The 288358-nt window shown below is 42.2% G+C and overlaps 3 protein-coding genes, 1 non-coding gene and 1 pseudogene across 7 annotated transcripts; 2 read left to right on the top strand and 3 right to left on the bottom strand.

Annotated features, from left to right (window-relative positions):
* Positions 1 to 111765: 111765 nt before the first annotated feature.
* On the bottom strand, positions 111766 to 112059 carry LOC129403458 (spindle and kinetochore-associated protein 2-like). Its single transcript, XM_055132079.1, has one exon. The coding sequence runs from the start codon at positions 112057 to 112059 to the stop codon at positions 111766 to 111768; it is 294 nt and encodes a 97-aa protein (XP_054988054.1).
* Positions 112060 to 158026: 45967 nt separating this feature from the next.
* Positions 158027 to 167364, bottom strand: VCPKMT (valosin containing protein lysine methyltransferase). Of its 2 annotated transcripts, XM_004601719.2 has the most exons (6): positions 167038 to 167363; positions 166828 to 166938; positions 166591 to 166663; positions 165659 to 165778; positions 164039 to 164143; positions 158027 to 159098 (listed from the first exon to the last, which is right to left on the bottom strand). In XM_004601719.2, the coding sequence occupies exons 1-6, from the start codon at positions 167304 to 167306 to the stop codon at positions 159084 to 159086; spliced, it is 693 nt and encodes a 230-aa protein (XP_004601776.1). In that variant the 5' UTR covers positions 167307 to 167363; the 3' UTR covers positions 158027 to 159083. The 2 variants fall into 2 exon arrangements, with proteins under 2 accessions (XP_004601776.1, XP_054987386.1); XM_055131411.1 differs by lacking the exon at positions 164039 to 164143 and having other exon boundaries at positions 167038 to 167364.
* LOC129403895 (U6 spliceosomal RNA) lies at positions 162199 to 162308 on the top strand. The gene has a single exon (XR_008629544.1). It is a non-coding gene; the product is annotated as a U6 spliceosomal RNA (small nuclear RNA).
* A 795-nt stretch (positions 167365 to 168159) lies between the features above and the next one.
* SOS2 (SOS Ras/Rho guanine nucleotide exchange factor 2) lies at positions 168160 to 282643 on the bottom strand. 3 transcript variants are annotated; one of them, XM_055130827.1, is made up of 23 exons: positions 282448 to 282643; positions 248922 to 249047; positions 246695 to 246829; positions 244508 to 244672; positions 230729 to 230935; positions 228132 to 228275; positions 224702 to 224812; positions 220130 to 220228; positions 214867 to 214994; positions 213731 to 214386; positions 213054 to 213135; positions 210743 to 210865; positions 201170 to 201273; positions 198356 to 198578; positions 194916 to 195035; positions 194393 to 194555; positions 187206 to 187323; positions 183899 to 184071; positions 180381 to 180497; positions 176910 to 177171; positions 176415 to 176456; positions 172358 to 172467; positions 168160 to 169887 (listed from the first exon to the last, which is right to left on the bottom strand). In XM_055130827.1, exons 1-23 carry the CDS (start codon positions 282532 to 282534, stop codon positions 169378 to 169380), a joined length of 4005 nt encoding a protein of 1334 aa, XP_054986802.1. In that variant the 5' UTR covers positions 282535 to 282643; the 3' UTR covers positions 168160 to 169377. The 3 variants fall into 3 exon arrangements, with proteins under 3 accessions (XP_054986802.1, XP_054986803.1, XP_054986804.1); XM_055130828.1 differs by lacking the exon at positions 176415 to 176456; XM_055130829.1 differs by lacking the exon at positions 246695 to 246829.
* LOC105943191 (NADH dehydrogenase [ubiquinone] 1 alpha subcomplex subunit 5-like) lies at positions 188073 to 197441 on the top strand (annotated as a pseudogene).
* Positions 282644 to 288358: the final 5715 nt, after the last annotated feature.

Raw genomic sequence — 288358 nt, 5'->3', positions numbered from 1 at the left:
GGCTAAACTGACTGGCAGTTCATTGTGACCCCTGAGACCTTCCAGGTTGCACCCAGAGATGCTCCTGGGGCCATGTGCTGGGTATGGAACTGGTCAAGGCATGGGCTCTATGCACTGCACTATCTCCTGGCCTGTTGCCCGTTACCTCCCTCCCCCCACCTTCTTTCTTTCTCTGACTTTTGGGTCATACCCGGCAGGGCTCAGGGTTTGTACACTTGGCTCTGAGCTCAGGGATCATTCCTGGCTGGGCATGGGGTACCATATGTGGTGTGGGAGATTGAACCCGAGTAGGGCAAGAACCTGACCTGCTGTTCTGACTCTCCGGCCTCCTGTAACTTCTAAATAGTAAGAAAAATTTTCCTGGAGCTATGTCCTACCCCAGTTTTTCATAAACATGTGGCCATTTTCTGATCTTAGGATAAGGAGGCTCTTTTAAAGCATTGATACTGGGGCCAGATCGATAGTACAGCTTGTAAGGTGTTTGCCCAGCATGCTGCCGACCTGGGTTGGATCCCTGGAATCCCTTATATTCCTCTCAACCCACCAGGAGTGATCCCTGAGGGCAGAACCAGGAGTAAGCCTTGAACACTGTCTGGTGTGGCCTACACAAAAATAAAAATATTGTTTCTTTAGAGACTTAAGGAAGTTCAAACTAAACATTCAGCAGTTTAGTCGGGTGTATTTTAACCTCAAATATTTATTTCTAACTAAATTAAAAATATTTCTAATAAAATCAGTAATAACAAAGTCACCAACTGTTTTGAAAAGCAGGGTAGCAAACCCCCTTAAGCACAGATTTTTTTAAAAAGATATTTTGCCCTTAATTTTCCCTTAGTTTTAAAAGTTGATCAATCCTCAAAAAAAATTTTTTTTGGTCACACCCAGCAGTGCTCAGGCCTTACTCCTGGCTTTACACTCAGAGATCACTCTTAGTAGAATCAAGGGATTATAAGTGATACTGGGGATTGAACCTGGGTCAGCTGCATGCAAGGCAAGCACCCTACCCACTATACTAGTACTCTGGCTCCCCAAAATTGATTTTTTTAAAATCAGTCATTTAAAGCTAGCTCTGTGACTTGGTGTGGAGATTGCTTTGTACTCACATTTTCCACAGTGCTTCTGAACCACACTATCAATAATTCTCTAATAATACTTTTAATAGCTAAGTAGTATTCCATTGTGTGTATCATATATTAAAAGTTTTTCCAGTTCATTTCAAACAAAATAATTTCCCGTTTTCCCTTCCTTTTGTTGCTGTTGTTGTGATGATGGTTAAAGCGCCCTGGAAACCCCATAGTCATTGCATGGTCACTGTGCCAGGCCATAGGCAACAGATGTGCTGGGGCTCCCACTGGGGCAGCACATCTTTCATGTTTGTTTGCTTGGGGGCCACGTCCAGTGGTGCTCAGGGTTTAATCCTGGCTTTGTGTTCAATGCTTGATGCTCAGCGGTGCTGGGTTGGCTAGTGCAAGGTTAGTGCCTTAACCTCTGCACAATCTCTTGGTCCCGAGTGGTCATACCTTTATCTGTCTTTATCAAAGTCATACCCACCTGTCAGTGGGTACAATTGTTGTCAAGTCTTGTCTGTTGTTAATAAAGCTACCAAGAACTTTAGGGGTGGGGGAGGAATATATATTTTGGAGTTCTTTTTTGTATATTGAATTGTAAATTTTCTTATATAGGCTCTGAGAGATAGTGCAGAGGATAAGACCTTTGCCTAGTATGCATCTGACCTCATCCTGGGTACCACAATATGGTCCCCAGAGTCCCTCCAGAAGTGATCCCTCAGCACAGAGTCAGGAGTAAGCCCTGAGAACTGCTGGATGTGGCCTCCAGACAAAATAAAATTCTGTATCCATAACTCCATATCACTGTTCTTTCCAATCAAACTGAAAATGCTCGAGGGCAATACCCAGCCTTCTAGTATTCTCAAAGCAGCTGGCAGAGTGGGGTTCAGTTCATCAGGGTGCTTGATAAAGGCGGGTTGACAGAGTATTTAAAAAGACTTTCTTTTTTTTTTTTTTTAAATTTTTATTGAATCACCATGTGGAAAGTTACAAAGTTCTCAGGTTTATGTCTCAGTTATACAATATTCAAACACCCATCCCTTCACCAGTGCCCATATTCCACCACCAAAAACCCCAGTATACCCCGGCCCCCCAACCCCCAACTGTATAACTGATGAATTTCACTTCATTTTCTCTTTACCTTGATTACGTTCCATATTTTAACACAAAACTTACTATTATTGTTGGAGATTCCCCCCAAGAAAGACAGCCCTACTACCAAGGAAGCATTTGATAATTAGTTTTCCATTAAAAGATTGTATGTTTTCAGTTTTAAAAAGACTTTCTGACTGAACCGATAGTACAACGGGTAGCCAGGAGTAAGCTCCGAGTGTGGCCCAAAATCTTAAAAAAAAAAAAAAATTGAAAACCCTAAGAAACAAACAAATCCACTTTCCTGATGTGCTGAAATCTACTGTCATTTCCAGTATCTTTTTACTACAGTGTTTGCTTTTTTCTAATGTAGTTTCCCTCTTCTATATTGCATTTTAGTTTTATAAAAATAATTAGCCATAATTTATCTCCAGAAAGCTGCTGAATGAGCACATTAATAGATCAAGCAGGAAAATAAAATGTTCTTTTCAGCCCAGTGTTCTCAGTGACATTTGCCAGGTTTTCTGGGAATATCCAGCCCCTGGAGAGAAAAGTTAGACGTTTTTGTGTGTAAGGGAACAGATCATTGTAGTAAAGAGGAGGTAGAATGTACATTGACATAATTATCAGTTCTTTGGTTACAACATGTAGTTTCTGAAGTACAACAGTTCTGTGATTTATACTTCCCTCTGCTCATCACCTCCTACACCCCTGCAAAAGCCGCTCCACCTGCAGTGTGCAGGCTTGCTGGAGCACTGTCACGCCTGGCTGCTTCTATTTTCTCTAATTCCTTCTGGAAGAACAGGAAGGCTAAGTGGCTCCCCCCTCCCCCCTCAGTCCCCTGAACTATTCAAAAGGTGGCTTTTTCAAGGGGTGGGAATCAATGAGGAATGCAGCCATTTCTTCAGGGTGCATTTTGTCAAATCCTTTGAAAGTTCTCTGTGGGGTAGAAGCCTTGAAAACAAAATCAAGGAAATGCCTTAGCACTAGGGAAACTTCACAGCAGGTAACTTCTGGGAGGCCCCCTTCTCCCGCAGGCACTGTCAGGGTGGGTTGCACCCTTCTCCCCAATTCTGTACCTTCTCTGGAATTTTTCTTTTGACTTTTTCTACACTTACTAGCTCATGAACTGCTTTTCCCAAAAGAGTCTGTACAGAATAGAGCCAGGCAAATTGTCAACCTGTTTGCAATTTGGGAATTGTAGGGCTACTCCCTTATGTTTCTGGCTTCCCTAGGGAAGGAAGAACTGTATTCAGTCTAACCCCAAATTCCAATCGCTCTCTGGTGCAGTCGGGAAGCTTGTAGAATTACCACCACTGCAGCCATGGCCGTTTGCTTACAGTTGGTCTCACTATGAAGAAGGAGGGTATAAAGAAAAGTGGATAGAATGATTCCTTCATTCTAAATAGAATTTTGCTGAATGTCATCCTTTATCAGATCTGGGCTGAAAACCCTGCTCTATCTGGAGTAAACACAACCTCATGCATATGTGGGGAAGAAGCAGAAGCAGCTCCTGGAAAGCACACCCTCCCTGCCCCCCAACACACACACACACACACACACACACACACACACACACACACACATACAAGCACACACACGTACAGGCAATCCTCATCTACACCATTAGACTACAGTATACAGCACTGGGATGAGGGACAGCCAATACCTTAAAGCTTAATCATGACTCAAATTGACCAGAATTTCTGTTCTAATGATATGAGCAAATTAAATAGTTCAGTAGGTCATCAGCGTTAGACTAAACTGGCAAGAATGGCCAAACATATGTCAGAAAGTAGCAAGAAGAGTTGGTGCAAAGGGAGAAAAAAAGTTGCCAAGGGTGGAAGTTGGCAGAGGCAGTGCCCAGTGCTGCTGCTGCTTCCTCTCTGACTTCTCAGAGGGCAGAAATGTTTTAAAACTAAGGCAGGAGGCAGCTGTAAAGGCAGCCTGGCCTTGAGCGGAGGAAAGCCGGTCTCAGACCAGACCACTATCCACCTGCCTTTCTCCTACAATGTCAGGGATAGTTTTATGTTCTGCAGGCGGGTGCTTAACATCTAAAGATGTGAGAGTGTCCCAATGACTTCCAGCCTAAGATTTAGAAATCAAAAGCTTAAGAGAGTAATCTCTAGGGAGGCCTGGAGGAAACTGATTCAAGACTCAGGGCTTTCATGGAGTCAGAAAGGAGGCCCAGATCCCCTTGGAACTAAGATCTCTCCTGTGCTTCCCCAGTGGAGGGCAGGAAGAGCAGGTCCACTTTCATAACCATGTGCAGATATGCTTGGAGATTATAACTAAGAAATTGTGTAATGATAGAACTCCCCTTTCTTCCTCTGCTTTATTGGTATCACCCACACTTCAAATAATCTTCCTATTACTAATTTTCCTTGCAGCGTTTCTTCAATACCTGCCTTGACTTTCTCCTGCTGAGCTTGGGTTGACCACACGTTTGCCTCCCCAGAGAGCTAATTATAAGCCTCTATTTTAGTGCCTACTTAAAACAAAAGCATGTGTCAAAGGCAGCACATACCTATATAGAAACTTCAAAGGATCTAATTCCAGAAGGGTGATGAAGCAATATCCTTGGATATGTTTGCCATCCAAGTGATGGTTCTGGGAAGCTGGAATAGGTCTGGTTGGGACAGTACTGGCCAAGTGGAATCCTAGTAGTAAGTGTTTATTGATGAACAGTTACATCTTGAGAGTGATGAAAAAGGCTCCGTGCAACTTTATTTGGGGCGTTTTATTCTTATGTGAAGAGACAGAGGAGTGTCTGTGTTCATCAAGATTAGACCTTGGGCTAGGCAAGCTTTGTAGAGGAATTTACACCTTTACAGAACCGTGCCATTTTTCACTTTCCCTTTTCACTTTCAATAAATATTGTTTCTGATGTAAGAGTTGCTTAGAAATTTTGAGTTTTAGATCTTAAACTTTAGGTTTTTTTAAATCATGGCCTTACTTGTTGGTATTATCATTTCTTTGAGGCCTTTGTTCTCTGAATCAGTTCTGATTTTTCCAGGATACTTCTCCATTTCAGGGGTTTGGGATGGAAGGAGGGAAAAAAGTAGAAGTCAAAAAGGAAAAAATGAAGTGCCTGTTATTTATCTTCCATCTTGCACCTTGAAGAGGATATTCCGATATTTCAAATTGTCTTCTGTTTTCAATTAATGGTCTAGATGCCTAAGGAAATGCCCATCTCCTTAATGCAAAGGCAAAACAATAAAAACAAAAATAAACAACAACAAAAAAGATGTTTTAGTACTCCCATGCCTTTTGTGGTTATATGATGGAATTATCTATGAGATGAAAGTTCTTTTTTTCTTTTTGGTTTTGGGGCCACACCTGGGGTGCTCAGGGCTTATTCCTGGCTCTGCACTCAGGGATCACTCCTGGTAGGTCTCAGGGGACCCAATGAATGCTAGGAATTGAACCCAGGTAGCTGGATGCAAGGCAAGCACCTTACCTACTGTACTATGCATGCAAAGGCTATAATTATTCTTCTTCTTTTTTTTTCTTTTGGCTTTTTGGGTCACACCCGGCATTGCACAGGGATTATTCCTGGCTTTGCACTCATCAATTACTCCTGGTGGTGCTCAGGGGACCATATGGAATGCTGGGGATTGAACCCAGGTCGGCCTCATGCAAGGCAAACACCTTACCTGCTGTACTATCACTCCAGCTCCCACAAAGACTATAATTCTTCTAAATTTATTCTAGACTGTCTAGTTTTTAAAAAATTTTTTTAAATGGGATTATATAAAAGCATTCTATTGCTAAAAACTCTCCTCCAGTTTTCCATCTTGAAATCAGAATTGAGCATCCTATCCAAATGACAGCAGGGGAATGTTGTACCTGTCTGACTCGTTCTTGCTATTTTATTCAGGTTTCAGTCAAATGTTTCTCCACCCTTGTGGGTGTGGGCGGCCAATGACTCACAGCAGAGAGGATATTGTTCTGTGTGCACATCCGGGCTATTGCAGTGTGGCGGAGGAGCCTCTCACTCAGGCGTGGTGCCATTTTGTTCCTTCCTTGTTCTTTCTTGGATATTTATTTGGCTACTTTCTCCCAAAGAAAACCAGTCAGTTGAGTATTCAAATATAAAGTTCATTCCTGTTTCTGTGTAAGTGGCCAAGCAAGTTTTTACTGAAAACATGGTCTAGAGCCCATGGAAAGACTGGGGTCTGGGAATGGGGAGAGACTCAGTTAACAAAGCAAAAATAAATAAATAAATCTGTGAAAAGTGTCTTTTTTCTATGTAATTACAAGCTTTCTGACACTTTTCCATTGTCTGTGACTTCAGTGCTTAGATCAAGACAATGATTTAGTACAATAGTTTCGTATTTATCCATTTGGGCCAAGAAGCTTCCTCTTTTTCATCACAGCACCATCTTCTATTTTTTTTTTTTTTAATTTTTATTATATCACCATTTGGAAAGTTACAAAGTTTTCAGGTTTATGTCTCAGTTACACAATATTCAAACACCATCCCTTCACCAGTGCCCATATTCCACCACCAAAATACCCGCCACAGCCCCCCCCAACTGTATAACTGATGAATTTCACTTCATTTTCTCTCTACCTTGATTACATTCCATGTTGCAAAACAAAACTCACTATTGTTGTTGGAGATTCCCCCCAAGGAAGACAGCCCTACTAAGGAAGCATTTGATAATTGGTTTGTCATTAAAAGATTGTATGTTTTCAGTTTTTAGAAAAGGTCTCGCGGCCGCGTAAGCGGCCGCGCGGCTCGGATGTGTTCCAGTCCCGCAACCCGGAGCCGTGTTAGTTGCTGTTCAGTGTCGCCAGGGTTCCATCCGGAGAAGGGGTGCCAGCTGTACCTCCTCCGTCTGGATCCCTGGTGTTGTTGGCCCGGATTCGGGTCCGGAGCATTTCTCCGGCCGCGTTGCTCACCAGACTGCCTGGCCTCTTCCAGCACCATCTTCTAGATCCATTAGAGTTCATAGATGAGGTGAGGGGCACTGCGTTGGGGGCTGATTTTTGACCATCTGAGTCAGGGAAATCTCATTTGCATGTTTTCCTTTCACCCTCCCTCACATGTAGAATTTGCCAGAACTCTGGCCCTAGGTCAGGACCATTGCTCATACCAGTGGTGCTCAGGAGTTACTCCCACCTCTGTGCTTGGAGATAAAGATCAGTGGTGCTTGGTGAACCTTGCAGTGCTGGCATCAAACCTGGGGCTTTTGCAGGCAAAACATAGGCTCTGATCCCCTGAGTCATCCTCCAGGCCTGATTCACTGTATCACTGTATTACTGTCATCCGTTGTTCATTGATTGCTTGAGCAGGCGCCAGTAAAGTCTCCATTCGTCCCTGTTGCATGCTAGTGTAGCCCAATGACATATTGGGGGCTCTTTCAGGGTTAGGGGAATGAGGAGCATCATTTGTTCCTGTTTTTGGCATATTAAGTATGCCACAGGTAGCTTGCCAGGCTCTGCTGTAAGGGTGGGATACCCTCTGCCTTGCTCTCCTCCGGGAGCTTTGTTTTATAGTCTCTGGATGTTGGTGGTTGATGAGATTACGAGATTTTGAGATTTCGTGGCGCAGGGGCCAGTTTGTGGGTGTGACTGCCAAGCTACTGGAAAACAGGAGATCTGGGTGGAGGAGGCCTAGTCCCGATCCGAGCAGGCTTGGAGATCTCAGCCACGGGTCCCACATACTGGGTTCCTCTGCCGGTTCCTTCATGCATGAGGCTCATCAAAGCATGTGGGGCGTGGCCTTGAGCATAGTGTGGCTGGGTTCAGAAGGTTTTCGACTGCCAGAGTTCTGCTTGGGGCAGGGAGGGAAACTCAACCCGCCCTCCTCCAAGGGGGCCCAGTGAAGACAGTCTGGTGCGGGGGCAGGAGGTCCTGCCTAGGCCTGATTATATGATTTTTATCTTTCCCTTCACTGATGTTGCTATCGCATTAATTGACTTGTGGATATTGACCCACCTTTCTATCCCTGAGATAAATCTTACTTGGTCAGTGGTATCTGATCCTTTTAATGTATTGTTGAATTTGGTTCACTAAAATTTTGTTGAAAATATCCAAATTTTCTTTTAAATAAACATAATAGGATACCCCTCCTGAAAGAGGCTAAAGTTAATGCAGTAAATATGGCATGGGTTCCTGGAATCTGTATTTTGTGTGTTGGGGGGGGGGTCGCCGGGGGCACACCTGGCAATGCTCAAGGAATTACTCCTGGCAGTACTCAGGCCATATGGGATGTCAGGAATCAAACCCAGGCAAGTGTCCTACTCACTGTACTTCATATCTCTTCACTCAGTGTTAATACCTTATCTTTCTTAGGTATCACCAAGTTTAGAAACTTGTGACTTAATATGTCAGTTTTTTCCAAGAGATTGATTTCAGTCGGAGAAGAAATGTTCATCAGTCTCTCTGAAATAAGTGTATAACTCTAAATGTTTTAAATTTAAAGTGTTTTTCAATTAAAAAATTATTTTTTTTCTTCCTGGGTCATGCCTGGCGATGCTCAAGGGTTATTCCTGGCTCTGAGTCAGGAATGCCTCCTGGCAGCCCTCGATGGTCTATAGGAGATGCTGGGGATCAAACCTGGGTCAGCTGCATGCATGGCAAATGCCTTTCCTGCTGTACTGTTGCTCTAGGCTCCTAAGTAGCACTGTAGCACTGTCATCCTGTTGTTCATCGATTTGCTTGAGCAGGCACCAGTAACGTCTCCGTTGTGAGACTTGTTGTTACTGTTTTTGGAATATCAAACACCCTACAGGTAGCTTGTCAGGCTCTGCCATGTGGTCGGGATACTCTCGATAGCTTGCCGGGCTCTCCTAGAGGGATGAAGGAATCAAACCTGGGTTGGCCACGTGCCAGGCAAACGCCCTACCAGCTGTGCTATGGCATCCAGTCCTTTAATTTCTTCAATATTTTTTAATTTCTTCAATATAAGGGGCAATTATACCAAAGCAACAGGTACACTGATCAAAAAAATATAAAAAGTGCAGTCAGTACCAATTAGTAAAGTGTGCTTGGTTACTTTTTACTTAGTTTGGGGCAACTCCGCCTCTAGGATTCAAAGCTCATTTTTCCGCACACTACAAAGATGTGTGGCACGAATGAAACAGGATTCCCGCAATGTGACGCTACTTTACAAGACCAGCATCTCCTGGGGTGCCCAGGTAACCCGGTGAAGTTTCACCCAGCTCTCCCCTGCCCCTCCCCCCTCGAGTGCTGCGGGCATTACTAAGTACTTTTATTAAGGCCCCTAAGTACTTTTTTTTTTTTTAATCTGAGATTATTGTCACCACATTTTTTTTTTTTTTTTGCTTTTTGGGTCACACCTGGCGATGCACAGGGCTTACTCCTGGCTCTGCACTCAGGAATCACTCCTGGCGGTGCTCAGGGGACCATATGGGATGCTGGGAATCGAACCCAGGTTGACCGTGTGCAAGGCAAACGCCCTACCTGCTGTGCTATTGCTCCAGCCCGTCACCACATTTAAAAAAAATTTTTTTTATTAGTGAATCACTGTGAGGTACAGTTACAAACTTATGAACTTTCATGTTTGCATTTCAGTTGTCACCACATTGTTTTAGTGCTGAGGTCTCTAGTCATTTATGAAGTGACCATGGCAGTTTTTTTCTTTCTTTTTTTTTTTTTAACAGGGCCACACCCAGCAGTGCTGGGAAAAGAGGCTACTCCCAGTTTTGTGCTTAGGAATCCTGGAGACCCTTGAGACCAGGTGGTGTCAGAAGTGAAACCAGGGCCTCCCACATGTAAGGCATGCATCAGCTTTTGAGCCATCCTTCTTGGTCTCACCTGGCTTATTTTTATTTTATTAATTTTTATTATTATTTTTATTATTTTATTTTATTAATTTTTATTAATTTTTCTTTGTTTTGGGAAAGGAATAGCAGAGATGTCAGGGTGAGAGACAGTGATGTGACAGGAGAAAAGGCTTCTCTGAGGTAGCGCTGAGCAGAGACCAGGCACTGTAGGCAGAGGAGAGAGAAAGTGCCAAGACTGGAGGACAGACCCTCATTTGCAATGTTAGTAGCCCTGACTGAGGGAGCACAGTTAAGAGAGTGCATGGAAGAGTTCCATCGATCCAAGGGTCAAATCATAGAAAAATTTTTAAGCCATGGAAAGCATTAATTAGGATTTGCTGCTGGTGGTGTGTGCTGTCATTAGGAAGCAGGGCCTTGAGGGGGGGGGGGGCGGCCTGCAGGGTGTAAGATGTTGAAGTATGTTCTCGATTTGTGTGTGCCAGAGAGGTCTCATTATTGAATCTCTTTCCCGCTCTCCAGATCTAAGGCCTCAGGGTGATTCTCTAATGTGAAGGAAAAATCTAAAGAAAACACATGAATCTTGGATCAGTTTATGTCACATGTCTCTGTGAGATGGCCTTGGAAAACAAAGCTCTTGTTCCAAAAATCTCTCTCAGTAACTGAGGGACTGGGAAGAGGCTAGACAAGTCTGTCATTGTGGTACGTGTGTTTTTGTCTTTTTAGTTTTTTTTTGGTTTTGGGGTCACACCCGGCTATGCACAGGGGTTATTCCTGGCTCATGCACTCAGGAATTACTCCTGGCGGTGCTCGGTGGACCATATGGGATGCTGGGATTTCGAACCCGGGTCGGCCACATGCAAGGCAAACGCCCTACCTGCTGTGCTATTGCTCCAGCCCATGTGTTTTATTTTTAAAAAGTTATTGATAGAGTTCCAGAGTTAACTCGAAAATTTCACCACTCACTTAAAAATGAGAGAATGAGTGTTCCACTTCTAGTCTGCCTTTATTCTAAAATCAACATTTTTTTGCATTTATGTATATATATAGCTATTAATTTAAGTCAGCACAGAGGGTAGGGTGTTTGCCTTGCACACTGCCGACCCAGGTTCTATTCCTCCATCCCTCTCAGAGAGCCTGGCAAGCTACCAAGAATATCCCGCTCGCACGGCAGAGCCTGGCAAGCTACCCGTGGCGTATTCAATATACCAAAAACAGTAACAACATGTCTCACAATGGAGACGTTACTGGTACCCGCTCGAGCAAATGGATGGACAGCTGGCGACCAGTGCTATAGTGCTACAGTGCTTGTTTTGGTTTTGGACCCCACTTTGCTGTGCAGTAACCACACTTGGCTTACTCCTGGCTCTGCACTCAGGAATCACTCCTTACCCTCCAGCCCCTATTTTTAAATATCTTGAATAGTTAGCAAAAAGAAGAGAGAGAGAAAATAAACTGTACATTTTTGAAATTTTCAAGACTTGTTAAATTCCAAAGTCTGGAAAGGTTTGCCCCACACTCCATTTAAATGCAACACTAGAGACTGCTTTTGCCATTTCTTTGCATGAAAATAGAAATGGAAAGGAGCTATTCATTCTCCATTGCTCATAGGGGCCTCACACCAAAATGGCAGAGCTGAAATTGATACTATGGGGAGGTGATTCCTGCAGCTGCCTGTTGCTAGGTTCTTTCTCAGACCCAGGAAGGAACTGGGTGGAAGTGGAGCCAGTAGGGTAGAGAATAGTGGAACTGAGAGGAATTTGCCTGGTCCTGGCCCCTCCTTCCCCTCCTGAGCTTGGAGGCTGGGATAGGGCAGGGCCAGAGAAACAGCCATTTCTTGGGGGGTGCCTTTGCATTCCAGTGGAGGGCAGCCGACAGAAGGGAGGGCCCAGTCAGTGTGCGGGAGGCACAGCCACCCTGCCTTTAGGCTGATTAGTTAATTATTGAAAAATGTTTCAGAAGCACAAAGGTCTGGGGGTGGCGGTGGGGGAACAGGCATTTCAGAAAAGCCCTAGACTCTCCTAGGAGGCGGTGGAAGATGCAGCTCCTTCCCATTCCAGCACAGGCTGCCCAGGGCTCCGTGCAGGGGTCACTCCCGCGCATTGTGGCTCAGAAGGAAGTGATGGTTTTTTTTGTGACAGGCTGTGTAAGGTGTTTGGATACATGAACCATACCAGACTTTATTTTGGTTTCCTTGTTTTATGTTTTCATGCGGTGTCTAAAGTTTATATTAAGGCCTTTGTGCATAAACACGATCATACAACACATTTTGTTTTGTGACCAGCTTTTATGATAGACCAGGAATGTGCCTTAGACTTCTTTTGTCACTGGGAAAACATGTAGGCTTTCCCTATTCTCTCTCTTGCTTTCTCCCTTTCTTTTTCCTTCCTCCCTTTCTCCCTTTCTTTTTCCTTCCTCCCTTTCTTTCTTTCTTTCTTTCTTTCTTTCTTTCTTTCTTTCTTTCTTTCTTTCTTTCTTTCTTTCTTTCTTTCTTTCTTTCTTTCTTTCTTTCTTTCTTTCTTTCTTCCTTTCTCTTTCTCTCTTCCTTCCTTCCTTCCTTCCTTCCTTCCTTCCTTCCTTCCTTCCTTCCTTCCTTCCTTCCTTCCTTCCTTCCTTCCTTCCTTCCTTCCTTCCTTTCTTCCTTTCTTTCTTCCTCCCCCTATTTTCTTTAATGGCTACATTTCTTCCAGGTTTCATCTCAGTGTCATACTTCCTTTACTTGCCTGGAATACATGAGGATCTGCCATTTCCCACCATTATAAACAGTTCTAATAGCGAACAGTACTTTGGAGGATGTAGGGGCCATGCCCAGTAGCACTCAGGGACTATTTCCAGCTTTATACTCAGGGATCACTCCTGGTGGTGCTTGGGGGACCATATGTGGTATCAGGGAACAGATGGGTTGCCCTCATACAAGGCAAGTGCCGTAACCACTATACTATTTCTCTGGCCCCTGCGGCAAACATTTGTGTTTTTTTTTGTTTTGTTTTGGGGCCACAACCAGTGGTGCTCAGGACTAACTGCTGGCTCTGCACTCAGGCATCACTCCTGGCAGTGGACAGCAGACAATATGGGATGCCAGACTTGAACCCAGGTTGGCCATGTGTAAGGCAAGTGCCCTACCACTGTACTATGTCTCCAGTCCTATGTAGAAAGTGCGCTTATACACAAATCTGTATAGATAGGTCTAAATGTTTCTTAAGAATGTGGTCCTACTACTGGAGTTTCTGGACCCAAGGCCATGCATATTAAATTTTGGGGCAATCAATGTGAAGTTTCTTTCAGAAAAAATTCTGTTTCAATTTATATAGCTACCATCACACTCATCAACAATGGACATCATTTATTTAAGAATTTGCCATATCCACCATAGGGCTTGAGCCTGGTTGGCTGAGAATTACCACGACACTGCCCTGAGCAGTACTTGGGAGGCTCCACTCCTCAGATCATCAAGAGCTTGTGCAGAAAAAAATTGTGTCATTTTATTTTTGGCTAATCTTGGCTGGGCCGGAGCGATAGCACAGCGGGTAGAGCGTTTGCCTTTCACGCGGCCGACCCGGGTTCGATTCCTCCGTCCCTCTCAGAGATCCTGGCAAGCTACCTACTGAGAGTATCCTGCCTGCATAGCAGAGCCTGGCAAGCTCCCCGTGGCGTATTTGGTATGCCAAAAACAGTAACAACAAGTTTCACAATGGAGATGTTACTGGTGCCCGCTTAAGCAAATCGATAAACAATGGGAGGATAGTGCTACAGTGCTATAGTGCTAATCTTGGCTGCTCTTGGGGGCCTAGACCCTCCGGTGGTGGTCAGGACCCTGCAGGGCACAAGCTTTCCAGTCCTACCCCAGCGCACAGCAGCGCACAGGCCCCCAGCAATGTTCTAGGGTGACCAGGGTGACATTCAGAGTTGTAGGGGGCCATGTGGTTTGGGGAATTAGTGGGGCTGAGCATTTGCAAGGACTGTGCTTTACCACGTCAGCCACATCCCCAGCCTAAGCTCTGTCATTTTAAATTGCATTTTTCTGATTTACTAGTTAGGTTATGCATCTTTTCACATGCCTATAGACAAAGTGGATTTTTTTTTCTTTTTGGTTTGCATCCGGCGATGCACACAGGGGTTAACTTCTGGCTCTGCACTCAGGAATAACTCCTGGTGCTTGGGGGACCATGTGGGATGCTGGGAATCAAACCCGGGTGGGCCACGTGCAAGGCAAATGCTCTACCTGCTCTGCTTTAGCCCCACAAAGTGGATTTATAAAAACTGTTTTTTCCTCCTCAAAGTAGAAAAATACAGAAAAGTTACCTAATTTGTAATGCTTCTGAATCCATTAAGATAGGTGACGTGAACTCTTTCTGTAATCATCACCCAGGTCAAGAAATAGAATATTATCAGAACTTCTCTCCTTTTACCCTAAAGTAGTTACTATTCTGACATCTAACCCTATAGACTAGTCATGCCTGTTTTTGAGCTTTCTATAAAGAGACTCATACAACATGTATTCTTTTGTGTTTGGCTTCCTTCATTCACTATTATGTTTATGAGTCATTCATGTTCTTGCCTGTAGCTGTAATATATTCATTTACATTGCCTGTTATAGTCTATTCTATGAATATGCCACAATTTATTATTGATGGACATTTGATTTTTTTCCAACCTGTAACTATTAGCAAATAAAGCTGTCAGGAACTTTCTTGTGCTTGCCTTTTAGAATGGCCGTGTATCATTTATGATAGCTATATATCTAAGAATGAAATTTGCAGGCCATACACAGTGTTCTATCAATGTACTCAATTATGTTTGTGAAATCTCCTATTGCTTTCACATTAAATATTGCATATTACATTATTCACTGGTATAGATTTTATTTTTTGGGGGGGTCACACCCAGCGATGCACAGGGGTTACTCCTGGCTCATGCACTCAGGAATTACTTCTGGCAGTGCTCGGGGGACCATATGGGATGCTGGATGCTGGGAATCGAACCTGGGTCGGCCGCATACAAGACAAATGCCCTATCCACTGTGCTATTGCTCCAGCCCCTAGATTTTATTCTGGATGTTAATTCTTTCCTATATTTTAGGTAAACATTTTCTTCTAGTCTATATTTATACTGCTTTTTATTTCACAAAGTTTAAAATGCTTAGACCATCAAACCTTCTTTTTATTATCATTTCTGGGTTTTATATTTTGTTTAGAAAGTTCTTCCCTACGTTAAGATTGCAAAATACTCGTGTTTCCTTTCAATACTCATTTTCTTTTGACTTTTACATTAGGTTTTTAAATCAGTCTGGAATGTATTTTGTGAGGGTGAGAGACAGGGGCTAATTTATTTTCTAACGCTTAGGGAATGAATAAAATTATACTATTTTCCACCTAGATTTTTCTTTTCTTTATGTGTGGGTAGATTCCCAGCTACACACTTTGGGACATATGTAGTGCCAGGATTGAATCAGGGCCTTGAACATGCAACATGTGCGCCCTGCTTTAGATTTTTTTTTTTCAGGGGTGTGGGAATGAATGATTTGCCCTTAACCTCCAGTGGTCAGGTCTTGCTTCTGGCTTTGTGTTCAGGGATCGCTCCTGGCAGTGTTTGTGGGCCATATGTGGTTCCAGGGATCGAACTGGGGTCTGTTACATCCAAGGCAAATGCCTTAATCCTTCTAATACCTCATTAGCTTATAGATTTTAAAATTTATTTTAAAAACTAATTAGGATTTCGGGCCACACCTGTAGTACTCAGGGCTTTCTTCTGACTGCTCAGGGATCACTCTTGGAGGTGCTCAAGGGACAATAGGGGGTGCTGGGATCAAATCTCAGTGAATAGCATGCAGGGCAAGTGCCTTATCTGCCTATCTCCTGACCCCTCTGATCCCTAGATTTATATATATATTTTTCTAAGTATCAAGATATATGATAATCATAGCACCAGATAGTGCTGAAATTAAAATGAAAAATTAAATTCTGGAATAGTGTTCCTGAGGTTAAATAATCTAAATGTTCTAAGCAGATGGGCACCACTCAAAATGCCATCCATGCAAGTGGTTAGTGATTGCTTATTTATTTGCCAGGCACTTATGGCACTGTACAGAGCAGTTCTCTTGGCCATGTGCCTCGTGACCTGAAGTCCATTGTGGAATCTTCCACACACATGGCTGAAGATGCTTCAGGAAAACCACAGCCACTCCTTTCTCCCAACTCCTCCCAATCTGAGCAGATGCCCCAAAATGGATTGTGTCACTGCCAGTATAGTTAGAGACCCAGTCTGAGCTTCATTGCAAACCTCCAGGGTCAGCATTTGGTTTGACACATGACTTCCTCAGGCAGCGCTGCCATCAGGGAAACATTTTCTTGGCTGGCTGACTGATGGGTGGCGAGTGCCATGTGGGAGAAGTGAGTGTGTTTGAACTCGATACACATCCCTTTGTCTGAAACAGAGCATCGGCTGGCTGAGCTGTTACTTGCACAGTTATTGGGATTTCTAGCTCCCATGTAGACTCCAGTTGTTGACAGTGTGAGGTGGTTTTCATTTCCTTCACCCCTTCTCTTCTCTCTTCCCTCGTTCTGTACATGCATTTGGGCAGGCTGATTTCCTGGCACTTTCGTTCACACGTTAAAAGACTAGCACTTGAGCAGGAGTGAGGAAAAGGAACCGTACCCTTCGCTTGACAAAGAGCTTGATTTCTGGCTGATGAGTTAAATGTGCAACTGTGAGCCATATGAGCTGGTTTTCTTGGAAATTGCTCTGCTGGCTGGTCTCCAGAAATGTAATCAAAAGTGGCCTGAAATCACGTTTTGCTGCGTGCATTCTTAGATTTACAATTTAAGGATTTGGTTGGTGCCTGTCCTGAAAGCATAGAAGTTTCTAGTGTCCTAATGTTTGTAATACAAGAGAGAGAGAGAGAGAAAGAGAAAGAGAAGGAGGGAGGGAGAGATAGAGGTGGGGGAAAGAGAGAGAGAGGGAGAGAGAGAGAGGAAGATGCACATATACAGTATGCAGAGGCTTGTCTGTACAGGCATGTATTACAGATGAACTGTTTATACCTACGGGGAAGAAGTGATTAAAGAATAGTGCATGGCAGGTTTCCTTTGATTTCAAGAGTTACAGGTCTGGATTTATAGGTTAGTGACTTTGGTGAAATGTGATGAAGAATCTTGCACTAGTTCCAACTGATTCCCTATGTACAGCACCTTGCCTCAGAAATGTCGGAGTATAATTTATTTAGTGTGCACTATGTAAAATTAAAAAAAAAACTTTCTTTTTGAGGAACAGGTGTATTTGACCACATTTTGGGGGAAGTGAAAAACTGAACTTTGAGGAAGTTAAGTGTTAGGTCATCAGAGGTAGTTCTTTATATATGAGTGATATGAATTAAAAGCCAATAGTTTTCTTTGTTTTCATTTTGGGCGGGAGGCAATGGGGTTGGGGAAAGTTTGGGCCACACCTGGCTGTGCTCAGGCTTACTCCTGACTGGAGCACAGGTTTCTGGCAGTGGTTGGGGGATCATATATGGTGCCAGGGATCAAACATGCCTTAAATCCTGTACTGCTGCTCCAATTCTAACACCAAAGAGTGTCATCCTAACACCATCAGGCACTAGTTTAGAGAAGAGGAAGGGTGTGCATTTTTCTTTGTTAATATCTATTGCACGAAGAACTTCTGCTGTGATTCATGTTTCTGGTAATCTGTACTCAGATTCTATTGTTGAAGAAAGAGTGCTTACACGCTCCTCCTTCAGCCTACTTGGTAGATAAAATGGCTCACTTCCAGTCAGTTGACAGATGTGAGACTGGATTCTAGCTTCCTTTCCCAAGATACCTTCAGTGTGAACAGATTTGTGGGTGTGTGTGATGAAGGAGATGAGACTTTGTGCTATCTCTAAACTCAAAGAAAAGATACTGGATTCTAACCACCATCAAGAGCAATACATCGAGGACACTTGTGTGCACTATTATAAAGTATGTGTCTCATTTTTTTTTTGGTTGTGGGGGGCACACCTGCCAGTGCTCAGGGGTTGCTCCTGGCTCTGCATTCAGAAATCTCTTCTGGTTGTGCTCAAGGGAAATGTATGGATGCTGGGAATTGAACCTGGGTTGACTGTGTGCAAGGAAAGCACCTTGCTTAATGTATTATAGCTCCAGCCCTCTAGCCTCTGTTTTGCTTTCTTTCTTTTTTTTAATCTTGAGCTTTAAAAGTTTTACTCATACACAAACCCCTTCCTAGGCTCTTTTGGTTATGAGACAGTGTGTTTGGGAACAAACATGTCAGAATTATGATGAAGAAACTTGGCAGGGGAACAAGCTATGTGATAAGCTTGTGTAGAGTAAGAAACAATTCATAGGGGCTGGAGAAATAACACAGCGGGTAGGGCGTTTGCTTTGCGTGAGGACAACCCAGGTTCAATTCCCAGCATCCATGTGGTCCCCCGAGAACCGCCAGGAGTAATTCCTGAGTGCAGAGCCACCAGGAGTAATTCCTGAGTGTGACCCAAAAAGAAAAAAAAAGAAACAATACATATCAGGTTTTCTGAGAAAATTGTCAATTTTTGGTTCAGAAATATAACCTGAGAGGCTGGAGAGAAAATACCTCAGCTAAGGTCTAGCACGTGGCTAACCCAGATTCAATCCCTGAACTCTGCCAGGAGTGATCCCTGAGCACAGAGCCAGGAATAAACCCTGAGCTCCACTGGGTGTGTATCAAAACAAAAGAAAGAAAGAAAAAACAAAAGAAAGAAAGAAAGAAAGAAAGAAAGAAAGAAAGAAAGAAAGAAAGAAAGAAAGAAAGAAAGAAAGAAAGAAAGAAAGAAGAAGAAAGGAAGGAAGAAAGAAAGAAAGAAAGAAAGAAAGAAAGAAAGAAAGAAAGAAAGAGAGAAAGAAAGAAAGGGAAAGAAAGAAAGAAAGAAAGAGAGAAAGAAAGAAAGAAAGAAAGAAAGAAAGAGAGAAAGGAAGAAAGGAAAGAAAGAGAAAAAGAGAGAGAGAGAAAGAAAGAAAGAAAGAAAGGAAGGAAGAAAGAAAGGAAGAAAGAAAGAAAAAGAAAGAAAGGAAGGTCCATGGAATGGGTAACATCATTACAGTTTCATTGGGATCATTAACAGTCATTACCAGGGAATAGAGTCTCTTTCTTCACAGAAAAATGAGGAACCTCTAGGAAAACTTAAGTCTTGCTTATACCAGAGGCAGGGTAGAAATAAAAAAGTTAGAACTTTAAAATGCTCCAGATGAGAAGTCCAAGGAATTAGGTGTCTCCAAAGCAGAATACCCAGAAGCATACAAAGCAGTCTGTGAATACTCAGGTGATGGGGAAACCTGAGCACATTTACATAAAAGACAGATTTTTCTGGACTGGCCTAATGGCCTAACAGTCCTTTGGAGTTTGCCTTTTACGAGGGTAAACATGGTTTAATAGCGAGTAAATATTAGTTCACATAATTAAAACCTGTTGAATTGAACAGGAAACATTCAAGGGAAATCTGCAAATGCCTGCAAGCGTGAGTGATGCTGGGAGGATCTTGGTCTGCCGGTTCCTTCTCCCCCAAAAGGAGTGTCCCTGGAATGAAGCCACCAGGGACAGGAGAGGAAACAGACGGCTTGTAAAAACTGGGAGTAGCATGGAAAGGTTCTGAACTTATTAATAAGCTGCTAGCCTTGAGGAGGGTGTCAGGGGCATCTGGGGTGTTTGCGTCTTTGTTGATTGAAGGGAGGAAGGCAGCTCATGTCTCTCCTAATTCATCAGGAGCAGAACATTTCCAAGATTACAACCATCTTAGGGTTTGAATCTCTTCCCTGCCTTACCCCCACCTTTATTATATATTAAAGTGAGTTCCAGTCTGGCTTAGAAAAGAAAGGCCAGTTTGATATGTAAAATCAAACTTTGCACTATGGGTGTGTTGCCTTCTCATAATCCTGCGTTCCTTTCATTCCATGGTCTGATCACATCCGGTCAGAAGCCCTCACCTGCTGCTTTCAATGATTCATGCCTTGTTCTGGCTCTACCTTCAGCTTCTTCCAAACCAGAGTGGTGCCAAATGGGTTTGTAAGTCATCATAATCCATTGCAAGATAAAATACACACCATGAGAGAAAAATAAACAAAGTGCTGATGGAAAATTAATCTCATTAGTGAGATTTGTTTGTGGTGACATTTGAAATGAGCCTGGAAAATGAGTAGGCTTTTGACAGATGGAATAGAGTATTGTTGGTATTATGTTATTAAAATTCGATGATGTGTAAATGATTCGGAATCTGTATAGAACACTGGAGCTTTTCTGAGGCTTGGTGTCAGCACAGCATTCTGCTGACAAGTGCACTCCAACTCCCCTTTGGAGAACCAACTGTCCCTAAATACTTTGAATGGGGCTGACTCCACCCCCTGGCTCAGTCTAGGCATGTGACTCAGACAAGCCAATAAGAGAGCTCGTTCTTCAGCCCAGCCCAGTCCAGGAGTGAAAAGAGACCCACATTGGGCTAGTGATGATGTTTTTTACTGCCTATTGTGGGGAGAAGACATACTTCTGCAGGGGTTGCTCAACTGGTGAGTTGTTAATTTAGAAAATACGCAAAACTCTTTTGTTACTGTAGAGGGGAAATCTGGAAAAGAGAAATTCCTGAGCACAGAGTTCTGTCACACCTGATATGCTTCTATTGGACTTGGAATATTTTAGTTATACCAGTCATTAATTCACTGCCATTTTGTGATTCCCCCTTCAAATAAATACAAGTTCCAACTGAAACCAAAATGTTTTAAATTATCTTCTTAAATAAAGAAATGAAAATATCTGAGAGTGTGTGGGGGATCACAGAGTCACATGGCAGGTTCTTAGCAAAAACTAGTCCTTCTGTTGCTGACATTTTCCAGATCAGTATTCTGGGCCCCAAGCATAAGACATTCGAGACTTTATTCCTAAGCCCCTTGGTCTGAGGCCTCTCACCAACATAGCTAACTCCTGTGTACTGAAAAATTTTCCATGAATCAGAAATAAAATATGTGGCACCGTGGCTACAGAGCAATGAAAACAGCTCATTTGCCTTCCGTGCCCCTCCAAGTTTTGTTTTTTTCTGGGTCACACGTTCTAAGTGAAAAGTCATAATGATAATCCTGTTTGGATTTATCAACCATTGAATAGGCTAGTGAGAGGATATTCTTTAGTCATCAGAAGCAAATTTACTGCAGAAGAATTGTGTTCAGAGAGTGGGACAGTTGCCTGGAACCAACTAATTTTCTGCCCCTTTGGGGAAAACCCTTGGGTGTTTGAGAATTGAGTCCATATCAGGAAATGAGTGAAGGTAATTATTGAGGGAATTACCATGCTCTTAATGCCAAGAACAATATTTTGCCTACCTTCTCTCTTAATTTCATCAATTCTAGGCAATAGTTCCTCACCTTATTTTTATTTTTTTGCTTTTTTGGGGGGGGTCACACCCAGCGATGCTCAGGGATTACTCCTGGCTTTGCACTCAGGAATCACTCCTGGTGGTGCTTAGGGGACCATATGGGATGCCGGGGATCGAACCTGGGTCGGCTGCATGCAAGGCAAATGCCCTACCCACTGTGCTATCGCTCCGGCCCCTCTCACCTTATTTTACAGGTCTATTTGCCAATCTCCACACACTCAGACGAGCCTCAAGCATGAAGGAACAGGCAGAGGAACTCAGGTGTGCGGGACCTGGGGCTGAAATCTCCAAGCCTGCTCAGGTTGGGACTGGGCTCCCTCCACCCAGATCCCCCCTTTTCTAGTAGCTAGGCAGTCAGACACACAAACTGCCCCCCCCATGTAATCCCATCAACAGCCAACATCCAGAGACTATAAAACAAAGCTTCCAGAAGAGAGCAACAGCAGAGCCTCCTGCCTCCACACCTGGCTGTCTTCACCAGGGCCCCTAGGAGGTGGGCGGGTTGAATATCCCTCCCTGCCCCAAGCAGAGCACTGGAAGCCGAAAACCTCCAGAACCCAGTCATAGCCATGCTCAAGGTTACTCTCCACATGCTCGAACCAGCCTCACGCATGAAGGAACTGGCAGAGGAACACAGGTGTGTGGGACCCAGGGCTGAGATCTCCAAGCCTGCTCGGATTGGAACTGGTCCTCCTCCACCCAGATCCCCCTTTTTCAGTGGCTTGGCAGTCACATCCACAAACTGCCCCCAGATCCGTACAATCTCATCAATGGCCAAGATCCAGAGACTATAAAACAAAGCTCAAACTCTTATTGTCTAGTTTCCCCCTCTCAGAGAACCTGGCAGGCTACTGAGAATATCCTGCCTGCACAGCAGAGCCTGTCAAGCTCCTCGTTGTGTATTCGATATGCCAAAAACAGTAACAATGATGGGTGTCATTCTCCTGACCCTGAAAGAGCTTTCAATGCGGCAACGTTGGGAAGGACGAGTAAAGAGAGGCTGCTAAAATCTCAGGGCTAGGATGAATGGAGATGTTACTGGTTCCTGCTTGAGCAAATCTATGAGCAAGGGGATGACAGTGATACAGTGATACAGTGATCTGCAGTTAGGGAAGGTCAGGTGATACAGCTCTAGTTGGTGGCTCGAGTGGAAATCTTCTGGTGATTTCTAGGAGTTGGTAGCTGTCCTGACATGGGCATTATCCCATCTTCTCTCTTCTTTCCTTCTCTCTGTCTAGAACATGGGCAAGAGGCAGAGTTTCAGGATACCCTTGGGGAGGACAGCTAGAAGAAAAGTAGATATTATTGACATTGCAGATCACTGCATCTGCTCTTGGAATGCCTTCTTTCATACTTGTTATGTGGAAAACATAAAAGAACCATTACTTATTTAATCCTGGGAGATTAGGTTTCAGTTACAAATTGAACGTAACTCCTCACTAACATCAGGCCAATTGAACTGAAGGAGTTTAAGGGAAAAGTTCTCTTTTCCATATAAAGTGATTCCTCACAGCTGAATAAGAAATAATATTTACTTTCCAAAAGTCTGGATTCAAGATACAATCACAATATAATTTCCTCAGAGCAAAGACAGTGTTTTGTCTATTGTATTATGGGTGTCTGGAGGAGGGGGAAGGAAGATGAGGCACAAATGAAACAGGAGTTGGTCAATCAAAAGAGGGAGGTAGATAAAAGGTTGGGCTAAAAGTATGGAAGTGTGACACGGCGTATGTGGGGTACACAAGCTGGTATGAGTTGTTAAGCATAAAGCAAAAGGCAGGTGGTATGAGAAATGCAGCTGGAGAGGTGATCCATCTCATTACTGTTGCATAAAAGCCACAAAATGTAGTGGCAGAAAATGACTATATATTCCAGCATTTCTCTAAAGGGGATGAACATTCAAGTAAACTTCTTGATACCCGTATTTGGTACCTCAGTTATGATAAATAGAATAGCTGGGACAGGCTGGCCTTTCTCTCTGTCTTTGTCTCTTTTTTGCTTCTCTGTGTTGACAGATAGGACTTTCTTAAAGCATGATGATCTCAGGGTAGATAGACTTCTTATATGGTGATTGGTTTTAGTTGAAAGGAAGAGGAAGTTGTTGATGTGTCTAAGGTCTGGGCTCAGAAGTACCAGAATATTATTTCCATTACACTCTGTTGATCAAAGCAAATCAGGCCATCCCTGAGAGAAGAAGAGGAAGCAACTTCTACTTCTTGATGGGAGAAGCATTGTGCTTGTACAGGGACAGACAAATTCACTGTGATCATCTTTGGAAACTAACTTCCATAGAGGTAAGAAGGGTGCAGAAGGAGGAAAACCTTGTGTATTTGTCAGGTAGGTTGATGTGAATGGCAGACCTGGGAGGGGGTGAGAGAGGGTTTGCTTTGCTTCATCTTTGGGATTTGAAAAGATGATGCCTCTTGGACAATGCTGACCCATCAGAATAAAACAGAATTGTATGATTAGACAGTGGCAAGGCTGGAATGTGCCTTCTCTGAATCACCTTCCGTTTCTGTGGGCATGAAATCACTTTCCGTTTCCGTCAGAGGTTCCCACATTGTGTGGGAGATGATTGAGCTGCGAGTCAGAGAGCCTGCCCTGGGATGTGCAGGAGTGAAGAACAAAACCAACTCATAGCAAAGGAGCAAAGGTAGGGCTATAGGAGATTCTAGTAGAGAAATTTGGAGACCACATTTCAGAGTGGCCAGGAATGGTGAGCAGGTAGGCTTTGCCTAGAGTCTACCTAGGAGAATCACAGAGCCCAGAGGAAGCTGAGATACCAGACGAGAAGTGCCCAGTTATCCTCCCACAGAAATGAAGGTTGGGCAGTAGAGTGTGGATTCAAACATTGTCTTTGCCCTCCAAGCCACTCAGAAGACAGAGACAATCAGTATCTCCAGCCTCCGACTAAGATAGCCAGGTAAAATGTTGGAGAGATGTCAGGGATCACTCTGTTTAAGTGATCTCAAAGCATTGCCTGTACTACATTCTGCTCTTCCCAGCAAGAGAACCTTATCAAGAAGAGTCACAAGTCATAATGGGATACAGAAGTCATGTTCAGTAAAATTGCAAATGAACAGCAGGAATAAAGATGAGTATAGAGCAGCAATGACCTCTTTGGGAGAGCAGGGATATGTGGGACCCCCAAGGAGCTTCAGCTGATTTAGAGTAAGATTTTATCCCTAACGTGAGGAAATGCATCCATGGCTGTGATTTTATTTTTGATGCTTTTTGCTGGTTTTAAACAGATCATAATGTAAGTTCTAAAAAAATAGTTACACCTTTCAATGGAATTGGGAGGCCCCCCCTCCCAGAGCCAAGTTTCAGTCTTAAATATATTGTCAAGAGATGGGGACAGAGGGGATTGAACCAGGAGTCAGATTTTCTTGTTGGAAAAAAAATCCCGGTAGGGCTTGGAGAGAGAATACAGCAGGTAGGACTCTTGTCTTGCACACAGTTCGACCTGGGATTCAATTCCTGGCACCTCAGATGGTCCCTAACCCTCACCAAATACTGCTGGGTGTGGCATAATCCTTTCCTCCCAAAAGATTGAAAAGAAAGAAAGAAAGAAAAGAAAAAAGCAGAAGAAAAGAAAAGATAAATCATCCTCCTGATTGGCTTTGAGGAGGAAAAGACTAGAGCTGGTGTGGAGGTGGCTGAGCCAATTCTGGAGGCCACCATGCAGTAGCTAAGGCAGTAGCACTTAGGAGTGGACACAGGTTCTGGTGGGAATTATGGGGTGACTGGGGAGCCCTCCTGCTGACTGAAATCAGGAAATTCTGATGAGGAATGTACTTTGATGGAAAGGCAAAGAGCTTGCTAAGATGGGCCGGGGTTGAGGTGCCTGTGGTATGAATGTTCGGAGGTTGGATGCCTGAACCCCCTAGGATCTGACCTGGAAAAAACCATCACTAATGCAAATTGGAGCGTTAAGAAATAGAAAAGATGCCTCAGGAAGAATAGAGAAGAGAACACACTACAGAGTAGAGCAAGGTGCCCCTGCTGCAGCGGCTTTCCTCTCTGATGGCAGTCCCTCACCATCTCAGTTCCTAAGTAGAGACTCCACCCCATCACTCGCCACCACCCGCTGTGATGATGAGTTCCCCAGTGCCTGCCCATTTCTCTCTGCTGTATGCGTTTGCCTGCCCAGAGGCCAGCTTTCCTTTCTCTCAGAAATATTAGAAGGGTCAAGAAAGGCCTTCTCTGCACAAACTGGATTGAAGTCCTTGTCTAGAAACATAAGAACTAGCAACTCCTCCTTGGTGTGGCTCCTTCAAAGATAGAAGCCAGAGAGGCCCAGATCGAGCAGGTTTCTAGGAAATGTGGGTCCCAATTTTCCGGGTCAATCACAGCTTTCATTCCAGAGAAAAGGGCAAAAAGAGTGAGGAAAAGAGATCTGGGGACTTCCTGGGCTTCCTCGGCCACTGGTTGCTCACCCTCCTGTGATGTCACACCTTTGCTGGCAGATGGTCTTGCCACTCCCTTCAGCTCCAGACAAATATTTAGACAAGATGTGTTCTTGCAGCACTACTCCTGGACATCGGGTTCAAGTTTCCAGACACTGAGCCTGTGACAAGCTCATAGGCCTGAGCAGCTGACATGCTATTGATATTTTTCTCTCCTCAACCTCTCCTGAGGAAGGAGTTATTATTTTCTCCAAGTTGGATTTGTTGGTGTATGGTTTCAGTTACCTATGGCACACTGAGAAACAAAACAAGGTCTAAGGAGAAAGATCAGTGGCAAAGCATATGTCTAGCATGTGTGGGGCCCCGAGTTTGATCCTGAGCACCACAAGGTGTAGCCTTGGGGGCCCCTGAGTACGAGCAGGTGTGGCTCCTATTAATCAACAACAGCTCTACAATGAAAGAGATGACATAAAGGTATAAACCAAATAAAACAAAAATAAGCTTTTGGCTATATGACCAAATCCATGGTTAACAGAGTGAAAGGTGGGAGAGAGGTGGGCGTCTCAGGTTAAAGGGGTCAGTCATACGGTGACGGATAGAACTGCACTTTCAGTGGGAACATACTGTGTATACAGAGGTTGATTTATAATGATACAAAACTGAAACTTATCCAATGTCATAATGCAACAGTCCTTTAATGAAAACCAACAAAATGAACTTATTTTATTTTTAAAAATTTTATTCACATAAGGTTGTTCATATTAGTTGATTACATCCAATACACCAATCGCACTACCAGTACACCTTCCCACCACCATCATTTTGAATTTTCCCACCACCATTCATGCCTGCCTACCAGAGGCAGATGCTAGATAATTTAGTTTCTATTGCTTATTATTATTATTTTTTTAATTTATTTTATTGAATCACCATGTGGAAAGTTACAAAGTTTTCAAGCTTTTGTCTCAGTTATACAATGCTCCAACACCCGTCCCCTCACCAGTGCCCATATTCCACCACCAAAAACCCCAGTATACTTCCCACCCCCACATCCCCCACCCCCCTGCGTAGCTCATAAATTTCACTTCATTTTCTCTTTACCTTGATTACATTCCATATTTCAACACAAAACTCACTATTGTTGTTGGAGTTTCCCCCAAAAAAACAGCCCTGCTGACAAGGAAGCATTTGATAATTAGTTTTCCATTGCTGAGAATGAAGAGATATGAAGTCGCACGGCTGCAATAGCAGCCGCGTGGTTTGGGATTTCTGTATTTTAGTATTTTAGTAATTAAGTCCAGGGAGATTTATGTTAGAAATTGCATCATTTCACTTCCTGGGGCAGCATGGGACTATGGCTTAGTTCACAGCCTAGAGACATTTCTGCAAGCAGTTGCTGGTACCAAAAGTAGTCTAGCTGGCCTCTGGATTGTGGTCGATCAGCAGCAGAGCGGCCGCACAGACATGTGGCCACGCAGGTCGCATCTTGGCAGAGCGCGTGCCAGTATCGCTCCCGGCCCAAGACTGCAACAAAATGAACTTATTAGCAATCGTTGTAAATTGCAGAAAGTGGTTAAAGCAGTTTGGATTGACAATGAGATTGGCGGACTGTCTGCAGCCTGGTCAGCCTTCTCTCTCCCACCAATATGTATTGTCTGTTATAATAAACGTGAGGCAGTAGCAGCCTTTGTCCTCATTAACAAGTTGGCAGCCTCTCTTTCACCTCACCTCTGTCTTCTAGAGCTGGAAATCTCTTTGTTTCTGAAAACTTGAATTCAGATGTGAAGTTTAGATTCTCAGTTGGACAGACATTGCTCTGATGTTCAGAGGGAAATAAAAGACCTGTCTATTTCAAATTGGAAGTAAGATAATTTGGGAAAATACAAGTGAGCAAATTTACATTCCAGAAATGTCAATGTCTCAGATCGTGTCTCTGAAAAAGTACATTTCAACTATGATACAAAAATGTAGTGGTGGGAATGTAAGACAGAAGGTTATGGTTTACACAAGGGAGTTCCAGCCCTATAGTCCAAAGTAATATAACTGTGAAATCAGATCATCAAGAAAGGAAAGTTTTCATATAGGAAACACTTGAATGAATCATCCCAACTGTTTGTGGTATCTACTCAGATCTTAGAATCGCTCTCAGAGTGATTTACGTACTGGTACTTTGGAACTCCCTTGTGGAAACCATAACCTTCTGTCATAAAATATATGCCAAGAACAGGCATGTGTACACAGGCATCTCCCTGCTAAGGATCTCTCTTTTTGCCCAGTCCCTGGTCTTTTACCGTGCAGGAGAAATCTGAAGGCCCAGTGCCTCTCTCCTCTGCCTCCAGACTGAACACAAACCTTTCAGACATCAAGGATGCTGTTCCCCCCCAAGAATTCTGGAAACCTGCCCATGGTTTTGGTTGTTGATCTCCTTATCCTGAGCATCTGATGTGTTTTGATGTGCATTCTAGCTCTTAGCACTTCCATGGCTTCCCACTTATTCTGGGTTTGCCCTTCTGGGATGAGAGCCTGCTCTAGATAGTAATAACACCTTACTCTAGGACAGGTGTTAACAGCCAGATGCTGGGATCCAGAACCCGGGAGTGGAATGCTGGTGAGGTCCAGGAAGTGAATGTGGTTCTTTTTCCAAAGAAACATATTTGCATTTTAAAGAGTCTCCTGGGGGAAAATGTGTTAATTTAGCGGAATTTTCAGGCAGTGGAATAAACTGGAGTGTGTGTGTGTGTGTGTGTGTGTGTGTGTGTGTGTTGGGAAGGCAAGAAAGGATGTGGGAGGAGGTGGAGGAGGAAGACAGTGGCTGCATTTACCAATGCAACAAAGGAAGGACGTAGAGAACCCCACACCCTTCTGTCGCAGGATGAGCTTTGCTAGAATGGTGGTGTAGATTTTCATAAGCACATAGTGTCATATATATGAGCAAACATCTGATCTCCAACAGCCCAATTAACCAATTAAGACAATTCCCTGAATTCAGAAGTTGCACACGCAGTTTCTATTCCATTTCCAGCTTCCTGTTCCAGTGCTTCTAAAACTTTATCCTAAGCAAAATCTAGGTCAACAGCATTAGCTCTTTGGGCATCAAATTTTCCTTATGCCTCTTAACTCACTGAATTCTGGCACCACACCTGCAAAGCACACAACCCTCACTCACCACATGAAGGCAGGGAAGTGAGGAAGTCAGCTGTAGGTCAGTCTAGAGCTGGGATTCAGAGCAGGAAGGGACTCCAGAGAAGACACCATCCACCCAGATCCACTCTAAGATGAATATACTCCCAATCCTTGGATGTCCTGTCCTCCACCAAATGCTCCTTAGTTCCTGGGTAGGAGAAATATGACCAGAAGCCTCACCCTCAACTCCAGCTGTAAGTGGCAGCTGATGGCAGTTCAGTGGGTCTCCCACTGTTTAGTCTCAGCACTCTTTCAGAAGCCCTACTTCCACGAAGTCTTCACCCCAATTCTCAGAGAGGAGTAGTTCAGCTCCAGACCTGGGAGCTGTCCTTTCTCAGCATTCTTGCTCTGTGTGTGTGTGTGTGTGTGTGTGTGTGTGTGTGTGTATGTGTGTCGGGGGAGGGGGTGAAGTCCAAAAGGGGCTGTGTACCATTGCCTGGTGCTCAGACCTAGGTGTGCGGTGGATCCTACACACTCATGTCCTTCTCAGGAAGGAAAGGAGAGAGGGCAAGAGGGAGCAGTGGGGCTTGTGGGTATGGAACAATGGAAGAGAGTCTTAGCCAGAAGAGTGAATGAGGTGGGAGCTCTCAGGATGGATTTGTGGTGCCCACAACTGAGGTCCTTTGAGGGCTGCCAATAGATAGCTACTCAAGAACCTTGGCCCTTTTTTTTGTCCCTCACAGATTGTTTTGTCCAAGGAAATTTTTGTGAAATCTGAGCTTTCAATGCCAGAATGAGTAATTGTATATAAAATGGGTCACAAGGAAGTGATAACTAATGCACAGACTATTTTAACTGCAGAATCAAAAATCTGCATGCTACAGTATTGAAATACATGCAGGAAGGAAAATAAGCAGACGATAAGCTTGGAAGTAATCCTAAAATAGTATTTCTACAAATGTATGACTATAGGGTGGGGATGGGCAGAGCTAAAGAGATACACCCCTGGGAGTTGAAGAAATGAACTAAGATTGTTGAAATTGGAATCTTCCCAAAGAATATAGGCTTTGTGGAGGCACACGGCCACTTAGATCCATAGCCTGAATGACTTCAGCAATGTCCCAAGCATGTTACTGTGCTTTATAGCAAGGAAAGGCATGGTTCAAAAAAATCAGTGACAAACTGCACCTCCAGCCCCCACCACACACAGAGTAGCCATAACCAAAATGTAAAAATCCATCGTATCTGCTTTTCTGAAAACACACCAAAAAACCCCACTTTTTTTTGTTTGCTTATTCTGTTTCATAGATTTTTCAATTGTGGTATTGAAATGCATATATAAAAGTCCACATCTCCATCATATTTAAATATTCAGTGGCAATAAGTATACTCATAAACTGTCATCACTTTATGTTTCCAGAACTTTTTCATCATCCTAAACAGAGAGTCTATTTCCAACATACAGTAACTTCCAATTGCCCAGCTTCCTAGTCTCTGCAAACTATCATTCTACTTTCTATTTTATTATATTAATTTTTTGGGTTTAGGGGTCACATGCAGCAGTGTCAACATGTATTCCTGTCTCTGCTTCACGGTTCGCTCCTGGCAGGGCTTGGGGGGACCATATCTGGGGGAGGAGACCTAACCTGGGTCAGATGCATGCAATTCAAGCACTCTGCCCATTGTAATATCTCTATGCCCCACCTTAACTTTCTGTCTCTGAATTTGCTTGCTCTCAGAGCCTCATTAAATGCACTCATACATCACTAGTCCTCTGGTATCTGTTTATTCACTTAATGTATTTTCAAAGGTATCCATGTTGTAGCATGTATCAGAACTTCCTTTCTATAGCTGAATACTATTCCATTGCATGTACATACCACTTCTTGTCATCTTTTTGCCTGTTGATGGACAATGGGGCTGTTTCCACCTTTGGCCAATGTAACTAATACTGTGGTGTACATTGGAGTAGAGTTAACAGTTTTTGGTTTAAATTTTCTGAAATCACAACGGTTTCCATAATGGTTATAACATTTTACAGTCTCACCAAGTTTAGGTTTAACTTCTTTGGAATCACAATTGTTTCCATAATTTATATAACATTTTACAGTCTCATCAGCAGCACATGAAGGTTTGTGCTTTAATACCATATGCTATTTTTCATTAAAAAAAAAACAGACCCAGAGTCAGTTCATTAGCTCAATGAACTAAGCACATGCTTTGCAAGCAGGAGGCCAAAGTTTGATCCCTGGCACTGCTAGGAGGGACTCCTGAGTATCACTGGATATGGCCTCAAGATAGAATAACTGGAAGTAAAAATATGGAAAATCTAAACAAAATGATTTAAAAATCATAGCTATTTTTATTATGCTGGGTGAAATTAATTAGATGGAGAGATAAGTATTATGTGATCATATTTATGCATGGAATATTAAAAAACAATAAAACAAAACCGAAACAAACTCTCTATACAGAGAATAGATTAGTGGTAACCAAAGGGAAAGTGGGCTAAATAGGGGAGTGGAAGTCAATTGTATAGTGTTGTTTAGAAGCTAGACTTTTGGTAGTGTTTCCATTTGATCATGTATAGCTGTAGGATTGTATTGTTGTATACCTGAAAGTTATATCAAGTTATAAATCACTGTTTTCATAACTGAAAAAAATCTTAAAGGGTATGAAGTGGTAGTTTATTGCAGTTTTTATGTACTTTCACACAGTTTAGGTTTTGAACAGAACAAGAATCATAATGTGTTCTAAAAAGAATACTAGAAGTATAAATTATGTCACTGTGAGATATTTTCATCTTCTTTTCCTCCTAGTTTTGGGCCACACCCGGTGGTGCTCCAGGCTTACACCTGGCTCTGTGCACAGGGATCACTCTCAGCGGGCTTAGTGGATCATAGGGGGTGCCAGGGATTGAACCTGGGTTGGCTGCATGCAGGGCAAGCATCCTACCCACTGTGCTATCACTTCAGCCCCAACTATCTTCGTTTTTTTTTTTTATTATTTTTTTTTAAATTTATTTATTTTTAATTAGAGAATCACCGTGAGGGTACAGTTACAGATTTATACACTTTTGTGCTTATACTTCCCTCATACAAAGTTTGGGAACCCATCCCTTCACCAGTGCCCATTCTCCACCACCCGTAAACCCAGTGTCCCTCCCACCCTCCCCAATCCCATCTCCCCCCCACCCCACCCTGCCACTGTGGCAAGGCATTCCCTTCTGTTTTCTCTCTCTAATTAGCTGTTGTGGTTTGCAATAAAGGTGTTGAGTGGCCGCTGTGCTCAGTCTCTAGCCCTCATTCAGCCCGCAACTCCCTTCCCCCACATGGCCTTCGACTACAATGTTCAACTATCTTCGTTTTTAATCCTCTTTTTGGAATAAATTTTTAAGTTTCTCTTGTATATTTTGGTATTGTATATTAGCTCATTTGTCTTCTTTTTTTTTTTTTTTGCTTTTTTTTTGGGGTCACACCCGGCAATGCACAGGGGTCATTCTTGGCTCATGCACTCAGGAATTACCCCTGGCGGTGCTCAGGGGACCATATGGGATGCTGGGATTCGAACCTGGGTCAGCCGCATGCAAGGCAAACGCCCTACCCACTGTGCTCTCACTCCAGCCCCTCATTTGTCTTCTTGACATGTTTTAAATTCTATCCAGTGTTCTGAAAATAAGTTTTGTATATGACACTCAAGGATATTTTACTCTCTGATAATGATTATTAGTTCTGGAACTCGATTGAACTGGCCTTTAAGGTTGAGTAGATTCATCTGATTTCATTGTTTAGTCACACAGCATTTTATAGTCACTAGCAACAAAAAAAAGAAATTGCTTCCTTTTTTTTTTTTTTTTTTTTTTTTGCTTTTCAGGTCACACCTGGCGATGCTCAGGGGTTACTCCTGACTCTGCACTGAGGAATCAGTCCTGGTGGTACTCAGGGGACCATATGGGATGCTGGGAATTGAACCTGGATCGGCCGCGTGCAAGGCATATGCCCTATCCGCTGTGCTATCCTTCCAGCCCCAGAAATTGCTTCTTTGAGGTTAAACTGTGGACCTTTCTTTCTTTCTTTCTTTCTTTCTTTCTTTCTTTCTTTCTTTCTTTCTTTCTTTCTTTCTTTCTTTCTTTCTTTCTTTCTTTCTTTCTTTCTTTCTTTCTTTCTTTCTTTCTTTCTTTCTTTCTTTCCTTCTTTCCTTCCTTCCTTCCTTCCTTCCTTCCTTCCTTCCTTCCTTCCTTCCTTCCTTCCTTTCTTTCTTTCTTTCTTTCTTTCTTCTTCTTTCTTTCTTTCTTCTTTCTTTCTTTCTTTCTTTCTTTCTTTCTTTCTTTCCCTTCCTTCCTTCCTTCCTTCCTTCCTTCCTTCCTTCCTTCCTTCCTTCCTTCCTTCCTTCCTTCCTTCCTTCCTTCCTTCCTTTCTTTCTTTCTTTTCTTTCTTTCTTTCTTCTTCTCTTTCTTTCTCTTTCTTTCTTTCTTTCTTTCTTTCTTTCTTTCTTTCTTTCTTTCTTTTTGTACCATACACATCTGTGCTCAGGGCTTAGTCATCCGGGCTCTGAGCTCAGGAATGACTCCTAACAGGGCTCAGGGGAACTTATGGGGTGAATAAACCTGGGTGGATAGTTAGTAAAGCAAGTATCTTCCCCGCTGTACTATTTCTTGATCCTCTAAATTGTTGACTTTTCTTAAGATATTTATTGTAGTCAAATGGCAGACCTAATACATTGAAGTTAAATCTCACTTTTGGCGGCACTTGACTAACACATTAGGCGAAGAGCTCTTTCCCAAACATTTGGTCATTAAATATTTGAATGCCTTTCATTAGATAGCCATTTTAGTGGGTGCTGGATATACATTGGTGACTAAAGAAGTTTCCAGTATATGGTAGCAGTTTGTAGAAAGAGGAATAACAACTTAAGGAATTACTCATAAAAGTTCAGTAACAAAATTGAACTAGGGCCAAATTTTACTTCCTTAATTGATTTTTGCATGTCTTTCTCAAAAGGATTTGTTAGCTCATACAAGAGATATGTAAAAGCTGGAGGCTATTCAACAGGCTAGAGCACATGCTCTGTTTGCAGAAGGCCCAGGTATGATCCCCATCATGGTCCCCTGAGCACCACCAGAACAATCTCAGAGCACTGAGCTGGGAGTAGTCCCTGAGCACCATGGGGTCTAATTCCCCAAACCAAAGCAAACAAAAAAGAGAGATGTGCAATAATCTTAAAATACTCAAAAGTAGAATCAGAATCAAAAACTAAAGAAGGGGCGTTGGAGAGATTGTACAGCTGGTAAGGTACAATCTGGTTGCATGTGGCAGACCTGGGTTTGATCCTAAGCATGCCATATGGTTCCCTAAGTCTACCAGGAGTATGCCCTGAGCACAACTAGGTATGACCCCAATTCTCCCACCCCCACCCCCAACCCCAAAAGGGAAGTTAGCAACATACCGAAGATGCATGTTTGACATAATCACTCCTGTAATTACTATGCTCCTATGTTGTCACAAACTCTACAGATATATTTGCGTGGGAACAACAATTAACACTGACTTAAACATGTAGGGACACATTTTTCTCTTATGACGATAAGTCTGAAATGATGCAACCTTGGACTAGTACAGTGAGTCTCTCTCTCTTAGGGACCCAGGTTCTTCATCTTTCTGTTCTGCCTTCTTTAGCCTGTAGATCTTTGTTCTCCTGATGCCACCTCAGGGTCACTGTACCCCAAGGCAAGAAGAAGAAGGGTCAAAGGGTCCAGACTTTTCCCTCCTTACCTTTTTATTTTGAAAGGAAAGTCTTGTTAGAAAGTTGATGTTCTACTCTCCTGGCAAACTAGTAAATCAGTCTAGGTGCTGGGAGAAGTCACAAGATCCCGGAGTTAGAGACAGTAGTCTGTATTGCTCACCACACAGCAAAAAACTGATATTCCAGCCTCTCTGTGGCACTGCTCCTTGCCCTCAAAACCCATTGAAACCATGCATGTGGATGCTTGCACACATTCTGTGTTGTCTTGCAGAAAGGAACTCCTGAGCTTAACTTTTTATTAACTGACAGCTGCAGGCTGTGTTTTGTCCTGGAGGGAAATGTTATCTTAGGTTTCCAAGGCTATGTACCATTCAAACATCCTTGGAAGATCATCTGAACAAACAAAGTCACTACCTCCCTTGCAAAAAAAAATTGTAGAAATCTGAGAGATCACGCAAAATTGTTTGTCATAATACTCTCCTTGGGGAATTTCTGCCTCGTATTGCTGGTCAAAACTATCCCAAGGAAGTCATGAGGGAGTATGAAAATGTGTGTTTGGACTGGATGTATTAGTGCTTTGAATATAATTATGATGCTCCTAGCAAGGAGCAGCAAGCTAGGGATAGAACTTCATAAGAGCAAGGTATAAGCTGTGCTCAAGTGTTTTTAATCTGTCATCAGTGTCTTTCTCCTATTGCATAACACATTATATGACACTTTGTTAATCCTACCAGAAGTCATTTGTACAACTCAGACAGAAGAAAAATCCCAGTCAAGTACAATTTTACTAATTTCCAATCAACAGTTGGAACTTTTTGTTTCTTTGCTTTGTTTTGGGGACACACTCAGCCTATGCTCAGGGATGCTTCCGACAGTATTTGGGGGACTGTATGTGGTGCTGGGAACAGAACCAGAGTTCACTATGTGCAAAGCAAGTGCCTTAACTACAGCCTCAAAGTTACTGGTACTTCAGGACAGAATTTTAGTGTCAATGCTATCTAAATTGAGTGCTAAAAGTAGGTAAAGGGATATAGTGATACTATATCACTTTATCACTGTCATCCTGTTGCTCATCGATTTGCTAGAGCGAGCACCAGTAACATCTCCATTGTGAGACTTATTACTGTTTTTGGCATATCCAATACGCCACGGGGGAGCTTGCCAGGCTCTGCTGTGTGGGCAAGATACTCTCGGTAGCTTGCCGGGCTCTCTGAGAGGGGCAGAGAAATCGAACCTGGGTCGGCCACATGCAAGGTGAATGCCCTACCCACTGCGCTATTGCTTCAGCCGAGGTAAAGGGATATACGTAATAATCTTATAGTAACTGTACTGCAAACCATCATGACCAAGAAAGGGAGGGGGAAGAGAAAGTGAGAGGGAGAGAGAGGGAGGGAGAGAGAGAGAGAAAGAGAGAGAGAATGAGAGAATGAGAGAGAGAGAGAAAGAGAAAGAGAGAGAGAGAGGGATAGAGGAAAAATATCTGCCATAGAGACAGACTTGGGGTGTGAAGTGGAAGGAAGGAAATTGGGGACATTGGTGGTAAAAATGTACTCTGGTGAAGGGACAGGTCTTGGAACATTGTATGACTGAAACCCAATCATGGATGACTTCGTGATTGTTTATCTCACAATGATTTAATAAAGAACCGATTTTTTAAATTTTAGTGTTTCTTTCACAAAGTTTCCTCCAATATTTGAGTATCTATGACTTCAAAGACACATTCTACTTTGTGAACAGATAGGTGTTTGGGAAGAGGTTTATAAATATACCTTTTCTGGCTTTATTTATTTTAAGAGGATTTTTTTCACCTCATGACAGTCATCCAGAGCTGACAATGTTACCATGGTAACCACACTCTGAAATGCTGGGTGTCGGTAAATATTGATCCGCAGCACCTCAGCACTTTCCACTTCACCACGGTGTTCAAGCCCTACCCTTCCCCAGCCCCCCAACCACCACATCCCCCTGCCTATGTGAAGGAGGATTTTCTCAAAGCACATTTAGGTCAAGGAGTCCACACCAGTGGAGGTATTTAGTAGAAAAGAAATCGGCTGGATTTTTCTCCCAGGAACCAGTGTAAGGATTTCTTTGAGATTCTTGATGTGATCCATATCCTTCTGGTGACCATTTCCACTGTCACAGAGAAAGACTAACCACCTCTGTTTCCTCTCCCAGCTGCATTTCGGAGAGCTCAGTTGATGCAGCACATCAGTGAGGGGAAATTTTGGATGGGAACGGACATGCCTTCCCTAGAGACAAAGGAGTTTGCAAAGACCTTTACAAAGCCCTCACCATATGATTTTTAAATAAAAATGTTTCCCGGATGAAAAGGAGGGAATCTGTCACTTGGGTGGTGCACTGGGAGTTGTTGCAAATTGCAAATTGGAGTTTGGGGCGTGGTGAGGTGCTGGTTGTCAGCTTTGTATCAGGGCGGTGGGTCACAGGTGGACTTCACCTCTCCAGTAAAAATGGGGGGTCTCCAGTGAGGGTCTGTGCATGAGAAGGGGGAGCCTTGTTAGAGAGCAGTTTCGACAACTGAGTTCTCCTTTCCAAGAACTGATGGACTCTTCAATATGCATGAGATGATCTGCCAGTGACCGGAGAAGCCAAAAGGAGGTCTCTCCAGACCCAATTTGGCGTCAGTCTATCTCTGTGGGAGAAGGCTGGCTGTGCTTAGTTCACTCTCCACTGTAACCAAGAAAGAAAACAAACAAAGGCCCTGCAAAGGTTCATGGAGATGACAGTCCCGTCACCAAAAAGGAATTTGGACCGAGATAACGTTAGTTACACTTTATCCACATGTTCCCCCAAGCCTTCCCACTGAGAGTTGAACAAACTTCTACCACTAGATGAAAACAATCAAATCCACCTAGACTTGGTGTATTTAAAAGGACACACACACAGATATCTTTTGATTATCTTGAGAATTATTCATAGATTTAAAAGAATTCTGACACCAAGTGAGACATTTTGCTCTCTTATCTTTGTCCTCTGGAGAGCCTGTTGGGGGAGCAGAATTCAAGGAGAAAGAGAACAATGGAAGAAATAGCTCCTAGGTGCTTTGTGATAAAAACTAGCTTTTCAGGCCATTCTACGAGTAAGGTACCATTCTTACAGTTCAATTTATTAAATGTTTGTTCATGGGTGAATGTGATTATAATCCTATTTTACAGTCCTGGCAACACAGGCACAGAGAAATTAAATGACTTGTCTAATAATGCACAACTATTGGTGTGTCACCTCCTTAGAAGGTGATGAATACCATCATCTTATAAGGGGACTCAGGGCTTCTATAAGAACTTTGGAGCTCAGTGCCCCTACAAAAATGCTAGGGAGGAAGGGGAGGAAACCAGGGGCTGTGTATGGAAGGGAGCAAAATAGAGGGAGGACAGGGTCAAGTTCAGGACAGGGTCTCCAAGGCTAAGTGCCGTTTGTGGCTGGTGAGGTGTCAGGTGAGTGCTCCATCTTGCCACAGAGGTCTCTCCAGGCTGTGCTGCTCATCTGCCTGTGAGTGCACAGCCTGGAAAGAGGCCTGCTACAGAGTTGCAGCACCTGGATGTACCTCTGCTCAGAGACCAGGGAGGGGCAAGACCTCCCTGAAGGCCTTTCCAAAGGAAGGCCAGTTGGCTCAGAGTCCCCTCCTCAGTGTATCTGTTTCCATTCCACAATAATGCACACTCTTACAAGCAGCTAGTCTGTCCTGGGTCCTGCTGGCTGTCATTCTTCTCAGTGTTGTTTTTCTACAGGGATCCTGCCATGGGGACAGTCATGTGACGCCTGAGTGCAAAGTGCACCTTCTTCCAGGTTATACTGCCGCTATCTTGGAGAACCTGGGTCTGTTTAAACCACATAGAATAGGTGAAGTATTTGGAACTGGGGTGGCACCTTGTCTTAGGAAACAGAAGAGCAGAGAGGATGTGTCCTCGCATCTTCCTTAGAAATTTCTTTACCTGCCCTATAGATAGTGTCAGAGCATTTCACCATTTATAAGCTAGTCGTCAGGATGATGAACATGTCTCACTCTAAAATGTACATATATTTATTATAACCATTGGTCTGAAATATATGGATAGCTTTGATAAATGGGACAACTAGATCTAGTAACAAACTTTCTAAATCCCAAATCGGGCCATCTTGAATAAACCTATAATACTAGAACTCTGTTTAGTTTTAAGCCAATGATTTAAAGTATAATTTAGTTGTTTTTCTGCAGACTTTAAAAAGAGAAAGAAAGATTCCAATTGGGGATAATCATTCACATATGTCTAATGATGTTTCTATTTGAAACGACATAATGGAATGTAAAATTTTGAGTTGCAATAGTTTTTAGTTTATAATTAAAATCAAAATGGGAAAATTCAAGTGAAGGAGCGTGATATTTGCAAAAGCTGTTCTTTGTATGACAACTCAAGGAAACACCTTTTGTTAGCATTCTCAGACATTGATTTTAAAAAATCCCTGCTGCTTTCATGTAGGTGAGGTTGGGAGGAACAGATGTTTTCTCTCTGATGAGCCAACAATTCATTTCATCTTTAGTGTTTGGCTCTGCCTTGCTCATACCATTCACTGCTAACAGAGGCTTGCGTGCTATGGGGCCTGAAATATATAATAAAGGACCAGAAGTCTGGCAGAAATGGAAAAAATAAAAAGATAGCTCAAGCCTTACACAATATCTGTCTCCAGGAAAACTGATACCTAGTCATCCTTGAAGATTTGGAGAAGGGCTGCCCACACACAGTTGCCATTTGTGAACATATTCCTTACTGCCCTGGGCAGTTGCCCTATTGCCTTAGCCACAGGCTTGAGAATGCTTATTCCAGAAAGACGTTAAAAATTAACTACAGAGGAACGGGCCTGTGGGCCTGTGTTGAAACACATAGTTGGAAAGAAAGACTTGAGAGAGAAGAAGGGTATTTATGAATGACATGGATCTGATCAGGGCATGGCAGAGAAGAAATTCAGGTGTGCTCAGAGCTACACAGAAGCCAAGAATCTGAGGAAGTGTGTTCTAATCTGTGTGTTCTAATTAAAAAACAAAAACAAAAAACAAACCCCAAACCACAGATGCTCAATGAAAGTTTTGAAAGTGGATAAGTCAGAAGATACTGGTCAGAGAGACCTTAAGAGGATCAGAAGGCAGTTTGGGATGTTAAGGGGCCTTGAGGAAGGAATGCAGCCTGAAACAGGGTGGGGGTTTCCTCGGAGAACCAGGCACAAGCAGCACAACTCAACACAGAAGCTGGCTCTGTCTGCTACACAGGGTGAGGCAGAAGCTGCCAATGATCTTCTCTTCCATCTCCTTAGTAATACAGCCCAGATTTTTAATCCGGGTGGCAATGGCCCACTTACAAAATGGCATTTGTCAGCTGGGATGACTGTGGAACGAGGAGCTGAAGAGATGGATGCGTCTTTTGGGAACTCTTCAGAGGATTACCTAGTCTACTGACAAAGACTTTATTTTTCTTTTTTGGTGCCAGGGATCAAATGCAGGGCCTCACCCATGTGAGGCATACACTCTCCTAGTGAGCTGCACTTTTTCCCTCCGACACTCCCCCTCACTTTTCCTATCTTTTGATGCTCCTTGCTGCTCTCTCTATCACTTATAGATGAAAAGTAAGCACTTCTTGGGGACTGTTATAAGTCATATAATTGGCAAGTCTTGCCTGAGAGAATGGGCATGTATCAGCCATTAGGATCAATGGCTCTTTCTGAAGTCAGGAAGAAGTAGGAGGCAGAGGGAAGAGGCAGGTAAATCTCTCTATAGTAGAGACTGAATTAAGAGTCCCCCAAGGCGATGCCTGTGGAGAGGACAACCGTGAACGTCTTTGAGGTTCTCAGCAGGTTGTTTATCACACTAAGTAGGCACAGGTGTGTGAGTGCTTGTGTATGTGTGAGTGCATGCATGCATGTGTGTATGCATGTATTCCTGTATGTGTGAGCAAATATGGGAACTTCTTTTATTTATTTATTTATTTATTTTTCCTTTCTTTTATTAGTTCACCATGTGGAAAGTTACAAAGCTTTCAGGTTTAAGTCTCAGTTATACAATGCTCAAACACCCGTCCCTTCACCAGTGCACATATTCCACCACCAAGAATCATAATATACCTCCCCCCTTCCCCCCACCTCCCCAGCCCCCTACCCCGCATGTGTAACTGGTAAATTTCACTTTACTTTGATTACATTCAATATTTCAATAAAAAAATTCACTATTATTGATTTGGAGTTTCTCCCCAATATGGGAACTTCTAGTAGTAGTAGTGTCTGCTTTGCAGTTCTACTAGGGCTGGTTTTGTGACTGGGGTTTTGGATCTCCCAGGTTACGGTAAGTCTCTGATAGGGAATTTGGTAGACATTTAGTGAGTATTTGGGTTTTTCTTGGGGGTGGGAGTGTACAGGGAGCAAAATACTAGGAAGGGAGAGCTAAGCCCTCAGGACTCCCAGGAAGTCTTCCCCCATCAATTCAGTTTATCATGACACAATTCTCTGCTCTGAGAGTCAGAGAAGAAGGGTTTTGTAACCCAAATAGTTCACAGTATGGTATTTGTCTCTATTTAAAATCATTCCCTGTGAGGTTCAATTAACAATGTACATGTCAAACTATGTCACACCATTGCTTGCTCTAATTTGGTCAGCCTGGGTCAGGCAGTCCCTGAACTGAGGCACATTTAATCTCCCCAGAGACGTCATGGCTGCGGCATCAAAACTGTCCTTGGCCTCAGCTGCGTCACCTCTGAGTCCCAGGCAGTGCTACACGGACGGTCAGACACTGTGGCCTGTCTTTACACTGTGTCCCAGCTTTGCCCTTGGGGACTGGAGTGTGTGGGCTTATTCCAATCCTGGCCCTGTCATTTAGCAGTTCTGTGATCAGGGACAGTTCTATGTCTGTAAGTCTTATTCCCCTACATCTGTAAACTGGGAATACTCACGCCTCTCTATTTTCAATGCTGTGATGGGGATTAAAATTATCCCGCATATAGAGTGGAGGCAATGTCTGGTGCTTAATAACAACTCTGTGCTGTTTGCTACTTGTACTAGTTTTAAGTATTTGATTTCACTCAATTCTTCAGAATCGGGGTTCCTCCCAATATTATTCACAGAAGGTATTTCACCGGGTCCTCAGAAACCACGAAAGACAGGTAACCCTTTCCAGAAAGTATTCAGGGAAGTCAGAGGACCCAGGATATTTTGTTTATTTTTGCATCTCATTTATTCATTTCTAGGGGACTCCCAAGCAGTGATCTGGGGAATCAGGACCTCTCTTGGGGGTCCTCGGTTAACCAGGTTGAAGGGTTCAATGCTGTGCTGGGCACAACAGTACTGCCAGGATCTGGAGATGCTGGGGACCACCTGGGCCACACTCAGCAATTCTATGGGAATCATGTGGTTCCAGGGTTCAAATGTTAGTCCCTAGCATACTCCTTTAACCTTTGAGATATCTCTCCCGCCACAGTATTTGGTATGTTAATATCCAAATGATTGAAAATTTGGCAAGAACAGCCTTGATTTTAAGAAATCTGTAGTGCAGGCAGAGACAGATTTCTTCCCTGCACCCAGATTGCCTGTATGTGGCCTTTGCTCCATCTGCGGCACCCTGAACAGGGAGACATAGGCTGCTGGTGAACCTTTCTCTTTGGAAGAGAGGTCAACTGAGAAACCAAGCTGTGACATAGACAGATACAATCCAAAGATATAGTCAACTGAGAAACCAAGCTGTGACATAGACACAGACAAACCAAGCTGTGACATAGACAACCCTACCTCTCAAAGGACATCGAAACTGGAAATTACAGAGCTGGAAGCAGAGTCTCTGCCCACATGACTTAAGACAAAGCGAGAGTCATGAACCACAAAGGAAGGCAACACAGGGGATTTGGTTGAGGTCACTTTCCTTGCACCAGGACCCCGTTTCTTACTCTCTTCCTTAACTACCTCTCTATGGGGGTAAAAAGTCTAGGGACCTTTTGTGGATACATCAGTAGGGCCTGTGCTATAGAAAGAGCTTCAGTTTCCAGGCCAGAGACCTGCACGCTGATCCCAGTCCTGCAAAACCAGCTGTGCACCCTTGGAACATTTAACTCTAACTGTACTTCAGGATTCAGGAACAATGAAGAGTAGGGATGATGTCAGTGGCTCCCAAGCTTGAGTTTTCATGAGAATCACTGTGTGTGTTTGTGTGTGTGTGTGTGTGTGTGTGTGTGTGGCATGCACACACAAGCGCATGCACTGAGTACGGAGGGGCAGAAAGGAGCAGGGAATTGGAGTCTGATATCCTCCATTCTCAAAGTGTTCTGGATGATTCTGAAGTGCAAGTCCTGTTTGAGAAATCCTGCTCATACTCTGAGGTGCCTGAGAGGTCCTTCGTGTTCTGACTCTCAGGCTCTTTGACTTCTCAGACACAAATCAGGTGAGAGGAGAATGTGACCCTGGAATTAGCTTCCCTGCAGAGCTGGTGTGACGTCCCAGGACACCTGGATCTTGCTGTTTGAGAGTTCTGCTAATTGTACCAGACTCCTGGCCTACCCTCTACTTTTTGGCCTGTTCAGGGTTAAAGCTCGCTCACTGACCTCATCTGGGGCTCACAGTGCCTTGGCCCTGACTGACCATCCACCCTCTGTCCCTGAGGGCCGAGGCCTTGCTGCTGGTGTGTCAGAACCCAGGACACACATGCGTGGCCTTGTTCTGAGGTGTCCCTCCCACAAGGCAGCAGCCTGAATGTGAGCATTTGTTTGAATCTGGTCCTGGGTCTCCAGCTGTTCCGTGCAAGTTCCCATTTTTGTGAGGAACTGTGGAATGCTGAAGCTAAAGCTCTTCTTTCAAAAGTTTCAATTATAGGTTAATCCTGGCATTCTTTGGCTTTAGCAAATGAGGCCGAGTCTTTTGTGTTAGTGTGGGGGGCTTGTCAGGAATGAGTCAGGGCTCACGGGCTGACTTTGATCCCGGAAATGTGTTGTCTCTCTGAGCAGTCGGCAAACAGGGCAGCGCTGGCCCTCCACGGGAGCTTCAAGGTGCCCGCTCACTGCTTTAGGCCACCCAAGCAGGAGGGCTCTGCTGGGGTGTGTGTCGGGGGCAGAGTGTCCTGTGCCTGCACTCATGGGACCCGCCATGATCTGCTCTGGTTCCTGGTTGAATCCGTGAGAATCTAGTATGGCCAAATCCTCCAAATGGTAACTGAATTCATGTCCTTATTTAACTGGAATTTTCCTCATTTAAAAGTGATGACACATTTCATTTAGAAAAATCCTCAGACCTAGCAAACTGCACCTTCAGCAGCAGTCTGAGACTAAGCAGAGACCTTAAGGGCTGGTGTGGGCACGTTCTAACACTCAGCTCCCAAATGAGCAGAGTCCCCAGAGAGTTTCTTAAGTCCCAGGACACTCTTAAGTTCACCTTTAACTTGGTCACTTCCTATACGGGAGGGAAACAGAAGACCTGTAACCCTCCTATCTGCTGCAGCTCTGTGACTGGGCAGCCTTCTTCTTTCCTCTGCCTCTGTACCCCTTGCTCCCAATACCCCAACTTCCATCCCTCGGCAATAAGAGATAAGCCCATTCCCTGGGCCCCCACAGGACCATGCCTGAATACAGGACATAACAGTCCTTCCTCCCCACACTAGAAAACCTTCAAGTATAAGTAACAGGAGTGCCTCATGACCCCACAGTCATGAGGCTTTTGTTTTTGTTTGGGATCACTCAAACTACTGATTCTTTTCTTTCTGTTTCTCTCTTTTTCTCTTTTCTCTCTTTTTCCTTCCTTCCTTCCTTCCTTCCTTCCTTCCTTCCTTCCTTCCTTCCTTCCTTCCTTCCTTCCTTCCTTCCTTCCTTCCTTCTCTTTCTTTCTTTCTTTCTTTCTTTCTTTCTTTCTTTCTTTCTTTCTTTCTTTCTTTCTTTCTTTCTTTCTTTCTTTCTTTCTTTCTTTCTTTCTTTCTTTCTTTCTTTCTTTCCTTCTTTCTCTCTTTCTTTCTTGTTTTAGGGATATACCCCAACACTGCTCAGACTTACTCCTGATTCTGTGCTCAGGGTTCACATCTGGTGGAGTTTGGAGTACCATAAGTGGTGACGGGGCTCAAACCTGTGTTGGCTGTATGCAAGGCAAGAGCACTACCCGCTGCATTATCTCTATGGCCCCTATTTCTTCTCTGAAGGTAAACAGTTTATATCCATATAGGAGTGGACGTCACTGTGAATGAGTAATAGCTCCAGAATTTCCAGACAGCAAAATCTTGTGGGGGGAGGGTAGCATTTTGTTTGCAAGCAAGGAATTGCTAAAGGACTTTTCCTAAGATCACACTGTACAATGAATTATCTTTTTGTTTAGATTGTGTGATTATTTTAAAAACCAAAAAGTCTTCCCGAAACTCCCTCCCCAAGAAGGAAGTAGAAACTGGTAGAAACAAGACTTCTCCAGAGGGAGAGGGTGTTGGGTAGGATGCGTCCCGGAAAGCCCAAATGCAGTGGAGGCCCCTACTACTTTTTAAGCTTAGTCTCTGATATGTCCTGGTCTGAGAGATGCATTCTTACTAGCAGGCTGAGCTGTTCTGTAGAAAAGCAAACTTAAAGGTCAATGGTATGGCCAATAAAATCTCAAACACTTGGTCCCAGGGGCCCCTGCAGGCAGGCAGCCTACTGCATACTGGGTCTGCCTGCTCTCTGGGCCTTGGCTATTGGCAGTGGGGGGACAGGCAGGGGGTGGTGTAGGGGGAGGTAGTGCTTAAACTCCTGGCTCAGCGTGTGTCCAGGAAATACTGCCCATGATTTTTTCTTGTTGTTGTTTTGTTTTTGTTTGGGATCACTCCTGCCAGTGCTCATGGGACCATATGCAGTGCCAGAGACAGAACCCAGGCCAACCATGTGTAAAGCAAGGTCTTAACTCTTTTTTTTTCTTTTTTTGGGTCACACCCAGCGATGCTCAGGGGTTACTCCTGGCTTTGCACTCAGGAAATACTCCTGGCGGTGCTCAGGGGACTATATGGGATGCTGGGAATCGAACCTGGGTCGGCCGCGTGCAAGGCAAATGCCCTACCCGCTGTGCTATCTCTCCAGCCCGGAAGCAAAGTCTTAACTCTTGTACCATCTCTCTGGCCCCATCCTCTGGGGTAAGGGGGGTGGGGCGGGGAGGAAGAGTGGATGGGTCACATTTCCAGCTCTGTGCTCAGAGGTCTCTGGGGCTCTGGGATTACTTATGACTCTGTGCTCAGGGGTCACTCCTGGAAGTGCTGGGGGATCATGTGCAGTGTACTCTTATACTATCTCTCATAAAAAGATTTCTTTAGCATTTTCTTCAAAGTGGTTTCTAAACACTAGAAAAGTCTAATAAAATGAAATACTCGTAACTTGTCAGGAAGTGGTCAAAGTCTCCGTCACCATAATGTTAACACTTGATATTATTTCAAGTAACTGAACCGTGTACAACTCAGAGGTTCTGATATTTAAAAACCAACCAACCACTTACCCTTTCCTAAACAGGCGGCTGCCATCAAACTTAATGACAACCTGCAGCACATTCCTTTCTGGAAACTGTCCTCAGCAGCTGGCAGGAACTCTCACTGTTCTCTATGACATTTTCTCTGTTAATAGATGGTCTGACTAAGCTTTTTTTTTTTTTTTTTTTTTGGTGGTGGTGTGTGTGGGGGGAGGAGTCATGTGGTAGCAGGGATGAATTTGGGTCTCCCACATGCAAATTAAGAGAGCTAGCATTTTGTATCATCTCCCCAGCCTTTGATTCCATCTTTTCTCCCCCTCTGCTTTCCAAGCAGCAGTCATTCTACACTGCAGAGGAATGTGACAGTCACCTCTTATATTTCTCCTCAAGAACAAAATAGTCTGGCAGGGCAGCTATACAGGTGTGCATCTGTCTTCAGAGTTATGCACAGTTATTGTTATCATTATTATTTGGTTGGAGTGGTGTTGTTGCAGGTATGAAGGAACAAAGAAGCTGCTTCCATGTGTGCGTGGGTAGAGGACTGTGGGGTCCCCATTATAGCTTCCTCTGTCCTAAGCCATCTCTGTGCAGCCGCAGGTGTCCTTTGCACTCACCCACCGCACTGCTGTTCCTGTGTCACCCAGCACTTCCTCTCCCACAGCCAGGAAGTGCAGCCACTGATGAATGGCTCTTCGTGAGCATGTTCAGTAGCCCTGGAGCCAGGCTAGTTCGAGTGGTTTCATGGCTGGCATGTTTGAAGTTGGGAGCTTTTTCCCAGGATGGCCATCTGTCTCCATTATGTTTTGGTTTGGAACTCTGCTGGGAGTTTTTGCCTCCAGTGCTCACACTGGCCTGCAGGTCTCTTGAAGATTCATCGTGTTTGCTCTGTCTTTGCTTACTCAGTGGTGACTGAGAGCAGAGAGTGAGCAGCATTAGGTCTAGGTGATATAAAATGTAGAAGGGGATGTGTGACTGATTGATCTAAACACACACGGTATCATGAGAAAAGATGACTTCTTTTGTTGTTGTTGTTGTTTTTTGAACACCTGAAGATGCACAGGGGTTAGTCCTGGCTCTACACTCAGGAACCACTCCTGGCAGTGCTCAGGGGGCCATATGGGATGCTGGGAATCGAACTCGGCTCGGCCGAGTGCAAGGCAAATGCCCTACCTGCTGTGCTATAGCTCCAGCCCCAAGAAAAGATGACTTCTATGACATGTTTTTGGTTGGCATTAAGAAATGACAGCAATCCCACCAGAAGTTGCCTGAGAACACTTATTATTTTATTTAAAAAAAATTTATTATGGGGGCCAGAGAGATAGCACAGCGGGTAGGGCATTCGCGTTGCACGCAGCTGACCTGGGTTCAATCCCCGGCATCCCATATGGTCCCCCAAGCACCGCCAGGAGTAATTCCTGAGTGCAGAGCCAGGAGTAACCCCTGAGCATCGCTGGGTGTGATCCAAAAAGCAAAAAAAAAAAAAATTATTAGTGAATCATCGTGAGGTACAGTTACAAACTTATGAACTTTCATGTTTGCATTTCATTTACATCCCTCCACCAGTGCCCATTCTCCTCCACCAATGTTTCCAGTATCCCTCCCACGACCCCCACCCCAACCCCCACCACCCCACCCTGCCTCAGAGCCTTTTGTCTCTCTCCTGTTGGATGTTGTAGTTTGCAGTAGAGGAGTTGAGTGGCCATCATGTTCGGTCTATAATCTACTTTCGGCACACAGCTTTCAACCCGAGTGGGTCCTAGAGAACACTTACTGTTTTCAGAATTTATCTCAAGACCATGAAAGTCAATGTCAAAATGCCTCTGTCACAAGATTTTTACAGTTGAGTGGAGAGGGATTCTTGCTAAAATGGGCACGTTCATATTACTCTTGCTTCTTGTCTTAGGATCCTTTAGACAGCAGCATGGAGCCATGGGCTAAGCATGGGCCATAACTCCCTGGAATCAAAGGGTTGGTGAAAGCTTTAAAAAAGTATTTAACTAGAAACTGGAGTGACACTACGGTAGGTAAGGTGTTTGCCTTGCATGCGGCTGACCTGGTTTCTATCTCTGACATCTCATATGGTCCCCCAAGCACAGCCAGGAGTGATCTCTGAGTGCAGAGCCAGGAGCAACCTGGTGTGGCAAACAAAACAAAACAAAACAAAATAAAAAACAGTAAAAACAACAACAACAACAACAACAACAACAAAGCCAAATTAAAAAATCATTTAACTAAAACAGCTATGAATTTATTCTGGGAAGGCATGCAAAAATAATATATCCCACCTCAATATCCCCACACTCTGATTACAACTTCTCTCTCTTTGTCTCCTCAGAGGAAGGGGTGCAGGAGGGACAGGGAGGAAATGTGGTGGCGTGGGGTACAGTGATAGAGAGGAAAGAGGCAACAGGGGTCACTGGAGGTGGAGACACCAGAGGGTCTAACCGGAAGGAAGTATCCCTGTTCAGGGTGGGTCGGGCAAGTATAAATGAGACTCACAGGAAGGTTGGGGGATAGTATCAATGTCAACAGCTCTTCATGTTATTTCAGAAATGGGGGAGGGGGAACCTTCCCTGAGAACTTCAGACTGGAATGAGACTGTTCTTGGAGCAAGCCAGGGTCCTCTGGTGCAGCCCTTTGGGCTCTGAACGCCTTTTAGGGAGTGCCCGAAGCAAAAAGGACACATCACAGAAGAGCCCAGAAAAGTGCACAGTGGCCACCAGCACATGGATCTGACAGGAAGCTCTGCTGAGTAACTTTGGTTTTTGTAAGAAATCGTCTGTAATGTCCCTGTTGGGGTAGCAGGGGGTCGTGGGGGTGGTATGTGGTTACACTTCCTCCTCTAGAGGACAGGGATGGTGGAGAGGGGTGACAAACAATGAACAAACAGACAAGTGACCTCAAGGGTGAGGAAGGAGGTCACCGCAAGGGGTTTTGGTCCACAAAGTCATTTCTGCTGTGGGGAGAATGATGCATTTGCCTGTGAAACCAGACACTGAGGGTGGCAGAGGGACCCACCCAAGGCCCCTGCCTGGGACTTTCATCATCCAGTTGGTCACTGGCTGTCATCCAAGTTGAACAAACTTGACTGTGACTTGTGAGGTAGAAGAATTGCCAAGGCTTAGAAAAAGGAAAAAAAAAAAGAAAGGAAGAAGAAGGGAAGGAGGGGGTGGAAAGAAAAGGCTCCTCTAGGGATTAGAGAGTCAGGACGGGGTGGTTAAGGCACTTAACTGCTTTACTTGCGGCAGATCCTGGGTCAATCCTTAACTCCATGTATGATCTGCTGGGTACTTCCAGGAATGATGCCTTAGCACCACCACCACCACTGTGGCCCCAAATCCCCTCCCCTCCAAAAGACAAAAAAAGTAAAAGCTGAAGCTCCTAGGTAGGACCTCAGGGACTACCCATGAGCCCCACTTTTATTTATTTTTCTTTCTCTGGAGCTGTGAAGAGCTTGATCATAGGCCCTGGGGCATGTACCCAGGCAGTTAAATGGGCAAATTGTCGGGTCCAGCCGCTCCTAATTGCTCCGAGAAAAGTTTCACAGGCACAGAACACACCTGGAGAGCAGGGCCCAGACTGACCGGGTTGGAGGCTGGAGCTGAGCTGCGGGGCCCGGATGGTGGCAGCTCGCGCGGGTTTGCACGAGGCATGGCAGAGCCCTGTCAGCCCTGGCTCCTTGCCCGGCCCTGGGAGGAAGGGGCATGTGAGGTAGCATCTTCCCGCAGGGGAACAGACAGGTTTTTGTCCCCTGACCTTGGCGCCCAGCCTGGCACTCAGCGCTTCCATTTTGAGAAACCCGATCTTGGCCCCGGAACACTCTGGTCTTTGTGTTTCCTACAACAGGAGGGTCCTGCACCTCACGCAGCTCCCGCTCCTGGCTTCAGCTTCCCGCTCAAGTTGTACCTGAGGGCAGTCAGCTTGGTGAGTCACCGCCACGCTCTCTGCTCAGGCTCATTTCCCCAGCAGCTCACCGGGGCTGCCAGGACCCAGCTCCAGAGCAAGACTTTCCACTCAGAGGCTGCCAGGCCAGCAGGCGAGAAGACTCCAATCCATCTGTCAGTCCTTGAGTCACTTCATCCCCTCAGGCTTCTCTTCCAACCCCCACAACAATTTCAGTTTCCCTGAAACGCTCAAGTGCGAGGCGAGCAGGGGCCAGTTCCTCCCCAAGCCCTCGGGAACGCAGAGGCTCTTCTCACTGGAATTGTGAGGTCATCTTTGCAGTGGTTTCCGTCCCCGCTGGTCCCCTTCCTGTTAGCTTTGTATATCTGATTCGCCAGGGTTCTGAACGGGGTTTTGATTCAATGCAGTCAAAAGCGGAGGGAGGGCCTTCTGCGTGCTGGCTGTGCTTCCCGCTGCTGTGCAGGATGCAAAGGGCCTGGGAGATCTAGGGAAGCCAGTGCAGGGAAGAGTTTTCCAAGGTGACCCCCAACCCCAGTAGGAATCCTAAGAACAAACGCCAGGATCAGTTAGATGGGGGGGAGGGGGTGGTTTCATTGTTTAAAATATTCATCTCTAGTAAAGATTCTGAGGAATCCTTGCCTACAGATGTGCTGTTCCTCTTTTCAGTCCCCCATTTCTCAAACCCAGCACAAGGCTGACGTGGGCTGCATCAGACCACACGCACTCACATCTCAAGGAATGCATGTCTTTGGGAATCCAGTTTAGGAACTGATGCAATAGTGGTTTTCAACCCCAGGGGCCACCTCAGTCTCTAAAGAGGACTTGAAAGTTGGTGGTATTTTGGCAATAGTCATAAGGATTGGGGGTGAGGATGTGCCCTGGCCTTGAGCATGAGGGGTTCCAATGATGCTAAACTTCCTCGAAACCAGCCCTGTCCCCACAAGCCAAGGAATGGAATACCCTAATCACCACCCCTATGGCGACTCAGGGATTGGACATTGCTGATACAATCCTCTCTGCAGCTCCCAACGTCTCTTGAGCTTCTAGGCCTTGGTTCCTCTCACCAGGATGTCCTCGGGGCCTTACTAGAGCAAGTTTATTCTTGGCCTTGTTGAAAGTAGTGATCAGAGTGCAAGTTCCCTGGCTCCATCGACTCCAGAGAAGGGAGGGGGAGGGAAGGTGCACCCAAGCAGTTCTTGTGGATTAATAGGGAATTGGTCATCTTCACGCAACCCCACCCCCATTCCTTGGGGAAGGGGTGCCCCAGAGCTCAAGTTTAAGCAAAAGTCCCTGGAGCCCAATCAAAGTCAGGTGACTTGGGAAGGTTGCTATTCTCTGCCAGGCAGCTCCCCTCACTCCACCCCCCTGCTCTGGAGTGGAGCTGAGGATGGCGACACCCACATCCACACTTGATTTTCGACTCAAAGTCACAGGGATTTGCTCTGTTCCTGCTGCTGTCTGTCCAAACAGATACCACCCATGGTAACCAGCATGTGTGGCCTAACAAAACAAGGGCGGCTCATTGAGAGGTCACCCCAAGGACATCCTGGCCCCGAGCCCGTGAAGTGTTGGGTCATCTGTGGGGGTGGCGAGGGTTGGGGTACCTCTGTGCCGTGGGCTGTTTCCAGGTTGCCACCCTGTGGGAGGAGCTGCATAGTTCCCTGGGTGCAGGCAGAGGAGTGGGATCAAAAGAGAAAGTATTCTCTGCACACCTGCTTCCCTGAGGGCCGCTGCAGGCGGTTCCTTTGCAGTAGGTCACGGACCTGCTCTGGTCCCCCATGCCAGCATGTGAATTGCTTCTGCCTGGGGGTTCCTTCCCCTTTTTTTTGGGGGGGGGGCGGTCCAAAGTGGCGTGAAGATGCCTTTTCATTTATTTTAATTTATTTGTTGAATGCAAAGTATCTGGTTAAGCAGCCCCATTTCTCAGATGAGGACACAGAGGCCCACAGAGATTGAGATGAAACTGCCCTGCCGGTGGATTGCCAGGTAGAGAAGGTTTTGGAGTGCAGACTCCATGCACTATGTGTCCCATGTTCCCTGTTTGCTGTCCCTCCTTTATTCCCCATGGCAGCTAAATGTCACTTTTCCACTTTGTAAAGGGTTATTAAATCTGGGAAGTAGGGTGGGGAGAGTAAGCTTTTTTCAATATTAAATTTAAAACAATTTCTAACAAGTCTGTCTGCGCCTGACTCTACCTGAGAAAGTAGCTTTGACTTAACAATTTACTATTAGAGTCAAAACTTCATAACTCTGTTAAAATTAGAGTTAGTTTTTAATACTATATAGACACTATTGAAATATAAATGATTGCCTGCCCCTACTTACCCCCCCCCCCCCCGTAGAGATGCAAATTAATTCTACCTGGTAGGAAAAAGTAACTTAAACCTGATAGCTGAGAGATAGTATAATGGTCTGAGTGAGTGCTCTGTGTGAAAGAGGCCTGGGTTTGGTTCCCAGCATCACATTGGTCCCCCAGAAACATGGGAGCAAGCCCAGAGCTGAAGTAACCCCTGAGCCATCATCAGGCATGGCAAAAAAGAAAGAAAGAGAAAGAAAGAAAGAAAGAAAGAAAGAAAGAAAGAAAAGAAAGAAAGAAAGAAAGAAAGAAAGAAAGAAAGAAAGGAAAGAAAGAAAGAAAGAAAGAAAGAAAGGAAGAAGAAAGAAAGAAAGAAAGAAAGAGAGAAAGAGAGAAAGGGAGGAAGGGAGGAAGGAAGGAAGAAAGAAAGAAAGAAAGAAAGAAAGAAAGAAAGAAAGAAAGAAAGAAAGAAAGAAAGAAAGAAAGAAAGAAAGAAAGAAAGAAAGAAAGGAAGGAAGAAGGAAGGAAGAAAGAAAGGAATAAAAGAAAGAAAGAAAGAAAGAAAGAAGAAAGAAAGAAAGAAAGAAGAAAGAAGACAATTCTGTAACCTTTAAGCATCTGTATTGCAAATCATAATGCCCAAAATGAGAGGGTGGAGGAGAGAGAGAGAGAGAGAGAGAGAGAGAGAGAGAGAGAGAGAGAGAGAGAGAGAGAGAGAGAGAGAGAGGACAGAGAGAGACAGAGACAGAGACAGAAACAGAGACAGAGACAGAGGCAGAGACAGAGACAGAGACAGATAAGAGAGGTGCCTGCCATAGAGGAAGGCACTGGGGTGGTGGGTGGCTTGTAAGGGTGGGAGGGAAACTGGGGACATTGGTACTATTGTACTGGGAGGATTACACTGGTGGAGGGATGGGTGATGGAACATTGTATGACTGAAACACAATCATGAACAATTTTGTAATGCTCAATCTCATGATGATTCAATAAAAATTGGAAAAAAAAAAGAAAGACAATCCTGAAGGACTGGGATGCAGCTGAGTGTGGAGCAAATGCTTCACATGTATCAGGACCTGGAGTTTTGTCCTTGGCACCTCTCTCACCCCAGTGAAGTTAAATCTTTGTTTTCATGCCCTCTTTTAAACCAGTGCTAGTGTTGGAGAGGCAGTACAGACACTTCTCTTGTATGTGGCCAACTTCTGTCAATCCCTGGCATTGCAGGAAACACCGCCAGGATTCCTGAGCACAGAGCCAGGAGTCATTCCTGAGCAGAGTGTGACACCAAACCCCAAACAAAACAAGAGCCAAACCAAGCCAAATCAGAGCAGCTCTGTCAGTCTTCAGAATCTCTCAATGAGTCCATCAAACCAGAGCACTGTCTCTAGTCAAGGCTTTGTATTCTACCGCTTCTTCTACCAACCTACTGCCAGCTTGAATGTGTGCTAAATGCTTATTATTATTTCCCTGGCCCAGTAGAGCTTACATGTGACATCAGAGGAGTCTAAGAATATGTGCTCCCCAACTTTGCAGAATAAAAGAAATGTCTGATTTTTGAAACTCCCGATTCTGCCCTCCCACCCTCACATTTCAGTCATGCTGTGCTGTGATCAGGGGACTTCAGGCTCTGTCCTCTTGCCTAGTCCCTGCAAAGAACTTCTGCCAATTAATAATTAAGCCCTAGCCCCTCATTCCTCACCTCCCCATCACTGTGTCCCGGAGTCTGCACCTGCTCCAAGCAGCAACCCACTTATGGGTTGGATGACCAGGAATGCCCTGGCTAAAACATGCAAAGAAAAGGCTCTGTTTGGCAAACTTGACAAGGAAACTTAGAGGAAACACTTGGTGATAAAGGAGTCAGGTCACAGGTTTCTGGTATTGAGATTCTGAAGCAGCAGAACTTACTTAAATAGGCCTCAGGAACAGCAGAAGCAGAGCTGGACTACCACAATTACCCTCACGTCAAAACATGCAGGCAAAGATGGATTGAACCCTGCGACTGAGATGGCCAAGAAGCGGTGGGTCTGCTTTCTAGAGCTGTTCTCCTGGTTCCTGGGCTATATTGGGGCTCTGTTGAGCTTCATATGAGTTCCTGTTCTTGTGCCACTCCTATTCCTTCTGATAGCTTGAGCTGTGTGGCTTGTTCTTACTCTTAGACCCATCAGTGGGTCTGTGGCTCTTATGCTCTTATCCACATGTAGCCTTAAAATAAACTCCACAGTGCTTGCAGGAATCTGGTAGCCTCTTCCAATCCTAATGCATCGTTCACCCTCTCACCTTTTCTGAGAAGTGAGATAGTAATACGACAGACTTTATTACCTTTTCCTCAGCTAACTCTCCTGAGTGCCATCATGGCTTTTTTTCTGAAAAGAGCATGTTTTCTAGCTTAGAGCTGCCCTTCCTCTCTGCTTTCTTCCATTCACATGCTTGGTCATTCATTTTTTCCCTCCACAGTACCCCCAGGGATTCTCAAATGAACAAAGCAATGCTCAGGCTTTTAAGGAGCTTATAATCCTGCAAGTTCAGGGAAATAAGAGTGGGGAGTGTGGGAGTGAAGTCAGAGGGTGGCATGTCATGTGAACCCCACAAAGGGGGTAGTGGGGAAGCTAGGGTATAGGGATGGGGTGGGATAGGCACTACGTCATTCCAAGGCCTGCGTTAGCAACTCATTCTTGGATCTCCCATAAATGCTGGTTTTCATGCCTTTGCCCTGGAACCTCGTGTAACCAAAACCAGATGTTCAACTTGGATTATTTAAATGGTGACCTCAGCAAATTTCTAGTGAAATTGTGTTACAATACCTTTAATATTTGCTATCATGCACTGTGTGTTATATTTAATCCTGCAGTTCAGAGTCCATGAACATGTGAAAGTAAACTTTTGAAAGGCTTCTGCCTTACTTTCTTTGTTGGGGATGGGGATGGGTGGGCCACACCTGGCTGTGTTCAGGGCTTTTCTTCTAGCTCTGTGCTCAGGGGTCATTCCTGGCAGTGCCTATAGGACTATATATAAGACTGGAGATCAAACCAACATCAGCCAGTTAGCCACATGCCAGCAAGTACATTAACCCCCATATGATCTCTTCAGCCCTTGATTTTTTTTTCAGGGTTTACTCCAGGCTTTGTACTAAAGGATCCCTCTTGGGGGGACTTGGTAGACCATACGTAGCATTGGGGAATGAAAATGAGCCAGCTGTTTGCAAGGCAAATGCCCTGCTTGCTATACATCTTTTCAGCCCCTCTGGTCTTGATTTTTAAAAAAGAAACTATAAAGATTTCTCTTTTTTTTTGCTTCTCCAGGTGGGATCTGATTTTTCTGGGAGTTTTCCACTATTCTAACTGGTTTTAAGAGACGGTATGAGAAAAGGTGGTCTGTACATGCAACTTGCTGAGGCTCCCTTCTAAGTGAACCATTCTGTCCTCTCGTCCTTGCTTATGAAATAGTGGCTCTCCACCCCGCATAACTGCATATAAGGGCTACAGAAAGATTTTAGCATTTTAAACCAACATCTTTATGGTATTCTATTAGTCAATGTCTGGTTTGTAGACCTATTTATATCCCTGTGTACTCTAGGGGCTCAAAAATTTCTCAGTAGAATGGGATTATGAATGGAAAACACTGAAGAAACTTTTCTTTCTTTCTTTCTTTCTTTCTTTCTTTCTTTCTTTCTTTCTTTCTTTCTTTCTTTCTTTCTTTCTTTCTTTCTTTCTTTCTTTCTTTCTTTTTTTTTTTTTTTTTGTCACACCCGGCAATACTCAGGGTTCCTCCTCGCTTTGCACTCAGGAATCATTCCTGGTGGTGCTCAGGGGATCATATGGGATGCTGGGAATTGAACCCGGATCGGCCATGTGCAAGGCAAATGCCCTACCCGCTGTGCTATTGCTCCAGTCCCACCTTTTCTTTTTTTCTTTTTGGTCTTTGGGCTATACCTAGTGGTACTCAGGGCTTACTTCTGGCTCTGTGCGCAGAAGTGCTCAGGGAGGTGCTCAGGGAACTATATAGGGTGCCTGGGTCTAAGGCATGTAAGATAAATAGCTTACCTGCGGTACTACCACTCCAGTCCTAAAGAACTTTTTCTTGTGATACAAACCCCACCAGAGTGACACTTTTCAAATAGATTAGCACCAGCCTGTGACTGCTCCCCCATCCACCCTCCTTCTCCCAAGAGCACCCACATCACTGCTGGAGACAGAGTGGGGCTTTGGTCATTTTGTTTTGTTTTATTTTTTGTTTTTTGTTGGGGGGGAACCCCCTGTGATACTCAGAGGTTTCGCCTGGCTCTGCACTCCGGAATCACTCCTGGCCATGCCTGGGGGACCACATGGGATGTCTGGGATTGAACTTGGGTTGCTATGTGCAAGGCAAGTGTCTTACTCACTGTACTATTGTTCTGGCCCAACTTTGGTCATTTTTATCTGCGGAATCAAGGTGCCCACAATCATCTGCAGTTCCCATGGTCTTGCGCAAGTTCCTTAACTGGCAAGACTAAGCCCCAGCTTCCTCGCAGAGTGGACAAAGAGAATGTCTGTTTCAGTAGGCCCCAGTGACCCAAGACAAGGGGCCAAGGCCTGCTGTGCTCAATAGCCGTAAGAGTGGGGTGCTTTCTTCTGGGAGAGGGGAGCGATTGCCTTCTGTTCCTCAGGTAGGGGCATGTTGACTTGGAAACAATAGGACAGTCCCCCTGCAAGAGGTGAGGCCTTTGGGCACTCCCTGAGGCCTCCCATGGCTGGGTTGGGTGGGGGGTGAGGGTGTTGGGTGACGCGTCACCTCCCTGCACAGCTTGTTGAACCAGATCTGCCAGAACTGGCTTCTCTGTGGCCCCCTCAATGCTCCCTATATGCATCTATTTTTAGGACCAGGGAGATGTGACAATGAGGTCAAACAGGCAATTCAGAGGACATGCCTCTTCATCTTTCCAAGGTCCCTGCCCACCCATCCCCCTCCTACAAGTGGCCATTCCCTGGGTGCTTCTCTCAGCCTATCACTGAGCTTTCAAATCTGGGGGGAAATGAATTCCTTAAACACTCCATTCCCTTCTCTCCCTTCCCTTCTCCCTTCTGGGATCTCTCCTGTGTATGGGTTTCTAGTGAAGAGCACGAATAGTAAGAAATTGGGTTTGCCCCTGGGTGGGATTTCAGAATTACAGGTATATCTGGATGTAACAGATTCTTAGATACTTTGGTGGTGATGGTGAAGGGCAATAACTTTGTACTCCTTGGCCCCTCATTCTTAATCACTGGCACCTTTTGAACCAGCCTGGCCAGTGACAAGAGTCAAGCCTTCTGGTCTACCAGCAGTGCTTCTTGGACAGGCCTTGGCTCAAGCCGGTGAAAGAGGAATTTTTGCCGCAGCTATTGGAAAAGGAGATTGTTTTTCTCACAGACTTTGCGAAGCTGAAACAATGTGACACAAAAGCACCCTACAGTGGCTGCCTTGCCACCACTTTTGGTAAACGGAGTCCCAGTGATACCATAAAAGCTCCTGGATCCTGCTGTGTGTGAAGTCACGGTAGGCCTCTTCAGTTATATGTGCTGCTCCTAATCATCCTCCTCATTCTGAGCATCATCTGAATTAGAACCTACATCACTTTCAGTTAGAAACACCTGACTGCTAGCAGGCTGAAGCTTAAATGTATAACAATCAGGCACAATGTGTTTCTTTAGGTAAAGGAGAATAAAAGAGGTAAGAAAAGAATCTCAAAAATGAACCTGGGTGAAGCGCCAGGAGTCTGGAAAATACTGCCTTGTATTTTCTTGTTGCTTGTTAGAACTGTTCCCTTTTGTTCCTCCCTCCCTCGTAATGACTTCATCTGTCTCTGCTGTGCTTTTCAAAGCCCACCCTTGGAAAGGAAACTTGGTCCTTTTCAGACCTTAGTAAGATATTCTCCCCAAGGACCTCTTCCTTGAGTATCTTCTGGATACTGTTTTAAATCCCATCCTCCACTCTTTGTAGCAGCCATCAGCAATGGTGGTATGGATCCCACTCCTGGAATTTGGAAGATAGTCCTTGAATTCAGTGTCCCACACTTCCTGAAGTGTTCAAGCCTTTAGTGGAATAAGCTCATGCTCTATTCAAGTGCCAGTGGGAATTAAATTCAATTTGAAAGGAACCCACCCTCCATCTTGTAATGATTTAAATTAGATAAACATCTATTTCTTTCTCATTTAGTGAAATCAGAACTTGGGCTTCAGGTTGTTATCATGAATCTAGTGTCTCTCTATCTCACTATGTTAAACACTTGGCATAAATATTCCAGTACTTCCTCTTCCTCTCCACTGCAATATACACTTTCCCTTACTTCACTGGAGGGGAGAGGAACTCTTTACTCTGCTGACTAAATTTAGTAATGGCGGGTCCATTAGTAAGGAAGAGTAATATGGATACAGGGACATCATGGGAAATTTTTTTTTTCTTTTTGGGTCACACCTGGCAATGCGCAGGGGTTGCTCCTGGGTCTGCACTCAGGAATTACTCCTGGTGGTGCTCAGGGGACCATATGGGGTGCTGGGGATCAAACCCTGGTTGGTCACATGCAAGAAAAACGCCCTATTCATTATACTATCACTCCAGCTCAATAGGGAAAAATTTTCATGGGAATATTTTCATGATAGGTGATACCAGTGAGGGCCATTGGGGGGAAGAGAATATTAAGTTCAAGACATGGTAGTAAAGTGACTCTCTTGGGATAAGTACTCAGAATGACCTGCTCCTGAGAAATCCCTCTCTATGATTCACAGTCCTGGCCATTCAGCCATTGCAGTCCCTAGGGAATAAGTCCTTTCATTCCATCCATTTCCTCAAACACAGATGTCTTGATACTGGTATTAGATCTGCAGAAACATTTCAGGAAGCTTCCAGGGAGAACAAATGAGCAGTGTCCCTATTTGACCCCATCTCCACTGAGATTTGACAATAGCAGCTTTCTTAATGAGGGAAAAAGAAAAGGGAAGGGGGTGCTTTCTTGGTGTATTTCACTATCATCAGATATTATGGTCTATTTGTGATTAAGTCAACCATGGATTCCACATAGGCTGTTGGCCTGGAGGGCTTAAAACCTGCAGTGGCCCTGTTATCTTACTCACACTACATGGCAAAATCACTTTAAGGAAGTACTAAACCTCCACATTCACTACTTACCATTTGTGAAGTGCTTAAGATGCTAGGAGAACCTGGGAGAAGGCAAAAGATTTCCAGGACCCATCTTCTGCCACTAGCTGTGGGCTGCTCTGACTCCTGGGCACCATGTCTGCCAAGTCTAGGCCTAGACCACCACCGTCCCTAGTGCCACAGACGCCCTCTCCTACTGCCCAGCAAGTCTACTGCATCTAACAAAGTATAGACTTTGTAGTCTCAAAACTGCTCCCAATGTCCTTCATTTGTTCATGGCCTCATTTATCTACTCTATATCCCTTCAGTGGACTGGAGTAATAGCACAATGGTAGGGTATTTGCCTTGCATGTGGCTGACTGGGGTTCGATTCCTCTGTCCCTCTTGGAGAGTCCAGCAAGCTACTGAGAGTATCCCTCCAGAATGGCAGAGTCTGGCAAGCTACCCTGGCATATCTGATATGTCAAAAACAGTAACAAGTCTCACAATGGAGACATTACTGGTGCCCGCTCGAGCAAATCGATGAACAATGGGATAAAAGTGCTACAGTGCTATATCCCTTCAGTGTTCATCCAGCACATGAGGCGCTGTCTGGAAATCTTATTTCCACTTGCTACCAGGAAGCATCTGTGTTTGCTTTGACTTTTCTGTAAAATTTGCTTCACTTCCCAAGGGTGGTTTGACTGCTTGAAAGCAGTCACTACTTGGAAGCTTTTCTGGAAGTTGTATCTTCCCCTCTCAGGGAGGGGCCTACTTCCCCAAAGAGTCTGATACATCCTGAACCCAGGTGAACACCCCATTCAAACATTACAAACATTCAGAAGAACCAGGAGTCTCTCGGCGCAGTCCCCAAATGTCCCTGTCCCCTCCCCAGGGAAACCAGAGGCCTGGCTGGAACTCACAAAGACTCCCTGTGTCTGCAGAGTTGAGTCACCTGGCAGGTCTGAAATGTAACTTCCTCTTCAGGGGCCATGGGAACTGAATCAGAAAAACTAGGAGGCTGGGTCTCAATAAGATAAACTTTTAGAGGAACAGAACTTGTACTTTGTACTTTGTGATTAAAAGGAAAAATAGGATAATAGAAGGAGGAATCCCATCTTGATGGGTTTGTATATGAAACTGACTAGGAGATTTTGGTTGACTGAAAACAGTGTGAACCAAGGGATGATGGGCAGCTGGAAAGTCCTTGAAGTCATCTGTGAGTGGGTGGGAAGAGTCAAACATATCTATGGGAGAACATGGGATCCTTCACCCCACCCCCGGGTTTGTCCTAGACCAGTCCATTACTAACATGTGTAAGTTAAGTTCTGGAAAAAACTAGATGGCTCTCTAGGACAATGCTAGAGCAAAGAAACCACACCTCAGGAGAAGTCGTTGAGGCTCGGTCTAAGAAACTGATATATGGCAATGATTTGGTTGGTCAAATGGAAAAAGAACCCTGGAGAGCTGGAAGCTGGGAGAGATTTCTGATAGTTGGAAAGAGAGGTCACCGGATTTCCACAGATTCTTACCCCTTGGAACTGCACAGTTTGAGTTGCATCTTTTTTTTAAACTTTTTATTAGAGAATCACTGTGATGTACAGTTACAAACTTATGAAATTTTGTGTTTGCATTTTACTCATACAGTGATTGTTTACTCATCCCTCCACCAGTGAGTTGCATCTTCTATCCTCATTTCTCCTATTTTAGAAGATTTGTTCCTCCTCTTTCTTGAATTGACCTCATTCTCTCTCATCTCCTTGAAGACATACCTCATTAATTACCACTCCCTCCATCATCTTTCCTCTCCCCTCCTCACTGGCTTCTTGCCATGAGTCTACAAAAACAAGTAGATGATGATTTGGGTACTCATTATGAACCAGCTGCATGGTGATTTGTCAGACTTATCTTGATTAACCTCCACACCAATCTATCGACATCCCTAATGTCCTTCATACTTTACATATGAGGAAACTGAGGCTCTGAGGAGCTCGGTGACATTCCAAAGATCAAACAAGTAGTACTGAGTGGTCAAACAGGAACTCATTCTCAGATTTGTTTGCTTCTTGCACTGAATCCCACTTGCATTCAAGCTGTAAGGCCAGCTAAGCTTCTCTTAAGAAGCCTCTTGTCATAGTTTACATCCTCACCTCTTATTCACTCCTCTACAGTCTGATGCTATAGCTGCTCCAGAGGTTGCTGCAGTGTTAGTCCTCTGCTGAAACAGAAACACTTCCTTCTCTTCAGAAGATCAACTGTGACCCGGCAGTTAATCCTATCAGCCTTTCCCCCATTCTCATCTTATTTTGTTCTTCAATAGCATGGATATTGCTGACAATCAGGTGCTTTTCTCCCACCCTCCCTTGTCAGGCTGAGCTAATCCACTACTTTCCCTCTCATCAGTCTCCTCTTCATCTTTCTTCCCTCCAAGTACCACTGTAGCATTGCACTGTAGCATTGTCTTCCTGTTGTTCATCGATTTGCTCGAATGGGCACCAGTAACGTCTCCATTGTGAGACTTGTTATTTTTCTTGGCATATCGAATACCCCATGGGTAGCTTGCCAGGCTTTGCCGTGTGGGCGGGATACTCTAGGCAGCTTGCCAGGCTCTCTGAGAGGGATGGAGGAATCAAATCCAGGTCGGCCATGAGCAAAGCAAACGCCCTACCCGCTGTGCTATCGCTCCAGTGAGGGCGATCTGGCTGCGACATCTGTCACCCCATTGATCGCCAGATTTGTTTCAGCTGATCTGGCTGGCTAGGCGGATGTTCCCTTCCTCCCTCACCACTCCACGTGCAACCCTCCCGAAGTTGCGCACTTGATCGAAGAGGACAGCCTTCCCCAAGTAGAGACAGACCCTGTCTTCTGTTGAGGGCATACGAGTAGCTGCGCTCCCCTGCTAGAACCTCTAAATAAGCTCTCAAGGTCCAAGTACCACTAGTGATTATTATTATTTAGGGGACTTTTTGGGTCACACCGAAGCCAAGGGGTTACTCCCGGCTCTGCACTCAAGAAATACTCCTGGCAGTGCATGAGAGTACATATGGGATGCCAGTAATCGAACCCTGGTTGGCCATGTGCAAGGCAAACACCCTGCCCGCAGGTGGCCTATCACTATCATTCCGTCCCCACTTCTAATCATTTTTATTTTATTATTTTTTTAAATTTTTTTTTATTGAATCACCAAGTGGAGGGTTACATAGTTCTCAGGATTATGTCAGTTATACAATACTCAAACACCCTTCCCTTCACCAGTGCCCATCTTCCATCACCAACCCCCCCAGTATATCTGCCGCCCCCTCCCACCTCCCCAGTCCCCACCCTTGTACGTGATAAGTTTCACTTCGTTTACGCTTTATCTCGATTACATTCCATGTTTCAACACACAACTCACTACCGTTGCTGGGGTTCCCCCCAAAAAGAAAAAGACAGTCCTATTGCCAAGGAAGCATTTGATAGTTCTCCATTGCTAAGAATATAGAGATATTAAGTCCCGCTGTTTGTTACATAACTTTTCTTTTTCCCCCTTGCCCCGCGCCACCGAGTTCACGCCTGTTTAGTAATCGCCACGCTGTCTGACAAAGGGAAAAAAACTGAAGAGGATGGTTATTTCCCGTCATCAGCCGGCGTGGGGGTCTGGCTTAGTTGATAGTCTAGTAGAGTGTCTGCAAGCAGTTTCTGGAACCAAAGGTCTTGCGCTGGTATCGGCTCCGGCTCGAGATTCCACCAGCGTCCCGCTGTTCCATGTACATAATTTTTCCCCTTATATCCCATTCCCATGCCACCAGGTCTGTTTGCTTAATGGACATCACACTATGGTTGACGCCACGCCGCGTTTCTTCCCGAGAAAGAAGGATATTTCTTCTCAGCCGGCGTGGGGATATAGCTTAGTTCAGTCTAGAGAGATGGCTACCACTTTGATTGCCTTCAATATTTCAGCAAAAGACTTACTATTCTTGTTAGGATCTCCCACAAAAGTCCGACCCATTAAGAAGGAACCATTACATATTGCTGAGGCTAATATGACATTAGGTCGCGCGGCCGCGGTAGCGGCCACACGGTTTTGGGTTTCTGTATAAAGTCCAGGGAAAGTACAACCAGAAATAACATCACTATAAACTTTTACCCTTTTATGGTGCTCATAAGATGGAGAAAACTAGAGAGAGGCTCGGCGTCTCCATTTTGCGCTCAGCAAGCCGCGGCCCCTGTGCTGTGCTCGGGAGGAAGGAGTTGAGAGAGAGAGGTTAAAAGAATTGGGGGATGCCCGGTTCCCACTGTTTCAGCCCGCCGTGGGGTCTCCGATCGCGTGCCGGAATTAGTTCAGTGGGCTGCTTGGAGTCCAAGGGCGCGCTTTTGGGTTCTTCCATCTTGCTCGATCCACCGCACGGCCAAAAGGAACGCACAGTGGGGGAGGTGGGTTTAAGTATCTATCTGCGGTGGGCGGGGGTCACCGCCCCCGCCCCCCTGGGGTCTCCCGCGCGCGTCCTGTTTCAGCTGGCTCGGCGTCTCCATTTTGCGCTCAGAAAGCCGTGGACCCTGCGCTGTGCTCGGGAGGAAGGGATTGAGAGAGAGAGGTTAAAAGAATTGGGGAATGCCCGGTTTCCACTCTCGCAGCCCGCCGTGGGGTCTCCGATCCCGTGCCAGAATTAGTTCAGTGGGCTGCTTAGAGTCCAAGGGCGCGCTTTTGGGTTCTTCCCTTCTAATCATTTTTAAAGGACTTAAAGACACAGCTGAAATCAGAAACCAGGAATCAGAATATTTCCCTGATAGGTGTAGCTAAGATAGAGGGTGCAGATAATTGAGTGTGTACTTGGATCTTCAGTTCTCCAGTTTGCCCAAAGCTCAGCATTTCTGCTCCAGGTAAATGGGGCCACAAATCTGTGCTGTCCCAAGAGCACAATTCTATGCTCTAATTATCCTCATTTCCATCCTGGGAGGAGCTATAAGGGGTAGGGGAAGAGTTATAGGGAAGAAATAAAAGAACAGGAGCGGCAATTACAGTTTCAAAATAGAGAGAGTCAGCCAGCCACAGGGCAGTGCTTAGGGACTGAGATGGTGAAGTTTAAGGAGAATACAGGCTGAGACTTGGTAAGGATGACCATGACACAGAGTAAACAGATCTTGCTGCAAGTACCAACATCAGGAATGTAGATGGTTGGCTCATCCAAAGACTGAAACTCCCTAAAATCATGGCCTGGAGGCAGGATTTAACTACCCCGACTTGTGTCTGCTTCCCACATGAAGCTGTGTCTGCAGCAGCCACTAAGTTTCATATTATTCGAATCTTCAGTTCTCCATCTTGCCCAAAATTCAGCATTCCTGCTCCAGGTTAGTGAGGCCACAAATCTGTGCTGTTCCGAGTGGCATAATTTCACGAGTGTCCTTCTGGAATAGCTCCTGGGGACTCTGAAACCACTTCCACAGCAGAGTGTCTAGCACACACAAGTGCTTGTTCAGCCAACAGGTAAACAAATGAATTCAATTGCTATGTGTCTATTTCATTAAATTTAGCAGCATCCTGGGAGCGCTCACTAAAACCAGTTCTGGGAGGAATCGAGACAGATCAAGAGAAAAGGAGGCAGCAAGGACGCAGCCTGCTGCCCAGTTACTAACCTCTTTGCTGACTCTAAAGTAGGGGAAGCCTTTGAGTGTTCCTCTGCCTCAACCTCTGTCTTTAGTTCCAACATTTACAAATCGCCTTGAGAATCCCAGGAACTCTTCAGTTGGATAAAGGACTGGATGGCAGTGTTGGTGAGGCCGCTCAGGAGGAAATTGTCTTGAGATCTGGGCTGCTCTCTCCAGAGTCACTGCATCAGTGGACTCAAAATGTGTCTGCTTCAGACTACTGCAAAACAGACACACTTTGAGTCCATTGCAAAGCACCTGAAGCCACATCCAGACACCCCTATGTTCCTGTTCTCCAAATTGGGGTGGTGGGCATTTACTGTCTCCCTTGACACTGTATCTCTCATCTTGTTTTATTCTGAAAGGAGCCCAAGACTTTCTTTCATTTCACTAATAGGAACCTCGGTTTCTAAAACTCTCAGAGGATTTCCCAGAGAACCGTCCTTCTGTTATTGCCACCTGCACCAATTAGGGCAGGAGCATTGTAAGACGTTCCTTTAATTTCCAGAAGCAGAATGCAAGAAAAGAACTTAACAAGGAGAGCCCCTGGTCCCTACTAGCACCCCCTACCCCCCTCAACATCCCCATTCAAATAGATGTTTTCCCTTACTCTGCTCTGAATGGTGATACTTCATGATACTTTGTGATACTTTGGTAGAGCAAGGTTGAAAACCTGCAAGACAAAGCTCAGGGATTAGATGGCTGCCACTGTGGAGGCCTTCAGACATTTCGAGAAGTTTCTCCCTCTCTATTCATTGCCTGGTTGGCCACTGATATTCCCATTGCGGGTCCTGAGCACCCAGATTTCAGTAATACAATCTATAAAAACACAAGCAAAACAGGAACATCCAGCTGCCAAGGCTCGCTTACAGCCAGCCTCCTTGATTAGCACCACAACCTTCAGCACAGATTAAAATACAGCTGAGGGTAAGAAGCCAAGGAGAGGTGCTTTGGGCATTGGTGAGATAACTGGAATATCTTGACACAGGCCAGCTTTGATGTAACACTGCAGTAGAGGAATTCAGAAACTTCAGTCAGAGGTTGAGCTGCAGACCTGGAGTCTTGGGACTCCCCCGGGAATCTAAATAGACTAGACTAAATAGACTATTTAGACTCCCAGGCCAGTCTCCCCTGGGGAAACTCTGCTACTGGGCTGCCTGCAGCAAGCGTGGAGACATAGAGACCTACATCTATGTGTTACACAGTATTATGAAAGCTTTTAATCCCACTTTTTATAGACTGGAGAATCACAGACTAATGGCTTCCTTTACAGGGAAAAAAAAAGATTTTGCTAAACTGAGGTATCATGGCAAAATGGACAAGGCCATTTAGGCAGTGAATGCCTGGCTGTTCTCTGTGCTTCCTGCCATTCCCAGGGATAACTCTTGCATGACCTCAAGTACTCTGGAGCCTGTAAGTGCTCTGCTGTTTTCACTGTAGTAGAGACATTTTCCTTTACATGCCTTTTTGCTATCATGAGTGATTTTTCCACACTGGCTCTCCTAGCCCCTGTTGGCATCGAAATGTACACTCTGAATTTAAGGCGTCTAGGTTAACTAAGATTGTTTCAGCCGCAAGGCACAGAAAATAAAAGCACCCAGTGGAAGCAAAAATGAATAGAGGGATGGAGAGGCTCATGCTGCTGACAGGCAGGATACCTGGGTAGTTACAGAAAAGAAGGAAGAACTGCAGAAAATGGCCTTTCAACGCTGCTGGCTGGGAGACTCCAATTCTCTCTGTTCTGCTCGTCATTGAGGACTTTTGCATTTTGGTCTCATTCTCTGTCAGCAGAGGCACCCCGGCACGTCGTGGGGGAGTGGGGAGCCACTAGAAGCTCCAGTTTAGAAATATCAGTAGGAAAAAATAACTTCCTTTCTCCGTGTCTGAAATTCAATCCCAGGAAAGGAGGTGGCCTCAGAGCCGCAGCCTGTTTGCTTTTCAAAGCCTGAGTTTCAGGAGCTGGTCACTGTTGGGAGCAGGTCACAAATATCAATTTATTTAATCCCTACTTTTAAAAGTTCACAAATGAGTTTCCCTTACTACTTCCATTGCAAGTGGAGAAATGGAGATTCAGATTCATGTCTTCTCCAAGCCACACAGCTGTTCATTGTTGGGGTTATTGTTGTGTGGGTGGGGGTGGGAGGTGGGGGTAACTGGAATTTGCAACAAGAGTTGGAACTCCAGTGTCTCTGCTTGTTACCCCAGGCTGCGGTTGTGCAGTTGACTCATTCTAACTCCAACTCTAATTCTAACTCCAACTCGATCTTCACTTTGCATTCCAACTCACACTCCAACTCGAGCTCCAAATCTAAATTGAACTCCAACTCCAACTTCAGCTCCAGTTCCAACTCCAACTCTAATAATTCTAACTTGAGCTTGAACTTGCACTCCAGTGCCAATTCCAACTCCACGTGAACTCAAACTTGAGCTCAAATGCTAGAGGAACAGGTCTTGATCTCACACAGAGTGTGACATGCAGGGACAGCATGGGGTGCTGGCAGTGCCCATCCTCTGGGCCAGTCGCTGTTGGGATGGATGAAGACTGATGGAACTCATATCCGGTGGGTATAAGGATGAGTACTGAGAACTGTGAGTAACAGCTCCAGCTGGCCCATTTTGATGGGGAAGGGGGGGTCTCTGAGAAAGGAACTTTGGCACACAATGGTAATGTAGGACCATCTCAGGACTATTTTAAGTATTTTAAGCACCTGTGCAGCGTGGGCTAATACATCTGCCCCTTCCTAAAGGAGGAATGGCCTCGGGGAATGATGGTTTGCTTCATAATCTCTCTCTCTCTCTCTCTCTCTCTCTCTCTTTCTTTCTGTGTGTGTGTAGATTTTATTAACTGAGTCATACAAAACAAACAGAAATAACTCAGTGTCACCTAAAAAAACTTAAAAGAGGACTTTCACAGTGACCTGAACCTCTTATAACTTTTCACATATTAGTTGGAACACCTGAAACTGAGCCTCTTATAACTCTACATGTCAGTTGGGAAACACCCCAAAAGAGTTACCTCAACTTTCTGAATTTCAATTTCTTAGTATGAAAAGTGGGTATGGAGGGGATCTTCCAGGATTGTTAGGGTCTGCTGAGATAAATGCAACCTGTGCATGACACACGAAAGGCTGTGAGAAATGTTTGCTATTAAAGGCCTAATTTTTACTCCGACTCTCAAGGACAAGATTTTCAGCACCCAACTAAAGGAAAAATAAAAGAAGACTTGGTTGGCTCAGGCAGTCAGGAAGGTTAGCTGGGTAGCTGCAGAAATGCCTTACTTCCAACCCTAGCTAGTTAGTCCCTTTGAGGCTTACACCGACTCTGCCACCTCTTCAAGTGCATCTTTTGTCTTCAGGATAAAACACAAGATCCTCTCCTTTAAGACGCTCACAAAGCCAAGGAGCAGAGAGAGGGCTCTGTATTTGGGGGAGGAGTGGCATAGTTGCATGGGAGAGCTGGTGGGAGTGATTGAAGGAATACTCCGTGTTCTCAGGATGGAAATGACTGGTCAATGACATGATGTGAGGAGAGAGAACATGAAGGTAGAAGAGCATGCAGCCTCACACCCAGCAACACGCAGACAAACCTTTCTCCCCAAAACAGTAGGATCATTACATTTTAGACTTAAAGAAAACTTAGGATGACTGAGTTGAGTGATCATTCCTTCATTCTAAAAAAATAAGGCCTCCACTTCCACAGAGCCCTGGGCCTTAGCAATGCCACACCATAGGCTCTACTATTGAATGCTCTAGCCTGGTTGGCAGAATATCTTGGGGAAGAGATCCCAGGGCCTCCTGAACACTGCTTAGGAGAGCACACCCGCAAAAAAAAAAAATTTTTTTTTAAAGATTTCACGCAGAATCCAAATTTTCAAATGACATAAAGACAAACTTCCCTGTTTGAAATGAGGGCAGAGATACGGAGAGTAGTTTGCTTATATTCCCATTGCCCTCCATCTAGAGCTCCCAGGAACAAAGTTTGAAAACCTGATCTGAGCTCATGCAGGGCTCTAACACCACCTCAAATATCTTCACTGCTTGCACTTGACACATGAATTAAGTAGTTCATTATCCACCCCTAAACTTTGTGCCTTAGAACAACAGCATTCTATTTATTCATCTTTCTCTGGGTCAACCATTTGGGCTGAGCTCAGCAGGGGTCTCCTCTGGGAATTGCTCGTGCAGCTGCCACTTAATGGAGTCTTGGATGTGACCGGATAGGCCTCACTCCTGTGTCTGTGCTTTGGTATTGGCTATTGGCTGGGCTTCTCTCTGCAGATGGTCTCACATCTGAGGAGCTGAGGACGAGAGGTCTTCTGAGATTCTTCATATGTAGCACTGAATTCTAAGATCCAAGAACAGAGGGCAAGCTGAAAAGTACCTTGTAGTAGGAACTAAAAAGTCACATAGCATCACTTCTACTACACTCTACTTGTCAAAGCAAACCACAAGACCAGCTCAGATTCAAATGCGAAGGTCAAGGAAAGGAATTATTGATGGGAAGAAAGCCAACACCTTAAAGAAAACAGTTATTTATATAAGAATGGAAAGAATTTTAAGCTATTGTTTATAATTAGCCACATTTTCTCACTTTCTAGAACCATTTTCAATAAACTTAACTATGTCTACAAAAATGGTGACTTGTATGGAAGAATGAGGCAAACCCTGCTTTTTCAAGTCATTATTCATTTTTAATTTCTTTTTTTACTTAAAGAACCTCAATTCTTTTATTTTTTTCCCCTGCAGGATGGCAATGTGCCCAATTACCAATATGTACCTTCCCAGATTCCCTAATAGTTGAGGTGAGCATGTGACTCAGTTCTGGGCCAATGAATGTAACTAGAAGCCTCCTGGGTGAGGCAGCCAGGAAAACAGGTTTCCTGATTTACAAAAAGGGGGGGTGGAGGGGACAGGCAGGCTCTGTGTCACTTGCTTATCCTCTTCTCCTGGCTTATCTCATCACTGTCTAGATCCTCAGATCCAACTCTTCAAGTGAAACAGCCAGCCAACTTGAAACCATTAGGATGCTGGGAAGGAGTACAGAAGAAGACTGATCTTCACTGGTGTTGTGGGACTTCTAACCTAGTCCTAGACCCTACCTCTAAGTTCCTTGTTGTGTGAGAAAAAGATAACCTGCTTGGTGAAGTTATGTCTGTAGCTCTGCCAACAAAACAGAGAAGATGAGGCAGAAAAAGAGGGCAGAGGTAGAGAGTTAAGGGCCATGATGATTAGGAAGATCCTGTAGTTCCCACGAAACTGGAAATGAGTTCCTTTCATTTGTTACGCTCATGTGTGTTTGTATACATTGGGATCACTCATCTGGATATGAATGTGCCTGCGTGTTGGGGTAAATGCCTGATGCAAAGAAATGCTGTCATTCTTGCAAAATTTTAAATCAAATTGGTGTCAAGATTTTGAAAAGTTGAAACAATGAGTTACGATAGATAAATTTCATGGTGATGACTATAATGGTCTTTGATTTTTTAAAAAGATCTGTCAGGAGGAAATTGAACCATGAAGGGGTTCAATTAGTAACACAGGCCAGGATCTGAGTGGACAGATTTTGAATGAGGTCACAGAGTGAGAGCAAGTGCTGTGAGTTCTTCCTCGCCTCGTGACTGCAATGATTTTCTAGACTCCAGCACGCACTCCTTGGGCCTCTGCAGTCAGAGGGAATGCTAGTAGCAGCGCTGTCCCCATTCCAGGACTGGCGAGTGGAGCCTGGCCAGAGGGAGACCATGATGGCATCCAGAGGTCTGGGAATGCTTAACTAACACAAAAGAAGACATGGCAGGGCCTCATTGGATAATAACTGTAATAAGTCGTCTATCATTGTGCTTAAGCCACACCTAAGACTTAGTTGGCTTAAACCAACAATGACTATTCATTTGCTCATGATTTAACAATCTGGGCTGGATTTCGTCTGCCTCATGTGTTGTAGTGATGTGGGCTGGGCTCACTCACGCCTTGGCAGCAAGTTAAAAGGTTGGCTGGGGCTGGAGGTGGTACGATTGCTTAATGCATATGAATGTTATCTCAGACGGGATGGTGGACTTGGATTTCCCTCCTCCTCTCATGCTCTCTGTTTTCTCTCATTCACAAGGAGGTTAACACTAGCTTCATGGTCTCTCAGGACAGCAGGACAGGGAGAGTGGACACTACAGAATCTTAATGTCCAAGACTTTGTCACATTCTACTGGAGCAAGCAAGTCATAACCCCAGCCCCGACAGAATGTGGAAAGGGATTAGACAGAGGTATGAATTCAGAAATGTGATTTATTGGGGGTTATTTTGTAGCTATCATTATAATAAGTGTAAGTTTTAGTGTTCACAGAGGTCATTTCTTTGCACCCTCTTATTGTGATTATTAAAATTAAATAAAGATATGACCAGGAATAAACAAAAGGTACACCAACCATAAAACAAATACACCTGATTTACAGAATTTTCTAATTTCCACAGCATAAATTCTTTCACCATGGCTCACTTTAAGTGACTAACTTAAAATTATTGAATTATTGAATGCAGAAGTTAGAAAGGATTCACTCAAGAATGAACTACATTGTATGTCTGAAGTTTAGTAATGAGTAACTTTGTAACTCTAATTCAACTTGATTAATATTTAAAAATATATATACATATATACAAATATATGTATTTATATACATATGTATGTATAAACTTTTAAAAAGTGAACTCCAGGGGTTGGAGAGAGAGTACAGTAAAGTAGGGTGTTTACCTTGCATGTGTCTCGATTCAATTCCTGACACCCTCCCAAATGGTCCCCCTAGCTCTTCTAAGAGTTATCCCTGAGTACAGAGCTAAGAGTAAACCCTGAGTATGCCCCCAAAACAAGAAAATTAAAAGAAAATGTCAGAAGATCACAATTTCCAGTAGCTACTATCTACTTGCAGATGAGGTTGTGGCAATTACTCAAAATTATACACAACCAGGACTGGAGAGATAGTACAGGGGCTAGATGCTTATCTTGCATGCAGCCAACTCTGGTTCAATTCCTGGCACTGCACATGGTCCTGTCTCCAGAACACTACCAGGAGTGACCTCTGCAGAGCCAGGAGCAATCCCTGAGCACCACCAGGTGTGGCCTTCAAATTAAAAAGAAATGAATAAGTTACACACAACCAATAATGGCAGATCTGGGACTCAATCCAAGCCTAAGCTTTATATTTGGCTACATCACCCTGACTCATTGCACTTTTATCTAAACATCTGAATGGCTGTTATGAAGAAGGAATAGCTGTTGTTGAGATCAGGGCTTCTTAAAGTTTTTTCTACTCACAACCCCCTTTTCATATGAGAAAGACAACATGAGTGAACACTGCCAGAAACACCTCAGATTCCTTCTGTATTTGATTTTAGATTAATTTTTGGCTGGAGCACATACAGAAACCTTTTTTGTCATTGCCAAATTTTTCACAAACCCTATATTCAGTTACAGGACCACCTATAGGATTGCAAACCACAGTTTAAAGAAGCCAGGCTCTTGGGTCAGGGAGATGGCTCAGAGGGCTGGAGCACACGCTTTACATGCCGGAACCCTGGGTTCCATCCCTGGTGCCTTCCCTGAGAATCCTTGTGAGCAATCCTCACAGCCTGACCCTATCACAGAGCTGGCCATAGTCCCCAAGTATTGCCAGGTGTAGCTTCCCCTGCCCCTTGTCAAAAGGAATACTGCCTCTCCCCTCCACCCCCACCGCCTTCTCCCCATAGTAAGATATGTAGGTCTAGGTTGCCCCAGAAAGCAAAGAAGAGTCAACATGAGCAGTTTTCAGAGATGCAGATTCCAGGATAGAGAAGTCAGTGAAAATAAGTCTGCAATAACAGAGCTGTCCACGGAGGGTAATTTGTTTTGTGTCATAGCATTCTCTCTCCCATAAAGAGTGTCAGAGACAGACCTTTGAAGATTTCTGAATTAGGAATTAGGGGATCAATCGAACTAGATAACCTCTAAACCCCCGTCTAGCTCTTAGATTTGTGTTGCAAAGAAGTTTGAATTCTCCAGTTTGGAATTGCTTAAAGCTGTTTTGTGACAAAAGAAGGCAAAGGAAGAGTCAAAGAAATGCAAGAGAAAAAAGGAAGAAGGAAAGGAGAGAAAAGAAAAAGAAAAGAGGGGCCAAAGTGATATTAGAGTGGGTAGGGACCTAGCCTTGCACACAGCTTACCCAGGTTCAAACCTTGGCATTCTATTTGGTCCCCTGAGCCTCAATAGGTGTGATCCCTGAGTGTAGAGTCAGGAGTAAGCCCAGAGCACTGCCAAGTGTGGCCCCCCTCAAAAAAAAAAAAAGAAAGAAAAGAGAGAAATAAAGGAGAAGGAGAGGAGAAAGTAAAGACATAAAGAAGGAAAGAAAGGAGAGAAAAGTCAGAAAGAAGGAGAGAAGGAGAAAAAGAGAGAAAGGAAGAAAAAGGAAGGAGAAAGAATGAGAAGGAAGTAGGAAGGAGAATGAGAAAAAAGATAAAGAAAGAAAAAAGGAAAGAAAGGAAAGAATGAGAAAGGAATAAAGAGAAAGAAAGGATGGAAGGAAGAAAGGAAGGGAGGGAGGGAGGGAGGAAGGAAGGAAGGAAAAAAGGAAGGAAGGAAGGAAGGAAGGAAGGAAGGAAAAAAGGAAGGAAGGAAGGAAGGAAGGAGAGATAGAACAAAGGAGCTAGAAACAAAAAAAAAAGAAAGAGAGAAGGTAAGTGGAAAGAGGTTGGGAAGCTACAGACAGAAGTTTGGCCTCTCAGATATATTCAGGGAAATGGGTTTCCTTGGGACTGTCTGCTTCAGGTGACAAAGCTGTATGACTCATTCTATGGAACTTCAACTTTTACTTTATCCTAAGCCAACTCAAATGAAATCCCAGACCCAGATTTTGTGTCTGAAATGTCAGGATATTTTCAGTGTCTTAGACTGTAGACACAGACCTTAGCTGGCAGTCAAATCCTCTTTCTTTCCAAACGGACTTGAAGTTTTCTCGAAGGAAACCTTGCTGAAGGTTAAGCATTGTGTCCCTTTAGCTCACCCAGGACCTAATAGTTCTCCCACCTCACTACAATATTTCAGCTCTGCCAGGATTTTAGATGGTCCACTGGAGGGCCTGGTAATCTTGAGTACTCGCCCCTCAGCCCTGGGGCTTCTTGAAGCAACTGAAGGTTCTGCTTGTGTAATGAGAACCACACAACTGAAAGCTTTCCCGAAGGAACAGCTCAAAACTTGAGTACTAACACTCTGCATTTGGGAATCCACATAGGGCTGGTGCCTGGGATGACTCAGGCGTCATTAGTGGTGCCAAAAAATTATATGGTAATCAAAAAACCTGGGCGCTTCCAGAGAATGAAATAGGTAACTCATCTCTGAGAGTCCATGTTTTTCAGCCCCCAAATTGCAAAAGTCCTGCATCTCAGGCTCTGAGGAGTTTCTATTACCCTGTGCTGAACCAGAGGAAGGAAGGCAAGCTGGGTGAGTGAAGGCTGGCCCTGCGCTTTCAGTCCATCAAAGACTTCCGATGGATGCATTAACATCCAGGCTCTTAGATTCTCCCAAGTATGACGTGCCCCACAAAGCATAGTGGAGGCATCATCCACAAATACAAGGGACTAGAATCATGGGGCAGGGTTTGAATTAAGAATCAATGGGTTCAAGATCTGGTCCCGTGGGAACAGTGGCCTCCTCCACATGCAACCCAGAGCCATTATCCAGGATAGAGCCAGCTCCGTATCCAGGGGAGCATCCTCCCCAGGCTGAGCGTTCCCTTCCCTCAGTGTTGCTGTGGAACAGAACAGAGCTGGAAATCTCAAGGAAACAGTGATTAAACTAAAAGTTCCTATTCCTGTTCTCATTTGGCACATGGTGAGGTATGGGAATAGATTCTTCTAGAAGTATAAGACCCTTGGACCTGGGGTCAGGAACAGACTCTGACCTCAGGACTCAGGGATTAAGGCAAGAGGGTTACTTCAGCAGACCCAAGACTTTTCTTTCCCTATTCTTTTATTTCTTCACTTCTCTCCTCACCAACGTCAAATTATTAGATTATAGATATTAGCGGATTTAAAGAGCCAGCTAGCTTAAGCATTTGACGTTATAGAAAAGGCACAGAGAGGAGGACCTTCTGAAGAATATTAAGCTGATTACTGGAAGTTGCTCATTAGCCAACCCATCCCTTTATCCTGGTGGTGCAAGACCTCATTCAACACTTCTTTCCTTCAAGGACAGTAGATACAAGGGCCAGGAGGATTGCCCCCTAGCTGGAAGCTTGCTTCATGGGCAGAGGGGAGAAGCCAGTTGGAACAGAGAAGAGATCACTAAGAAAATGATGGCTGGAGGAATCAGTCGGGATGGGAGATGCATGCCAAAAGTAGATAATGGACCAAACATGATGACCTCTCAGTGTATGTGTTGCAAGCCATAATGCCCAAAAGTAGAGAGAGAGTATGGGGAATATTGTCTGCCATGGAGGCGGGGGAGGGTGGGAAAGGGGGAAGTATATCGGGGATATTGGTGGTGGGGAATGTGCACTGGTGGAGGGATGGGTGTTTGTTCATTGTGTGATTTATAAAATAAAAAAAGATAGCAAATAAAGCTCAAAGGAAAAAAAAAGATACTTCTCTCCTTCCTCAATAGGACTGGGAAGCCAGCCTCTCCTAAGATCCCCGCCTCCTGCTAGTCACATACTTGCACAGCGTGCCCTGTGCTGCCTCAAAGCTGGGTTCCATGACTGGTAAAATATGGCTAGTGCCAAACATTTGTTGCTTAAAATATAGCTACAAATGAGAACAACACAGTTTTTTTTAAAGAAATTTTTATTAGTGAATTACCATGAGGTACAGTTACAAACGGTACCTTTCATGTTTGCATTTCAGTCATACGGTGATCGTTTACGTCCCTCCACCAGTGCCCATTCTCCTCCACCAATGTTCCCAGTATCCCTCCCACCATCCCCACCCCAACCCTCACCAACCCACCCTGCCTCTGCAGCAGGGCATTCTCTGTTGTTCTCTCTCCTTTTAGGTGTTGTAGTTTGCAATAGAGGTATTGAGTGGCCATCATATTCGGTCTATAGTCTACTTTCAGCATGCGTCTTTCAACCCTAGTGGGTCCTCCCAACATCCTTCGTGTTCCCTTCTTTGTCTCAGCTGCCTTTTCCCCCAGCATGTAAGGCAAGTTTCCAAGCTGTGGGGCAGACCTCCTGGTTCTTATTTCTATTACTCTTGAGTGTTAGTCTCCCATTCTGTTACTTTATATTCCACAGATGAGTGTGATCTTTCTATGTCTGTCTCTGTCTTTCTGACTCATTTCACTTACCATGATACTTTGCAGGTTGATCCACTTATATGCAAATTTGATGACTTCATCTTTTCTAACAGCTGCATAGTATTCCATTGTGTAGATGTACCAAAGTTTCTTTAACCAGTCATCTGTTTTGGGGCACTCCGGTTTTTTCCAGATTTTGGCTATTGTAAATAGTGCTGCAATGAACATACAAATGCAGATGTCATTTCTACTTTACCTGTTTGCCTCTCCAGGATATATTCCCAGGAGTGGTATTGCTGGGTCATAAACTAAGAAGCTTCTGCACCTCAAAAGAAACAGTGACCAAAATACAAAGACAGTCTACAGAATGGGAAAGGATATTCACCCAATACCCATATGATAAGGGGTTGATATCAAGGATATACAAGGCACTGGTTGAACTCCACAAGAAGAAAACATCCAACCCCATCAAAAAATGGGGTGATGAAATGAACAGAAACTTTCTCAAAGAAGAAATCTGAATGGCTAAAAGGCACATGAGAAAATGCTCTACATCACCAGTCATCAGGGAGATGCAGATCAAAACAACAATGAGATATCATCTCACACCACAGAGACTGGCCCACATCCAAAAGAACAAAAGCAACCAGTGTTGGCGGGGATGTGGGGAGAAAGGGACTATCCTTCCCTGATGGTGGGAATGCCGACTGGTTCAGTCCTTTTGGAAAATAATATGGATGATTCTCAAAAAATTAGAACAACACAGTTTTATTTTATTTTTATTTTTCCCTCCATTTAAGTATAGATTCAGAGCTGCAGAGAGACTTTCTTACTTCTTTTTTGAAAAGTCTGACAAGAACACAGTTATGAACTTCCTTCAAGGAAGGATTTCAGTGGAATCCTCTGGAAGCAGATGAGTGAGAGAATTGGGTGTGCCTAGTGCCTTCAGATTCATGAGGGACAGTGGGAGCTGGCTGGGTGTTCACACTACAACACCACAGTGTCTTCCTACCAGACAATGCCAAGTTCATCAGGTATATATATATATATTTTTGCTTTTTGGGTCACACCCAGTGATGCACAGGAGTTACTCCTGGCTCTGCACTCAGGAATTACTACTGGCAGTGCTCAAGCAACCATATGGGATGCTGGAAATTGAACCCAGGTGGGCCACATGCAAGGCAAACACCCTACCTGTTGTGCTATTGCTCCAGCCCCTCATCAGGTACCTTTGGGAAAGAGCTGGAGGCACTTTCAGGATCAATGGAGTGAGTCAACAACCTCATCTCTCTCCTGCTGTGTCTTAGTCTCCTACGAGAGATTAGGAAGTAGAAGAAAATGATAAAATTGAGCCAAAAGTCCATTTCTGCCCATAGAAACAATGGATGTGACTGTATGGCTCATACCACAGTGACCCCTCTCCCTCAAAAAGCATGAAGTGAAATTAAGCACATGTTGTTACCTCCATAAGAACCTCTCCAGGGGAACTTCTGGGTACATGTTTCTGGAATCTGAAGGATCCTGAACAGCCATTTCAGTGGAGAAGAAATTCTAGAGAAAAATCATAAAGAGGCCAGTTCTGGGGTGACTTCTCCAAGTGAGAGAAAACGTATGTGTTAGGAAATTCCTCAGAACAAATTCTAGGTAGAGAGATAACACAGGGATTATGGCACTTTCCTGGCATGTGAAATCCTAGTTCAGTTTCTGGAACCAAATATTATCCCTCGAGAGCTGCCACAAGTGATTGCTGAGCACAACCAGGGGCAAGCACCGCTGGCTATGACCCAAAAGCCAAAAACCAAACCCCAAAACAGATCCAAATCTCTCCTAGTGCAATGACATGGTGTGGCCTTAATGTCAAAGCTACTCCCTGCGCAGGGAAAGAGCTCAAGGGTGTGGGCCTCAAGCTGGATCCCTGGAATCATATATGCTCCCTCCAATATGACATGGGTGGTCCTGGGGGTCTGAGGTACCTCATCACAGGGCGGGAGCAGTGACCTACTGGTCAGGTGTTTCTGAGAGTGATCCCTGGGCTCCTTGAGCATCTGCTTGTGAAGCCCCCTCAGTCCTCCCCCTACATCCCACCAAATCCTGGTCTTGCTTCTGGAAAGGTTCTGGAACAGAGGCCAAACTGTAACCAAATTCATAGGAAATAAAAAAAAAAATCTCTCCAAACTGGGAAATAGTCCTTTTATGTTTTTTTTTGCCATTTGCCTTGCACTGGGCTCCAGCCAAGCTCTGCAGTCTCTGAGTGGGGTTTCTATGTGTGTGTATCTCGTGATTCTAGGGCTTCTCAGAGGGAAGGTTGAGGTGGAATCACAGATGCTATGTGGTGTGCTAATGAGAGCACAAAAGGTAACTTGATTCCTTGATTCCTGCCCAAAGTGCAGAAAACTAATGGCTGACCTCATGGACGCACCTTAGCTTCTCCCAGTTTCTCTGACATGGGCTTTGTACTGGAGATACTCCTACCTTACATTATTTTGGAGGGGAGGAGTTTGCTTTTTGGTGAGACTTTAATGAGAAAAATGCATGTGAATGCAGATTTAGAAACTGAAAATAAAATTTGAATTTTATTTAGTTATGCCTAACCCACCATATTGTCTAGTGGCCCAGAGTGGTTAGGAAGGAACTTGCTATGTGTCATGCCCACCAGAATTAATTAATTGATTGATTAATTAATCCACTGGATGATGAGGAATCTTAGGGAGCATGTATCCTTGTCCTAGAATGGAAAGATGCTGCTGAAAGAATTTCCTTTTTTCCCTTTTCTGTTCTTCCCCCCCCCCCTTCTTTAGTAAACTAAAGTAGTTTTTATTGAATGAAAATTACTTTAAAATATGTGAGAAGATAGAAAGAGGGAAAACGTGTTCAACAGAGTGGAGAAATAAACAAGCAAAGAAACAGAGGCAAGCAAGTGAGATACATGGAGAACATGGGCTTGAAGGTAAGCTAGAATTTTCTTTTTATACTGTTTTCTTTTTGTCTCCCTAGTATTGCTACTTTCCATAATATGTGGTGACTGTGTTCCATTTCTCACTACCCATTTCATTTACAGATCAAAAGACCAGTTTACAAACACCTTTTTTATCCAATGCTCAACTCCACTGGTGATTCCCAAATCTCTGCCATAATTGCAGGGACTGTTTCTGGCTTTGTGCTGGGGTGGAGTGGGATGCGGGGACCAAACATGGTTCCAGGAATTTGAACCTGAGTTAGCTGCATGCAAGGCAAATGACTTACCTCTTCAGCCCTTACAAATAACTTCTTAAAAAGAATATCTTTTTGTCAAAATGAGTCCTCGTGATGACAAAACTGGTTGAATAAGGGGATGACTATTTTCCCTGTGCACTCCTTTATTCCCTGTTCCAACCTGTTACCAAAACCCAATACATCTTCACTCTAAATGGCTCTTAAAGGGTCAGAGAGAAGGCTGAAGAGATAGAGTGCATATCTTACATGTGCAAAATCCTAAGTTTAAGGACTTTCAAAGGCACCAAAGACCTGTGAACACCACTGAACTATCTCTGAGATCTCTGAGAGTGCAAGCACCAAACCATAAGATTCCATTGCTGAGTGGTCCAGGGCCCCCACCTCAGCACCAGTGTGTCCGGTGTCTATAAAAAAATGACTGTGGACGTGCTGTCATTCCTTCCAGGCCCCCTCTTTGCCACACTGCTGTGAACCATCCTTCATTAATACCTGTACTCACGATGCTATTTTCTCATCATCTCTTTACCATATCTGTCTGGCTGTCAGTCTGTCTCTCTCTCTCTGTCACTCCTCTGCATATAATTTTATCTTTATATGTCAAGTGAGGTTGCAATTACAAATGAGTTAAAATCTCAGTGGCTTTGGGTGCAGAGGTGTGGCTCAGTGGGAGAGAGCATGCCTTTCATGTTTGTTTCTTTGGTTTGTTTTTGGTCCACACCTGATCTTGCTCAGGGATCACTCCCAGTGATGTTCAGGGGACCATATCCTGGGATTGAAACTCAGGTCAGCCGCATGCAAAGCAAGCACCCTACCCATGGTACTATCACTTATGCCTCCTGCTTTGCATGTGTGATGATCTCGGTTCAGTCTTCAGTACCACCCCATATCCTGGTGTATGACCCTGTGTGCAGAAATGAGTATAACACCTGGCACCACCACTAAATAAACAAAGTATTGTTGTCACATGTTTACAATGGTATTAATGTTAACGGTCATTATGTATCGTTACCACACCTCCTTACCACCAGAGTACTCCAAGCCCCTTGATGTTCTTATGTTACTTCTAATCCCCTTCTTCATTCTCCCTTATCCCTTCCCTGCTTGATAATCTCAGTTTTGTAACTAGGACCAATGGATGGTTATTGTTTGTTGTTGCCTATTCCCTTGGTCTGTTTCTTTACAGGTGAGATCATCCAGTATTTGTCCTTCCTGTGACTTACTTCACTTAGCATAATACTCTTTAGATTTCATCTTTTCTTAGCGAAGCCTAGTGTTCTATGGTGTTCATATGCCACGAGTTCTTTATCCATTCATCTGTCCTCGGACATTCTTCTGATTTGTTTCCATGTAATGAGATGGCAATGAACATAGGTGTGCATTCATCTTTTCAAATTAGTGGGGTTTTTTTTGGTACTTGGGATAGTTGCCAAGAAGAGGGATCAATGGAGAAGCTCTTAAATGAACCCCCCCTTTTTAAAAAAATTTTGGGCCACACTTGGCAGTGCTCAGGGCTTACTTCTAACTCTATGCTCAGAAATCACTCCTGGTGGGCTCAGAAGACCGTTCGGGGTGCTAGAGATCAAACCTGGCCTACCTTTTGTAAGGCCCTACTTCCTTTGTTTGGGTGGGAGTTAGCTTCTCTGAGATTGCCCCAGAGGCCTCAGCTGGAAACGGGTGTCTGAGAAATTTTTACAGTTAATTGATCTCCTTTGAGATTTATTTACGAGCTCTTGGAACAAGGCAGGTAGATGAACTCACATGACAGTGGCAGTGGGGCTTGGGCCATACAATATATTTTAGATGCCAGAGTTAGTTATGTAAATGAAAATAGGCAGTATACTATGTTGTATTAAATGATTTGAGTTTATTTACACAGATTAAAAGCATATGGTAATCAATCATCACAAATTGACTTTTATAATTTATTTTCTGATAATTCCACTTGCCATTCAGTTAAGTTTTGTTGGACCAAGTAACATGAAATGAATTTGTCATATGCCTGCCAAGGGGATAGGCTGGGGGCTGGGAGGGGATCTGGGGTCATTGGTGGAGGGAAGGGGACGTTGGTGGCAGGATTGGTGTTGGAATATTGTATGCCTGAAACCACACTACTATGAATGGCTTTGTAAATCATAATGTCTTAATAAAACCTAAAAGAAATGAATTATTTTCATTCCGGGATCCAAATGATGGAGCAGTCTCATTTGGCAGTGACATTCTTTTTTTTTGTTTGTTTGTTTTTTGTTATTTTGTGTCACACCCAGAGTTGCACAAGAGTTACTCCTGGCTCTGCACTCAGGAATTACTCCTGGCAGTGCCAGGGGACCATATGGGATGCTGGGAATCAAACCCGGGTCAGCCGTGTGCAAGGCAAACGCTCTACCCGCTGTGCTATCGCTCAAGCCCCATGGCAGTGGCATTCTTAATGAGGAGATAAAGTGAGCAGGTGAATGCTAAGGTTTTCCAAGCTTTTGACAAGAAATGACAAGTTTTTTTTTTTTTTAAACTCATATTATGTCCACTGATGTCATTTGGATAGGGATACATCATCTTTCTACAGGGAGAAGAAACAATGCTTGTGAACACACTATAATTCTGCTGTAAGACTCGCTCCTGCACCCCAGCGTTCCTATTCTCTGCTGTGACTCAGGCGTCATGTGTTGAAAGCCCAGACCCGTCACTGCCATGTGAAGCTCCTCTCTCCACCGCAGAGCAATTCCTCCCTTTGTCGACCTTTCATTAACTTGACAGTAATGAAGTTACTTAACCCCAATATTGGATTTGTTGTAAGTGACTTTCTGCCCCTCGCCCTTTATGTGGTCTCATGATCCACCTCTCCTGGCCACAGATGACCAACTTTTAGGGAGACCAAGTGCCCCAGTGAAAGCCACATTCTTTTCCCCAGGCCAAGAAAGAAACTACCAACAGGACTAATGCAATAGTACCGTGGGTAGGGTGTTTGCCTTGTACGCGGCTGACCCAGGTTGGATCCCCAGTACTTCATATGGCCCCCTGATTCCACCAGAACTGATCCATGACCACAGAGCCAGGAGTGGTCCCTAAGCATAGCTGAGTATGAACCCCTCAAAAAATAAAATACAGAAAGAACTATCAACAGCTTTAGTACGGTGTACAAATGTGGAAAGAATATGCTGCTTGGGCAGTAGTTGAGGTTGGAAGGATGCCTTGAGGGTGGAGTCTGGGCGGGGAGACGCAGAGTGGAAGGTGAGATCAGAAGAGAAATAGCTATGCGCGAGCAGAAGTGTTCTTTAAGAGAAGGCAGGGCCAGAGGAGAGAACAGAGAGACCAGAGCGAGCAGCGGGGTCTCCTAGGAACGAGCTAGAGAGCATTGGCGACTCCTCAGAGCTTCATTCCAGAGCCACCACATGGATGATGACAACAAACTCCCATTTCCTTGAGACCCTTTGAGGGGTCCCTGTCCTTGATATAAGCAAATCCCGACCCAAGCCTCCCTGAGTTTAGAGACAGCAGTGGCTGTATCCCCTGAGTGCCACTGCACCTTCCCAGTCAGACTTCTGACTTCTAGAACAAATCCTTGCTGGTTCTCAGGAGCCCAGTGCAGTGTGACTTCCTGAAGGAATGTGCAAGCGGCTTGCAGTCCGGTTAGTGCCACAGGGCCTCGTTAGCATCAGTTTCTTCTCTGTGACCTATGTGAGAAAATCAACCCAAAATATTGTTATTGAACAAAGCCAAAAAAGGAAAAGCAAATTTCCTTCTCCAGGAAACAGTCTCACTGTCTGCTTAGCACAAACTTCTGGGGCCACTGGGATGAATGTGCTGTGACTTAGGGTGGATTTTTCATAACTTCCCTTGCCCTGTCAGCTCCCAGTTCAGGACCCCCAGGACAAATTGCTGAGTGGCAGATCCAGTCTCTTAAAAATGGGGTTAAAGGCCAGACACATTGCCCCACAGGTCTCTCATCACATGCTGGAGGCAAAACACGTCTGGGTTTGGCAGCAGACCCTGAGCATAGAGCTGGGAGAAGCCCTTGGCCACTGCTGGCGTGACCCAAACACTCCCTCTACTCCCACTGGGGTTAATGACTAGGTGTGAAGCAGTTGCTTTGCAGTGCTGAACCCTCACATGGCCCGGGGAGCACGCTCATGCTCAGAGCAGCCATAGCTTAGACAGGTGCAACTGAGGGGGTGGAGGGAGGAGGTGGGAGGAGTCAGCCCCCACAGACCTGCTTTCCGTGTCCTTTGGTCCTCTCTCCTCACCCCTTCTGCTTCTAGTCCCTCCAGCAGAACACAAAGCAGGAGTCTGGGAGCCCCAGAGACCCCATGTGCAGCTTCTTCAAGCACATGTTCATGCGCACTCACGAGTCACTCAACGGAGAAAGGCTTTAGTCGGGTCTAAAAGACCCTGTGCAGCTAGAAGGGCTCTCTCTGTCCAGGTATCTATTTTCTATCAGGAGCAAGACGGGAAGGAAAAATAGCAGCCGTGGTCACAGACAATCCTTTGTCCTCGGAAGCGACCTTCTTACTGAACAAAAGGTGCAGAAATGACAACTCTCTGTAGGCCTTGCTCCTGCTCAGGGGCCACTGTGTCTGCCGGCAATGAAGGGGCCTTGCTGCCCTTCTTAGTTCTGAGGAATGGCCAAGGGGTAAGAATCCTGCTGTGAGAATCGTGATGTCACTGTCGTGGTACCTGGCAGTGGAACCATCCGAGACCAGCAGCTGTCCCCCGTGCTATGTGTGTTGGAGCTTCACAGGCCTGTGTAGCTCTGCCAGGGCTTCTTGACGAAGGGCCACAGGTTGTGTGGCTTCAACAGTGAGACTTACCAGCTTCCGCTCTGGGACTTGAAATCTGAGATGGTGATGATAGTGGAATTTGCTCCTTAAAATTTTTTACGGAGGGTATAAAGGGGAGATAGGTCTCAGCCATGCTGGCAGTGCTCAAGGGATACTTCTGGCTGTGTGCACAGGAGTGACCTCTGGTGTTGTCTGGAGGGACCATATATGCCATATATGGAGCTGGGGGAACAAACTGGGGCGTGGGCCCCATGCGAGGCAAGTGCTTTAACCCTGTTCTCTTCATTCTCTCTCTCTCTCTCTCTCTCTCTATCTCTCTCTCTCTCTCTCTCTTTCTCTCTCTCTCTCTCTCTCTGGCTGTGGGAATGGCCTCTTTTTAAGGTTGCGAGGCAGTCAGTCTCATCCTCTCCCTTGGCTCCCCTGATGGTCCTTGGCCTGTCTGAGTTTGTGACAACATTGCTTTCTTCTCTGCCTTCGTGTTCTTCATGGGATTCCCACTATGTATGCTTGCTTCCTGCTTCTTCCTTTGAATCTTAACTTCTTGGACTGTTAGCCAGAGCCCAGGATTCCCCTCCCCCTACCCCTTGAAAGCCTTCATGGAAAAGCCCAGAGCAAGGAGGGTCTGTTCAAGTGCCTCTAGTTATTCTTGAGGTCTCTCCAAGCTAGCGCCCATTTCCCGTTTTGCCTGGTTATTTGAACTCGTCACACCTCCTTGGGAAGTGAAAGAAAGAACAGGACAGAGTTGCTGCCCTGGGCCTCCCAGGACCATGCGGCCTCTGGCGGGGAGGGGGTTGCTGGAGCTGGAGTTTGGAGTGGTTGGGCTCTACACTTGTCACCAGTGCCAGTGGAAACACAGGGCAGGCCAGCTCTGTTGTGAGCATTAGAAAGGGAGGGGACAAGAAGGGATCTCGAGAGGAAAGGAGGGGGGCTGGGAAAAGAGATAATATTACTGTAACAGACTTTTCGGTAAGATAGGTATGCTGTAGGTAGTACAGATAAATGATCTTTTCACTGGGCTGAAAGGAAGCTGTGTATCAGTTAGGATTGTATTTGGCTGCTTATAGCTGAAAATCTTAAAATAATAGAAGCTTTATAAAGGCTGACCTTTATTTCTCCCTATGTAAAAGAAGCCTGCAGCTAGGCAATCCGGGACTGATATGGCTGCCCCAGAATCTGCAGGGAATCACTTTTTTAAAAATTTCTTTATTGAGGTACTGTAATTTACAAAGTTATTTATAGCACTCAACTTTCAGACAGTCATGACCAAATTCCATGTGTACATTTTTCCAACATCAATGCCTTCACCAGTTTCAGAGACTATTCCCGTCTGGGCTCTGGGACCATATGCAGTGCCAGGGACCGAATCCAGATCGGCCACACTGCAAAGGCAAACACTGTAACCGCTGTCCTATCATTCTGGCTCCAGGGAACCAGTTTTTACTTCACATACTCCTCCTCCTCCAATCTCAGCAAGTGTCTTCCTGCATGGCTCCTGAAGGCGGCTCAGCCTCCAGCCATCACACCCTGATTTCGGGTTGCAGAGAAGAGGCTGCTCAGGAACTCCCTACATTTCTTCCCCCACATCTCATTAATATCAGCAAAGTAACCACTTAAGCTTTTTCTCTGGGTAGCTATGAACTTAGCAAAACTTGAAGATTTGTTAAGTAAAGGAAAAGGTGTCCAGGGAGAGCTGATGGCAAAAGCAGTTGCCTTGCAAGCGTGAGCCCACAAACTCAGTCCCTGACACAGTCTCCAGGTGCTGAGGGTGATCCAGGTAGCACTGCTTTTGGTGACCTCTGGCATCACAAAGAGTGGGTTGTCTCCAAGCGATTTATGAGGCAGTGTGAGGACAGCAACCCGCACTGAGCTCGGCAACCAGAATGTGTGCTAACACCACAGCCAAGTGTGTGTGACCGCCAGTTACAACAGCAAAAAGAAAACAGGGACAGGAACATTGTTCTCTGCTTCACTGCATTTGAAAAGAAGACCCTTCCTATCTCAATCACCAAATTCATGCCAGAAAATTCTGTTTCTGTGCGTAAATTCTTTGTAGACCAGAGAGATCCCTCTACTAACTTCTATGCTCTTGCATTTTGCATTGTCCTCATCTCAGCCTCAACTTCTGGGGTGGTGGATCCCACCCCAGACCCCCAAGACTGCATTAGTCATCCTGCATTATGCTCCATTGTACCTTGTATCTCTCCTTCAAAACACTTTGTTCTGAATCACTATAAAATTACAGATTGTCCCCAATTTATATTGGTTCAATTTAGGATTCAAGGGAGGTCCTAGGTTTTATTCCTTGTACTTCAAAATGAAAAAAAAAATAGAGAAATGAATGACCCTATCTCTGTAACATCCCATCATCCAGGACTTAATTTGAATTCAATGCTTTGAATATTCTTCAAGTCTTAGTCTGTTTTCAGACGTGTATCTACATTATTGACAAGAAACCATGCAAAGCTCCTGCTTTCCACTCTCAGTACACTATTCAATAAACTCAATGATTTAAAAAAAAATTAACATTTTTATGATTGTATTAGGTGTGTTGGTCCAAATCTTGGAGAATGTATGTTTGGGCAGGTTTCAAGTAGAGGAGGTTAAGCTATGATGTTCAGTAGGTTTGGTACATCATATGAAGTTTGTGCGTAGGATATACAGTGGATTGATCAGGATGTAACCCCATCATGAGTGTAAGAAAGATTTGCATTGGTATTGATTGTATGAGGACCCAAATCTTATAAACTAGACTCTAAGCTCCCTGAGGGGAGAGAGTATGCTTTGCTCCCTAGTAGATGTAAAGAAAGGAGAACTTCCTTCTGTCCTTTGAGATTCTGTAGCTGGACCTACTCATTAAGCTAACATAAGACAGATTAGCAAAAGAAAAACGTACACGTTATTATAGAATACCTTACACATGCACATCAGGCTTCAAGGAACCAGCAATGTGGCTCCGTAGCACAGCACTGCCTTTGCAGCTCTGCAAAGGAAGTGGATTCCATCTCCTCTGTGCACCTCACCCCAAGAAAAAAGAACAGAAGAAGAGGAAGCCTATGCATAGAATTCTTTTTTTTTTTCTTTGCTTTTTGGGTCACACTGGGCAATGCTCAAGGGTTACTTCTGACTCTGCACTTAAAAATGACTCCTGGAGGTGCTCAGGGGACCATATGAGATGCCGGAGATAGAACCCAGGTTGGCTGCATTCAAGGCAAACGCCACCTCCACTGTGCTATCGCTCTGGCCCCTGTGCATAGAATTCTTAAAAAAATATATATGAAGACCCAAATAAGCCAGTAGACACCCACCCTTCCCAAATCAAATCTACTTTTAAAAGCAGAGAACGTTAAGTTGTGGCAATGTGACAAGCAAAAGGGCTTGAGCAAGGAGCTATAAACGGTGAGTCAGTGACTAGGAAACAGTCAGGGACTGCTGGGAGAGCAATGCTCTTTGAGTGGGTCTGTTGGTGCAGGCCCACTGGGGTGTGGACTCCAGGTCTCTGCCAACACCTTGCTCTTTTCTTGCTGGTGCTAAGCGAGCCCGTTTCTCAGGGGAATGTGAAGACCTGCTGTGAGGAGCCCGGAGCGCCCTTCCTGCTGTTGTTTCCCAAGAACCTGCAGCTGAAAGTAAAGCCGGCGTGCCAAAAGCATACCGAAGTGGCAGCTTTGGAGTGGGTATTGCCAAGCCCATCCCAGACCCTCGGTAACTGAGTGTGAACTGGTGACTTGGGGGTATTGGAATGCTAGAAAGGCCCCGGATTCAAGACCATGCCCCAGGAGGTCTGCCTCTCGCTGCCTTTTCCTGGCTGGGCAAACCGGATCCTGTACAGCTGCCAGGACCAGGGAGCTGGAGCCCACGCCCAGGAGGCTGAGGGTAAGGCCGCCAGACCGGTCTCCCCAAGGAGGCCTCCCCCAGCGGCTCCCCTTTATAAATCAGCCCCAGCCAGCCCTGTGCCCAGGAGGCCAGGGAATAGAAACTGCAGCATATGAGGGGGAGTTTTGGATCGGAGAAAGCATCAGCCGCTGGGCTGGCTGGAGGGGGAAAGGTAGTTCCCTGTTCTCCCCACAGCTTGACATCGTCCCCTGGCCCCCAAGGGGAAGGAAGACTTGTATGATCTGTGGCATCACAGGCTGTGGGCAAATTTGGTCATACTCAGCTGTGTGAGAACGACCTGTCCTGCTCATTCTCAAGATACCCTAAGAAACTCAGGAGATGATCAGCCTTGGCAGGTCAGCCTGGAAGCGTTGGGTCAGAAATCTTCCTGAAGCCAGCTCTGAGAGAAAAGGAACAGGTCAGCGTCACCCAGGCCCCCAGGCAGAATCCTGACTGGCAGCCAAACTCGCCGTTCCAACTTGTCCAACTATGGAAGGAGCAGCCTGTTCCCTGGCCTGGGATCACAGGATCTGATCATTTTTATCTTTTCAAAAATGTGGGCTGGGGTCTGGAGAGATGGTACAGTGGGTAGGGCATCTGCTTTACACACAACCAACCTGGGTTAGGTCCCTCAGCACCCCGATAAGGTCCCCCAAGAGCCACCAGGAGTGATCCCTGAGCACAGAGCCAAGAGTAAGTCCTCAGTTCTGCTGGGTGTGGTCCCCAAGTAAAAAATAAATACATAAAAACGGGGCCATACCCAGTGATGCTTAGGGGGCTGCTGGGGATTGAACTGGGGACCTCCCACCCCCAGGTCACGCCCTGGCTCTCCCACTTGAGCATCTCCCCAGACTCATCACAGAATTTTATTTTACTCTCTCCCTCCCCTTCCCTTCATTGTTGTAGTGATGATTGCAGCTGCCCACAGGCTCCGGGGGTCAACTCTCAGTGTAGGGTGCCTGCATGTGCTTACTGGGGCTCACACTCTAGTTGACACTCACAGGTTGTCATGTGGGTTGTGAATTCTAGTTTATAAGAATTGGTTCCTCATACAATCGTTCTCACTACAAATTTTTCTTACATTCATGACAGGGTTATATCCTGGCCCGGGACCCCAACCAGAGGCTTTTAAGGGAAGAAAGAGAAAGAGGGAGTTTGCGGGAGCCCTGGGAGAGAGCAGGGAGGGGCCCGGAGGGAAACTGCACTCAGGGTTCCTCCTAACTCTTCTCTAACTTCCTAATGGGGGAGATGAGGTCAACTCTGAGAAATGAAGAGTTGTCTCCAATTTAACTGATAAAAAGTCCCCTCCCTCCACATTCATCATTATGACATTTAGCTCTAACCACGGGGCATGCTTCAACCACTTCTCCTTCTGATGGAGAAACTGAAAGGAATATCCAGCCTGGGTACAATCTGGGGTTTCTCTAGGCAGAGCTGACATGATCAGGCGCTGAATCCATCTCCTAGTTTACAAAAGCTGCTCTTTAGTACTCAAGAATTTTGTGGGCCTGTTGTTAAACCACGGGCATCTTGAAATCTGCTGTGGCAGGAGTGTTCATACTGTGGAAAGTGGCAGATGTTACAGGTGAGGGGCGTCCCCTTTCTGCCAGAGATGCCTTAGATCACATGCTGCTATTTTTGGAGCTGAGGTGCTCTGGAAAGCTGCAGACTGTGGCAGGCGAGGTGGGCTTGGGGTCTCCCCCTCTCTACCCCCTCCGGATCTTTGTCAGGCGTTCCCTTCCTATTTCCCCTTTCCTATGGGTAAGCATTGTCTCTATGGGAACATCTAAAGATTCTACTTCGGCTCCATCGGAGAATACAAAGTTCACTGGGGTTGTCCCTGTGCTAAACAACCTGAGAGCAGGGGGCCAGAGCGATAGCACAATGGTTAGGGTGTTTGCCTTGCACATAGCCAACCTAGCTTCCATCTCCAGCATCCCATATGGTCCCTGAGCATCACCAGGATTAATTCCTGTGTGCAGAGCCAGGAGTAACCCCTGAATATCACTGGATATGACCCCAAAAAAGCCAAAAAGTAGTAATACAGTAAAATTTTTTAAGGGACACAAGAGCACTGTCTCCCAGAGCAAATTGTTCATTTTTTTGTTTCAGTTTCTGTGCCACATCCAGCGGTGCTCACATGCTGCTCCCACTTCAAGGTTTAGGGTTACTCCCCAGCAGTGCTCTGGGAACCATGTGGTGCCAGGGATATGCAAGGCAAGCACTCCAGCCCTTTGAGCTAACTTTTCAGCCCATAATTTAACTTTTTTTTTTTTTTTAATGGAGGTTAGTGTAGTCTGTACCAAACAGTACCCGTGGAAGTACTGTTCAGGTTCAGGGAACCATATATGGTGCTAAGGATTAAACTGGGATAGGCAGCGTGCAAGGCCTTAACCTAGGTACTATTTCTCTGACACTAAAGGCCTGTTTTCTTCCATAAACAGTGGGAAAGGGAAAGTGGAAAGGGCCCTTTCATGGGAATCAGCCCAGGGAATAATCGCATGGTCCACCTGATGAGGAGAGGTTGGCTTCCTTCAGCTCCCGATAAAATCGGCTGCCCAAGCCTGCGAGCCAAGGCCACAAGGGATGCTCCTCATGGAAGTGCAGCCCTCTGCTTCAGGTTTCATTTTCAGAGCTTACAAAAGATTGAACAGGAAGCCAGTTATTTTCACCTGATGGGTAGCAGGTTAGTGCGAAAGGCTCTCAGCTTTACTAAGCTGGTCAGCTTGAGATGCTTGCAGAAAAGTTGATTTCCAGGACATTTTCTGAGAAATCTCCATTTTGGAAATCTGCGGGGAGAGGCAGGAGCCAACTTGTCAGCGCCCCCTGTTTGCACCGTTGTTCTACTGCTGCAGGTCATGCTTTGAGAACTGGTCTGGAGAGGGGCCTCGGACAGCACTCAGCTGTGCCTGGTTGTCCCAGGGGTCTCTGCAGTACCCAGCACTGCTCCCCTCGCCCCCACCCCACCCCGGGTTATGTGCCGGAGTTGTAGAAGCAGCATGAAGACGCAGACAAGGAGCCAGAGAGGTAGTACATCAGGTAAGGAGCCTGTCTTGCACACACAGCTAAGTCTGGTTCAATGCTCGGCATCCCTTATAGTACCCTAAGTGGCTCCTGAGCACAAATACAAACAAACAAATGAAAAAGGAAATGCAGACAAACATTCCGTTTCTCACTGCTCCTACTGCCTCGTAAAAAAGGTCCTGGGGCTCAGGGCGGGCACAGCTGAGAGGGCCCCCCTAAGTCACGCAGTTCAACAGCCTTCATCAAGCCTTGCTTCCTGCTGCCCTTTACCTGAACAGAGCAAGAACAGGGAGCAGGAGGAGCACCACGGCAGCCCTCCAATTCCTCTCCAGCAGAACCAGTCACCTCCCTAGAGTCAGAGTGGCCAAGGGCCATGCCCAGTGCTAAATGGGGGCATTCCCCTCTGGGAACCCAGGGATGACCCTGAATCTTTGTTTCTCAGCACAGTTGCAAGAAGCATTTCCCTTTGGACTCAGAAAACCACGAGAAACTACCAAAAGCTATTGGGAGTCATTTTTCTTGGTGGCAAGGTCTAAGATTTAGCAAAACTCACCTTTAGAACTCCCGTTCACTAGTAAAGCTGAGGAGGGCAGGAGGGCTCACTGCAGAGAGATGCTGTTGATTCACATTGGGGTCCCCCTCCATCCCTGGGGAGAAACTTTATTCCCTCAACAGACTAACCTGCCTGTTAGAAAAGAAAAGAAAAGAAAAGATGCCAGCCTTTACCTACCCTGCTTATTGGACCCAGTCTTTGCTGAGGAAAATTCTACCGCAGACCTTCTTTTGGCTGGGCCCTTTATACTTTTAAGCCACTTCCTGTTTCCACTTCTAGGTCATAAGCCAGACTGATAGCTGGTGTGAGTCACTCTCAGGGAGGCCCAGACACCATCTCCCTTCAGAGATCTTGGTTTTCTCTTAGGGAGGGGTCCAGGAGGGGGCTGGAGCTTGAAACGACAGATGTCTGTCAGTACATGAGAAGCACCAACACATGCCTGTTTGTAGGAATGCCATGTCCTGGGCTGAGGAAACGCTTGAGCTTGTGTGGTATGCATTTCTCTGCTGTGTGGATGCTCAGGTTTTCAGCACCCTGCTAGGACTGGACAATGTCACTTTTTTTTTTTTAATTAAAAAAATTAGGGCTAGAGAGATAGTACAGGGGTTGATTAAGGCACTTGTCTTCTTGCCTCCGACCCTATTTTAACTCCGGGCACTGTCTGATCCCCAGAGAACTGCTGAAAATAGCCCCCAAAGACTTCTGGGTGTAGCTAAAAAATCTCCCTCAAAGGAAAAAAAAATGTATAGATGCCACACCCAGAAGTGCTAGGGGCTGGGGCTACTTCCACAGGGAGGCCTCCCCCAGGAATGCTAGTGTGGATGAGCCCATCAGGACCACAGTCAATGGTGAGAGAGGATGCTCAATTCTCAGATCAAACTCTGGACCTCCTGATTTAACCCCAGCACTACCTGGGCCCCCAAGCACAGAATCAGTAGCGACTCCTGAGTATAGAGTCAGGAGTAGTCCCCTGAACATCACTGGGTCTCGCCCACAAAGTCAAAACAAAATAAGCAAACAAAAATCTCCCAAACTTTGGACCTTGCAAGTTTTATAAGTATTACCATTTGAGCTAACTTTCTGACCCCAAGTTTTATTTTTTGATGATTTTTCAGCCAAAAAAAAAAAATTTCTTTTTCTCTTAAGAAATCTTGCATTACCAAGGAACCAGGCCTACCAATTAGGCCAGAGCTAGTCATCCCCGAGAAAGACATGAACAAGAAGCCTTCTGAAAACATCATCTAGAAACTCTGCTTGAGAACAAGGAGGAAACCACAGCTCTGAGGCCGACTAGTGTTAGCCACCTGGGTTCATACAAAGAAGATAAGAATAGATTTTTATCCCCTCTACTGCCTCCCCTGCTGGTTTAGAGACCGTTTCCTCTCCTCTCACTGGGGAAGGCTGTTCTGCTTGAACACGGGTGCTTAGGACCAGGCACTGTGTCATTTGGACACCATCAGTGTGAAGTCAGCACCAGGCTATGATTTTGTCCCCCTGTTTCATTCTTTGATCTCTGCCTCCCCCTCTACTCCCCCACCCCCTGCAGTGGAAAGCAGGGATGGTACACACCTGGAATGGCTCAGAAAACACAATATTTTCTGCCTATGTTCTATCCCCCCCCGGATCTGTAAAGGAGTCGTGAGTGCAAAGTCAGTGCTGGGGACAGAGGTCGGGCTGAGACCCTGCAGTGACTGTCCGTTGAACATCATTTCTTCTGCAATAAGAAAGGGTGGGGGAAAAGATGAACAAGCAGAAAAAAAGCCAGAAACTCCAGTTAGAGGAGGAACTGGGGATGAGGACTGTAATCTTGAAAGGAGGCAGGAACGCTGAGTCCTGGCTCTATGTAGGGTTGACCCCCGATTCCGGTGAGATTGTCTGCAGAGAAAAAAATGGGTTCTCTGCATGCATCTAGGCATGCAGAAATGCACAGATGCTGCATAAAAATCTATGGGAAAATCACCGTATTGCTGTATCACTGTCATCCTGTTGTTCATTGATTTGCTTGAGCAGGCACCAGAAACGTCTCCATTCATCCCTGTGGTGTGCTAGTGTAGACCAATGGTGTATTGGGGGCCCTTCAAGATCAGGGGAATGAGGAGCGTTGTTATTACTGTTTTTGGCATATCGAGTACGCCACGGGTAGCTTGCCAGGTTCTGCCATGAGGGTGAGATACTCTCAGTAGCTTGCCAGGCTCTCCGAGAGGGACAGAGGCTTTTGGGGCGGTCTCTAATCGCCTTTACAGGTGTTCCCAATCTACAGAATGTAAGCTTTTGGTCGACTGGCATGTTGTAATGATCTGCACACTGACAAACATGCATCTGCCTGTGTCTCTGGGCATCTGGGACATCTGCAGCCTTAGGTTGATCTCCTTGAGATTAATGGAGTGTGCCCAGAGATCGTTGAGCAGCTGGCAGAGCAGGACCCTATCGCGGAGGGTCTGAGGCCAGGTCGGCCTCAGAGCTGTGGTTTCCTCCTTGTTCTCAAGCAGAGTTTCTAGATGATGTTTTCAGAAGGCTTCTTGTTCATGTCTTTCTCGGGGATGACTAGCTCTGGCCTAATTGGTAGGCCTGGCTCCTTGGTAATGTGAGATTTCCTAAGAGAAAAAGAAATTTTTTAACTCCCAGGTCACCTGGTGATTGGCTGACAGCCACTGTGCACACGGCCGCCAGGGCTCTATGTCCGACGCCGCTGCAACTCTGCCTGGTTAGGGCAGGCGGCAATGCTGCGGCTGCCACCGCGGTTTCTCCATACCCCACAGATGCCATTCTGTCCGAACCTTGCAAAACAGTCGGCGATGTCCATCAGGAATCACATGTAGAGTTCCAGCAGGGATCATGCATAGAGTTCCATGCCTGGCGTACTGAGCCACGCGTTGTCTAAGGCGAGATGGTGAGCCGGGTTCAGGAGAGTTCGGGTGGCATCGGCGCCATCTTGCCTCCAATCAGATATGGTGTGGTAATTATGGAAAATAAGTAGGGAGTGTCTTATCATCATAAGTCATGCAGCTGCTCTTGTGGCTGCGCAGTTTAGGAATATGTTAGCTCATACGTGAAGCTCGGTCCGAGCACGTGGAAAGCAGCCTGGAGCGTGGCGGCTTTCCCAGGTTGGGTTGTGGAGGTTGGCTGCGGGGCTGGGTCCCTTGGGGCGGGGAGGGCTCTCACCTGCTCCCCCACAGGGTGCCCCAAGTGGAAACAGCCTGGTGTGGAGTCCCAGGGAAAATAGCACAATTAATTCCTGAGAGTACAGAGAAATAGTCATCCTCTTACTCTGCTGGTGGGAAATCAAACTGGAAGAACTTGGTTTGTTGGGCACTTGATAATAGATGTTTGAGTCTGAGACAAGGTCTATGGTCACCAAACTGTTTATTTTCACCTAGGAAAACTACATTTCCCAGGCTCCTTGCAGTTAGGAGGGGTCACATGACTGAGTACTAAAGAAGTAGAGATGTCAGAGAAAGTCACTCTACAACTTGTCCTAAGACCACTTGTGCTATTCTCTTTCCTTCCCTTGTCTTCTCCCCTTCCTCCTGCCTCCCTTCTTTCTTCCCTTCTCCTTTTGTCTATTAACTGAAAGCAAATAATTTAGAGGTTTCAGGGTCATTCATGGTACTGGAAAATGAGAGATATCATTTGTGACCAAATTCTGGCTCCAGGCAGGGCACCCCCACCCTCAATCTGTAACATAGAGTTATCAGTTAGAAGAGGGGGGACTTTCTAAGAGTTGTTCAGGGTCCCAGATTAGGGATTCAATACCTAGGCCTGAGAATGTGGTTCTTCTTGTCCCCTGTGACACTGAGCCTTATCTGGGCACCCCAGCAGTGCTCAGGGGTGTCAGAACCATACCCAATGGTGCTTGGAAGTTCATATGGTTCTGGGGATGGGACCCTTTCAAGACATATGCTATATTTGTAGCATCTCCGACTCGAGATTTGGGGGTACTTATTACAATGTTTAGTCTATTCTGACTGGTATTGTATCAAACTCTTTAAATGTCCACAAGCTTTGACCTAACAATTCCATTCTTTGAAACATATCTGAAGGAAATAATTGAGAATAGTATTTCCTATGTAATGCTAGTTTTTCTTATAAGAGCAAAAAATGAGACATTAATCTTCAACAATAGAAGGTTCTTTAAATAAAACAGTTCAGCAAAAAAAGTGCGGACTAATATAATTGAAATGTATTTGACATAAAAACCTTTATGACTTAGTATTACGTGAAAAAGAACAAGTAACAAAACAACATGGAAAACCAGCACTCATAAATACTTATGCATATGTGTGCATATTATGTACAGTATACATGCAGAAAAAGTCTGTGAATACATTAAAATAGCATTATTTCTGGTAAGAGGATTATAGGGGGCTTTAAATAAAAGTATCTTTTGGGGGGCCAGGAGATAGTACAGCCATTACATCATATGCTTAATATTCACCCAAGTTGGGTTTGATTTCCAGCCCTATATGGTCCCCTGAGCATCGCTGAGTGCACCCTTGAGGCCCCCAGCACCTCTGGGTGTCTGGATATCCCCAGTATTGCAGGGCCTGAGCAGCAATGTGAGACCTTGCATAGAAAAGCTGGTCTAGTTGGCTGAGAATCAACTTTGAGGCCTGTGGGACTCCTGAAAGCCACCTGAGAGGGTACACTCCAAAGAGACGAACAAAAAGTTGCATCTTTTTTATGCAGTTTTCTGACTTTCCTACAGTGACTGTATGTTTCTCTCTTTTTTCTTTTTCTTTTTTTTTTTTTTTTTTTTGATGCTGGAATGGAACCAGGGCTTCACATATGAGGGCATATATTCTGATACTGCACTAGATCCCAGACCAAGAAGAAAACCTTTTTAAGTAGCCTGTTAGGCGTGGATGTGTCCAGTAGGTTGGCTTTGCTTTCTCTGGAGTGAGTGTGTTGTGTGCAAAGAAAACAAAATCACTCTGACAGTCTCCCCGTCTTAAGTTAAGACTCCACCGTTCACCAGGCAAAGCAGCTATTTGATCTTCCCCTGAGGAAGCTGTCCTCAAGCCTTTGTGAAGCATCAGGCTAGACACTCAGGCTGGCGGCCTGGCTTTCAGGAAGGAAGTCACTTTTCATCCCAATATTTTCCAGGATTTCCTCAGAAATCCTGGGGTTGCTGGGCCTAAGAACTCTCTTCTTTCGGGACTTCTAATTTGAAAACTCCTGGAAAACAGTGGCCCCAGATTTTCCTTCTACCCAGAAGAGCTGGACCGTAGCCCAAACCTTGGCAGCAGAGAGCAAACCAGGAAATCACACTCTAAGTGTAGGTCTCGGCTCAGACACAGCAGCTCACCCCAGCATCAGCTGAGAGCCTTGAGAGCCAGAGATCAAACCTGTCAGGTCAAAGGGCCTCACACTAGGGCTCCCAGTGAACTCTGAACACAGAGCACCTCTGTTACTCCTGTGCTGACCTGAGCACACACGATCATGCCAGAATTAAGTTGTACCTCCATTTTTAACTCTCCTGTGGAATCTAGTCCCTGTTCTTTTCAAGAGAGCCTGGTGCAGAAGGAACAAGCCACTGAGGCTTCCTGCTGAGGAAAGTTCTTTGTGTTCTGTGAGGAGAACATACAACCCGTGGAAAAGTTCTGTGTCAAGTAGGACAAAGCTATTTTAGTGGAATTCAAAGTCTTTTGGGAGGGGGAGGGGAAAATCACATGTCCTTCCAATAAAGATAGGTAAGCAAAGAATGGGTTATTTTTAACCCAATGGCTTGCTGGGCTTTATCTTAAAAAAAAAAAATGCTCCAGGCATTCCCTGGAGCAAAGGAGGACCAGGAAGACCCTTTGACCAATTTTCAGGCTGAGGTGCTGACACTGAGTCACTTAAGAATCCACAAATAACTTTTGATTCTCCCCCGGAAAGCTACTGAGAGTATCCCGCCCAATGGCAGAGCCTGGCAAGCTACAGGTGGTGTATTTGATATGCCAAAAACAGTAACAACAAGTCTCACAATGGAGACATTACTGGTGCCCGCTTGAGCAAATCAATGAACAACAGGAGGACAGTGCTACAGTGCTACAGTCTGCTGATCAGAAGCCTTCCCAATGATACAGTCCACTAACACCTATACTGTATGCTCTGTACAACATTTCATTGTTTGCAATATTCTTAACATCAAGTAAGAAAAAAAAAAAAAGAATGTTATGAGAAAACCACAAATTGTGGCAGTCAGAGACATCACTTAGTGGTAGGGTATTTGCATTAATGTGAGAGGTCCCCTGGCTTGGATCCCTAGCCCTGCAGAAGAGGAAAATTTAAGAAAATAATAAATGGATTGTAATAAAGATAGCCTTTATGTTGAGTAGGCAGAGGAAGAGGAAGATAAGGTTTTTGTTTTTTTAAAAAAAATCCTACCTATAAATGGATCTGTGAGTTCATATCCATGTTGTTGAAAGTTCAAGAGCAATTTCTTTTTCCCCATGACTCGAATATTGCCTGCCCTTCAAGTCCCAACTGAAGAAAGTGCCCACAAAGGCCCTGTGGCCAGTGCAGCACTAATATCTCCTACCTCCAAATTTCTTGGTGGCAAGACTGTGGCATGCTGTGTATAACAAGTTCCGAGTGGAAATTGTCAAAATTTCCAGGAAATTTTAAGTGGACCCAGGCCTTAAAATTATGATGAGTGCCCAGTTTAGGTTACTTGGGATCCCTGGAATACTTAGGGTCTAGCCCCCCGAAAAGTCCTATTTCTCCATGTATTTGGAATGCACACAGCATGTGATTCTGGGGCGGAGTGCTATGTGATCTTGAACAAGGCATGCACTTTCTTTCTCTGATCTTGCTTTCTTCTCTGCCCGTTTCTTCCTTTGCAAAATGGTTACAACAGGGGCCAGAGCGATAGCACAGTGGGTAGGCATTTGCCTTGCATGTGGCTGACCTGGGTTCAATCCCCCCCATCCCATATGGTCCCCCAATGACCGCCTGGGGGAGTAATTCCTGAGTGCAGAGCCAGGAGTAACCCCTGAGCAACGTTGGGTCATACCCAACAAGAAAAAAAAAAAAGGTTACAACAAGTAAAGTTGTGAGAATCAAATATGAGAATTCATGCAATATACTTCTCACTGAGTGTTTATGTTTTTTAAAAAGTGGCCCCAAGTTCATGCTGAAGAGATTGTGCAAGGGCAAGGAGTTTGCCTTACATGATACTGACCCCCGCTTGATCTCTGGTGCCATGTATGGTCTCCTAAGTATTACCAGGAATAACCCCTGAGCACAAACACAAAGCACCACCAGTTGTGAGACCCAGTCCCCTCCCGGGAGGTACAAAGTTCTTTGTTGTACCTCCCACCCAGAGGTGCTGCTCTACGCTGACTCTCCTTGAACCAGTACCTGAAATTGCTCAGCCAATAGAATAGAGGCAATAAAGTAGAGGTTAAAGACAGAAACATGTCTTCTCCGAGACCAGGCTGCGGGGAGCTTGGGCAGGAGGGGTGTGTGTGGCAGAAAGCCCTAGCTGAGCATGACTAACAGCCTCCATAAAGCAAAGAACTTTGGGCTGGGATGAGGCTTGGTGGGAGAGTAAACACCTGGCACGGCTGAGGCCCTGGGTTCCATCCCTGACCCCGAGAGAGGAAAAAAAAAAAGGCTTTGGGAGGGACTCCAGTGGCTGCCGTCATCTGATTATAAACTGGGAAATCTCAGATCAGGAACCCTGGACAAGATTCCACTTTGCTGGTCCCAGGCAGTCCTCAGGACGCTGGGTGATAAGTCAAGTGATTATTATTTTAGGTCAGAGTTTTCCTGAGGATTTATTACCCAGTAATAGACTCCTAAAGCCTATATTTACTGCTGAAAGGACTCTTCAGGCTAGTTCAAGATCCCTGAACCCTTCACTGGACTTTGGACGTTCCTCGTGACACCTATTCTGACCCGCTATAGCTTCAGCTGTGGCCCCAGCACAACCACACATTTGCAGAGGCCAGAATCTGGCTGTCACTGCATTCCAGTTTTCTCCCCAGAGGAAATGTCTTAACTCCCACATCAGACAGTGCAGCCTGGGGATTGACTGGGGAAGGGTGTTCCCAGTTCTGATAGAGCAGCTTAGCTTTGTTCATTACGTCTTCCTTCCTTCCTTCCTTCCTTCCTTCCTTCCTTCCTTCCTTCCTTCCTTCCTTCCTTCCTTCCTTCCTTCCTTCCTTCCTTCCTTCCTTCCTTCCTTCCTTCCTTCCTTCCTTCCTTCCTTCCTTCCTTCCTTCCTTCCTTCCTTCCTTCCATTTTTTTAGGCCACACCTGGTTGTGCTGAGTACTTACCTCTTGCTCTGTGCTCAGGGATCCCTTCTGAGAATGTTCAGAAACCATTCTTGGTGACAGGGATTGAAGCTGGGTCAGCTGTCAGCTATGTGCAAGGCAAGTGCCTAACTCCTGTACTGTCTCACTGGCCCTGCTTCCTTTCCCATACTTGTTAGATGTTGTGTTGGCAGAAGAATAAGTTACTTGAGCACAGGGATCCTGTGTTAATTTTGTGTGTAAAACAATTTAAATGTTATAATTTGCATGTATGTTAATTGTTTGAGGAAACAGTGATTATACTTTATTGAATCCAGTTTATGAAAACTCAAAATTCATGATGACAGTTAAAAATATTTCTATTTATGACAAATATATTTTGTCAAGATTTGTATCAGAGAAAACTGACTGCTTGATATAAATCTGTTAGTGTCTAGTTTTTATATATGTATATATGGAGAGAGAGAGAGAGAGAGAGAGAGAGAGAGAGAGGAGAATAAATATTCTGTTATTAAAACGGTGAAAATGAAGGGAAGTATCGGCTGTTGAGTTCTGTCACCCTGTCCTTTGCTTGGTGACCTTTAACTGAGAATCAGAGTAAGAAAGAGCAGTTCAGGGGGCCAGAGCAATAGTGTAGTGGGTACTTGCCTTGTGTGTTGCTGACTTGGGTTCCTGGCATCGCTTATGGTTCCCTGAGTCCCACCAGAAGCACAGAGCCAGGGCATAAGCCCTGAGCACTGCCAAGAGTGGGTCCCTGCCCCCCAAAGAAGAGCAGTCCAGAGAAACTCCAATTGCGTTATTAAAGTGAAAACTGATAGTATGCTAACAACTTGTCTCTTATTCACCCTTATGTTTTGTGTATAGAGAGACAGGACTGAGAGCCATGGAATGGCTTTCCCACTTTGGAGATTAAAAAATAAAAACTGTTATGTGAAATACATTTTATTTTTATCATAAGAAAGACTAATTTAAAAGTTTTATTTTCTTGGGCCGGAGAGATAGTACAGAGATGTGAGCATTCGCTTTGCGTACAGCCAACCTGGTTTTGATCCCCAGCATCACGTATGGTCCCCAAGCACTGCCAGAAGTGATCCTGAGCATGGAATCAGGAGTAACCCCTGGGCATTGCTGGGTGTGCACTTTTCCCCCCCAAAATAGTTTTATTGTCTTAAAAGGTTGGATAAAATACTACTTATCCAGCTTATCTTTCCACACACTGCTAACATCCTATCCCATATAATTAACTTTGACCGTTCATGCCAACACTTGTGCAAAGCCAAGCTTCAGGGAGTACAAAGTCCAGGTGAGTGTCCCCCTCTCCACCAACCCCGCCCCTCCCCCACCACAACCCGCCCCATACCAGAACTCCCCCCTCCAGCTAGAAAACGGCGCCCCCTCCTGACTTCTGCCACAGCCTCATCCCTCAGCTCCGAGGGAGGAGGAAGCTGCAGGGTCGAAGTGGATCGACCGGGCTTCCCACCCCCACCTGCATCCCTTCCCTGTTATCCTTTGGAATCCTGAGCAAAGGTTTCAGGTTGCTGACCTGGCTCCAGCTATAAACTGGCAGGAAATGCAAATTCTTGTGCCTTCGGACTGGCTAAAATCTCGTGGCCTGTAAACCTTCCTCCTGCTCTCCGCTGAGCCATCCTTCACTACACCTTGAGTGAAAGCGCCTCTGTGTTTTACTCCTGGCTCTGTGCTCAGGGATCACTCCTGGTGGGACTCAGGGAACTATAAGGGGTGCCAGGAATCAAACCCAGGTTGCAGCGTACAAATGGCAAGTACCCATTACACTATCACTCTGGTCCACTGGAAGAAATGGCACCAAGAAAAGGACAGGGTGTGAGAACTCAACAATAGATTCTTTCAAACCCTGGACCTTCTATTTATATGGATCATTTTCAACCTGTTTTTACAACAAATTAATAAAAAGTTATTTTAACTGCTCCCAACACCCCCACTCTGCAGACCTCATGGACAGCCCCTACCTTTGGGCACCCTTCTGGGTGCTATTGAGAGCCCTATCTAGCCCACTGTACCCCAAAGATTCCTCACAACCTCCATTTTTGCTTTGGTTGAAACTAGATCTTTCCAAGAAAATCATATTCCTTCACAGACCGCTCACATTCTCAAGTAGAAACTTCCAGGGCCTCTCCCTGCCTTGAGACCTACCATCACCCCAAGAAAGTTTCACTTTTTTAGGGGTGTAACAGCAGTGTATTAGCCTCAACTTTGTTCACCTCAAAAAATATCAGTGACCTCTGTCTTCCCTCCACTTAGCCATGTCTGGAGCTTACAGATCCTCAAAATTCAGAATTGAGATGTGAAACTCTAATACCCCTAAGCTTATTTATTTTAAAATTAAAAAATGTTCTATTTAATTAATTTTTTAGTTTTGGTTTTTTGGTTTTTGGCTGGAGCGATAGCACAGTGGCCTTGCACACTGCCTTGCACGCGGCCGACCCAGGTTGGATTCCTCCGCCCTTCTCGGAGAGCCCATCAAGCTACCGAGAGTATCTCATCCACACAGCAGAGCCTGGAAAGTTACCCGTGGCATATTTGATATGCCAAAAACAGTAACAACAAGTCTCACGATGAAGACGTTACCCAGGCCCACTTGAGCAAATCGATGAGCAACAGGATGACAATGACAGTGACAGTGACAGTGAGTTTTGGTTTGGGGGCCATACCTAGCGGTGCTCAGGGTTACTCTCAGCTCTCCAAACAGTAATCACTCCTGGCAGTGTTCAGGGGACCACATGGGGTGTCGGGAATCAAACTTAGGTTGGCGATGTGCAAGGTAAGCACTGACTCTCTATACTATCTCTCCAGTTGCCAAACTTTTATCTTTTGGCCACTCTCAACAGTGCTTGGGGAGCCACACAGTGCCAGAGAATGAACTCAGGCTTCTGCATGCAAAGCATAACCTCCACTTGCTGCGCCCTCTCCCTGGCCCCTCATTTTATTTATTGATAGATTTGGTTTTTGTGGGTCACACCTCGAAGTACTCAGGGCTTACTCTTGGCTCTGTGTTAGGGGTTCACCTCTCCCTGGTGAAGCCTGGGAGACCAAATTAAGTGCCAGGGATTGAACCTGCATTGACCACATGCAAGGCAAGTACTCTACCTGCTGCACTATCACTCTGATCCTTATTTTTAAAGTTTTTATTTATTTTTTATTTACTAATTAAATAAAACTTTATGTAAGTGTCTAATTTAAGTTTGCTATTTAAGTTTACTAATTACATGAAACTTTATTTAAATCATCTGGCTGCGGTTCCTTTCCTGCCGAAACTCGATTCTGAGCCCTCAGTTGAGGATGGCTGTAGACAACAGAGGGGTCCCTCCTGACTCCCCGCGCAGCCACAGGGAGCAGGGTCCTGTTCCCCACAGGAGCAAGCAGCTACTGCCAGAGTCGCCTCCGAATCCTAGGGTCCTTCAATCTTTACTGACAGCAAAAAAGCTGATTTTTTTATTTTTAAGAAAAAAGAAACCAGCTCTCCAGTATTCCACTTTCTAATCACAGACCCAGGAATTCAATATTCATGTTGCCCAACATCAGCGTTAATGCTTTATCCAGCCTCTGGTTAAAGGTAAACTCCAAAACCTCAAATTCACACTTTCAGCAATTATCTGCCAAGTTTATGTCCTGATACAGCCAGGCTGAGCACATGAATCTTCCTTCGAGTGGGAAGGGGTTTTCAATTACTTACTGTTGCATGGGAAGCTTCTCCAACATTTAGTGACTTATTTTATTACATCTCCCCCCCCCCCACCCCTGCACACACCCTGCCGTCCCGCCCCATGCCCTGCTCTTTGTTGCTGCTGTGCTGTATCATCATGATGACCGAGAGTGCACACACCTGGCTCTTGTGCTCCCCAGGGGTTAGGCCCAGGTCACAGTCATGACACTCAGTCATGACACTCATGGGCTTTGAACTCCTCTAGCTATGATAGCTGCACATATGTGTCAGGGGTTGCACTCTTAGTGGAGGCACAACGCTATGGTTGTGGCCAGGGGCCACGACACTCATGTCATCATCAAGGTTCTGTTCTACCGTCTCTGAAGGGCCAATCAAATGAGAAACATGATGATGGGTTGAGAAATAGCTTTATTGACAACAAGATGGTAGGTTGGAAACTGGGGGACTCCTAACAACCAGCTTGTCTTCAGGGTTGCAAGAAGTTCCTCACCACCATTTTTATTGGGTCACCATGATTTTTAATACCATTAATGGTCATTTCATGCATACAGTGTTCTGATGCCAGACCCAGACCACCATGGCAGGTCCCAGCCCCATTATCCCGAGGTCCCCTCCTATCCACAACCCTGCGTGGTAAGCTAAATTCTGTCATTCAATTCTCAGGTTCTGTTGCCTTTGGCCACTTGTTATTCCCTTACTAGGTTTCTTTATTTCCCAATATGAGAGATCTTTCTGTGTCTGTCCCTATTCTTCTGGCTGACATCACTCAGCAAAAACACCATCCAAATACAGCCACAAAGCAGCAAACTGAATGACTTAATCTTTCTTCTACCTGAATAGTATTCCGTTGTGTGTGTATATATACCACCATTACTTTATTATTTGGGATTGTTTCGGGATTGGACATTCAAGTTGTTTCCAGGTATTAGCTATCATGAATAGTGCTGCAATTAACACAGGAGCATAAATACTGTTTCAAAATTGCAATTTTTAGACTCTGAGAGTCACTGTCACTGTCATCCCGTTGCTCATCGATTTGTTTGAGCGGGCACCAGTAACATCTCTCATTGAGAGACTTATTGTTACTGCTTTTGGTATATCCAATACACACGGGTAGCTTGCCAGGCTCTGCTGCACAGGCTCCATACTTTCAGTAGCTTGCCGGGCTCTCCGAGAGGGGCGGAGGAATTGAACACAGGTTGGCCGAGTGAAAGGCAAAAGCCCAACCACTGTGCTATCGCTCCAGCCCACCCTGGGAGTAGATGTCAAGAAATGGAATTGCTGGATCATATGGAAACTCAATTCTTAATTTTTCAAGACTTTGCCATACAGTTTTCCATTGAGGCTGAACCACTCAACTGTCCCTCCAACAGTGGATGAGGGTTCCTTTTCTCCCACATCCCCACCACTAGGTTTTTCTATTCTTTTTCTATTCTTTTCTGTTCTTTCTATTCTTTTTATTATTATTATTCTTTTTCTATTCTTTGATGTGTGCCAGCCTCACTGGTGTGAGGTGATAATCTGTTTTTATCCTGAAGCTTTAGGGTTAGAGCAGTTGTCCTTGTATAATGCTGATCTTAAGCCTACTTTCACTGTCTTTTTAGTGGTAGCACTTTGCTGGGGTGCTCACACGCTGCCGGGTGGTGTGGAAATCAGTTAGCAGAGCTGCCAGGCATTTGATGAGTCATTTATGCTCCCCAAGTCTTCGGTCGGGGTTAGGCTGAGCATTTGAGTGTTAGCTGGGGTCTCTGCCTCTTTCCCATCAGGCCTCACCTCCTGTCTATCATTTCAGTGCCCCTCCACATGGAAGCCTGGGCTTCCTCCCAGCCTGGCCATCTCAGGCTACTCAGACTTCTTACAGGACAACTGGATTCTAGAAGTTAGTGGAAGTGGACTGAACTCGTAATAGTAAGGCTTCGAACTTCAGAGCATTCTTTCTGCCATGTTTTGCCTACTGACTCAAGCACTAAGTCACCCAGGCCAGTACAGAGTCAGTGGAGGAGAAAGAGACACTCAATGTAGTGATTGCAGAATGAGAGAGGGAGATGATGGCTGCCATTTTTGGAGACTACTTCAAGGAGGAGGAGGACAATAAATCTAGCGATAAATCAACAGGAAAATACCAGAGAGCCCTAAGAGTTGTTCGGAGAATTGAAACGGAGTTCCTCCTTTAGACTGAGTCATCTAGAAAAGTTTCTCTGAGGAGGAGATGTTTAAATTACTTGGAAGGCAAGAACAGTCAGCTGCCTGAGGGTGGAGCAGGAGGAAAAGCCAGCACAAAAGCTCTTAGTGAAAATGAGCTGAAAGAATCCATCACAGGTTAGGAGTATCAACAATGGCAGCGAAGTCTTGGGGAAACAAGGCCAGACCAGGAGCAATTCAAGGGCACGGTTAAGGAGGCTGGATTGTACTCTAAGGGCAGTCAGTAGAAAGTCATGGGAAGGATTTTAAGCAGAGAAGAGACAGGATCTCTTTCGCCATGTTCAATCTTTTTTAAATTTAATTTAATTTAATTTTATTTGCTTTTTGGGTCACAACCGGCAATGCTCAGGGGTTACTCCTGGCTTTGCACTTAGGAATTACTTCTGGTGGTATTCGGGGAACCATATGAAATGCTGAGAATCAAACCCAGGTCAGCTTCGTGCAAGGCAAACGCCCTACCCGCTGTACTATCGCTCCAGCCCCTTTTGAGATGTTCAAAGGGCACTTTCGGGTAGTGTGGGAAACAGAGGGTAAAGCCCACAATCATGGAAACAGTGGAAACAGCAAGATTGCTCAGGGGGCTAGTCAGGGGATCTGGGGCTGGGAGGTGGGGGCTAGTGTGACTGCTGGTTGCGGGGAGAGGGTGAATGGAGTCCTGTTTGGGAGCTGGATCATCAGACATGCCAAGAATTGGACCTATTCTGTCTCAGTTCAAGAGTGTCATTGCAGAAGTCACATGTCTATTCCTCACCAAAGCACTCCACACCCAGTGGTCACAGTGAGGAACCCTTTTACATGGCACTTCGGTTTTAAAGATGAGCTTAAATTCCATGTGTTTGCACATACTGTGGGTATTCATGATAGGTTCTGCCCCACCCCATTTGGGTTTTTTCCTTCTGCTTTTTGTTCTAGGAACTTCTACTTACAATTCTCTGATCCCTTCCTCCTTCAATCCTCTGTGCCCAGCACAGCTGTTTTCTTCTTTCTAGAATGTCCTCTCTTCCCTCCTCTTGTCATCCACCCATCTTCTATTCTCACTACAAAATCTAACATGTGTCATCTCTTCTGTTTCTGAGACTGCCCAGAAACCCAGTGTTATTTAATTTCTTGTGCACTTAGTATAGCACATAAATGTCTAACTCCTTATCCATCTCTTTCCATTGACTGTCTTTACATACAGGAACTAAACACAGTGTACTCTAGTGCAAAAAGAAGTGAAAAAGTGCATCGTGCTTGACATTGTTGCCCTTGGAGCCTGAAAGTGTATCATGAGGTCAAATTAAGCAGAAAGATAGCCCTGACAAATCCCTTGACCAAATTTCTCCCCACTACCATGAAGATTTTTTTTTGTGGGAGAGGGGTGGAATTGGTCATACCTGCTGGTACTCAGAGCTTACTTCTGGCTCTGTGCCCAGGGATCACGCCTGAAGGTGCTCAGGGACCATATATGGTGCCCAGGTCAAACACAACCCAGGTTGACTCATGCAAGGCAACTATCCCTGAACTATCTATCAGGCAGATTCTTCAAAGCTAGACTCATCTCTTAAAAGACTTGGAACATAGTTTCCTCTAAGCTCTCCAGAAAAGTCTGATCTCTGCACATACCTTTGCATCCACATTACTGCTGACAGTAGCATTGATTCCTGGCAGAATGAGTGGAGTCATTACTCAGATTGCTCCTCTCTCCATCCAACACTATCTTTGAGAAAAATTTGAAATTGGAATATTATTGATGTGAATTTCATTGTGATATTCTGGGTTCAGTGGAACATATGTTTATGGCTGCCTTCTTCTCAGCCTGGTTAAGCCTCACAAATTAACATCTGACAAGAGAGCATGAGAAAAAGAACAAACGTATGACTTTCCCATGAAGCAGATGCATAGCTATAAATTCTAGAGTAGGTGAGAGTTATAAGAGAGGATGATTTTATTTTTGGGCAAAAGCAGGGGATTGGAACTTGGGGCATCAAAGAAAGGGGAGAGGGAGTCTTACATGGTGAGGAAGAAAAATTTATATGACAAAGCCAGAAAATCTAGCTCTGGTCCACCGACCACGGCCAGTTTGCAGAAATTTCCTGCTGGTTTGGGAGAAAGTGATTGCTGCTTAATTGTTCAGTCCTGTTAGTGATAAAACCAAAAGCACACTGCAGAAAAGACATCTGCACTCCTGTGTTCATTGCAGCACTATTCACAATAGACAAAATTGTGGAAACAACCCAAATGTCCAAGAACAGATGGCTGGATAAACCATGGTATGTATACACAATGGAACACTACTTGGCCACAGGAAAAGATGAAGTCATGCAATTTTCTGCTATGTGGTTGGATCTGGAGCATCTCATGTTGAGTGAAATCAGTCAGAGGGAGAGGAACAGACTCAGTGATCTCTTTTATATATGTGGGATATAAAAAATTCATAGGGAAATATTAAATGCCCAAAGGCTAGAAACCAAAGAACAGAACTAGTCTTTAGTAGGGAACTTGCTACTGGGGTAAGAGGTGCGGCTTGGAGAAGATAAGTTAGGCAAGGGAACACAAACAATCGCAGGGCAGAAATGTGCCTGCCATTGAGACAGGCTTGGGGGTAGGAAGGAAACTGGGATCATAGGTAAAGGGTAGTGCACTCCGGTGAGGGAACTGGTGTTGGAAATTTCTATACCCGAAAATCAATCATGAATATCTTTGTAATTTTGTAACTCATAGTATTCAATTAAAAAAGCAACAACAACAAAGAAACATCAAACAGAGCAGCTGAATGGGTGTCAGTGCAGCACTTTGTCTCTGGGAAGCAGATCCAAGGCCAGGTTTTCAGGTTTCCTAGCAGAGAAGCAGGGACAGATTTTGCACCAACGTCATTTGAACTAAATATCGCTTTCTCAAGAGCTCAGGTCATTCTATTGGGAGGATATTTGTTTGCTGCTCAGTAGAATTTTTATTTTATGACATTAGAATTTTTAAAAAACCACACAAAATACCATTATAATGATTTTTTTGTATGCCTTTGCAGTCTGTGAACTATTTCTCACATTTTCATGGGTGCACAGATGTGAAAAAGGTGTAGAGCTCACTGCTCTAGATGTTTGCCCTGTAGTATCATAGGTTTCTCCAATAGAAAGATTCTTTCTGGGGGAGTGGAGAGATAGCTCAGTGGGCTGGAACACTTACTTTGCATGCAGCAGGAGACCCAGATTTGATCCATGGCACCACAGAATGTTACCCTGAGTTCTAACAGAGTTGGGTGTGGTCTCTAACACCCAAAACCCAAAAATAAGAAACATTCAGTGTAGCACTGTTGTTCCGTTGTTCATCAATTTGCTGGAGCGGGCACCAGTAACATCTCCATTGTAAGACTTGTATTTTTCTTTTTATTTTATTGAATCACCGTTGAGATAGTTACAAGCTTTCATGTTTGGGTTACAATCACACAATGATCAAACACCCATCCCTCCACCAGTGCACATTCCCCACCACCAATATCCCCAGTATACTCCCCCTTTCCCACCCTCCCCCTGCCTCCATGGCAGACAATATTCCCCATACTCTCTTTCTCTCTACTTTTGGGCATTACAGCTTGTAACACAGACACTGAGAGGTCATCATGTTTGATCCATTATCTACTTTCGGCACGCATCTCCCATTCTGACTGATTCCTCCAGCCATCATTTTCTTAGTGATCCCTTCTCTATTCCATCTGTCTTCTCTCCTCCGCTCAGGAAGCAGGTGAGACTTGTTGTTACTGTTTTTGGCATAGCAAATATGCCTCAGGTAGCTTGCCAGGCTCTGCCGTGCAGGCAGGATACTCTCGGTAACTTGCCAGGCTCTCTGAGAGGGATGGAGGAATTGAACACGGGTCAGCCACGTGCAAGGCAAACGCCCTACCTACTGTGCTATCGCTCCAGTCCATATATATGTGTATATATTTTATCATATATATTATATATTCTATCTTTGAAATTTCATATGGAAATTATTCCTATCTCTATCATTTAAATTATATGCAATTTAAAATGTTTCCAATGCTTTAATATTTGCTTTTAGCTTCCCAAGCTTCCCAAAATATATATATATATATATATATATATATATATATAATTTTTTTAAATGTTGGGACTGGAGCAATAGCACAGCAGGTAGGGCATTTGCCTTACATGCGGCCAACCCACAGGTTCGATTCCCAGCATCCCATATGGTCCCCTGATCACTGCCAGGAGTAATTCCTGAGTGCAGAGCCAGGAGTAACCCCTGTGCATCGCCGAGTGTGACCCAAGAAGAAAAAGTAAAGTATATATATTAAGGGGGGTGGCAGAAAACATTACTTCTTTTAAAAAATTGTATTGTTATAACACTATGATTTACTAAGTTATTTATAAAACAATTGTTTTGAGCATTAAATGTTCCAACACAAATCCCACCACCAGTGTGACCTTCCCTGCATCAGTGTCCACGGTTTCCCACTCACCACCCAAGCCTGCCCCATTAGCAGGCACAAATTTATTGTTTGTTACAACACAAATGGCAAATGGAATTATCCAAACTTAGATCAGTAAAAATCAATTCGTGATCATTGTTTTATCTCACAATGGTGTTTCTGAAGTCATTGTCTAAGCATTTACTGGGCTTGTTGGTACTAGTTTAAAAAATATTATTTCTGGCCTGGGCATGTAGTTCAGCAGCGGAGCAGTAGTCTTGCATATGTGAAGCCCTGAGTTCAATACCTGGCATCACACACACAAAAAATTGTTTTTGAGTTAACCCTAAATTTGGGTGATTGTCAATTTTTTAATTTATAGTAACAGTCTGAAGTACACAAGACTTGTCTGGCCTGAGCTCCACACATACTGCAGAAACCTGCTAAGCGTTTGGGGAGGCTGATCCTCTAGCTGTTTAAAGGGTGCTGACTTTAAACAAACTCCAAGCTGCTGACTTTCTTTACTGCTCTGTCTGACTGACATTGATAAACCAGTTTATTACCAAAGTGAGGTTTTGTGGGAAGACCACAGGCCACCTAATAGTGGTCTCAGTCACCCTGTAGCCACATCTGCCATCAAAATTAACAAAACAATTATACACACTGATAATGTGTAATACACTTTCTTCTATCCTTTCATTTCCAGAGCAGAGGTCAGGGCTGGAGTGATACACAGTGAGTCGGGCATTTGCCTCGCATGTAGCAGACCAAGGTTCAATCCCCCAACATCCCATATGGTTCTCTGAGCATTGTCAGGAGCATTCCAGGGTGTGGTCCAAACCCCACCTTGCCCCCCCCCCCAAATTATATCCAGATCATACTCATTCACATTAGATTGACTAGAATAATAAATAACTCTTTTTTTTTTTACTGTGTTCTAGGAGATCTGGATTATAGAAAAACAAATGCAAAATAGTTTTGAGATTCTTTTGTCTAAAATTACAAGTGTGTATACATACTTTTTTTTTAATCTTTCTTACCATCCCAGCTTCTCCTCTAAACATTATTTATAAGCCTTTATTGTAAAAGTCACCTCTGTCCAGTCACTCAAATCAGATCTTTTCCTTCATTCTCCTGGCACCCTCCCTCCACCTCTGGTCACCAGATGCTAATCAAACAGCCTCCTATCTCTCTGGAATTGAGCCCTTTCCTTTAAAATCCCCTTTTGCTACTCTGTTCTACATAAGTCCAACAGAGGAAGGTCTTTCCCTTTGTTTTGTTTCGTTGTGGTGCTCAGGGTTTACTCCTGGCTCTGTGGTCAGGGATCACTCAGGTTGGTCAGTGTCTAAGCCTCTATAAATAGGACTGGAGCAATAGCACAATGCGTAGAGTACTTTTCCTTGCACGAGGCTGACCAGGGTTCAATTCTGGTATCTCTCATGGTCCCCCAAGCTGGTCAGAAGTAATTCCTGAGGGCAGAGTCAGGAGTAACCCCTAAGCATTGCCTGATTTGGCCCCCAAAAGAAAAAAAACCTGAAAAACTAGCAAAACTCTATTCTATCTCTCTGGGTCCATGACATGTGAGATTTTAGGTACTTCTGCTGCAAGTGTTTCCCTTCTTTTGTCAGTAGCTACAACTCCAAGTCTTGCTTTTGGAGTTTTTGTATCATGGTCATAGTTTTAGTCAAAGCAGCACAAATATGGTGCTTAGTCTTTCTTCTGCTCAAGAACAATTGCCGCAAAGCATGGTATGTAAAGTCTGAAAACATGACTTTACTGCTGACATTTGCTTTAGGCATAACTGGATTCTTCTTGCTGGCTGAATCAAGATGATTAATCTTAATTTTACAGTCCAGCCTGTATGGAATCCAGATCAGAGTCAGCTTTCCAGAACATTGTTTCAGCTCATCGACCTCTGCCTCCATGCTGAGTAGGTCCTAGCTGCTGACTATTAAATGTATACCAAGACTGGAACTTGCCCCTGAACTTCAGATTCTCTTATCAAATGGCTGGATGGACTTCTCGACCTGGCCATTCTCCAAACGCAGCAGGCCTGAGTCTTCATTTCCTGAGCTACCCTCTCCCTTTGCACCTCATGTGGCCCGTGACTGAGATTCTAACAGAAACTTACTGACAAAGTTGTTTTGTTTTGTGACTTTCTCCCCTTCTCCTTCCCACACAAAGCTTAGAAGGACTCTCAGGGCTTAGGGAAAGGAGAGCAAACTATCCTGAGACTTGGAGTTTGAAGGTTGGGACCAGCTCTCCCTGGGAGAACTTACCTTCTTACAGACTCTTGGTTTTGACTTTGAATAGGCCAAAGCTCGATCTTAAGAACACTTACAAAGAGCCCAAGCCCTTGGCAGGGCAGTGACAGCTAGTGGAGACTGCATAGTAGAACCCATTTGACTACTGGCCTCCATTGTCTTCATCACCATACTAAACTTCCTTGCCGGCCGTGGTGGACAGGCTAGCAGAGGAGATTCCTCGGGTCGAGCGTTGTAGGAGGGGCGGGGAGGCTTCGAGAGCTCTCTCTCTCTCTCTCTCTCTCTCTCTCTCTCTCTCTCTCTCTCTCTCTCTCTCTCTCTCTCTCTCTCTCTCTTGCTCTGCGTACATGGCCTCTATTGTTTCGTGATGGCTGCTTTTTACCTGTATTGCAAACCATAACACCCAAAAGAACAGAGAGAGTAGGAGGGATTGTGTCTGCCATAGAGGCAGGAGGTGGGAAGGGATGGGGTGGGGGGAGGGATACTGGGAACATTGGGGGTGGGGAATAGGCACTGGTGGAGGGGTAGGTATTTGAACGTTGTTTGACTGAACCGCAATCATGAAAGTCTGTAAGTCTGTAAATGTATATCACAATGATCCATTAAAATAAAAAATTTAAAAAAAAAGAAGAAGAAGCTCTGAGCATTATCTGAATTGGCCCCAAAATGAAACAAACAAAAACCAAAACTAGGCATGCGCGTGATCACAAGAGCAATCCCACAGATGATGTAATCACATTTCTTCATCTCTTCTCCCCTCCCCTTCCCCTGTTCTGCTGTCTCTGAGGGCTGGGGCCGCACACACCAGCTGCAAAGCTAAGGGAGTTCACATATTTGCAGGGAGCCCTCCTCCTGGCCCCTTTCATCGTAGAGCCCCTCACATACCTGATGCAAGGTGGTGTCAAGAACACGGACAGCAGAATTCCCAGGCCAGCTCTCAGTACTGAGGCACTGTGGGGATTGGACTGTGGGCCTGACGCTTTCCAGGCAGAGTACAGGGACTCCAAACCTGTGCTTCTCAGCCGGGGTCATGTGAACCCCCCATGGGGCCCATGATAGTTCAAGGGGGCCACAAATGGAAATCACGTAAATGGGGGATGAGGGGGTGGGCAGGACAGGGCATCACAGGAAGAGACTAGGTTTGCTAAGGGTCCACGGTTGGAAAAGTTTTGAGAAACATTGACCCCAACCTGGAGCTCTCTGCACAATCCCCTGAAGAGGAATTCTAAGATCAAATATCCTGAAAATCAAAATGAACATCTTTTCTTTCTCCAAGTGCCATTCCCCATTGAGGCCCCTCTACCCATTTCTCAGCTTCACGGCAAAATCCCCAACAAGCCCAGGCTCTGGACTCATCTGACCCCTTGGACAATGTCAGTCTCCTCTGCCCTTTTCTCCTGAGAACCAGCAGGAGACTTGGTCTCCTCCCCTCAGAGGAGTGGGGGGCAACACCCAGTGCTTTCTGGGTTCCAGCTCCAGGCAACAACGGAAATACATCTGTAGAGACCTGCCGTCTCCGCCCCGGTCAATGTCCTGTGTCCTGCCCATTGGTGAATGCCCAGAGGGCTCTCCAGGGGTAGAAAGATGAGGTCTGGGAATCAAAGGCCTGTCTGTTCTCTGCAGCTCTGCACTCACCGGTGAGCTGTCCTTGTCTCACTGAATCCCAGATTCCCGCTCTGCGCTGTGTCTCGTGCCCTGGCCATGTCTTCTTTCTATAGCACCGAGCAAAAACCCACCAGGCACGGACATTTTCCTGCTAATAGTGTCCCCATCATCTCTTGCTTGAACTGGTCACTATCGGTCACGTTTCTACTCTTTCAGTGCCAGGTTTGAATCTGGGGCTCTATATTTGCCAGGCACGGGTGACCTTCTTGTGAGCTACTCCCCCGGCCAATGTGACTCCTCAAGAATCTGGTGTTACGGTGTCCTAGGATAGGTTGCCATCCTTCAGGGTGTGGGGGAGCCTCCTATCAGCTGTGGGTCAGGGCAGTGAGCTCCCGGAAGGGGCGCTTGACTTTCCCACCCAGACTGGGGTCCTTTTTCATTAGCACGGAGGCTTAGCTGATTATAACAGAGGCCCAAAGGCTGCTCAGATGACCCTGCCCAGGCTCAGGATTCTGCTCACAGATTACCTTCTCATCCTTCCTGCCCAACTCGTCCTGTCCAAAGCAGCCAACCCTCACATTAGCTGTGCATTTTCTTCACCTCATGTACCATCCTTTGCAATAATGGATTCGCTTGATTGCTTTTTCTGGTTGGGGCTGGCAATGGAAGGCTCGTCTGTCTAGTGGACAGTGAGGGCCACGTTGCTTAGCACAATTTTTAATGCAATATATGGCATGTAGTATAAGCTCAACAGAAGGTTGTTGAAAGAATAACCAAATATATCTCAGATGCTTCCCAAAGATGGGTCCTGTTTAAAGCAAGTGTGACTGTTTCAAATAAGTCATAGCGAGGGGGCTGGAGTGATAGGTGTGGGTAGAGTGCTTGCCTTGCATGAGGCCTTACACACCTCATACATGACTGACCTGGGTTCTATCGTTGGCACCCATATGATTCCTCCAAGCCAACTGCACTCACTGTCGTGTGTGTGTGTGTGTGTGTGTGTGTGTGTGTGTGTGTGTGTGTGTATCACAGTGAGCACAGAAGCATTTGCTACTTTATTCTCCCAGACTTTTCCTCTGCTGAAGACAACCTTCTAAGGAAGCTTCCGGAAGAAAACATGGAGCAGCTTTGGGTTTTAATGTACAAATCCTATAGATATTCTTTTCCACTTGCTATTTTCCTCTCAGCAATAAGCCTTGAGTGTCTTTCCACATCAGACTGCAGAGATCAGCTCATTGTTTTTACGTCATTAGAAGGTTTTCCCAGTGCGGGGCAGCAGTGCCATATTGTATTGAGCTGTTTCCCTATTTTTAAATAGCTTTTTGCTGTTATAAGCAAAGCCTCTCCGTGCATGTGGGTGGACCTGTCTCAAAAGTAGGCAGCGGGAGGAAGGTTTGCTCGGTGCTGAGGGCATGCAATGTCATAGGTGCAGTTCTTGAAGCCACCTCTGGATGCAGGAGCGTGCTCGGAGCAGTGTGTGAGAAGATGCTTGAAGTCCACCTATGGGCTGGTTTCTCCTGCCTCTCACAGAGGCTGGTGCCTCTCCCACTCTCACATATCTCACAGTGGAGAGAGAGAAGCTCTAAAGCGACTTATCTCTGTGTATTTACTCAGAGTCGCTTCCTCTTCCCAGTGGAGTGGGGTGGAGCAGCAGGACTTGAGAAAAAGGATTAAAAGGTTCTTTGTTTAAAAAGAGCAGGGATGTCCTTAGATCTAATGCAAGGCTCAAGCACTTGTCTTGCATGTGGCCAACAAGATTTGATTCTTGGAACCCCATATGGTCCCCCGAGCTCCATCAGGACTGATCCCTGAGGGCAGAGCTAGAAGTAAGCCCTGAGCACCATAGGATGTGGCAAAAATAAATAAACTAAAAAGAGCAGGGATGGGCTGGAGATATAGTACAGTGGGAAGGTGCTTGCCTTGCACACAACTGACCTGGTTTCTATTCTCAGTACCACATAGGGTCCCCTAAGCACCACCAGGAATGATCCCCAAGTACAGATCTGAGCACTGCCAGGTGTGGTCCAGAAGAAAAATACAAAAATAACAACAAATCAAAAAAAACTTTTTTTTTTTTTAAGAGCAGGGAATTGTAAAAAGAGTATAATGGAAAAACCTGGCTCTAGGGCTTCTTAAGCCTAAGATGCACTGGAGAAAGGCTTGGAGCCAGGCCAGCGTCTGGCAGGATTTCATTCAGCGAGTATTTCTTGAGCACCGCCAGGTGCACCTGGGCACTAAGCAACCAGAACATCGTGGCCTTTGTGCTGCAGCAGCAGCCTGGAAGCTCCCGCTGTGTGAGGCGGCCCCGTTTAGCTGGTGGTGTTAGCTGAATGCGTGTGTTCCCCAGAACTCAGAGGCTGAGGCATAAACTTCCCGTGGTGATCATGGGTGGAGGAACTTTGGAACTAATTAGGGTTAGATGAGGCCATGAGAGTGGAGCCCTGGTCTGATGGGATTAGTGAACTCTCTCTCTCTCTCTCTCTCTCTCTCTCTCTCTCTCTCTCTCTCTCTCTCTCACACACACACACACACACACACACACACACACACACCAGGAGTGATCCCTGAGTACAGAGCCAGGAGTAGTGCCTGAGTACTACCAGTCCCTCAAAAGCCTATTATTCAAAGTTCTTCACCCAACCCAAACTCCTTGCTGCCTTGCTGTGAGGGAAGAGGGGGCTTGCAGACTCAGCTGTGAGAAGCCCACCACTGAAGAGACTGAGGCCAGACACTGGGGCGCTCCCCTCTGCTATTTGACTGGATAGGAGTGAGGAAAGACAGGGCTCGCAGCTTGTGGGGAGACCATCCTGCCAGTCTCGTCCCTCTGTGGTGGGCCTCTGAGCCAAGGCACTGGCTGCCTTGCTTTGGTCAGTCTCTTTGATACTCTCTGGGTACAGGTGGTCTGAGTCCAGCAGAAGAGAGAATGTTTCCAGGGAGCATAAAATGAGGCTCCCATAGCCATGCCACTGGACTCCTCACCAGACTGTTTTCACGCAGGGCGCCCCAAAGGGAGCAGGTGAGCCCTTCCGCCCTAAGGGCACCAGCCCGGACAGCCAATCTCCACTATCCAACTGCTGCCATGCTCCAGGCTGCGCCCCACATGCTCAAGACGAGCCTCACATATGAGTGAACATATTCCTGGATGGCGTTGCTGGGACACTCCCTACCCATTCTCCATAATTACCACATCATATTTGACGGGGTTCAGACAGTAGGCAACAAATCATAGAGGGAAATAAATATATATATGCATGTTTACGTATATAGATGCATATATATATATATATACGTGTTTTCAGATATATATACCAAAGATCACATCACCCAAGCTTTAACAACATGTTAGTAATATCCTATAGAATGTCTTAATGGCTCCTGCCAAAATAGAACAATCTTCACACTGTTTCCTATATGAACACTTTTTTGTAAGCATGTTCAGCAGTTCTTCATAACAGACAATACAAAATATATTCTTACAATTTGCTTTGGGACAGGGCTTGGGACTTGGGATGGAAACATCCTGAATTTGGTGGTGGGAAGGCGTAATGGTGGTGGGATTGGTGTTTGAATATTAAATGTAATCAAATATTGTGAACTAGAGAGACAGAGAGAGAGAGAGAGAGAGAATGTTTCCTTTCGGTGAAAGACTCTGGCCCATCACAACAAACGTGGGTTCCCTAAACTCAGGGCTCCTCTGTGGTGGGTAAGGCAACCCACACCATAACAGGCCTTGCTTGGCAAAGATGCCAAATGCTTCATCTCAAGCATATGGAGGTGTGACCTAGTCCAGCAGCCTGGCCCCAGAGCCCCCAAGAGCGAGCCCCAGGCTGATCTGCAGGAAGTGGGGGGTAGCAGTTGCTCGAAGGCTCCACCTTCCTGTCTCTTCCCCGTGCATGACTCAGTGAGACTGCTCCTGGCTCCCTTGCACACAGGGAGCTGCTGGGCAAACATATGAACACCATTTGGGTCCTGAGCAAAGCCCTCAACCAGCCACCCCACCACTGACACCCACTCCTTTCTCGCAAAGCCTCTGCCAGGTCTAGGCAGCTCCACGGGAGCCCAGTGCCGTGGGGGCTTGAGCACAAGCCTGGCTTTCCCCAAACAGCCCGTTCTGCTAAGAAAGCTGTTGCTGGGGATAAGAGAGAAGGAGGAGCAAAGCAGAGGCCCAGGATGCTGCCACCCGTCTCCCATTTCTCCTCCAGGACACACAGTGCTCCCCTCTCTTTGTGACCTTTGGTCCACCTTCTCCGTCCCTGGTCAAGGCAGGTGAGCCAGTGGTGAGTGCTGGAGAGCTGGAGTCACACCCGAGTTTGGATTCTAGTTTCCCCAGCTACAAAGGGGACATCATGTACCTTCCTCCAGGGAGTCAGTGGCAGGCGGGGAGCCTGAGCTGCAGTCAGGGTTTCCCCTGGAGGAGCCCACCTTAGTCTTAGATCATCAGAGATGAGGCCCCCAGATGCTGCAGGGCTGAGGACGGGGGAGGCGGCGGGGCTTCCTCTGTCTAAGCTATGCACCTAAGTGAAGCACAGGCAGGAGCTGCTGGGAATTTCCTATCATCCTATTTATAAAAGCTGAGTCACTGCAAACTGCACTTCTTCAGCCACTCAGCGTGTGGAAGGAACACAGGCCTCCACAGAAAGAGGAGGCCTCCCAGCATAGCCCTGCCCCGCCCCTCCTGCTGGGCACCTCTGCAGGTTCAGGGGCTCTGTGGCTGAGTCCCCTTTATCATGGACCCTATCACCAACTGTTTCTCTGACTTAGTTTCTCCAAAATAACTTCCTCGGATTGAGAGCTTCACCTTTGCAGACATAGCCTAGACTCTTCAGAAGGAGCCTCTGTAGAAGCAGCACCAGGACTATCTCACACAAAATCGGAGGGCATCGGAGGGCATCTGTCTGCTGCCCTCCGCCCCCCCCCCCCCCCCCGCCCCAAGAACAGACCTGCTCACTGCAACAGCTATTAGTGGAGGTGAATTGTCCCAGGAGCAATTTCACAGATTCATGAAAGGCAGGGAAAGAGCAAAAGGAGTAAAAAAGTGCCAGTAAGAACATCTGTGCTTAACTGAGCTCGTCGTTGGTCCCAGCGACGATGCACTTAAGGACGGACCACTGTAACTCTGGATTTTACATCACTCGAGTCACTGGCTGAGAGCCATCAATCCACACAAGCTCCCCATCATGCCTCCAGTAGTCCCCCAATCCTATGCTGGGCAGAACATAGTCCCATTTTACCATTTCTGCCACTCCTATGTGAGACAAATTTCCAGACCAAACAACCTTAATTTTTAATTATAGTGACTCATTAAACCAGGCAAACTGGTTGCCTAGTTAAAGAACTCTCGACTCTGGGGCTGGAGCAATAGTACAGCAGATAGGGTTTTTGCCTTGCACGAGGACCAGAGTTTAGTCTTCAGCATCCCATATGGTGTCCTGAGCCTTGTCAGGAGTTATCCCTGAGTGCAGAGCCAGGAGTAGATCCGGGCGTGCTCCCTCCACCATCCCATCCCCTACCTCAAAGAATTCTCAACTCCAGTCCTGCCCGCATAAAAGTTCTTTTTTTCAGGACCAGATGTGAGAATCCAGTTTGGCTGTGAATCCAGCTTTGACTTATGGGGTAGAAGGTTTAAGCCCCAGATCTGCCCCTATACCTCTGCACCACTGACTTTGGGCAGAACTGAAGCCCAGACCCCACCCTGTAGTAGGGAAGGAAGAAACATTTGCACTCCTTGGGGTTGAGTCAGCCTAGCCAGTTCCTTCAACCACCTACCACAGAAATCAAAAAGGGAGGGGGTGTGAATTTTACCTAGGCAATAGAAAAACAAAATGTCAACTCAGAAAAACCAGACTCAAACAAAGGAAAACTGATTCTACTCAGTGAGTTTGCCAGAGATGATATCAACCTGTATGAATTGACTGCGTCTCTCCCACCAGCAAATGCTACTGCTAAATCTTCAAAAAATGCCGTTCATAAATGCCATTCACAGAAGCAATCAGAGTTGCAAGACATCTCAGCACTTACAAAGAAGACATAGAACTTCTATACAAATGTTTATAATTGTAACCAAGGAAGCAGGAAGTGATTGAATTATAAAGCACGCGCTATGCTTTGAAAGTGGTGAAAGTGGGATAGTTTGATAAAGACCTAGATTAATAATTAACACCTACAAATTCAATACAATCACAATCACTGGGATTTTCCCAGTGGGATTTATTCATCTTTGCAGAACTCAATAGACAAATAAGTTAATTTTTAAAAAGAAGAATGAGGAGAAGACAATAGCTCAATATACACTACAATTTCATCACAATCACGGCGTGATACTGGTTCGGTATAGTCAACTGGAGGAGTGGAATGGAATGGAAAGCTTAGCAAAAGGATATAGGAGATAGACTGTCTCCAGAGACAGGAGAGGAATCTTGATAATTATTGAAACTAAGTCATCTAAAGAGCAGATTTAACATACTATTTAACATTTAATACCTGTTTTCATTTAGGTTAGAAAATCTCCATCCTAAAAAAAAATCTCTGTGGTTCAGAAAAAACAAACACTAGGAGCAGAAAACAGGGGTGTCACAACCTCTGTCACTGGCACAGGGTTTGCACAGAGAAATTAAAGGTCTACAAAAGCTGTCTCTAAACAATAATAATAATAATTTGTTACCTGCAACTTTATTTATGAAAAAAATCCAGCCAACAAGTCCACCAGTTAAAGTTGCAAAGTTTGTTTCTCTGTATTTATTTTATTTATTTGTTTGTTTGGGCTGGAGCGATAGCTCAGCGGGTAGGGTCTTCACCTTGCACGCGACCGACCCAGATTCGATTCCTCTGTCCCTCTCGGAGAGCCCGGCAAGCTACTGAGAGTATCTTGCCCCCATGGCAGAGCCTGGAAAGCTACCCAGGGCATATTCAATATGCCAAAAACAGTAACAACAAGTCTCACAATGGAGATGTTACTGGTGCCTGCTCGAGCAAATCAATGAGCAATGGGATGACAGTGATTTGTTTGTTTTGGTTTCACACCTGGTAGTGCTCAGTTTTTACTCCTAGCTCTGTGCTCTTGGATCATGCTGGTGGTGCTTGAGGGTCCCTGAGCCATGCCAGGGATTCAAACAGGGTTGGCTGTGTGCAAGATAAGTGCCTGCCAGGTACTATCGCTCAGGCCCAGTTTGTTTCTAGACATCCTGGTGAGTGAGCAAGGTCCCTGTCCTCATCCAGAAATGCAGGCTGGTGGGCCTCGGTCCGTGACCTGGGGAACCCTTGCTGGCAGGGGAGCAGGGGACTGTGTATCAATGTTTCTCTCATTCCTGACAAAACAGTCAAAACTGCACACACCACAATTGGGAGTTCCGCCATGGTAAGTAAGCACAGTTGAAGTATTTTTATCTTCCGATCCAGAGAGCACCTGTCTGATATGAACCAGGCAGAAAATGGCAAAGTGCTGAAAAGAAGGGACAGACACAAGAGAAAGAGTGGCAGCACCAGGTGTTCTCTGAGTGAAGCCATTTTGGGTCAGATTGTTGCTCTTTGACCAAATGCTGTCTTGTGACTTTCCTGGGGAGAGGGAGGAGGAGCTGGTGCTTTTTTCTGGGACAGCTGCTTATTGAGGATGTTGTGGAAGGCTCGAGAGAGGGCAGCCTTTATCAGCAAGGAGATCTGAGCTTGAACTCAGCAGCTGCCAGGGCCTCCGGAAAAGAACGTCAGGATCTGGCCCCTGAGCTCTTCCCTGACAGGTGAGAAGAACAAAGCCCAGAGAAAGGAACCGATTCTGTGGGCTTTAAGAGTCTATGACCTCGGCTGGAGCCATAGTACAGAGGCTAGAGCGTTTGCTTTTCACTCAGTTTGACCCCTGGCACCCCAGATGGCCCACCAAGCGCCAGGAGTAATTCCTGAGCACCACCAAATGTGGTTGCAAAACAAAAACAAACAAAAGAGTCTCCAACCTCCTAAATTCTTTTACACCTTCTAAAATGCTTGTGGCTGAATTAACTTGAATCTCGGTGCTCTATATGCTACATTGTATCTAACTATGATATAAGTAGCATGGTAATTTATGCTATTTATAAATAGGATTGAATATTGTTACTGTTTTTGGCATATCGGATATGCTGCAGGGAGCTTGCCAGGCTCTGCCGTGTGGGCAGGATACTCTCGGTAGCTTGCCAGGTTCTCCGAGAGGGAGAACTAGACAATACGAGATCACGCGGTCGTGAAGCTCCCGAAAGGACAAGATACCATAAGTATTTCTAAGGATGTGGAGACAGAGGAAGCTTGAGCACTGTTGGTGGGAATTTAAAGTGGTGCAGGCACTCTGGAAAACAATATGGAGGTTCTCAAATTAAAAAAACAAAAAGGAAGAACAGAGCTCTCATATATTTCACTGATCATTATATGAAGAAAATAAGAGCTAATCAAAAGGGGGTATTGCTCTCCCCATATTCACTGTAGCATTATTTCAAAGCCAAGAGATGGGAACAACTGAAATGTCTAATTGGTGAATGCATGAATGAAGGAAACAACATGGTGTGTGTACACAGTGAACGGTATTCGACATAAAAAGGAAATGCCAAAACCAGTAATAATGATGGGTCTCATTCCCCTGACCCTGAAAGAGCCTCCAGTGTGGCACTGTTGGGAAAGACGAGTAAAGAAAGGCTTCTAAAACTCAGGGCTAGGGGCTGGAGTAATAGCAGAGCTGGTAGGGCTTTTGCCTTGCATGCGGTGGACCCAGGTTCGATTCCCAGCATCCCATATGGTCCCCCAAGCACCGCCAGGAGTAATTCCTGAGCGCAGAGCCAGGAGTAACCCCTGAGCATCGCCGGGTGTGACCAAAAAGGAAAAAAGACAAAAAATAAAATCTCAGGGCTAGGACGAATAGAGATATTACTGGGCCTGCTCGAACAAATCGATGAACAACAGGATGACAGTGACACAGTGATAAATAGGATAAATATAACATGACAGAGAGAGTATAGCATGGGAGATAGCAAATGAGAGAGAGGGAAAAAGGAAGAGAGAAAGAGAGAGAGATTTAAGTCAAGCATGCATGAACTGGAGAGATAGTACAGAGGCCAGGGCTCTTGCATGCAGCTAACCTGACATCAATCCCTGGCACCACATATAGACCCCTGAGCACTGTAGGAATGATTCATGAGCGCAGAGCCAAGAGTAAGCCTCGGGCACCATCTATGTGGCCCCAATCTCCCCACATAAGGCCCCCCAACCCCGCACACAAACATGTAATTCTAAACTCACTAAAGCAGCGTGAATATTTTTATATGAGAGCTGACCAGGCTTCAGATAGTCTAGCACAATATCTAGATCTAGACACAGGCAAATCCTTCTTCTGGGATTCCACTGGAGAGACAATATCCTGGCCCAACACTGGAGCGATAGCACAGCAGCTAGGGTGTTTGCCTTGCACACAGCCAACCCAGGTTTGATCCCAGCACCCCACAGGGTCCCCCAAACACTGTCAGATATGATCCCTGAGTGCAGAGCCAGGAGTAACTCCTGACCATGGACGAATGCAGCACATAAACAAAACAAACAACCCCTTAAGTAACCAACACTGGAAAGAAAGCTGGTCCTGGAGACTAAACAAGAATGGCAAGAAATGGAGCCCTGGTCTCCAGCATGACTAGCCCTGAAAGGATTTCCAAAGGCAATCTGGAGTCTTGTCACTGTTCTCAGAACCTGAGCCTGAAGGTGAGGTGCCTCCACCATGATCACTGGGGCGCAGGACACAGGCTACCAGGAAAGGACTGTTCCACAGGGCACCACATGTGACATTCCCCTTGGATGGGCTCTTACTGGAGCAGCCAGTGGATAAGGGAGAGGGGAAGAGAATGGAAACATGAATAAACCCATACATCACTGGACTATATAAACCATTAAATGATGGCAGAGTTTAAAGACGTAATGACCCAGCAAAGAGGGAAAATACATGAAATGCAAAACCAGTCATTAAAAATGCATTTCGCATGCTACATTTACCCCGCATGAAAACAGGGCAGGGGATTCATATAGGGCAAGATTGTCATAAGTCCCTAAGAGGGATCCTTGGAAAGTGAGGGGCAGCCTTCCCCAGAGCTCAATGAGGCAAAGCTTGTGGAGGGGTCCAGGTTACTTCTGCCTGGGCCCTGGTGCGCTGCTGTCATTTAAAGCTGCCAAGGTACCATTCCAGACACTTGCAAATTATTCAAGAGGCAAGAAACATTTTTGTGAGTAAGATTCTTCATGAGGGAAGATGCCAGAAAAAGTGGGCATCATGACAGGAGCAGTATTAGGTAAGGTTAGGCTAGAGAAATAGCTCAAAGGGCTGGAGTTCACGCTTTGAACATGGAAACCCCGGGTTTGATGCCCTGTACCACATAATCTCCAAGAACTGCTTAGATATATCCCGAACACAGAGATGGGAGTAGCCCTTGAACACTACCTGGTATGATCTCAACACCACAGAAAAGAAAAGAAAAGAAAAGAAAAGAAAAGAAAAGAAAAGAAAAGAAAAGAAAGAAAGAAAAAAGGAAAGGAAAGGAAAGGAAAGGAAAGGAAAGGAAAGGAAAGGAAAGGAAAGGAAAGGAAAGGAAAGGAAAGGAAAGGAAAGGAAAGGAAAGGAAAGGAAAGGAAAGGAAAGGAAAGGAAAGGAAAGGAAAGGAAAGGAAAGGAAAGGAGGTAAGGTAACCGGACAAATATATATGGCAAGAAATACAGGAGCTGGAGCGATAGCACAGTTGGTAGGGCATTTGCCTTGCATGCAGCCGACCCGGATTCGATTCTCAGCATCCCATGTGGTCACTCAAGCACTACCAGGAGTAATTCCTGAGTGCATGAGCCAGGAGTAACCCCTGTGCATCCCAGGTGTGACCCAAAAGGAAAAAAAAGAAATAATGGGACCAAATCTACTGTGATACTGTGCTTTATTTTATTTTATTTATATGCTCTCTGTTCCTGGCCAGAGCTTCTGAAACTCTGTTTCGTAAACATTAAGAGCACCGAGATCTTTTTTTTGTTTGTTTGTTTTAATATTTGGTCTATCCCACTTTTCTCCACTTTCTGGCACAGACTTCCTGAAACCTTGGTGATTTTCAAGGTAATAAAGGTCTATTTTCTGTGAGGTGCTGCCCCTGGATGGGGATTCTCCCCAGAAAGACCATGTGGTGATCAGAAATGGTGTTTTCCGCCTGAGCCTCCTCTATTCTTTAAGAAGGGATAGGCCCTGAAATGGAGTTAACAGTCCATCACACTTAACGGGATGAAGGCGAACTCACCATGAAATTCCAGAAGTTCACTCGGAACCAGAGAGCAGTAGGGATTGTTCCTGATGGGTGATTATGGAAATTCTAGAAAGTTCCAAGCTCAGAGAGAACTCAAAGCTCTGTGCACCTTCCCATACCTTGTCTTCCATTTGGATGTTCAACTACATCCTTTATAGTATTTTTCTTTTTTTTTCTTTTTGGGTCACACCCTGCGATGCAGGGGTTACTCCCGGCTCTGCACTCAGGAATTATTCCTGGCGGTGCTCGGGGGACCATATGGTATGCTGAGAATCGAACCCGGGTCGGTCACGTGCAAGGCAAACACGCTACCAGTTATGCTATTGCTCCAGCCCCTATAGTATTCTTTTACAGTAAATTGCTATAACCTCCAAGTTGTGTGGATCCCTGTGGAAAGAAACCAACCCCTAACAAGGGTTGTTGAAACTTTTCCTCTATAGCCAGGTATAAGATAGGTGACAATCATCTTGTGACTGGCATCTAAGGTGTATGTGGTGAGGAAAGGAGACTAGGGCGTAACTGAACCCTTAAACTGTGGATGCCAGATTCTGGGGAAATCATGAGTTTGTTTGCTTGCTTTTAAAGGCAGCTACACCCAGCAGTGTTCCAGAGAACATGTGTTATTAGGGATTAAACCTGGGACTCATCTCCCACATGCAAACATGTACTCTGGTCCTCTGAATCATTTCCCTGGATCCAGAATTTTATTTTATTTTATTTTTTAAAAATTCTTTTATTGAGTCACCATGTGGAAAGTTACAAAGCGTTCAGGTTAAAGTCTCAGTTATACAATGCTCAAACACCCATCCCTTCACCAGTGCACATATTCCACTACCAAGAATCACGATATACCTCCCCCCTTCCCCCCACCTCCCCAGCCCCCCACCCCGCATGTGTAACTGGTAAATTTCACTTTACTTTCACTTTACTTTGATTACATTCAATATTTAAACAAAAAAAAGTTCACTATTATTGATTTGGAGTTTCTCCCCCCTAAAGTCGATCTGCTGAAAAGAAAGCATTTGGTAATTTGTTTTCCATTGCTGAGAATGAAGAGATATGAGGTCAGGAGGCCGCACTAGCAGCAGCATAGTTTTGGATTTCTGTATTTTAGTATTTTAGTAACTAAGTCCAGAGAAATGTCTGCCATGGATCCAGAATTTTAAAAGTATATTTTATTTCTATTGAGGAAACATGGCTATAATTAGTGCTAATGTTGACAGTTCAGATGTACAAAGTTGCTACACTTCCACTAGCACCAAAGTAGCAAAGACCCTCCATCAATGTCCTTGTGGCACTTTTAGTCTGCCATGTCCCTCCCCATCCTCCAAATACTTATCCCCACCTGGTAACATCAGTTCTGTTGTGAAAGTTCAAGGCTTTGTTTATACTGGATACTGTCCCTTCCCTTGGTTTACTTTTTTTTTTCTTTTTGGGTCACACCCGGTTCGGGGAACATATGGGATACTGGGAATTGAACCCGAGTTGGCCGAGTGCAAGGCAAATCCCCTACCTGCTGTGGATCGCTCCAGCCCTTGCTTTGCTTCTTTATACTATACTTTATACTATACAAGCAGTATTTGTTCTAATTCCTTTGGCTTGTTTAACATGACCTCCTCTAGTTTCATCCAAGTTGTAGTAAAAGACTTTTTTTTCCTTTGTGTATGTACACCACACTTCCTTTATCCACTCATCTGCCATTGGGCATTTGTGTTATTTCCAGATCTTGGCTATTGTAAATAGCGGTGCAGTATAAATAGATGTGCACTTAAATTTTTGAACTTATTTTTCTGTGTTCCTGGGATAGTTGCCAGGAAATAAAATAGTTGGGTGATATGGGAGTTATATTTTTAATCTTTTGAAATGTCTCCATATTGCTTTCTGTAGAGACTAAACAGAAGTACAATGTTTCAACAGATTTCTTTACTTGTGTCCACTTCCCTCCACTGATGTCCTGCCCCCATCCCATTGACTTCCCACCTGCCAGTCTACTTCTATGAGAGGCACCTTTAAAAATAGAAACAAACCATTTTTACTCTGTGTTTACAGTACTGTTGGTAGGGTTTCATGCATAACCCTTTACCACCCTTCAACACCACCTCTTCTTCTCTCCATGGACATTGCCTCCTGCCCAGTCCCCTCAAGGGAGTTCCAGGCTTTTTGATATAGCCATTCTCACTGATGAGAAGGCTTTTTTCATTGTTTTAATATTCATATCCCTGATAATCAGTGATGATGAATACTTTTCATATGCCTATTATCTGTCTTTATATCCTTTAGAGAAATGTCTGTTCTGCTCCTCTCCCCAGTTTTTGAATGAGTTATTGTCTTTTATTGTTGAGTTTCATAAGTACTTTATCTATCTTAGATATTAGTCCATTGTCAGTTGCATAGCATGCAAATATTTTCTCCCGTTCATTTAGAGTTTCTTTTTATTTTAGCATAGTTTATTTCACAATTCAAAATCTTTTTAATTTCATGCTGTCAGAATTTTTTTTTCTTGGTTTTTTTTTGTTGTTAATGGAGTCAAATCATTGAACTCACTTCTGAAGTTCATATCACAGAGTTCTGCCTATTTTTTTAAAATGTAGTTTATGAATTCTGGTCTAAAGCTGTCTTTGATTCATTTTGGCTTATTTTATGTATTGTTTGAGGTAGGTGTCCAGTTTTTTTTTCTTTCTTTGCATTGATTATTCAGTTTTGCCAAAAGTTTTTTTTTTTTGCCTTTTTGGGTCACACCCGGCGATGCTCAGGGGTTACCTCTGGCTCTGAAATCAGGAATCACTCCTGGTGGTGCTTGGGGGGACCATATGGGATGCTGGGACTCAAACCCGGGTTGGCCGCGTGCAAGGCAAACGCCCTACCCGCTGTGCCTTGTTTTGTTTTGTTTTTTACATGGTAGTTCACAATATTTGATTACATTTAATATTCAAACATCAATCCCACCACCATTTCACCTTTCCACCATCATATTTAGGATGTTTCCAACCCAAGCCCCAATCTCTGTCCCAAAACACAATCAAAATAATATATTTTGTATTGTTTGTTGTGAAAAACCACTGAAAATGCTCCAAAAAGTATCCCTTGAAGAAACAGTGTGAAGATTTTTCTATTTTGGCAGTGGCCATTAAGACATTCTTTAGGATATCACTAGCATGTAGTTAAAGGTTGAGTGATGCTAACTTTTGTATATATATGTATCTGAAAATATGTATATATGCATATATATTTCCCTCTATGATTGATTTCCTACTATTAAAACCCATTGAACGTGGTGTGGTACACTTGGAGAATGGGTAGGGAGTGTCTTATAATGCCAACACCAATTGTTAAAGAGGTTTTTCTTGTCCTATTTAGTGCACCTAGTTCCTTAGTCATTAATTGTTTGTCCATTTGAGGGTATACTTCCATGCTTTCAATTCTACTCCAATTTAAGTGTCTACTTTTATTTCTATACCACAGTTTTAATTGCTATAGCTTTATGGTATGATTTAAAATTAGAGAAAGCAGTGACTCCAAACCTTTCCCCCTTAGAATTGTTTTCATTACTCACAGGGTTTTTACAGTTCTACATAAGCTTTAATAGTGTTTGTTTTAGTAGTATTGTTTAGAAGTGTTTCCCTGAATAATGCCTTTGAGATTTTGATAGGAATTGCATTCAATCTATGGGTAATATGGGTACCTTTGGGTAATATGGTCTTTTATTTTTTGACAATGTAAATTCTTTTAACCCATGAGCATCGTATGTTTTTCCATTCTCTGATATTAGCTTCTAATACTTTTTTTTTTTTTTCTTTTTGGGTCACACCTGGCGATGCACAGGGGTTACTCCTGGCTCTGCACTCAGGAATTACCCCTGGCCATGCTCAGGGGACCATAGCTTCTAATACTTTTAATTGTGACTTACTTTTGTTTTTGATGTTATGAATCTTTCAGATAGGGTCAAAATTGGATCAAATTAGAGAACATTTGGTTGGTGTTCTGTATTAATACACACACACACACACACAGTGTCTGAAAATGCCATAACCTGCCTTCTTCCTCCACTTCCTCCTTCCAGTATTGCTCAAGGCTTACTTTTGGCTCTGCACTCAGGGATTACTCATGACAGGAATTGAACCTGGGTTAGCTGTATGCAAAGCAAACACCCAATCCACTATGGGTCTGACCCCTAAGTCTTTCTTCTTCTCAGTCCTAGTTTCTGTATTAGTTTGTAGTCTGCTAGAGCCACTGTGACAAAGTACCACAGACTGGGAGATTGAAGCAATAGATTTTTTATTTCTCACAATCTGGAAACTAGAAGTTTGAGATGAACAGACTTGGTGACTCTGGTGGAGTCTTCTCCTGGGCTGCAGATGGCCACTGACTTAGCTGTGTCCACACACCTCAACTTATAAGGAGACAATTTATTGGATTAGAGTCTACCTTAATGGTCCATCTTATTTTAGCTTAATTATCTCTTTAGGGAACTTATTTCCAAACCGGGGCAGGGGTGGGGGGGTGGGGAGGGAGTAAGGGCTGAACAGGACTTCAAATATGGATTGGAGGGAGAACTGGGGAGATAATCCAGCCCATAACAGGGACTGTATCCAAAGGGGAGCTTGTTTCATTTTGTAGAGCAAATGGGAAGTTCTCAGTGTATGGAGTAGCTTCAGGTTTTCTGCAAGTTTCTTAATTTATTTGCTTTTATTTTGGGGATACTCCTCTCCTGACTCTTATCTGGGCTTACTTCTGGCTCTGTGTTTAGGAATCACTCCTGGCTTAGGGGGCCATAAGGAATGCTCAGGGTCAGCTGACAATGCTCAGGGTCAAGCAAAGCAAGAGCCCTACCTTGCATGTGCTCTATCTGGCCCCTTCTCCGAGAGGTTTGGTTCTGCGAAACTCCACCTCACAGACAGTGAAGGAGCTCTTAGCCAGGATCAGTCAGACTACCTCCAACAAACAACTCCCAACTGCACGCCTGTCTGTTTCCTCTTTTGTCAAGCAAAGGAACTACTTGTAAGCAGGCGCAGGGACAAGCATGCCAGCCTGCTTCTGTGCGCTGTCCCTTTAGACACACGAGATAAGAAAGTAGAAAACGACATTTCTCAGGTTCCTTTTCAGCTAGCCTTCTGATTATGATTCTGCCCCTCAGCAAGAGTCACTGGGTGAGATTATAGCACAAGAATAAATCTAAGTCTACGTTCCTGCTTCCCTTTCTGCTATGAGAGCCTGGCCAACGGTGCAGTGAGCAAATGTGACTGTGGCAGGGAGCATCTGGGAGTAACAGGCAGGGCAGACTGTGCATAGGAACTTTCTGAAAGGCCTGAGGAGGAGGGCCAGTGGCAGGGAACCCGCCTTGCTTTTATGAGGCCCCACATTTAAGCCCAGATCACCACCTCACATCCTGGTTTTTTTTTTTTTGTTTATTTGGGGGGCCATACCCAGTGATGCTCAGGGGTTACTCCTGCTCTGCACTCAGGAATCACTCCCTGTGGTGCTCAGGGGATCTTTCAGATGACAGGGATCGAACCCAAGTTGGCAAGGCCAGCACCCTCCCTGCTGCACTATCTCTTCAGTCCTCCACCCCACTGAAGGTGCCCCTGGCATGGATGCTGTGAGCCCTAGAGCCACAAGTGTGATCCCTGGCCATAGAAACATCAACAAAAGGAAGGGAAGAGAAATAAAAAAAGAAACAGTCTTGCTGGAGAGCGTAGGGAGCCTCCTGGCACAGGGTCCCTTGAACAATCATCGAGGGGCTATAAAGGAAGAGAAAAATACATCTACACAATCACCATGAGACGGAATCTCATGGAAACAGAAAAGTGGAGAGAGAGGGATGAAGAGTTTTTATCCCACTTTACAAAGTGGGATAGTGTGTTGAAAAGAAACATTCAGGGGCCAGATGGCTGGGGTGTTTGACTCTCAAGCTGATGCTGAGTTTGATCCCCAGCACCACTCAAGACCCCCGAGAGATCCTGATGGCATCACAGACCAGACCAGCAATTCTGCGGCCGGTGCATGAGCACCACAGTAGGGAGCCTGGGTCTCGTGAGCAGTTGCATTGAGAACCATCAATGGAGAACACACCCCGCGGGTTCCATGCCCAGACTGTGAATCCCACGGCCAAGTGTGCTGTGACCTCTGCACATTGTAGCAGTATCCACAGAGGGAGGGGACGGGGGACAATGAACTAAATCCTGGAAGAACAGATGAACGAGAGAATTTGATTTCCATTTACTGTGAAAAGATGAGACTAAGATGTCATGGTCCAAACTTTCAGGGTGAAGGTAGAAACAAAAGGACAAGTGTTCCAGTCTCTGTTGCTCCTGTCAGCACAGATTGGATGGAAGGAGGAGCGGGTTCAGCGGAAAAGAGCAAGGGGTGTGTGTGTTGTGAGGGGGGTGGTGCGAAAGCATTGACTGAGTGTTGCCTGCCACAGCACCTGGTGCTTTAAATATAGCTCCTCCTTTAATCTTTTACAGCTTTGCTTTGAGGCAGGTGTTTTTATTATCTCCATTTTATAGATAAGGGAAAGAGAGCAAAGAGAAGTTCAGTAACTTGATCAACTTCATAAAACAAGTAAAGCTGCTTTATAAATCAGCCAATTCAGAAAGCCAGAATAAAGCTTTTTATAATGAATCCTTTGACTCTCAATGATAACATCTCTTTCCCTCTCTCTCTCCCTCTCTCTCTCTCTCTCTCTCTCTCTCTCTCTCTCTCTCTCTCCCTCCCCACCCTCTCCCCGATGGATCCCTAAATGGGTGCCACATGGGAGGTAATATCTCCTTAAGAAACATTATTTTTTTCTAGAAAAGGCCTGGATTCAAGGGGTGTCCCCCAGTCTATGGGAAACATCTCCTAGACCCCTGACTTTTGGCCTAGACAGGGAGGGAGAGAGTCTTCTCAATCACTGGCTTTGTGGGGGGCTGTCTTAGGGCTTGCTCCTGGCTCTGCACTCAAGGATTTCACCTGCGGAAGCTCGGGGGACCACATGTGAAGCCCAGGGATAGAAATGGAGTTGGCCACATGCAAGGCAAGTCTCCTACCATTGTATTATCTGATCCATCAATCACTGAGTTTTTAATCTATTACATATCAGACACACCCAAGGAGTTTTTAAAAATATGAATGCTCAGATCTCTTCCCCAGGGATTCTAGTTTAATAAATTTGGGTCACAACTTGGATGTGCAATTTCTAGAAATTCTCCAGGAAATTCTACAGTGTTGCAGTTTGAGAGTCAGGGCTTTGAGCACTTGTGTTCACATGTTGGGGGTTCCAGCACCATGGTTGAGTGGGTTGTTAGAATGAGAATTGTTCTGTGTCAGACATACAGAGTCAGTAAAGGCCGAAGTTCATGGTCTGTATGCCGCCAACCTTCTACATAACTATGATTCAATCCCAAGGCGTACTCACTGCTCTAGGACTGATGTTATTGCTTTGTACGTGCAGTGCAGTCACTTTGCATGTCAATCTATACACATTGGCGCTATTGCAATCATGGTACTTAAACTACAATTTTTTTTTTCAAATCATTGCTCTAGCTAGAAATCAGAGTATCAAGCCGTGGTTTGTTTTTGTCACTTGTCATACACATGCTCTGTTTATTACAAAAATAAGATAAATTTGACAGCCCCAGGAAATGGGACGGTCCAGCTCTTCCCCCAAGAACAAAATGTCACAGCCTGTAGGCATACGTTTACATGGGAATTGGATTCAAGTGGAACTCATCGCCGCTTCTGAGACGGGAGCAGCGAAAGCCCCCCATCTGAAAATGCTGTTCAGTAATAGCTTTGAGAATGCTTGCCAAAGGAGCTGGCAGCCCGGGAAAGGCGACATCCCTAACGTGGAGAGGGAACAGGCCGGCAGCCCCCGCTGCCAGGAACCAAACACGTCTCCATAGCAGACCACCACACACTCGACAACTTAACATGCCCAAGGCTGGTTTACACTTCTGAAGAGCAGAGGGCTGAAATCCAGGGGCAAACAGAGCTGGTTCCTGGGAGGTCTGAGGGAGATCCCCTCCCTGAGGCGAGCCTGGGCTGGGAGACGCTGGGCTCCAGTCTGCCCTGTCTGCACGTGGCCTCCCCCTACCCAATGTGTGTTAGACGGCCCCCTCACATGTGCCCGCCCCCCCTCCCCAGAGTGTGTCAAACCCCCTTCATCCTTTCTTTTGGTGAGAATTCTCATTGCTGGATCCAGGGCCCACCCTCAATCTGTGATGATCTCATCTCAGGAGCCTTCAGCGCATCACATCTGCAGAGTGTTTCCAAATAAGGTCACTTTCACAGGTATGAGGGTGAGGACTTGGATGTGCCTTTTTTGGGAGGGAAGGGGGCCGCGATCAAACCCAGATGCAGATGGGAAACAAATTGCACTCTCTTCAGTTTTTTTTTTGTTGGGGGCTGGGGTACATCTAGCAGTGCTCGGGGCTTATTTCTGGCTACGTGCTCAGGGGTCACTCCTGACAGGGTTGGGCCAGTGTGTGTTATGTGGGGAGACCATATGCAGTGTTGGGGATCAAATCAGGGCCAGCTGTGAGCCTTAACCCCTATACTAACTCTCCAACCATATTCTACTCTCTAATGCAGCCCTCCCTCCTGCTCATTCTTGGTAGAGGAATTGTCCTTGTTAAGTCAGCTTCCCCGGGCACCCACAATGGACCCAGAAACCAGCACGTTCAGAGTTCCACGTGGTATGCAGTCAGGTGTGCTCCGGGGGCCTCCCCACAAAGCTAGATGTGTCAGTGCCACTGCATTGAGCAGACAAAGGCTCCACGGGGTTCCAGCACCAGCGCCTGCTCACAGAACTTGCAAAGGGTCCAACCTGGTCTTGAGCTGGGTGCTCCAGAGGGAGACCTGCTCCCCTTCAATGGAGATGAGTCAAGACCTAATGCTCCTCTCCAATAGGAAGTGTGTGTGAGTGTGTGTGTGTGTGTGGGGGGGGGGTGTCTGGTGGGGTAGTGGGGCTGGAGTCATAGTACAGCGGGTAGGGTGCTTGTCTGGCAACCTGCCGAGTTTAATCCTCAGCATCTCATATGGTCCCCTGTGCCCTGCCAGAAATGACTCCTGCACACAGAGCGAGGGGTAAGCCCTGAGCACAGACAGATGGAGACTCCTCACGCGATCCCCCCCAAAAAAAGAAAGCTGGGGGCTGTAGCATCATTTGGGGTACAGGCAATGGAGAGTTGGGGTGTTATCACCCCTCTATTACCCATTGCCTATGGGAAATGGCCTGATCTCTTCTTTCTCTTCCACTTTCCCATGACCTAATTTAACTCCAGTTACAGAAACCCTGGACATGCCAGGAAGCTTAGACTCTGGGTGGAACTCATAAACGGAATGGAGTGATTCTGCTTGTTTGCTTCTGACTCTTGAGCCACAGGAAACTGGTTGGTTGACCCAGTGGGGTAAAGGATACCAGTTGCTGCCATCCACTAATTCCAGGCACCTACAGACAGGCTTGAATATACAGGGAGGGCAGAAGCTGTGGTTTCTGATGCCAGTCTTTGGGAATTGGAATGTGGCAGGGGGCGGTGGGCGGGGGGCATTGGAGGGTGGGGGGCAGGGAGATGGGGTCCTCGGCGAGGACCACACATGCACTGAGTGTGGTTAGCAGCTCTGCTGTTTGGGACCCCTGGCTCCTGTGCAAGCACCCCAAATCAAGTGAGACTCTTCTCCATAAGCCCTTCAACATATACAAGCCTGTTTTTGCAGTAGCAGTGGGAGGAGAAACGGAAATTTTTAAAAAGACAAGAACAGATTACGAACTTAACAGAGCAGCCAGAAGGCTGGAGGGGGCTGGGGTACCACTCTAAGAGAAAGGGCGTAGGATGCTATGGCTTCCCCGGGTTCTGTTTAGAGCTGGGATGTTGGCTTCAGCCTTAGGGTCTACACAAGTCTGGGGGGGGTCAGGTTTGCTTGCTACCTCAGAAATGAACTTCATTACCTTCTGCAGGATGTCCAGGACTCCTGCTGCCCAGTTCTCTACTGCCAGCTCTCGACCTAATAGGACAAGCTCTCCATCATACCAAATTCCAGATTAGTCTTCCTTCCTTCCTTCCTTCCTTCCTTCCTTCCTTCCTTCCTTCCTTCCTTCCTTCCTTCCTTCCTTCCTTCCTTCCTTCCTTCCTTCCTTCCTTCCTTCCTTCCTTCCTTCCTTCCTTCCTCCCTCCCTCCCTCCCCCTCCCCTCCCCCTCCCCCTCGCCCTCCCCTCCCTGCCCCTCGCCCTCCCCTTTTCCCTCCCCTCCCCTTTTCCTCCCCTCCCCTCCCCTCCCCTCCCCTCCCCTTCCCTTCCCTTCCCTTCCCTTCCCTTCCCTTCCCTTCCCTTCCCTTCCCTTCCCTTCCATTCCCTTCCCTTCCCTTCCCTTCCCTTCCCTTCCCTTCCCTCCCCTTCCCTCCCCTCCCCTTCCTTTCCCTTCCCTCTTCCCTCATCCCTCACTCTCTCCCTCTCCCTTCCTCTCCCTCCCTACCCCCCTCTCTCCTTCCTTGTACTTTTGGAGGGTAGGGAGAAATTCATGTTAATATCTTAAAAAATCAACATGAGAGAGCTGGAGCAATAGCACAGTGGGCAGGGCAAAAACATTAACCCCCCAGCACCCCATCTGGTCCCCTGAGCACCGCCAGGAGTAATTGCTGAGTGCCGAGCCAGGAGTAACCCCTGTGCATTGCTAGCTATGACCCAAAAAGCAAAAAAAGAAAAATCAACATGATTTGTTGGGTTGGATTCTTACACCCCATTTGTAGGCTGACTGAATATGGAACCAGGTCCTATTTTCATCCAACAGCATAAAGTAATGTGGAGATTATAAAATAAAAGACCTCACTCATGTTTTCAGGGAATTTCTATTCCAACAATATTTTAAATGTAGCCAGACAAGGGCACTCACCGGGGGCCACAAGCATTCCCATCCACACACTTACCCACAGGCATAATTTCAAGGAAACACATGCTTGTAAGGAATGTCTATAGCTTCCACTCTCTTAGGTTTATTGTCTTGACTTGCTCAAGGAAGCAGAACAAGGTTTGGATAAGAACAAGGTTCTGCACATTCACTGCTGGTGAGAATGTTGTCCCGTTCAGCCTCTATGGAAAACTGTACGGAGGCTTCTCAAATTTAAAAACAGAACTCCCCTATAGCCTAGCAATTGCATTTCTTGGCATCTATCCTAAGAATATAAAAACATTAATAAAAAACATTAATTAAAAATATATGCACATCTGTGCTCATTGCAGCTCTATTTATAATTTATAAGGTCTGGAAACAACACAAATGCCCAATAGCAGATGAGTGAATATAGAAATTGAAATATATACACACAATGAGATGCTACTTTAGTAGAGTAGTATTATAGTAGAAAAGGGGAAATCTTGCCTTTTGCTACAACTCAGATGCCATGTTAAGTGAAATAAGCCAGAAAGTCAGAGAATTAGGACAAATGCCAAATGGTCTCAATCAGATGTGGTAAAGAAAGAAATTAAGCAAAGGGATGGAAGTCTAAGCAAAGCTCTTGGACTTTGACAACAGAACTGAGGTTATAAAGTTTGTGTGGTAACTTGGCACACCAAAAGCATAAACATTAACACATTAGTAACAAGCTACCCTTAACTAAAAAAAAAAAAAGTTCTGTAGCTTGCTGATAAGATTTGGTCCTGGGATGTCATTTATCAGCTATTTGACCTTGAATAAGCTACTCTCTGATTTCAGTTTTGTCATCTGTAAAATAAGACTAGCATCTATCTCCAAAGATTGTTCTGAAGATTAAGTAAGTAAATAAAGATAAAATACATATTAAATTCTTTATCAGAGCCAGTCCACTCTCAATTTCACAAAGTCATATTTCGGCACAGTAAGCATAAAAAAATCCTTCCAAATCCCCTGAATCCATGAGTTAAAATAACAGACATGATCTCTGTCTCCTCAGCCCAGCAGAACAGTTTTCTTAGGCAACGTCCTCAACGGCAACGCAATTAATGTAAACTCTTCATCTATCTCAAGATCATTCTAAAATCCCAGTCATTAGTTTCAAACCCAGACTTGCCTTTGGACTTAATTTTCAGTTCTCTCAGGAGTAGAAAATGTAACACTTACATTCATGTACAAAGCATTCAGGTGATGGTGGTGGCAGTGATGGTGGGGTGTCTGAAAGAATTCACAGGGGCACTGGGACCAGTGCATTGGTGTGCTTGAAATTTCTATTGCTGCTAAGACAGACTCCACTAGAGTGGAGTGTGTGGGCTAAAAGCCTGGCCATTTCTCTGTTGTATAGACAAGATGAGGGATTCCAGAAACCCGGGTAGTTGTGGGATCCTGAGCAAGCCCTCCCCTATCTGAATCTGACTTTCATTGCTTTAGAAGAAAGGGTTGGGATACAGTGGTGGAGAGGTTCTTTCCAGTCCTAAGGTTTCTCTTTCAATATGAACCTTGTTCCAGGAAGTCGGGCTCCTTTTTCTTGGACTTCATAGAAACACTCCCCTCTGACCCCAACCTTGCCGTCACACACCAAAACACACAGACCCAGTGAGAGTGCCTGAACGGTCCCATTCACTGGGCTCTCAGCGCCAAGTGCTTTACAACCATTTCTGCACAAAATGTTTCACAATAAACCTTTGACGTAGCTATTGATTTTTCAGATACCCGAAGAGGCCAGGGTAAAGGCCAAAGTGAGAGTTCAGAGTTTCTGTACAAGAAGTCTGGACCCGATCACCATGACACCTCAGAGCTCTGCACTTGCCTATAAATCCAGGTCCATTGCCTTTGGAGACTTCCACACCAGCCATATTTGAGGATTAGATCCAGGTCCTGGAACTAGAAGGTGCCTGGAGATTCTTCCTCACATGCAATGTATGTAGAGATGGTGCTGTCATCCTCGGATTCCTTCTTAAATTTTATTTGAGCCTGATGATTTTATCAAACTACACTCAGGGGTCATTGAGGGGCTCTGGGGCAAATAGAGATTCTGGGTTTTGGTTTTTGTTTTTTAATTTTTCAGCTCCTCCCTTCTCAAAAAGTTTCACTTGGGAGAAATTAGGCTGGTTTTCCCTCCTGTGGGTGTTCAGCTTGTGTCAGGCTCCAGATAAAACTGAAAAGGGAAAAAAAAAATGAAAAGGGAGACTGTCGTGCCCTGCCACTTAGCGTCTGGTTTTGAGCCACTCACTTGGGTCTGATTCTACCACAACTACATATTTTCTGAGTCTTTGTGTTTCATCCCTGCTTTAAGCACACAACCAATATCTCTACTCTCTCTGTCTCTCTCTGTCCCTCTTCTTGTTTCTCTGTTTCTTTGTCTCTGTCTCTGTCTCTCTCTCACACACACAAATACACATATTCATAATCTCATTATTAGAAGAGATTTCATATTTGAATATAAGCATAGAAAAAATAGGACTTTCCCCTAATTTTTGTCTTCTAAACAGACTTTAAGAAATAAAATTTTCTAAAGAGAAAATAAATTTTCTAAAGAGGTCCTTCACCTCTGTAGTTAAGCTGATTCAAGGTATTTGATTGTTTTTTTTTTAATAAATCTTCTTTTTCATTATTTGTATATTGGGAAGTTATGGACTTTTAAGTATTGCTTTCATAACCTACCACTTCACTATTGTTTCTAGGAGCTTTGTTGTAGAATCTTGAGGGTTTTCTAAGTATAATATCATATCATTTGCAAATAGTGATAACTTGACTTCTTCCTTTCTCCTCTAGATGCCCTTGATATCTTTTTCTTGCTTACCTGCTATGGCAAGTACTTCCAGTATTATATTGAATAAGACTGGTGAGAGTGGGCAACCTTGTCTTCTCCCTGAACTAAGAGGAAAGCCTTTTAATTTTTCCCCATTGAGAACAATGCTTACTGTGGGCCTGTGGTAGATGGTTTTAACTATACTGAGGAAAGTTCTTTCAACTCCCATTTTCTTGAGAGTTTTTTTTATTACTAAAGATGCTTTATCTGGAGTAATATGTATTTAACATTCTTTTCATATTATTAAACATTTTAAAACATAGTTTCCATTCATGTTTATTTTACATAAGTGTTAGAAGTGTCTCATAATTATACTTACAGTCAAAGAATCATGGTCATTCTGCTCTTTAATTTTTTTTATTGAATCACCATGTGGAAAGTTATAAAGCTTGCAGGCTTAATATCAGTTATACAATGCTTGAACACCCATCCCTTCACCAGTGCACATATTCCACCACCAAAACCCTAGTACACCTCCCTCCCCACCGCCTGTGTAGCTAATAAATTTCACTTTACTTTCTCATTACTTTGATTACATTCAATATTTCAACACAAAACTCACTATTATTGTTGGAGTTTCCCCCCAAAAATCAGACCTGCTGAAAAGGAAGCATTTGATTATTTGTTTTCCATTGCTGAGAATGAAGAGACATGAAGTCTATCTCTTGGGGTGGCATGGGGCCGTGGCTTAGTTCACAGTCTAGAGACATTTCTGCAAGAAACTGCTGGTACCAAAAGTAGATTATCTGGCCTCCGTAATTATGCTTGATCAGCAGTGGAGAAGCTGCACACGTGTGGCACCAGGGCTACATCTCGGCGGAGAGCTGAGAGTTTTTTTTTTTTATCATAATTGGGTGCTGGATCTTGTCAAATGTTTTGTCTGCATCTATTGATGTGATCATATGGTTTTAATTTTTTACTGATATGGTGCATTATCCGAGAGGAAGAACTAGTCTATAAGATGTTCTCCCTCTCAGAGAACCTCGTAAGCTACCTGCCCACACAAGAGAGCCTGGCAAGCTCCCCATGGTGTATTCATATGCCAAATACAGTAACAATGATGGGTCTCATTCTCCTGACCATGAGAGAGCCTCTAATGTGGCACCATTGGGAAGGAGGAGTAAAGAGAGGCTGCTAAAATCTCAGGGCTAGGATGAATGGAGATGTTACTGGGCCTGCTTGAGAAAATCGAGGATCAACGGAATGATAGTGATAGTGAATCAGACAGACTATTTGAACCAAATGCACTTAGAACTGCAGTCCTTAAAAAATATCTTTGGAACCACCCTCCTTTACAAGTCAAAGAGTTGCAATAAATAGAGCTCAGAGACCACATACTCAGACTGAGAGGCACACACATTTTATTTATTTATTTAAATGTTTTTTAATTGAATCACAGTGAGCCATACTTTAAAAGCTTTCATGTTTGAGTTTCAGTCATAAAATGGCCTAACATCCCTCCCTCCACCAGTGTACATTTTCTACCACCAATATATCCAGCACACACATTTCTTATGAGCAGCTGCTTTCTCTGGGCTCCCTAAAGGATGGGGGAGAAGGTTGGTGCCTGTTCACGGCTCTGGAAAAGATGAATGGTAACGTCACCCAAGGGAGGAAGTTCCCAGCACCATGCACTGCATCCTTGGGCAATAGTGCCACCCAGGCTGGACTGGCCTCCCTGAGGGCAGGGGCTCTGCGCCTCAGCCCCCATGTGGGGGCGGCTCAGAGACAGGTGATCAGTGTGGGGGACTTTCTGGGCCCTCAGCAAAGTCCAAGGGCAGCAGACAGGTCCTAGCTGCAGGGAAGGAGGGCAGTAGCCCTCAGTGGTGAGAATCCTGCCCACCTTGCCCAGTGTCTGCTGGGCCTTCAATTCCAGTGGGACTTTTTGTCCGGACAGTATTTAGCAAATAGAAATACAAAACATCAAGTTGAATTTCAGATAATGCCATTTCATTATAAAAGTGTCCTGCACTGGGAACTGTTTTATAAATATCTACATTTTAAAATAAATGCTGGTATTTAATTTCAATATTTATTAAAACAGCACCTGTAGTGGGTGTCCCATGTTTTATTTGGCAACTAATTTCCAACCCTAACTTGCAGTGTTCTCTCTGTCAGTCTTAGCTACATGCTTTCAGGCAGTCATTTGTTGGGTCCTGCCTTAGCCAGAGGGGCTGAGAAGGAGGTAGTGGGTGAGGGCATATGCCCTGCACACACCTGCGCATGTTCAATCCCCAGTACTACGCAGCCCTGCAGCATTGCTGGATACAACTTGGGAGACGCTCCATTACTCCCTGTACTGCATGGTCTGCGGAGACCACAGTCTCTGCTCTAGCATTAAATATTCCACTTGACTGATGGAGAGCATTGCTGGGAGAGGCCCCTGGGCAACACAAGCACTGACTGGGAGGCCACCCAAACCCCAAGGGGTCACAGAAGTGACTTTTACAGGGAGAGGTGACTTGCAGAGGCTGTCAGCAGTAATTTGGAAGAGAAGGGCCATGCCTAGCAGGAAGGTGGGACCCGACATACATTTCCTCCCGGCCTCTGCAAACAAGTCTGACATTTTCCTTCCCTGCAAGGCTGGCTGTGCTGACCTCCTGAAAGGGTGAACCGTCCACAGAACTTACATTACACACCTTTCATTTCCATTTTAATTTGGAATTTAATCCCCAAACTGATTTCTACTGTTCCCTCCAGAAAATACTAAGCTACCAAAAAGGCCAGTTGTCTGTCTTACATCTGCAAGGATGAGTTTCCCAGAAAATATGTGTGCAGTAAAAAGCAGATTTTTCTTTGACACGGTTCTGAGGGGTACCGCCCTCCTCTCAAGGGAGTACCCTGTCCCCAGCAGCTCTCCTTGCCTCACCCTTCCACTGCCAGGCTTATACTTTGAAAGGGAGACTGGGTGGTAAGAAAGACAGCAATCAGGCATTGTGTTCAAGTATGCCACCCTGCTTTTTCCTTCTGCCTTCTCTAGCAGCCCTGGGCAGGCTTGCACACTTACCTAATGCAAAATCCTGAAATCAAAATAGACGGTTTTTTTTTTTGAACTCCATAGTTCTTTGTGTTTGGTGTTTGGTCAGTCTGCAAGACTAGTTCACCCATTCCACCCTCACTCCCACCCCCATTATTCTCTACCCTGACCAAGGCCCCAGCTGTGAGTCTCAGACGTCTAACAAGGACTGGGCTAATGATGATACAGAGGGAAGATCATCTAGGATTGGCCTCCCTGTCACTTTCCCTTCATTAAATATGGCCCCCTCTGTGTCTCAAAAAGGATTGGGACCAAAAAGGTAGAAAAGGAGGTAAGGTACTTGCCTGGTATGTAGCTAACCCAAGTTTGAATCCCTGACACCATATACGGTCCCATGGCACTGCCAGGAGTCACTTCTGAGCACAGAGCCAGGATTAGCCCCTGAGCTTTCAATGGGGTAATTTTTACAATCAGATCAAATAAAATCAGATGAATGCAAAGACCTTTTAAAATATTAGGGTATCCTATAAGTTAAAGCATTTATTTTCTTTAATGGGATGGAGCGATAGCACAGCAGGTAGGACATTTGCCTTGCACGCGGCCGACCTGGGTTTGAATCTTCCTTTCCTCTCGGAGAGGTTGGCAAGCTACCAAGAGTATCCCACCTGCATGGCAGAGCTAGCAAGCTACCCATGGCGTATTCAGTATGTCAAAAATAGTAACAACAAGTCTCATGATGGAGACGTTACTGGTGCCCGCTCGAGCAAATTGATGAACGACAGTGCTACAGTTATTTTCTCACACTTCGTCCTTTGACATGCTTCATCTATCTGGTCAGCTGAGTACTTTCCTATTATGTTATTATTCACTTTGGTTACAAGAACAGAATTTCTACTTACTGACCTAGCAAGCATAATCTAATGATTGTAAGAATCTTAATACTGCCACAGTTGTTAGCCTTGTGATTTCTGTTTTGTTAGAAGAGTGAAGAGGCTGGTCTCTGTCCTACACTTTATGCACGCTGCCACCAAGTGGTGGAGTAACAAGACCAGTGCCTGAAGTGTGCCCTTTCTCTGGCATTCAAGATGTTAGGTTGCATAGTAATTGAGCATTTGGTGTACTGCCACTTCTACACAGACGCTTTTAAAATATATTAGCAGTTCTAGGGCTGGAAAGATAGTACATGTAAGTTTGCCTTGCATTCAGTCAACCAGGGTTCAATTCTTGGCACCCAATAGGGTCTCCTAAGCCCACCAGGAGTGATCCCTGAGTACAGAGCCAGGAGTAGCCCTGAGCACTGCGGGTGTGTTCAAAAATAAAAACAAAACAAAATCTATTAGCAGTTCTGATGCAACACGACTGAATTTATTATTGTTGTTGTTTAGGTAACATGGTTACAAAATTGTTGTTTATGGTTTTGATGTACAAGTACCAAACTTCACCATACAAGAGTGCCCAACACTCTCCACCAATGTCCTTATGCTACTTCAAGTCCACTCTTCCTTCTCCAAGGCCAAGGGTTTGTTGTTGTTCACTACTGTATGTTCCTGTGTTTGGTTTTTCCATATTACACAGATGAGTACGATCACCCAGTATTTGCCCTTCTCCCTCCAACATATTTCATGACATACTACATTTCCCAGTTCTATCCATGTAGCAGCAAACTGAAAGATTCCATCTTTATTTACAGTTGTGTAGTATTCCATTGTGTATATATACCAAACTCCTTTTCCCACTCATCCTGATTTTTAAAAAAAATGAACAATGTTTAAATAAACCTTAAACTAAACATACTGCCAAAGGCAACCCCTACGCAATGTGGCAGGAGCAGCCCTTGCTTTAGTAATCAGAGTAATAGCACTGTCACACTGTCGTCCCATTGTTCATCAATTTGCTCGAGTGGGCACTAGTAATGTCTCCATTGTGAGACTTGTTGTTACTGTTTCTGGCACATCAAATAGGTCACAGGTAGCTTGCCAGGCTCTGCTGTGCAGGCGGGATACTCTCGGTAGCTTGCCAGGCTCTTCAAGAGGGACATAGGAATCGAACCTGGGTTGGCCATGTGTAAGGCAAATGTCCTACCGCTGTGCTATCGCTCCAATTCAATAATGATAATAATAATAATAATAAAAGTAACAATGCATTGCCACATTACTATGGAGAAGGAGGAGAAAAGAAGGCAGAGGAGGAGGAAGGAGAATAAGTGAGAGGAAGAAGTGATGTGAGAGGCCCAGCTCTAGCTTCTCACCTCTCCTTTAAGGAACGGCCTCTTTTACATAGAACTGGCGAGTCCTGGGAGCTTCTCACAGAACACAAATGCGGAGAGATGGTGACTGCAAAGAGGAGAGAGAGTAACACAGAAGATCTGACCCAAGATTGACAAGGGTCTGAAAGGAAACAAGCTGGAGAGGCTGAGAGGACTGATTTATGAGCTACCTCTGCATCTCTGGACCCGCTGGCTGGAACAGCAAATCCATCCCTCAATAACTGCAAAGACCCGATCCTGCTAATTCTCAACGGAGAAAGGGGAAGAAGAACCAGGCCTTTTAGGAACTGTGAACACCAAGCATTAGAACTCATATGCCAACAAGCTGTTAACTTGACCTTGGGTTTGCACATCCATTTTCCTGTTTCAGCACCCTAACCACGCTGCAGGTGGCCAGAACACCACCACCGCTCCCATATCACAGATGGAGACATAAGCTGGGACCTAGGCCCAGTCTTGCTATGAGTCCACAGCAAAGACAGAAACTCATTCTTTGCTCTCTGACTCCTTTCTAGGAAGTTGCCATCAAATGGTGCAGAGGCAAATCTTTAATTAGGAGAGAGACAGAGGGACCCCAATTGGGTGGAGGGGTGTGGAGGGTGGGGGGTTCTGCTGCCTCCTAATCATACTCAAGACATGCCTGGCATTGATTGCTTGGGATGATCATAACAAAATGCCCCGGATGAATGAGAGCCATGGAAAGGGTTCATCAGGAACCCTGATTGAAGGGTTCCTGGGGAAGATTCATTCCTGGAATAGAGTCATTCCATCATTCCTGGTCCTGAGTAGAGCCCTGAACTCTCTCTTAAAATTCCAATTGCCTTACTAAGGTCCTGGTGGAAGGACAGAAATTAAATCTTTTTTTGTTGTTGCTGAATAATAGGCTTATGCCCTAGAACAGCATCTCTCATCCTATATTCACTGTGTTTCCTCATTTTCTGATCTCTCCTGATTTAGTTTCTTCTTGTAACCTCCTTTCCTACAGACTGGCTCCCTGGTCTCGTGCCCTGGCTCCCCATTTGCTCAATTTTCATCTGTAGTTCCCTTGGAATATCCTGGGGGCCCACAGAGGGCCATATGGCCCCTAGTTGTCTTTCAGTGATAAGAAATAGTGTCCAAGGACCAAGAAGAAAGCTCAAAGGGCTGGAGCAATGCTCTGCACCATGGGAGGCATAGGTTTTGTCCTGGCACTGTATGATCACCCAAGTACCTCTGGGAGTGACTCTAAATGTGTGACTCAAAACAAAAACAAAAAGTGGGGGAGTAATAACAAGAGAAAATAACAATAAAGACCTTAAGCCTTTTATCAATTACAAACCTACACTTAAACTTTCTTCTTTCTTGCACACACATACATAAACACACAAACACACATACACACACGTATAAAGTCATACTCTATATATTCACATTTCACTGCTCTGGGCAGAGATCTTTATCTCAATACAAAACTCTGAATTGCTAAGTGGCCAATATGTGCTTAGGTCTTATATGCCCCTGATTACATTAAGCAAGAGCACATAAAGCAACACTTAATTTCAATTTTGACAATTTTAAGCCCTTTCATATACAACTCCAGCAATAAACCAGATTTTCTACTGGTTGGTAATTTAATTCTCCTACAACTTCAGCCAATCATCTGTCAATCGTCAAAGTGGCTTTAAAATAACTCAGTACTGAGTGTTAAAAGTAGGTAAAGGGATATATCAGATAACCTCTCAGTACCTGTTCTAAAAACCACAATGGAGAGAGAGGGGGGAGAGAGAGAAAGAGAGGAAGAGAGAAAGAGAGAGAGAGGGAGAGAGATAAAGAGAGAGAGAGGGAGAGAGAGAAAGAGAGAGAGAGAGAGAGAGGAGAGAAGTAAAATTCTTGCCATAGAGGCAAACTGGGGTGGGGGGCAGAGAGGTGATAGAAGGGAAACTGGGAACACTGGTGCTGGGAAATGCACACTGGTGGAGGGATGGGTGTTGGAAACTGTATGATTGAAATCAAATTATCAACAGTTTTGTAAAGATCATCTCATAGTGATTCAAAAATAAAATCTAAAGTAAAATAACTCCGAACCCTACAGTCAAAATAAGTAAGTGGTTGTTCTATGTCTTTCATAAGTTAGTCCTTAAATTATACTGAAAACTTTTGATAATTATGCTTTATTTTATTTTTTTTCCTCAACTTGGTTTTAGGATGTTGTATAGTCACAACACCAGAATTTCAGGCATGCTATTACAATAAATAACAGTTTAAAATACTATATTACTGGCCAGAGAGATAGTATAGCATCCTTACTTAGTATGCAGCTGAACTGGGTTCGATTCTCAGCATTCTCAGCATCTCAGCATTATCAGCATCAGGAACAACTGGACGTGGTTCCTGAGCATTGCCAGGTTTGGCTCAAAAGCCAAACCAAACCCAAACCTAGCTTATTCAGAATAATATATGAAAATAAATAATCTCAACAGTGTCGAATCCAGTGCTATTTTTAAAAATTCACTTCAGTTTTTTAAAATACAGAAACTACTTTAGACTATTACATTTATTTTTGGTTTAGGGACCACACTTACTAGTGCACACTTGCTTTGCACCTGGAGGTGCAAAGATTCAAACCAGGTGCAGCTACATGCTAGAAAAATGCCTTTTTCCTTGGGGGTAGGGGTGGGGCGCATCCAGTGATGCTCAGGACTTGCTCCTGGCTCTATGCTCAAAGATCACTCCTGGCAGTGCTCAGGGTTCCATATGTGGTGCCGGGAATTAAGCCAAGCCTAGCTTGGCTGTGTGCAAAACAAATACCTCATTCTTGTTCTCTCTCTTCAGCCTCTAGGGAAGCACCTTAGTCTTTGCACTCCTCTCCCATCTCAGCCCATTATGCTAAAATGTGTGTTTTGTTGGAGCTTCCGGACACCCCTGCACCACCCCCTGTCAGTGGCTGCTATGCCACCCATCACCCACCCGCCAACAAGGTGGGCATTTCTCAGTGGATGAATGTGGGGTGAGCGTGTACCTGACTCTGCCTCTCTCTTCACATTTGCAACCACCTGCAGGCTAACACCCAGGTGTCAGGCTCTTCTTGAAGTTGGGGAACTCAAGGACATAACAACAGGAGAGAGAAAAGGAAAGCTCCACACTCAAGCAGCAACAGCTGGTCAGCTTTCTTAGAGGCCGGGTCCTACTTGGGTCTTACACTGAGATCTGCTCAAACACGTCTGCTAACACAGAGGGATTTCACCCGCCACAGTCTGGTACCCCATACTCAGAATCCTGAGCAATCCTCTCCTAGGTAAGTTGTAAACTCATTTCTCCCTGTTGAGCCCACTGTGGGGCTGGGGAGGTGAAGCCTTGAGTAAAAAGGAGGCAGATTTGTTCCTTCTGTTTGCACGTTTGAATCAAAGCCACTCCCACGTCACACTTTCCCCCATCACTTTTGCTTTCTGTTACTTTTCTGTTTTCTTTCCTAGTTTAAGGTCTTGGTTCTGAGAAGCTGGCTAATCAAATGCTTTGACAATTCGGTTGCCGATTATTTAGACCCCGTTATAGAAGTGGGGATTCTGAGGGTACAGCTGGTTTCAGGCATGGCTGGTTTTAGAGGTTCTGACGAATGACAGCAGGTGTTCTGATTTCTCTTTGCTTCTGGACCCTGCTGTTCTGTGTTGGCTTTGCTTCTGGGGCAGTTCTGCGATTCTTTTATGGTTTGCAGTGACTCCCACGGGAAAGAGGAAGTGCCTCTGCCTGGCCTGGTTCAGTGACAGACACGCCTCATAAACCAGAGCGGGGAGAGGAGGCTGTTCAGCCACTGGGCATGCTGAGGGGGTCAATGCAGGGGTTCTTGGATAAAAAGCTGGTTTTAATCAGAGGACCAAGAGGATAGAATCACAGTTAGCAAATATCCACATGTCCAGAAAAGGATTGTGAGCAAAGGCAGAAGCAGCAAAGTGTGCTGTGTGTCCAGAAGTGTCCTCCCCCCCGCCCCCGCCCCACCACCGCCCCCGGCAAGAGAACAAGAGGGAAGCACAGGGAGTGACGTGGGCGATGGACTGAGCACCCGTGTGGGAGTTTCTAATTAACCTGGCAGGTGCTGGAGAGGGGCTTGGGGCAGGATGATGAGCAGGCTGGCACTCGGGCCAGGGAGGGTGCTCTGCCACCATTGTTTGCACAGATGTGTGCTGAGAGATATTTAAAGTGGGAGATTATTAGAGGAGCATAAATGAGAGGTAATGAGGCTTGACCTGAAGCATGGCAGTGCCAACAGAAAGGGCAGGGACGCTGTGGGAGACCCCATCAGAAGGCGGGAGGGAAAGTGGGTGAAAGGATGATGATGTCATTAGTCCATCGAGAATTTGCATCAGAAGAGTCTGCAGTTGCTGGCGGTGAGCAGTGAGGGGTGGGTTAGGGACATTAGAAGCTTGTAAGTGGAAATCACGAGTAGCAAAAGATCTGTAGCACCGCACTGCACTGTAGCACTGTGTCCTGTGTCCTGTTGTTCATTGATCTGCTTGAGCGGGCACCAGTAACGTCTCCATTGTGAGACTAGTTGTTACCGCTTTTGGCATATCGAATATGCCAAGGGGAGCTTGCCAGACTCTGCCGTGCAGGCGAGATACTTTCGGGTAGCTTGCCGGGCTCTCCGAGAGGGATGGAGAAATTGAACCCGGGTTGGCCATGTGCAAGGTGAACGCCCTAACGCCCTACCTGCTGTGCTATCTCTCCAGCCCAGCGAAAGATCTAGGAGAATATTTAGAAGAGAGCAGTCAGAAGGCAGTAACCTGAGGGGCTGGGAGGTGGGCCACAGAGAAGGAAAAGGAACAAAGGTTGATAACCTGAAGGCTGCCAGATGCAGCTCATGAAGTCCAACAGAAGGGGAGTCCCATTCCCCACAAGAAAACAAATGACTCCTGTGCTTAACATTCACTTTTCAGAGCTGATTTCATATACCTTGCTTCATATTTTCCTCATTCTTTTTCACACGTAAGTAAATTCACAAACAAATCCAATGAGCAGCCACTGAAGTGGAAGGCTGAAGGCTCCGTGAACCCTGGTTACTTCCACCCTCATCTAACTTGTACTAAGACCTCCACTGCTGTCTTTGCTTTGCTTTCAAAAAAATTTGGGGGGCTTTCCCTCTCATTTTTCTATAATAATGACTAAGCATAAAAACATAGGGGAGTTCCACGGCTGTTCACTTAAGATGAAAACTTGTTTGTTCCTGAAGCCAAGATTTTGCTTCCTTGATTTCCTTTTCTCCCTAAATAGTTTCTGAAATCTGAGGCTTCCCAGGGAATTATCTTCACCTCCCTTATCCACTCAGGGTGAGTGATCTATAAAGACCTCCTCTTTCACTATTCACTCTTTCTTCTGCATGTGACTTCGGACTCAGTTTCCTATTACATGTGTCTAAGCAGGGCTGCAGGATGTGGTTGCGCTGGCTGTGAACTGCAAATTGCCTTGGAGAGGAACACCATTTCTATTGTAGCTCTCTCTATTGTTCTGAAATTAAGGCAAAACATTGTTTTTGGTTTTTTGGTGTTTTTTTGCTTTTTGGGTCATACCTGGCGATGCTCAGGGGTAACTACTGGCTCTGCACTCAGGAATTACTCCTGGTGGTGCTTGGGGGACCATATGGGATGCCAGGGATTGAACCCGGGTTGGACGTGTGCAAGGCCAATACCCTACCTACCTGCTGTACTATCACTCTGGCCCCAAGGCAAAACATTGTTAACAGGAGATTTCAAAATGGACATGTCCAGCACATTTCTGACATGTGGCAGTAAAGTCTCTAATTCAAATTAGAATAACATTTTTTGATAGCATTTAAAGAAAAGGAACCCTTTCTGCGGTGTCCAGGGCAGCTAGAGTGTAAGGCCTGGGCTGCGTGAGTCTGTTCCATGGGCTTTGACCTGCTTCACTGACATCAGGTTGAGGCTGACTCCATGGAGAACTGTGTCTGAGGATTGCATCCATGCTTTCTGCATTCCCTTGCTCCCACCAGCTCTCCCTCCCCAGTGTCTCTTGTGAGGGGGGCATTGCTAACGCTTCCTTCCTGACCTCTGGCTTCATACATTATAGCCTGCTGTCAGAATAATACTCAAATGATTTAACTAAGTGATGTCCCTGTTTAAAATATTTACATACCCTCTCACTGCATACAGAATCCAATTATTTCTCTTGAATTTGGCACACAAAAGTCTCCATGTCCTTCCCCTGACCCCCAGCCTGCCTCTTAGATGTCCTGTATTCCAATGACTCTAAAACCACAGTGTCTATCTTAACAGGTTGGTGGATTCCAACCATCCTTAAGAAAGTATTTCAATGAACTTCTCATGAAATCAGCTCAACTCAAAGTTTACTAGACCCTCCTTTATACTACCATCATAAACAAAAAATTACCTTTATTGGGCTGGGAAAGATAGTACATCAGGTAGGGCACTTGTCATGCAAGTAGCTGACCCAGTTTCAGATTAATTCTTGTTTTTTTTTTTTTTTTTTGCTTTTTCTTGGGCCACACCCGGCAATGCTCAGGGGTTACTCCTGACTCTGCACTCAGGAATGACTCCTAGCGGTGCTCGGGGGACCACATGGGATGCTGGGAATCGAACCCGGGTCGGCTGCATGCAAGGCAAACGCCCTACCTGCTGTGCTATCTCTCCAGCGCCAAGGTGACCCAGTTTCAATCTCTGGCACCACATATGGTTCCATGAGTCCTGCCAAGAATGATCCCTGAGTAAACCCTGACTGAGCGCCGCCACTGTGGTCTCACACCCATCCCACCACCTGCCATCAAAAAAAAAAAAAAGAGTAAAGAAAAAAACTTTACCTTTATTATTGCACTTCTCCCAAATTAGCCTTAAGAAAACAAACAACCTATGGTATTTACCTTCCTATGGATGAATGAGGACCTTAAGATTGCATGTTATTAACACAGACCTAAAAGAATACCAATGTTTTATTACAGACATCTAGCATTATGTCTTTATGTTGACTGAACTGAAAGAGTAAATAAACCTGTTCAATGCTTCCGTCATGGAAGAATGGGGGTTAGACAACAGTAGAAAGGAATTTAGATTCTTTTTGACATTCTGTGTTGTTCTAGATATTTTATATGTAAGACTTCAGCTTCAGTCTAAGTAGGGAAATAGCAAAATAGCTATGCATTTAATTTTCTAGCACTTTATTGTATTCTGATGAATTTTCAGGAATTTCTTTGCTGAATTCTCTTCCTGTCCTTTGGTCTCCAAAAGTCTGCTGTATTGGGATCTTTATGGTTTCAATGGGGGGAGGGCAGGAACTATTTCTCCGGGTCTTTTATTGTTTCTGTTTTGGAATTATATTCTGCTACAAAGTATCATCATGGTAACATTTCATATCTTACTATTTTTCAGAATTTTGGGGGAGTAATCACAATTATTAAGGTTTTCCCCTGGCTTATCTTTTTCACGTGTGATGTCCCAAACCAAAACAACAAAAAAGACTTCTGTTTGCTTCTCCTGGACTACATTATGTGATTGACTTAGGAAGACTTTTCACTTTTCAAATTTTCAGGAGTTTGCCAGTCAGAATTCTTAGAGTATCTCTTGTTCTCACACACTGTCTGGTTTAACCATCACCTCCATTCTGTCCAATAGACAGATCTCTCTATCTCTCTCTCTTTTTTTTTTTTTTCTTGGTCACACCTGGCGATGTACAGGGGTTACTCCTGGCTCATGCACTCAGGAATTACTCTGATTGGCCGTGTGCAAGGCAAATGCTCTACCAGCTGTGCTATTGCTCCAGCCCTAGACAGATCTCTTTTATATTATAAAACACTAACAATCAAAGGGCTTAATTTATATACTCAAGGACAAACAACTGATTAGGTAGTAATCAAATGAGCCATTTTCCACTTAGAAAAGGTGACTGGATTTGGAACTACACAGGGGCAATCTTCTAGAGCTAATTATTCTGTTCCCATCAAGCTCACTGAGCTCTGCAGCTGTATCCTTGGAGCTCAGGTTTATAGCTCTATCAGATAAAAGCTTGATAGGTGAAGTATTTGTTTTCTGTTTTTTTTTTTTCTTGCCTCCTAAGCAGTGCTTAGGGGGTTCAAGGACCACTCCTGGCAATTCTTAGCCAACTGGGCAGTTTGAACGTGTGGTCCTGAGGATGTCGTGCTCCTTGGGCCTTGAGGTGGTGGGAACCTCAAAGCCATTCTGGCTAGGCTTAAGGGCCTCCTTCTGTCAAGCTGGCACTCAAATCAGAGTTGGATGCACGCAAGGCATGAACAAAGGTTTAAAATCCTGTGACAACATTTAAAAGGTGGCTATTAAAAAAGATATTCAGGGGCTGGAAAGATAGCACTTTCCTGGCACATGGCCAAGCCAGGCTCAATCCCTGGCATCCCATATGGTCCCCCAAGCACTGCCAGGAGGGATTCCTGAGTACAGAGCCAGGAGTAACCCCTGAGCATTGGTGGGTGTGCACCGCCCCCACCCCGCTTCCAAATATCATTCATAAATGTCACTGAAATCCAAAGACTTTTACTGGTTAAATATTTATTATTAGTGAGAGTGTGGAACTTGCTTTTCCTGAATTTAGATTTCACGAAATCAGTCTTATGCCATGAACTGCATACTACAAGGTGATTATACTTCTGAACTTGATGTTTCTCACCTAAGTTTTAGATAAAACCTATTATTTGTATTTGGAGCATCTCAATAACCATGCAGTATATACAAGTGCATTTTCGGTTACATCACTTAAAGAACAGACAGCTGAAAGAATAGTCGGGCATGGAATGTTGATACATGGAACTATTTATATTCTTAACTCTGGTGATAATTTGTCAGAGCAATGAGAAGCCACACAGATCTGGAATTTGTACTGTTACACTGCCTGGATCTCAAGAGAATGACATCAGAACAAAAGTTAACTTCTTAAAACTCACCAGAGTATTTAAAAGCACGCTCATCAAGAGTTTGACAGACCTCCAGTGGTACTTCATAATCTGAAGGAAATTTGCTAAGTACTCAAATACTTTAGCTCAGAAGAACTGTATCTACTCCAGCTTTCTCCACCTTAATGTTGTTAAGACTTAATATTGTCTTGCAAGGGAAAATATATCATTGTTTTAATCTTTTCTTAAAAAATAGGAATGACTTCATTATTAAAACAAGTTAGGGTTACATAAGTATTAAGCATCTGAAAATTAAGAGCAGTATTTAGCATTCACAAAATTACATCAACTAGAAACAAAGTTTTGAAAGTTCAACATAATGCAGTTAAGTATTATCCCACTTTAAGTATTATCCCAGATGGAAAAGCAGATACATATAATTTAAGATTCTAATTCTCATTCTTTTTTGTTTGTTTTTTGCTTTTTGAGCCACATAGGGGTTGCTCAGGGCTTACTCCTGGCTTTGTTCTGGAATCACTCCTGAACAGGGATTTTGGGGGCCCATATAAGAGTGGTGGATTGAACCTTGCCAGCTGCATTCAAGTCAGTACTTATCTGCTGCAGTATCTTCCTGGAACCTCAGGTACCTGGATAATAACTTTTGGCTTCCTCGAGTTGTGTGCGGCCGCTCTGCTGCTGATCGACCACGATCCGGAGGCCAGCTAGACTACTTTTGGTACCAGCAGCTTCTTGCAGAAATGTCTCTAGACTGTGAACTAAGCCATAGCCCCACGCTGGCTGAGGAGGGGAAAGTTCTTTCTTTCTTTGGCTTTTTTCCCTTTTCGGGGAAAGATGGTGTGGCGTCCTCCATTTTATAAGGACCATGAAGGAGGTACAAACTTGGAGGCGTGGGAGGGAAAAAAAAAAAAGAGGTATGAACTTGCAACAGTGGGACGCGCAGGTGATCTCGGGATGGGGGCAATACCGGCGTGCTCTCCGCCAAAATGCGACCTGGCAGCCACACGTGTGTGCGGCTGCTCTGCTGCTGATTGACCACTATCCAGAGGCCAGCTAGACTACTTTTGGTACCAGCAGCTTCTTGCAGAAATGTCTCTAGACTGTGAACTAAGCCATAGCCCCACGCTGCCCAGGAAGGGAAATGTACAATTTCTTACATAAATCTCCCTGGACCTAGTTACTAAATTACTAAAATACAGAAATCCCAAGCCACGCAGCCGTGACTTCATATCTCTTCATTCTCAGCAATAGAAAACTAATTATCAAATGCTTCCTTTTCAGTGGGGCTGTTTTTTTGGGGGGGAAACTCCAACAACAATAGTGAGTTTTGTGTTGAAATATGGAATGTAATCAAGGTAAAGAGAAAGTGAAGTGAAATTTATCAGCTACGCAGGTGGGGGTGGGAGGTGGGAGGTATACTGGGGATTTTGGTGGTGGAATATGTGCACTGGTGAAGGGACGGGTGTTCGAGCATTGTATAACTGAGACATAAGCCTGAAAGCTTTGTAACTTTCCACATGGCGATTCAATAAAATAAATAAATTTTAAAAAATTAATTAACTTTTGGCTTCCAGAAATGTGAACAGAAAGTTCTGTTTTGGATTTCATCTATCTATGGTATTTTTTGTTACAACAGCTTGAAAGGACTAAGACAACCATGCTGTATCTGAAAATACATGGCAAGTTTATTTATTTTGGTTTTAGGGTCGTACCCGACAGTGCTATGGCTTACACCTGGCTCTGTGCTCAGCCATCACTCCTGGAGGTGCTGGGGGGACCATATGCAGTGCTGGGCATCAAACCTGGTTGGGCAAAAGCAAGGCACGTGCACTACCAACTGTACTATCTCTCCAGCTCCAATTTTATTCTTCTAAAGTCTAAGTTAGTTCACCTTTGAAAGCATCAAGTATTCAAAAATATGTTCTATTTGAACAACTTCCTTTATAAACTGTTTAAAAAGTCAAGCAATGCCATCTACAGGGAACCTTTAGAATAACAGTCATCTTGTATCAGTCTTCATTGAATATATTCTCTCTAGATGGAGTTAATTTTGTTATCTGGTATTATTTACAGAGGAAGTTTCAAAGAAAAGGGCTAAGAAAAAAAATTGCAAAGATGTATAATGAAAGAAACTCCATGAACAATAAAATTCTTGATTGTTAATACTTCTTGATTTGGGGGTCACAGCTGATGGTTCTTGGGGCTATTCCCAGCTTGGTGTGGTGTTTGGAGGATAATCCAGTACCAGAAGTTAAACCTGGGGCTCCCACAAACAAAAGCATATGCTTCGGCCATTTGAGCTATCTTCCTGGCCCTATTAATACATCTTAAAAATAACTAAAAGTAACCTAACTTCACTCTCAAGTTAGGACCCTTGCCTATGAACTGTAGCAGGTGAAGACTCAACATCATGCAGCCTCAAAGATGTTAAAGTCATAGCTGATGTATGGGGAAGATTCAAATAATTGAAGCTATACCTGTAACAACCCTGTTTTGTTTTTGGGCCACACCCAGTGGTGCTCAAGGATTGCTCCTGGCAGTGCTAAGGGACAGCAGGTAATATAGGGGAGTGAACCCACACCAGCTGTACGCAAAGTGCTTTAAGTTCTATACTATCTCTAATTTCCCCCCAGCTGTTTAGTTCCTTTCTTTACTTTCTTGGCCATTATTTTCTAAACCTTCAGATACTTAGCTTTTTTTTTTTTATTTGACTTTTGGGGGTCACACCCAATGATGACCAGGGGTTACTCCTGGCTCTGTACTCAGGAATTACTTCTGGCGGTGCACGGGCAGACCATATGGGATGCCAGGGATTGAACCCAGGTCAGCCGCGTGCAAGGCAAACGCTCTACCCACTGTGCTATACTCCGGCCCCTACTTAGCTTCTTAAGTTCAGTCTATTTTAATAACATTTCATAGAAGGTTCCATGTCAAAGATCTCCCCTCCCTTAGCATTATATGTCATTCTAACTATAGGGTGGTTTGTCTTTATAATACTCATTTCCCCCCTTGTTATCTTCCTCTTGAGAATTAGATGCTAGAGAGGTTTCCTTATTGTAGTGGTTCTCAACATGGGCTAAATATTAGCAAGAATCCCATGCCTCTGACTTAGTTAGACATAGAATGTGTCTAAATGTGTTATTTGTTTGCTTTAAATTTTCTAAGTGATTTCATATGCAGCCTAGATGGAGAAACAGCTGTTTGTGGAGATTCCCTTGTTGGCTTGGGATTTCATGAGGCGGTGGCCCTTGCCCACCCTCTTCCTCTGGCACTGGCAGTCCTTAAGATTTCAGTTGTCTTTTTCTGGCTAGTCCTTGGTACTGACCCACACCTACTCATCCACTGCACCTTCCTTAGAACTTTCCCACATGGCTGCCAGAAACCCCCCGAGTCCCCAACTCATGTTTCAACTCTCAGGCTGGCAGGATCTATCTTCAAAACCTCTCTGTCCACCCCCAGGTTAATACTCCAATTTCACTCCCCATGCTTCGGAATAAAACAGATGTGCCAACAGTTGGCTAAAAACAAATCCAAGCAGGTGGGAAAAATATGATTTTTCTCTTTCTGGAGACACCCTGCATCTGAAATCACTTCTTCAGAATTCCTCTCCTGTGGTTTCTGGGTACAGAAGCCTCTTAATCCCTCCCTCATGGTCAGATACTTAAATCCCAACTTTTTCCAACACTGCATGTTGCCAGAGGCCTCTTCAGGCTGGAGTGTTAAGGAGCATGTATGAACAGGGCACATGCTACAAACTGGAAGTCCTCAATAGTCCTGATAACGCTCGCTGTCCTAAAGACCAGTGGTTTTCTGATTTTACAAGGTGACTTGGATCTCTATTCTGCTTTGGCCATGGGAGAAGGGGGGCAGGGGAAAGTACCTTAATTTTGTTTGGGGGCCATACCCAGCGGTGCTCAGGGCTTACTCCTGGCTCTGGGCTTAGGGATCACTCCTGGAGGAGCTTGGGGGAACCACAAGTGGTGCTAGAGATCAAGCTGGGGTTGGCTGCAGGCACAGCAAGTGCCTTACTTGCTGTACTATCCCTCTGGCCCCCATTTAAAATTTCTTAAAGACAGAAATGATAACTATTCCTAATTTCACATCAGTAACTTTGGTTAACTAGAAGCAGATGACAATGAATGTATGTGACTCACCAAGGAGGTGTAAGTAAAAGTTGAATAAAGGACAGGGAAGAGGATGATGCTCATGAGTGTCAGGTAAGACTGTGGCAAACTGACATGAAGGAGCCGGGCAGTCTGCAGGGCCAAGCTGGGCTTTCCACTGAAGCCCAGCTGAAGACCTACAGGAAATGTGTATTGAAAGTACAGCAAAAGGGGGAAGCTGTGGAATAGAGTCCTGATGAATCTGGGTGGATTACTGTAGCTGTCACTTATTTTTACAAATTTCAACAATGCCATGAAACAACCTTGCAAGTTCCATGGTTATCAGTCTAGACTTTACTAATAATCGCTGATGCTATCTGTAACTAATCAAGTATCATATATTTAGGTCATACTAACTGCGCTGATTAAAAGGTTTAGTGGAATGCCCAGGGGAATGAAATATTTTGAAAAAGAACAGCAAAACACACTTTAGAGGTATAGACAAAGGAACTGCTCTTCCTGTTCCTTCCTTTGGTGTCACTACTGAAGATGCTCAGGGACTACTCCCAGCTCAGTGCATAGCGGGTCCCCCCCCAGCAACGATCAGGTGATCAGGAGACTGTGTAGTGCTGGGGACCAAATTTGGGGCTCTAAATGAGATCCAGTCTTTTTGAGCTCCTGGGCTGCCAAGAACTGCACTTTTGACTTTGAGCCTAAATTTCTCTAAAGAGGGCTGCTTCTGCTCTTTCTGAAAAGCAATCGCCTGCTTTAGAAACTCATTTTCTTCCATATTAATTATAGCATTCAGAGTCACAGGGTCTCAAAAACAATGTTTATTTTAACACATAAAATTGCTACCTAGCACCAATGTCTGTAAAAACCAGAACTCTGTCTAGTTACTATTACTCTTGAAATTTTGTCTGAAATCCTGGACAGATCAGTCAATGTGAGATGATTTAACAAAGCAGACCACACAGAATCATAATAATTTGGCAAGTATATATAGAACAACATTTATACTTATTAAAAAACCTTTCTTTTCCATGTAAACAAGCTAACTTACAGTGTTTTTAGTCAGATTTTCTCAAAAGACGTACACAAGTACATTAAGTTATACAAATGTGAGCCTGAAATTGTTTTTCTCATACCATTTTCAAACAAAACATCTTATAAAAGTACCTTTTCTCCCTTTCAATCCAGATTTCTTTCTTTCTTATTAACTCACTACAATGTAATTTACTTACATAGACATGTATGGTGGAAAATTAAAACTTTTGTCAGTTTAGGTACACAAAACATTTTCAGTTTTTAAAGTAAAAGTACATGTCAGAATGATCTTAACAGCAATAAAGTACTAAGATATATATCTGATAAATCCTACCACATTAATATATTAACTTGACATTTCCTGTTAAATATATCTATCTTAAAGACTAAAATGTACTGGTTTGAATTTAGGCATCATTATATACCATATATACTAATAGATATTTCTCTTTGAAAGTATGACTAATTTTTCTCCTGTTTCCTGAAATATTACAAGTTGTCATGCTATTTCACTGTTTATTTTTAGCAGATTTTAAGCTAACCTCATCATCTTTTTTGAGGAGTGACTGATACATGTTTCTTTTAAGCAGAACTTGATGCTGATCTATAAACAAGTTGTATTTCAGATCCACTGGCAGGCAGGCAGTCATTTGTCATACTGCAGACAGACCATGGTGGTTGTTGTCTATACATGGAACTCTATGTCATGCTGGAAAAGTCTGTGAACACAATCTTCCCATGCTGATGCTATGTGCACATGCTCCATTCACATCTTTCGCTAACCCAGGTTGTTAGAGGCTTGGGTAAGTTGGTCAAGACCTCATGATGGAAACTTCTATATAAAAACAAACAAAAAAACAGGAAACTAATTGTTAAGTATATTTACTGGACACCACAGCAGAGCCTGGCAAGCTACCCGTGGCATACTCGAGATGCCAAAAACAGTAACAATGACGGTCCTCATTCCCCTAACCCTGAAAGAACCCCCAATATGCCATTGGGCTACACTAGCATGCAACAGGGACGAATGAAGACATTACTGGCGCTCGCTCAAGCAAATCGACGGACAATGGGATGACAGTGACAGTGCAGTGATTTATTGGATACATATTGGGAGGAGGGTATTTTGACTGTTCCCAGCAATGTTTAAGGGCTATTCCCAGAGGTCGTTCTTGGTGCTCAGGGGACCATACACACAGCACCAGGGACTGAACATGGGTTGCCTGTATGCAAAGCAAGTGCTTCAACCCTTCCACTCTCTGACCCTTTATATTTGGGTAATATGATTTTAATGGCTAAATGCAATTCAAACTACCAACCATGCATAATGTTTAGAGATGGGTCTTTGCAAATACTGAAAGTACTACAAGCATAGGAGAAAAGATACAGGGCGAGGGAGCTAGCACAATGGGTTTGAGAGCAAGCTTTGCTCCCAGGAACCCTTAATTAGATCCTTTAATCCCTGATAGTATAAGGTCGGCTGACTACCCTGATCCATGCCATCCCCATTCCTGAAAAAAACTCCACAAACAGATATACTATGCTACAACAAAAATATGTTCGAATTTAAAGGACATACTATTAATAAAATGAAAAGAGAAACCAAAGAACAGGAGAAAGTCTTACAAGTCACTTATCTAGTAAAGGTTTAATATCCAGAATATATAAAAAGAATCCTTATGACTCAACTATAAAAAGACAAATAATCAGATTTAAAAAAAAGACAAGTATTTATATAAATATATACAATGGCCAATAGGGAAACAAAAAAGATACTCGACATCATTCATTAGGGAAGCCACAAAGAGATAACAAATCATAGCAATGTCTATAAAGAGTTGAATGAAGGTATTAGTGAGAAAATGAAGAAACTGGAGTGTTTAGCTATTGCTGGTAGGAATGTAAAATAGTATAGTAGTTTTGACAGAGTTTGGTAATTTCTCTAAAAGCTAAACAGAGTTCTCATGACTGAGCAATTTCACTCAAGGCAGATATCAATGAGGCCTGAAAACATTACACACAAAAATTATTACTAAAATAGTGCAATATTCATTATAATCTGAAAGAATCAACCAAAATGTCCATGAGGTGATGAAAAAGTATGACGTACCCACACAAAGATACATCTATAAAAAAGAGTGAAATGCTGATGCATGCTCTAAACCTTGAAACACTGCTAAGTGAAAGTTGTTAGAACTAGTCAGGGTGTGATTCCATTTACATGAACAATTCAGACAGGAGTATTCATAGAGAGTGGCTGGTAAAGATGGCAGGAGTTAAAAAGGGAAAAAGTAGAAAGTGATTGCTGAGGCTTATGGAATTTCATTTGCGGGTGATAAAAATGTTTAATATTTAAAACTGGGGTGTTGGGAATGTGACTCAGTGTCAAAGCACAGGCATGAAGGTTTGGGTGTGATGTCCAGAACCACACAATAAATAAAAGGTGGTGATAGTTGTACAGTTCCCCAAATACAATAAAAACCAATTAACTATAAACTTAAAAATGGTAAACTGCACAGAATGTCAATTTTATCAATAAGAAAAGTCACTTTCCAAAAAACCTTTATACTTAAAGATTTTTTTCTTTTTTTGGGGGGGAGGGTCACACCCGGCAATGCACAGGGGTTACTTTTGGCTCACATACTCAGGAATTACTCCTGGCAGTGTTCGGGGGACCATATGAGATGCTGGGAATTGAACCCGGGTCAGCCGTGTGCAAGGCCCTACCTGTTGTGCTACAGCTCCAGCCCCAATACTAAAATTTTTTTTTATGTATTTAGTTTTTATGCCTTCAAATATTTTTCTAGTTTTATTTTTTGTCTCTGGGCCACACACACCCAGTTGCACTCAGGGCTCACTTCTGGCAGACGTGGGGAATCTTACAGGGGATCAAACTCAGGACGGTGGCATGCAAATGCCTTACCTGTCATACTACATATATCTCAGGCCCCCAACATTTCTAGTTTTAAAAATTAGTTGATCTGAATTACTAATCCCAACACATCTCTTTGAAGTCAATACTTAGTCTTGCTACCAAAACATCATCCGCCTTTGGCTAGAATTCACATACAGCCCTAGCATGGAGCAAACTTTCTAATTCCCAAGTGGATGCTTGAAACCTTGGACAAGACAAACATTCCTATGATAGAACATAACCTATATATTCCTAAAATCAATTAAAAGGAACCACAACAAACAATTCTGTGCATCACAAGGTTATGTGAATGTGGTCTCTCTCAAAATATCTTATTGAATGTACTATTTTCAGACCATGGCTGATCACGGGTAATAAAAACCACAGAAAGCAAAATAAGGGATATGAGAAAAACTACTGTGATAAAAAAACGAAACTACATGGGACCAGAGCTGATCATGAACAAGGCAGGTGTGGTCCCAAAATGGGGGTGGGGGGAGAGGGGATGTAGAAGTGGGGTGGGGAACTCAACCAAAAAACATGAATATGGGGCTGATAGCAGAGTGGGTAGGGCGTTTGCCTCACATGCGGCCAACCTGGGTTCTATTCCCAACATCTCATGTCTCCTGAGCACTGCCAAGAGTAATTCCTGAGTGCAAAGCCAGGAGTAACCCCTGTGCATCACCAGGTGTGACCCAAAAAGAAAAAAAAAATTTAATCAAAGAGAAAAACAACACATGGGGTTTAAATTAGAAACCTTAATAAAATGCATCATTCCTGCTTTATATCAGTCACACATACAAAAGGTGCTGACACAAAAATGGACGTGACAAAATTCTTCCTGTCTACAGCCTCAACTTTTAGCATTATAAATGTACATTTTATACAGGATGTATACATTTTATTGCTTAACATGTAAAAAAAATCCATACCAAAAAATGAAACATATATAAATCCTATTTGTTTTTCTTTATTACATAGATCTACTTGGCATTTTACTTTATTAAAAATATCTGAATGGGTGCTCACTTTGGCAGCACTGATACTAAAATTGGAACAATACAGAGAAGATTAGAATGGGTCATAGGATGACACACAAGTTCTGAGCATTCCATATTAAAAAATATATTTGAATGACCGGAGAAAATTCACAAAGGTCTGAACAGGCATTTAAAAATCCTGCCGGAGGGGCTGGAGAGAGAGGGCATTTGCCTAGTATATGGCTGACTCAAGTGGCTGACCCAAGATTGATCCCCAGCACCCATATCGTCCCCAGAGCATTGCCAAGAGCATTCCTGAGCAAAGAACCAGGAGTAAGTCCTAAGCACTGCTCCAAAACAAAACAAACAACTTGAAAAATCCTGTTGGAGATATTAAAAACTTGTAAATTACTTGTCAGAAATAATGCTCAAGTTATGTAACTTACAACTAAAAAGGATCTTTACAGCACTTTATGGAACCATAGGCCAGATAGAACTGAGTGATCTAAGAGTAAGCATTAATCAGATCAAAACAACCATGAGATATCATCTCACACCACAGAGACTGGCCCACATCCCAAAAAACAAGAGCAACCGGTGTTGGCGTGGATGCGGGGAGAAAGGGACTCTTCTTCACTGCTGGTGGGAATGCCGACTGGTTCAGCCCTTTTGGAAAACAATATGGACGATTCTCAAAAAATTAGAAATTGAGCTTCCATTTGACCCGGCAATACCACTCCTGGGAATATATCCCGGAGAGGCAAAACGGTATAGTAGAGATGGCATATGTATTTCTATGTTCATTGCAGCACTGTTTACAATAGCCAGAATCTGGAAAAAACCAGAGTGCCCCAAAACAGATGACTGGTTAAAGAAACTCTGGTACATCTACACAATGGAATACTATGTAGCTGTCAGAAAACATGAAGTCATGAAATTTGCATATAAATGGATCAACATGGAAAGTATCATGTTGAGTGAAATGAGTCAGAAAGAAAGAGACAGACATAGAAAGATTGCACTCATATGTGGAATATAATGTAACTGAGAAGTACAAGTTGGCAACGATGCAACTTCTGGCAGATATCTCTCTGGACTTAGTTACTAAAATACTAAATTACAGAAACCCAAAACTGAGAGGCCGCTAAGTGTGGTCACTCGACCTCATACCTCTTCATCCTCAGCAATGGAAAACAAATTATCTAATGCTTCCTTTTCAGCAGGTCTGACTTTAGGGGAGAGACTCTCCAAATAATAATAGTGAGTTTTGTTGAAATATTGTATGCAATCAAAGTGAAAGTAAAGTGAAATTTATTAGTTACACAGTCGGGGGGGGGGGCTTAGGGTGGGGGAGCTAGGGGCGTGGGGGGGTTAGGGGTGGGGGGGGCGGGGTGGAGCTATACTGGGATTCTTGGTGGTGGAATATGAGCACTGGTGAAGGGATGGGTATTCGAGCATTGTATAACTGAGATTTAAACCTGAAAACTTTGTAACTTTCCACGTGGTGACTCAATAAAAAAAAAAATTAAATTAAAAAAAAAAGAGTAAGCATTAATTTAATTTTTTTATTTTGGGGTCACAACTGGTGATGCTCAGGGGTTACTCCTGGCTCTGCACTCAGGAGTCACTTCTGGTGGGTTCTGGTGAACATGGGATGCTGGAGACCAAACGCAGGTTGGCAGCGTGCAACGCAAGTACCCTACCCACTATACTACGATTCTGGACCAGAGAAAGTTAATTACAAAAAAAAAAAAAAAGAAAAAAGAAAACAGTGAGTTAGTGCTGTTTCCATGCATTAACATATATAAGCTCAGACAATGTCTAAGGAAATCTATTCAGGGAACAGTATTATATTTACTATAGAGTCAGGAATGTATTTACCGATTTTTTCTTTCTGATGTGTAATATATGAATGTCTTCACTTCGATATTCTTCATCATGTTTTTCCAAAGGAATTTTTTCAAAGTCAAAGTCTAGTTGAAGGAGCTATAGATTTAAGAAAGATAAACTTCAAATTCAGAGATGAAGTGGAGGACGGGGATGCAGCTCAGTGGTAGAGCACTTGCCTTGCATGGATGAGGCTCTGAGTTTGATCCCCAATGTCATAAGTCAAACAATAATACTAGGAACTGTCCTTCTTGGGACTGAAGTAAGAGTTACCGGTGGCCTCTGGAGCAGTACTTACTGGAATGGGGACATGTTTGAGCTTTCTGAATCAAAAAAATGTTTTGATCTTTATACCAGGAGTGTAACAAATTATGTAACGAGCACTTTATATGTTCATTTTACATATATTTTATTTTATTTTTATTTATTTTTTTTTTGCTTTTTGGGTCACACCCAGCGATGCTCGGGGGTTATTCCTGGCTTTGCACTCAGAAATTACTCCTGGCGGTGCTTGGGGGACCATATGGGATGCCGGGGATCGAACCCGGGTCGGCCGTGTGCAAGGCAAATGCCCTACCCGCTATGCTATCGCTCTGGCCCCTACATACATTTTAATTCAACAAATTATTCTTTTGGTGAGGGAGGGGTTGGGGAAAGGCCACACCTAGTAATGCTCAGGGCTTACTCCTCACTCTATACTCAGGGATCACTCCTGGTGGGCTTAGAGGACTATATGTGGTTTGACATGTCCACATATCAATCTTGGGTAGGCCGTGTGCAAGGCAAATGACCAATACACTGTACTAGATCCATTGAACTAGAGCTCTAGCCCTGTTAATTATTGTTAATATACACTTTAAATTATTAAATTGAGTTTTTAAATTAAATAGGTTTTTTTTGGTTTGTTGGTTTTGGTTTTTGAGCCACACCCAGTGGTGCTCAGAGGTTACTCCTGGCTCTACACTCAGAGGTGCTTGGGAGACCAAATGGGATGCCGAGGATCAAACTCTGCTTGGCCATGTGCAAGGCAAACATGCTGACTATTGCTTTCACCCCTAAATTACAGTTTTAAAGTTCATTAAATTCATATTCAAGAAAAACATGACAATAAACCATTTTTGCAAATATACGAGGTAATCATGTTAGCTTTCTCATTAAATCTGTGATTAAAACTGCAGGACTGTATAGATATATTTGAGTCTGTTAAAAATGCGATGGATTTTGCCCATAAAAAATTTTGGGTGTGAGGCTGGAGTGATAGCATAGCAGGTAGGGCATTTGCCTTGCACACAGCTGACCCGGGTTCAATTCTCAGCATCCCATAGGGTCCCCTGAGCATCTGCCAGGAGTAATTCCTGAGTGCATGAGCCAGGAGTAACCCTGTGCAACGCTGGGTGTGACCCAAAAAGCAAAAATAAATAAAGAGGCCAGGTGGTCTTTTAAAAAAAAAAATTTTTTTTTGGTTGACCCAAATTTACTTAGTAGAATGGAGGGTCCTCTCCATAGGTCCAAGAGTGTATTCCATTTGAAAATTTCTAAAATGTATTTGGACAGCCACACACAGCATCACCGAAGGCTTATCACCACCAAGAAAGATCCAATAGAATACCTTACCTCAAAATATTTTTTCTCAATTTCTGGATTTTTCCCCATTGTTCGCTGTTCATAACAACATATAATGCAAGTATCAATTCCGCTGAGATCTTTTAGGGTTTTCAACAATGGTTCCAAAGACTGTCCAAAAAAGGAATATACTTTTTGTTTATAACTTTACAGTTTCTATTTTCACTATAAACTGTGATTGGGGAATTGGACGGGGTAATTATATGCTCCAATAAAGTTTCTATAATTTCAACTTTGTAACGATTGTTAGACTTCTTTTAATGAACCCACTACCTATTTATTCTACCTATTTATTTCCAAAAAAACAACTTTTTCAAGTGACTTCATTTTGTTCTTCCCAGGAAAAAAATGAATTAACCTAAATCTAAAAAGTTTATTTAACTTGGATTTAAACAGTTAACACTGTCTACATAATCAAATATCCTAACTAAACATACTCTGACTTGATACTCATAATTTTAAAAATGGGTGATGTCCACAATGCTATAGAAATAAATGAAATAAGATAAATAAAAGAAATAAGAAATTCTATGAGTCTAATTTTGCCACAACACAAAACAATGAATTGTTTACAATTCAACTTAATTCTCAATGTCACAGTGAACCATTAACTAGAAAACTAAAAAAAAAAAACAAAAAATACTTAGCTTTTCAGAACAGATTCAATATTAAAATTTCACCGAAGCATCTAACAAAATGCAAAATGCAAATAACATTTCTGTTAATCCGTTTCAAAGGCCTGTATGTTATATACAAGTGTAATATATGTACTAGCTGGTGACATGTATCTTTTTTTACTGTCTCAACTCTGAGCTAAATATCCTGCATTCACAAGTAGTAAGTAAAGCATAAAGAAAAATGTGCTTTAAGATCTTTGAAATATGAAATATCTTTTAAGGAAGAGAATTCATTTACTTGCTTACCTCCTCATAGTATATGCAGTCGGCCATTAGTATGTAGTTTGGTGGAGAAGGAAAGTCTTCTATTTCTTCCCCCCTTAAAAATGTCAACCAGATATTTTAACTGTTGCTTGAATCATTTGAAACGTTTGTTTTAGAAACTAGACCCGGAAGTCCCATTAGTATTAATCATGCTTTAAGAGAGGTGCAATTTAAAGCAAACTACAAATATCTGAAAACAAGCTGAAGAGCCATACAAACCATTTCAGTACCTTGGCTTGAACAGAACCAGTAACAAGATGCTTGTTCATATTGATGTTCACCTTCAGCAAGTCCTGCAGTTCCTCAAGATCGGTGACTACCACATCTGCCCTACAAAATAAGGTGAGTGAGGTCTCGGCCGGCGGGCGGCAAGCCAGGAACGGTCACCTGCCCGCCCGGCAAAGCGCGGGCCTTCCAGCCGGCTCTTACCCGAGGGTAGCGGCCATGAGCCCCACCGCGCCCGTGCCCGAGCCCAGCTCCAGCACCGACCGCCGGCTCAACGTGTGGTCCCGACCCGGGCCGGAAAACGCCGGCGTCTCCAGGTATTTACAAAGGACGATGGCAGCGTCCCACACCACGCAACCCACGCCGCCGGAGCCATACTGCTGCAGCCGTAACACGGTGCCATCTCGCTTCTCCAGAACTCGCACAAAACTCCCCAGTGGGTCGTCCACTGAGGATTCCGGAGGAGCCGCCATCGCTGCGCCGCCGCCGGGTAAGTGGATGCGGGGCGCCCGGAGACGTCACGTCACGCGCAGGGCTCTGAGGCCCCACCTAGTGGCCGAGTCTGCACCACGGCGCATGCGCGAAGCTTCCCCGCCTGGAGCGGGAGCCGGCAGGCGTTTTCTTTCTCCTTTAAGAAACTGGCGCGTTTACTAAGGAGGGTGTGTGTGTGTGTGTGTGTGGGGGGGGGGGGTAACGGAAATGATGGGGCGGGTCTAGAAGTACCAGGCTTAAGTGAGCCTGGTTACTTGGACCCCTTAGTGGTGGTGGTATGTATATCAAAACCCTAAGTCACAAACTGAATAAACGGGCAGTCTGAACATCACTGTTCCAGACAAGGATAGTATTTTTCACACTGTGGCGGATGGCCCTTCCAGGGTAAACTGCAGGGATCCCAGCAAGGATGGATGGCTACAGTTGTAAACAACAGTACTCCAGCATGCTCCACATTTCTCATCGGAATGCATAAAATGGTTACTGGAATCTTTCAGGGTTTTTATCAGCGAAGACAGGTTATCCCTTTAAAACGTCACTGCTTAAATTGATCGGGATTATAATACTTAAATTGCGTGATTTTTGTTTGCTTTGCTCTGAAGCCAGACTGAGTAATGCTCAGGTGTTACTCCTGGCTCTGCACTCAGGAATTACTCCTGGTGGTGCTTGGGGAACACACAGGATGCAGAAGATCCAACCTGGGTTGGCTGCAATAACCACTGTAATATTTCTCCAGCTCCAAAACTGCACAGTATATTAAGAATTCTAATACCCCATACAGAATTAACAATCTTCCTCCCCGCTGTTCCATATAATAAAAACACGTATGTTAAATATCCTTTAAAAATTAAGACTGGGGTGATTTATTAATCTTGTTAAGAACTCTGATACAAAGCACAGTAAAAGGCCACAGACCAGTAAATAAACAATGTGGCTTTTTGGCTACTTAACAACTGCTGCTACCACATAGTCAAGAAAACACGTTTTTCATCACTTTGGAGTACAAATGGCAAATAAAAGTTTTACTCACTTCTCTGATTAAAAAGTTATAAAGCTTTAAGTATTTGCTGGTTTAAATATTACCAATCTATAAAAAGATTCTGAAATTTTAGTTAACATGAGATTTAGAGAGAAAATAACTAGATTTTGAAGGCCAGGTAGTTGATCCTCTGCCATGAGACTTTTCTTCAGAATTTATGAATTAGTGAAGTAGCAGTCTGTATTATAGGCCTCGAGTCACTTAAATTTATATAGGTTATTAGCATAATCTTTAAATATACAATATAAACAAACTGTACATACATGGCATATTAACTTTGTTTTCCAAAACAATAGGCAACTCATTAGCTAAAGACATCATAGTCTGCCAAAAAAAAAAAAAAACCCAAAAAAGGCACATCTGAATGAGACACATATCTTAATTTCTTCTATGATAGGGCTCGAAAGTCATTGTTTACATTTTGACAAAATAACAGTGCACTTTGATATTTTCATTCTATTTTTGATTTCAGCAGCAAATTCTGGTATTTAAGACATGGCGTTAAAAAGTTTTAAGAACAGTGGGTGTAATTCACAATTCTCCTAAATTGTAAAAACTAGAAGTAAAACTTAGAAGATGGATAAAGAAGTTTTAAAAATCACTTAACACCATACACTCCCTATATTTGTGTAAATTCATTGCCTTAAAAAGGCATCTGTAACTCAAATTCGAAAAAAATCCACAAATGCGCTATCCCCTTTCAGTGCAATCAACATCATTTAAAACCATATTTTACCAGAGTCTACAGTGCAAATATAAATTCTTTATACTGGCCTTTTTGGCAGCACTGAGGATCCAAGACAAGGCAATGCTACTGATCACCTGAGGATAATGGTGAAAGACTTTTGTAATTTTACTTTTTAAAAAATTTTTAAAAGCTTATAAGATCAGTAGCATTTTTATAAGAGCATTATTTGTAAAAAGTACTAAAATACTATGCCTTTTTTGAATAAATTAAAAAAAAAAACCTTTACAAATACCATTCCAGTGTCAATGACTAAGTATGGCTAAGGTCATTGAGGAGTTTCTGCATTTTCTAATAAAGGCAGTCTGTACAAGGGGGGGTGCGAAAGCTCCCGTTTGTAAGTCTTTGGTGGCAGTTTTGGTAGATGAGGGCTTGAATTCTGCCTTGGTGGAACAGGGGGAGCTTGAGGATGAGCAAGATTATTGTGACTAGAACTCAGCACATAGCATCGACGTGGTACCCTTGGAGAGGGTGTGCTAGGAGGAGTGTTTGGCGAATTGGGACATGTACTAACGTCTCTGAACCAGTCTGGATCTCTGTGCAGATGTCCCAGTGGAGGTGGCTGAAGATTAAATGGACAGTTTATAAAGTGTTCTGGAGGCCGAAGGGGAACTGGAGGAGGAGTATCAGGAAGAGGATCTCTTGGTGGTGGTGGTGGTGGACTATGCAGAGGCCCATCAAATGCACCTGTTGGAGCAGGAACTCTGGGTTTCACCTTCGGAGGAGGAGGTTGTCTTGGTGGAATAGCAGGGGGATCATCATCAGGTTTTATGTTTCCCTTAAAAAAAAAACAAACAAACTTATACCTCTATTCTCTTGAAAATTTTATACGAAAAAGTTTTTAGAACACTGAAAATGTGTCAAATCAGATCCAGAAAATCAAAACAAGTTAATCAGGTTATATTTATTTTTTAGTTACTGTCTTTTGGGGGCCAATCCCCTCAGTGCACGAAGTCTACTTCTGGCTATGCTCAGGAATCACTCATGGGCAGTACTTGGAGACCATATGTGGTGCCAGAGATGAAACCCAAGCCAGCTGCATGCCAACACAAACACTCTACTCATTCTAGTATCTCTTCAGTTCTTTTATTTTTCAATGTGGAGAGACTTGGGGTTCACACTCAGCTGTGCTCAGGGGGCTACTTCTTGCAAGTGCTAAGCAGGGGATGAATGGGTGAACAGACCATATGTGGGGGCTGAACCAGGGCTGGTCTCATGCAAGGCAAGTGCCCTGCGCTATCTCTCTGGCCCAGTTAATAAAGTTTAGTAACCAAATTTATGAGTAAATTATTCCCAATTTCATTCAAGACTCATTTTAATATTTCTACATAAGGTATTTAAAGTGAAATCTATCTAAAGAGATCCTATAAAACAGAAGAATATGAAAGAATATAGTACAAAACGTCAATGAAATGAACACCTCACCAAGAATACTTTAGCCAGCTAGATTATCGTAAAGATTGGAAGCAACTATATAGAGTTCTAAGGAAAACCAACAGCTTAGGGAATTCATAGCCTTGAAACCAGTTTAGGAAGAAGCATTAAAAGAGTTTCTTTAAATAGGATAGGAGAAACTTCCTATCATGTGGTATTGAGTATGGCACTCACTAATAGTGCGTGTCCTTTACTAGATTAAGATTAAAAACATACAGTAAATGATCATCACAAATTGACTTTTACTGATTTATTTTCTGATAATTCTATTTGCCATTTAAGTTTCATCAGACCAGGTTATATGAAATAAATTTATTACATGCCTGCCAAGGAGGTAGGCTGGAGAGTGGGATGGAACTGGGGATCTGGTGGAGGGCAGGGGACATCATTGGTGGGGAGATGGGTACGGGAATGTTGTATGTTTAAAACAACTCTACTATGAACAGTTTTGTAAATCAGTGTCTCAATAAACATCCCTGAAAAATACATACATATGTGTATACATATCACTGTGACTGTCATCCTGTTGCTCATCGATTTGCTTGAGCGGGCGCCAGTAACGTCTCCATGTGAGACTTGTTACTGTTTTTGGTATATCGGATACACCACGGGTAGCTTGCCAGGCTCTCCGAGAGGGGCAGAGCAATCGAACCCAGGTCGGCCAGTGCAAGGCAAATACCCTACCTGCTGTGCTATGGCTCCAGCCTGTGTATACATATCAAAAAATAATAATAAAAAATAAAGTGAAATCTCAAAGTCTTAGATTATTATCATGCTTTGTATGTATATTTTGGGAATGAATGTAAGTTATAAAAGGCAAATGAGTGAAAAGAATGTACAGCTTTGTAGATATGAAAAAATATGGTACTAAGAGGAATTAATGTTTGGTCCTAGGGCCATGTAGTTCTACTGTTCCCAGTGAAGCTTAGTAAGAGTGGAAAATCAGTCAGAAATACAGGTTCTTTGGAACAATTCAGACCAACTGAATCAGAAAGTTTGGAAATCTGGTTTGAACAAGTGTTCTAGGTAATTCTGGTGGGTTTTTTGGGGAAGGCATGGAGGAGTGGTCGGAGATGAGGTAGAGCCAGCTGTGCTCAAGGTTTACTCCTAGTTCTGTGCTTAGGGATCTTTCCTGGTGAGGCTGGAGGTGGGCGGGGGGACCAAATGTGGGAGATTGAACCTGGCTGGCTAAGTGCAAGGCACTGCTTTACTCTCTGTACTATCTCTCTGCCCCTCTCTGGAATTCTGATATACCCTAAAGTTTGGGATGCCCTGGTTAGATGTTTAGCTTTGAAAAAAAAAGGAGAGGGTTGAGGATTAAATTGTGATTTTCAAATAGAACCTCAACATGTTTAAAGCTATAAAAGGTGGACAAATTATAATAGACAGACTCTTTTCAAAACAAGCACTAGAGGCTGGAGAGGTAGTACAGTGGGCAGGGCACTTTACTTGCGTACGGCCAACCTCTGTTCAATTCCCAACATCCTATACGGTCCACCTGAGCACTGTTAAGGAGTGACCCAATGACAAAAATAAGCACTTTTTTCTTTTTTTTTGCTTTTTGGGTCACACCTGGCGATGCATAGGGGTTACTCCTGGCTTATGCACTCAGGAAATACTCCTGGCGGTGGTCAGGGGACCATATGGGACGCTGGGATGCTGGGAATCAAACCCAGGTTAGCTACGTGCAAGGCAAATGCCCTCCCTGCTGTGCTATTGCTCCAGCCTCCTAAGCACTATTTTAAGAATAAAACTTTCAATAAGTTGAAAAAAAAATGGAATTAGTTGAGGCAATTCTAAGTACTGGTGATTACCTTGGAATTTGAAGCATCATGATCAAACTTTTTTCGAGGAGGAAGAGGTGGAGGGATCAGTGGCTCTTCGCTTAGTTTATGTAAACTACCACAGGAGCTGAAGAAAGACTCTGAGGGAGAAAAAGACTAATTTAAGCACAATTCCCAGTACACTCATAAGACAAAACTTGATTTCAACTTGTGATTATCTCTGCTATGGTGTCTGTCAGACTGTACTATAGCTCAGTGTGTAAGTTATACTTTTCATTAATCTCTAAGCTTTCTTCTGAGAGCAGTTTATATTTACTTTTAGGTTTTTCTATCACCTAACACAAAGCCTGCCATATGGCAAATGTTAATTCTAAAGTTAAATAAAAGCATACTATTTAAGATTAATAATAAGATTCTGCTATCTGAAAAGTGTTCTTAAGATCTAAAACAGAAAACAAACACAGCAGCATAAACTGCAGTAACTTCCAGATCAACCATAATTAGAGGCCATACATTTCAAAGAGGATGGCACTAGATACATTTTGTACAGGTAATAAAACCACATTAGGAGACCATTATGTAGGGTTGTATCTTTCTCTTTACAAATCTCTAATGGATAATGGACTTGTGATATAACTATATAAAGAGAATTTATAAAATAATAAACTATAACAGAGATTACCCCCAAACATGTTATGCATATATTGTTTCATTTTTTCATTCATGATTTAAAAACATGTCTTGGGGCCAGAGAGATAGTCCAGGGATTAAGGAGCTTGCCTTGCACATGCTCGACCCTGGTTTGAATCCTGATACCACATGTGGTTCCCAAAACCATCAGGAGTGATCCTTGAGAGAAAAGGTAGGAGCAAGCCCTGAGCACTGCCAGGTGTGGCTCCAAAGCAAATGTAAACAAAAAACATGTCCGGTGGCACAGTGACCAAGGCAGACTATGTATTATTTGTTACTGCACTGAAATTGGGCACAGAAAATCTAATTGAAAAATAAATTTGAAAAAAAAAATTTTTTTTTAATCATTCCAGGCTTGGTTCTTGGAAAGTCATTCCCAGCGGTGACTGACCCAGGGTCTTCCACATGCAAAGCCTTTTCTCCAACCCCAATGAGTTCAATTTTAAACACAGTAAGTGTGAACTGCTTATGGGACATCCAAGATGTCAAACATTATTCCCTATTAAAAGATATTATCCTGTTTTGCAGTCATTTCAGGCACTATTGTTGGCTTCATGTACCAATAATAGAAACAGTATGTATGTTGGCATATAAGTAGAGGAGTAGGCAAAGACCTATCTATCCTAGAAATACTCCTTTTGAGTTAACCAATAAAACTTCCTTTGGCCAATGGAATGAAAGGGGAATGATACGTGTGCAATTGTTAGCCTTCAAAAAAATTCACAAAAAAACAAAGTATCCTTGTCTTCCATCATCCTGGGTAAAAAACAGCAGCAACTAAAGTAGTTGCTTAAGATGAGAGATGAAGGTCACATTTTGAGTATCAAAAATTGCCCTGCTAACTTAAACCCTCAGTGGAGCAGAGCTGTATATCTGTTAATAAATAAATTCTATTTTATTAAATGTACTTATGAGATACTGTTTACTATAGTATACGCTAGTTAAAAAAAAAAAGACCAGAATGAAGAGCCCTTACAGAGGAATTTTTGTCTATTTTGTTCAATTCCATAATTCTGTCTGAATAAGTTATGAATGGTTCACTATCAATTGATAATGAACTTCACCTTGCCCTTGTTTGGGGGCTATACCTGATGGTGATCAAGGGCTACCTGACCCGCTCTACTCTGCTAGCTGACTCAGCGGTGTGCAGGTGACCATGCGGTGCTGGAAATCAAAGCCTGGCCTCCTGCATGCAAAGCGTGCTCAGCCCATTGAGCTAGCTCTCTGGCCTAATAAAATGTGTACTGCTGAGGCAAACAGAATTAGAAGACAGTCTTCTTGGAGAAAGGTTTTAAGATTCTGAGTAAAACTGATTTAAAATCTATACTCAGTCTATTAATTACAAGTATAACTACATTTTTAGAAATTCAAGAAGTTAAGCTCTCTTTCCGACATATTACTGCTTAGGCAGTTATTGAAGGATGTGCTCTCCTATCAAAGTATATAAAGAAAGAAGACAAGACATTAAAAAAAAAAAACCCTTACCCCACTCCACAACTGAAAGAAAATGTATTCAACATTGGAGAAAGGTAAAGGGAAGTATTTTGCATAATGATTTAAGTTCCAGGATGAAAGCTAGGTCAGAACCAATGAAAACAAACAACACGAACTGGGGCAGGAGGGCAAAAGGGCACCAGGAAGTAGTTTTCTTAAAAACAGTTTCTCTGATTTATCTGACCTCACAGAACACTATTGTGAAAGGATATGGGAAGACCGAATGATAGATGTTAAAACAAACTAACAAAGGGGCTTGGGATATAGCCCAACGTTATATCCCAAGTACTTGGCCTCAAATGTGTGAGACCCTGGGTTAAATTCCCAACAAAAAGCAAAAACAACAAAAACTAACTGAAAGCAGAAACCTAGGCATTAATATACTACTATTAACTTCAGAAAACAAGCAGCTAGTTCTCTTTCATGCCTTGCACGCAAGAGAACCTTAGTTCTATCTTAAGCATGACATGGTCCCCAGATACCAGGGTATAGCCCTGGTGACCCGAGAGTACTGCTAGGCCCAAGAAACACCACATCACCTGTTCTAGCACCAAACCAGGCCCTGGTGCATTGCTAGAAGGAAGCATAATCAGTGTATAGGCTACTTGACTCTGAAACGAATAACGCTCATCTTACATGCTAGGTACGTGAGGTAAAGTGTGGAATCCTCATATCCTGTAAAGGAAATCAGTATATGCAGCACCCAAAACAATAACTCAGAAGACTAAAAGATGTAAAACATCATCAAAAGATGTCGACATGATGACTCAAAGAGCTGGAGTATATACTTTGCATGATCCTGGGGACAACATGGTCCCTAGCCCCTCGCCTCTTAAGTGCTATCATGTGTCATTCAAAAGCAAAACAAAAATCTGAAGAAGAGGACATTGGAGAAACAAGAAAAACAGTGTGGAGGCATGAGACAGTGAACAGTTATTCATTTATTTTAAAATGTTTTAGCACTATATGCCTTTTAACCTTGGAATTTATCACTTTGATTAAAAAAATGACAAATAAGGACCAGCAGGTAGAGTGCTTGCTTGCATGCAGCCGATCTGTGTTCAATTCCTGGCATCCTGTATCATCCCTGGAGCACTACCAGGAGTGATCTCTGGGTGCAGAGCTATTAGTAAGCCCTGAACTTTTCTGGGTGTGATCATTTAAAAGGCTAATCTTACTTTTCTCATAGACAGGGACTCTTTTGCTACTAATTTAAATACTTTTTTTTTTCTTTTTGGGTCAAACCTAGCGATACACAGGGGTTACTCCTGGCTCTGAACTCAGAAATTACTCCTGGTGGTGCTCAGGGGACCATATGGGGTGCTGGGAATCAACCCCGGTCGGCTGTGTGCAAGGCAAATGCCCTACCCTCTGTGCTATTACTCCAGCCCCTAATTCACACACATTTTTATCATGATAGAAGCAGATGTTCTTTAACCGGGAAAATTATCTCTAAAAAAGCCTGCATTAAAAAAAAAAAAAAAAGACTGTGTTGTTTTAAAGAAAAGACAATGATAGAGCCAAAAGTTGATAGCTTTTGTTATAAATTATGGGGTAAGAATAGCAGAAAAATGTTTTAGTTAAAATTCTGCTTTAAATAAGATATAAGTGATTAAGGATTAATATAGGACCTGATAAGCATTTTATTATTTCTGAAGAAAAATGACTTGGATGGAGAAGAGAAATAAGCTAAGTGCACTGAAAAAATTATTTAGTCATTAACAAATTTGGAGATGTTGAGTAATTTGTTCCAGGTCATAAGGCTCCAAAAATATAAATAGGCTATGAAATATATATTACAGTAAATTTTAAGTAGTACAGTTAAAAGCAATTTATAAGAATTATTTCTAAAAATTTTAAATGTTGCTAAACTCCCAAATACACAACTCCAATTCATACTTACTTGAATGTGGCAAGAGGACTGGTGCAAAGATACTATTGCTGCCTATTAAAATGAAAAAGATTAATTTGTAAGGAAGTTTTAAGTTTGATTTTATTTTTAAAATGTTTGCATAAAGTGACTTTTATAACAGCACACAGAAAGCACAAAATACTCTGTGCTGCCATTTGTTTTTTTCTTTTTTGGCATAAGAAATTTGCTATCACAGTTCATTTTTAAGCTTCTTTTTACAGACTTACCCATTTATTTTCTTATCCATTCTTAATTCCTTTAGAATACTAACAGAACCAAATCAGGATGAATATATTTTAAATAAATGCGTGGAAACAATGCACAAATGATGCTCTACCCCCCTGGATTAATCACCATTTTCACATTGAGACATCATTTTCCACACTAATATAGTTTGTAATGGATTCAATAGTTCCCTAATTGAAATAAGAATAATCTGAAATACAACATTCCTTCTGTATCAAGTGGTTTACAGTAAATACATACCACAGGAACTGTTGAGATCCACATCCAAAAACACACTAAGGTCTGAAGAAGCAGAAACCGGGGGCGTAGAAGGTGTATTTGGAGAAGTTGGTGCTGACACTGTTGATTCAATGTCAGTTTCAGTAATACGACTAAAGCTCATTTTACATGGTTCTCTTTCTAATGGTGTTGGATGACCTCGTAAAGTGCCTGAGGTAGAGCCATGTCGGCCTGTATTAGGCCTTATTCCAGGAGATTTTAAAGGGAAATTTGATTTCCTAGGCTAGGAAAAGCAAACATAATCACCATTACTAACTTGAACATACTGTTTTAGAACTTTCTTATTAATTCTTAGCAAACAGTCAAGGGATTACAATAAAGTCCCAACCTGCAAGGATAGTGTGTAACAGTCATTCTAAATTTAGAAGAACACTTTGGGATAGGACTGGCATAATTTTGAGGCCTGAATGTAAAATTCATGAAAATCCATGTGAAAACCTTTTGCTTCTAAAACAATTGTTCTGAGATTTCTTCCAGTCACCAATATCAACTTTGCAAGTGTTTACTATGAAAATAAGCTGTGCAATATATTATGACAGGTGAATTCAGGATTAAAAATAAATGCTTTCTTTCTTCCTAATACAAATGACCAATCTTTTGAATAGCACATTGAAGTTTTTGTTGAAAACTGCTACCATTGTTCCCAACCTACATCTCTGCTGCCTTCTAAAAACTCTTGCAGTGGAGAAAAGAAACTCATATTCAAAGAACTTGAGTAAAAATCTCATTTGTGCTAATATTCTAGTCTGTAGCTCTGAAAAGGTAAGTTGAGTCAACTTATTTTTAGTTAAAAAAAAAGATTCATACCATTTTTATGAATATGAAATAATGAGATTAGCTTTCTGCTTGGCCCAAATTTGGCATGCTAAAAATGGTTTTAACTTCTTCCACATCTTACTTTACTTTCAGCTACATGGATCAATTTATATTTCTCTACTTCTGTTGCTACTGCAAACTCAAGAATAACTATAGGCATAGGGTGATGCTTTAAAGGGTCAGAGCACAAGGTTTGCATGTGGAAACCTCTGGTTACAATCCTGAAAATACATGCCACAGCCCACAACCCCTCCCTAGAATACTGTCAGGAGTAACTACTAGGGGAGGCACCAAACCAAACCAAACCAAACCAAAACAAAACAAAACCACCTAGGAACTAAATCAGCAACTTTTAGTGTGAGGTTGATTCTAGTGACAACCATGTGCCTAAGGCAGCAGTCTTCTGAAGCCAGAAGAACCAAGAAACTTACTCGTTCCCAGATCCTTTCATTTCCTATTCCATCCAGCTACTGTCATTTAAAGTTCTCCCTTTCTCAAACTTTTTTTGTTATACTAGGAAGTTTCAAAAGTGAGCCAGTTAAATGGTACTATTAGCTAGATTTCATTAAAAGGCTGACATTTTCGGTGCTGGAGCAATAGTATAGTAGGTAGGGCACTTGCCTTGCACACAGCTGACCTGGGTTTGATCCCTGGCATTTCATATGATCCCCAAGTACTACTGGGTGTGGAGTGGCCACCCCCCACACCCCATGGCTGACATTCTTTTTTTAAAAATTTGATTAAATCACTATGAGATAGTTAAAAGCTTTCATGTTTGGGTTACAATCACACAATAATCAAACACCCATCCCTCCACCAGTGCACATTCCCTACCACTAATATCCCCAGTATATCCCTCCTTTCCCACCCTCCCCCTGCCTCCATGGCAGACAATATTCCCCATACTCTTTCTCTACTTATGGGCATTATGGTTTGTAACATAGACACTACAGAGATCATCATGTTTGGTCCATTATCTACTTTCGGCACATATCTCCCATCCTTACTGATTCCTCCAGCCATCATTTTCTTAGTGATCCCTTCTCTATTCCATCTGCCTTCTCCCCTCTGATCATGAAGCAGGCTTCTAGCTATGGGGAAATCCTCCTGGCCCTTGTATCTGCTGTCACAGACCCCCCAAATATATTGCCAATAATTTTTGACAAAGGAGCAAGAAATGTGAAGTGGAACAAGGAAAGCCTCTTCAACAAGTGGTGCTGAGAAAACCGGATAGCTGCCTGCAAAAAAATGAACTCTGACCTCTGTCTAATGCCAGGCACAAAAGTCAGATCAAAGTGGATTAAAGACCTCAATATCAGACATGAATCTATAAGGTACACAGAAGAAAACGTAGATAGAACTTTGCATAACATTGAAGCTAATAGCATCTTAAGGATGAAACAGCACTGACCATACAAGTGGAAGCAAACATGAACAAATGGGACTACATCAAACTAAGAAGCTTCTGCACTTCAAAATAAGCAGTGACCAAAATACAGAAAGAGCCCACAGAATGGGAAAGAATATTTACCCAACACCCATCTGATAAGGGATTAATATCCAGGATATACAAGGCACTAGTAGAATTGTATAAGAAAAAAAACCTCCAACCCCAACAGAAAAAGGGGAGAAGAAATGAACAGAAGTTTCCTCAAAAAAGAAATACAAAAGGCCAAAAGGCACATGAAAAAATGCGCCACATTGTTAGACATCGGGGAGATGCAAATCAAAACAACAATGAGATATCATCTCACACCACAGAGACTGGCACACATTCAAAGGAATAAAAGCAACCAGTGCTGGCGTGGATGTGGGGGAAAAGGGACACTCTTTCACTATTGGTGGGAATGCCGACTGGTCCAGCCTTTTTGGAAAACAATATGGACAGTCCTTCAAAAACTAGAAATTGAGCTTCCATATGACCCCGCAATACCACTTCTGGTAATATATCTCGAGGATGCAAAAAAGCACAGTAGAAATGACATCTGTACCTATATGTTCATTGCAGTACTGTTCACAATAGCCAAAATCTGGAAACAACCCAAGTGTCCTAGAACAGATGACTGGTTAAAGAAACTTTGGTACATCTACACAATGGAATACTATGCAGCTGTTAGGAGAGATGAAGTCATGAAATTTGCTTATAAATGGATAGACATGGAGAGTATCATGCTAAGTGAAATGAATCAGAAAGAGAGGGACAGACATAGAAGGACTGCACTCATTTGTGGAGTATGGAATAACATCATATGAGGCTGACACCCAAGGACAGTAGATACAAGGGCCAGGATGGCTGACATTCTTTTGAAGTATATATATACACATATATAAATATATATATGTATATATATATGTATTTTAAAATAGTATTAAGAAGCAGGCACTCTGGTGGTGGGTGTGGTGGTGGAACAATATATGCATGAAATCATCACTAATGAAATCATCACTGTAAAAATCACTGTATCTCAAAAGAATGGAAGAAAAAAATATTCCAGTAGTACAAAATAAAACATTATAAGAACAACTATGCAATGTAAATGACAATTTTAATGGAAATAGGTTGTTAAACACTAAACATTTAAAAATATAATTTTCCAAAAATTATAATGGACTTACAAATCGAGTTGGTTGTCTGCAATTTCGGGGTTCGATTTCTAGTGACTTGTTGAATAAATAATCTGTAAACTCTTTTTCAGAAGCACTTCCCATGGGGTTAAGATTTTCAAAGAACCTCTAGAATTAAACAAGTATCCAGTTATCCAAACTGTGTAAAGCAAATTTGGAATTAAATAAACAATAAAACCACCCACCCTAACAAGCCCTGGAAGCTGAAAACCTCCAGAACCCAATCACTGCCATGCTTACGGCCAATCTTCACAGGCTCAGACGAGCCTCATCCACGAGCAAATCTGTTGAAAAACCCAGGTATACGGGTTTTGTGACCTAAATCTCCAGCCTCTCAAGGAGTTGGGGATGGGCAACCTCCCTCCATCCCCTGTTCTTCAGGGAGCCAGGCAGTCATATGCATGCACTGCCTCTGGCAATTAATAATAGGACATGATCCATACACTCACAAATAAATCTTGGAAGAGATTAACATGCTGCAGAGATGCCTCCAGACCTCAAAGTCACCATTTTATTAAAAATATAACTCCAGGAGCTGGAGCAATAGCACACGGGGTAGGCATTTGCCTTGCACCCAGCCTATCCAGGTTCGATTCCCAGCATCCCCTGAGTACCGCCAGGAGTGCAGAGCCAGGAATAACCCCTGTATATCGCTGGGTGTGACCCCCCTCCCCCTATATATATATATATATATATATATATACACATATATATATATATATAAAACTCAACTCCAGTTGTATCACCTTATTTAAAATTTTAGATTCCCTGAGCATGAAACATGTCATACTCTACACCACTGATGCACCAGGAATAGCACACATTGGATAGGATATAGGTAGAAGGTAACCAATCTCCATTAAAAAAAAAATTAGCACACAAGGCCCAACCTGTAACAACATGTTAGTAATCTCTTATACAAGGGCTCAATCACTCCACTGTGAAACACAACAATCTTCACATACTTTCTTCTATGGAAAACTTTTTTTGACATCTTTAGAGAATAATTCACAACAAGCAATACAAAATAAATAATTTAGGGCCTGCTATTGGAGCAGGCTAGGGTGGTTGTTAGGAAAATTTGAAATAATGGTAGTGCATAAGGTGTAATGGTTATGGCCTAAGGTGTTGTTGGAATAGTGAATGTAGTAAATTATTGTGAGCAACCTTATAAAAATAAAATTTACTGTATCACTGTCACTGTCATCCCGTTGCTCATTGATTTGCTTGAGCGGAGACCAGTAATGTCTTCACTGTGAGACTTGTTACTGTTTTTGGCATAGTGAATACGCCACGGGTAGCTTGCCAGGCTCTGCTACGTGGGCAAGATACTCTCCGAGAGGGGCGGAGGAATCGAATTCGGGTTGGCCGTGTGCAAGGTGAACGCCCTACCCAACAAAATGTTCATAATCATAAAAAAGATTAGATTTATTCAAAAGTATTTCAAAAACAATTATAAATTTATCTGTACTAGTTGCTAATCTTGTTTATTTAGTTTTTTGCTTTTTGGATCACACCCACGGCTGCTCAGGGGTTACTCCTGGCTCTGTACTCAGGTTATCACTCCTGGCAGTGTTCGGGGGGACCATATGGGATGCTGGAGATAGGACCCAGGTCGACCACGTGCAAGGCAAATGTACTACCCACTGTATATCACTCCAGCCCTTAGTGGCTAACAAAAAAAAAAATCCTGTGTTTTTCAAAAAGGTAATCTCTAAGTTTAATTTTAAGTTTTTAGATAGAAAACTAGAAAACTTAAATGACTTTTGCACACTTTGGCAGAGTGCAAAAAAGAAACAGTGACCTTATTAACCATAGATCTCACTGTCAACATTTAACTATTACACTATCCTTATATTTTAACTATTTGGTAATATATAATGAAAATAATTTATTCCTTTTATTTCTATCCCAACAACCCTAAGTTGATACCACCTCACAAAGATCTATTCAGAATTACTAAAACAGAATGCTAAAACTACTATATCAAGTTTACTCAATGACAATGGGACATTATTTCTTTTTTCTTATTTTATTTTTATAACTTTTTTCACAATATTTGATTAGATTTAATCTTGAACAGTAATCCCATTCCATCATTACACTTCTCACCACCATATTTCAGATATTTCCAAATCAAACCCCAAACCCTGCCCCCAAAGCAAAACCGAAATAATTTATTTTGTATTGCTGGGACATTATTTCTGTTATTGCTGAGACATTATTTCTGTAGGAACATGTATTACAAACTTCAACCTGGACTTCCTCAGGTCTATAAATCTCCATACTCAAGAGTGTTGGCCCAATGGTGAGGAACTGAGGTGAAATAAGTAACTACCAGTGCTTATCATAATTTTCTTTAGAGTATGCAACTGATTTAAGATCCTAGGATACTTTATTTTGATTTTCATTTTTGAAACACACCCAGTGTGGTGTTGGGGATCAAACTGGGGCTAGTTTTGAGCATGACAAGTGCCTGACCCACTGTACTACCTTTCCAGGCCCTTGGGGCACTTCGTTTTGAACTGGGAACAAAGAATATTTACTATCTTATAATTTAGACGGGTGGGAATAATGACGGCCATTTTTACTCAGTATGTCCAACCTGCAGACTACATCTGAAAATTTAGCACTACTTTTAATGATCGTTGAAATTGTTCTCATAGTTGGTAGTTTCTGTATTTCAAGTACAAGACTATAAAATGCACTTAAACACAAACATACTATAATTTACTATAATTTAGAAGGTATTTACAACTTACTGTACCACAGAAGCAATAAACCATTGCTCAAGCTAGAACATGAGAGACAGTACAGTGGGCAAGATGCTTGTTTGTACCTGGCCAATCCAGGTTTGATCCCTGGAACCACCTATGGTCTTCTGAGCCAGAGTCATCCTTGAGTGCAGAGTCAGGGGTAAGCCCTGAGCAGAGTTGGGTGTGGTCCAAAAACAAAACAAAATAATCTTTTGCAGAGTATCTAATATTTAACACTACTGCTACTGATAACTATTTTCACAGAAAAACGAATAGCTTACCATGTGACTGAAATTTCATAGCAATTGCTGAGAATTTAACAATACGGCCTTTTAAAGAGATAAGCAAAGAAAAGGGCTGAAGAGATTCTATAGTTATACACTATAGAACTATTTTCAGAGCAAAACTAATAGCTTACCATGTGACTGAAAATTCTTAGCAACTACTGAGAATTTAACATACGGCCTTTAAAAAAAATAAGCAAAGAAAAGGGCTGAAGAGGTACTTTAGGGGTTAAGACATACGTCTAACACATAGCAGAATATGGTTTGGTCCCCAGTATCACATGGTCCCCTGAGAAACATTGCCAGGTGAAGCCCTGGTGGTCCCTGAGCACCACCAGGGAGACATGTATTATCACTAGTATTGCATGGTCTTCACAGTGAGTCACAGACCCAGTTAGCCAAGAATCACTCAACCCAAAGACAGTAAGTACTCTCCAACCCAAAAGAAACAAGAAAAGAAAATACCTACCCTTATATCTGGTTCTATACGTAAACAGTAAGGTTGATTCTGATACTGTTGAATTTCTCCGGTAATTTCAGCTACTTTCCTCCTCTTACTGAAGTTGATTAAATCTTTCCCTTTCTTTTTTAAAAAATCATTATTCCCTTCTTCGGTCTTCAGAATATTTGTTAAATATATTCCTAATAAAACAGTATTTGAAGAAAAGTTACAAAGTTGGTCACTTAACTATTTGGGAAAACAACTGTAAAGTTGAAATAGTTTATAACTTAAGAATTCTACTCGAGGTTATTATGTCTCTAATAGATTTAATCATTAATCAACACTAAAGACTTTTCTGGGCCATGGAGATAGCTTAAGGGACTAAGTTCATGTTTTGCATGCAGAAGGCCTCGGTTCAATTCCTTGCACAATGGTCTCCCTGAGAAATAATCCCCAAGCACAGGGCTGAGAGTAACCCCTGAGCATGCTATGTGTGACCCCAGACAAAAGAGAAAACTTTCAAAAAGAAAAACATGAAGACATTTAAACAAAAAGGCAATTATAGTCCAGGAAAGTTTAATATGCATTCACTGGCCATGATCCAGAGATTCTTAAGCAAATCTCCCAGACCCCTTGCAAGGCTTAGATGTCTGGAGCACTCCAGAGGGGGATGGGTGAGTCTCATGCCTGCCCAAAAGCCCTAGCAGCCCAAATCCCCCACATTCCACAAATGCTGCCATGTTCTTGGCCAGACTGCATTGTCTGGACAAGCCTCACCCACAAATTAATCTTTGGAAAAACTCAGGTATGTGGATTTTGTGACTGAAATCTCCAGGCTTTCATGGAGTCAGGAAGGGCTACCTCCCTCCATCTCTCTGTACTTCCAGATGTGCCAGCAGTCATGCTCAGACCCCAAAGTCACCACCTAGTTAAAAATTTAACTCCAGCTGTATCATCCCATTAAAAATTTTGTACTGGAGTACATTGCTGCATTTGCAGCTGTGCAATACCTCAAACTCAACAATACTGATAAACCAGAAGTAGCACATCAGATTGGATGGAATGTAATGTAGAAGGCAACCAATCTCAATTAACAAAATATAAACATAGAGGGCTTAACTGTTAAAAACATCTTATGCAAGGGCTTAATGTCTCCATGCTGAGATATAATCTTCACTAACTTTCTTCTATGAAACAATTTTGATGATCCTTTTAGTAAATTATTTATAATAAACAATATAAAATAAATATTGAGGGCCTGCTATAGGGGGGCAGACTTTGGGGGTGGTTGGAAAAATTGGAAATAATGGTGGTGGGCTCACACCACAGAGACTGGCACACATCCAAAAGAACAAAAGCAACCGCTGTTGGCGTGGATATGGGGAGAAAGAGACCCTCCTATACTGCTGGTGGGAATGCTGACTGATTCAGCCCTTTTGGAAAACAGTATGGTCACTTCTCAAAAAATCAGAAATTGAGCTCCCATTTGATCCAGTGATACCACTCCTGGGAATATACCCCGGAGAGGCAAAAAGTATCATCGAAATGACATCTACACTCATATGTTCATTGCAGCAGTTTGTAATAGCCAGAATCTGGAAAAAAAAACCCGAGTGTCCTAGAACAGATAACTGGTTAAAGAAACTTTGGTACATCTACACAATGGAATACTAGGCTGCTGGGGCCGGAGCGATAGCACAGCGGGTAGGGCGTTTGCCTTGCACGCGGCCGACCTGGGTTCGATCCCCGGCATCCCATATGGTCCCCCAAGCACTGCCAGGAGCAATTCCTGAGTGCAAAGCCAGGAGTAACCCCTGAGCATCGCTGGGTGTGACCCAAAAAGAAAAAAAAAAAAAAAAGGAATACTAGGCTGCTGTTAGAAAAGATGAAGTCATGACCTTTGCATATAAGTGGATCAACATGGAAAGTATCATGCTAAGTGAAATGAGTCAGAGAGAGACAGACATAGAAAGACTGCACTCATCTGCGAAATATAAAATAACAGAATAGGAGACTAACACCCAAGAATAGTAGAGATAAGTACCAGGAGGTTGGCTCCAAGACTTGGAAACTGGCCTCACACGCTGGAGGAAGTGGCAGCTCAGATAGAGAACGGAACACCAGGTAAAGTGTGGTTTGAGGACCCGCACGGGATAGGAGATGCGTGCTCAAAATAAGACTATAGACCAAACACGGGGGCCACTCAGTGCCTCTATTGCAAACCACAACACCCAAAAGGAGAGAGAGAACAAAAGGGAGTGCCCTGCCACAGAGGTGGGGTGGGGTTGGGGGGATGGGGTGGAAGGGTGGGAGGGATACTGGGAACATTGGTGGAGGAGAATGGGCACTGATGGAGGGATGTAAACAAAATGCAAACATGAAAGTTCATAAGTTTGTAACTGTACCTCAAGGTGATTCACTAATAAAAATTTTAAAAAAGAAAAAAGAAATAATGGTGGTGGGAAAGTGCAATGATGGTGGTGTTGGAATACTGAATGCCTGTAGCTAAACCAATGGCTTAATAAAGTTATAAAATTAAAAAAAATTAATTTCCTACTTAAGTCTAAAATAAAAGGATTCATTTACAAAGTCTAAATTTTAAGTGCTAAATATAGTCTACCAGTTGTTATATCTGACTATAAATATTTAATACCAACAATCCTAAATGATCACTGAACAAACATTAAGTTAATTTTGAACAGGATCACAGATTTATAAAGGAATTCTTTTCTCCCAAGCCCATGAAAGTATCACTCACTCCTGTAAAGTTTTCAGTTCCTCTTTCACACATAACTGCTGATTATTTAAGTAAGTGGTTCTCCACTGGGAGCAATTCTGCCTCTCACAGGGCCCTTGGGAATATCTAGACATTTCTGATGATCAAAACTGTATGCAAAAATCTGGGACTGAAATGCTTAAATGCTCAAAATCCATAGGTTGGTATTCTAATGGTCAATGTAATAGTATTAAAGGGGGGGCATAAATAGTTACAGTTGTTGAGTCCACGTGGATGATATTAGTACTCTTATTGATCTTCCTACACAAAATACCTCATCCAGTTAATTATAATATCTACACTTTATTGATAAAAATAAGAGTTTAACTTATCAATATAGTTAATAAAAGTGATAAACTTGGGTCAGAGATATGGCTCAATGATAGAATATTAATTGCATGTGTGAAGGTCTGGGTTATATATATATGCGTGTGCACACTCCACACACGCACACACATACATTCAGATATAAAACCAGAAAAATTTCCTTTAATAACTGGTTTCGTTGAACTAGGCCACACTCTTCCTCAAAATACAAATCCATAGTTAGTAACTTACCAAAAAAAGGCACACATGGTGGATTGATTGACTTAAGTTTTACTAGGTATTTTTTAAAGTGATCTTGACTTAATTCCACAGCTTCATCCAAAATTCTCTTTTTTCTTTCCTGCAATGCCTTCAAAATACAAAAGTTCAGTATAATTTATAAATTGTGATTATAATATAAATTACACATGAATATTTAACATAACATATATGCATGCAGAGCTTTGAATTTTTGTTTTGTTTTTGGGCCACACCTGGTAATGCATTAGGCTTACTCCTTGTTCTGTACTCAGGGATCACTTCTTTTTTTTTCGGTTTTAAAAATATTTTTATTATATCACTGTGAGGTAAAGTTATAAACTTACTAACTTTCGTGTTTGCATTTCAGCCATACAATGATCGTTTACCCATCCCTCCACCAGTTCCCATTCTCCTCCACCAATATTCCCAATATCCTTCACACCACCCACACCCCGTCCCCCACCACCCCACCCCACTCCTGCGGCAGGGCATTCTCAGGGATCACTTCTTATGGGTATCAGGGCACCATATGTGGTTCTGGGGGTCAAACCCTGCTCTGCCACATAGAAGGCAAGCACCTTCTACCTGCTGTATTATCACTCTGGCCCACTGAATTTATAACATTTTATAAATATTTGAAAAATAAAATTAAAAAAAAGAGATACTCAGTATGCCTTTCTGTACTTGTCTGAAATAATTTCTCCTAACATATAAAACTTGATTTTTTCTGAAGGAATATGCTATAAATTAATTCTTCACTAAGACTATATTAATTCTAATTCTGACTAGCCAGTTTCAAGTCATAGCTGTAAGAAAGTAGCATAATCAGTCCTTCAGTGTTCAAATACTTTTCCATCAATGGTGGGTATTTTGGGGCTAAGAGTAAGGTTTTGCTGAAAAGGAGACGGCTATATGTTAGGGAGGGAGAAGAAAAAGCAAACAAAAATTGTCAAAAAGTAAGTCATTGTTGGATAACATTGGTTGTCCTTGCTCCTCCTTCAGGGAGCTTAGGTTTACTGAGTTACTCCCACAACAGTGCCCCTGAGGCACACTCAATTCCATCAAGCACTAATAATTCTATATTGCTTTTCTCTTTCCTTTGTCACTTGCATGGATTAGCAATATCCTTTTTGTATAGACAAAGGAAGACAGTTCATACTACGATTTGTAACATGGGAGTTAATTGACTCCAAAATAATATTTTCTCCTGGGCATCCAGGTTTACTTGACTTAAACCTCAGCTGCCCTTAGTTCCTAGCACTCCAAAGGCAGGGTTCAGACGAAGGGACTGGGTGGGTCCAGGGCAACAGTAAGCTACCCTGACATCAGAAAGGGACAAGCTAAGTGCCATGAAAAGTATAATAAGTTAGATCATGGTCATGGGACAAACTCTGTCATGACCCAAAAAGGCGTAACTGAATAAGGACCTTACTGGGGTTAGGAAAGACTAATCTGGCCTGAGGACTGTGGTCTGGAATATATAGCGAGATGTCCCCAGGAAGAGTTAACTTTTAAGCTTAATATATCTCTTACTGTGTTCATACAAAGTGACTAGAAATATTATAAGTAAATTCACTATGATTGTTTAAACAGATTACTGGCTGAGGAAAGGAGAAAGCAATACACTCTGGATGGAGTCCTGTCCTTTAGCGGATCTTCTAGTAATCTGGAATAATCTCCTCAAATGAGATTATGCCCTTAAATTAATCTCCTAAAACTTCCTGAAGAAGTGGTTTTACATCTATTTATTGTTATGACAATGTTCAACCCCACCTATGTGTACCCCCACCCTTCATGATTGCTATCTAACTATGCTGTAAGGGGAAAGAAGGGACTATGAGACTACTACAAGACAAGGAAGAAGATATAATGAAAGAGAGGACTTAATGATCTAGGAGGAGACTAGGATGATAGAACTAGGAAGACTGGGGTTACGACCAAAACTACAACTGTGCTGTTGTGTTGTAAAATTGTGCTATGACATCATACTACGCTGGGAAAGAGAGAGAAATAAACTGACGACCAACCAGCCTGGGCCCAGGCCCTGTCTCTGTTCCCCTGGTCCTTTGTCCATCCTTCGCTGTGGGCCGGCCAGGGGAATGGTTCTTGCTACCAAACGCTTGAGTCCCAGAAGTGCCCACGCTTTCTTTGAAACTCATAAGTAAGCATTTCTTTTATATTTTCCTATGAAAAAGTATTATTATTCTTTTGCTTTTTGGGTCACACCCAGCAATGCATAGAGGTTACTCCTGGCTCATGCACTCAGGAATTACTCCTGGCTGTGCTCGGGGGACCATAGGGGATGCTGGGAATCGAACCCGGGGTCGGCCGCATGCAAGGCAAATGCCCTACCTACTGTGCTATTGCTCCAGCCCCTGAAAAATTATTTTTAACCTGCACACACACATACACACATTCTCCTCCCTCAAACAAGCATTATACTTGCTAGAGAAACAGTCAATAAATTTCCTTTAAGGAAAAAGCAAAATTGCACAATCATAACTTTCCTTCAGTGAAATACCAATTCCTAAGCATGGACTAGAAAAAGAAATAAAGGTCTAGGAACTGAAACAAAAATGGTCACATTTCACACAGATCTTCTTGGTACATGAAGAAGCCAAGTAAATGCATATACACACAGTATTAATGAGAGTATTTAGAAATATTGCAGAATATAAAACAAACAGGTAAAAATCAACTGCATTTCCAGATAGCCTCAAAAAAGAAAATAACCTAAAAATAATGTAATATGTGGGCTGGAGCGACAGCACAGCAGTAGGGCATTCGCCTTTCACGCAGCCGACCCGTATTCAATTTCTCCACCCCTCTCGGAGAGCCTGGCAAGCTACCGAAAGTATCTCGTCCGTACGGCAGAGCCTGGCAAGCTACCCATGGTGTATTCGATATGCCAAAAACAGTAACAACAAATCTCACAATGGAGATGTTACTGGTCCCCACTCAAGCAAATCGATGAGCAATGGGATGACAGTGACAGTGATGTGGGCTGGAGAGATAGCACAGATCCAGGAGTAACCCCTGAGCTCTGCCGTGGGTGGGCCATCCACCCCTCTACCTGCCTGCCATATATTGTAATGTGAATATAACAAAAGAGATGTGAAGTCTTCATCAAGAAAGACATGAAACACCGGCAGAACTTACAAGAAAAAAAATATTTCCATTAAAAAATGGGGGGAAGAGTTGAACAGAAACTTCCTCAAAGGAAAAAACACAAATGAAAAAATGCTCTACATCACTATCAGGGTGATGTAGAGCATCACCAAATCAAAACAACAATGAGATATCATCTCATGCCACAGAGATTGGCACAAATCAAAAAGAAAAATAAGTGCTATCATGGATGTGGGGAGAAAGGGTCTCTCATTCACTGCTGGTAGGAATGCCAACTGATCCAGCCTTTCTGGAAAACAATATGGACATTCCTCAAAAAACTAGAAATTGAGCTTCCATACAATCCAGCAATACCATTCCTGGGAATATACTCTAAGGTCCCCAAAACACAATGCAGTGGAGCCATCTGCACTCATATGTTCATTGCAGCACTAATCATGATAGCCAAAATCTGGAAACAGTGCAAGTGCCCAAGAACAGATGAGTGGGTAAAGAAACTCTGATACATCTACACAACAGAATACTACGCAGCTATTAGGAAAAATGAAATGATGCAATTTGCTCATACATGAATGGACATGAATGGAATGCACCATGCTGAGTGAAATGAGAAGGACAATATAGAATGACTGCACTCATTTGTGGAATATAAGCAACAAAACAAAACCACATTATGTCACTAACACCCAAAGACAGTTGAAATAAGGGTCAGGACAACTGACCCATGGTAGGAAGCTTGCCACAAAGCGTTTAGGACAGAGGAGGGACCACTGTGACAATGATAGTTGGGAATGATTACTCTGGACAAGAACTAAGCGCTCACATTAATATAATTAAAAATTAAAAAAATAAAGCCATAAGATTTTATAAATAACCAAATAGATATACCATGGTTATGGTTTATAAGACTCATAGTTATAAAACTTTCAACTCAATTCTTATCAAAATCCCAACTTAAAAAAATAAAAGAAATAATCTTTCTTAAAATTCATATAAAAAAGCAAAGGACAAGTATAAGTTCCTCTTGAAAAAAAAAGAGACAAAACTGGCAGGGACTTGCTCTTTGGTTATTTAGATATTCAATCAACACTGGTACAGAAATAATCAAATACATCATAGAAAGAGAGAAACCAGAATAATAAATACATCAAAGGAACTCTGAGACCAATTCAGAGTTCCATAAACACTATGGACACAAAATTTGCATGCACCTGTCACTGTAGATCAGTGAAGGAAAAAAAAAAACTTTCAATAAAATGTATGGGGGCAAGTGACTACCCATCTGGACTGAAACAATGAAACTGAACTCCAGCTTCAAGTTCATACTAGGCAGGACATAAATGTGAACGAAAAAACATTAGAATGACATTAAATGAGGATCTGTTTAGCAGAACCCCAAAAGCCCCAATTACAGAGGGAAATGTAAGTAAAGTTGACTACATCATGACATTTTGTTCATCAAGAGATTTTTTTTTTCAAAAAGGCTACAAGGAAGTTCCAATCTTACAAACCTGTAACATGCATAACTCAAAGAATTAAAATCTAGCTTAAGAAAAGTCATACAGGGGCTAGAGCCATAGCGCAGTGGGTAAGGTGTTTGCCTTGTACGAGGCCGACCTGGGTTCAATTCCCAGCATCTCATATGGTCCCCTGAGGACTGCCAGGAGTGATTCCTGAGTGCAGAGCCAGGAGTAACTCTTGTGCATTGCCGGGTGTGACCCCCCCCCAAAAAAAGAAAAGTCATATAAATTTATATTTAAAAAAAAGCTTAAAAAGTAAAAAAATTTCCATAAGAAAAAAGAAAAAAAAACAATACCCCACCCCAACAATGAATATTTAAATAAGCTCAAACTCCTTAGAGATCAGGGTTGCAAACCAAACTGTAAGATAAAAAGAGTGGACAATATCAAGTGCTGGTATGAATATAGAAAACTAGAACTCCTACTAGTTCCACATGTTTAGGAAACTACATTTTCACATGTTTAAGTTTTGTTGTCTTGTTTTACCAAAATAAAATCATAATTATTACTCTGAAATTTTAAAAATAATGACACAAAATACCATCAATATTCTTTTAAGACAATATACAAATACCTTTTTCTCCCCCTCACGCTGAACACTATTCTATACTATATCTGTAATATAGGATAAGTATTTAATCATTCTCTTACAAATGGACCCTTAGGTTGTTTCTAGGTTTCTACTACTACAGTTAATAGTTAAATACCTACATTTTCGTACATTAGCTTCATAGTCTAAAGATTTAATTTTTAAGCTCAAGATTATAAGTATTCTAGTTTGTCTGTTTGTTTGTTTTGTGGGATAATCTTTCAAGTAGTGTTCAAAAAGTCGGGCAATCCCACTGGCAATTCTTGGTCAATAGGGCTGTTGGTTCAATCCAAGGATGCAAGGATACAATGCTGCTTGGGTCTTACAGTGCCAGGGACACTTGGGGCACTCTGGCAGTACTGGTGACCTTCAGTGCAATATTCTTTGGAGCCTAGGGACTGATAGGCTGCACCTGGAAATGTTTGGGTGCCATGAATGGAACATACCAGGTAATGAACATGTGCCCTAACTGCTATACTATCTCCTCACCCCTTAATTTTAACATATATTACCAGACTGCTTTTTGGAAGGACTGCAAAAATTCAGTTTGTCAAAGGTGATATATTTCTATGGCTGAGTTTCTAACATTCTATCCTTCAATTAAGACATTTAAAAAATACTTTATAGGAGGCTGGAGCAACAGCACAGCGGATAGGGCTTTTGCTTGCACGTGGCTGACTCGGGTTCGACTCCCAGCATCCCATATGGTCCCCTGAGCACCGCCAGGAGTAATTCCTGAGTGCAGAACCAGGAATAACCCCTGAGCATCGCCGGGTGTGACCCAAAAAGAAAAAACAAAACAAAACAAAAAAAAACCTATAAAAGCACAGAAAAAAAAGAATTCTCAAAGGTAGAGGCATATATTGAACTTGATAAAAATGACAAAGCTTTCATATATAAAAATGTTACATAAAGTTTTTAATTAAAAAACAGATAAAGGCAATAAAAACTGGGTGAAAATATGGGCAATATCTACTAATATCTTTAATAAGAGTTTATACAAGCCAGAGAAAGGAAAATATCCAAATGGGAAAAAAGAAAAATTAAAAAAAAATTAAAATAGTCAATAAATACACTTAAAGTTACTTACTCTTATTGCTAATGATATTTTAAAATACCCATTTATTAAAAAATGAGAAATTATGGTCTGGAGAGATAGTATGAGACTAAGGTGTCTGCCTTGCACACAGCTGACCTCAATTCAATTCCTGGTACTGCATATAGTTCCCTAAGCACCGCCAGGAATGACTCCTCAGCATAGATTCAAGAGGAACTCAAATTCTAGATTTCTGTATAAAGATTCTGCATGCTAAATTATCACAGCAAATAATCAGAAATAACTGTTCCACAATACAGTGATGAAATAAATTATAGTCTCTTTACAGGACAGAAAAGCATGCAATTATTAAAATTTTGTTTAAAAATAAGCTAGTGAGACAAGAGAAAAACATACAAGCCATAAAAATACTATGTACAAGTGCTATCATTTTTGTTATAAGCATATATGAAATATCCGTTCATCCTTTCTATATCTTCTGAATTTTCTATAATAAGCACTAAAATGTTATAACTAGCAATTTTAAATTTCAGAATAATTTTTCTCCATGTTATACTTTTTAATATATACCAATAGTAACTAATGTAACTTGTATTTTTAATATCTTTTATCATTTATTTGAGATTATTATGTGCCAATGGAAAAACCCACTTGGAACTTAAATAGAGACACAAGTCTTTTAAAGAGTCATCTATATGTTATTGAGTCTTAGAAATATAGAATAGGGATATATTTTCTAATTTCTTGATCACTGTATTCAAGAGTAAAATATATTTATAAAGTATTAACCCAAAAATATTAGTGAGAGAAAGAATCTTTTTAAAATTAACTTGAACTATGCCAAAAGGAGAAATACTGTTTTTTTCCATACCTTTAAACTTACCTCAAAGGTATGATCTAGTCTGTACACTGACACTGAATTTACTGCACTTACTATCTCCAATACACCGTTGAAATTATTCAAATCTTGAAAAACTTGGAGAATTTCTATAATTCTACTCAGTACTGCCACCCGTTCTTCAAAATTTTCTGCTTCCACAATGCATCTAAGCCAAAGAAATTTTAAAAATTAAAAATACATGTACACATGGGCACACCCCCATCATGGCATAGAAAGCAATTTTCTCACATCAAACAGAAAAGCAGAAATGTATTTGATTAGAAAATTTAGCTCATACATATTAATTTTTTTGCTTTTTTTTGGGTCACACCTGGTGATGCACAGGGGTTATTTATTCCTGGCTTTACACTCATGAATTACTCCTGGTGGTGCTTGGGGGACCAGATGGAATGCTGGGAATTGAATCCAGGTCGGCTACATGCCAGGCAAACGCCCTACCCGCTGTACTATTATTGTTCCAGCCCCCCATCTCATACATATCTTAAGTGAAAAAGTAAAAACTTACTTTTCAAACCATAGTGTAAGGTTTGTGGTATGACGAATCATTTTTAACAAGTTTGGAGAATTTATTTCTTTATCTTCTTTGGTCCACACACTCCCTACAAGCTCAGATGGCTGGACTTTCCTGTGGAACCAAAAATAGATGAACTTAACACACAAGAGGTTACAATCAAAATTATGTAAAGGTCTCCTAAACTTACCAAGAAAATGTTAACCTCAAAGATAATGGACAAACATAGGAATAGGTCATTATAAATGACAGAGGAATATACTCATAAAATGCACAAATATGAAACATCTTTGCTTAGGGAAAAGAACACTGAATTACAATTAAATACTATTTATTCTTGTTGGGCAAATAAAAGTCTAGTATAACAAATGAGTAAAAAGTGTAAAGAAAAGCAGGATCTCTATAACTGATGTGCAAATAAAAATGAATATAACCAGTCTGTAAAGCAATTTGCCAATATTTTTTAATAATGAAGACATACATACTAGATAACTCAGCAAGTCAACATCTAAATATATATACAAAATAACCAGATTATAAGAATTTTTTTTCATCCATCAAAGCATTATTTGCAAAAGTGAAACACCCCAATAATCTAGAGACTCATCGCCAAGAGATTGGATAAATTACAGAATACTTATACAATGGAATAAATTTTAATAAATACCTCAAAGGTATGGTCTACTGATACTGATACTAAATTTACTGCACTACCTCCAATACAACGTTGAAATTATTCAAATCTTTAAAAACATGGAGAATTTCTATGATTTTAGTTAAAATATCAAAAAATCAAGATTTTCTGATACTTTAAAGGTTCAGATAGAACCTCAATCCTCATCCACAAGTAAGCTAACCAGAATCACAATAATAATTTTGAACAAATGTCAGATGCAACTTAAAAGTGAACAGCAAAATGATACCTAAATATAAAGTTTAAACTATGTAAAACAGGTGCTGAAGTGATAGCATAGTGATAGGGTGTTTGCTGTGTATTCACGCACCCCAAGTTAGATTCCTAGCATCACATATGGTCCCTGGCCAGAAGTGATTCCTAAGCTCAGTGCCAGAAGTAAACCTTAATCAATGGCAGGAGTTGTCCCTGAGCTCAGAGCCAAGAGTATAAGCCTAGAGCACCAGCTGGGGGTGGCTGCCAAACCAAAACCAAAATAAAATATTGCAAAACAATGTTATAAACTGTTTTATGAATGTTCCTGCTTGTGGATAAACTATTAAGACGTACATAGAAATGATAAGCACCAGATACAGTATAGGGCTTATTTCTTGGGAAATGGAATGAAATTGGGGAGAACAACAATTATTAGTAATAATTTGTATTTATTTTAAAAGCCCAAATTATTTTTTACATTTTTGAAAGTCTGGAATATTTAATTTAAAATTAAACCCTCAGACAGAGGGTTGGAAGATGGATCAAAAGGGTCTGAGTATATACTTTGCCAATGGGAGACCTAAGTTTCATTCCTGGCACTGCATGGTCCTTTGAACATTATCAGGGAGTGTCACATTATCAACCCTTCCTACCCCCAACATCAGAACACAAATCAAATAATCATATATAGTGAGTTAGGATTACTTAATTGAAGACACTGACAAATGGCATTCCCATGAATGTTCTACCAAGTTAGCTATTTAATTAAAAACAACAACAACAAAAAACGCCCAACTTTTTTTTTTGGGGGGGTATATATATCACTTGCTTTTTTCTGTTACTGTATTACAATTTATCAGTAAGATTTTTGTTCTTTTGTTTATTTTCATATAGAAGAATTTTTTTTCCCCTTTTAAAATTTAAGCACCATGAATTACAAAGATTTTTTTTTAACTAGATTCCAGGTGTACAATGCTCCAACACCAATCCTTTCACCAAGGTCCACCCAGTTTCCCTCCTGGCTCCCAGCCTGCCTTGCAGCAGACACTTTTTTCTTTTATTCTTTTTTGCCACTGTGGTTTACAACAGTGTTACTGACAGGATTGTAACTTACCTCCTTACAGCATTTAGTCCTCATCCAGAGAGGCCACTTCTCTACCACTGAAGTAGAGGTCCCTTCCCTGACCTATCCCACCGTGCTCTTCCCACAGTGGGAAGATTGTTACTAAAGACCTGTTCTTCTGCTTCTCCAAAAAAAAATGCCCAATTGTCCCAGAGGGCCCGGAGACGCTGGCTCGCAATGACTGTCATGGTGGGTTTGCTGAAGAAGACGACTGGCCTGGTGGGCTTGGCGGTATGGGAGAGTCCGCATGACAAAGAATTCTATACACAAAGATTATTGATGTTACTGAGCAAATGCCTACAAATGCAGCCTATAGGAAGTATACTGAACAGATAACAAAAGAGGAGCTTGGTATGGTTAAAGCAGAACCAGATAAGGTGGCCAAATAGAAGAGGTGATTCTGCAGGCTGAAAACGAGCTAAGTCTAGCAAGAAAAATGATGCAATGGAAGCCGTGGGAGCCTTTAGTAGAAGAACCTCCTGCCAACCAATGGAAATGGCCAATATAATCATCATTAAATGTTCTGTGTATTGATGGAAAACTGGTGTAATTAAATGCTCTGTTACAATTTTTTAAAAAATGCACAATCTTTTAAATCAGTTGACTTGAATACAAATGCATATTATTTTGGGGGGGACAGAGGGGTTAAATCCTGCTCAAGGCATTCTCCTAGTTCAGTGCTCAGGGATTACTCTGGCCTTTATTTAGGAACTCACTCCTGGTGTGGTTTGGGAAAATCATATGTGGTGCCAGGGATAGAACTCAGGACAGCTACATACAAAGCAAGTAAGTGAGCTCCTTACTGCTGTGCTCTCTCTCCAACCACAAATGGGCACCGATTGACAATTTTTTAAATAAGAGTTAGAAACTGTATCATTAATTTATATATATTATCCTTCTTCCACAACATACACTATCCTTTAATAAAGGTATTTCTATGTTTTGAAAGCAGGTTCAGGTAGAAACAAATGGCAAAAAAATTTTCTCTTATCTCTGTAAGAGAGTCAGAAATCTTTGTTCTTTTAAGAATACTGTTATTCATCTGCTTAGCAAACGAATTCATTTGTCTAGCTTATCCCAGTCTCATTCAACATCCCATTTATTTGATTGCTAAGAGCCTAGAATCCATACTGATTGACTTAGCTAAACTACTTCAAACTAAAGCAGTAATAGGATCTTGATGACTACTTTGAACATGATTGCTATTTCATTGTATTAGTCTTCATTCTACCACTCTTATGAAGAATTGCTGGTTCCTAATCCAAGCAAAAATTGCAGTATGTCACATGACTTAAACTGAGCTATAAACTTCTTTCCAAGCCTACAAGGTATGTTTAAGCACTTGTGATTAATTTGCAAATGTTCAGAAAATAAAGATCTGTTTAAAGTTCTTGAAATAGTAAATTAATGTAAATATTCTACCTGTAAAGATCTGATTCCAAAAGTGTCAGCTGACGTGCAATTTCTATTGGGTGAAGTGTCATAAGCTCAAATGATTCAAAATGTCCTGGTTTGCTGAGATGCCATTCAATTGGTGGAGGTGGACTTTCAAAGGTAATATTATGGCTTATTCCATTTGCCTGAGCTTGTTTCTTCCTTTTGATGATCTTAGCAATTGATTCTACCCATTTCTTCATAGCTTTCCCTAGAAATAGAACACACACACAAAAATTGCCTTTTATGTGACAGAGGAAACAGCAGATCTTTAAATAATCTTTAATCTATACTCAAAATATCTAACCTACACCCACAGTTTCAATAATGATCAACTACAACCTTCTCTACTTCCTGTCATTTTGAAACAAATTTAAGACATATAATTTCATTCATTCTTACTTAAGTATCTCTAAAAGTTAGACTCTTGAAAATAACACCGCCACTATACACAATGACTTTTAAATTTTATCAAATACCTAGTAAATGTTTAAATTTCTTTCATAAATATTTGCTTACAACTGGTTTGAGATAGGTTCTGAGCAAGATCTATACAGTATATGCCTCCAGTCTCTTTACTATTATCTCTTTATCTCTTGTTTTGCTTGCAATTTATTTACTGGAACTGAATTACTTGCCCCATGGTGTTTCCCAAGTTTATATTTTGCCAATCATGTCCCTGTGGTGTCATCTGCTTTGTTTCTCTGCTCCTCTATTTTCTGTAAATCAGACACAGAGAGTCTTGGTCTGATTGATGATCAATATTATAGTGCTTATGGTATAGTGGTGAGCATACCTGCTTCCAAGGATCAGTATTTTACATGAATATTTTATGAGAATATTTCTAACAGGAGGAGTCTATTTTCCAATAATATGTTTTTGTGATTTACTAAGTATTAATAAATAATATTCTAATTTTACTATTTCTTTTCACTGTCACTGTCATCCCATTGTTCGTTGATTTACTCGAGCGGGCACCAGTAATGTCTCTATTACACTCAGCCCTGAGATTTTAGCAGCCTCTCCTTACTCATCTTTCCCAACAACTGGAGGCTCTTACAGGGTCAGGGGAATGAGATCTATTGTTACTGTTTTTGGCATATCGAATACGCCACGGGGAGCTTGTCAGGCTCTGCCGTGCAGGCGGGATACTCTTGGTAGCTAGCTGGGCTCTCTGAGAGGTATGTATATATCTGTTACTGTATTTTGGATATGAATACCCCATGGGAAGCTTGCCAGGCTCTCCCAATGGACAACAGACTCTCTGTAGTTTGTCAGGTTCTCTAAGAACAAGTATAATTATTACTTGTGCTTAGAAATAGTCAATTTTACACTGACGGGTCAAGGAGAACACAGCTTACCAGAATTAACAGATTATCTGGATACTTCAGAAATCATTTTACAGTTCTACAGTTAATGGTAAACTATAATGCTATTAAAGAAATTAAGTCATTTAAGATTGACTCTTTATATATGTATACAGCAAAGAAAAAAAAATAGAAGCATAAACCCAACTATGGATTGGGTGTACTTTAATTTTTAACTAACTCATAATATCTCTATTTTGCATCTGTTGGGTATGGCAGAGCTGATTTTAGTTAGCCCACCACAAAAATCATTTTGAAGGGAGTCAATCATTTAAGAGATCCCTGAGTTTTGTCTGCCAAAATTCAAAGTCCTAACTTCACTGGTAAATGTGTCTTTTTCTATCTTTATGCTCAATTTTAAATAAGTGAAGGTTATTATCTTTTCACTTATTAGTTGAAATACTTTTAAGATTTTTTTTTGGGAGGGGTGCCATGTGATGCTCAGGGCTCATTCTTTGTAGTGTTTGGGGGAATCACATGTAGTCTCAGGGATCAAACCCAGATTGGTTACATACAAGTCAAGCAAGCATCCTACCCCCTATATTATCAACTCTAGTCTCAGTTAGAGTACTTTTATAAAAAAGAATGCTCTTCCCATCAATATAGCTTTCCCTGTGATACAATTATGAAAGACCTTTAGACATTAACTGTAGACATTAACAGAGCCATTTACTTGCCCTATGTATTTTAAAAGCTTCTTAACTCAAATACAATCTAGTGTCATGTTCTGAATTAAAAAAATTAACTTAATTCATAAAAAATTTTAAGACATGTAGCTATAAGCATTGTTTAAAAAATTATCAAAGTTTCAGCCAAAATACCACATCCTCTATTTTAAATAAAATTCCCTATTAAAAAAAAGTAGAAAATGAGATAAACTAGGCTTGGTCAATATTTCAGTTAATGTCTTAAACTTTCAAATGAAATATGTTTTGATGCTATATTTGATAACACATGAATTTGTTTATAGCCTACAACTTCAACTCATGAGCTGTGTTATTAAATTTCAGATAAGAAAACCCTATTTTTCAGGTTCTAAAAAATAAAAACTTTACCAAGCAAAATATATATATATATTTTTAAAGCTGTTAGCATTTAAAATTAAAGAGAACAAGAAACAGATAAAAATTTACACCTAAATTTAATTAGCTGAAGAAATGACAACCTTCGGGTGAAGTTAAATAGAATTGTTTATTATAGAGGACTTTTAGCTTCTTTAAAGAGTATTTCCTTTAAAAAACCTGAACAGGAAAGGTTCTAGGACTTCAGATGTGTCTAAATACATGCAAATTTCTTATAATCTATACATATGATTCCAAATGCAACTTCAGCCTTTTTAAAGTGAAAATTTTATCTTCTCAAATTAAACGTCACACAAATTTAAAAATAAACACATGTGTGACTGACGATCCAATCAAACCTTTAAATAATATACCTCTTACACTTGAAATGAAGGATTCTAGTCGTTCAAGCAACTCCAAATCTCTTTCAAAGTCATAAAAATGGTGTTCAACCCAGTGCCGAAACACGTTTAAGATCCTGATAAAATGGAGAGAAACATATTTTAGTGAAACCTAAGCATTAATATTTCTTTCACTTCTCTAATAATGATACTGAGGTCAATGTAATACCAAGCATGTCTAATTTAATATCTTAGGTGCTTCAATGGTAGGAACACAATAGACTTCCAGATTGTTCACTAAAACATCTATCTATCACTATCACTATCATCCCGTTGATCATCGATTTGCTCAAGCAAGCCCAGTAATGTCTCCATTCGTCCTAGCCCTGAGATTTTAGCAGCCTCTCTTTACTCATCCTTCCCAATGATGCTGCATTAGAGGCTCTTTCAGGGTCAGGAGAATGAGACCCATCATTGTTACTGTATTTGGCATATGAATATGCCATGGGGAGTTCGCCAGGCTATCTCATATGGGCAGGAAGCTCTCCATAGCTTGCCAGGTTCTCTGAGAGGGAGAACTAGCTACTGGCGGAAGAAGCCCAGTCCTGATCCAAGCAGGCTTGGAGATCTCAGCCCCGGGTCCTGCATACCTGGGTTCCTCTGCATGTTCCTTCATGCATTAAAACATATGCTTAAAAAACTGTAAGTATTAATAATTGTGGTTTCTGTACCTAATTATCTAGTATGTTAAGAAAATGTACTTTCTGGGAACATTGGTGGAGGAGAATGGACACTGGTGGAGGGATGTAAACGAAATGCAAACATGAAAGTTCATAAGTTTGTAACTGTACCTCATGGTGATTCACTAATAAAAATTTTTTAAAAAATGTACTTTATTCAGGTGCAGAAAATTTATATACACTATAATATATTAAGTATTTAAATTAAAAAAGGATTGTTAGAAGATATGAATTTTGATACACTGGGAAAAAAAGCAAAGTATTAGTTATTTGGTCCTAAGTTCTAGTTCAAATGATACAATAAAATTTCTATGTAATCTTCAGAAATATCCACAATCCCTTATTTAATTACATTTCAAAAGACAAATATATTTTTATGCTCTTTTGTCTTGCAGCACCACAAAACAATACTTGTAACTTTGTAAATAAAAGTTTAATTCATCGATACAAACAGAATTCTATTCAAATAACTGCTATTTTCTTGCCTTCCTACTTTCAAAAGCATTTGTTGCCATCTAAAGATTACCATGAGGGGCTGGAGCAATAGTACAGAAGGGTCTGGGGGTTTGCTTTGCATGCAGCAGACTGGGGTTTGATTCCAGCATCCTACAGGGTTTTCTGAGCACTGCCAGGAGTAATTCCTGAGCACAGAGCCAGGAAGTAAACCCTGAGCAGCACAGAGCATAGCCCCAAAATCAAAATAAATAAATGCAATAAATGATAAAAATTCTCAATATCATTAATCAGAAACATACAATTAAAATCATAGAGGTACTAATAAACAAGTTGGTGAAATTATAAAGACTCACATGATCATTAGATGTTGGTGAGGATACGAAGCAACTAGAATTCTCAAACATTGTTGATGAGGTTTTACACAGTAAAATCACTTTAGAAAAAAGAATTGGTAATTTCCTTTATTTAAAATTTTTTCCTTCTTTTATGTTTGTGGCAGTGCTTATGTGCAACTCTCAGCTCTGTGCTCTGGATGCTTTCAGCATTGCTTACCAAACTATGTAGTGCCAGGGAAAACATCTAGGCCTCTAGCATATAGTTGGCCCACTGAACTGTCTGGCCTATGGCAGTTTCTTTTAAAAGGTGTCTGTTCATACATACACTGACCCTAAAGCCCAATTATTCTATGGAGTTGTTTATCTAGAATATATAAAATGCATTCATAAAATAAACTTATAGAATTTCTATAATCATATAAAACTGTAAAGACTTCAGATAGTAAAAAACAATTGAATAAAACAATTTAAAATACACAGACACATTACTCTCTCACTGAGATTCACTCACCTCTCAAGCTGCAATTTGTACTCTCCTCTCATCTCATACTTCTCTAAATGAAACTAGTTATCTCAATTAAAGTAAGTGTAAAACAGGGGCTGGAGTGATAGTACAGTGGGTAAGGTGCTTACTAGCCTTGTATGTGGCCAACCAGAGTTTGATTCCCAGCACCAACCATGGTCCCCTAAGCAACACCAACCATGATCCTCAAGCACAGAGCCAGAAGTAAGTCCTACCAGGTGAGGCCCCAAAACCAAACCAAAACAAAATAGTATAATAAAGTGTGGAGTAGAAAGATAAGAGAGTGGGCAGGATGCCTGCCTTGCACGTGACTAACCTGGATTTGATTACAGGCATCATATATAGCATGGAGCCCCATCAGGAGTAATCCCTAAGCATAGAGCCAGTAGTAAGCCCTGAGCACAACTGGGTGTGGCCCCAACCTCTCCCCCCCCAATTTAATTTAAGCAATGTTCATATAACGGAATAAATAGTACTTATTTAATAAAATAGGATACCCTCATACAAGAAACAGGAAGCTCAAAAGGAAACCAGATACAAAGAAAACCAAATACACAAGAGTATTTACTAATTCATTTATAGGAAATTCTTAAGTGGCAAAACTAGTAAATGAAAGAATATGAACATAGCTTTGGAAAATGACCAAAAAAAGATGATTAGAATGAACATATGGGAACTTACTGGGACAAGTGTGACATTTCATATCTTGAGAGGAGTTTGGACTATGAGATACATATGTCTGTTAGGCATGTGTAATTCATGGTATACACATTTTACAATACCTCTCTCCCACAGACATACCTAACTATTAATGATATACAAGCTGAAATATTTATGGAAGGGGGCTGGAGCAGTGGCACAGCGGATAGGGCATTTGCACTGCACATGGCCAACCAGGGTTCAATTCCCAGCATCCCATGGTCCCCTGAGCACCTCCTGGAGTAATTCCTGAGTGCAAAGCCAGGAGTAACCCCTGTGCAATGCCGTGTGTGACCCAAAAAGCAAATATATATATTTTAGATGATTAATGGAACAATATAAGAATGAATAGATGCAAAAAAAGGGTAAAAGATTAACAGTAGATTGAAGAGATAGATTTATGAGTATCATTGGTAAAATTCTCTAATCTTTCCTTTACTAAAATTTTTATAATACCAGTTAGAAAAAGTTACTATCATTATTAAAATTAGTATGATTGCTAAAAGCTTTTCAATGACAACAATGAGATATCATCTCACATCACAGTGACTGGCACACATCCAAAAGAACAAAAGCAACCAGTGTTGGCATGGATGTGGGGAGAAAGGGACTCTGCTTCACTGTTGGTGGGAATGCTGATTGATCCAGCCTTTTTGGAAAAGAATATGGATATTTCTCAAAAAACTAGAAATTGAGCTTCCATATGACCCAGTAATACCACTTCTGGGAATATACGGGGGCCCAAAAAACACACAGGAGAACACCATCTGCACTTCTATGTTCATTGCAGCACTATTCACCACAGCCAGAATCTGGAAACAACCTGAGTGCCCAGGAAGAGACAAATGGAGAAAGAAACTATGACACATCTACACAATAGAATACCATGCAGCTGTCAGGAAAAATGAAGTCATGACATTTGCCTATAAATGGATGGACATGGAGAGGATCTGGCTGAGTGGAATGAGTCAGAAGGAAAGTGACAGATACAGAATTACTGCATTCATTTGTGGTATATAAAAATATATATATAGTAGAAGAATAATATCCATGGCCAGAGAAAAGAGGGGTTAGGAGGAGTGGTCAATGGTTGGAGCATAGGTACGATAGAGAAGAGACCAGTACGACAATAATAGCTGGGAATGATCACGCTGGACAAGATCTGAGGGTTAAAAGTAGGTAAGGGATATTCTTATTAACCTTTCAGTACATTATTGCAAATCAGAATCCCCAATGCCCAAAATGGGAAGGAGGGGAGGGGGAGAGGGAGAGGGAGAGGGAGAGGGAGAGGGAGAGGGAGAGGGAGAGGGAGAGGGAGAGAGGGAGAGGGAGAGAGGGAGAGAGGAAGAGAGGGAGAGAGAGAGAGAGAGGGAGAGAGAGAGATATGCTTGCCATAGAGGCAGGCACAGAGTGCGGGGTGATGGGAAAGGACCTGGGGACACTGCTGCTGGGAAATGTACACTGGTGGAGGGATGGGTGCTGGAATACTGTATGACTGAAATCCAATCATCAAGAGCTTAGTAATGGTCTATCTCACAGTGATAAATAAAAATGTTAAAAAAAAAAAGCTAGCAAGGAAGAGACAATGCTCAATATAAGTGGACTGAAAATGTCCAATGGGGGGGGGGGAACAAAAAAACCTTTTCAATGCTAGGTGATATGTTTTAAAATGGCTTGAATTTCAAGGTCCTTTTCAACTTCATCTACTCCACAAAATTAATTCTCGCCTACAACTACTTGCAATGCTGTGTCTTCATTCCTCATGAGTCAATTTTCTTAACTATTTCCTATGCACACCATTCTCATTCTTCCCTTTGTTCTAGCATACATTTCCCATAACTTAAAACTCTCCTCCCCACCCCACATACACACACCAAGTGGTGCTTGGGTTTACTCAACTCTGCACTCAGGGGTTACTCCTAAAAGCACATGAGTAGCCATATGCGGTGATGGGAATGAAACTGAGTTTAGCTTCACATAAGGCACTTTAACCCCTGTACTATCTCTCAGGCCCTATTCCCCATGAATTTTAATACCTACATTGACTCTGTGTCTATCTAAATCCTACACTTTCTTTAGGAACAATCTCACTTTATCTTTTCCAAGATGTCTTCACTAATTCAGCCTAATTCTTAGAATTTTTCCTTCTTTCTTCCCTTCCTACCCTCCCCCTCCCTCCCCTTTCTTAATCCCTCTCTCCCTCTCCTCCCATCCTTCCTTCCCTTTCCTTCCAATTCTTTCCTTTCCTCTCCTTCATTTCTTTCTTTTATTTTCTGGTATTTCTTCACTAATTAGTGAGATGTCTTCACTAGTTCAGCCCAATTCTTAGAATTTTTCCTTCCTTCCTTCTTCCTTTCCCTTCCCTCCCCTCTCATTCTTCCTTCCCTTTCCTTTCAACTCTTTCCTTTCCTCTCCTTCCCTTCTTTCTTTTCTTTATTTTTTGATATTTGAGCCACAGCTAGCTGTGTCCAGAGTTTACTCCTGGCTCTGTGTTCAGGTGGTGCTCAGGGGACTATATGTAGTGCCAGGAATGGAAGAAGGATAGGCAGAATGCAAGACAAGCACCTTTTTAGCTGAATTATCTCTGGTACCAAGAGATGCTGCATTGTTTTAAACTGCTTAAGTACTTAAACATTTAAAGCAGAACAATACATTTCATAACTGCTTCATCTACATTTTCCCCATAAAATAGCATGGTGACAAAGATGCTATATTTTTTTACTTCTAAATTAACTTTAGCTATGTAAGAATGAGAACATAGAAAATGTTTATAAATAAGAAGGTACTGATTAGAAGTACTGATTATATTCCATCTGTATATAGCTACCTCAAAAATGTATGCCTCAAGTCAAGGAACTGAATGTGAATTAGTACAAAAGTGCATTATAGTTGGTAGAAAAATATTATTTCTTTATTGCCAATAGGCAAATAATCTCATCTTTATTATACAAAGAATGACATGTTAAGTTTTGAGAGGCATAATTGGGGATAGTATTCCTCTAAAATTGCATCTACATTTGTGGCATTCATCATGGAAAATATTAATGTGCTCATTTTCAAAGTTGCAATTTACTTTGTCAACAATAATAAAGGAACATTAATGTTTACTAAAAATCCTGATTGTACACACTAAGTTAACTCAGTTTTCCCACAGAAAGCTGTTTACAAGCATAGTGCTATCTCTTCTCTGTACTACCTCTCCACCCTGTGAATAGTTTTCTGGCTTTCACTTTAAGTATAAAGAAGGTCCAGGGAGACAGCTCTAGGAGCTAGAGAGCATCCTTTGCATGCTAAAATTTCTGGTTTGATTCTTGATACTGCATGTTCAAATCACTGCCAGAAACAATTCCCCAACCACTGAATCAAAAGAGTAGTTCCCCAAGCACTGCCACCCCACCACTTACTCTCAAAAAAACAAAAAACAATAAAGAAGGATAATCAAAGGAGCTTCCATTTTTTAATTAAGTAGTGTTAAAAAAAAGCACTAGGTTAGGAACTGCGACAGGTATGAGAATGAATCTTGTCCTATCATTTCCATATAGAACCTATTTCAGGTTACTTAATCCTGCGATTTTAATTTTCTCATATGTAAGTAGAAAGAGTAATTCCATTGTGCAAACGAGACAGAAAAGATAAAGAAGTTAGATGCACAGCAATCAGCAAACAATTGGCCATTAGTATTACCAAACAATTTTTTTAGAAATGAACTGAAGTAATGTCTATTTTATTGATGGGAGGGCAGTAAGAAAATAACATATTTTTCAGAAGCACAATACATCACATGCCATAGATATCTGATGCAAAGAACACAGTATATCTTAATAATTTTTTAAAACTGCCAACATTTATTTTAAAAACATAAGAAACTACTTTAAGTTCAAGGTGTTTCTCTTCAATATTGCTGAAATCATACGTTTATTTGTAAGACAAATACCATCTAATCACTAATTGATCCTGGGTCTTGATCTGTAAGATAAAACCTATAGCTATTCAATCATTTTTAAGCTAAAAGTATCAATCCTGGTTGTGGTCAACCAAGGCGCTGGTGGGGACAATATAACCTTAACCCTATCTCATGACTGTCTTTTCATGGAGGTCATAAAACAGAGCTCAAACACAGAAAGGTTTTTTGTTTTTTTTTTAGTTTAAATTCAAGTATTATTTACTTTCTTTTTTTCTTTTTTTCCCTTTTTTTTCTTTAATTGAATCACCATGTGGAAAGTTACAAAGCTTTCAGGCTTAAGTCTCAGTTACATAATGCTCAAACACCCATTCCCTTCACCAGTGCACATATTCCACCACCAAGAATCACAGTAAACCTCCCTCTTTCCCCCACCCTCCCACGCCCAGACCCCCAATTCGCCTGTGTAGCTGATAAATTTCACTTTACTTTCTCTTTACTTTGATTACATTCAAACAAAAAAAACTCACTATTATTGTTTGGAGCTTCCCCCCCAGATAGACAGATCACTTTTGACGTAACTTTCTATAGTTCCTAGATCCTAATAGCCCATTTCACTTCCCCCCACCCCTACGTCACTTTAGGTCTATGGTTTTAAACAGCATAATTTTTTTTTCTTTTTGTGTCACACCCTCCTGGCTCTGCACTCAGGAATCACTCCTGGCGGTGCTGGGGGGACCTTATGGGATACTGGGAATTGAACCCAGGTCAGCCACGTGCAAGGCAAATGCCCTACCCACTGTGCTATTATTGCTCCAGCCCCTAAATAGCATAATTTTTATTTTTTAATTTTTTAATTTTTTTGGCTTTTTGGGTCACACCCAGTGATGCTCAGGGGTTACTCCTGGCTTTGCACTCAGGAATTACTCCTGGTGGTGCTTGGAGGACCATATGGGATGCCGAGGATCGAACCCGGGTTGGCCGAGTGCAAGGCAAACGCCGTACCCGCTGTGCTATCGCTCCGGCCCCAAATAGCGTAATTTTTAAAACTCAAGAGAGTTCCTCGTAGCCACTAAATCTTTAAGATATGACCTGATTTCAAGTATTACAAATTGCTTTTGGTAGCCACAATATTCTTACATCATTTACTTACCATTTTAATCTTTTTCCAATAGGAAATTTAAATTGAGAACTCTAGGTTTTTTTCCACAGCCCAATCACCAACTTAGAAATCTTCCAACTTAATTGCAATACAACAAAGTAATAAGCCTTCTTCCCCACTGCCCCCCATATCCCCTGGCCCAATTATCCAAAAGATCCAAAGTTCATTTACCACATAAAGCAGGATTTAAAGAATTCTTGGAGCTTTTGGAGCAGAAAATGACTATCAAATCTACCAACATCTGCTGCTTTGGGCTTTCCTTATTAACAACAGAAAAGACTCAGTCTTGATTTCATAACACAAATAGCTAAAAGACACATCTGAAAGATCCTACAAACTCAAAATCACAGCACATAACACACACAAAACATGGCACATGAACAAAGCACCCAACTGACCTCTTCAAAAGGCACGGGGTGGGGGGTGGGGGGGAGGTTTGAGAGCAATTGGTGGGTGGGAAAAAGGGGGTTTGAGAGCAATTGGTGGGTGGGAAAACTCAAACTTTTCTAGCTAAAGGGACACCTCGGTCTTTAAAACTGATAGGTTATTAGGTTACACATTGCTCTAATCTCTAGCAACAATTCATTTTATTGTTTGTCAACTAGTTAAAACAGATCTGAATTTGAATGGTTTCTACTTCAGACTCTAATCCTCTGGTTTCAACCTTTCAATTTTCACAGGGGTAATGTATGTATCTTTTAAATCAGAATTTTCCTTCCTCAGTACTTCTTTCTTTATCCCTGGGAAATAACCTAACATAGAAAGAAAGACAAACTGATTCACAAATCCAAGCAAAACTTACTATTCTCACTCAAGGAAAATATTCAAATAAATGCACCCAGGTCCACAAGAAAACAGAGCTAGACAGAGAATAAGGAGCCTCTTTGGCATGCACTCTAAGGTGACTTTCCCCATTCACAAACACACATAGCGATCAACTTATCCCAAAGCTGCTTCTCTGACCCAGTGGGAGTGGTATGATAAGCAAGCAGCATTGGCTGGGTGGGGAAAAAAAGAGGAGGTGGGCAGTTCCAGGGCAGAGATGCCTTGTCAGCTAAGAGGCTTATCCTAAGTTTTCTGAACCACAGAAAACTCCACTCTTAGCTTGCTTCACCAAATTGTAACTAAAGGTTTGCTTCCATTGCTGTTCAAGGTCAGTCAAAAAAGTGACACAGTAATGGGTCAAGAAAGAACTTTACTGGGGCTGCAGGGTAAGGTGCTTGCCTTGCTCACAGCCGATCTAGATTTGATCCCAGGAATCCCACATAGTTCCCCAAGCACTGCTGGGAATAATTCCCGAGTGCAGAGCCAAGAGTAACCCCTGTGGGGCTGGAGCGATAGCGATAGCGGGTAGGGCCTTTGCCTTGCACGTGGCCGACCCAGGTTCGATTCCCAGCATCCCATATGGTCCCCTGAGCACCGCCAGGGGTGATTCCTGAGTGCAGAGCCAGGAGTGACCCCTGTGCATCACTGGGTGTGACCCAAAAAGCAAAAAAAAAAAAAAAGAGTAACCCTGAGCATCGCTGGGTGTGTGGCCCAAAATACAACCAAAACAAAAAAAAAGACAAGAGAGATTTATTGGAAACATGTCTGCAGATTGGAAGATGGTGTACACAAGTCATCAAAATAACCGCCCAAACATCCTTAATAATTAAATTTCAACAAAGCATTTAAGAAGAGCTTCAATGGAACTTGGGCAGTTAAACGTTATGAAGTGAATAACAATTACTTGATATAAGAACTATACTAACTATACATTGAAAAGCACATAAAAAAAATTCAGGCCAAACCTAAGTTGTACTGGTTGAACGTATTCCTTGCGAAACCTTTTAAGATCTGCAATGATTGGTTGCTCGCCTTTCTCTACTGCCAATTTATCTGCTTCAGTAGGTTCTGGCTCTGGAATTTCAAATCTAAGAATAAAAGCAAAATGAGAAAAATATTTAGCTGTTTATAAATAAATGAAAGGATTTAAAATACACAGGAGTAAGAACATTTAAATAGTTCCTACCACTTATGTTAAAAGTTAAATTTCAATTATCATAATACATATTATAAAAATTGTCCTTTAGGGGCTGGAGCAATAGCACAGTATAAATTAGTATAAATAAAAAGCTAAAGTCCAAACTGCATTTTAAACAATATTTACAGAATATGCTTAGTACATAAAGTATAAATCAAAACTAAAGACAACAAATATGCCGAGTCACACAAAACAGCTAAAATATAAATCTAGCAAGTATGCTTTCCTTATTTTGGACATGGAAATACAATCATGTAGATCTTTGTAGAATGTAACATTTAATCCAGTAAGCAGTTTTACTGAACAATATGATAGAGATCAAGATAAAAATTGGTATTTATATTGGCTTATGGGCTACAGCCATGCTCAAAGCTTACTCCTGGCTCTGCACTCAGGAATCACTCTGGGGGATGCTCAGGGATTGCCAGGAACCAAATCCAGTTTGACCATGTGCCAGGCAAGCATCTTAACTGCTGTACTATCTCTCTGCCCCTCCACCCCCGTATTGTTATTAAATATAAAGCTATTGTATTTTAATATATAATTCATTCAACATGTCATTAATATATGCCGTAAAAAATTTTGGGAGGGGGGGACAGAGATAGTACAGCAGGTAAGAGCTTATCTTGTATTTAGCTAACCCAGGTTCAAACCCCAGCAACCCCATATGGTCACCTAAGCCCGTTAGGAGTGATCAACGAGCACAGAATTAGGAATAAGTCCTAGTATCTCCAGGTGTAGCCCCAAAGACAAACTATTAAAAGAAAAGAAAAATTTAGGGCCAGAGAGATAGTATAGGTGTTTGCCTACATACGGCAACCCTGGTTCAATCAATCCCTAGCCCTACATACAGTCCTCTGAGCACAGAGCCTAGAGTAACTCTGAGCACTGCCAGGTGTGGCCAAAATAAAATTCTTTTAAAAATTAAGTCTAAATTAATCTCAATAAAGAAATTGTTCAATTTATTTAAAAAAATTATTAAATTATGATTTAATAATAATTCACAATACTATTTATAATAGGGATATTATGTACAATGATCCAACAATTATTCAGTTTTTTTAGGTCTAATGATATGACGATGCTTTCAATAAGAGTAGTCATCTTTCAAAAGCAACAATGAAAATATTTACCTATTTGATAGGTACAGGGTGTCAAAATTAAGAAAAAATGAACAGAGTTGATAACTCTTAATGTTGAATTATTGATAAATGGGTTATAGGGTGTCAAAGTTAAGAAAAAATGAATAGAGTTGATAACTCTTAATGTTGAATTATTGATAAATGGGTATCCTGTAGTCATGGACTTACTCTTGTTTATGTTTTGAAAGTTTCCATTAACAAAAGCTTGTTTAGGGGCTGGGGAGATAGCTCACAAAGGTCCGAAGTGTATACCTGGCATGAGGAGGCCCGAGTTTGATTCCTGGCACATGGTTCACAATCATCACTGGGGTGGCACAGCACTTCTAGGCCTGAGTAGCACAGGACTATTTCCAGGAGTAGTTTCTGAATCCCCTGAGTTGAATTTTATTTCCTAAAGTTCAATACCCTCCACATCCCCCAGATGTTTGTTTCAAAGTAAAAGTGTCTTTTTGGAGGGGGCTGGAGAAGAGGGTTGGGTCATACTCTGTTATACTTAGGGCTTACTCCTGGCTCTGTATTCAAAGATTACTTTTGGCCATGCTCAAGATCATATGCAGTTCTGGTAATCAAACTCAGGTTGGATACATGCAAATACACTACCCACTGTCCTAGCTCTCTGGACCTAAAAATCTCTATTAAGTATTATTTTATTGTACAAAAAAAACTTGTTTTTTAAATTTTTTCAATTCTTTATACCTGGAATTTTCTGATTACTACTGTAAGTGTTGCTAAGATCATAACAGACTTCTGTTTATAAACAGATTTAAGTAAGCACAATATTAGAAAAACAATAATATTGCTAATTTAATGTCAGAAAAATTATGTTCAAAATAACTTGAATACATACTGGGCACTCAGCACTTCATAAAGTTCAAAACCAACTTTTTTACAAAATGTTAGTGTAAACAAAATAAATGAAATATATATTTTTCTTACCGTTCAATCAGTAAACTTAGCAATTCCTGTGGCTTACAAAATGAACGATATGTAGTAAGAAAAGTACGAACAAAATTGGGATCTGAAAAAGAAAAGAACATAAAACAAAATACATGTTCAATTTATTCAATTTAATTAATTCAAACTATCACATTTTAAAGGTTATCCTTTTTCTTTTTATTCTGGCTTCTCCCACCGTGGCTTTACCGGACAATAGCGGTATTTCTTGACAAATGTGGATTGTTTTCAAAGTCAAGATACATTGACACATAATTTTTATGAATATTCTAATAATAGAGCCAACTATTACATTTTAGAAGCAGTTATTCATTCCTTTGATTCTGCAGTATTTCTTTTAAATTTTTTTTGGTTTTATTTTAGGCTATACTCACAACGATGCTCAAAGGTTACTCTTGGCTCTGCACTCAAAAATTACTCATGGTGATACTTGGGGGACAATAAGTGGTGCTGGTGATGGAAACCGGGTCAGTCATGTGCAAGGCAAGCAAAGGCCCTCCCAGCTGTAGTATCACCCTCCCAACTGTATTATCATTCTGGCCCTCTTTCTACATTTTAATGGAAATAAATTTTTTCCTGGCCTCAAGTATTTTTGAACATCCCTGAGAAGTTTTTAAATCCTAGGCCCTAGGTAAGAACTTGTCCTGAGTTTCACATACCTGCATACATATGGTAAGTTAATCTTTCAATTAGTTTCACCACAGTTCCTCCTTTAATAATGGGGATTCCACTTCTACTTTGCAAGTTGTCTTCAAAGACAATGTTTTCCTCAGAGTCTTTAACTACAAAACGATATACTTCAGGGCTGGGTAATCTCAGTGGTTGCTCATTTTCTTCTTTCAATAATACTGAATCTAGCATTCGATCTAGAGTACTACGATAATGAAGAGAAATAAGTGCTGCCATCCAATTACTTTTCTCTTCAGAAGACTTAGCAGCAAAAATTATAGTGTTTCCATCTTTGGATACTATTTCAAAAGCATGTTTGCATTCACAAGTATCTTCTTTATCACATATCTGTATTTTCCTCATAACAAATTTTTCTTTTAATCTGTATTCTGCACTACTATAACCAGGAAGTCGAGACTGGCTATGATTGGCTTTACAGCTGATCATTAAGCCATCAAAGAGAAAAATATGCCGTTCATGTTTAGCACCAATTCTTGTCAATGGACCTTCCATAATGAATTCATTACAACACTGTCCAATATCTTTGCCTTCCCATCCATCTATATTTTTCTGAATTTCATTCATTTTTTTAATAGCCAGGTGCTTGCTTCTTAATTGGCGATTATAAAAAGGGCAAATAGGATCCCTAAAAAAAAAAAATGTAAATTTAGTTTTTTCAGTGGCTAAACAATCCTAATTGCTATAAATTGCAACTTACTTAAGATCAAGTAACAAAAATATGAAATAAACAAACACTATATTTCCTTTCTTCTACTGACTTTGTCACTATCACTATTGATAGATATCTCAATTCCACTACTGTTAAAGAGAAGCACTAGAACTTTACATTTTATTTCTAATGCCACAGGAAAATGATAGACTATTACATTTCTTTTGCATACTATACAAGGTATTAAACTATTAAAAGGTACTAAATAGATCTTTTAAATTCTTTTAAATCTACCTTAATATGACAATATCAATTTTTTAATTGCAGAAAAAAATGCAGAAGTATAAGTTTCAAATATAGTGGCAAAACTTCCAACACAAATAACACTTTTTTAAAGAACCAGCATCATATATAAGTATGTAGAAGCATTTATATTTTCAGCAGTTTGGAAATTACCCAGGTCGTCGTCTAGGTGAATACTGCTTGTAAATTCGATCCATACTACCTTGGAGATTCAGGAGAGCAGTAATAGCTTGGTTTAAACATTCTCTGTCTTCTTGCTCTTCACTACATGCTTTCAATTGCTAAAAAAAGCCAAAAAGAAAAATTAAATCTACATTATTCAGTTCTTTCTTGTCTGCAGGATTAGGGAAGTAGCAACAAATATTATAAACTCTAATTAAGGTCAAAATATATCTAATAAAAATGACTAGTATGCATATACACTAATCTCTCAAACCCTCCTTCTACATAAAAGCAAAAATGATAGAAATATAAAATACTGTCAAAGAAATAAAGAAAAGCAAAACATGCAACTATTTGGACATTTTCCAGATGTATACAAAAATTAAAAATATAATGTCTAAGTATTTTTATTAGTAACTGAATAGAGAAATTAAATTTTAGAGGTTCAAAAAAACTGCTGTTTTTGTTAAAAAACATAATCAAGTATGCAACTTAAGCACTTCAGAGTACCATAAATTTCTGCAAAACAACATCTCACACAGGATTCACCTTTTATTTTCAAACTAAAATCCAACTATTCTGACAAATATCACGATGACCTAAAAATTAATTTTCTATCTTGCTAACCCTTAGAAATAAAATTCACAAATTATATTAATTTTAGCAACTTTGGCTTTATTTCATTTATTGAAACATTTCTCTTATAATTCACTCCCAAAATGGAAGAAATTTATCTTATGTCAATAAACTAGACTAGATGGAACTCCAATGTTGGCAGTATTCAAAGTAGACTCTTAAATCATCCTCATCCTGTCACTGTCATCGTCATCCCATTGCTCATCGATTTGTTCGATCGGGCACCAGTAACATCTCTCATTGAGAGACTTATTATTACTGTTTTTGGCATATCCAATGCGCACGGGTAGCTTGCCAGGCTCTGCTGTGTGGGCTCGATACTCTCAGTAGCTTGCCAGGCTCTCTGAGAGGGGCGAAGGAATCGAACACGGGTCAGCCATGTGAAAGGCGAAAGCCCAACCGCTGTGCTATCGCTCCAGCCCTCCAGACTCTATACACAATAATACATTTATGCAAATATATGATTATGATCACTTGAAAAAATTTTTAATTTGAATCTATTTCAAAATTTTTGGTTTTTGAGGTCATACCCAGCAGTGGTCAGGGCTTACTCCTGGCTCTATACTTAGGGATCATTCCTGGCAGGCTTCGTAGTGCCAGGTATCGAGCTCTGGGTTGGCCATGTGGAAGGCAAACACCCTACTTGCAGTACTATTGCTCCGGCCCTATTTCATGATCTTAATAACCTTACTAGAAAACTTGTGATAAATTTTCCTATATTCCAAGAGCAATCTAAAATCTGTTCAACAATGATTCATCTTTCTCAGCAAGGGAAAAAATGGATATTGTTTTGAGTTATAAAACTGTATCACTGTCTTTCATTTATATATCCTAGAAATTATTCTGCAATGAATCACTGCCATATTACATGTAATGTTTTCAAACATACATTCAGAAGTCTTGCTATCAAAAATATTAGCAATATAAATAACTCGACTGGAGCGATAGCACAGTGGGTAGGGTGTAATTTAATACACGTTTTTGTCCAAGGTTTGTAGAAAGAAGGTATCACTTATATTACTTGTCATCCCATTGACCTTCGATTTGCTCAAACAGGTGCCAGTAACATCTCCATTTGTCCCTGTCACGTGCTAGGGTAGCCCAATGGTATCTGCTCACTGCAGGAACAAGAAGAGCCTCAAACCATTCATTCTGGGTCTTGATGAAGTCTGACCATCTCGTGGTGGGCGGCCATGTGGTCTTTTGATGTCCCCTGGAATCCAGTTGATAACATCTCTAGTCCAGCAGTTGTCTCTAAATCACATTATGTGTCCGGCCCATCTGATTTCTGAAGCCTTGGTAAACGAGACAACGTCCCTGATTCTTGATCGTTGATGGAGGTCGGAACTCTGGATTCCTTCTCTCACTTGAGTGAAACACAATACTCCAAGCAGAGCTCTTTCGATTTTTCTTTGGGATATCCGAATAGCATTCTCATCCAGTTTAGGTAGGGCTCAGGTCTCTGAGGCATATGTTAGTGCAGGAAGAACGGTGGAGTTGAAAAGATGTGCCCGGAGCCAGAGGTTCTTCGTCCTCTTAACCACTTCCTCGAACCTTCTGAAGGTGTTCCATGCTTTCCTCCTGCGCAGTTCTGGTGCCAAGTCGTTCCTCATGTTGAGTTCTTGACCCAGGTACACATAGATGCTGCATTCGGCGATGTTCATTCCATTGAGAGTAAATGGAATGTCAGAGACTAGTTCATTTTTCATGAACATTGTTTTTCTGAGATTCAGCTGCAGTCCAACTTTTCCGCACTGGCAGTCAAAGTTGGCCAGCATTTGTGCCACTTTGCTAATGTTTGGTATTATTAGAATGATGTCATCAGCGAAGCGGAGGTGGTGTAGTTGCCAACCGTCTACCTTCACTCCCATTCCTTCCCATTCCAGTCATCACATGACGTTCTCGAGGGTGGCACTGAAGAGTTTTGGTGAAATGGTATCACCCTGCTGAACCCCTCTCTTTACATCAATGATCACTTCCTTGTAGAATGGTGAGATCCTGATAGTGAATCCATAATACAGCTTGAGGAGGATCTTGATGTACCGAGTTTGAACGCCCTGTTTGGCTAGGGCTTTGATGACTGCTTCAGTCTCAACAGAATTGAAGGCCTTCTTTAAATAGATTAATGTTAGACAGAGTGGCATCTTGGACTCTTGCAAAACTTCAATGAGCTTGGTCACTGTGTGGATATGGTTGATTGTGCTGAATCCTTTTCAGAACCCGGCTTGTCCACATGGTCGTCCTTCATCTAGTGTTCTGCCTGTTCTATTCAGGATGACTCGCGTGAACAACTTGTAGACAATAGACAACAGGTAGATTGGACAATAGTTGTTGATGTTGTGGATGTCCTCCTTCTTGTACAACAGAATGGTCTTGCTGGTTTTCCACTGGGACGGAACCTTGCATTCAGACAGATAGTGTGTGAAGAGCTGAGACAGTGTATTAACAAGTATTGGCAACAGATTCTTCAGGTGTTCGTATCTGACCTTGTCTGGACCGGGTGTTGTATGCATCTTTACTGATGAAATGGCATGTTGGATTTCAGAAGGGAGGACATTAGGAATGACAAATCCATCCTGCGGAATTTGGTATGTGGGTAGATGAACGTGGCTGTTGAAGAGATCCTAGTAGAAGTCGTGAATAATCCTCTCCATTGCCCTTCTGGAAGATGTAATAGATCCATCAGAACATCAGAGGGCAGTCACCTTGGTCTTGTAGTTGGCAAAGGACAGGCGATCGTCATGAATACTTTTCCTAGCTTCTGCCACATCGGAAAATACTGCTGCTCTTCTCTCTTTGAGGTCTTCCTTTATCACTTCTCTGCACAGCTTTGCAAGCTCAGACGTTAGCTTGTGACTGCCAGAGGCTCATGCCAAACCATGTTGGCAAATGAGCTCAAAAGTTTCCAAAAATAGGCATCTGTTTGTGGCTTTCCCACTCTCGGCATTTTTCGTACAATCATGGAGGTGCTGAACCAGTGGATCGTATTCCTCGTCGATGTTGTCAAGGACGGCATCTTCCCACGTTGCTGCAATAGTGCCAGAGAGCTCCCAGTTGGTGGTCATTCTGGGAGTTCTCTTCTTAAATTTAAACTTTGCAGACCTCCTTTCTCCCCGCCCTGTGAAGTAGAATTTTGCACGAAGGAGACAGTGGTCCAATCCCGTTTGGAATTTTGGGACAAAAGCGGCATCGGTCAGGCAAAACTGTTGACTGAATATGATGTGGTCAATTTCGTTGTGGAACTGTCCACCGGGAGACTCCCATGTCCAACGTTTAGATTCAGCCTTCTGGAACTGTGAGTTACCATGGATGGTCTTGGTCGACATGATGAATTCAGACAGTCTCTCACCCTGTTCTTTCCATTCTAGGCCATGGGTCCCAATATGGACTTCTTCAGGTGACCTTCTCAGTCCTACCTTGGCATTAAAATCACCAACAATGAACTTGTAGAAGGTGTGGTCTTTATAGAATTTCTCCAGCTCCATGTAGAACTTCTCAATTTCTTCTTCATTGTAGTTGGATGTTGGTGCATAGATGACGAAGATAGAAACTGCTGGCAGTGAGCCACATCATTCAAACGTAATCGTCCGATTCAGGTTGTTAGGCATTCAAATGAATCAATGCTCATGGCAAAGTTCATGTTGACAAGGACACCGACGCCACCAACAACTCTGTTGTTGCATGTTCCGAGGAATAGTTCTTCTCCAGTTTCGAAAATGGCATGATGTGATCGATGCATTCTCGTTTCAGTCAGACCAATGGTGTTATACTTGATCTTCTGCGCTTGCATCATCAGGTCCTTGATGGATGCTTCCAATGCCAGTGTACGTGCGTTGAAAGTACAGTCCTTTTAGACCTTCATTTTGACAGTCTAGTTCATCCCTGAGATTTAATCACCCTTCCTTGCTCTTCCTTCTTATGCTGCCTTATTGGGGGCTCTTTCGGTGTCAGGTGAATGAGGCCCATTGTTGTTACTGTTTTTGGCATATCGAATACACCACGGGTAGCTTGTCAGGCTCTGCCGTGCGGGTGGGGTACTCTCGGTAGCTGGCTGGGCTCTCCGAGGGGGATAGAGGCTTTTAGGGCGGCCTTTAGTAGCTCTTACAGGTGTTCCCATAGTTAATGACATATTTGAACCCCATCAAATATGGTGTGGAAATTATGGAAAATGGGTATTAAGTGTCTTATGGTGTGTCCCGAAAGTGGCCTGGAGCATGGTGGTGTCTGGGTAGTGGAGGTAGTGGAGCTAGGAAGAAGGTAACCATTTAAAATATCTTTTTTAAAAAAATAATGCTGGGAATTGAACCCAGGGACTTGGAAAAGCCATACCCAAGATATTTTGTTTTCATGGAGAGTGTAAAAAAAAAAATCAAAATATACAAACTAGTGTTTTATTTTTATTTGAAGGCCATACCCAGCTGTTCAGGGTTTATTGCTGGCTCTGTTCTCAAAAGATAGTTCCTGGCAGTGCTTGGGATATCATATGTAGTGTCAAGTACCGAGCCTAGGTCAGCTGCATGTAAGCCAAGTACGTACCTTACCTGCTTTGTTATCTCTAAAATTCTAATTTTTAAATTTCACAAACACATGCATTTCAGTCAGTAAGCTTTCATCTTACCTTTAATAATTCAAAATAGTGCCAACAATGATATACTGGCACCAGCATAAGGCGTGGAAGGACATAACGAACAGCCTCTTTAAAACCATCAGCAATGGACTGCAAAGCAAAAAGATATAATAGTACAACTCTTATATCAAGGATATAACAGTATAACCTAACAAAACGAGCATTAAAAAATTTAATCACCCAAAATTTATAATGAACATCCAAAATAAATGAAAACCATATTTTATAATAAAACTGAAGCGCTAGAAATCTAGCTTTTTTCTCCTATTCCACCACTATCATTATTTAAAAACATATACATTTAATCATTTCTAAAATGGCCAAAATAATGCTAACAATAGAACTTTACATCTTTTCTTCCAAAGTTTCGGCTACTTTATATTTAAGGAAATATGAAAAGCTATGTAGGCTATCTCCATTTTCAATGTCATCATTTGAAATATTTTAAGTTCAAATAGTTATAAAATTTTTTTGGGAGATGTTAAATATTACAAAAGTGATTTTAACACATTGTGTCTGTCAATGCTTAAGTAAATTTCAGGTTTAGTTCATTTATAAATTTATAAAAAGTACTTCATAACTTAGTTTACAAACTCAATTTTTACTGTTAAACATATCAGACTTAATTTTTGTAGAAAGCCAGATTTCATTAGGTTCAAATAGCAATATTGTCAGTTTTACATACAGGAAGTATCTGAAAGACTCTGTAACTGCTTTTAATTTAATACATCCAGATTTAAGAACTCTAGCAACCTCCCCTCTCCTTTCAGTATCCCACAAATGAGAAAGAATTTTTTTTTAAAAGTTAGTATTCACCAGTGTAATAACCATTTCACTTCTTAATTCTTAAGAAAATAAGACATTGGCAGATATAACAGAGCTTTCTAGCTATGATGAGTTTTTAACCCAATCATCCCATGCTTTTTATATTACTTAAAAATTCTTGGGGCTGGAGTGATAGCACAGCGGGTAGGGCGTTTGCCTTGCACGCGGCCGACCCGGGTTCGATTCCCAGCATCCCATATGGTCCCCTGAGCACCGCCAGGGGTAATTCCTGAGTGCAGAGCCAGGAGTGACCTTTGTGCATCGCCAGGTGTGACCCAAAAAGCAAAAAAAAAAAATTCTTTTGCTTTGCATTCAGTGATAGTAATACTTCAGAAGCAATGCCTTTGTTTTTCTTGGTAGGTATCATGGAGATTTTTCATATGTTGAATCAAAACATAATGGAACAAACAATATGGCAAGAGGCAAGGTATAAGAGAAAAATGAAAAAAAAATGCAAAATTACAAAGGGGGAAAGAGAATGGAAACTGATTCCCTTAAGGCAATCTGTGACCTGATATAGCCTGCGAAATCTTAGCAAACAGGTAGGGCTAAGTATATTCCAGTTCTGAAAATTGAGTCTATAGAATGTATAATTTTCCTAAAGTCTGTAAGAGATTTAAAAGTCATTTATGTTAATTTTAAATGTCATTAAAGTTGACATTTAAACTAGCTTTACTTATTCTCGCCATCAAATAAATGAAGACAATAATACATGTGAATAGTCTGACATTAAACAATATATCCTCAGGGCTGGAGATAGCAAAGCAGTAGGTAGCCTTGCACATAGCAGACCCTGGTTCGTTCCCTGGCACCACATATGATTCCCTAAGTCCTGCCAGGAATGATCCCTGAGCACAGAGTAACAGTAAGCCCTGAACACCACCAGGTGTGGCCCTCCGAAATTTATATATATTAATCCTCATAGAAAGTCCTATAATTTTCATGTTGTTAACAAGTTGAAATAAATATTACAATTTAAAAAAGAATTACAACTTCATTCAATGAACCTGTTATTAAAAATATACATTTTATGTAAATTAATTTCTTTCAGGATTAATATTTTTAGTCCCAATTTAGCACAAAATAAACCCATAATAGTATTATTGCTATCACAATAATAATGTACCCCATGGGAATATTAATTTTTTCTTTTTATATTTATGCATATTTTGGGCTTAGGAGTCAAACCCAGTGGTGGCTTATTCCTGGTCTGTGCTGTGGATCACTCCTAGAGGTATATGGGGGCCATATGAGGTGTCAGGGATTGAAACAGGGTTGGATGTGTGCAAGCCTACTGACAATCCCTGTGTTATGTCTCCATAATTCTAAAATTATCATTCAATTAACAAGGTTACAATAGTATTAAAGTTTATGGTATTTATATGCTAAGCACCCACCACCACCATTTAAGTGTCCAATTCCCTTAACATACATTTTATATATTACTTTACTTTCCTGAAACTAAGATGAATCTTTACAGTTTTCCTATTTTGCTCATAAACTCTGTAACGGCTACTAAAGCACATCCTAAAATTTGAATGCAGTATATATTCACAGTGTAAGTAGTTCTCTAATAACACAAATATTTGAGCACTTAGAATGTGCTAAACATGCATAGTGTAGTCCTATTTAATTTTCATACTAACCATAAGAGGTATACATTATTAGCATTTTATAAAAGAGCAAACTGAGTCTCAAGAGATCGTGACTTGCACGCTATTAGTTATTAAAGTCAGAAGATCTTACTCTAAATCTCATATTTTTAAAGTGTGCTCTTTATCTTATACTATAATGCATCTTTTAAGAGTTAATACAATACAAGTGAAGAGGTCCTAAAATATTTTATCTAATTCCTTCAATTTCATTGAAACCCTGGGACAATGGCTTTATATAAATTAGGTCCTAAACATTCAAATGCCACAATATTATTTATTTCGAAAAAATAGGAATGAAACAAGAAATATGTGAATCTTTTAATGAATACACAAAAAATTATAGGTAGATTATATAATTTTATATTGTTTATTATATGGCATATGAATTTGTAAGACTTAGTTTTACATTATTCCTTCATTGAATTAAGTTTTGAAATTAGGTAAAATTTTTATTCTAACTGAAAAATTTTTAAATGAAACAGAATTAGAGTATTTCATAGTAGATGGGGAATTTGTGAAGTTCAGTTCTGAACATGTTGTATCTGAAGTGTCCATGGGACTGGTTATATAAAGTACATGCATGTACACACATATGTGCACACATACATGCCCACATGTATACAGTGTTCGAGAGAGTTTTGGTTTCAGAATAGAAACAAGAAGTCACCAACATAAAGATAGTAACTAAAGTAAATAAAAGGTCATATGGATAAAGTCATCCAAGCAGAACAGAGGTGTGCAACGCAGGAATTAAGAAGATAAATCTGCAACTAAGAAGATAAAAACTAAGAAAAAATAGTATCTGGCAGTCAAATATGTAATGACCAATGAATACCACACATAAATATAGGAAGTCAAATTATCTACTGGATTTTGCAAATTAATCTTTTGCAAAATAATATCCATTGTCAAGGTCAATTTTAAGTATTGTATTCTAATTCACAGTTTGATAAAGAATGCTAAAAATATGAAGACAAATGAACACAAACAAAAAAATGAAAGACGGAGAATAGCTGGAGTGGAGATGCTTATTTGGTTATTTTACTTATTAATTAATTTTGTTTTTTAGGTCATGTCTGAGGGGTGCTCAGGGCTTAATTCCTGGTTCTGTGCTCAGGGATCACTCCAGGTAGGCTTGGGGGAACTATATATGGTGCTGGGGATAGAATCCAGAAGGGTCATGTGAAGGCTATATCCTACTCTTACGTTATTATATCCTACTTACTGTATAATCGCTCTGGCCCCTATCTGGTAATTTTAGAACAATAAAAATTTGACGATATTCATATACTAATGGAAACTAGCCAGTTTAGAAATAAGAATTTTATGCAGTATCAAATAGCCAAAGATTATTAATACCAAAGTATCCTTCATAAAGTGTAGAAGGAGAGAAAATATAATTTTATTGGTTTCTTTATTTATATTTCATCTAACTGCATTAACAGAATCAATTAGCTTGCATACTTGTCCTTAATATATTTTCTTTTTACTGTAGGTCAGAACAAGGAATTAGTATAGTACATATAAGGATATTTTTCACCCCTATAATTTCAATTATGTCCCCTGTACAGAGTAAGATCTTGAAAAAATCTCTCCATTCTTGTGACTATATTCTATATCTAGGATGTACCAGACTTCATTATTCTATCGAAAAGTACTTGATGGTATGCTAGAAAAGAAAATATTTCTACTTAGGGGCTGAAGTAATAAAACCGCAGGTAGGGCGTTTGTCTTGTACATGGCTATCCTAGGTTACATCCCTAGCACTCCATATGGTCCCTTGAGGCCTTCCAGAAGTGATCCTTGAGTATAGATCCAAGAGTTTGTAAGCCCTGAGCACCTCTAGGTATAAGCCCTGACTCCCTCTGGGTATGACCCTCTTTCTTCTCCAAAAGTTAAAAAACATTTCCACATTGAAAACAACGAATGAACAAAACGGATAACAAGACAACTAAAGGCTATGTAAAACTAGGCTTACAACACTTGCTTTATGAAAGTTTCGCAAATGCCAATATCTGAAGGATAAAGGATTATTTCTTTAACAGCTTTCTTTTAAAGAAAAAATCATTCAACTTAATTTTACCTGAAAGTGTAGAGTTACTGCAGGCCTGGCCATCAACTTACTGAAATGTTCATTAAACTCTGGTGAAAGAATGTCCTGTGACAATGTTTCATAAGGATCAAATGCTTGCTCCTATTTTTTTTTTTAAAAAAAGAAAAACGTATTAGGCTTGAAGAAACATCTTTTCTACTAACATGCCACAAACTAACATTTTTTTATTCGAGTTTTCAACTAGATTTCAGAAATTTTTACTACTATAAGTTAGGAGCAAACAATAACTATGGTTATAACTAAAAAATATTAAAAATAAAAATAATAACTGAGCAAAAGGATAATAAAAAGATACTGGTCTTAAAGTAGGTCACTGATTTTTGTGGTCACAAATAAAACACTATTAAATGTTCATATACTTTTAGTCTAGTAAATAAAAAGTATATTTGTTTATTTATTTTATTTTTGGGCCACACCTGAAAGTGCTCAGGGTTTACTCCTGCTTTGCACTCAGGGATCACTTCTGGTAGGGCTTGGGGACCATACAGTGCTGGCGATTGAACCCAGGTTGGCCAAGTGCAAGGCAGGCACCCTATTTACCCTATTCAGTGAACAGTACCTATTCACTGGCACTATTGATTCAGCCTGCCAAAAATGTGTTTTTATCAATAAAAGGCTGAGATTTGGAATTTCAGTTAGGCTTAGGTAGGTTGAAATGAGTTTACACTTAAGATCCTTTCAAAGGAAGCAAAAAGTGATCACTGCTTTATTTACACTTACAAAATTAGAAAAAGCAAAGACTAATAACAGTAAACGGAAAAAGAAGAAACTTGGAATCTTGTCTAAAACTTATATAATATATTCATTAATAATCAATATACCAATGTTTTGTTTGGATCTAACAACTTTTTCCTTTCTGTATTTTAAAAATATATTAAAAATATTTTTCAAAAAATAACAAGTACTGGCAAGGATTCAGAGAAAATGGAAACCTCTCCCATTGTCAGGTTGTAGACAGTTCTTGCAGAAAGTAATTTGGCAGTTCCTCAATCAGCTAAACAAAGAATTACCATATGACTCAGCAATTCCACTCTTAGGAATGCTAAAAAAAAAAACAACCTGAAAACATGGACTCATATACTTGTATGTTAGTGTACACTAGGACATTATTCACAATAATCAAAAGGTAACAAGTGCTCATCAATAAATGGAAAAACAAAATATTGTGTATATATATATATATACAACAAAATATTTTTCAATCTTTAGAAAGGGATGAAGTTCTGATATACGTGCTATGATACAGATGAGTCTTGAAATTATTAAGCTAATTGAAATAAGCATATTATAAATAGTGTGAGTCTACTTATATATATATCGACTCAGCAAATTCATAAAAGCATAAAGAAGTTAGCAGAGGTTAGAGGAGGTAAGAATATAGTTACAGTTGAATCAGTAAAGTGTTTTTATTTGGGGTGAAAAGATTTCAGAAATAAAGATAATGAGTACAACAGTGTGACCTTATTAATGCCATCTGCACACTTAAAAACCATTTAAAATAGTACAGCTGTTAAGGCATCTCTGCCTAGAACACTGTCAGCCTGGATTTGATCCCTGGCACCACATATGGTCCCTTTTGCACTGCTTGATGTGATCCGAGCACAGCTAGGTGTGGCCTTCCAAAAAGCAAAACTAAAGAACAATGAATGAGATGCTGAGATTTTTTTCACCCATTATCAAGAATGAATGAATTAACACCTAGCTAGTGAAAGTGTGCGGGGAAGAAAAAGAAGTCCCACACACTGGAACTCACCTGGAAGGAAACTTGGCAAAGCATTTAAAAGTTCTAAAAATATATCTAGCATTTAGTGCTACAATTACAATTCCAGGAAAACAACCTAAAACAATTAAGTTATAAAGATATGCTTGTTATAATATTACTTATTTTTTTTAAATTAAAATGACCTATACATTTATTGATAGCAGATAATTAAAGTAAAGTCTCCACATAATATGGTTTCTTTATACTTTAAAAATTAATTTGAAGTATAAGTGGGGAATACAGAATATACTGGGCACGCAGTCAATCCAATTTGATCCCAGGCAACACTGTATCACTGAGTATAACGCTGGAGTTTCTTGTGCAGTGCTAGGTGTGGCCCTGCTAGTCCCTAACACCAACTCAGCACTGAAGGGTCTGAGCAGCACCACATCCTTGGGCCATCCCACTGAACTGCCAGACTGTGCTGAAAATTGTGAGAAGGTTGCTAAGCTACCTGATCACTGCTTGTGAGGCATTTCCATCCATTATAAACAAACAAGTATCATTGGACTGAAGCATGTTTAGTAATATGGAAAAATATAATGAGTGAAAAAAGCAGGCTATAAAACAGCAAGATTCTATTTCTTTTAAATACAAGAATGTTTGCAAATATGCATACTCATTAAGATGAATAATAAATGCAAAAGCATTTAACACATACAAAGTAGGGGCCAGAGTGCTAGAACGGTGGCTAGGGCATTTTCCTTGCACACAGCACAGAGCCCCACCCATGTCCGATCTCCAGCAGCCCATACAGTCACCTGACCCACGCCCTGCCAGGAATGACCCTTGAGTGCAGAATCAGGAATAAGCCCTGAGTACAGCTGGATGTGACCCAAGAACCAAATAAATAAAATTAAAAAATAAGTTAAACACACAAAGTAATAGTTTCATTTGTATTTATATGTTTTAATCTTTTATAGTGACTTACAGTATTTTATAAAAGTTATTTAAGGGTTAACAAAAAGATTTCACTTTGGAGGAATTTTGTTTTTGTTTTGGGGCTACATCTAGTGATGTTCAGGGTTTACTCCAGACTCTGTGCTCTGGGATCACTCCCAGCAGAACTTGAGGTGACCCTATAGGGTGCTGGGGATTGAACCAGGGTCATCTATATGCCTTACCCATTGTAGTATTTCCCTGGCTGCTAGGGGGGAAAATGAAAACCGTTTAATCTTTGAAAATTAAAACTGAAATCTATATAAGCTGAATAGCGACCATTTTATTTTCTTTTACTTTATAAGCAACTGCCATTTAAAATTCTTTTTGATATAAATACAATCATATATGCTATTATTATCATCTAAATATAGGCAATGTAATCTTAGCTTACTATTGATTAAATCTTAAGGTTTTTCACTTTCTTGTTTTTTGAGCCACATCCAGTGTTCCTCAGGGTTTACTCCTGGCTCCGTGTTCAGAGATCAGACCTAGCAGTGCTCAGGGGACATATACAATACTGTGGACCAAACCCAGGTGAACCACATGCAAGGCAAGCACCTTACCCAGTAGACTGTCTCTCTGGTCCTTAAGCTTTTCAAATAGCATTCAGCAGTGTCTTTTAATTTTCGAAGAGTATCTTACTACATTTAGTACAGTGTTTAAGATTTCAATGAGAATATGCAGTTGTAAACTTACTTCTGCCAAATCTTCAAAACAGCTACCAGCTAAGGGATGAGGACTACTTTCATCAGTCATTTCAACTGTATCTTCAATCAAACCTAAAAGTTTCACAGTCAATTCATGTATATCTGAAATGTTACTGAAAATCTTTTCAATATCCTGGAAAAAAAAGAAAGGGTAAGATTTGTGAGGTTGAAAGTTTTGTAAAAATATGACTAAATGCAGGGGCCAGAGAATTAAAGTGTTTTGCCTTGCATTCTGCTGACTCTGGTTTTGAATCCTTGGCACTGCCAGGGGCTATGCCTGAGAACATAGCCAGAAATAGTCACTGAGCACCACTGGCTATTACTCCACACCCCCCCAAATTACTAAAATAACTAATGTGTTAGGTTACATCCATACTTGTATACTGGCATATTCCAAGACACATCTTACCCATAAGTGCGTATTTGCATATTCTAAGACACATATTTAAAACCTTAGAAAAACAGGGAAAAGGGGGTGAAAACACACATTTGAATCACACGTGGTTGGTGGGGGTTCTATCCCTCGAACCTCTTATGGTTCCCTGAACTCTGCAAAGTATGATCCCTGAGCGCAGAGCCAGGAGTAAACCCTGAGCACTGGGTGCTAGGTAGGTCCAAAAATCAGCCCCCCACACCCCCAGCAACAGAATAAGAAAATGAAGTATCTTGTACTACCACAAATCAAAAATAAGGAAAATCAAGATTGTGGATTGTTTTGTTTAATAATTATAAAATTTCATATGGGTGTTTCTAAGCAATGCCTTACAGAAAGAATCAAGGCATGTTAAGTATTTTAAAATTAATGACAATCTAAAGAGCTAATCAAAGCTTTATAGCTCTGGTTAATCACAAAAACAGTGATCAGAATGAATATCTGACTTTGTTCTGTCTTCTTTTTTAATCTTTCAATTTATTTTTTATTTAATTAACCATTTACAAAGTTATTGATAGCTGAGTTTTAGGTATATCATGTTCTAGCACCAAATCCCACTACCATTTCAACTTCTCCCTCACTGGCGTTTCCATGTAGTGACTTCACATCTGCCACCTTGACAGCACGTTTTAAGGGTTTGTGGTGGTTGTCAAACCCATCAGTACTCAGAGCTTATTCCTGGTGCTGCACTCAGGAATAACTCCTGATTGGCTCAAGGAACCACATGGGATACCAGGGATCAAACCCAGGTTGACTGTTTGTAAGATAAGTGCCCTACCAACTGTACTATCATACTGGCACAGAAAGATTCTTTCCTATGACCTTTCATATTATGTACTTTCTATAAGATCACATAAGTTATAAAAATTACTTATGAATTAAGACTGATGGGATACAGAAAAGGCAAAGAAAAAAAAAGTTGCCAGTATTTTTTTAATTCTTATACTACTATAAACAACACCCAATTATATTGTTATATATATATAAGTAACACAAGTTCGAATTTTGTAATATACCAAGTCATAACCATTTTTGTGTCAATTCCCTCACCAGTAAGGTAAAGATACAATACTCATCCTTTCTATCTCACAGGCTTGCTACAAAGGCCATGCAAAACAGAGTAACACAAACAAACACTGGATACTTAGGGCAGTATAATATTAGAAACCAACTAAAACACATCAAAACATTCAAATTATTTCTTTTGGGAGAGTGGTCAAAAGGCAAATCATGCCCTAATCTTAGGTAGTAAACAACAGTGTCTTGAGCTTCACTCCAGTTCACTGACGTAATATTTATTAGGGGTAGAAATCAGGAGTAGTAGACAGCATTTAAAATTAAAAAAAATCACACAAGTTATCTGGCTAAGAAAAAGTAAACCTCTATAATGATAGAAAATGACTGTTTTTATTTTATAAGTCTATAAGGGTACAAAAGAAAATCAATTGTTTTTGTTTCTTTTTTTTTTTGCTTTTTGGGTCACACCCGGTGATACACAGGGGTTAACTCCTGGCTCTGCACTCAGGAATAAATCCTGGTGGTGCTCAGGGGACCATGTGGGATGCTGGGAATCAACTAGGGTCGACCACATGCAAGGCAAACACTCTACCCATTGTGCTATTGCTCCAGCCCTTGTTTTTGTTTCTTAAAAGACAGTATTTAGTATCTGTTTATCTGAATTCCTCAGAGTAGATTTTGAAATTAGACATTTAAATTAAAAAACCTCCCTGAACTTCTACTCAACTCATCCCGCTTCTCCCGTTTTCCAACATAGCAGTTTTTCTTAAAAAAAAACAAAAAAACCTTAAAACTTTTATTATTAAAACTGCTCAAAATTTTAATTACTGTAAATTATTTAACAAAAGACAGGAAAAGGCATCTAGATCATGCACTTTTTCAACAAGCTTAAGTGAAAAACTGTAAATCTCATATATTGCAGAGAAAAAATGATTTCATTCCATTATAATCCTCTAATTTTCATTATAAATATACTTATTGCATTAATATAACAATTTGTATTTTAAAGATCCATAACTACTATTTAAAAGGCTGTTTTGTTTTATATATTCATAAAATATACAGTAATTATTATTTTAAGCTGCTATTTGACTTTCAGGATATACAGAAATTTCAAACACCAATATGGTACTTACAGAAGGTTTAAACAGTTCTCTGTCTGAAAGAAAAGCTTCTCGAAACACTTTTATGATCATATTTAGTTCCCGGAGATACTGTCTTTCTTCTGCAATTTCAGTTCTGACAAGGTCATAATAATTTAATTCACCTGAAGAACTAGGTTCATCTTCACAAAGAGAAACCAAACCTATGTCATCATCCTGATCAAACATGTCCATCAAAACCTGAGAAAAATAAATCAGATGTATAAAATGTTTCTTATTTCTATAAAACTAACTTCAACTTATTGGAACCAAACACTGTCAAATACAAAGAGTCGTAATACAGGATAATTTATATAAGAAAATCTAAAATAGGGGCTGGAGTGACAGAACAGCAGGTTGGGAGCTTGCCTGGCAAGTGGCTAAGTCGGGTTAGACCCCAGCACCATATATGGTCTCCTGAGCCCCGTCATGAGTGATCCCTGAGCGCAGAACCAGGAGCCCTGCCAGGTGTAGTGCCAAAATCAACAAAAAAAGAAAGGAAAAGAAAATCTAAAATAAACAAAATATTGTTTTCCACAAAGGTTGGACTATCCAAAATTCCCATCAGCAGTGAATGAGAGTTCCTTTCTTCCCATATCCATTCCAACACTGGTTGATGTTGTTCTTTTTTATATGTGCCAGTCTCTGGTGTGTGAATTATCTCATTCTTGTTTTGACTTGCATCTTCTTGATGATTAGTGATGCAGAGCATTTTTTTCATGTGCCTTTTGGGCATTGGTATTTCTTCTCTGAGGAAACCTGTGATCATCTCATCAACCTATTTTTTGATGGGGTTGGGTGTTTTTTACCTTGTTCTACCAGTGCCTGATGCATCTTTGATATTAACCCCTTATCAGGTGAGTGGTGGGCAAATAATTTCTCCCATTACATAGTCTATCTTTGTATCCCGGTCACTATTTCCTTTGATATGCATAAGCTTCTTAACTTAATGTAGTTCTATTTGTTTATCTTTGCTTCCACTTGCCTGGCCAGTGGTATTTCATCCTTGAAGATATCTTTTAGCTTCAATGTCATGGAGAGTTATGCTTACATTTTCCTTTATGTACCTTATGGACTTAGGTCTGATATCAAGGTCTTTAATCCAATATGATTCAACTTTTGTGCATGGCATCCACTTCATATTTTTATTCTTTTATGAATATTAACTTATTACATACCCAAGGGTCTGTCTCAGGATATTCAATTCTATTCCACTGATCTGGGGAATCTGTCTTTATTTCATTCTATTTTAATTTTTATTCCATGTTTTAATTACTACTGCATTACAGTATGGTTTGAAATTGGAAAAAGTGACACTTCCCATCTTCTTTTTCCCAAGAACTGCTAGCTATTGAAGGAGGGAGGTGCTATTGTTCCATATAAATTTCAGGAGTGTTTGATTTATTTCTTTGGAAAATGTCATGAGTATCCTTATAGGGACTACAATGAATCTGTACAATGCTTTGGGGAGTATTGCCATTTTGATAGTGATCCTACCAATCCATGAGCAGAATGTATTTTCATTTCCTCACATGTTCTTTTATTTTCTGAAATGTTTCATAGTTTTCTTTGTATAGGTCTTTCACTTCTTTTGTAAAGCTGATTCCGAGTTACTTGATTTTTCTGAGCCACAATTTGAATGGTATTTCTTTAATATCTCTCTCTTCTATTTCATTATTTGCATATACAAATGTCATGTGTTGACTCTGTACCTGCCACTTTACTATACAAATCTATTGTTTCTAGAAGTTTTTGGTAGAATCTTGAGGGCTATCTAATTCAAGTATCATGTTATCTGTTAATAGTGAAAGCTTGACTTCTTCCTCTTCTAACTGGATGCCCTTAATATCTTTTACTTGACTAACTACAGTGGCAAGTACTTCCAGTACTATGTTGAAGAAAAGTGGTGAGAGTAAGCAACCTTGTCTTGTGCCTCATCTTAGAAGGAAGGGTTTCAGTTTTACAGCACTGAATATAATGTTTGCTATTAACTTGTGGTAAATAACTTTGACTATGTTGAGGAAAGTTCCTTCAGTTCTCATTTTGTTGAGGTTTTATCATGATTGGTTGTTGATCTGTCAAATGCTTTCTTTGCATCTAATATAATCAAAATTTTTTATTGCTATGATGTCAATTGACTTGTACATGTTAAACCACCCTTGCATACCTGAGATGAATCCCACTGGTATCATAGTGTATGATCTTTTTTTTTTTGCTTTTTTTTTGGGTCACACCCAGCAATGCTCAGGGGTTACTCCTGGCTCTGCACTCAGGAATTACTCCTGGCGGTGCTTGGGGGACCATATGGGATGTCGGGGATCGAACCTGGGTCGGCCGCGTGTAAGGCAAACGCCCTACCTGCTGTGCTATCGCTCCGGCCCCAGTGTATGATCTTTTTTGATGTGTTGTTGAATTCTATTTGCTAGCATTTTATTAAGGAATTTTCCACCTGTGTTCATCAGGGCTATCAGTCTGTAATTCTTTTTATTGTGTGTGTGTATGTGTGTGTGTCTATCTGCTTTTGGCATCAGGGGGATATTTGCTTCATAGAAACTGTTGGGGAGTGTTTCTGTTTCTTCAGTTTCCTGGAAGAACCTGAAAAGACTGACTCTAGGTCTTCCTTAAAGATCTGAAAGAACTCACGAGTGAATCCATCTGGGTCTGGGTTTTTGGTTCTGGATAGACTTCTGATTATCATTTTGATTTCTTCTAAAGTGATGGGTCTGTTCAGATATTCCATACCTTTTTGATTCAGTCTTGGGAGGTTATGGAAGATCCAGTAATTTATCCTTTTCTAGATTCTCTCGTTTTGTGGCATAAAAATTTTCAAAGTAATCTAAGCCTTTGAACTTCTGTGATATCTGTTGTAACATTTTCCCCTTTTATTTCAGATTGGGTTTATTAAGGCTCTCTCTCTTTGAGTCTTGCCAGTGCTTTATCTATTTTTTTTTAACTAATTCTTGGTTTTATCGATCTTTCAGATTTTTTTTTGGAATTCCAACTCATTAATTTCTGCTGTTTTATTTCCTTACTGCCTGCTTCGAATTCTTTTGTTGGTCATTTTCCAGTTTCTTAAATTGTGCAGCGAAGTTATTTATGTAGGCCTTTCTTCCTTCTATTCATCCCTGATGAATGCTTGCATAACTATGAACTTTCCTCTTAACACCGCTTTGTTGTGTCCCACAAGTTCATGTCCTCATTCTTGTTTCCAAGAATCTTTATATTTCCTCTCTGACACACAGGTTGTTCAGTGACAAAGCTGTTTAATTTCCAGGTGTTAAGAGTTGTTCCTCCATTTCTGCTTGTGACTAATGTCTATTTTTAGTGCATCATGGTCTGAAAAGATAGTATGATTTCTAGCCTCTTGACTTTGTGGAGGTTTATTTTGTGTACCAGCATATGGTCTATTTTAGAGAATGTCCCATGTGCACTGGAGAAGGATGTATATAAGGCTTTTGGGGGATGAAAAGCCCTACCCATATGTGTATATATGTATGTGTGTGTGTATATATATATATACACACACATATATACGTATATATATTTATATATATATGAAACCTCCCTCTTACATTTCACCCTTTTAAGCAAGTGTTTCCTTACTGAGCTTAAGTCTAGTTAACCTATTGAGAGACAAAAATTGGTACTGAAGTTCTCAACTACTACTGTGATGTTTTCAACGTCGTTTTTCAAGTCTTAGGTGCATATCCTTTTAGGAGTTAGTTCTTCCTGATGCATATAGCCTTGGTCATTAAGAAATGACCCTCATATTTCTGACAACCTTTTTGAACCTGGAGTCTTTATCATCTGATACTAGGATGGCCTCCCTGGCCTTTTTGTAGGAGTTGTCTGCTTGAGGAATTGTCTTTCAACCTGTTTGCTCTATTCTGCAGGTAGCAGCATACTGGGTTCAATTTTATAATCCATCCTGCCACTATTTGTCTATTAGCTTGTGCATTTATCCCATTTATATCGAGAGATTATTTTCATGGAGTTTTGTGCCATTTTTCTGTAGAAATATAGCATATTTGTGGGATTCATCTTGATTTAAGTAGCCCCTACAGTTCTTCTTGTAAAGATGGCTTCATGTCTACAAAGTTCCTGAGCTATCATTAATTCATACAGTTGTGTATCATTCCTTCAAATCTGAATGAGAGTCTGGCTAGATAAAGTATTACTAGTGAGTCATTCATTTCATTTTTCTTTCTTTTTTTTTAAAAAAAAAAACAAACTGGGGCTGGAGAGATAGCACAGCGGGTAGGGCGTTTGCCTTGCACGCGGCCGACCCGGGTTCAAATCCCAGCATTCCATATGGTCCCCTGAGCACGGCCAGGGGTAATTCCTGAGTGCAGAGCCAGGAGTAACCCCTGTGCATCACTAGGTGTGACCCAAAAAGCAAAAAAAAAAAAAAAAAAAAAAACCTGTATCCTACCATTCCACTACCCAGCCACCACCATGCTCCAGGATGCTCTCTGGACCGTGCGGCCAAGTGGCCGCACAACACACCATAGGACACTTAATACCCATTATTCTCGCACCATATTTGATAGGTTTAAATTTGGTGTGAACCATGGTAACAACTCTAAGGGCGATTGGAGGCCTCCCTAAAAGCCTTCGTCCCTTCTGGAGAGCCCGGCAAGCTACTGAGAGTATCCCACCCACACGTCAGAGCCTAGCAAGCTACCTGTGGCGTATTTGATATACCAACAACAGTAACAACAATTGGCCTCATTCACCTGTCACCGAAAGAGCCTCCAATAAAGCAGCGTTAAGAAAAATGAGCAAGGAGAGGCTGAAAAAAATCTCGGGGACAAACTAGACTGCCAACATGAAGAAAGACTAAAATGATTGTCTGTACTTTCAACGCACGTACGCTGGCATCAGAAGCATCCATCAAGGACCTGATGGTGTAAGCGCAGAAGATCAAGTACAACATCATTTGTCTGACCGAAACAAGGAGACATTAATCACATCCCGCCATTTTTCACACTGGAGAAGAATTGTTCCTCATAACATGTGACAACAGAGGCGTTTGTGGCGTTGGTGTCCTTGTCAACACGAACTTGGCCATGAGCATTGATTCATTAGAATGCCTAACAACCCAAATTGGACGATTACGCTTGAATACATGTGGCTCACTGCCTGCAGTTTCTATCTTCGTCGTCTACGCACCAACTTCCAACTACAATGAAGAAGAAATTGAGAGGTTCTACATGGAACTGGAGATGTTCTATATAGAAGACCACACCTTCTACAAGATCATTGTTGGTGATTTTAATGCCAAGATAGGTCCGAGAAGGTCGCCCGAATAACTCCACATTGGGACACATGGCCTAGAATGGAATGATCGGGTGAGAGACTGTCTGAATTCATCATGTCGACCAAGACCATCCATGGTAATTCAGTTCCAGAAGGCCGAATGTAAACGCTGGATCTGGGAGTCTCCCGGTGGGCAGTTCCACAATGAAACTGACCACATCATATTCAATCGAAGGTTTTGCCTAACCAATGTCGCTGTTGTCCCAAAATTCTAAACGGGATCGAACCACCATGTCCTTCGTGCAAAATTCTACTTCACAGGGCGGGGAGAAAGGTCTTCAAAGTTTAAATTTAAGAAGAGAACTCCCAGAATGACCACCAACTGGGAGCTCTTTAGCACTGTTGCAGCAATGTGGGAAGATGCCATCCTTGACAACATCAACGAGGAATACGATCAACTGGTTCAGAATTTCCATGACTGTGCGAAGAATGCCGAGAGTGAGAAAGCCACAAACAGATGCCTGTCTTCGGAAACTCTCGAGTTCATTCGTCAACGTGGTTTGGCGCTAGCCTCAGGCAACCACAAGCTAACGTCTGAGCTCACAAAGCTATGCAGAGATGCGATAAAGGAAGACCTCAAAGAGAGAAGAGCAGCAATGTTGGCCAGTGCAGCAGAAGCCGGGAAAAGTATGCTCGCCTGTCCTTCACCAACTGCAAGACCAAGATGACTGTCCTCCGACGTCCCGATGGATCTATCACATCTTCCAGAAAGGCAATGGAGAGGATTATTCACGACTTCTACTCGGATCTCTTTGACAGGCATGTCCACCTGCCCATGTACCAAATTCCGCAGGATGGATATGTCGTTCCCAATGTTCTCCCTTCTGAAATCCGACATGCCTTTTCGTTGGTAAAGATGCGTACAGCATCTGGTCAGGACAAGGTCAGACCCGAACACCTGAAGAATCTGCCACAGTACTCATCAATACACTGGCTCGACTCTTCACACGCTACCTGTCTGAATGCAAGGTTCCGTCTCAGAGGAAAACCAGTAGGACCGTTCTGTTGTACAAGAAGGGAGGCATCCATGACATCGGCAACTATCGCCCAATCTGCCTGCTGTCTGTCATCTACAAGTTGTTCACTCGTGTCATCCTGAATAGAATAGGCAGAACACTAGATGAAGGACAACCATACAAGCAAGCCGGGTTCCGAAGGGGATTCAGCACGATAGACCATATCCACACAGTGACCAAACTCACTGAAGTTCAAGATGCCACTCTGTATAATGTTCATCGACTTAAAGAAGGCCTTCGATTCTGTTGAAACTGAGGCGGTCATTGAAGCCCTGGCCAAGCAGGGCGTTCAAACTCAGTATATCAAAATCCTCCGCAAGCTGTATTGTGGATTCACCACCAGGATCTCACCATTCTACAAGGAAGTGATTATTGATGTAAAGAGAGGGGTGCAGCAGGGTGATACCGTTTCACCGAAACTCTTCAGTGCCACCCTTGAGAACATCATGCGATGACTGGAATGGGAAGGAATAGGAGTGAAGATAGACGGTCGGCAATTACACCACCTCCGCTTCGATGATGACATCGTTCTCATAACACCAAACATTAGCCAAGCAGCACAAATGCTGGCCGACTTCGACCATGAGTGTGGAAAGGTCGGATTGCAGCTGAATCTCAACAAGACGGTGCTCATGAAAAACGAACTGGTCCCTGAAACTCCATTTGCTCTCAATGGAACGAACATCTCCGAATGCAGCAGCTATGTGTAACTGGGTCGAGAAATCAACATGAAGAAGGACTTGGTACCAGAACTGCGCAGGAGGAAGAGAGCAGCATGGAATGCCCTTCGAGAGTGTCGAAGAAGTGGTTAAGAGTACGAAGAACCTCCAACTCCAGGCACATTTTTTCGATTCCACTGTTCTTCCTGCACTAACATATGCCTCAGAGACCGAGGCCCTATGGAAACAGGATGAGAACGCTATTCGGGTATCCCAAAGAGGAATCGAAAGAGCTATGCTAGGAGTATCAAGTCTCACTCAAGTGAGAGAAGGAATCCGGAGTTCTGACCTCTGTCGACGGTCAAGAATCAGGGACGCTGTCTCATTTGCCAAGGCATCAAAAATCAGATGGGCCGGTTATGTAATGTGATTCAGAGACAACTGCTGGACTAGAGCTGTTACCGACTGGATTCCACGGGATGTCAGAAGACCTCGTGGCCGCCCACCAACTAGATGGTCAGATTTCTTCGTCAAATTCCTGAATGAACAATTTGAGGCTCTTCCTGTTCCTGGAGCAAGCAGATATCATTGGGCTGCACTAGCACGCAACAGGGACAAATGGAGACATTACTGGCGCCGCTTGAGCAAATCGAAGATCAACGGGACGACAAGTGATACAAGTGATCCTACCATTAACTTTGGGCCTAGAGGATTTTGTTTAGTAAATCTGCTACAAATCTTCAGGATGCTCCTTTGTATGTAATTTCCTTCTTTAATCTTACTGCTTTCTCTATGTTTTTTTGTCTTCTGATTAGAATCACGGTCACAATCACAAAATCCCGTTAATCGTCGAGTTGCTCGAGCGGTCTCAGTAACTTCTACATTTGTCCTATCCCTGAGGTTTTAGAAGCCTCTCTCTTCTCAGCCTTCCCAACGATGCCGCATTGGAGGCTCTTTCAGGGTCAGGGGAATGAGTTTCAGCTGGTTACTGGCTTTCGCATATAGATACACCATGGGAAGCTTGCGAGGCTGTCCCATGTCAGATTAGAATGTGTCTGCAAATACTTTTATTTGGTTCTATTTTATTTAAGGTTTATGGGTCACACCTGGCAATGCTTAGGCTTACTCCTGGCTCTAAGCTCGGCAATCACTCATGGAAGTGCTCGGGAGAGTATGTGAGGAGCCAAGGATCAAACCTTGGTCAGCTGTGTGCAAGGCAAATGCCCTATCCACTGTATCCCTCCAGCTCCTGTTTGGGTCTCTTTTAGTTGGTACCCTTCGGGTCTCCAGAACCTGGGTGCATGTGCTCTCCAGCTCTGAGAATTCAGCAATGATATCTCTATTGTTTCTTCATCAGGGCTGCCTTCCTGGCTCTTTGGAACTCAGATGATTCTTAAATTGTTCCTCTTGAGTTTACCACAAAATTCCCCTGAATGCTGTTCATTTATCTTGAGGCTTTTTCCCACCTTCTGCTTTCTTGTCTTTGAGATCACAGATTCTGTCCTTATCTGCTGTTATTCTGCTGTTAAGGCTTTCCAGTGAGTTTTTCATTTCTCCTACCAAGTTCTGCAGTTCTGTCATTTCTGTTTGTAGTTTTCTCTTTGCTGCTTTCAGATCCTCTTGTGTTTTATCTGGGTTCCACTGTTTCTCCATGTTAAGCATCTTAAGAAATTTTACTCTTAAGTTCTTTTCAGAGAGATTATATAGATGGCTATTACTGATTGAGTCTTCAGGACTACAATCTTTGTGCACTACCCATAGTGGGGTTCTACACTGCTTTACCATGGTTCCCTTTGTAATTTGGAGATGTGTGTTTTCCATTTCACTGTCAGTGTTGTTGTTAAGTGTCACGCATCCCCCCCACCCCCAACTGCCAGGAAAGTCTCTGGAGAAGCTCTATGGAGGGAAGGAGATTATCTTGCATTAGTGGCTGCCTGCTTTGGGAAACTGAATCTGACTTCTGACTTCTGGGCAGGACTAGGTTCTGAGACATATCTGCTTCATGTTTGGTGGGCCTCTTTGGTCAGTGAAATCTTTTCAAATGTGTTTTGGCCATTTTTTTTGTTTTCTTTGGTAAAATTTCTGTTTTGATACTCGGTTCTTTTGGAGGGTCTCCTCAACGGTTCTCAGGGATCAAGGGAACCATTATCCCAATACTATTAGGACCAATAGAGTAGTTCTGATGGTTCAGTGCTAGTGACTAGTGATCCATTGCTGCAATGGTCCAGCAATACTAGGAGGCTTCAGGACTATAGCTTGGAGGGCCATTTGGTAGTGGTGACTGCATCTGGGGCCTCAAGTATGCAAGGCATGCACTCCATCTCTTGAAAATATTTCTGTGGTCCCTCTGACCATTTTTTAATCAGTTTATATATTGCTTATATATTATTATAGTTTATATATTGTTGAATTACAATTTTATTTTATTTTTATTTATTTTTTTGCTTTTTGGGTCACACCCAGCACTGCACAGGGGTTAATCCTGGAGGTGTTCAGGGGACCATATGGGATGCTGGGAATGGAACCCGGGTCGGCCACGTGCAAGGCAAACTCCCTACCCTCTGAGGTATCTGGAGCTCTCTCTCCAGCCCCTGAATTACAATTTTAGATGTTAAACTTTTGTCTGATATGATTCATATAATACTGTCTTTCCTTTTCATACATCTTCCATTCACTACTTTTCATTTTTAGAAAAATTGAAACTACAGTAAATTACTCTTCTGTGCTCTGTATCACCTTAAGTTGCCAAAATAGTTTAGTATGTCATACAAACAAAACATCTGCTCAAATAACCACAATATGATAATCCACTGGCACGTTTATATCAATTAATCATCAGTTTTGCCATCTGTCCCAAAGATGTTCTTTATAGAAAAATGATCCAATTCAGAATCATGTGTTGTATTTAGTTGTCAAGTAATGTTTTCCTCCTTTGGTTTGAAATAGCTCCTCATCATTTGCTTAAATTTTTATGATTATGATATTTTTGGGGATTATACCAATAATTGTTAAAAATGTCCTTCATTTTATTTTTGTTTTTCTCTTGATTTGATTCAGAATATAGATTTCTAACATGAATATCAAATGAGCAATGTTATGTTCCTTTCATTATATTTTCTCACATGTAACACAATCACAATGTTATCATTTCAGGTGATGTTCATTTTGATCATTGGAGTAACTGAATCAAGGGCTGTCCATATTGTGCCTCTACAGTAGTATCATTTAATTTTTCTCCTTTTAACTCTATTCAAATGCATAGTCATTGTTATAGTAGAACAAGAAATCATTGTCTACTATTAGTCATACATAAAATATAGTACATACATATACAGTATGATTTTGTTTGGGGCCACAGTTAGTGATGCTCAGGGCTTCCTTTAGGCTCTGTGCTTAAGAACTACTCTGGGTGGTGTTCAGGGGACTATATGTGGTGTGGGGATCAAATCTGGGTTAAATTGCTTGCAAATCAGGATTAGATGTAGCTGCTTCAACATCACTCCAGCCCCACAATATCATTTTTTAGTCACACATTATTAAAATCTTTTATGTGTTACATTTTATATATAAGGAATCCACTTTCTTTTTTTAAATTTAATTCTATTTTTATAAAGTAGTTCACAACATTTGATTACATTTGACTACCAATCCCACCACCATTACACCTTCCCACCAACATATTTTGGGAGTTTCCATCCTGAACTCCAACACCAGTCCTAAAGCAGAACCAAAATAATTTATTTTGTATTGTTAGTTATGAAAAACCACTGAAAAGGATTCAAAGAAGTTTCCTTATAGGAGTGTGAAGATTGTTGTATTTCACCCAGGGGCTTACATTAAGCCCTTCTACAAGAGATTACAAACATGTTGTTAAAGGCTGAGCCTTATGTGCTTAAATATATATATGTATATATATATATATGTACATACACACATATATGCATATATCTGCAGAACTGTATTTCCCTCTAAAATTGGTTGCCTTTTACTTTAACTTCATCAAATGTAGTGCACTACTCTTAGAACATTAGTGGTGTGAGGTATGATATGTCTGGAGGTTCTGGAGATTTTCAGTTGCCGAGGCTGGGTCCTTGGGGTGGGAAGGGGAACCCATCTCCCCACCCCCCCGCCCCCCGGGTTGCCCCAAATGAAACAGCCTGGTGCAGGTCTGGTGGCATGGCTATGGCGATTCGTTTTTGTGCTCTCTTCTGAGAGATTTACAATGAGTCTCTGAATCATAGCTGTTAATAGCACCAGCACCAAACACCAGCCAGAGGTGGCTTGTGGGCCTCACTGCCAAGTTGCTGGAAATAGGGGGAGATGGAGGAAGGTAATCCATTCCCATTTCCTCTGAACCTGGAATTTTCAGTCACAAGTCTGAACCCATACCTGGGTTTTCTGCGGAGGAATCCCACTTTCAAAGTAATAACTTGCCTGTAATCACAGGTGAAACAAGTTGGATTTTATTTTATTCAACTTTTTTTTGGAGGGGGCCACACCTCAGTGGTGCTCAGGGCTTACTGTGGGCTCCACATTCGGGGATTACTTCTGGTAAGGCTTATGGATCCATACAGGGTGCCAGGGATCAAACCTGGGTCAGTTGCATGCAAGGTAACTCCTTTGCCTGCTTTACTATCTCTCCAGCTCCACTGAGATTTTAGCCTAGATTAAGTGCAAAGGTATGCTCCTTTTTACTATTATATATGTATTACATGTATATACATGCATATTATTCACATAGTTCACATATATGCTTACACATACATATTTGACAATAGGATAAATCTAATAGTGAAATACAAATATATTTATATATGCATGGAATTGTAAATATATATTTCATGTAAATATACTTATATTTCATGAACTGTCACTGTCACTGTCACCCCGTTGCTCATCGATTTGCTTGAGCGGGCACCAGTAGCGTCTCCATTGTGAAACTTGTTGGACTGTTTTTGGCATATCGAAGACTCCACGGGTAGCTTGCCAGGCTCTGCTGTGTGGGCGAGATATTCTCGGTAGATTGCCGGGCTCTCCGAGAGGGGCGGAGGAATCGAACCTGGGTCGGCTGCATGCAAGGCAAACGCCCTACCTGCTGTGCTATTTCACTATTAGATTTATTTTATTGTCAGAAGTATATACATATGTTTGGAGAAGGGGGTTTGTTCCATATCCTACAGTTTTCAGGTGGTAACTGCTAGTTCAGGAGTCACTCTTGGCAGTACTGAGGATCAGTCATAGGCAAGACAATCACCTTAACTCAGGGTGAGGAGAGATGCTTAAAGGTATGGAGTAAATACTTTGCATACAGGATACTTGGGCTCAATCCCTGGCATGGTACAGACCTTTAAGCACTACTGGGGATTGTGCACTGAGCCAGGAACAATTTCTGAGCACCACCAGATAATGGTGTAGCCCTAAAACCAAAAAAGGATTTAGAGGTCCAAACCAGGCCACATAAATTCCGTTTCTAAGGGTAAGGCACAGGAATCAGTATTATTTAAAAGCTTTCTGGAGATAGCACAGCGGGTAGGGCGTTTGCCTTGCACGCGGCTGACCCGGGTTCGATCCCCGGCATCCCATATGGTCCCCCAAGCACTGCCAGGAGTAATTCCTGAGTGCAAAGCCAGGAGTAACCCCTGAGCATCGCTGGGTGTGACCCAAAAAGTAAAATAAAATAAAATAAAATAAAATAAAAAATAAAAGCTTTCTGGTAATTCTGATATTCAGTAAAAGTAAAAACCAATGACACATACCACATCTTGGAGTTTTTGATAGATAACTTTTTCTTGGATAGATTTTTTTTTACTGAATCACTGTGAGACAGACCCTTACAAAGCTGTTCATGATAGAGTCATATACCTTTGTCTCCCTTATATCCTATGAAGTGTTCCTGGCCTCCGCTTAACCAAAGTTAATCTCTACTTTTGGCTGTATAATAATAACACCATGTTGCAACTGCCTGTTACAATATTTTTTATTTCCCATTAAATCATTTCTAATTTAGGAACCTGTCTTATTTAGTGTTGTATATTGAATATTCAGGAGAGTGAGTAACACATTAACAAGTAAATACTGACTTAAAAGGTAAGCAAAAAAGAAAATAGAAGGAGAAGAAAAAAAAAGACTCAGTTTCTTCCCTCAGTAACTTGTAGCCAGGAAGAAAGAAACAAGAATTATCAGAGGGGAGGCTGGAGTGATAGAACAGCGGGTAGGGGGTTGGCCTTGCACACAGCCAACACTGGTTAGATTCTCAGTATCCCATATGGTCCCCCGAGCACCACCAGGAGTTAATTCCTGAGTGCATGAGCCAGGAGTAACCCCTGTGCATCACCAGGTGTGACCCCCCCCAAAAAAAAGGAAAAAAAAGAATTATCAGAGGAAGTAACTTTGATATATTAGTTATTTCATTCTACCTATGCCCCATTAAACAATACTGTAAAACCAAGGTACGTTTTTTTAAAACCCTTGTATTTAAAAATAACTGATATATTGTATATATTCTCTTTATAAAAATACAAAAATCAAACTACTTTTCTTATGTTTTGAGACTTTGGATGCTTTTACCCACATGTAATGGATCCTTGATAGAAAAATTAGATTCTTATGTCTTATATTTTAAAATCTGGATATATAGTAATTGACAAAGTCAGTAGATATTTCTATTTTCCAGTACCAGTTATGATAAGTCATTTTATATTTAAAATTATGACACAGGTAGAAGTAGCAAATAGTCACTTTAAAATGCAAATAAATTTTAAATAGCTTCTGAAACTTACCTTATCTGCACACATTGACACTTTAATGTCCTGCTGAGATATTTCATAATGTCGGATGTTAAAAACATAATTACCAGCCAGTTTCAAAATGTCAGCTGAGATATACTCCAGTACAGCTACAATGTACAAGGCTACAGGGTAGTCCACTCTGTACCCTAAAATGTCCTATAAAAAAAATTAACAATTTACTTTTGAATAATAGACATCAGTTAAAATGCTTCAAATTTTTATTTAACAAACTTGCTTATAATGAACTTTCTATACACCAAAGGTCTAAACTAATATCACAGGATATATAATAAACCATTGGTCACAGCATTAAGGTTTCTTTTGCTGTTGGACTCCCTTTCCTTTTGGGGGGCCAGGATGGAGTGGAATTGGGGAACTCCCAAGCAGTGATCAAAAGGCCCAGATATTCTCTTACCAATTCTTGAACTGAAGTGGATCTTCAGCTCAATGGCTGTGGTGGTGGTGGTGGTACTGCTGCAAGAAACTGTCCAGGCTACCTATCTAGTGCTATCCAGGGGAATCTAGGGTCAGACCCAACAATGCTAAGGGAGCCATATGATGCCAGGGATACAACTGGCATCAACTGCATGCAGGGTATGCATATTTAACCCTGTATTCTGTATCTATCCCCTGCTTGGTTTTGTCTTAATATGAGTCACAGCAAGCGGGGTACTGCTCTTGGCAACATGAGGCCACTGTCATGTTGGGGAGGGAAAGGAAAGGAATGTGAGCACAGGTACACAAGATGACACCCAATGGTGCTCATATTTCTACACAGACCTGGGTCTGGAATTGAACTCAGGGTCTTGCACATTCCAGGTTCCGCTCTTTTGAGCCATACCCCCAGCTCCTCAAGGTTTTTAAAAGCTTTGATGGAGAGGGGGACGTAGGGAGCTACACCTGGCGTGCTCAGGGCTTACTCCAGGTTCTACAGAGGGATCCCTCCTGGTGGGCTTAAGGGACCATATGAGGTGTCAGGGATATATAACCTGGGTTGCCCTTGTGCAAGGCAAACATCTTACTGTACTCTCTCTGGCCCCCTTTGTTTTAAGCAATATATAACAAATACATCTTTAGTACCAAACAAAAAGAGGTAGTTCTAATATACCAATCTCGTATTCAAACACGTTATTTAAAATATACAAGTTTCTACTCTCTTTAAGGACCTTGTTTCGACCAGTATCTCAAATTACAACATTTTCTTTTCTGAAGAGGTCTAATGTACATAAGAAGAAATGGTTTTAAAAATTACTACCAAAGAGTTTCAAAGTCATTGTCTATCAAGAGTTTACTGCAGACAAAATAATATACACCCACCTTATTTTATAAGACACACTGAAGATGTCCACATTAAGTACAAATTAATTTTGGGGATCCATACCCAGTGGTACTCCGGTATTATTCCTGGTTCTGTGCCCAGAAAAGACCACTGGCAGTGCTCAGAGGAACCATATGCAGTGGCAAGGATTGAATCAGGTTTAGGCTCTCTGCAAAATAAGCACATTTCCTCCCATACTATCTCTCTGACCCCAATATAAATTAATTTTAAATTTGGGGGACCAGGGAAATAAAAGTCAAATGATACAGCACATGTCAAGTACCACCCAATCCCCAGTACCACTGAATATGGCCCTGGATATGAACACTGTCTGGGGTTTCCTATTTAAAAATGAAATCATTCTGAACAAAATAGTTTCTGGTACATAATAGGTTGAGAGTCATTGTCTCCTACAAAGAATCAGCCTTGGGTAAAAGTTATCAGAAGATGGCATACAGGGTCAGAAAGATAGCTCAAAGGGCTGATACACGTGCTTTGTATGCAGGAGCCCTTGGACTGACCCATAGCACCTCATAATTCCCTGATAGCTATAGAAAGCAACTCCAGAGTTTGAAGTAGCCATTGTGTCCCAAAAGGTAAAGTATCAAACCAAACACCTTCTTTAAAAAAAAAAATACAAAAAAGAAATGCTATACAAATGCATTTTTATCAATTTAAGTATTATTTGAAAGGCGATCTGATTTTATCAGACTTTTATTCTGCAATGATATTAACAAGTAAATGTGTATATGCAAGTATATACATTTACAGGTACACATCTTACCATAGATCATGCTAATATAGAGCAATACTATTAAGAAGTACTGTTAAAAAGATTTTCCCTTTTACAAAAAATTTACCTTCAATGAGGGATGAATTTTGTCCACAGGTAGTAAAAGAGAGGGATTTCTTCGTTTTCGTTTCTCTATAGCAGATTGTGCATCAGCAATAGCCCATTTATCAATTGGATGAGGAAAGGTCTTTTGGACTCGTTCCTATTCAGATCACACCAGTACTGTTATTAATAGATGTGCCCATAAATTGAAAATTCATATAATTAAACATTGTCATCAACTTAATGGTAGCAGATAATAGTAATGTACGTATTTCTGAACCTGTAGCAAATGACATTTTTGTTAAAAAGAGATCAAGAGGAGCAACAAATGGCCAAAGACAACAGAACTGGGGAGCTGGTCTATAAAAGTGAGCTTCTCTCACTTTTATAGATAGGGATGGGGGCAGGAAGGGAAGACTCTATGGGACACTGGTGGAGGAAAATGATGTCTGGTGGTAGACATGGTAGTGGACTGGTGTCAATTTTAAACTATTATTAACAGTATTATAAATCACATTGCCTCAACAAAAAGGGTCAGGGAGAGATGAATTGAACTATGGAGATTTTCCTAAATATTACAATGGATAAAGAACAAGGAACAGTTTTTGATTTGGGGGCCATGCCTAGCAGTGCACAGGAGTTATTCCTGACTGTTCAAGAGTGATCCCTGGAGGGCCTTGGGGAACCATATATAGGTTTTAGGTATCAAGCCAGGGTCAAATGCATGCTAGGCAAGAACCTTATCTCTTTCACTATTTCTCTGGCCCCAAGTAAGAAGACTTAAAACAAAATTTTAAGCATAAGTATGATTAATATTCAAATGAAAAGGCCAGGGAAATACCATACTTCACTAGATGACTGTCAGCAGCACAAAACTATCACAGCCGAGTTTTAAGACTAAAAACTAGTTTATGGCCTTTAAAAAAGCTTCACATAATGGACATATTCCACTTTTTTCAAGAAAAAAAATTATCACAAAATCTGTAATGATTATGCACTGAGAAATGGTAGTTCAAAGGGTTTGTACACAGACTTTGCATGGTGTACATCAGAGTTCCATCCCCAGCATTGAATGGTCCACCAAACACCTCTAGAAGTAATGCTGGAGATGGGAGAAGTGTCTGGGTATAAGCACCACTGGGGTCTGACCCAAAAGACAAAGAAAAGGTGGAATTAGAAAAAGGAAATAGGGGGCAGGAGCAATAGCACAGCAGGTAGTGTTTGCCTTGCATGCGGCCAACCCAAGTTCTATTCCCAGCAAACCATATGGTCTCCTCAGCACTGCCAGGGGTAATTCCTGAGTGCAGAGCCAGGAGCAACCCCTAAGCACCACTGGGTGTGACCCAAAAAGAAAAAAAAAAAGAAAGAAAGAAAAGGAAACAGTACTACTTAAAGATATAAAAACTAGCATGAAATACTGTATCAGAGACTTTGCAGTAAGATTTTTGGGGTTAAAATTATTTACTGAGTTAACTAATTACAAATACATATTACGCACTAGTAAGAGTTAACTTTTGCTAACTGTAGGGTTTCATATGTAGAGAATTTTAAAAAGAATGGATTGTATCTATTATTTTCCAAACCTCAGAATACACATTGTAAGGAAACAAGTGAGTGGCAGAGTTCAGAGTGCCTTAAGGAAACTGCATTTTCTGTTAAAAAGTAATCCAAACCTTTTAGGTCACTACTAAAGTTCATCTGATCTTGAATTCAACAAGTAATTTTCGTGGATTACTTAGAATTAAGGACAACTAATTATAACTCGGAGTTAGCAAAATTTTGTATTTTTAAAATTATAGTGTAAACTTTTAGCATATATGGGGGCCAGGGAGAGAATACAGAGGGTAAAGTGCTTGCTTTGCACTATGCAGCCAACCCCAGTTCAATCCCCAGCATGGCATATCCTGCTACCACTGCCCCCAAACAGCATAAAACAAAAAATGTTAATTGGAAGCAAAATAATACAAATATTTCTAACATATATTCCCATGAAACTGAGCATGTTCACCAAAATGAGCATATTTTTAAGAGTTTTTTTAATATATAAGAAAAACATCCTTAAGATTTATTCTTATTCACTTTGAGGTAATATTTATGCACAATAGTATAAAACATATTAAGCATAAAATTCAGTGTCATACACTTTATTTGTCTTCAGGTTTTATATAGTCAGTTATAATATCAGAGCTTTAGATGCAAAAATTAATTTATACAATGATCAGTGATTTTTGAAATTACAAAATAGTTTTTACCTCCACATCCTGAACAGTCCTTGGTTGAGCCATGCATAACTTATTAAGAAGCTGAAAAATCAGCTCTTCGATATAATAGAGAGATTCTTCATTTGCTGAAAGATTGGGATGTACTTGCTCCTGAACCTTAAAAATCAAAGTTTTGTTTTAATAACAGCCAAAATAACATTTATTGAGAAGTATTATAATCAATAAAATATAGACATAAAAATATCAAAAATGTGAAAGAAAAATTTGTATCTATTGGTCTCCATAAACTTTACTTAATCCATAAAGAAGTATTTATTAAACACTTTAGTTGTATTGTCGCTCAACAAAAATTATGACACTTTACAAATTACTGAGTTGCTTGTGACTAAGGCAGCAGTCAGATTATTTAACAATGTCATACACTCCTTATCTGTCCTCAGGTAGCTGTACTACGTCTTTTATGCTCTTTAGTTTTTTTGCTTTTGGGCCACACAGGGCTGTGCTCAGGGATTATTCCTGGCTCTGCTGTCAGAGATCACTCCGCTCTCAGAGAATACACCTGGTGGTAATTAGAGGACCATAAGTGGTGCTGGGGATTGAACCCAGGTTGGTTGCCTGCAATACAAGCACTCTATGTGCTGTACTATCTCACTGTGCACAACTATTAAATTTATTTTTTTTTCCTTTTTGGGTCACACCCAGCAATGTTCAGGGATTGCTCCTGGCTCTGCACTCAGGATTTACTCCTGGCAGTGCTTGGTGGACCATATAGGATGCCAGGGATCGAACCCGGGTCAGCCACCTGCAAGGCAAATGCCCTACCTGCTGTACTATCACTCTGGCCCCACAACTACTAAATTTCTTAAAGTTAGAAACTAGTAATGTGAATAATCAACTGGAAATAAGTATGAGAAATCAAGATATATAATATATAAATATTGTATTTTCTAGTACATGGTAGTTACGTGTTAAAAGAATGTCAGAATTAAGTATCATTTTAATTCTGTTTCTGGAGATTTATGATTTAGTATTCATAGAACTAGTAGAGCCAATTGTTAAATGTGGTGTACTATGGCTCCCCTGGAACAATATATAAAATACTTAAAGGCATATGCTTTTTTTGGGAGTTTGAGAGGAAAGGGATCAATATTTTTTGAGAGATTTTCAGAGGGTTCAAAGTAAGATTGTCAGTAATATCCTAAACTTAAAGCAAAATATCTATTAAAATGGAATAATAAATTCTGGCATATTTATACAATGGAATATACATGTAACAATAAGAAACTAGCAATGCAAAATGTGGAATTAAGAGTCGGAACAGTAATACAGCAGATAGGAAGATTGCCTGGCACACAGCTGACCCAGTCTGATCCCATCAATCCACATAGTCCACTGAGGCAGCCAGGAGTGATCCCTGAGCACAGATCCAGAATAAGTCCTGGGCACTGTTGTGTGTTGCCCAAAATTCATAATTTAAAATGTGCAATTACCTTCAAAATCATGAGATTCTATTCACAATGTTCAAGATCATACAAAATTAAACTTTGGTATGTCATCAAAGGTATCTAGAAGGTTAACTATAAACAGCAATGCAGTGATTACCATAAAATGATTATCTTCTGGTGTGTTCTATTAAAAAAGTTACATGTCAGTGTGCTGCTTTCTACCCTGATAACAGTTAAAGAAATGTTCCTTAAATTTATATTTATGCCTAATGTATTTTCTGATGCAACTATATGTTAATCATAGATAAAGTTTTAAAAAGTTGTGGGTCAGAGAGACAGTATAGTGGGTAAAGGAACTTGCCATGCAAGACCTGGGTTCAATCTTTGGCACCCCAAATGATCCCCAGAGCACCACTAGGAGTGACTGCTGAGTGCAGAGGCAGGAGCATTGCTGAGTGTAGTCCAAAACAAAACAAAAAAGAAAGAAAAATTACAGAACTGCTTAGAAATCAGAAAATCACAAGGGGAGTCAACCACACTTGGTGGTGCTCAGAAGCTATTTCTGGCTTTGTGCTTAGGAGTGAACCCTGACAGTGTTCAGGGGACCAGGTGTGATGACAGGAGTCAAACCAGGATTGGCTAAAAGTGATCACTTGTGGGGCCAGATCAATAACACAGTGGGTAGGATGTTTGCCTTGCTTGCGGCCAACCGGGTTTGATCCCAGGCATCCCATATGGTCCCCCAAGCACCGCCAGGAGTGCAGAGCCAGGAATAATCCCTGAGCATTGCCCCAAAAACAAAAATAAAAAAGTGATCATTTGCAAGGAAGTACCTTACTCCTCTTCTATCTCTCTGACCCATGAAATTATTAATAAGTGAAAAGATCCCTCCTAGTTACCAGAACATTGAATGAATTTTTTTAAATCAAAACACTGTATCCAAAGAGATTACTCTACAAACTTAGAGCAACAGCAAGAAACAGTTCATATAAAAAGAAGGCACCCCAAATGATCCCCGGAGCACCACTAGGAATGACTGCTGAGTCATTAGTCATTAGAACAGACATCAGACCAGTTCCAAATTATCAGTATTAAAACCTAGAACACAATGATTTCTAACCCAGAAGAACCTAATAAACTATTAATCCAAATATCATGGTAATGAAGACCCAACAAGGCAAAAAGATTATGGGGAGCAGGGTTTAGGGAGAAGGGAGAAAGACCATGCTCAGAGGTGCTCAGGGGCTACACTTGGTTCTATGCTCATGGACTACTCCTGGCAATGCCACCAGTATTGGGAGCTACAGATGCATGTTAGGAAAATGCCCCAAGCTTTGTACTATTTCTCTGGGCCTCTATGGTTAAAAATTTTATTTCTCATATGCTTACACTCTCATTAAGCTTCAGTAGCTTTGTAACACACTAAGAGTACAAATTTTCTTTTTAAAAAAGTGTACTAAATGAAAGCACCAATACAGAAAGAAAAGTCAAAGAATGAGTATCAAAAATGAAATGAAGGGAAATTATGAGAGTTCTACAACAGGCATAAAAGTCACCAGTTTGGGGGAGGTTTGGTGGGGATGTGGGGATGATTGGGGGGAAGGGATACTGGGAACACTGGTGGTGGAGAATGGGCACTGGTGGAGGGATGGGTACTAGATCATTGTATGACTGAAATGTAAGCAAGAAAGTTTTTAAGTCTGTAACTGTACCACACAGTGATTCATTAAAAAAATTTTTTAATATATTTTAAAAAGTCACCAGTTCAGATCAATCAGAAACCTCTGAAAAAAATGTTAGAAGTTAAAATTTAGAGATTATCTACTAGATCTAATATTCCTGACAGAATATTTGAGATAACAAGTAGATAATAAGTATGAGTTTGACTGTAGCACTGTCATCCTGTAGTTCATCAATTTGCTCAAGCAGGCACCAGTAACATCTCCATTGTGAGACTTGTTGTTACTGTTTTTGGCATATCGAATATGCCATGGGTAGCTTGCCCAGGCTCTGCTGTGCGGTCGGGATACTCTTGGTAGCTTGCCGAGAAGGACAGAAGAATCGAACCCGGGTCGGACACGTGCAAGGGAACTTACACCCTACCCGCTGTGCTATCAAGTTTGAATAAATACATAAAATATATACAAATAAAAAGACCATTAATTCCAACCAAAAACAAAAGTTTAACAAGTAAAGAAAAAGTGATTTAACTGTAAGTACTTATGCACAGCGGGTAGGGCGTTTGCCTGGCATGCAGCCGACCCAAGTTCGATTCCTCAGTTCCTCTCATAGACCCCGACAAGCTATGAAAGTATCCCGCCCGCATGACAGAGCCTGGCAAGCTACACTTGGCATATTTGATATGCCAATAACAGTAACAAGTCTCACAATGGAGACAATACTGGTGCCTGCTTAAACAAATCAATGAACAACGGGACAACAGTGCTACAGTGCTGCTTATAATCATAAGGATGTAAATTGTGAATACTTATCTAACTAAAATTAAGTTATAATTGTAGAACTAAGCAGAAGTAGTAAAAATGTATGTATAGTAAGATATATGTAATTGAGAATGAAATAGGTGTTTCTTGAGTGTAAAAATATTAAATCTGGGATGAATAGATACTACAGGCGTTAAAGTGCTTGCCATGCATGTAGCTGACTCTGGATGAATCACAGGTACTGTATATGGTCCCAGAGTACTTATGACCTCTGAGAACTACCAGAAGTAACCCCTGAATATGGAGCCAGGAGAGCCCTGAGCACCTCCAGGTATAGCCCAAAACAGAAAACAAAAATAAAACAAACGATTAAATTCTTACTCTCATGATAGAAAGTTAACAGATAATATACAAACAGAAAAATAAAGATACAAGATAAAAAAGCTGCAATATAAGCATCATTTTATCCCTTTAAACATAAAGACTAGCTTTGAACAGTTTAAAATAACAGTCTTTAAGAAGTCACAAATTTTGTACACCAGGAGGTAAAACTATTTTCCATAAAAAGCCTTATAGAGCAAGCATCTTTCATTTGCATGAATAATTTTAATAAAAACAAACTTGATCTGAAGTGAGGAAGTGGAAAAGAGGAAGAATGCATAAAACTGGAGACAGCAGAGACTACTTTTTGAAGAAATTTAGGTAAGACAAAATTTTTGTTTTATGAGTTTAAGACTCAATAAAGAATTCAAAGGGCTAACATCCAACAAACTAACCTTTAGTGTGTGTATGTATGTATATATAAGGCAGAATCTCCTGCCCCCGCACTAGGCTGTCTTCATCCAGGGGCCCCTCAGAGTGAGGCTAACTGAGTTTCCCTCCTGGCCCCAAGCAGAGCCCCAGCAGCTGAAAACCTCCAGAACCCAGCCACAGCCATGTTCAAGGCTACTCTCCACACTCTCGGATGAGCCTCACCCATGAAGGAACTGCAGAGGAACCCAGGTATGCGGGACCCGTGGCTGAGATCTCCAAGCCTGCTCAGATTGGGACTGGGTCTCCTCCACCCAGATCCCCAGTTTTCCAGTACCACAAATTGCCCCCGGCGCCATGTAATCTCATCAGTGGCCAAGATCCAGAGACTATAAAACAAAGCTCCTGGAAGAGAGCGATGTAGAATCTTGCACGCTTGCAGAGCCTGGCAAGCTACCCGTGGCATATTTGATAAGCCAAAAACAGTAACATAATGGGCCTCGTTCCCCTGACCCTGAATGCGACAGGGACGAATGGAGACATTACTGGCACCCGCTCAAGCAAATCAATGAGCAACAGGATGACAGTGATACAATGATATAGTGATATGTATTATAAACTTAAAATAGATTGTAAAGAAATAAGTATTTCCTCCTACACTCTACTTCTTTAAAATGACAACCCTTATATCTTACCATACTGGATCAATGAAATTAGCTTTTTTGGATTAATGGATTTCTACTGGATATTTACTGGATTGGTGAAATTTGAAAATATATATCTTTTTGTAACATAAAATAAACATTTAGATTAAAAGTACAGCAATAGTTTATAATGCTATTTTTTAACATTCTCCTCAGTGAAAATATTATGCATAGGATAAAATACTGGATTTAGTAAGCAAGCTACAGAGCAACTTTAACAACTGAGTATCAATGTTTCTTATACCAAACTCCTTCAAGTCACTGAAGACATGAAAGTCATAAAAACAAATATACAGAGCCAGAATACAGTACAAGAGGTTAAGGCACTTGCCTTGTAGGCAGTCAAACCAGGTTCAATTCCCAGCACCACATAGGAGCCCTCCCCAATAGTGACCCTTAAGCGTAGAGCCAGAAGTCCTGAACACAGCTGGTTATGACCCCAAAACAAACAAAACAAAATATACATACACAGAAAGTATCAAAATCTCACCCATAAATACTTAACATCAAGATGACAAGAAAGATAGCTATGCTTTGCAATTCTGTAATGCATACCATCTCAGCATCAAGGAGACAGTAAACATAAATTACCACATCAGGACAAATTTACCTATCGTATTTTTCTGAAAGACTAGTCAGAAAAAGAGCAATTAAAATAATTTTCTGTCTTTAACAGTAGATTAACAAGTCAGACCTGTATTTTAGTTACACCATATTTTCAAATTGCCAGAAGGTATCCCTTGCACACACTGTAAACAGAATAGTCACAATACTATATTATAGATCTACATATATAGACACAGACAAAAGCATTCAATTTATTTCCTAATCTGAGAGCCTAGATTTAACAAGTTTTAGAAATGTTATTTCATTTTGAAAAGTTTTATTTTTCAGGTCTCCATGTTCATAATCAAATGAAAAATATGGCTAGAGCTATTTGTTCAATCAACTAACTACTTATATTTCTGATATAATGTAGTAATAAGCAAATCTCTTTGGCTATATAGTCATACATTTATTTAAGCTGAGTTTTTCATTCTATTACAAAGATTTCTGCAAGGATACAAATGTCTCAAACATCAATAAAGAATACTAGGAGAAAAAAATACTAGGAGATTATTTTACTATGAAAGAGCTAAAAATCAGAGCCCAGCACTTGACTCAATGCACACAACATGCACATACGAGGCTACAAGGCTATGGGTTCAAGCTATCTGGGTTCAAGCTGAAAGCACCACATGACCCCTTGAGCCTCCTGGAATGAAGCACCCAGGAAAATGGCCCCAGACCCCAAGGCACCAGCAGATATGACCCCCCCCAACCATACAAAGAGGAATTAAAATTCAATGTAAAAAGCAAAGGCAATAAATTTCATTCTGAAAATATACACAAATAAGTATAATATACTGATGATAAAAATTTGAAGTCCTAAATAAATGAAAAAGATAAACTTTGGCTCAGAAGAGTCAATATTGTTAAAAATGTCAATTCCTTGGCTTGCTCTTCAAGCCCCTGTTCTCCTTGAACACTATCTTGTCTCTTGCTTGTCTGTTTCTTTGTTTGCTTATTTCTACTCTGGAGAAGACTTTGTTCTCTCTTGAATGTGTAGTTTTCTTTTTCCCTCCCCTCACATATTTCTAAGTTTCAATAAAAACTCTTGCTTCACAAAAAAAGTCAATTCCTCTTAAATCACAACAATTTCTAGTAGAAAGTAATATACTTATTTTTAATTCTTACAGAAATACAAAGATCCTAGTACAACTAAAACAACTGTGAAAAATAAACAAGGGACCAGGAAATGACTCAGTATCTAACAAGTGTGGACCCTGAATTCAATTACCAGAGCCACCTAGAGTGTGTCATACAAGGTCCTGACCTGACAACTGTTCTCTGAGACCCAACAACTAAGGTGTTGCTGAGACCATTGCAACTAAAAGGACATTTAAGCACCAGGGCAGTAGTGCAACCACTGGAAAGTGTCGGAGCATCACAACAAACCCCAGCAAAAGTGGGAGCCCCCTGATGACTGCAATAACAACAGAGGGAAGGGGAAAAATACAAATAAATAAATAACTTTTTGAGTTAAAGGGCTAAAACATCTCAAGAATCTTTATAGCTACAGTAACAAAACAGTGGTACTGAAGTAAAAATGGACAAAGAGATCAATGAAACTTAATAGGGGTTTCAGAAATAAGACCACACATATATAGGAGCTGGAGAGATGTTACGGGTGGCAAGGCACTAGCCTTGCACATTCCACCATGAATGATCCCAGAGTACAGAGCCAGGAGTAAACCCTGGGCACTGCTGGGAGCAGCCAAAAATAAAAAATAAAAAACAGAAAGACCCCATATACATTAAAGACCATTTTTTTAGCAAAGGAAGATATCACTGTCACTGTCATCTTGTTACTCATTGATTTGTTCAAACGGGTACCAGTAACATCTCCATTGTGAGACTTGTGTTACTGTTTTTGACATATCAGATACGCCACGGGTAGCTTGCCAGGCTCTGCCGTGCGGGCTCGATACTCTCGGTAGCTTGCCGGGCTCTCCGAGAGGGGCAAAGGAATTGAACACGGTCGGCTGCATGAAAGGCGAACGCCCTACCGCTGTGCTATCGCTCCAGTCCCTAGCAAAGGAAGATATAAAGTAAAAAATTAAAGTATAAACAAAGTATCTCATCAGATGATACTTAAAAATGAACTTGCATAGGTAATAGATCTAAAAGTAAATCCTAGAACTATAAAATTTCTAGAAGAAAAAGCAGAAGAAAAAATTTGTAGCCATGAGTTAACTAGGTAGTTTTAAGATATGACACTAAAGGCACAGTCTCTATAAAAATAATGAATTACGGTGGATGTCATAAAAAATTAAAATTTTTTTGATATCCATTTTAAAATATCAAGAAAATAAGACAAGCTACAGATAAGAAAAATCTCTTTGTAGAACATATACCTGTAAAATATCTTTATTCAGACATAAAATAACTCTCAAAACAACAGAAAACAACAAAAATGGACAAAAAATGTCTATGAGTCAAAGTGATAGTATAGTGGGTTGAGCTCAAAGCCAGAAGTAAACCCTGAGCACCGCCAGGTGTAGCCCCAAAATTAAAAAAAAAATTTTTTTAAAAATGTCTTAAAATAGATGAATGGTAAATAAGGACATAAAAGATGTCCAACATGATCAGTAGGAAAATACAAATAAAAACTACAAGATACCAGCATATCCCATTAGAATGGTTTAAATTAAATTAATACTAAGTGTTGGCAGGAGAAAATTAGAACTATCATACGTTGCTGGTAGAAATGTAGAACTTAACAAGGGTTTTAATGGAAAAAAGCTTGATAATTATTTTTTTGTAACACCAAAGTATTACAGATTTATTAACCAATAAACATTGGTATAGCTTCACCATGGATTACTACTGAGCAACTAAACAATGAATTATTGATACACACAACAGCATATGTGAATCTTTAAATATGATGAGTGAAAAAAATACCAAAAAAAAAGTATAAACTATTTTATCCATTGCTGCAAAATTTACCAAAAAAAGGGCACTCCATACTTATGGAAAATGATTACTTCGGATGAGAAATTGATGTCTTTTATTACTACATATCTATATAAAAACTTATCAAGCTGTGTGTGTGTGGGGGGGGAGAGAGAGAGAGAGAGAGAGAGAGAGAGAGAGTACTTGTGTGTGTGTGTATTGTAGTTGTGAAGCCATAGCTGGTGAAAGTCAGAGCTTACTCCTTCTGTGTTCAGTGATCATTCCTGATGTTTTAGGGAGGAAGACCATATGTGGTGCCAGGAATAAAACTCGGTTTGGCCATGTGTAAAAGCAAGTGCCTTAAGCCCTGTACAGTTGCTCTGGCCTCATAGCAGATTTATTAATTTATTTAGAATGTGCCAGTGATCAAACCCAAAGTCTCACACATGCAAGGCAATTATTCTGCTGATGAGCTATATCCCCCAGTCTACTCAAACTGTTTACTTTAAATATGTGTATTGGGGCCAGAGCTGGGGGTCAGGAGTATATGCAAACCTGTCCATCCAAGCAAGACAGTATGCCCTAAAGGTTCACAGACCCCAGGCATAGTGGTATGATCCTGGGGTACGCTAGCACCTCTGGGCCCAAGTAATGCCACATCACCATGCCCTAAGCATTCAACTGTCATTTCCACTTGGCTAAATACTGCTGAGAATAGTTCTGGGGGTTCATAAGATGCCCCCTCACTCAAATATGTGCAGTTCATTCACTATCAATTATATTCCAAATAAAATGAAAGTAATATAAAAAATTCTAAGATAACATCTTCCTGATCAGGATACATAACAAAAAAATTCAGCCACAAATTGTACACTATAATAAAATCATTTAAGTCAGGAATCATGGCCAGAGAGACAGTACACTAGGTAGGGTGCTTGCTTTGCATGCAGCCAACTCGGGTTCAATTCCCAGCTCCATCTATGGTTCTGTGAACCTACCAGGAGAGATCACTCAGCACAGAGCCAGGAGTAAGCCCTGAGCATCTCAGGGAGAACCCTCCCACCGTGATTTTATAAAAAGGATCAGGAATCATTTATTACCTATTTAGTTTACTATTTCCCAATTTTCTTAGTTCTAATACAAATAACCTAGCACCATATCATATAAAGAAAGCACTAAGTAAACACTTGTTAAATAAATACATATGATAAATCTAAGAAGAGAGCCACAGCTGCAGACCCCATGCCATTCTGGGTGTCATCTGGGGCACCCTGGAGGGGGGCAGTTGAGTCCCAACTCCCACCTCAAAAGAGCCCTGGAAGCCTAAAACCTCCAGAACCCTATCACCACCATGCTCACAGCCAATCTCCACAGGCCCAGGATGAGCCTCATCTGAGAATGCATCTGCTGAAAAACTCAGGTATCAAGTTTTGTGACTCTCATGGGAGTCAGGAAAGGAGGACACTCCCCTCCCCCCAGCTTCAGCCCCATCTCCCTGTTCTTCTAGGAGTCTGGCAGTCACACCCACGAATTGCCTCTGTGACATATAAACTCATTAACGGCCACGATCCAGAGACTCACAAACAAATTTCAAAAAAGAGCCACAAGCTGCAGAGATGCCTCCTGACTCCAAAGTCACCATCCAGTTAAAAATTTAAGTCCAGCTGTATTACGCTATTTAAAATTTTAGAATTCTTGGAGTGACAGCTCATACTCTACACCACTGATGTACCAAGAGTAGCACAGCACATTTGATGGAGTGTAAAGTAGAAAGCAACTGATCTCATCCCAATTTAAAAAAAAAATAGTAGCACACAAAGGTTCAACCTATAGTAACATGTTAGTAATCTCTTATACAAGCGTTTAATGGTTCCAGGGTGAGATACAACAACCTTCACACACTTTTTTGGGGATCATTTTCACAGATTATTCATAACAAGCAATACAAAATAAATTATTTAGGATCCGTTTGGGGGGCAGGCTTGGGTGGTGGCAGGACAACTGGAAATAATGGTGATGCGAAGGTATAATAATGGTGCAATTGGTGTTGGAATATTGAATGTAATAATTATGCAAAAGTTAAAAATAAATAAATACATTTAACAAATGACCAGGATGATGATGTGGGAGTCAATCCTACCATTCCCTAGACTTAAAATACTAGAATGGAAAGTAAAAAATTATGGGGTATTTCTCCAATCCCAGCACCAACAAGCACAGCCTAAAAAAAATGAGAAAAAAAATAAAAGAAACTATGGGGCATAAATAGAGAGAGTCACAAATAGTGCAATATTGGTTGTTGTTTGGGGGCAATACCTGGTGATATTCAGAGGCTACTTTCAGTTCTGCACTCAGGGAAAATCTGGTGTAGGGAACAGAATCTAAAACTGGAAGCAAACTTACACTCAGCAGATTTAACTATCTCTTCAGCCTTTATGAGATGCCAACCTGATGACCTCTCAAGTCCTGGCTGAAAACAGCTCTGATGGAAGTCGAACTGCTCTCACTTTTCTAGTAATATACCCTGAGGGCAAATCCCTGAGAATAGCTCCACCCACAGTAAACACTGAGCTAGCAGGGGTCAGAGAGATAATTATCAAGAGTGCTTCCAACAGACAGACCCATTTCACAACTCTGTCAGTCCGCATCTGACTGCTCATAATCAAGTCATCCCTACAGAGAAAAAGTATGCAATGGAGCTACCAAAGAATAACCACTAGCAAGGAGGCCCTATTGCCTGCTATGCTCTTAGTCAGTCCACATGGTCAGTAACTCATAGTCAGCAAAACTGCTTTTGGCCAACCCTAGAATATATATGTGCTCTAGAACCTACTGGGACTGAGATCCTAGCTTTCTCTTAAACCCGCCCTGGCAAGAACTTCCCAGTCACAACTCAAGGTCATCTTGATAGAGGATGCCTAGTGGCTACTGGAAACTGGCAACCTTGAGCCACCAGTCACAGCCAGGCATTCAAACTCAGAGCCACAGTTGGGGTCAAGTATCTGTGACTGCAAATTGCTGACTATCAACTAGCTTGCTTAAATACAGACTTCAGTCCTGCCCAGGCCTTCTTGGAGCATCACATATACTAGGAAGATAAAGGAACTCATCAAAGGATCAGAAGAATAGCCTGAAAAGTAGTCCTAATACAACTGAATAACGGGAGCTGAACAATAGCCTGGAAAGTAGTCCTAATACAACAGAATAACGCAAGCTACCCAAAAAAGACTTCAAAGCAACAATTCCATGATGTTCATAAAATGAAGAGATGAATGGAAGAGAACTTAGGCAAAGGTCTACCTAAATACAGAGAGAAAGTATGGAAAAGTCCAAATAGAAATCACAGAGCTAAAGAATACAGCAGCTGAACTAAAGCAAGAAGCCAAACTCTGAATCAGTGAGCTCACAGACATAGCAGTGAAATCCATCCAAACAGACTAGCAAAAAGAATTAAAAACAATGAGGACAGAAAAGAAAGTACAAAGATTTAAGTGCTTGCCTAGCATGTGCCCAACCCTAGTTTGTTTCCCAGCACTGCATATGTCCCTCAAGCACTGATGAGTGATTCCTCAGCACAGAGCTAAGAGTAAGCCCTAAGATTCTTATTCATATTCAATCTTATTCAATTTGTTGGTAGGAACGCTGACTGGTACAGTTCTTTGGAAAACAATATGGGCATCCCTCAAAACCCTAGAATTCTAATTTCCATGTAACCCAGCAATATAACTTATGGAAATATATATGGGGGCCCAAAAACTCACTGCAGAAAAGCCATCTGCATGTCTGTATTCATTGCAGCACTCTTCACAATAGCCAGAATCTGGAAACAAACTGAGTGCCCAAAACAGATGACTGGATCAATAAACTATGGTACAATGGACTACTACACAGACACCAGGAAAAATGAAGGCATGAAATTCTCATATTAATGGATGGACACGGAGAGTGAAATAAATCAGAGGAGAGGGACAGAATGATTGCATTCATTTGTGGGATATATATGTATATATGTGTGTGTGTGTATATATATATGTGTATATATATATGATATAGTATAAGACTAATACTCAAAGACAATAGAAACAAGGGCCAGGAGGACTGTCCCACAGTTGGAAGCTTGTTACAAGTGGTGGAGAGGGAAGGGCAGTAGTAGCACTGTAGCACTATAGCACTGTCGTCCTGTTGTTCATCAATTTGCTCAAGCAGGCACCAGTAACGTCTCCATCGTGAGACTTGTTGTTACTATTTTTGGCATATCGAATATGCCACGGGTAGCTTGCCAGGCTCTGCCATGCAGGTGCAATACTCAGTAGCTTGCCAGGCTCTCCAAAAGGGATGGAGGAATCAAACCCGGGTCGACCGAGTGTAAGGCAAATGCCCTGCCCACTGCGCTATCGCTCCAGTCCACTATGACAGCGATAGCTGGATATGATCACTCTGGACAAGATGTGAGTGCTAAAAGTAGATAAAGGGGTAAACATAATAACTTTTAAGTACCTGTATTAGAAACCATAGTCCCATAGTGAGAGAGAGAGAGAGAGAGAGAGAGAGAGAGAGAGAGAGAGAGAGAGAGAGGAAAATGCCTGTCACAGAGGGGTTGGGGGTGTAGGTGGGAACTGGGGACATTGGTGGTGGGAAATGTACTATGGTGAAGGAAGGGAAGGGTGTTGGAACACTGTATGACTGAATCCAACCATGAACAACTTTGTAATTGTGTATCTCACTATGATTCAATTAAAAAAAAATTATAAGTCCTCTGTGTAACCCAAATCTGTATCAAATACCACCACCTCCCATACTCAATAAGGATAATACAAAAACTAGGTAAGATGGTCCAATACCAAGAGAAGGATCACGTGTCGCGGGGGTTCTGAGTGAGGAATTTGAAGAAATAAAAGCTGAGTATTTACCCAATCTGAGAAGGCAATTAGCCAGCCAGATTTAGGAAGCTCAGAGTTCCAAGCTAAATAATCTGAATAGATGCCCATGACACATTATAATTAACTGGCAAAACTCAAAGAAGACCAGGGGGCCGGACATGAGACTGATAAATACAGTCCCTACCGCTCTGCACCCTGAGACCCTCTGTGCTGCACGGCCTCCAGTCCACTGCAAGCAAGGGTATGCAAGCACTGCAATTGTGTGACCCCTAGTGAGAATGACAATCAGAATACACAGGAACAAAACTAAAAGAAGTATGAATTCTCAGCAAACATTTGTGCAAGCACCACAACTAAGTATGTGAACCCAACCGACACCATAAGTAGCTGTGTGAACACCAGAGTCAGACATGTTTGTCACCCCATCACCATAACAATAACAAAGGGGAGGACCAATAAAATTAAGTGCTATGTGCTATTTTTTTAAAATAAAAGATTAAGAATTCTAAAAGCATCAAGAGAAAAAAGCAAAGCACCGTATTTATTTATTTTTTTTTATTGAATCGCCATGACAAAAGTTACAAAGCTTTCAGGTTTAAGTCTTAGTTATACAATGATCAAACAGCCATCCCTTCACCAGTGCACATGTTCCACCACCAAGAACCCAAGTATACCTCCCATCCCACCCCCATCCCCCGCCTGTGTGGCTGATGATTTTCACTTTAGTCTCTGTTTACTTTGATTACATTCAATATTTTGACAGAAAACTCACTATTATTATTTGGAATTTTCCCCCAACAATCAGACCTGCCAAAAAGGCATCATTTGATAATTTGTTATCCATTGATGAGAATGAAAAGCATATGAGATCACATGGCCACACAGTTTTGGATTTCTGGTATTTTAGTAATTAAGTCCAGAGAAATTTCTGCCAGAAGTCGTGTCACTGCAAGCTCGTACCTCTGTTAGTGGGCTCTAAAAAATGGCGGTTGCCACATCTCCGCCACCAGTAAAAGGAAAGTCCGAAGGACAAAAACCTTTCCCTTCCTGCAGAGGCACAAGGCCGAAGCTTAGTTCACAGTCTAGAGGCATTTCTGCAAAAAGCCACTGGGTTCCAAAATAGTTAGCGGGCCTCCGGGATCATGGTCATTCAGGAGCGGAGGAGCTGTTCGTGTGGGGCTGCTCAGAGTCTCATCTGGGCCAAAGCATCATATTTATGAACCCTCTTACAGCTATTAAATGACCAAAAATTAATAATAGTAAAAAACCAAAACTAATGCAAAATACAATTTTAAAAAATTTTAATGATAAAATTGACCTTCTCTGTTAAAAATATTTTTTTGTTTTGTTTTGTTTTGGGGTCACCCTCAGCGATGCACAGGGGTTACTCATAGTTCTACACTCAGGAATTACTCCTGGTGGTGCTGAGGGGTCCATATGGGATGCTGGGATTCGAACCCAGGTTGGCCGCGTGCAAGGAAAACGCCCTACCCGCTGTGCTATTGCTCCAGCCCCAGTTGTTGAAAATATTTTAGGACTATTCTTTTTTTTTTTTCTTTTTGGGTCACACCCAATGATGCTCAGGGGTTACTCCTGGCTTTGCATTCAGGAATTATTCCTGGCAGTGCTTGGGGGACCATATGGGATGCTGGGGATCGAACCCGAGTCGGCCGCGTGCAAGGCAAACGCCCTACCCGCTGTGCTACCGCTCCAGCCCCCAGGACTATTCTATTTACTTTGTTTGGATAAGTTTTAGCAGTCTGTAGTTTTTAAGGAATAGGCTTACTTCATCCAAGTTGCCTTTTGGTTTTGTATTTTTGGTGGTTTTGTTTTTGTCATATGGGCCACACCCAGCAATGCTCAGGGGTTACTCTTGGCTCTGCACTCAGAAATCACACCTGATGGGCATGGTGATCATATGTCAGTGATTGAACACATGTTAACCACATGCAAGGCAAGTACCCTACCCTCTATACTATCTCTCCAGTCCTTCATTCAAATTTAAGAAGTTGTGTTCATGGACCAAACACTCCTGAAATTCATATGGAACAACAACCCCCCACAAATAGCCAAAGCAATTCTTGAAAAAAAGAAGATGGAATACATCACCTTCCCAACCTCAAACTCTACTCCAAAGCGGTCATAACTAAAACAGCATGGAATTGAAACAAAGGCAGAGCAGAGCTGCAGACCAATGGAAAAGGGTGGAATATCCTTACACACACCCTCAAATATATGATCATCAAATCTTTGATAAAGGAGCAAGAAATGTGAAGTGGAGCAAGGAAACAAATGGAGCTGGAAAAACTGGATGCCTACATGCAAAAAAAAAAAAAAAAAGGGCTAAGACCTCTACCTAACACCATGCACAAAAGATCAAAATGGATTAAAGACCTCAACATCAGACCAGAATCCATAAGGTACATTGAAGACAAGGTCATCAAAACCCTCCATGACATTGAAGCTAAAGGTATCTTTAAAGATGACATGCCACTGACCAAGAAGTGGAAACAGATAAACAAATGGGACTATCTTAAAACTAAGACGCTTTTGCACCTCAAAAGATACCGTGACCGGAATACAAAAATAATCTACACAATGGGAAAGGATATTCACCCAATACCCATCTGATAAGGGGCTGATATCAAGGATGTACAAGGCACATGTTAAACTCTACAAGAAAACATTCAACCCCATCAGAAAATGGGGTGATGAAATGAACAGAAACCTTCTCAAAAAAGAAATACAAATGGCCAAAAGGCACATGACAAAATGCTCTTCATCACTAATCATCAGGATCAAAACAACAATGTGATACCATCTCACACCACAGAGACTGGCACACATCCTAAAGAACAAAAGCAACCAGTGTTGGCAAGAATGTGGGGAGAAAGGAACCCTCCTTCACTGCTGCTGGGAATGCTAACTGGTTCAACCCTTTTGGAAAATCGTATGCTTCTCAAAAAAAAGAAACTGAGCTCCCATTTGACCCAGCAATACCACTTCTGGGAATATATCCCGGAGAGGCAAAAAAAGTATAGCAGACATGACATTTTCACTTGTATTTTCATTGCAGCACTGTTTAAAATGGCCAGAATCTGGAAAAAACCCGAATGCCCAAGAACAGATGACTGGTTAAAGAAACTTTGGTACATCTACACAATGAAATACTATGCAGCTGTTAGAAAGGATGAAGTCATCAAATTTGCATATAAGTGGATCAACATGAAAAAGTATCATGTTAAGTGAAATTAATCAGAAACAGAGAGACAAGACAGAAAGATTGTATTCATTTGTGGAATATAAAGTAAGAGAATGGGAGACTTACACAGTAGAGATGAATACTAGGAGGATTCCTTTAAGGCTTGGAAGTTGGTCTCATAAGCTGGGGGAAAAAGGCAGCTCAGACACAGAAGGGACCACCAAATAAAGGGTGCTTGGAGGGCCCTCTTGGGATGGGAGAGGCATGCTGAAAGTAGACTAATGATGGCGACTTAATACCTTTACTGCAAACCACAATACCCAAAAGGAGTGAGAGAGAGAAAAAGGGAATGCCCTGCTAAGAGGTGGGGTGGGGTGGGGTGGGGTGATGGGAGGAACACTGGGATCACTGGTGGTGAATGGGCACTGGTGGAGGAACGGGAACTCACACATTGTATGACTGAAATATAAGCACGGAAGTTTGCAAATCTGTAACTACACCTCATGGTGATTCATTAAAATAGCACTGTAGCACTGTCGTCCTGTTGTTCTTCGATTTGCTCGAGGGGGCACCAGTAATGTCTCCATTGTGAGACCTGTTACTGTTTTTGGCATATCAAATATGCATATCAAAACCCTGGTAGCTTGCCAGGCTCTGCCGTGTGGGCAAGATACTCTCGGTAGCTTGCCAGGCTCTCTGAGAGGGATGGAGGAATTGAACCCGGGTCAGCTGCATGCAAGGTAAACGCCCTACCCACTGTGCTATTGCTCCAGCCCAATCTCAAAAGAACTGTCTTACTAATTTTTTTTCTCAATTTGTCTATTCTCAACTTTGATTTCTGCTCTTATATTCCTAGTTTCATTTTTTTGTTCTTGTTTAAAATGGAGCTTATTGTGCTCTTCCTTTTCTAGATTCTTCTCTTTTTTTGTGTTTGTTTTTTTTTTTTTTGTTTTGGGGCAACCAGGGTTTACTCCTAGCTCTGCATTCAGCAATTACTCCTGGGGGTGCTTAGGGTACCATATAGGGTGCCAGGGATGGAACCCAGGTTGGCCGCTTTCAAGGCAAACACCCTACCCATTGTACTATGTCTCTGGCCTCCTGAATTATATTTTTAAACTAATAAAAATAAATATAAAACAAAATATGCTAACAAATTGTATACTCCTGCCTACAAATTTAGTTCATGTTGCTACTTTCCCTGTCTTTTTCTCACCACTAGCATACAGTTTTCCTTCAAATAAAAAAAAAAAAAACTTAATATTAAGTCCCAAAAATATGCCCTATGATTTTCTCACACTATGTCTTTATTATTACAAACAACTGGAATGCCTTCTCAAAATTTTTATTTTGGGAGAGGAGTCATTTGCAATCCCATGCATATTAAGCCTCACCTTATCAGGAATAGTTAAGTCCAAAAATCCTTTCCTGTGATCTCTTACTCTTCTGGAGTACCAGAAGCCTTTTCCTCTTTAACTACTCATGCAATTCTTACCACACCCTTCTAAATTGTTTAAACAAAGAGAGTATGTCTCTAATGATGCTATAGTTAAAAAGGACTTGGGGACATGTGGTCAAAGGATCTGCTCTAACTCCAGATGTTTAATTACTATTTTTTTTTCTTAAGACCGGCTAAGTCAACTAACATCCTAAATCTTAAATATATGAACTGGTTGTAACTGCAATGCTACTGATAGCAGTATTAAGGTACAAAACAAAAGAACCTGTGAAGAACAAAAACTGTAAAGTGACAGTCAATAAATATTTATAATTGGGGGATAAAAGGGTTATCCCCTTAAATATAAGGGATAAATACATGGGATCAGAAAGACAGTATAGAAGGTAAGGCAAGGCACTTGCCTTGCATTCAGCTGCGTGACAGCCATCTTGGTTCCATCGCTTTGAGTTATCTTTCTGGTAAAAGCATCTGATTTTTTTTTTTTTTTTGGCTTTTTGGGTCACACCCAGCGATGCTCAGGGCTTACTCCTGGCTTTGCACTCAGGAATTACTCCTGGCGGTGCTCGGGGAACCATATGGGATGCCGAGGATCAAACCCGGGTCGGCCGCGTGCAAGGCAAACGCCCTACCCGCTGTGCTATCGCTCCGGCCCAAGCATCTGATATTTTGACCCTCTGAATGCAATCTATTAAATCACCTCATAGGTCAGTGAAGTAAGATAACTTTTAATTTGCTGAGCAGCCATTTTGAAGTCCCTGTGCTAGGATCCCAGTGTCTAAACTAAGTACTGTAATTAATAAATTGAATGCTACCCAGTCCTCACATTCTAGGATCATTATTATTTTATTTTTTGCTTGTTACTACAGACATTCTTTATGGGAAAACCAGAAAAAGTGATAAAAAATAAATGTTTTGTTCAAAGCTTAAGACTGCCATAAAAACACTCATGTTCTTTAACACATGCTGTATTTAATTTTATTGAACTTCACAGATACCATATTTTAGATACTGTGTCTGGTGCCATCTTTCTAATAGTTCAGATGATGAAATAAAAGTACTTTTTAATTAAGGCATGTGAATTTTTAGGATTTATAATGTTATTGCACATTGAACAAACAGTAGTGTGATGTGACTATCAATTTTATATGCTCTGGGAAACCAAAACATTTGCATTACTCCCCTTACTATGATATTTGCTTTACTATGATGGTCTAGAGCTGAACTTACAAAATCTCCAAGGTAATACCTGACAATCAAAATTACTGCATGAGGGGCTAGAGAGATGGTGTAGTGGGTAGGGCACTTGTCTTGTACATGGCTGACCCTACCTAGTTCAATATCCCAGCATTCCATATGGTCCCCCAAACACTACCAGGAGTAATTCCTGAGTGCAGAGCCCTGAGAATCACCAGATGTGGTTCAAAAACCAAACAAAAAACAAATATAAGCACTATTCCAGAAAGAACTTCTTGACAAGGTGACTAACTGCACCTTAGGAGTAAACCAGGCTCCCTTTCCCATCTCTCCTTCATAAATCTCATTTTACTAAAGAAAGCCAGATCTCTGACTTATCCTGTATTTCTTTGTGTTTTAGTGCCCTCAGATGTAATAAAAAATTAACTCTAGGCTAGACCAAAGAAATAATTAATATTTTTCATTTCAGTATCTTGTTTCTTCCATACTTTACTGTCAAAAAATAGACCCTGCTGAGGGGAAAAAGGTCCTAAGAACAATGAAAGTGCAATAATACGCTATTTAAATCACAAGAAAAAATTAGAAGAAAGTTTTCAGATCTTATTTATCTAACATTTAGATTTAGACAATAACTCATGTATTACATTCATTTGAACTAAAAAATCAAAACAGATTTTGTCTGAAGATAAATATTAAACTGGTCAGTTTTAAGTGATAGTCAATAAACATTTACTATTAAATATAAAGTATATATTAATTATATTAAACATATTTAATAATATTAAAGCTGACCTTCAGTTTTAATAAGTATTAAAACTGACCTTACCAATTATATTATATGGTGGTTATTTTTAATAAAGCAGGCAGAATTCTAAAATGATTCCCAAGATTCTCTCTACCTGATTGGAGCTGGGCATGAATATGATATGAATGTGAATATGACAGGACATCACCATCGGGATCTAGGTTCCATATATAGCAAAGGTTACTCAAGTCCTTAGTTGACTTTGAGTTCAACAAAAGGGCTTGATCTAAATGCGGTGAGACTTGAAAAGAGGATCTGGAAGCAGAAAAGAAGAACATCATGTACATTCCTGATGAATGCAAAATAAGCAAACACATGTTACAAGCAGGATCATGACAAGGAATGGAGACATCTCTAGCAACTGAGGACTTTAGATGAACTATCACAAAAACTGACTGCATCAAAAATTATATGTGCCCTGAAGAGGGTCCCAAGTCTTAGATGAGATGGTGGTCTCAGGAAAAACTTTGATTTCTATCTTGTGACACCTTATGCAAAGAATCCAGCTAAGTCGACTTAGTCATATCTGGACTTCATCTCCTAAGCACCTACTATAAGAGCACCTTTGAGCAAAGAGCCATCCATAGTATTTGAGCACCACAGGATGCTGTCCCCCACCCCCTACCCCAGAGCAAAACAAAACAAAAAAGTGACAGGCTAAAAAAAAAAAATCATTGGAAGCTGCAGTGATAGCACAGCAGGTAGGGCATTTGCCTTGCATGCGGTTGACCTGGGTTCAATTCCCAGCATCCCATATGGTCCCTCAAGCACCCCCAGGAGTAATGCACAGGTAACCCCTGTGCATCACTGAGTGCGACCCAAAAACAACAACAACAACAAAAATCATTAAACACTCTCATGGCTAAGATGTAGTAAAATTAGTATTGTTTTTAACTTTCCAATCTGAATATACTGAGATGGAAAAAAAAGTACCACCATTAAGTAAAAAGTGAAAGATATTATTTGACAAGTCCTGAAAAGGCTAGAAAATAAAAAAAGTGAATAACTGGTAAACAGGTGACTAATCATTTTGCAGGCCAGACTGCTTCCAATTTTTTGCTTTAAACAAAATTGAAAGAAAACCTAATTGACTTGCTGGCTGACAGCCCATTAAGAATAATTCTTTTGTTAGATCACTATATCGATTTTAGTAAATAATTTTTCAAAAGCTTAATAAAAGGGTTTGAATGCTTGAAATTATTTTGTTAATAAGTGTTTTCAGGATTTACATCTGCAGATAAAGAAATCAGTAATAGAAATGATGCATCTTGATTCCCTCCAGCAAGAGCTCACAATAAGTAATAATCACCCACAAAATGAGTTAATTTTGAAAGAAAGTAAACAGCTACACAAATATCAGAGTAATTCATATTCAATGAAACTGATTACTTTTAAAATTTTATTGTTTATATTCTTTTAATCAACCATGTGACTAATAACTCAATCCAAAAAAAAGGCTGAGTTTTACATCCAATTACATCAGAAAACGGGGTGATGAAATGAACAGAAACTTTCTCAAGGTAGAAATACGAATGGCCAAAAAGCACATGACAAAATGCTCTTCATCACTAATCATCAGGAAGATGCAGATCAAAATAACTGAGATACCACCTCACACCACAGAGACTGGCACACATCCAAAAGAACAAAAGCTACCAGTGTTGGCATGGATGTGGGGAGAAAGGGACCCTCCTACACTGCTGGTGGGAATGCCAACTGGTTCAGCCCTTTTGGAAAACAGTATGGACGCTTCTCAAAAAACTAGAAATTGACCCCCCCCACTTGACCCAGCAATACCACTTCTGGGAATATATCCTGGAGAGGCAAAAGAGTATAATTGAAATGACATTTGCACTTGTATGTTCATTGCAGCACTGCTTACAATAGCCGGAATCTGGAAAAAAACTGAGTTGCCTGAGAACAGATGCCTGGCTAAAGAAACTTTGGTACATCTACACAATGGAATACTATGCAGCTATTAGAAAAGATGAAGTCATGAAATGTGCATATAAGTGGATCAACATGGAAAGTATCATGCTAAGTGAAATGAGTCAGAAAAAGAGACAGACATAGAAAGATTGTACTCATTTGTGGAATATAAAGTAACAGAACGGGACACCAACACCCAAGAATAGTAGAGATAAGTACCAGGAGGTTTGCTCCACTTCTTGAAAGCCGGCCTCACATGCAAGGGGAAAAGGTAGTTCAGATAGAGAAGGGAACACCAAGTAAAGTTGTTGTTGGAGGGCCCGCTCGGGATGGAAAATGCGTGCTGAAAGTAGACTACAGATCAAACATGATGGCCACTCAATACCTCTATAGCAAATCACAACATCCAAAAGGAGAGAACAAAAAGGAATACTATGCCACAGAGGCGGGGCGGTGTGGGGGGGGATGGGGTAGGAGGGATGGGAAGGATTCTGGGATCATCCGTGGTAGAGAATGGACACTGGTGGAGGCATGAGTACTCAAGCATTTTATGACTGAAACACAAGCATGAAAGTTTGTAAGTCTGTAACTGTACCTCTCAGTGATTCACTAATAAAAAAAATTTTTTTTAAGGCAGAGTTTTAAAGTTTATTAGCATAAGGGAATAATTTGGGGGTGGTGGGACAGTAGGATGGAAGTGGACATTCTGATGGAGGGTGTGGTACTTAAAGTTTTGTGAACCACTGTGCTTAAAATAAAGTGTAGACACTCAAGTTGGAAAGTCAAAAAAAAAAAGGAAAAAATTCAATATACAGACTTTTCTGTTATAGAAAAGTATAAAAACAACTTAGGGATAAAGACTTCTAGAAGTTTATTTAGAAATGTTTAATTCTTTCTCTCCCCCACCCCCATTCTATTATTATTGCTATTAGAATAACGAGAGGAGGTCACAAGGTTACAAGAGGCAATGTCACACAGTTGTGATGCTCACTTACTTAATACTCACATACTGTACACTTTAATCATGGTATACATACACGCACTTGGCTGTGATGCACCAGAGATAGAACACTCTGTAGAGGTGCCAAAGATATGTAAAGTCAGTCCTGGAAGACTGACATTTGACAATGCAGGGGGGTACTAAATTCAAACTCACCAAGTCACACATCTACCACTGAGCTATTTCTAGGCACCATCAAGGATTTTCAAACATAAAAATAGATTGTCATGTATATTTTATGAGAATGAATGGTGGAAATTATTAAATTTTAGTTTTACATTTTAATTTTATATCTTAGATAATTTGAAAAACACTGAACTTCTAAAATTTAAAGTATCAATATTTATGGACTGGAAAGATACTTTAGCAGTTATGATGTTTGCCTTGCATGCAGTTGACCTGGATTCAATCCCTGGCACACATACAGTTCCCAGAGTCCCAACAGGAGTGATCCCTGACACAGAACCAGAAGTAAGCCTGAGCACAGTTGGGTATAGACCCAAAGAAGAAAAAATCAGTATTTGCAACCATAACTATCTGAACTTACTATGAACATTTTAAAAATTTAACTTAAAATGCTTAAAATGCAAAGCAATAAATAAATAAACTATCCCATATTCCACAGCCTCTTCCGCTGCCATATCAACACTCATCCATTGGCCTAGTTCTATAGATCCTCAAGTTTCTAGACCACAAAGCCACATATGTGGTCGCATAAACCTCTCATTTCCACAATACTAACATCCCAGTATAGGAACAAACACCAAATTAAATGGGAAAATAACGTAGAACCCAACTAAATTCAAAAAACAAAACCAATAACATATAAGGCTCAACCAGCAACAAAACAGCTTAATAAATCTACAGATAAGGACTTAATGACTACAGTGGTAAGAGAACAATTTTCACAAATTTTCTTTCACTCAAGTATTTTTGATAATTTCATTAGCCACTTAGTTTTAACAGGCAATATAAAACAATTATGTGCCTGCTAAGGGGGCAGTATTGGATTGTGGTTAGGAAAATGGGAAAATGTTGGAGGGAAAGTCACTGTGGTGTGCTGGTTTTAGAACAATGAATGCCTATAGCAACTGTATTATGAACAACTTTGTAAACCACAATGTTTAAATTCTAGGAAAAATGTAGAAACCTAGTTTCAATGAAAGAATTAAAAAGACTCAGTGTTGACTGTATGAATAAGAGGAAAGGGAAACATGATGACTAGGCTTTAGGATAGAGAACTGGGTATACCATATCTTCTGTAGATGTTAAGTTTATGGAAGATGATAAACTTGGACTGAGTCATGTTGTGAACATTTAAACAGGAATGTTCTGGAAGCAGGGATGCAGCAGTTTTAGATAGGATGCAAGAGAAGACTTTATCAGAAAGGAAATGTTTCCTGAATATCTAAAAGTAGTTAAAAGATCCAATCATCTGTGGGCAAGTTGTCTTAAGCAGAAGAGACATCAAAAAATCCTGAGATAATGGGAACATACCTGTGTTATATACAGGTACAAAAAAAAATCTGTATGGGTAGGAATAAAGTAAAAAAAAAGGGGGGGACCAACATTAAACTAAGTAGAAGAGGAAGGGGAGCAGTAACATTATGTTGGACCAAGCAGGTCATTCACAGTACTTTTGAGTTTCAGTCTAAGAAGCACTGAGAGGCTCGCTTGAACAAAGGAATGACAAGATCTTGTTTTGACAGAAGACTGAATATACAAATGTAAAAGAGAGAAGACTAATTAAGAGACTATGTTAATACTCCAGGACAATGGTGAGAGTGACTAGTTCCATGTGGTAATGGTCATAAAGAAAGAAAAGATAGCTGAATACAGGTATAATTTAAGGCAGAAATAAAAGGATTATCTAGCAGATTAGATGTATGTTATAAACGATAAGACTAAAGAATAACTCAAGAAATTTATTTTGTGCAAAAAGAAGGGCAGAGTAACCATTTACGGTTATGGTTATATATAGCAAAAGGATTCAAGTTTTAAGAGCATAAGGAAGACTTATTGTTGGTCAAAATGTACTTCAAACCTCTATTCAAAATATTTAGAAGTTTGATTACCAAATTCAGAATCAAGGTCTGAATCAGAAATAAAAAGTTTAGGTATCAGATACAGATATGTAAGGTAATGGGATCTCCAAGAAAATGACTGTAAGCAGAAACAGAAGTCTAAATACTAAGCTCTAAAGATGTCAAGATGATGTAGTGGGGAGATGAAATAGAATATACGAAAAAGAAGACCTTAAACTGGGCCGGGGGGAGGGGTATTTCAAAAAGTAGGAAAAGAACAACTATCAAAAGTTGCTCATCAGTCCAGGAAAGAAAAAAATAATAAAACTCTATAAGGAAAGGAGGTAGCACTGAAAACTTACTGGAGACAATACTAGTTCAAAGATATTGTTATTATTTTCATCATCTTGTTTTATCTGTACATATTACAATGAAGTCTTACACATTTCAAAAACTTTCTACTCACTATCATACTTCTTATGTAAAAGAGGAAAAAAATTTTAGGTTGTTAATTTTTAACATGACTACATGAGATAATGCTAAATCCATTAGCTCCATTAAAATTCCTTCCAGATTCAAATATGCAAGCTACAGAGGATATAATAAACTACTATTCCCTTGAAAGAGAAGGAAGTCATGGATAATATAAAAGTCATAAGCTTGATTTATGTCAAATTGTAACACAGGTAATGCTTTGTATGCTTAGCATAAAATACTTTAATGCAATACTATTGCTCCAAATATGACATACCAAATTTAAACTGAAAATAGAAGACCACTACTAAATCATGGTTGACAAGGAGCTAAATGCAGCAAGTTAAAACACATTACAAATGCAGTTCTGACTGAATTCCTCAGGTTAGACTGTGTCATTGTAAGTTTGGTATAATTCCAAATGACTCCTTATAGCTTTTCTGTTATGGTCAATGGCTTTAGAAAATCTAAACTAAGGTTCATGGCACAAAAAGTAATAGGATTTCCTATTCTTAGCTTTCAGTTTGGAGTGATTTGATTGATTAATTTGATCAAATTAATCTAATGATTCTGTTGCATAAATAACCCATTGAGACTTCCCATTATCCGGTTATCTACCTATTCTGAGTTTCACCTCTTCTCACCAAGTCTTGGTCCACTAAAATAAGTCCCATTCTAACTTTCCCTAGACATCAATCTTATTCTCTCCTTTCTAGTCTTATTAACCCTACTGATCTTTCAGATAACTGTTTATTTCTTTACTACTGTATCTCCTGGGCTTCTCTGCCACAGTCATTTGAATGGAAACTTTAAATATGGAGCTTGCTACAAAAAAAAAAAAAGGAATAGAATTCCCATATGACCGGCAATTATCATTTCTTGGCCCCAAAATGTAAGAACATTAATTTAAAGGAATATATGCACATCTATGTTCATCACAGCACTTTAAAACAATTTACAAGTTTTATTATCTTGGGCTAGAGAATTAGTACAATCAGTAGGGAGCTTGCCTTACACACAGTCAAACCAGGCTCAATCCCTAGCACCACATAAGGTCCCCCTGAACCCACCGGGAATAATCCATAAGCACAGAGGCAGCAGTAATCCCTGAGCACTACTGAGTGTGGCCCCAAACCATTAATAATAAGAAAGAGGTTTTATTAAGGACCAGAACTTTACTCTGGAGAGCTGGGAACAGCATGCCATTCACCCGTACTCCAACCCGACCCTATACCTACAATACTATAGCAGTATTATAAGAAACTACAAGGTATAAACTGGTTTTATGGTCACTGTCAGGCACCTTCTTGGCAACCTCTTCTACGCTTGCTGATAGCAATGATGGTGGATACCATATACCATATTAGATCTCATTCCTCCTAGTAATAGACTCTTGGGGGCAAATTTCTCAAGAGAGCTCTACCCACCCTGAGCAAATGGTTAAACCTTCTGGGGGCTGAGAGACACTTATCAAAAGTGCTTAAGAGTCACAGACAGACCTAGCACCTGCCAGTCCATATGTGACTAACAAACAAGCAGCACCCCCACAAACAGAAAGCACCCTGTAGAATTCCCAAAGTTGTCAGCAAGGGGTTCCCACGACCTCTGCTATGGTCCTCTGCCTGCCCAAAAACAACCAGACTTTTTTCCCTCCAGCTGGGATTGAGGCCCCTGCATCCTCATACCCTCTGCACCAGGTACCTCAGTCAATGCCAAGGTCAAGTTGACAAAGGACAGCTACTTGCACATGGTGCACAGGTACTTACTATCTCATACCCCTAGTCACTCACTGCCCAGGTACATTTGGACTCAGAGTCAGAGATAGGGACAGCATTTGTAAATTCCCACACCCTTGCCCAGGCCATCATGGAACACAAAATGGGAAGGTAGAGGAACTTACCTATATCATTGGCTAAAGATAATAACCTGAAAAAAATCTCCTAAATAGATGACAGTTATGCTAACTGTCTATGAAGACTTCAAGTCTACAATTCAATGATGCTCACTGAAATGAGATGAATGGAAGATATCTCCAAGGAAGGCACAAGAAAATTTGAATAAAGTTCAAACACAAATCATAGTGCTAAAGAAGAAAATACTGAAGTCAGGGAGATAGCTTAAAGAGCTAGCAAGCATGCTTTGCATGCAGAAAGCCTTGGTTCAATCCCTGAGTAACAATGGCAATTAGCCTTTAAGCATCACAGGTGTGACCAAAACAAAAAACATAGTGGCTCAGGACACACAGGACTGTTCATTAGCTTAGCATATGGTCACAGGTTCATATTCCTGAAGTCCCATATGTCTTAGCCCAATATTGGCAGCTCTGTTATTTGAGCAGCTCTGTAATCTGTGTTCCCCAGAATTACAAACTACTTCTAGCTACACCACACCCAGGTATTTGAAAGGACCACAAAAAGGGGTATGATCCCCAATGAGCACTATAACCAGTGCATGAGTACTGCAGCCAGGTGCAGCCCCTGGTGAGCAGTTGGCAAATACCACAACCATAAGATGTGTACCTCAATTATGAGGGCAAGCTTTGCAAGCACCATAACTACAGTGCAAACCTCCATAAGCACTGTAGCCAAAAGCAACTCAACTAAAAAATTAAAAGGCAAAGCATATGTGCAACCACCAGTCATCAAAACATCAAAGCTAACAACAAATGGAAAGAGGAAAGGGGAGGAGGGGTAACATGGGGCCTAAGTTGATAGTACAGCAGGTAGGGCACTCGCCTTGCACATGCCTGACTCCCAGCACCCCCTGTGGTCCCCAAGTCCACCAAAATGATTCCTAAGCACTGGCAGGTGTGACCTAAAAACAAATAAAAACAACATCTATCCAAGAAACAAACAAAATGACAGTTTAACTAAAAAACAGTACAGTATGTCAAAAGCAGAATGGAAGAAACAAAATTAAGTCAGCATTAAAGCTCAGAGGTTATGTAGTGGAAATCATCCAAAGAGACCAGAATCTGGCTGGAGTGAGAGTGTAGCAGATAAGGTGTTGCCTTGCACCTGGTTTGCCCCCGTTCAATCTTCAGCACCCCATACTGTCCCCCTGAGCCTACCAGGAGTGATCCCAGAGTGCAGGGCCAGGAGTAAGCCCTGAGCATTGCCAGATGTAATCCCCAAACTTTTTTTTTTTTAAGAGCAGCATAAGGAAGAAATAAAAAAAAAAATCAGGGGTAACATAAGAGCCACTGAGAAAGCATGAAGAGAACCAACATTTACATCATAGGGGTTCCAGAAGAGAGAAAGGGGGCAGAATTCTTATTTTGGGAACATTCCCAAGCTGAGAAGAGTCAAGACACCCAGATCTAGAAAGCTTAAATAAAGAGTTCCAAGAAAAAAAAACACCTGGACATATGAGTACCAAGACTCATATTCAAACTGTCCAAAAGTCAAAGAATCCTAAAGGTAACAAAGAAAAGGTGAAGAATTCACATATGCAGAGACACAATTAGAATATCAGCCAGATTTCTCCACAAAAACTCTATTAGCCAGATGAATTAACATGATTTATACCAAGTATCGAATAGAAATAACTCCCAACCAAGAGAATGCTACCCAGTTAGGTTATCACAGATTTGAAGGAGGAAAAAAAGGGCTTTTCAGACAAAAACAGTTCAGGAATTCACTTCCACTGGTCTTCCAAGAAGTACTATAAAAGGACTTCTATAAAAGGAAAGGAACCCCCTTGGGAAAATAGCAATATACCTACAGAAGAGAAAATATGGGAGGAAAGAATAATAATTATTTTTTTTTACCTATTTCTAAGTTTATTGGTTCTTTCCTTGTTATCTCCATCCTGTAAGTTGGAAGAACTGTGAATTTCCAGTACTGTATTAAGTTGGGAGATTGTGAATTTCTGGTATTTTCAGTTCTACAATGTGTATTTGGTTCTTTTAAGCAGATATTATTTCTCTATTGAGATTTCATACATTATTTATTAGCATATTTCCCATTCCGCCATTGTATTTATTTATAATAGATACCTAATATTTTGATCAATTCAACATCTGGCTCAAATCTGGGTTGATTTATATTCATTTTACTTTTCTCTGAGAATGGATCATATTATTCCAATTCTTTAATCTTTTAAATTTTTTAGTTAATGTAGATAGAAGCCACAACTGTTGCACAATTCTAGAATACGGATTAGATAACGAAGTTCCAGTATTAAAATCAATAAGTATAGGGGCTGGAGCGATAGCACAGCGGTAGGGCGTTTGCCTTGCACGCGGCCGACCCGGGTTCGATCCCCAGCATCCCATATGGTCCCCCAAGCACTGCCAGGAGCAATTCCTGAGTGCAAAGCCAGGACTAACCCCTGAGCATCGCTGGGTGTGACCCAAAAAGCAAAAAAATAAATAAAAAAAAATTTAAAAAAAAAAATCAATAAGTATAAAAAATCAATTTTATGTGAAAATTGTCATATATTTTCATATATAACATGGTTAAGTCCTTGTCTAAGAATTATTAAGCTGAATGTTGTTTCTTGAGCCTTCTGCATTATTGTTTTTGTTTGCTGAGTTTAAGTGGCTTATATGTTACTTTCCCATCTAATTTGGTGTGCTCCTCCTGGAATTTTAATATTGAGGAATTAGGAGGAATTATAGGGCTACATTTGTGGCCGGAGACTTCAGGATCTATAGCCTGGACCAACTGAGTTGACAGGGCAACAGCTCTGGGAGGTAGATGTGGCAGCCAAAGGCTTCTGAAAGTATGGGGGTGGGGAGAAGGGGAGGGAAGCTGCCCATAACAACTGAGAAGACTCCAGAATTCTACCTGTAATTATTCAGTTTGGTGTCTCTGCAAAGAATATTCGAGAAGTGGTAGAGTTGACTGCTTTGTGTGGCTGCTGGGGTATGGGTGAGGCAGCCAGTTGGAGTACTCAGCCTACAGGCCTCCTGAAGGGAGCCAGGAGTTTTCAGGCAAAGGGATTGGTGTTTCTGTGAATTTTAGCTGCCTGGCCTGAACCTCCTAAGAGACTTAGTCGGGAATCAGTAGAGCAGGGCCAGTGGGTGAGTCAATATGGGGACAGCTGTGGCAGTTGGGCCCTAATTCTTTTATTTAATAATTTTGGGTTGTCAGAGAATCAAAAAAGTACAATCGAAACAACATCTGCACATGTATGTTCATCGCAGCACTGTTTACAATAGCCAGAATCTGGAAAAAACCCGAATGCCCCAGAACGGATGACTGGTTGAGGAAACTTTGGTACATCTATACAATGGAATACTATGCAGCTGTTAGAAAAAAGGAGGTCAAGAATTTTGTAGTTAAGTGGATGGGCATGAAAAGTTTCATGCTGAGTGAAATGAGTCAGAAAGAGAGAGACAGACATAGAAAGATTGCACTCATCTATGGTATATAGAATAACAGAGTGGGAGACTAACACCCAAGAACTGTAGAAATAAGTACCAGGAGGTTGACTCCATGGCTTCGAGGCTGGCCTCACGTTCCGGGGAAAGGTCAACTCAGAGAAGCGATCACCAACTACATTGCAGTCGAAGGCCATGTGGGGGAAGGGAGTTGCGGGCTGAATGAGGGCTAGAGACTGAGCACAGCGGCCACTCAACACCTTTGTTGCAAACCACAACAGCTAATTAGAGAGAGAAAGCAGAAGGGAATGCCTTGCCACAGTGGCAGGGTGGGGTGGGGGGGAGATGGGATTGGGGAGGGTGGGAGGGACACTGGGTTTACGGGTGGTGGAGAATGGGCACTGGTGAAGGGATGGGTTCCCAAACTTTGTATGAGGGAAGTGTGAGCACAGAAGTATATAAATCTGTAACTGTACCCTCACGGTGATTCTCTAATTAAAAATAAATAAATTAAAAAAAAAAAAATAAAAAAAAAAAATAATAATTTTGGGTTGTATACCAGCTACTTAATACAGTTTATTCCAAGTATCTGGATTCTAACTTTATTACTCTGGGGAAAAAAATATTGTTTCTTTTCAGATTTTAACTCAGTTGACTGCTGAAACATCTATTTCTTCAGTAGCATCTGAATTTTCTGCTCAGTTCTTTTTATCCTTTAACAGGCTGCTCACCATCTCTTCATGTCTGTACACTCCATTGTGTTCAAATAGCTGTAGTTTTTTTGTTTGTTTAAATTCTGTACCACTTACGAGTTGTTTTCCATCAATGCTAATACAGTATGAACAGATTTCACTCTAAAAGTAGCTAACTTCATTATAATCATGTAAAAGGAGCATCAGAATCTGCCTACCTCCCTTTTACCATTTCTTATTCCACTCTGCAGTTGGAACTCACCAACCACACTTAACCTTCCACAAATGTTTCAAAGTTGTTTTCTTTCAGGATCATTCTCCTAGCTTTTTTACTGGTAACTTAATTCTTTACATACATTAGAATTGATAATTTTTTAACTAAGTTATCTGCTTAGAAGTCCAGAACTATATGTGAAACTTTTTGAAGAATGACATGAGTTGGGGTTTCCTTTTGAAACTCAACTCTGCGAAGAAATATGCTTGCCTTTAGAAATGTAATAAACAAGCGAACAGACTTTCGTTGAGTTCCACGAACGGAACACAGGAAGACTTCTTTTCCAAAATGCTGCCTTGGGCTGTCGCGCTTACTGGTTCTCTGTTATTTTAAAACTTCTTCGAGGATATTTTTGCACAAAGGGACACGGAGCTGTGCTTGGAAACTTGGAACCTCACCTCCCACCCAGATCCCCCATCCTGAACTGTCTACCCGGGACCAAAGGGCATAAGATAAACATGCACAGAGCAACTGTGACCTAAATCCAACATCAGCAACAGCAGAGATGCACCACCACCCATGCCCACACCCGCCCCCCGCCCGCCCTGCAAACTTCAGCGACTCAAAGAGTCAGGAGCTAGTTAGTCAGGAGATGAGTGCTTCCAAGTCCAGACATGCGACCGGCGCAGAGACAGGACCCTAACCGATTTTCCCCGGGGAAACCTCTCACCAACCAGCGGGGCCTCCGGTGGGTCACGCGCAGGGTGGGGTGGGGTGTCTGTGTGGGACTCTTTCAACCGATCTTAGTGGTGGCAGAGAGCGCCACCCTGGGCTGTCACCCCCGGGAAACATCTGCACGTTGCTGGTGGGGGGGAAAAAGTAGCGCCTCCAGCAAGCGTCCCCCTCCCTGTCTTGGCTTAGCACGCGCGGGACCGCCCCGGGGGTTGACGACCCCCCCTTCCCCCCACCCCCAAACCCCCAACAACTCCATTACAGCTCATTCCCGGGCCTGGAAATGCGTCTTTTGTTTTCGAAACCTGGCCTCTAACGCGGGGACTTTCTCTCGCCCGAATCCAGCCTGAGGACAACAAATTGGTCAAGGGCGGAAGTTGCCTGGCGAAAGGGCTGCAACACGAAATCTTAAGTTTTATAATCCTCGCAAAACCGTCCTCCTCCTGGGGCCAGGCAAGGAGAACTCACCCCACCACACACACACACACACACACACACACACACACACACACACACACACACACACACACCCTCGCAAAAGTGGAGAAAAACGGCCCCTTGGGGGGTCGCCCCCCCCCGCCAAGACGAGCCCCCCTGCCGGGCCACTCCGCGGGGCGCCAGCGCTGGGAGGACGCGGCTCCCCGTTAGGACGTCTGCGGGGCGGCAAGCGTGGGGCGCCCCGCCCGCCTCCCGCGCCGCCGCCCGCCACCCCCAGTCCCTCCCTCCCCCCCCCCACACTCACACACAGTCTCACACACACAAGACGGCCGCCCCGGCCCCCCGCACTGACCTTCCTCAGGGCCGGCACCAACAATCCGCGCCATTTCGGACTGTTCTCCTCGCTGAAGAACTCGTAGGGCTGCGGCGCCTGCTGCATGGCCCCGGCGGCAGCGCCTCCGCATCGGGGGCGGCCCGCGAGCCGCAGCGGGTCGGGGCCCCGGGCCTGACAGGCTGGGCGCGGGCCGCGCCGCCTCGCCTCGCCTCGCCGGCGGCCGCCGCCTCCCGCCCGGGCCGCGACCACGGCCGAGGCGGCTCGGGGGCGGCGCCGGCGAGCGGGCGCAGGGGCTCCGGGGGCGGCTTCCTCGGCCCGGGCCGGCCTCAGCCTAGCGCCGGCGCCCGCGGACGGAGCGCGGCGGCTCGAGAGCCCGGGCGACCCCCCGGCTGCGACAGAGGCGGCGGCCTCTTCTCGTGGCGGCGCAGGCCTGCCGCTCGGGCGGCTCCTCCTCCTTTGTTTCGCTCCGCCGCCCGCCGGGGGGTACAGCTGGCCTCGCCCCCGCCCCGACTCCCGCTACGGCCGCTGCGGGCAGGGAGCGGCGGCGGCGGCGGCGGCGGCGCGGCTCCTCATCGCCTCATCCCCGCCTTCCCCAAACAGCGACGCCGCCCGGCCCAGCCCGCCCGAGTCACCTCCAGAGGGCCTTGGGGACCGACCGGGCGTGCGCTCCTGGCGAGCGAGCCGCACTGTGGCGCGCACGGGGCTGGCCGCGGCCGCCGCGCCTTCAGCAGCGGAGCACAGCGCCGCGGGCCCGACGCCGAGCTTCGGGCCCCAGCAGGAGCGGCTCGGCCCGCCCCCTTGGCCCGGAGCTCGGGATCGTGGGTCGCGGGAGCCCCGGCGCACGGAGCATGCGCGCCGCGCCGCAGGCAGAGGCGCCGGCCGGGCGTGGGGGACCCGGGCGCAGAGGCGCGGGCGCCTGGCCGCGGGGATCCGCCTCTCCTCGAGATTTGCCAGGAGCCTGCTCCCGAGAACCCCAAGGCAAACTGCGCTTAGACACGGGCCTTCTAGAGACCTCCAGGCTCCAGTGGGCCGAGCGATACAGAGATGGGGAGAAGATGGGGCGTCTGGGGCGGACACGGAGTGTGTTTGTTGCTCTGCGTGAAATGGCTAGTCTGCAATATATAGCTGATGGTAACTAGCAGCTTACTGATACGGAAACTGACGCCCCTTTAGCTCGCAGTAGGACCTGGAAAGGCAGATGACAATGACATACAGCCAACCTGAACTTCAAGATCTTCCACTCTTACGGGCCCCTATGATCAGAGAATCGTACCTCTTTGGTAAAACACTCTACAGATCTTATACTTTTGTTGTTGTTACTTAATGGTGCCCTCCAAAAGGTGTAGTGGTAGGGCCCACAAAAGCTGTCTGTCCCTAAGACTCTGGGAAACATTAACAAGACAGGAAAAAAAAAAATCCCTTCCTTCATCTTTTCTGAGTAGCAGGGGCACAGGCTGCAGGAACGACTCATTAGCACCCACCTCATTCTACTAAAAATACTCAGCCCGAATAAGATAAAAGATTGCCCCCCCCCCCCAGCAGCTGTGCAGGAGGCAAGGAAGGAAAAGGGTGCAAAAATCAGTAGATTTGTGTCACCCTTCAGTTACAGGATCAGAAGCTGAGCAATCATCCTTCCCACTAATGGGTACCATTTGCATTCTGGCAATAGAACAATAGTACAGTGGGTAAGGACTTGCCTTGCTCACTGTGGACCCAGGTTCCATCCCTGCCACCACACGTGGTCCCGGAGCCCTCCAGGAACGATCCCTGAGCACAGAGCCAAGAGTATGCTCTGAGCACCACTAGGTATGGGACAAAAACTGAGAAAAGGAGATGTCAGCAATACCTGAAAATATTTGTTTTTTAACTTAAATACCATGACTTACAAAGTTGTTCATCATACAGTTGTTTCAGGCATCCAACGTCCCAACACCAATCCCACCACCAGAGTAACCTTCCCCTCCACCATTGTCCCTAGTTTCCCACCCCCACCCAGAAGCCTACTCCCTTAGCAGGCACAAAATCATTTATATTGCTTATTACAACAAAATGGCTACCAGAATTATGGGAAGGGACAATAAAAGAAAGCTTATGAAAATTGTTATATCTTACAATGAGGTAGGCCATTAAAGTCATTGAGAATTGAGTTGTTTGTTGCTAGTTGAGCCTTCTGTGTGAGTTTTTGTTTATTGAGCTTAGTTGGCTTCTATGCTACTTTCCCATCTAATCTGGTGTGTTGCTACCAGGCTGTCAGTATCTTGGAGTTCCAGGCTATGTAGAACTGGGACAATTCTCAGCCTGCCCACCCTCCAGAGGGTGCCCAGTTTTCAGCCCCCAAACCGGTGTATGGAGAATTTCAGTGCCTTGGCGTCCATCTCTTCAAGAATCATTGCGAGGCTGGGTCATTGTTTACAGGGAAGCAGCTGTGGGATGTGGGTGAAGAAGTTTATTTTTCTAATACAAGTGTCTGCTGAATTTGAACTATCCTCTGATGGTCACATCCACATTCCAGTAAATAAAAGGATAGTGAACTGCATGTATTTCTCCAATTCATCTTTCCATGAGTAAAATACTTACATAAAATGTCCACACTTTTCTCTCCTTATCCCAAAACACCACCTATAAACTATCCAACTATCAAATTACTACAATGTAATATTGTTTTCTTATAGGAGAGTAAAGTTGGTCCTAGGAAGTTTTGTTCCTGAGTCGATTGGAAGCCTTCTCTGAGTCAAATCTGTGCCTGCAGACACATTTGGTTTAGTGAAGGCCATGTATATAAAAAGGCCATATATATATATTTAAAAATCATATTTATATAATTTTTCTTCTCAGTGGGTCTCTCACATGCAAGGCAAGTGCTCTAGGACTAAAGCATATCCCTGCACCCTAGAAGTTAACATTTTATTTTGTTTCTTTTTAATGTAGATACTTTAATGTAGGGAGAATGTTGGGTCCCTACACTCCTGGTGTGCTGGGGGATACCATATAGGGTGCAGGAGATGGAACCCAGGTCAGCCACATGCAAAGCATGCACCTTATTCATTGTACTATTGCTCTGTTCCTTCCCCCAATTGTTTACGTTTCTAAATCAAATTTCACATAAAACTCTGTATTTCCACAGGAGGTTGACTCCATGGCTTCGAGGCTGGCCTCACGTTCTGGGGAAAGGGCAACTCAGAGAAGCGATCACCAACTATATTGTAGTCAAAGGCCATGTGGGGGAAGGGAGTTGCGGGCTGAATGAGGGCTAGAGACTGAGCACAGCGGCCACTCAACACCTTTATTGCGGGCCATAGAAGCGAAATAGAGAGAGAGAACAGAAGGGAATGCCCTGCCACAGTGGCAGGGTGGGGTGGGGGGGAGATGAGATTGGGGAGGGTGGGAGGGACGCTGGGTTTACGGGTGGTGGAGAATGGGCACTGGTGAAGGGATGGGTTCCCGAACTTTGTATGAGGGAAGTATAAGAACAAAAGTGTATAAATCTGTAACTGTACCCTCACGGTGATTCTCTAATTAAAAATAAATAAATTAAAAAAACACTCTGTATTTCCAGCTTCTTTTGACAAAGATCTGGCAACACTGTGTCTTACTGCAAGGAAATGATTAGCAGGCAGCTGGTAGTGGCTGCCCTCTTTAGAAAAGTATGCCATCCCATTTCCAGTTGGCCATACTCCCCACCTGGCACTCTTCACCCTTTTATGTAACCTGCCTAGTCTCTACAGGCATCAGAGTTGTGATCTTCTGGGCTAGGCAAACAGAAATGTGATCCATGGGCATGTGAAAGATGATCCAAGAATGACACCAGTTAAATTTCCCAACCAGACGAATAGGCCAGCAAGGAAAAGAAAAAAAAATGCTGTCAGATCCAGGGAAGTGTCTCTCACAGTAGAGTACATGCATGGACAACCGACCACCATGGGGCAGGTTTGCCTCCAGCAACAACAAAATGTTGGATCCAAATCCCACATTCTACAACAGGAATAAGTTCCAGATGTGCCAAAGACTTAAATGTAAAAATTAAAGCAAAACGATTTATAGAGTGCAAAAGACCTTTCAAATAAATATAAAATCTAGAATACTGCCAAATTTCATTTTTTAAAGATGTTTGGGGGAAAAAAAGCATTAACTAAGCCAAAATGCACACATCAAACTAGAAAAGAATATTTGCAACTTACTTCCATATATTTAGTGTATTACATGTACTTTATGTACTTTTCATGTCAGGAATGACAAATGTGTTCTATTCCAGTTCCTTTCTTTGGTAAGAGTTGATAAAACTAATCTGAACCTGACATATTTCTATCCTCTGCCAAATATTGTCAGTGTCACTGTTCATCTCGTAATTCTTTGGTGCTTCTAGTCCTTTTGAATTCTCATTTAAATAGTTTCTGGTACTTAGCATTAGGAGAGGGGGCATGATTATTCTGAATTCCTTTGGTAATGTGTCAGCTTACTTTCATAGCTTTATTGACAGTTAACTAAAGTATTTTATCTAAACATTGTTGAACGTCCAACACTATAGTATTCCCATGGTGAAGATAAAAGAACTAAGTCATCCAGTGTTCTTCAATCAATGGTCTGCAGGTGGCAGTTAGCAGTTCTCTAAAGGTTGAAAACCACTGGTCTTCCACTTTGGTTATAACTATTGGCTAATAGTATACAGGAGGGCTATATAAAAGTTGAAGACCACAAACCTAACCATTTAGAAATAATGAGTCTATGCCAACACTGCATTCAGGGACTAGTCCTGGTGGAGCTTGGGGGAACAAATGGGGTGCCAGGCTCTAACCTAGATCAGCCACATGCAAGACAAATGCCCTACCTGCTGTCCTTTCACTCTGGCCCTAAAAATGTGACTTTTTAAAAAAAATTTGAAAAACACTTCAGCTTAAATTTTATTTCATGGTAGGAATTATAAAAAGATCATTTATTGCTTCTATAAAATGTTACTTTTTTAATTTAATCTCTAGATCTCTTAAGCGATAGCACAGCAGGTAGGGCGTTAGTCTTGCAAGCAGCCAACCCGGGTTCGATTCCTCCGTCCTTCTCAGAGAGCACAAGAGTATCCCACCCACATGGCAGAGCCTGGCAAGCTAGCTGTGGCGTATTTGATATGCCAAAAACAAGTCTCACAATGGAGATGTTACTGGTGCCCACTCGAGCAAATCGATGAACAGGACGACAGTGCTACAGTGCTACTTCCTAAAAGCTTGAGTCCCCTAATATCTTAAGAGAGTTCCTGTAAATAAATAAGATTAAAACTGAATTAAGAGGAGTGGGAGCAAAAGTACCATGGGTAAGGTGCTTGCCTTTGGCCAACCTGAGTGCAACCCGCATTATACCTATAGTTCCCTGAGTCCACCAAGAGTGAACCCTGAGTGTAGAGCCAGGATTAAGTCCTGAGCACTGCTGGGTGTGGCACCAAAACAAAAACCAAACAAAACAAAAACTAAGAGAGGAAAACTGATATAATAACAGTTCACAAAAAGGACATAATATTCAAGACCTCAACTTCATTTGTAGTTTTCAAAACTACAAATTAAAATAATACTAAGTTATCATTTCTTACATATTTGAATAGCATGAGCCAAAGAGTTAGGTTACATACTATCTTGATGAGAAGTAAGGGGAAACAAGTACTCTAATATTAGTGAGAATCTAAATTGGTTCAATCTCCCTCAAGGACAATTTGACAGTCATCTCCCAAAGCTGCAAAACTACATAACCTTTGGCCCAACGAATTCTAGAAACATGTCCTATAGGCATATTTGCTCATATGTGAAATTTAAACATAGGTATTCATTGCAGCAAATTTCTTTTTCTTTGTTTGTGTGTTTCGGGGACACACGTGGTGATGCTCAGCTCAGGGGTTACTTCTGAATCTGTCCTCAAGAATTACTCTTGTCAGGCACAACAGTCAGATCAA

This window comes from Sorex araneus, chromosome 3 (genome assembly GCF_027595985.1).
Source record: "Sorex araneus isolate mSorAra2 chromosome 3, mSorAra2.pri, whole genome shotgun sequence".
Taxonomy (NCBI): domain Eukaryota; kingdom Metazoa; phylum Chordata; class Mammalia; order Eulipotyphla; family Soricidae; genus Sorex; species Sorex araneus.
The sequence above is the reverse complement of the archived record's forward strand: the minus strand, read 5'-3'. Positions and strand labels throughout refer to the sequence as shown.

Coding starts and splice junctions, on each gene's coding strand:
- LOC129403458 (XM_055132079.1), bottom strand. CDS start 112,059: ATGGAGGCAGAGGTCGATGAGCTGAAACAATGTTCTGGAAAGCTGACT.
- SOS2 (XM_055130827.1), bottom strand. CDS start 282,534: ATGCAGCAGGCGCCGCAGCCCTACGAGTTCTTCAGCGAGGAGAACAGT. Junction 187,324..194,392: donor GACTAGATCATACCTTTGAG/GTAAGTTTAAAG, acceptor TGTATTTTGAAG/GCATTGCAGGAAAGAAAAAA. Junction 184,072..187,205: donor ACCATGTGTGCCTTTTTTTG/GTAAGTTACTAA, acceptor CTGTTTTATTAG/GAATATATTTAACAAATATT.
- VCPKMT (XM_004601719.2), bottom strand. CDS start 167,306: ATGGCGGCTCCTCCGGAATCCTCAGTGGACGACCCACTGGGGAGTTTT. Junction 166,939..167,037: donor CTCATGGCCGCTACCCTCGG/GTAAGAGCCGGC, acceptor CTTATTTTGTAG/GGCAGATGTGGTAGTCACCG. Junction 166,664..166,827: donor CAAGCCAAGGTACTGAAATG/GTTTGTATGGCT, acceptor GACATTTTTAAG/GGGGGAAGAAATAGAAGACT.